This window comes from Zosterops lateralis, assembly GCF_965231275.1.
Source record: "Zosterops lateralis genome assembly, chromosome: 1".
Classification (NCBI taxonomy): domain Eukaryota; kingdom Metazoa; phylum Chordata; class Aves; order Passeriformes; family Zosteropidae; genus Zosterops; species Zosterops lateralis.
Genome location: NC_139762.1, coordinates 71,474,340 through 71,762,697, shown reverse-complemented (window position 1 = coordinate 71,762,697; position 288,358 = coordinate 71,474,340). Strand labels below are relative to the sequence as shown.

The window sequence follows — 288,358 nt, the reverse complement described above, 5'->3', positions numbered from 1 at the left end:
TGAGAGGGAAGCCTTCCTCTGATCACCACCTCACCCGATATACACAATTTGGCAGATTATTTTTGCATTGACTGAGTTATTTGACAAATACAATCAAAGCATATTCCTTTAATTCCTCTAAAGTGATTTAATTTATGTTAAGGTTCTGCCATAAATATGGGTGCTACATAAAGAGCACACATTTTCTTCTCCTCAAAAATCAACTTAAAGCTAAATAAAAAGTATTTTTAAAATTTAATAAATGGTTCCTGTCTTGCATCTTCCCATTCATCACATTTCACTGATCAGAACACCTAATGCATTTATGGAAAAACTAGAACAAAGACATCTATAACTCTAACTTTGTTTCTTACTAAAGATAGGCTTGTATGTTTGTTACATCGAATAACTGTAGTTTATTTAAAGAAATCCAGGCCATTTCATGTTTTACTGCAAATTATCTGATTATTCCAGCAATTTTAAAAAAAGATACTCTAAATAAAGCTTATTTCCATTTTTTCATTATGGAAAATAGATAATAAAAACATTACTGAGGAGTTCTGTCCCACCTCTTTTTCTAATTCACTTCATTTTTCTTGGAACTGCTTTCTCTGGCCCTTACTGCACTATGAATATAAAGGGGAATAAAACTGATGATTTTTTTTCTCTCCCCCCAAATGAATGCCTCTAATAAATGCCTCTTCTCTTGTGCCTGAGAATGTAACTTCTTTCCTGCAGGAGTGGTTGTGAATAGGAATTCTTTGTATTCTCCTTAAGCAGTAGGACAGCTTATCTGCTGGAAGGACACGGTTTGCTTCCTCGCTTCAAGCCTGGCTAGCTATTATTGCCAGTGGGTGGTAAAACTAAGACTGTTTCTCTATAATTCACCCCACTCCTCAAACTCTTTTACTCTGGACCATTGTAAAAGTCAGAAAAGAGAGCAAAGTATTTTTCGTTTAAAAAATACATCCATTGACTACACAGCAAAACCTATAATAGTCCATTACACATCCTCAACATACTCTGTTACAAGAATCTTCACTTGTCCTTTTTAACACATAAAACATTCCTAGCACTGAAAGTGTGATCTAGAAAAGTAAGTGGCTAAAGGCGAAATAGCACAACAACTAATTTTTATAAATTGATAAGAAATTTAGTTCTATGTATTCATTTTCATTTCTGCGTGTCAACCTATTTTGCTCCTCAATGCACTGATTATACTGCAGCTTAAGAAAGTACCTGCTTAATACTTTATGCTAATTTCATACTGACTTTACTCCCATCAGCCTTTAACTTGTGTAGACTTAACCAGGACACATTTTAATTACATCTTCTCTGAGGAAATCACACTTATTTTTCAGTTGTACAGATGGAGATTTTCATAATCAGAAGAAATTCCTCAGGCACATTTCCTCAAAATTACCCTTTACTAACCTAAAAAAAAAAAAAACAACCCAAAGCCAAACCAAACCATCAGCCTTCTTTCCTTCTTCCCTAAGTACTCCTCATCCTTCCCAGCCTGATGCCATGGTGTCCCACGGGTCCTCTCTGCCTCACTTGCCAGAGTTGGCTCAGTTCCCTGGGGCTGAATCCAAGACTGTGACTGTGCAAGCTCACAAACAGCGTAAGGAAGCAATCCTGCACTATGAACCCTTTCTTAATTTGTGGATAATTATTATCTTAATCAATATCTTGGTAATTAAAATCCTGCCTGATCAATTTTCTGGCCTTCCTACAGGCCTCTCTAATTAAAATAAAAAACATTTCCCAGTCCCCTAACTCTACATTGATGTTGGCTGTTCCAAGAATCACCAAGCTCCTTCCTCTGCTTTCAAATTCTACAGAGACTGCCCTTGGCCACATCAGCTGATTTATTTTCTAAGGCTCCTCATTACAAATTAAATAATATGCTCCACCAATATTGTCAAAGCCCCACTTGATTCTGCTTACTCTTCACTAAATATATTAATAAGTCCCCACGCATTTTCTTTACCCAGTTTTGCCTCTGTCATTACAGGAATAATACACCCATTGTCTCTGAAGTGATTCTACCTACAGTCAATAGTCTTAAGCTCAAACCCTACTTCTCACAAAGCATATGGTGCAACACCCATTTTAGGAATGCAGGGTAGGAAAATAGTCCTTACTCTTGAGGACATATTCACATCTTAATACAGTGCCATAATCACAGTGATAAATAGAGAGTTGTTGATATTTTAATTGCAAAGTCTCTACATCTAATAATCAAGAACCATGAAATGTGATTAAAAATTAGTGTAGAGAAATACAAAGAAAATTATTTCAGGTTTTCCAGCCAGAGAACATGGATAGCCCATATTTTGGCTTTATTTAAATGAGTAAACATTTCTGTCTCTTGAAGTGAATAGGAACTTTGACCCTTCTCTTCTCTACTCCTACATTCGTTCGTCCCTAAAGAGAACAGGATGAGGTCACCACCAGCCCTCACTGCACCACTCAGCTCTTAAAAGGATTACAGCTCTTTAACAATCCAAGCAACTGAACCAAGTGCTGACATAAGTGTCACAAATTAATTTCATCCTGTTACAGAAACTATAAAAGCAGAAAGATCCCAAGTATATTCAGATTTCTGTTTTCCTAAGCTAAATGGGTTTGGTTTTTTTTCACTTCTGTTGGTTTGGGAGGTGGGATGTGTATGTGTTTGGTTATTTGGTTGAGTTTGAGTTTTTAATTTGTGAGCTATATAGGGCAAAGAATTATTCCATGATATGCGTTTGTACAGTGCCCCATGCAATGGGTCTCTTTGTTACCAAAGAAATAAAAAAAATAATAATAAGCAAATCATAATAATTCCAGGCTTCTGAATTTTTTGCAACTACCAGCAACTGATCCTATTCAACATCAGCAAACCAAAATTTATATTTCCCTTTTATTCACTTTCTAAGAAAAGGGTCTGATCTTTCAAATATCTCTGATTTTTGGTTTGGTTTTTTTGGGTTTTTTTTGGTTGTTGTTTTGGGGGTTTTTTGGTTTTTTGTTTTTTTTTTGTTTTTTTTTTTTTTTTTTTTTTTTTTTTTTTTGGTTGTTGTTGTTGTTGTTGTTGTTGTTGTTGTTTTGGGGTTTTTTTGTTGTTGTTGTTGTTGGGTTTTTTTGGTTTTTTGGTTTTTTAGTATATTATTGATATCAGTATGCAATGCTGCAGAATAACTTCTACTTCTCCAGAGTGTCAGGTCAACAGACTCAGTCACAGAGTGAAAGTTACATTTTCAGGATGCCCTTGTTCAGAGCTTCACATTCTGGTGAAAGGCTTCTGATCCTCTTCTGATTAAAGTCAAATGACAAAACTCTCTCTAAACCCAATGTTCCAGGACCAAGTCATAACCATTCTCCCAAAACATCAGGCAATATTTCTCCCTTCCCCTCAGTGTTCTTGCACTTTGGAAGTTAGAGTCTCTGCTGGTAAAAATTAACCAGCACAGCAGTATGGACAGTTGTGGAGCAATTCACACTATCTGAAGATTGGGTATCAGCAATAAAAAGGATAGATCACTCACTCCTTAATTAAGTGATCACATTCTTAATCAGATTTTCCCATGAAAATGGTTCAATGTCCCTCTGAACACTATAGGGAAAAAGCTAGCAGCTGCAGTATCTGCTGTTGAGATTTTTCAAAGGTCTCTCAGAGAGTTAGGTGCTGACATGGACCTGCAAGAGGATTTCTGCCAATTCATCCAATAGGCCAACCATTTTCAGCACTGATTTTATGCTAGTTACGTCTGCATTAAGAAATATGAAATGACCACAGGGCCTATATCTGTTTCCCTGAAAAACTAGCAAAGCAAAATTATCATAAATTTGTGATTAAAACTACACACCATTATTTACAATAGATGTTAAGGGCTCCTTATGAAATGGCACAGTTGAGAAGTCTTTTCCCCAGCAGCACATAGCTTTAAAGACACCTGTGCTGAGCACTGCACAAGCAGACTAATGCACAAAATATCACATTTCCCAATCAGTACATGAAAGACGTTTCACTCATTAATCTGCTTCATATAACTTCCATTTCATTTCTTTGTATTTAAGAACAAGATCATGTAGCAAAGCTTCCAACCTTTTGAAAATTTCTCACTGCAACTTGTATCCCCTCCTGCCTTCTACTCATATCAGCTCTTGTGGCACTCTTCAACTTCTAAGCTCACACAGCACCTCAGGCACTTCTTGCTTGAGCTTGAACACATCCCACAAATGAAACTCTTAGCTTATCCTCCTGCCCACTGGACCTACTCAGTTTTCAGCTCTCTCTGAATCCAAGAAAATCATAGAATGGTTGGAACTGGATAATCTTTAAGGTTCCTTCCAGGTCAAACCCTTCTATGGTTCTATGATGTCATGGGTAAGGACGCCATCCACTAAACCAGGTTACTCAAAGCTCCACCCATCTGGTTTTGACCACTTCTAGGGATGGAGCATCCACAACTTCTCTGAACAAACTCTTCCAGTGTCTTAGTGCCCCCACAGAAAAGAATTTCTTCCTAATATCTAATCTAAACTTACTTTCTTTCAGTTTAAAGCCATTTCCCCTTGTCATATCACTACAAACCATTGTAAGAAGTCCCTCTCCAGCCTTCTTCATGGCCTTTCTCTGGGTTCACTCCAACAGGTCCATTTCCTTCTTATGTTGGGGCCCCAGAATTGGATGTAGTACCCCCGCCAGGGTTTCACAAGAGTGGAGTAGAGGGGCAGAATCATCTCCCGTGACCTGCTGGCCACACTGCTTTTCATGCAGCCCGGGATCTGGTTGGCTTTCTGGGATGCAAGTGCCCATTGTTGGGTCATGTCAAGCTTTTCTTCCAACAACCCCAAGTACTTCTCCTCAAGGCTGTTATCAATACATTCGTAAGACTTTGCACTTAGCCTTGTTGAGCCTCATGAGGTTTGCATAAGCCCAATTCTCAAGCCTGTCCAGGTCCCTCAAGATGATATCCCTTCCCTCCAGAGTGTCAACTGGACTACAAGGTCTGCCATTTGCAAACTTTCTGAAGGTGCACTTGATCACGCTGTCCATGCTGTTGACAAAGTTGCTTAACAGCACCAGTCCCAATAATGACCTCTGAGGAGAACCACTCATCCCTGGTTTTCACTTCAACACTGAGCCATAGACTGCAGATCACTGAGTGCAAACATCCAGCTAATTCATTATACACTGAGTGGCTATACATCAAAACCATGTCTCTCCAGTTTAGGATGCCATGTGGGACAGTGTAAAATGGTTTTCATCCCTATGACACTGGCTGCTGTGACACAGCCCTGCAGTCATGTGTACATCTCTAATTCCTCTTATTTATTCCCCATGATATGTGCATTAGCATTGAGCTGGGCCTCCAATGAAACTGGAGTGGCTGGAATTCCTTTCTGCTGCTCTTCAGCTGCTTTCCTGCTGACCTGCAATTCCTTTCCAGACTCAGGGCATCTCTTTCTGGCCCTGGCAACAAACTGGTAAGAGTGGTACAGATTGAGGATCCCTTCCCATGACAACTGAAGTTTAAAAGCTGAACAAGGCTTCTCCTGCTGCTTCAGTCTCCAAAAGGAGAACACTGTGCACCTGTTACACTGATAAACAGGGTTATTTAGTAGTACCTGTATATAGAAATTTACAACCTGACCTAATGAACCTGTTAGGTCATTCATTGCTAGTTCTATAAGGAGCTGGAGTCCAGTCAATGGAGCTCCAACAAACTAGTTCAGCATTCACTTGTGAAACACTTATGGAAAAACAGCCAGAAAATTCCTATATGCAAATGAGAAAAAAACAGCCACTTCAAGCTCCAGAAACGGGCTTAAATAATCAGTGTCCTACAGATCATTCTATTTAAGTGACACCTTTAAAAAGACCTCATAAATACCCTGTGTGTCTGTGGTGTCCACTCCCTATCCATCTCTCCTCTGTTCCCAGAATAACAGCTATGCAATTGACACTGCTGCAGAGCTGGCCTCCTCTCTTGTTGCACAGAGGCCCTGTTCCCACACACCTGGTAGGGACACATGGCAGCACTGAGTGCTGAGGTCAGCTAGTGGGGCACAGATTTGGTCCAGCAACTTTGTGTAACCGTAGAGGGCCTTCTGTCTCTTTGCCCTCTATTAGCATTTTGTGAAGTTCAAGTGGTAAGCAGCACCCGCAGCACCCTCATTCCCACCTTTAGCAGTAAAAGGTTAACAGCAGACTAAGGCAAGTAACTGATCCTTTGCAAACTTCATTCTTTTGAATTCAGCATTGCAGGCTCATCTCCATAGTTCACTGTGGGGTTAAGGCAGCACTTAAAAGCAAGTCACACATTTTCAATGTGAAGTGTAAAAAAGGAACAACTACTTTTGACATGGTGAAAAGTGGCCTGGAACACTCACACTAATACAAGGGGACAGAAACAAAGGGTGGAAAGGCATCTCAGACCATCCTTCTGTCTAGACTCACACAAAAGGATGAGATCAAAATAGTAGGTTTCTTTATCACATATTTATTGCTGCATGAACTTCTAATCCCACAATTTCAAAACCCCTTCTAATAAATAGCTTCTATCAAAGTAGCATTTCCTACATCTACATAGCACTATTCAAGATGTGGTATCCTACTTTATAAATTAAATTCTTTTATTTCACCTAGAGAAGACAAAAAAACCCAAACCAAACCAAACCAAAAACCAAACCAACCAACCAACCAAACAAAAACCAGATAAACAAAAAAAACCACCACAAACATCACAAAAAACCACAATCAACCATCTAGAGTCTGTGCATCGTGTTAGCATATCATCACGCTTCTTTCCTTCAGCCACTTCTAGTGTGGAGGGGTGAGAGGCACATTTGCTTGGACAAGTCCCTCAAGTACAATATTGCTTGGGTCAGCTCATTTCTCTCATGACTAGAGGTGGCTGGTGCCATTAGCATTACATTATTAACAGGAGTATTGTTTTGGCATTAAAGGGAAAAAGGGTTTTATTAGAATGTCGTATTTCACAAGAGAAAGAACATCCAAGCTTTTAAAGCCCATCAAAAACCACTTGTTTGTCTGATCTCTTTCTTTTTTAGCTGGCAGTAAGTACTTGCAGTCAAGTTCAGAGAGATTATTTTTATACATCAGTTTTAAAAATATATTAAAAACAGGACAAGATATGAGAGGAATTCAAGGCAGAGAAGCACCTTGCAACTATTTATTTTGGAGGCACTGGATCTGCTGACATGGCATTTCAAAATAAAAAGTCTTTTGCTTCTGAAAATCGTTCTTGGATTGCAAATATTTCCATTTAAAGGGAAAAGATACTTCTATAGAAAAATAAGGAAACACTTACCAGTATAAAACAAGCCCCTCTCTACAAGATTTTGGTTTTCACTCCACTTTTTCTGTTAGGAAACTTGCCTCCAAAGGGATCACTGGGGACTTAAAACTCCATACACCAGTTCACAAATTGTGTCTAAAGATAATGTAATTTGCATATCCTTGGTAAAGAAGGATTTTTGTTTTGCTAAGCTAGAAATAGAATTTGACAACAGGGGAAATTTAGACTTCTACTACATCAATCATGGACTTTTAAAATTTTGGAAGGATCACGATTCTGCCACATTTCAGGACTTTCTGAAGGGTGCCAAGTGCCCATGTTCTCACTTGCTCAGAGAAAGGCTTGGAAGCTGAGATGCACTCAGTTCCACACAAGAAATAAATCATGTCCTTAGGAAAGGAACAGCTTTTCCACTCCCTGCAAGCCTTTTTAGAATCAAGCCATATCTTGACCACTGAGCAAAGATGAGTTCTTTATCCTTGCTCTAGCACAAATCCAGAGAACAAGTTCCTGCTCTCCATCATTAAACTTGTCCTGTTTTTGGAGGAATGCCTATTAACAACAGTAGGTGAAAGAAGTGATGACAAAATTGCTGCATATCACACCAATGTCTCACTATTTGCTTGGGTTCATACAGCTTTGTCATCACCTCTGGTATGGAAATGGTGACTCACCTCATGGCAGAAGATTTCTTTTGGTCCCGTGTTTGTACAGCACCTCACACAAGTCACCGCAGCTGGAACTTCCAACCACATCATACAATAAACACATAGGCTTGATCTAAATTTTTTCCACGTTTATCACACAGATCTGTTGCCGCCTTCTTAGAACAAATGAAAAAGTTCATCTCTATAGGAATTTAGTTTTACCACAAACATTTCAACAGTTTGAAAACAAAAGAGAGGTGATCAGAAGAGGTGATGAACATTTGTTCTACAAGACATTTCTAGTCAGCACTGTGTCTGGTAGGGATGGACTTAACCTTCCCCATAGAAATCTGCATGGGGGTTTTGATTTGTGGTCAGCCAATGCTGATAACATACCAGTGCTTTAGTTATTACTCAAATGTGATTTCGCAGCTGTAAGATCTTGCCTGTTTCCCACTCTGCCATTCTCAGCAATTACATTGGGGTGGGCAAAACATTTTGATGTGATGCGGCCAGGACATCTGATCGAGTTTGTCCAAAGGGATATTCCATACTATACAGGGTAATGCTCAGCTGTGTTCCCAAGCTGCCATTGCTTGGAGACCATCTAGGAATCAATCTGCTGGTGGAGAGTGATTGATTGTTCTCACCACTAGTGGATCACTTCTTTATTTGTATTTACAAACATGCTTCTTAAATCGCTTTTGTCTTTAGCCATGAGGGTGTTCCTTCTGCTTTTCCAGTACTTTACTCCCTGCCACTACAGGAGAGCTGTAGGAACAAGACACTGCTTGGGGACTTAAACAATGAGCTGGTGCCAACCCACAGAAGTCCTTTTTAGGCACACCACATAGGGCTCAAGTTAACTATACACTTTATCAGAATGTGCTAGACTGAATTCACAGATGTTACAACTGTTCAGCTGTTGCTTGGCAAGTTACCATTTGCCGTTGCTGGTCACAGTGTTGACATTCTTTTTCCCACTACTGGTTTTCTCATTCCCTTACCTGCTCCCTTTACTGCTGTACACCAAGCTTGAGGACTCAGCTTCAGGACTCAGGGTCTGCTTTTGGCTTTTCCAGAATAACCGGTGTTATATGGGATAAGTGGTTAGCACTGACCATATGATGGATTTGACTGGGGAAACCCAACCAGCCAGAGTTCCAAGAAGACTGAGCAGAAGGCAGATATTTTGGAGAGTGCCTGAGGAGGTGACTCACACCAAAAAGCTGCCACTGTAAAATAAATTGCCAGAAAATGGGAATCAACATGCTCTGTTTACTGATGTGTCCCATTGTGTTTTGGAAAACCATCAGAAGTGGAAAATTGGTCTATGTATTCCCATGTAATATGTCTCAAAAACTGTGGAAGAAAAAGGCATATCAAGCCATTTTGCAGTTGGCTCCAGATACTGCTGAATGAGAAAATATTCCAACAGTCTCCCTCTATACTGAATCTTGGCTGGTGGCAAATGGTTGGGGTACTATGGCAGCAGAGGTAAATCTGTTTGGGCTCTGCACTGTGGCAAGAAATTGCTGCCAAGGTAGAGGACCTTCCTGTAAAGGTACATCATGGAGAGTCCCACATACCCAAAAGCCATTCCAGTGAAGACTGTCTAAACCACAAGCAGGTAAACCAGGCTGCTAGAAAAGATGACATTTCTACTGTGTAAAATAAATGGCAAGCAGTCAAACACATATGTTTTGAGACTGGACATGTACAAGTGTCTAGGATAAAGGACATCCTTAGAAGGGATATTCTCCAGACATGGCATGCCACATGCCAGTTGTATAGAGAAAGCATAATGAAGCATATCAAAATTTTTGCAATGTGAAAGCAACAAGTTAGAAAAACACTTCTTACAGAGACTGCCTGAACTGTTTCCCTCAAACCAAATGAATAAAAGAAAAAAATTCATCTTAGCCTTGTGCAGAAATGCTCTGAGGACTATGTCTTTTGGGGGTCCAAGGCTGTATCCACACTGAAATATTAAGAGGGAAGAACCAGGGGAAAATTATTTCCCAGGACCAGGATGATTTTCTTTCAGCCTTGTCTCTAACAGAACTTCCTAATGTACCTAGAGGAGACCTTGAGGTAAGCACACTTGAGTTCTCCTCCTCAAGAACACTTCAGAAAACTCTATGCTGAGCAAACACTTGCACATGATCAATATGAATGTTAGATGAATTGAGACTTGAGAATTCAGATTCTCTCAGTATGGTCAATGTCAGGAGCACATAACTGACAGGCTGAGTTCTGTGTTTAACAGTGAAACTCCCAGTTTAAGGTCAAGCCTGAAAACCCAAGAAAATCACATTGTACAATGAGATAGTGAAATTCAAATCAGGCATCATTTAATGCAAATGTTTTATATTCATACATACATAGTGTTAATTAGTCATCTTTTTAACATGCTACTCACACAATGAAGTTTTTGATTACTTTTTTTGTACTTTGCGGCTCTCCTTTGGTAATGCAAGGCTGAGGCTTTTTTTAAACAAGGTATGATTAACAGAATTAAAAAACATAAATGGGCACATTCTCTTGTATTTCTTCACAAGCCAGAACAAAGTTCTTGTCAGGCAAATGTAACTCCTTAAAGAAAGAGCTAGTGTAGTAAGTGCTCTATCAAAGTGCTCTACCAACTGTTCTTCAGAGTAAACAATGATGAATAAAGTTTTAGAGATCACCAGATCACCATACCTCAAACTAAAAAACATGCATTACAAGTAATTCCTGACAGTAACAAAGAGATGCTGCTGTGGACAAGAAACAGCTTCAGAAAGTTCTACAGAAACTGGATGGAGGAAATACTCTGAATTCCTGAATTAGAAGGACCATATTGACAGCTGGCCTTCAGGTGCCTCGACTTCATACACAAATTAGTTTTAAAATGGTCTAATTGCAAATGGCTCCAAAAGAAAAAAATAGAAAAAAAGAAGTTACTCACAAAACCCTACGGTTTCTTTTCCCAAATTCATCTGCTAATTGTCTTCCAATGAGGTAGTTTCTGTCTTCTGATTTGTGTGTTGCAATACTCTACTATTTAATTAAAAAAAAAAAATACCCATCAGTGCTACAGAGGCAATCAAGCTAAGACCGTGTAAATAGTCACACATATTACAGAGCTCAATTTCAGTTAGTCACTTAACAGCTGTAGATAGTTCTGGATTTGGTATATTTGAATCAACTGCTAATCTACAGGACCATTACTACTGGTGGTAATAGAGGAAAAATAATCCACCACTCTGAACCTCAGATGCCAGGATATAGTTACAAGGTTAATCAATATTTTAAATTGTATGTACACATCGATTTTGCTTGAGTAGTACATAGAGTCAATATAGAAATTATTGTGATAACACACAAACCCTCAAAATGAGGCTTTTTGCAGCTACTTCTCATACTGAAACGGCACATATAAATTATTCAGTGTAACAGCAGAAGTTTAACCAAAAATAAACAAAAGCAACTCTTTCCCTCTCTTCCTCCCCCTACTTCTTTCCTGCTCTTTCGCTACGGTTCTCAAAATATAACTGTTTCTGCCACCTCTGCAAATTCAGGTAAGTAGCACCAATATACAGGGAAACAGGCAAGGCACACTGCAGATACAGCTATTGTTAAACAAGCAAGAAACATTGTTCATTTCAGCTTCATTCAAAAAACAAAACAAAACAAAAAATCCATTAAATATTCCACCTCACCTTGCAAATAGAAATGAACAGAAATTAAAGGGATTTCTTTCCTTTGTAACAGTTTTTGAGTTTCTTCCAGCATGCTGACTCCAAATGCAAATGTATGTCATAAAAATATTACTTTTTTTTAAACCTCAGTTTATCTACACATATCCTTTACACAGAAATACAACTCTTATGTTTCAAGCCCTTTAACATCTGAGCTTGATTACTGTTACTGATACAAAATGACACTCCTTTACTGAAGCCATGCAAGGCAACTTCCCCCCTTGTAAGAGATGTTTGCGGATACTGGTGTTGAAGTACACAGCCCACATACCCTTCTATTGCTATGATGTGTCTTTAGCAAAGATATCTGACTGTAAAGATATCCAAAATCGATCACGTCTAGTTTAGTCACACCACAGATTTGAAATATTCTCATTTTTGTGTTATCAGTCTGATTTAGTTTACAAAAAAAGAAATTGGTGATTCTTAGTCTGAGATTTTGTTACTTTAAAGAAACATAGTGCAGTACAAAGCCATAATACACGCCGTTCATCTACTGTTTAGAGAAGTAATTTAGTTACAACTACATTTGTAACTTAGATCAACAATTGAAAGAAGGCGAAGTGAATACATGAATATAGGAAACCCAGTAAAATAGTTAACCTGTCAAACTAGACCTTGGAGAACTGGATTTAAGTCTCTACTTCACCACAAATTTCTGTGTGGTAAACCAATCACTTAGCCTTATGAAAGAGTGAGTCAAGACATATATTTAAAACCTTAAGTTGGTGTCATGAATGGTCCTTTTCTTCCTCTTCTCTGGTCGCCTCACGCAGTGGCTCAACCAGGAGCAGGGAAATGAGGAATTCAATTCTTACTCATAAAAATGCTTCAATGTATTATATTAGCCATAACAGAGAGAAATTGCAACCCATACCTAATCAATTAACTGCTGTCACACTCTTTCCCCCCCTCCCCCCGTCCTTTCCACAAGTATGAACATTTTCCAAAGGAAAAATAGATAGCTCCCCAAAGTCAAACAATTTTGATTTTTGTAGCTAAGTCAGTCTCCTGGGAAATGAGGCTTTGAATCCTCTTCAGCAAATACTAAATTTAAGAAATAGGAAGAGAATTCTTCCCCAGCACCAACTTCTCCCCGTTTTTGTCCTCTTCCAGCAAAAACATGAGAAGCAAAACCCATACTCAGCTGAGAAAGGACAAACAGCAGAGAAGAAGCTCCAGACAGCAAGCATCCCAACTATGAGAGCCTGTCAAAGATTTCTTGTCACAACCCTTGACCATGTGCTTCTTGTTGCTACCTGGGAGCAGATCACTTCTGCATATACTTAGTGGGTTTTTGTTCCCATTAGAGGGGTTTTACTTATCATGTGCCTTGTATAAATTATATGCACCTAAAAGAACTGTGGTGCTGAAAGGACTCAACATGCAAATGCAAGGCAGTGTGTCACACTACTTCAAAGCACTTAAGTATTCTGCTAGTTCTATCATGTCTGATTAGAGTTCTAACATCTACTGACCTTCTCCTGTATCCAGAGCCAGTGCCACAATTTGTTATATATTGCTGTAGTCATGTCACAGCAATGCCATGCACAGAAACATTAAAGACTACAAAGTATTTAACCGCTGCAGATAGGCAGGGCACAAATTCCTCCTAAGCAGTGAGAACAGAAGACAGGGAAACTCTACACCTTCAAGATTTTATCTAGCACAAAGTTTATTTGTGTAGACAGTCTGACTGGTGTGCTTTGAGCAACACTTTAGAGACGAGTATTCAGGAAACGACACATAGTCTAAGCAAAATCAGTGCCAGAAACTAACTTGGTTTGTATCATAACCTGTTTTTATGCACAGCTGAATTATTTGGAGTTTCACTTCCTCTCCTTTTTCTCATCAAGAAAACACAGACAACAAAATAACAATCTTTGGTCTGCACTCCTGGGCTGAATCTGAACTGTGCTTGAGGTTACTCAAAGGGTGGCTTCAAAAGCATCTGCATGAATCACGGGGGAACAGGTCACCTGGGCCACGGCTCTCCCCTTGTCATATACATTAGGAAAGCCTTATGAAGCCAGAGGAGTCAGTTACACAAAAGCATACTCTACTGGAAATTTAAGCTGGATTTAAGATGCTCTGCACTGCTGAAGCAGTGCAAAGCTGCCTTTAGAGATTTGTGAATGTAGCTTCTTATTGTTACACCTCAGCTTTCAATAAATTCTCCCCGAGGGAACATATGCTTTCCTTCTACAGTTTCTATTGTTTGGATTATCTTTCTCTATCTATGACACATTATTTATTAGCATCTTGCACTCACTTTCTCTTATTGAATTAGCAAATGCATCCCATCAAATAAGGTGAGGAAAACAAGCTACTCACAGGAAGTAGCACACAAGGAACACAAACCCAAGCCTCCACTTCTCAGGAGAAGGTTTGTGCTCTCTGGCTCATTAAAGATTGAATCCCCACAAGCACTTGGGTATGAAAGCCAGCTGGTACCACTTAGTCCCTTCTTAAATCCAATGCCCAAGGGATGCAAAAACCTCATAAATGAGGAATTTCTAGCAGTACTTGGTTTTGGTACTTTTAATTTGTTTTAATGGTAACCGAGCAGGCATAGTCTGAAGATTTTTATTAGTGCAAATTGTACAAAGCTTCCTTGTTCTTTATACACTTCCCCATGCCCCCACCCCCAAAATAAAGGAAAATGTTCATAATCATTCATCTTCAGTATCATGGCATTAACAATTAATTGGAAATGACCATTCCCTCACATGCTTCTGGGGTTGGTCTATTTTAAACCAGTAACTGTGTTGAGAAGGCAAGGTTGTTACAGGCTCTGTAATATTGCTAAAATTTTTATTCTTTCATGTTGTCTCCTATATCTGTTTTTCTTTTTGACTTATTAAAGTTTTCTTCACTTTTATTTTAAACCAAATGCTAGCTTTAGTTTTTTGACATTGAGATGTTTTGATCAGAGCCTCAGCTGGTTTAAACAGACATAATTCCATAGCTCTATGGGCTTGTCTAGGTTTACTGCCACTGTCTGTGCCTTTCTGTGTTAAAATTGAGACAGAAAAACACTGGTGTACTAGGTTCACCTTATCAGACAAACAAATTGTCAAAGTCATGATTTATCCTGAATAGTAGATGTTTTTTAAAAGAGATTTTCTTGAAAATAAGGGGGTTAAAAATGACCTAATATACTGCAGCAAAATACTGAAGGCAATCAGTAAGACTGTTATTATTTCTTGAGATGGATAGAAATCTGCTATTTTCTATCTTCCCTTCCAATATCCCAAAGAATAATGATGTGATTTAAGAACATAAAGCTTGCAGCTCAATTGTGGCAATTTATGTTCCTGTAAACTTGAAGTAAGCCTGAGCAGCCCAATATTTTTACTGTGTATTGTAAAGAATGGCATCTCAAAGGTCATAGCAATTTCCACCATTTTACTTTCCAAATTTATTTCTCCTTAGTTTTTCACAGGGAAGTGTTGAGATTTACCTCTGACCCAACCTACTTTCCTCAAAACTTGAACTGTATATAAAGAACGAAGAGATTGTTCAATGAATGGGTTCTTTTCTGAGTAACACGATTGAAAGACAAACCTCACATCATAAGGAGGTATAATGTATCCCTAAATGCATTTCAATTCCAAAGTGAGAATGGTAAGCAACCTCTCGCTCTGACCTTTTCTCTCTTCACTGTATGTAATGTTTTCAGATTCTGTTGAGGAGTGTGTCTAATTCATTTTTCCGGCTTAGTGAGACTCACCCCGAGTCATTTCCTATTTGCTCTCTTGCTGTGAGTGGAGTCACATTCCCAGGGAGAAGTCAGCTCAGTTCCAGTGATTATCTCCACTGCGAGCATGCCCGGACCCCGGCGATGGCCTGAGAGGACGCCTGCTCATGCTGAGAACATAGTTTAACACTATGTTAATAAACACACAGGGAATCTGTTATGCAAACAAAGGCCCCAAGGCAAATCCCTCTGCCCTCAGAGATGCAAGAAGAGTAATAGGTTTGGGGAGAACAAGGGAATAGTACCGCATTTGAAATGCAGCCTCATTGTAAATGTGTCCAGAATTGCAGTGGGAAGAGTTAACGTGAAGACACGCTGTCTATCATTCTCTTTTGCCCTTCTTTTGAAGATCATTAGAGTTGGCATTAAGAGGAGTTATACGGATTAAAGGCAGCTAGGTCTGTATTAAAGGCAACTAGGTCTGCTCTCACTGCTCCATGAAACAGCTATCATCACAAAGCAGCATACCTTCAGCAGGCTATTAATTACATCCCACTAAAGTCCTTAAAAGGTAGTTGATTTTAACCTTAAAATTTCACCATTTACTTCTAAGAGACTATAAATTAAAATAATATTAATAATATTAAATGATGAAATAATGCATTTAGTAATGTCATAAATGAGTAAATAATAAATTACTGAAGTAAAAAGTATTAAGATAATAAATACTAAATGATAAATTGTCTTAATAAAGATAATATTTAAAGTGTAATAAGGGTAATAATAAAATAAAGCCTTCCCATCGCTGTGCTTAAAAATCTTTTGTACAATGCCTTTTTTTTTTTTCTAAACTGAACTATAACAAAAGATCATCACCTCTTTAAACTCTCTACACTCCCACCCCAGAACCCAACACTAAATTTAGAAACAGCTCAGGTTCTTCAATCAAGCTAAAATCTCACCACTCTCCCCTTTTCTTCATCTCTCCTCATCCCCATGTCGATTTTACACTCCAGCCACACAGAGATATACATTAGAAAATCTCACATTTTAACATGTCACTACAATACAGAAAAATGTCAACCATAAAGGCACCAGGAAAAAAAATGAAAGTATGCAGAAATTATAAGAAATATTCATTCCCTCATTGAAGCCTTTTTCAAAATCACAAAGAAAAAGGATAGGAAGCCTCAGTACTCACACATACTCTTCCCATTCTTCTGTTTTCATTAACATTTGTATAATTAATTAGAGTCCTCAGGGAAAAATAACCAGCACTTCTTTATACTTCTTTAGTTCTGAAAAGCAATCAAGACCTATAATAGCCTCTTAGTTCTGAAGTTTAATGTAAGCTTCTATGAGTGAGGGAACCATAATTGTTTTCTTTCTGCTTTTCTACAAAAAAAAAAAAAAGAAAAATAAAAAAAAGAAAGAGTTAGGAAAAATAATAATATATGATGTTTGGGACTAAAGGCATTTAAAAACTAATAATTCTATGTCCCAGTAGCAAATAATACATTTAGGAGCCTAGGATGAATTAAACAACTTGTAATTTTCGGTATAGTACTGTATCATTTACAACCTAGTCAAATTGTATCAAATACAACAACAATCCCGTAGCATTTTAACATAATTTATAGCTCCATGAGGTAAACAGAAGGAGAATTTTTTTGCTGCCTTCTGTTTGCTACTTTAATCACATTCTAGGGACACAATTCTGCGTGGAAGTGGCTGTAAATATGCTCATGCATTTCCAGCTCATGGAGGCGGTTACAATGCGCATATTAAGGACAAGTTTTACAACCAAATGTGTGATGCAGAATGCTTTGATGCTGATGAAATTGCACATCTCTAAGGGTGAGATTAATCCCATCTAACTTTGGCTGCTCAGGAAACTAACATAAGATGGTTTAACTATATAGTCAACAGAGAGTTAAGCAGCTCCAGACAGGGATTCCTCCTATCTACTTTGGACATCAAAGTTCGTCTACTAACGAGCTGTTGGACACGCTCCTCTGACTTGCAGAGTGTGCCCAAATGGGATGTTTAGATTAGACACCTAATTTCCAGACAAGTGAAGCTAGCAAACCTAACCCCATGCTGCAGCCTATCTGCACCACAGCCAAAGTCAACTTCAAGGAGGTTTTTTTAGGGAAGCCTGAGCTGGGAACTGAACTGAGCTGGGATACAATGAGGATTTGAAGCCACTGCAGCAGAGGTTCCATTGTGGATCTCTTGCCTGGGCACCTCTGTGGGGATCCTGGCCAGCCTCCATGGGAATTGCAGCTGCAGTGCCTGTGCTGATCTAACAGTTGAGAAGATTCAGGCTCCTTCCTCAGTCTCTGCTCCCAGCTGATTCAGTATGATCCTTTTCACTGCTCCCCACACTGAGAGAGAACGCTAAACTAACCCCCATAAACTAACTCCCAGACAAATAAAAAAAGTTAAAAAAAAAAAAAAAAAAAAAAAAAAAAAAAAAAAAAAAAAAAAAAAGGAAAGAAAGAAGGGAAGATAAAGAGGAAGGAATACTTTTCAACTTACTCTGGAAGTTACTCAGGAACTGAGGTAGAAGATGTAGCACATGGAGGACACAGGATCCCAGCAGAAAGAGTAAAGGAAAGAAAAGAAGGAAGGGGTGAAGAAGGAGCTCCTTGGCAGTGCTGAGACATTCAGCTGACTTGGCTGCTGAGAAACTTGAATTCTCCACTACCCTTCAAGCCTTTTACTGCTACTGAGCCAAGCTGGTTCTAAAGGAAACTCAGGTATGTCTCAACACAAGGTATGGATACATACCAAGAAGACTGGATTGATCTATCCTACCTGATGGAAACCTTAAATTTTGGTATTGGACCAATGTTTGGCACACTGCACTAACTCCCTGTTTTCTCTTGGCAGTGCTACTGAGCAGCCAGATCACAGTTCTGCCTTAAGAATGGGCTGGGGAATAGGATAGGCCAAGCAAGTTAAAGCTTTGTTGAGCCCAATGTGCACAGGATAACTCTGAGGTTGGAATCAGGATGTTCCATCTCTTGATGATAAGAAGGAAAATCACTGGGCACTGCCCCATCCAGTCAGCTAATTATCAAATCCAAGTTTATTCAGCATCCTTGGTCTACCAATAGCTAGGGACTTTGGAGAAGAATGCCCCTCATGATCTGTGTATACAAGAAATAAGTGTGACAGATAGATAAATCCAGATACTTGAGCAAAGTATGTTTGCTGCCTGCAGGGCACAATGACAAGGAGAAAATTATAGCCTGTACTGGGTTTTGCTGCAACATAAAATGCACATAAAATCTTTTTATGCCCTCACGCTCTGGTTTGCTCTGCCTGACTGACAAGGTGCACCAACACACTGGTATCAGTTTACACATCTCTTTTTGCGGAGAGGAATCCAGTGCCACACAGCACATGCTTCTTGCTGAGGCACTTTCCCCTCCACACCTGCAGTGCTGCAGCCCAGCTAGCAACCACTGACTGACTGCCTCTAAAAGCCTGTTCTGTGATCATTTCTTCCCTTTCCTTGACACACTGACATGTGCTGCAGCGACTATTACCTAGCATTGTACAAAACCACAGCACAAAAGGTTATGTATACTGCACTGCAGGCACAATTTGCATCCAGCCTTTGAAACTTCCCCTCCTTTCTCTGGCTTGAGGTAGAAAACAGGGCATTACAGTTCCGGGTGAACAAAGGCTGAGAGTCTGTTACAAGCCTCTGGGAAGTCAGGGTGCCAAACTTACCACCATGGTAAGTGGTAGTTAGTCAAAATGTTTATCATAAGAATAATGAGAGAGGAGAGAAGAAAAACTGCTAAGCAATCACTTTTTCACAATCCTGGTTTCTAGAGTTTGCAGTTCTACTGGTATAAGCCAGATGAGCAAGTGGGGAGTCATGGTCTTACTGGAGGCTGGATTGCATGATCTCCCTCAGTGCTACTGCTCTGGACCCACTGATGCACAACCAGAACTTAAGGGAACAGTATGGGACACAAGCTCAAAACCATCCAGGACAAATTCTTCGGTGACTGGTATTGGGGTTCTTGCAAACCCCGAAAGCTTCTGCTGCAGCAGGAAACAGAGGCCATGGTGTAGCACCTCAAGTCTTGGCTAGCCTGAGACAGGGACATCCCTCCCCATTGTAAATACTTGGCCCACCTTCCCCCTGTGTGATGTCTGGCCATACTCTCCAGGGCAATCCACATGGGAACCAGTGTGCAGGTTATTTTCTGGCACAACTCCCAAGTTCTGTGTAACTCAAATGACATTTTTCAAGGATGCTAGCGGGCAGACAAGGCTGGGGTTTTTTTGGTTTTTTTTTTTTGGTCTGACCTGTCCCCTTGTCTAGTAATAATATATTAGTGATTATACATGACACTTACATAACATTCTTCATCTGAACTGCTTCACTGCCCTGCAGAAAAAAAGGAACAGTGTCTGTCCCTACATTACTAAGGGGAAAAGTAATGGGGAAAGATGTGCTGACTGCGGTGACAGAGCAGAGCTCCTGAGCACACCAAGCAACAGGACTCACAGCCAGTCCTGAGACCTAACTCTGCACTTCTCTCTTTCCACCTGGCATCCAAAGCCCTCCTCATAATCAACCTTTCCTCAGCACTTCTCTTCTTTTGTTTTCCCATTAAAAATTTTCCCACATTTATATTAATGTTACTGATTTATCTAATGCTTTCTTCCTCAACAACATGATTCACAGCCAGTACACAACCCTTCATCAGCTCTTCCCCACAGGATTGGGGCAATCTTTTGCTGATGGTCAAGACAGAGAAAAAATGACTGACAATGCACAAGGCATTAGGGGCTGGATGTATCTTCCTGCCTGGCTGGACCTTCCTCACTTTAAGGTACTCTACAAGCACAGACAGAAAAAATGAGGATGTGCAGTAGGAAAAAAAAAATAATTGGGAATCATTTAAGATGTTCCAAACTGTATCACTTACCTGATAGACCCACTGTGGAAACCTTGCACTCCTGCATCTGAATAAAATTTCTGTTTGGTAGAATGACAGGATGACAAAATTCCCAACATGTAAGTTCATAGGGCAGTGAAGAAAGTAAGAGTTTTTACACTAACATAGGTCACCATGCAACATATTTCCATGGCATATGATTGAAGTGCAGCTGTACAATGTTCCTTCTACAATAATAGTTCACAAGTCAAAGCATAATAAAGTATTAGTACAGATCCCACTAGAACATGCATTGACTTGGGTGCCTGAAGTATAAATATTACTGCTGGCAGCCAAATAATTTTGATTACTACCAGGCATAGTGAAAGCTCTCAGAATTTCATCTTTTATTCTCTTATACTGGAAAAGAATAAGTATCAGACATATACTCTGCAAGTTCTTTTGCAAGAAATCTTCTGAGGACAGCCTCAAATTTTGTTTGGATATGGACAGAACTGTGGTTTGGAAAATCAGTCCAGAAGAGACTTTTTTAGGTATTCTCTTCATCTTACAATAGTCCACACAGCAAGATTTCTGTCAAAGAGTCACAGTATAGTTCAGGTTTCCTTGAACACACAGATGACCAGCCAGCATGCTCAGCTAACTTGTTAGTCAGTTTTTATTTGCAAAGGACAGCATCTGGTACTTAATCTCCAGAATAGAAGGAACCATTTACACAGATCTGAGATCACTTTGTGACAGGTGCCAAAGAGTCATTTCCAAAGGCTCATGAGCTGACCATATGCTACATCTTTCCCAAGCTGGAATAAAGGCATTCAGCCATCATAAAATTCATTAGCATTACAGGATAAAAAGATAAATTAGTGATGAAATCACACTAAATATATTGTAGGTATATTTATGTCTCAAACAAATGAAACAAAACTAATTATAATACCAAAAGTATGTTTCAGGGTTTGATTCCAGAAACATGTAAAGATCAAGCTGAATATTTGGTTTTGCAAGACATTAAAAAAAAAAAAAAGGTACACCACAATGCCACTTCTTTATCATAGTCTGTGTTCAATATATTACCAAACAAGCCTGAAACCATATTTATAGAAAAACATGGGAAGAATTCTCTGAGTAATCACTGTAAATAATGAAATTAGCAAATTATTCAATAATCAAAATGTTTTTCAGTCTGATTTAATTAAGTTCATGCCCCAGCACTGAACTACCAGAAAGAGACAAACAGGAGTCTGGTTACTAAAGTTTTACTTGTGGGAAGTGATGAGGATCATACCAGGGTCATACAAAAAGCAGTCATGAGATTTTCCTTATCATCATTTTTGTGGAAAAATTATGAACTGAGCTGAGGCACAGAAATTTTGCAGGCCTCAAGTTTCCCTAAGTCTGACCTCAGAAGTCCATATTCCTTAACCGAGGGTGAAAAGAAAGGAAAACATCCACATATTGTTCTCCTGTTTGCCAAAATCCCTCAACTCTATATATCTGGGCAGCTGTTTCTATCGCTTTCTCGGAGGCACTGCTTGCGATAGGAAACTTTTCTACATTTCTCAGAAGATATGGAGAAAAGGAAAGAGGATTGAGGCGTCTCCTGGGCAAGAATGAAAAATCTTGCCTCTCATGATCTATGCTACACAAATGCTATTTCACACACTTTCTTATTCCAAAGACTAATGTAAACTGGAAGAATCCTTTCTACCACAGGTGGCCAGTGACAATAGGATGGAGCTAATAAGGAGAAGTTTGGAGTAACCAAGCAAGCAATTTATCCAGAGTCATTCCCTGCAAAAAGGCTTTGCAGGATCTGGACTGTGTAACCAGCACAAGCCTAGCACTGACGGGTTCAGCCATCATTAATTTCCAGCCATTTGGGAATAGGTGATTATTTGACAGTAAGATGTGATCTGAGAGAGGTGCTATTAAAATGTGGAGAGAGCTGCTATTCTTGCACTGCAGCAGTGATCTAATACAATGGCAGAGCAGTGTGACTGGTAAAATTCACAGGGGAACAGACTTCTTCCCAGGGCTCAAATTATCAGCACATTTTCATTGCTGCCTCCAGAAAGAGACATGTAATGCTGTCAGATGCTCTTTGAGTTGGGAGTTTTTAAAAAGAGATGGAAGTGTATGCATTAAAGAAACCAATATTTACACAAGGACATTTCTCTCATGAAATATAAATGCTGGAATTTCGCTGGTTACAATCCTTATTTGGAGCTTTTACATGAGGGCAATAAACTGAAGAGGATGCAATGCTCCCTTCCCACTCACCATTTTGATTATCATATATGAATTTTAAAGGGGTTGGGTAAAATCCAATCAAAGCTTCATTTATAGATGCTTGTACTTTGTACTGCTGTCCTTGGTACACACTCATCCTTAGTCCAAGCAAAATAACTCCAATTCTGGCAACAGTTCCTGAAAAGGAATGTGGCTTTAATGAAATAAAAGGCTCATCATGACAAGTCCAGGTTGAGAATAACATCCTATCCCATTGCCATTACAGACAGAGACAGAAATATATCAAAGTTGCCTCAGCACTTGAAAGAGAATGGCAAATAAAAGGGACATGTCCAAGCAGTGCTGATGGCAGGTGTCGGAAAGTGAACATCAGCAGGATCAAATAGGAGATCTTTTCTCTGTTGCTTCTTGAAAAGGAATAAAAACCCCAAGACCCATAGAATTTTATTAAATACAAAAGAAAATTAGATTAGGGCAACACTAAAGGAAGAGCCTGGGGTTCCTATAGCATGGGCTTGCAGAGCTTGGCTTACTTGCCTCCCAGGACAAAGTAAAAAGGCAGAGTATTTGGCATCATATCTTTGCTAGCATTTCCTCATGGACCACCTCAACCAGCTTCTGGGTGGGCTGAGAGATATGTGAAAGCAGTTCATGGTGCATGGGTACTTTTTATGCCCCCCACCTTGATACAACCCTTCTGTGATGCCTCACTGAAGAAGAGCAGATGTACATGCCCCTGTACGTGTATGGGACATTAAGATTTCAGCTGGACCAGATTTGGCTCCAAGAACGGTCACCTGCTGCGGTGTCAAGCACCATGCTCTGGAGGGAGACGATTCATCTTCCATAGTTAAACTATACTGGGGCTCAGGAAAATTGTTTCCATCTCTCAGTTCTGCTCCATGTGACTTTAGTCAGATCCCTGAGGTCACATGTGTGTCACATGTATGTCATGTGTACGTCACATGTATGTTACACCATAACTAGGCTGGCACCACCTGCAGCAGACACCCTCCATGTGCACACAGCAGGGAGCCCAGGGCTAGAAGTGATTCATTTGCCTAGCTCTAGGTGAAATTACCAGCTGGGTTCTGAGCCAGCTTGGAAATCCCTACATCGTGCTCCACTGATCCATAGGGATATGTCTGCGCTTCTTTAATGGGTGATCAAGCTGGTACCATTTATTATATTCATTAATATTGCCAAGTTGAACACCCTCCTATGTGTCCCTCGACTCAGTTGCCTTCTAACTCTAGCCAATTTAACTTGTTTGGCAGAAATTTTACTTGCCCATTATCTGTGCAGTTATTTATATCTTTTCCTGCAAGATTTCAGGCAATGCTTTTCAGTCATTTCCAAGAAAAAAAGCTAATGAGAAAATGCATTATCCTCCTCACGGCAATCCTTTCCTTGGAATTCTCTCCTGAAATTGAGCATTAGGCAAAGACCAGAAATTTGTCTTGGGAGAAGAAGGAATAAATCAGGGTTGTGAGTAAATGAAAATTAGTTCAAATGTAGCCAAGGTAAAAGCCTTTGAATAATTGGTGTTTGTGCATATCTACGATAGGCTGCTTTGATTTTAGCAGCTGAATTCCCCAAAGAATCTTCACAGAATATGCTGGAGATTTTCACAACTCCTGTGCTTGAAGGAAGCATTGCCTGTACTACTAAGCAGAGAACAAGGGAGTGTGTTCAAGTCAAGGGTCATAGGTATGGTTTTCCTCTGTAATGACTGCTTTGATTCAGATACATGGGATTGTCTTTCCTGTGCTGTTGGTGCCCCTGCTGCTGACACCCAAGCAGCCTGGGGAATATAGCTGCACTATCAGGAGATGTGGGAAAAGGGAAAGAAAGAAGACAGATCTGACACAGAATTGGTACAGGATGCAAGGGGATACTGAAGTGAAGAGAGGTACCAGGAAAAGACTAAACAGGAAAAGGACTTTATGGTGAGTGGTACAAAGGACACCTAATTGTATATGGTATTACCATGTTCATTTATAAACACAGAACTGATATAAATGCTTATCCCACATATAGAAAGTTTAAATCCTGAAAATTCTTAATGTTTGAAAAATATGAGTTTAATAATTTTGTGTATGCATTGTCTCAGATTTATCTAAAAACAACTAAACAATAGAAAAGACAATAAAACATACACAGACATAACTTTCATTATCTGGAGCCTTTCTAAAACTCATGCAGGTCATAGCAGAGTTGAAAGTTTTCCTGCCAGCACATAGATTTGGCCACTGAGCTAATGGAGAGGCTGCTTGCATTAATAGATTGCTGTCCTCCTTGCGGGCACATGCTGAAGGGGGATGCAGCACCTGATTCTGGCAGATGGTTCCAGACAGAGCAGCAACATTCAGGGATCAGGATACCTGCTCAGATCTGCTCATGAGCTACCTGGCTTTGAAAAGGAGTGTGCCAATGCAGCTCAGATGCATCTACTACTACTCATAAGCATGTTTTTTTTTTTTTTTCTCTTTAAACCAATCCATAGAAGCCTAACCTTGCCTCTTCCTCGTCCTTGGCTCCTAGGCCAGCCATGTACTTGACTGGGCTCTCATGCCCCTTTCAATCTGCTTGCCAAGTCTTTCAACCAAGTCTTCATCTCACTGGATGCACAGCCTCTGATTTCTAGACTCAGAGCCCTGCTGCTCGTCTTGTGCCATATCCAGCCTCTCCATTCCCAGTCTATTCACCATTTTTCATCATCCAGCACCACTTGTGCTCTCCCATGAGGCCTCTCAATTCTATCCCCCTTGTCTTGATTTTGTAAATCACCTGTTTCCTTCACTCTCTCAGTTAGATCTGTCCTCCTTTCTGTCACACCTTATCTCAGCCCCACCAGATCTCTGTCCCACTCTCCCAACCCATGCAGTTTTGTCTTCCTCCCATGTGCCTTGCTCACTCTCCCCAGTCATCACTCTTTGTAGGAAGATTGGATTTTAATGTCCTGCCATAAAGATGCTGATGTCATGCCGACACAAAGGCTGAAATACCCTGAGGGAATTCCAGAGCTTGGAAACTTTGAGCCTCCTAAAATTGCTTTAGCACAGTCTAAACAAAAGGTTTCTAGCACGTTCCTTCCTCCAAAAGAGTATTTTCAAAGCCATTTCAATGCTACAAAAATTTGGCCTCTTGTTAAAAGACAATAAACAGAAATCATTACAATGTTCAGTCACTGTTGCTAAATGACAGACATGGGACAGGGCTGGTCAACCCTAAAATCAACTGATGTCATCCAACACACATTCACTAAAAGCAACTGCAAATAGAGTTGTAAAGTGTAAGATAAACTGTACTGAAGTCAATATGAAAAACAACCAACTAGTCTCTCAGTTTAAATGCCCTTTGAATTTCCTAGGTCAAGGAGCTTGAAGTGCAGACATTTATGTACGGTTAATCCATTCAGTGAACTGCAATAGTTATTTACTTGGTGTGATTCATATAATTCATGTAATTTAGCTGACCAGTCATCATTTAGCATCATCATAAAACTACAAATAACTGTATATTAAAAATATCAGCAACAACCAACCAAACACAAAAAAAACCCCTTCCTTTCAAGCGCTGGATGTAAAACTGCAGCTGGAAAATTATAATCTTGCAACAAAAAAAAAATCTTTTCACAAAAGAAAAAAGAAAACACTAAATACGCAATTTCTTACAAATGAGTCACTCAGATCCATTATTAATTGGACTAACTTTGGCTACTTAGAGGTTTTGATTGCTTTTGATATTGTTTATTTTATGATGTTTTAATTATTGTTGTTTATTTATTACAGTAATTGCATTTTAATTGTCTTTGGAGCAGCACCCTGACTGTCTTGGCAGGGAGTCACTAAATAAATAAAAGCATTATTATTATAAACATAATTGATGATAATAGTTTTTCACTGTTATTGTTAGCAATGCATAGAGAAATATATATATATATATAGTCTGTAAGAGAGAAACAGTAATCAGAACCTCAAGGTTATATATCCAACTCTGCCACTGATTATATCTATGACTTTGAAAAGTCAGTTAGACTCCCTCTTATCTCAATTTATTCATCTGTGAAAGGATTATCATAACACTGTCGAATCTCCCAGGATTAGCGTAAGAATTAGCTAATGTCTTTAAAGCATTTTGATCTCCTCAAATAAAAAGTGAAAAAAAACCAACTTAAATCTTTAGATTATTAATGGTAGAACAGAAAAATTGGTATAATCTACTAAACTGGAAAGTTACTCAAGTATTAATATTTTTAATCTATAATTGGTGCATTTATGTTGTCCATAAACTTAAAAAATTAATCATTCTACTACTACCTACTAGTAACAAAGGCAAGAATGCATCCCAGAAAGACAGCAAAAATGGCTTCCAAAGTTTCCGAGCTGAGAAAAAAAGGGGGAAGCGGTGCTTTGTGGTACATAGAATGTTTTCTCCTCCCTGTTTCTACATGCAAACACTTTTCTTAAAAAAAGAAAATAAAAGAAAAAAAGAAGATGACAAAATCCCAACAATCCGAAACCAAAACACACACTACTTTCTTTTCTTAGGATACTCAAATAAAAAATTTGTTTATGTGGCAATGCTGCACACTGTAATTCAGAGAACAAGTCCAAGCTTTAAAATCAGTCACTCAGAAACTTACAGGAAAAAGGAAAAGAAAATTTTGACACGTTGTGCAGAAGAGGGAGATTTAAAGATTTCATTGAATTTTTTAAAGTGTAAAATATTTGGATTTCATCTAAACAAAGTAATATTGTTCTAGGTTCTGAATCATTATGCTGGACTTTCCCTGAATTAAGTGGTTTGGTTTTTGGTTATTTTCAAGTAGCTTGTCAGAAACTGCTGCAACTAGTGAAAGTAGCAGAAAGAAACACTTGACTACAGTAGCCTACACACTTACCGGGTCTCAAGCCTGAGATGACTTATCTACCCTTCTTTCTCCATATTCCCACCCAAATTCTTGCATACCTTTTTACTGGTAATTAACAGAGTTCTGCAGAAATGCAGTAAAATCTCAAACAACATGTATTCACTTTTGCTATGAAAAGGTTCACTTGGCCTCATCAAGGTTCATTTTTCTGCTCACTATAGAGGGCTATACCCTAAGATGTGATTTGTCCATGAGGGGTTCTTTTGGTGCAGAAAATGCTGACCTGTCTTTCACAGCTGCATGGTTTGAGTTATCCTGCACACAACGATCTTTGCCATGCCATGCTTCACTCGCACACATCAATACTGATGCCTGTTGACAGTCAAATCCCTGTTCATGCTCCTATTAATTAAAAATTTATACAGCTGATAATTTGTTAACACTGAGAATATTGCAGCTATTATTAATGATATTTGGCTTCACATCCTTTTCTCCGTCCAGTGCTATTTGCAATGTTATTGATGACCGCAACAGGACATCATTGATGATGAAACTTACCAAATGAAACTCTGTTTTTAGTAGACTGTCTTACTTGTGGCAAAAAATTACCTAAAATCTGTAAAGAATAAATTCATACTGAGACTGTGAACAAGAAATTAATACTTTACACATATAACATCTCCAATGCAAGGATTTATGCTTCATGTTGAGACACCTGTGTTTGGCAGATATCACAATCATAATCGATTTTGTGAAGCGAGCTTAGTCACTGTAAGATCATGACAAAATTTTTAGAGAGAGCTCAGAATACCTCAGGTGAGCCAGATAAGCCTTTTATGCCAGAAGTGCCAAGCCCTAAGTATCAATCAGGGTCAATCAAAACTGAAGTGCCAAAGCACCTCTGAAAGTCAGACCCCAGATTACTTGAGCTGGGCATTCAAAAACCCAGGAACCCAAAATCGATGACAGGTCTCAGCAACTTGCCTGAGGTAATGGAGCAAAACCCTGGCAGAGCTAGGAGTGTATCTCAGTTCCCTGCTGCTTGAATTGCTGCTGTAGCTACTGTGGCATCTTCTCTCCTAAGAAAAGCCATGCTTAATGTGTCAAGCTTGTCCACCAAACCCAGTGTCAGAGCACTCTGCACACACAGGCAGAGGCATCTCACCACACCTGATCCCTGCATTTGACTCCTATTAATTTTCAACAGCAGCTTAAGTGTGTTATAATTCAGGGCCAGCCAAAGGATGTGCTACATGCAGCTGCCCAGGGTCCCATGATCCCCTTGGTCTCTATCTGTCAGCATCCTTTCTGGACAGCATCCATGAACCCCTGATTCACCTCTCATTGCCACATTAATTGAAAAACTCAGTTCTCCAAGATCCTGCAATCACAGCATCCACATCAGTTTTCTTAATGCTTTCATGATGAGAGTACACTAATTTTCCAGTCACTAGACAGTCTGTAGCTACATTTTGATATCTATGAGCTGCTGAAACTTAACAGCCTCAAAAAAATGCCCCCCCCCCCTCCCCCTTCACATAATCAATCCCTTTACCAAACATTCCTTCCATCTCAGTTGCTTACATAAGTCTGCCCAGGTCTCTTCTCTGTCCACAGACACCCAAAAAGTTTTGCAGGGCAAGTTAAAGTATAAATTTGCAGTACATCGACCTCCCTTCTCCATATTCTTAAACTTATGATTAACGCATTGTGTTTTACACTTTCTCTTCTTTCACAGAAGGATGAAATACCTCAGGTTACTTTACCATTACCATGGCACAAGGGCATACATGCAAAAATGTTACCATGGAGCTACTGAAACACTGCAAATTCACAGCTTCACTTCCTCTGTAGGAACTTATTTGGGTGTCCCTGCCCACAGCTTATTTGCACAAGTTCTCAGAGAGACCTGAGTCTGGCACCGAGAGAATCAAACCTCCCTGCTTATTATGGTGAATGGAGTTGCATATGTTGGAGTCTGTGGGGCTCTTCTTGCTTCTGAATAGCTGCCATTAACATTTATGGGGGGTATGCATATTGAGGAAAGAAGAGAATGGGCACCCACTGAGAAGAGAGCAGACTCCAGCAATTCTATTCTTATCACATTGTGTGCTTTAGTCTTCACTAATCTCAGTAAAGTATCCTCATGCAAGTCTTCTGAAATGTTGTGTTTTTTTTCTTTTTATCTCCATGGAAATTGTATTTTTTTAATAAGAAAGGTGATGAACAGTTAGCTTATGCTCCAGTAAATCCTCAGAGTGAAATTATCTCATTTAAATATCTATTCAACTTTCAAAACAAATATCAAAGTTCAGACTTTGCAGATTCATTCTTTGCCAGAATAAGTAGGAACTCTCCTTTATACCTGTTCAGGCTACTTTGGGGTCTGCTTCTTCCCTCATATATACACCTGTGTTCTCTTGTAAACATTTTAACCTGTCAAAGGTCTCTTCCTTTGTCCTAAGGCCAAGAGACTTTCACAATATGAGCTGTTTCTCAAAACCTCTGCAGTACTACAGCCAACAGCAGAGTTTCACCACAGGGAGGATAAGCACAGGCTAGGCTGTGACAGGATTTTTACTCTTTCCTGCTCTGAGCAAGATTAAAATGCCAGCAGCTAGTCCCAGTTAGCCCCTCTAACTGTTGTTATCACCAAGAGAGGTGAATCAGTGCTGTGCAAACGCTGAGAAATCTAATGAAAAATGTTAGTGCCAGCAGAAGCACAGAGGCTTAACTGAAGTGCTGATAGAGAACACTTTGGACAGCAAGAACTGATAGTTGCGTACAGAGAGAAAAAGCCTTCAGAGCTTGCCTTTTCTTCTTCAAAAGCATGCATGAAAATTTTCATTTAGCTAAGATTTAAATTAAGGTTTTGATTTTTAAAAGTTTTACAGTTCTTTCTAGTCTGCAACCAAGGAATGCTGGTGCGACTACATCAATATCAAATGAAAAGCAAATAGTTTCTTCTCTCTACTTCACACTCACAAATGATGAAAAAAACCCCGTCTGACCTAGAACAGATTTTTCCCCCTTTAATTCAGAAATCCCATGTTCCTTTCCCATAATACCAACTATCAAATGGGAAAACATTTAGTGTTTCCTCAGATCTAGTTGACATTTGAATTCTTAAAAACTTGGGAAACAAGTAAATGTGCAAGATTACTGTCTGCTAGAAATCAGTCAGCTTCATATGAGGTTACAGCAGAAAGTCTCAGCACCACAGAACAAGTAATGAGTGACACAGGGCAAAGGACTAGCTTGGACTTCAGTCACACTTCATGTATAATCTTCCCCCAAAATAAATAACTGAAAATGAGGTCCAGGAGCTACAGAAAGCAACAGAGATCCAAGGTAGCAGGAGAATACCAGTTTCTCATTTGTCTGGCCCCTTGGAAGAAGCCCTCAGGAGAAGATACAGAAGAGCATTTCCTGCCAAAGAACAGCCCCATAGAAATAATTTTGAGCAATGATTTGCAACTCAAGCACACACAGTTTGTATAGGTGGCTTATTAAATGAGAAGACATCCAAGCACACAGAAGTGCAAGCGATCCACAGATGCTGCAAGGCATTGTGGATGAAGCTAACTACACTTGTGCTATTGGGTCATTAAATCTTATTCACTCTTCAGAGATCTTTCCTACTTACCAATTAGTGCTACAGAAAGGAGAATGAAAACTCTTATGGCACAGCATCACCCTGCTTGGCAGAACAGGTGATGATGCCTAAAGCTATGACTGAGCAAAACAGAACTAAGTTTTGGAAGTAACATTTGGTACAGTCTCCTCACTAGCAATATTTAGTCTCTTGACGGAGTTGAGTGATAAATATATTTTCCATTATTTTAAAATGTTAATTGCACCACAAAGCACAAAAATTTAGTGGTATAGGTGAAAATTCGTACCTGCTTGTTCCCTGACCTGCTGTCCCCACTAGATGAGGAAAAGCCCAAAATGGGTCTTTGTATCCAGGTAATAGGAATATTGCATCAAATTAGGGATATAAACAACTTGATCAAGCAACTTGCTCCAGCCTGTGATAATCAATGATTTTGTGTCACTATAAGTGCTCTCTATTGTCCTGGTGTCCAGGCTCTATTGCCTGTTTCTCTTTTTATAAGTGCTGCCAATAGCTGCTGTAGTCTTGCAAACCAACCAGGTGCCTATGCCAAATGACACCAACTTTCTTCCACATGCCTCATTTCCCTTCAAAATACAGGCTTTTTCCCCAACCTACCACAGCCCTGATAGATGCTTTTCTTTATGAAGTTCCTGTAAGGATTGTAGGTTACTGTATCTTCTCATTTCTGTACTATGCAGTTTAGCTTGCAGGGCAGTGCAAGACTGGCACATCATTGTAACTGAGAACAGCTCCAGGACCTTTTTCTCAGCAACCAAGGCCTTAACCAGGAAGTGGCAAAGAGAAGTTGCCATGCAGAAGGAACTGTAATTAGACCCAAAGCAGACTGGTAACACTGACAGAGACAGATGACCTTGAGATGGATAGGTGATCAATAGACAGATAGTCTGGTTCTTTTGTTTTTAAATCATTATTGATAGTACATCTTAAATTAATCCATCATTCTGTAAATCTTCAACTCTTTTAGAACAAAAGCATTCTGGAAGTTTAATTTATCTTTTTTTTTTTTTTTTTTTTTTTTTTTTTTTTTTTTTTTTTACCAACACATACACTGAGCAACAATATACTGAAAGGCAAGAAATATCAAATCCAGAACAAACTAGTTGTACTCAAACATTTTACTCAAACATTTGTAATTAAGGATGATAACCAATTACAGAAATACCTGGAGTAGCTCCTGATTCACTAGCATATCAGAGGTTTCCTAATCAATTTGAAACAACTAGACACTGCTACAGAAAATAAGTAAGATCACAGCATTTGCTAATGAGTCTCAAAAATGGATTTCACTGCATGAAAATCTTCATTGTCAGGAGAAAGCCTGTGTTCCCTGAATCTTTAAGGTCATTTCCATTTGCATTCAACTGGAGAAAAGTCCTTTGTTCTTTTCTTCCTTCTCACATCCTCTACAACTTCACACTTTTTTTCCCCTCTCTCCCTCTGTGAGTTGGTGTTTTATATCAATGAGCTACACTAACTGCTAAAAATGCATCCAAAAAAGACCCTTTGTGCTGAAGTAGCTCAAATCCACTTCAATTATTACCTAATTTCTCTATGTTGCTCTGATTACCATGAATATAAATTCGGAGATGTGTGATTTCTGGAAAATTGTATGGCAGAAGATGCAACAGCATAACTCTGAAGCACACACCAGGGTAGTGCATTATGTTATAAATAATACCACTTAAACATTTGTAAAACGTAAAGCTTTTCTGAGCTCTTCTCCTTCCCCTGAGACTTGAACTCTTGTTGAACAAGCTGTTCAAAGCTCACCACTCTGAAAAAAATCCTACCCCAACAAAAGAGTGACAGTGACTTTTTTTTTTTCATTATTATTATTATTATTAAATCACTGTTTCAGGTTGCCAGTTGCTTGGTCTTCTGCAACAATAAAAAAAAACCCAACAGGTATCCATTTGACCTACTTGTCCCTAACCCAGCAATGTTTGGAGCAAGATGAAATCTGATGATAATGAACTTTTCTTGAAAAAGGAATTGCAAACTATGTCCCAGACCCTGCAATCAATTATTCATGTGAGCAACTTTGAACTCAGCAGGAGCACCCACAGGCATAAACCTTCTTACAGGGGAACAGTTGGCAGGATCAAGACCCACCTCAGGAGGAAGACACACAACACAACATTTGAACCCTTTGTGACTCTTTTTATTTTATTATTTTTTCCCCTTTTTGACCTTGTTATTGTTAAATTTCATTTCCCACTTCCAATTGAGAGTAGAAGTGAAGATGCCAAAATAAAAAGACAAAAACTGTTGTTGTGCTCAGCTGGAAGAGAAAGTCTTAGAAATCTCTCTAGGAAAAAAAAGTAGGCAGAATTTTTCAGACTAATTTCTAATTCCCAAAGGGCACCATGATAGTTTAAAGAAATTTTGTAAAATTTGTAATAGAAAGCAAAGGAAGAAAGTAAGTTACTGGTGTGTTGCAATTGTCCTGCCTAACTTCCCTCACCATAATCTTTCTTCATCAAGACGTTAACTGTCCCTACCCAGGTGATGCTGCAGAGCTCTCTAGATGCAGAAAGACCCAGGCCCACATGCCATGTAACCCTCTGGCCTACAACCACAAGAGAAAAGCCAACTTTTATGATCCTCCTTCCAAAGAAAAGGGGCTGAAACACTCATGGGCAGAGAAGATGGCACCCTTAGAAAAACTCTCTGCTTCAAAACAAGCACTTCTTTGTCTTTGAGCTCAACAAACTCAGGGAGGGAATGAGATGACTGGCTGTTGATAAAACATTGCTTAAATGCATAAAAACCATGTTTGTATGCCCGAATCTCTCCTTTCCAAATGCGGGAACTTGGATTTAAAGAGTAAATTACTGGGTCAGAGGAATTAATATCTCACTTTCAGATGAAAGCTGGTAAGGGGAAAAATCCAAAGAAATGAAGACTTTATAGGACAAGGTTATAAAACAAAAGAGGAACAGGTAGTGTTAGGATTGCTGGTGTTCCTGAGGAGTAGCAAGCACAAGACATCTCAAGCTTGAAGCCCTTGAAGTAGACATTGCAATTAATGTCACAGAGTGGGAAGTGGGAGAGCACCTGTAAGCTTCTGCAAGGTGATTAATCTAGGAAAACTATTACTAACATAAGTGCATGACTGTACAAGAATTGCTCAGAAGAGCTGGAATATGTGGTAAACTAGAAAGGGAAGACATATTCCTGTACAGAGGTGTTCCAAGAGTGTTGAAAAGCAAATACACACTATTCATGGCACTAGCCACATGTTTTTACAAGCCATGAAATGCCTCATGAAACACCTAAGTACTCTATTCAAGCTGTGTGATAGCCACTAACAGTTTCCAGTATACAGCTCTGTCAAAATCCTCTGCCAAACAAAATCTGTTCTTTGTGCTGCTGTTGGGTAAATAAGCAAGAGGATCCCAGCTGAGATTAAGGTATAGGATATAGGTGTTTTGCATTGTGTGAGACCACAGCCTGTTCAAATGTCCACACTACAGAGGGATGACACTAAATTGACAAAGGCTATGAGAACACCTGCTTGGTTGTTTATATTCACTGAAAGGCATGCCCTATAGTGACATGTCTTAGCCTTATGACAAGGGAATACAGGTATGATTAGATCAAAAGCAGGGGAGAACTACCTGAGTTCTTTTTAAAAATGTCTCTTCATTACCTAAACTTAGCAAACAAAAGGCAGAAGAAAAGTCACTGTCTGAAAGTCAGAACTAGACAAAATTCAAGCTAGCCATAAGGCAGACTTTTTTAACAGTAAGGATAATTAACTACCAGAGTGTTAGAAAATTACAGAGTGGAATCTCCATCACTGGAACTGTTTCAGAGTAAGGGTGGGATGTCCTTTTTTTTTTCTGACAAGCTCAGATGATAAGTCAATTAGGAAATTCCTGTGGCCTGCATGATTACTGAGGTCAGAAGAAGTGGCTGTGTTTCTTCTGACTGTGCATTTTGCATGCTGAATGCCAGAAAAAATCCTCCGCAAAACTCCACAGTGTATAGCTGAATGCCATCTGTAACTCTGGGTTTGTTTTCCTTTCATCCATTGTTTTCCTTTCATCTGCTGAGCATGTCCTAAAGACTGCCAGTGGTTAGGCTTTATATGGTGCTTAACAGCAGCATTCCCACCATGTCCTAATTATCAGAGCTTTAGAAAATATGAAGGAGATCAGTCATTCCCACCAGCATATAGAAGCTTTGAAAAGAAGAGTACTCATAATTGTACATTATTCTCATTTTAGCTCTTATGCTGGATCGAAGTAAAAAGAAACCCTCCAAATCACTCTGCATCCTTGGTGCTGTGGTATCAAAGGGTGTCTTTGGGATCCCAAATTGTTGCTTTGTCAGGGAGAAATTAATTCAAAAATTAGCTTGAACATTTATGGGTCTATATAAGCCAAATAGACCCACAGCTAGTCCTGACAAGCAAAGCCTGTAGACACAAGGAGGCTTATACATTCCACTAGCAGCATTAAAACCCATTGATTTTGAGGGCTCATTTCAACCTCTGAGAAGAGATTAACTTCTAACATATCACTAGTTACCTGAAATTGCAAATGATGCAGCAATGAAGACAATTTCAAAACCAGACTTCAAGAACAATAGTGTGACTATCTCTTATTTGAGAGGTGAGTCTCCCAAGCAGTCAGAGAAGCTAAGGTCCTGATGGTTGTGGCCTTTGTGACTTTCAGCATTGATGAATGAGGGGCTACCGAAATAAGTAATTTTGTATCCCTGACAACTGTAGTATTCTAAGACATTGAAAATGCTTATATGACAGAAATATAGCATACTCTCCAGTAGCAGAAAAAAAAATCTTCATAAAGGCTAATAAAAAGTTGGCATCTGTATGTGAAACATTTAAATTTATACCAAGATCATGCCAAAACAGTATGAAGAGAAAACCCTGAATCAAATGAGGTAATAGCTTAGAAAACGTGCTAGAAAATTAATAAATTACATTTCATTTTGCTTCAACTAAAAATTATAGAAAAGCAGATAAATTCACAGTATATGGACTAAAACAAAAACCTATATTCATCTTTGGTTAAGTCCTTCATGGCTATGCATATAAAAAGCCTGGAAAAAACACCTGAGAGCATGACTGCATTTCACAGAAATAGACCTAACTGTGAGAAAAATGGTAAGTCCCAAAGCAGCAATGGCTTTCCAGTGGAGTTTTATTTAAACTCTAACTAAATAACCCCCAGGCTCTCCGATGAGCTCAATGAGGCCAAAAGAGCAGTATCTCACCTCTGACCAAGCAAGAGGTAACAGTATGTGTTACTAGGGCTAAGGAAGAGATCCTGCTGACTCTGCATGCTGGAAGCCCATTTCATTGATAAATTGTGACCTGATCATTCTTGCCAGAGCCTTAGTCGTCAGTTGGAAGAAGTTACGACTCAAATTATTCACATAAATCAGGTCAGATTCATTTCATGTCAGGTTTAGGCAGACCACCCTAGGCCATTCATTGAAACAAGTACAATTTCACAGCACTCACAAGAGCCTTTGGGAGCCTTTTTGCTAGATTCTTTCCTTAGATTTGGCTGAGATGTTCCCATAATTTCTTAATGGCATACAGTTTGGTGACCAGCGTCGATTAGAGTGGATTAGGCTGCTACACACCCACTCCTCCTGCTTGTGTGCTTCCTTGCCTCATTACAAAAGCAGGACCACTTCATCCCAACTGGCTGAGTCAGCACTGGTACCACTAAAATGAGCAGCTGTGTGGATTGGAGAGTGCAATGTAGAAGTAAAACTGACCGTATAAAATGACAGCAGCAACAGACTGCTTATTTGGACCCAGAACAGACTCAATTCTTGAGCTCAGAAGCCTCAGTGCCCAAACTGTTGAGCAGTTTGGCTTCTTGCCTGGATATGGGATTAAAAACAACAGGACTTTGGTGGGATTTCCAATAGCTGTTTTGACTGCCAGGTGAATTTATATATCTAGGAATTATGATTTCTGGAAATTTAAAACAAATGCTTCAGTTATCATACCAATCACAGATAAATGAGCTCTATCTCCATAAAATTTCATAAAATCCTGCTTCAGTGAAATTGTTGCCCAGACAGATCACATGTTCAAGCAACTCCATTACTATGCTCCACAAACCACACAAACCAAAGCAGCTTTTTCTATTATAGTGCAGTACTATTTTCAAATCTGTTTTCTAAAGTGCTGCTGCTGTTTGTATGGATATTCGTCTCTCCAAGGGCTTGTTCTTAGCATGACTTTTGAACTCATTGGCCAAATTTAGACAAGCTGAACAAAAGGGCAGAGAGTGTAACAGTCTTAAATTCCTGTGACTTTGATGAAAAGAAATGACAGAGTAGGAAGATCCTGCTACTGAATGGATCACTGAAAGGCTGTGACCTAACCATAAGATACAATTCTCCAACCTCAAATCACTCACTTCTAAGAAAGAAGGCTTGCCTCCACTGCTCATGGGCTACCTTCCTTCTAGAAGAGAGAAATGTCCATCTGACTCTTTTAAAGAGACTGTACCTACCAGCTGAGAATCAGTAGCTAAGATTCCCAGATCTGAGGTAGCATTATGATGCCTTTGTAACTAGTTCAAAACACAGCCTTTGAAGGCTAGTACCTCTGAAGTACTAGTAATAAAACAAAACAAAACAAAAAAAATCTAGAAAGCAAAAGCTTTGGAATTTTGTAGATGCCAAACATTATGATGAGTGTTGGGCCCTGACACTGCCCTCACACTGCATGGCAAGCACTTGGTCCACTGAAGTCCTTTCCATTGGCATTAGCAGATTTCCAGGCATGGCTGACATTGCAGCTTCACCCATGGCTTCAGCACAGTGTGGAGATACTTAATCAAGTTTCCACCCAATTACAGTGTAAGTACCACATAAACTTATCAATAAACTTAACACAGCAACATGGAAGTTAGTGTGGGTAAATAACCCACACTGAGTTGACTCCAACCCACACTAGTCCTTTCATGGTAATTTGTCAGTGCACTCACTAAGATGCACAGCTGCAGTGCACATACCCCCACATGGGTCAACCTGCACATAATGATTTAGCATAACCTAGAGAGGCTTCAGCAAAGCACACTTCCCACCTGTCTAGGACTGGAATACTCAGCTCAGGCGGCAACACTCTATATAAACATATCTGCAAACAATCAAAATCTGCACACCTGTAGTAGCATTGCAGACACACCAATGGGGCATTCTAACCTCCAGTGCCACTGCCAGACTCTGTCCCTGTCACTGTCACTGCATGTCTCTGTCCCTGTTCTTTTTCCCTTTCCCTTTCAACTACTAACTGCTTCTGCACTTGAAATCACTGGGAACAAGGAGAATCCAAGAACTGTATGAACGCAAACACATTTCACTCTTTCTCCTTTCTTATGCATAATATTTTGGTACTCAAAGTATGCTTGTTTTGGAGTACTTGAACACATTATGTAGGGAAAAAGCACAAAATCAGAAAGGAAATTGCTCCTTGGTTGAAAGTCCAGCAGTTTGTGAATCCCTGCAAACTGACATATATTGAAGTAGCAGAGTTTGCAAGGAATGATTTCACAGAATCACACAACGGGTCAAATTGAAAGGGACCACAGTGGGTCCAACCTCTCTGCTCAAGCAAGGTCATCCTAGAGCATATGGCACAGAATTGTGTCAAAGTGTTTCTTAAATATCTCCAGTGAGAGAGACACCAAAATCTCTCTGGGCAATCTGTTCAGTGCACGGTCACCTGCACCATAAAGAAGTTCTGCCTCGTGTTCAGGTGGAACTTTCTGTGCATCAGTTTCTGCCCCTTGACTCTTTGCCTGTTGCTTGGCACCACTGAGAAAAGCCTGAACTCCCTCCCTTAGATAGATATTGATGAGATTTCTTTTCAGATGTGTCTTCTCAAGACTGAACAGGGTCAGGTCCCTCAGTTCTCTCTAGTAAAAGACAGGATCCAGTCCCTTAATCACCTTTGTACCCCTCCTCTGGACCCACACCAGGAGCACCCTGTCTCTCTTGTACTGAGGAGCCCAGAACTGGACACAGCACCCCAAATGTGACCTCACCAGGGCTGAGCAGAGGGGCGGGATCACCTCCCTCCACCTGCTGGCAACATGCTCTTCCTAATGCACCCCAGGATACCTTTGGCCTTCCCTGCCATAAGGGCACACTGATGGCTCATCCACAGCTTGTTGTCCACCAGGAGCCTCAGGTTCTTCTCTGCAGAGCTGCTCCCCAGCAGGTCAGACCATGCTGGTCCATGAGGTTATTCTCCTCCAGGGGCAAGACCCTACCTTTTTTGAATTTCAGAAGGTTCCCCTCTGTCCATCTCTCCAACCTGCTGAGGTCCTGCTGAGGGTGTCCAGCCCTCTGAGGTATCCCCAGTCCTCCCAGATTTGTGTCATCAGTGAACTTGCTTATCTGAAAGCAATTCCTCTCATTAGAGGAGGCTTCATAAACTTACATCACACCCATGCAATTTCCTTCAAATTGTTTATTTTCTTCTGATTTTGTCCATACTACTGTAGTTTATGGAAGAATTTGTTTTAGATACCTCTTGTGTGAAAAAGGGGAGGGAATCCATATGAGCAAGACAGTTCAGGGTGCTCTACCTACATATTTAACTGAAGAACTCCCTCTAAAATCAAAATTCTCTGTAGATTTTACACCTAATTTTGATTAGAACATAAACTAAGACAAATAACTTTCCAACATACAGGAAATCTCATGTAAATTTGGACCTGTCAAGGGGCAGTTACCAAAATGTTCCATGGCAGAAGTATTGCACACTTTCAGGGAGTCAGAGCGGAACTTGAACTTTTTTTTGATGAAGTTACAGTGAACTGAGAAAATTCATAATACCTCTAAAGTGCTCAGATATTATGATATTACCCATGCAAATAATTAAATAGATAGATTAATTTTCTTTTTTGCAATTGAGATCCCTGTTTAGCTCACAATTCTTTTTACTTCAGTCAATAACTTTTAAACCACTTCACTTTTAGTACTCTCTTATCCTTAAAATTTCCAATTAAATTTATGGTTGGAAATTATAGAGCTGTATATAAAAAAAAGATTGTATTGTTCAGCTCACTCTACAGTATAATTCAACTGGCAGCCTATGGCCTGATTCCTCGGAGATCCTTGGACAGGGGAACAGGGGAAGCATTTCTCTATTTTCTGTGAATAGGCAAAAGCAGAAAGATAATGGCATTTACTGGAGTAATTTGCACTGCACTCTTTGGGCAGATCCCACTCCTGTCACTCGCTCATTTTCTTACTGTGGAGCAGCATTGTCAGCTGGAAAGGGACCTGGGTAACCTTGTTGCCATTCCACCACACTGCAAGAGTATGTAAAACTGCATATTCTTGACAATAAATATTTGCTGTTTAAATGTGCAGCTTCACCCTTTGTTCATACACGTTGTCTGCTGGTAATGTCCTGAACTTGAACTACTAAGGGCCCATGGAACTGGATAACCCTTGACATTCATTTAAGCTTTGTTGCAGAGTTGAAATGTCCTTGATATGAATGCAGTGGCAGGGCAGCAGTGAAAACAGAGTTGTCCTGGCAAATGATGGAAACATTTCTTAAGCGATGGTCTTTCAGCGGTAAGGTTTTGGAATAGGTTATTTTCCATAATTACAGATTGCTCTTGCCAGGTTAAATAGGAGAATAAGGAAATCAAAGAATCATAGAATGATAGAATGTTTGAGTCTGGAAGGGCTGACCTCTGGAGGCCATCTAGTCTAAGTCTCCTGCTTAAGCAGGATCACCTGGAGAGAAATGTCCAGGGCCATATCCACAGTACTCCTGCTGTGGTCTCAAAAGCACTGAATAAAGGGGAAGGATCACATCCCTCTAATGTATTGACACTCTGCTGAGTGTAATACTCTGCTGAATGTAGCCCAGGATAACATTAGCCCTCTTAGCTACTAGGGCACGTTGGATCATGTTCAACTTGGTCTTCAGCAGAACCTCCAGGTCTTTTTCTGCAAAGCTGCCTGCCAGCTGGGTGGCACACAGCATATATTGGTGCATGGGGCTGTTTCTCCCCAGGTCCAGGATTTTAAACTTCTCCTTGCTGAACTTCTTGAGCCCATTGGGCTTCTGTCAGCCCATTTCTCCCCTGTCAAGGTCTCTCTGGCTGGCAGCATGACCCCCTGACAGTCATGCCACTCTTGCACTCATTCATACTAATATCAGAAGAACATATCAGTATACTTGAACTTTCTTTTAATTTGTAAGTGGAGATTGAAAAAAGCAAAGTGAAACACTGTACAGGTAGACTCTCATGAGCATATTATGGGACAGTCAAAAATGGGATTGGTAATAACTGATGCAAATGATAATCTTTCAAACTATAATAAAAATTGCTAATTAAGGAAGTAGGGTGACTATTTTATAAAGCAAGACAGGGTTTGGGCTATGTTTTCTTGTTTGTCTGGGTTTTTTTGTCTTTTAGATTTAAAGACATCCATATAACATCAGTAGGAATTAATGGCTACATAGCAGGTAGATTGATTTGCATCTTATTAGTGAGTCTGCTTCAGAGAATTCACATATTTCTGTAAATAGATTGTGGTAAGGTAATATGGAAAGATGGACAGAAAAGGATCTTGTTCTCCACTACAAAGTAGCCATGACAAGCTTTAGTTTTCTGTGATTACAAAGCAAATAACTCAAAAAAGTGCCTTGCAGCCCAGGAACACCTTGGTGCCAACAATAGATCATGGGCATGGATAGGTAGAAATGTATCTACCATGCACGTAGTAATAGCGGACAAAGCACTGAAAAGAGACATAAAGAAAGTTTGTCTACTCCCCAACTTTCTAGTCATCCAAATAAACAATTAGAAAACATCATATTTGTGTCTTTCAGCTTTTGTCTGCTCCACACCATATCTTTCATCCCACTTCTTGGATAACTCAGTGTTTGAAAATAAAGTCTAAAAACTCATTGAGTTTCTCCTGATTAAAGGACCATGAGGATCCAACTTCAAAGCTTCATGCAAACAAAATAAACAGAGTCACTGTGTGAGGCAACTGCCACCATGCTGGGCTTATGATTCTGGCAGCTATTTTCAATATTAAGGAGCAGGAAACAGGATGACAGAGGCCTTTCTCTACATATCAGACAGATACTTCAAGCCTTTTGTTAACATTCAGAAGAGTTTCTCTGTGGTCTCAGTGGAGAGAACAAACAAGAATAGTACCATTTCTGTTGCAACTACATCAGTTGATGATGATGACAGGGAAACAGGAAAGGAAGAGTGACCTTACCTCCTCTGCCTTCTGCTCATCAGAAGTACAAAGGCCTAGAAAGGCAGAGGGAAGTATAACATGAGAAATTCACATAACTACAGTTAGATCTAAAGAAAAAAAGAAGTCTCTTTTTAGCCTGTCTCCCATCAGGCAAACTTTTATTAAGTACTATTCATATGCACTGTATCTGAACTGTAGTATGCTGAAACACATCAGCAAATATAAGTACATTTACTATTCCAATTAGTTTCTGTGCCTCCCCTAGAAGATATTAATCTGAGATCTAATGAAAAAATGGGAAAAACAATTCTTTTGTTTAAAGAGTGACGAACAAGACTGGTACAAAGTTGATTAAAATAAGTAGAAATTGCTGCTTTCTAATCTGGGATTTTGGCTAATAAAGTGGGACACTGAACACCCATTCTACAATCTTTTTAGCCCCAAGCAGGAGACATGAGAAAGAAAATCCCCAGCAGGGGGTAATGTTATGTGACCTTATTGGGATGTTCCCACAGAAATGATAACAGAAGGTTTTGATCATGATGGGGCACCCTGGAAATGTACTAGTTAGCAAGGATTTGGTAAAAATGTTATGTGTGTGGCTTCTTCTGTTACAGAAGTGCCAATATTTTATGGAGTTGTTATTGCAATACCAGTGGGAGAATCATATATTCACCTGATCCCTATAATATAAGAACCATTCACAAAATAAAAGGGGGAAAAACCTGCCTGGAATCCTGTCATTAATTTTAAAGGAAGAAATAAGAGTTTACCACCCAAATGCCACTGAAAAGTACATGCAGTTTGCCATCTGAGTCTTAATGTTGTCTAAATCTGACTAGGCTAAATGTTTACGTGCAGTTACATGCTCTTTTAATTGAAGAGAAACTGGAAGAGTCATAGATGAGCCTGAATCACAAATTAAATACCACAGGGCTAATTTACTCCATCTAGAGCTTTTGTTTTAGTGTAAACAAACATCTTTTAGCCTGCTCTATTTTAAGATGAAGACTGTACAGTGAGAAGTGCCTGTTCCTAAGATACTCATACCTCTGGGAGCAGTGCTGCAAAATATACACCATATTCTTCAACTCTGACACTGAGGGATTGCCAGAGAGCTCAGAGTGGTTGGGTCAGTGCAGTTACCCACCCGGCCTCTCACTTCATACTGCAGCCTCATCCTTCCTGATGAGCCACAGCAACTGTTTATCTGACTGCTCGGTAAACCAGTTCACTCAAATGCTTGGGGTGAAAAGCAACCCTGAGAAGTTACAGCAAAATAACTTCAGTGACCTAGCTCACTGGTTCAGCTCTCATCGAGCTGTGTCAGCAGAGCTGGAGTTGGGACAGCGAACTGCAATGCAGTCTTCAGCATTTCCCAAGCATCCTTCCCAAAAGTAACACATAATTACACCCTCCTTAGCCTCTGCAGCCTTAGGAGCCGAATGCCTCTTACCAAAAATCCCCAAAATAAGAAAACTGTGCTTTGGCAATATAGCACATTTGGCTTCAGAATTCATCATAGATTGTGGATGGAATGTATTAATTCACTCTGCCAGTGGCGACAGGTGAATTTTTACCAGTTGGCTGTATCAGCACTTTTCTGTTGCCCTATAGCCAGCATGCAGCCACTGTACCAACACATCATCATTCATTACTGTGAATCTATGCTCTGTTCAACAACCAAAGAAAAAGCAACTGTGAGCCACTTCTTGATCCTGTTTTGGCCAGATGTCTGTTTTGTAGCAACCTAACCCACAGATCCACTGCTTGGGAGTGCAGAATTACAGGCTGGGCAAAGCTGGTGTGAAGGCAGCCTCACCCCCACCCTGTGCCTCATGCCTGGCTTGTCCCAGCTCTGTGCCAGACAAGGAAGCCCAGCAGCTTTCACCTGATATCACATCAGCTCGGCCACAGGAGCTCTCAGTACTGCTATGGCAATAGATACACTGTCGTGCAAGCTTGGGAAATTATTTCATCCAGCTCTAACAGCGTTTTCCTTTAAAAATTTGCCTGCTGTGTAAGAGAATGAAAGCAGTGATGGATTGCTTTCTACCTGGCAGCTGACACAGTCGGCGAAGGCCAACTGGAAAGGCCTTCTTGAGGAGGGAGAGCTGATGTGCCATTCCAAAAGCTGCACTGGAAGGGGAACATCTCCATAAAAGGTAATGCCGCAGCTCGGAGACTGTGCAGGGAGATGTTGCAATGCGTCTACGGCAGCTCCTGCGACAATCCGCTCCCAGTTTCAAAACAATCCTGGTAAGAAGCACAGCTTAAGCTCAGATGACAGGTTCAGAAGGTACAGGACAAGCTCTCTCCAAAGCCCTTTGGTCATCTTGTGACACAAGCTACATGTTGGTGAGATTACTTTGCACTTCCAGAAGCAGTATTCATCATCTCCTTAACAGATATGGAGCCTTTGTACATGCCACTTTTCATTTCAAGATTTTGGATCCCTGAATAAAGCTTACCTGTCTTTTCACTATAATATTTCTGATTTTTTTTTTTTTCCATTGACTATGTCCCTACTCCTTGCAGATTTCAGAGAGCCAGGTTTTCTCTTCAAAACAGCCCAAGAAAAGAAATAGAAGCATCTTGTAAATCCCAAACCAAGCCAGCATAAGCTAGTGGGTGCAAAGGATGGAAAGAACCATAATATTCTGGAGATGAAATGCAAGGGTAAGAAAGAATTGTCTGTGTGTTCTTGCCTCTTTATGTGCATTAGAGATTCATTGCAGCCTTTAATTGCTGGTGCGGGTGGATAAAATAGAAGGGTTGAAGAAGAGGGCCAAGGAAAAAATAATGGAAACCTGGCCAGTGACAAGAGCTGATTACTGTTGGCAGACTGTATAGGTTTCAAATTCATGCTGTGACTTAAGAAATAAGTCCTGGCTGGGATGCATTTTTCTGGAATATCCCTAAGGAATATATATCTGTGATTCATCTAAGCAGCCACTGGATATCATTGCCACTCTACCAAAAATGAGGATAAAATAACAATCTGGAAGAAATGAAAGAAACAAGTGCCCCAGATTTTCTCTCCAGCTGTAGTAAAGAGATCACAAGGGTGGATAAAGAAAGGAGGGGGGAATGAGGAAAGGGCTGAACTTTTCATCTGCATGTCCTCAGTTTGCCTTTAAGCCGTGCACATCTAGTTTACTCTTGTCAGAAGCTAACACCACCATACTTTGTAGCTCTCAAAGAAAGAGATAATTGCCTTTTTTTCCAGTCACATGCTTACTGATACAGAACTTTATTTCTTTTTCTCCATCTCTACACAGTAGGACCTCCATCATTCAAAATAGCAAAAGCTTTGCTAGAGATGTTAATGCACCATCCAGAGCAAATACAATGCACAGGCTTTGACAGGTTCACATTTTGAAGTCCCTTTTGAACTCACGGTTTCTCTCTTTTTTGTCAGATGAACAGTGGCCAATTATAAATTATACCTCTTTCCTAGGGCCCCGTCCCAACAGATCCTATGAGTTGTGTTCCTACTGGGTATGTGTTACATTAGGATGATTTTATGTCTCCAGATAGTTGTTGGGCATTTTCCCTGCTGTGGTGGTTAGCTAATATATAACTAATCATATGGGAGAAAAATAGAAGGGGAAATTAATTCTAGTAAGAAAGAAAGAGTCTTATAAACTTTTTTTTTTTTTTAGCACATGCCAAGAAACCTATTTTTATCCATAGCATCAGATACTCAGCTGGACCTCAAACAACAGTTCACTAATTTATGTCTGATGTCCCATAGGGTATATCTGATTTGCAAGTTTAAATAGAAGACTGCTACTGAAATCAGTGTTCTTATATATAAACATATAACTGATCCAAAGAAAATGTAAATATCTACCACAAACCAAATTCACCCTAGATTTTCTGAACCTTGCAGGAATTAACTGCAAGAATTACACTTTGGAGCTTTTAAAACAAGAGATAATTGCCTCTTTTTTCTGTCATGGGTTTACTGATACAGAAGTTTAGATTTTCCCAATCCTCCACAGTGGGACTTCCATAAGTCAAAGTAATGTAAACTGTGTGAGAGATGCTAATGTTAAGCACTACAAAAATATTCAAATAGGCTATACAGTATTTCAAGTGTGAAACAAAGCCTGTGGGTTCAGGAAATATTTCCTCGTCCAATTCAAGGAGAACATATAAACAGGATTTTTTTAACTCTTCATAGTCTGCAGTGGAGTTTTACTGTAGTGCTAATCCCTACAGTACCTTGAGTCTTGATTCAACAGAGATGTAAGGTGCCACTTACATCTTGTTACTTTCACACTCCAGACTTGGGTGGACTACTCTGGTGCCCTAAGTTTATCCTGCTTCCTTTAACTTCCAGAGCTATACCCTAGGGCAATAAACTAGGATTTCCAACAGGAATCCCAAAGCAGCTACTGTCTTCCCCTGCATTATCATAGGCCCTTGCTAGTATACTGATTTTCATTCAACTATGAGACAGTCTTTTCCTACAAGGCTCCACCTACATCAATCTAATTCCTGCTAAAATGTTTCCTATCCTAACAGAAGGCCAACTGAATAAAGGGTTAGAATGGGGATCTAGTAGAGGATGTTCAGCTTATTCCTTTTCAGTATAGTACCTATTAACGGGATCTGGGTGTATCCCACAGCGTTGCAGTTCTTGAAATAGCTACAGGAAAAGGAGACAGTGAAATGCAGAATGCAGTGTGTTAATTCTCTTGTGAATTACTATCACAGTTTGCTACTAATTGAGAAAGTAAATAAAAAAGGTCCTGACAATATGTTCTTTCCTAGTGGGGACTATTCTCATTAAACGCAAAATAAAAGGCTGCCGCTTCCCTTTCTGACTGGAAATCCTTAACAGAGGCAAGAATACTTCTCTTCATTCAAGGAAAAATGGCCCAAAATCATATTAATACCAGGCTGAGTAGCCAGCTGCATTATGCAGTTTCAATATTTCCTTTGCATTTCATAGCAACCATTAGTGAGCTGCCTCATCCTTAGGGACTTTACTCCTGATGTCACACACAGGGTAGTTGTGCAACTGCATTTGAAGGGAATAATAAAAAATTCTGCAAAGAGTTTGGCTCCTGGTTTCTACAAGTTCCTTAAAAGTGTCAAGGCTTGAGGATGCAGGATACAGGATGACTGGGCAACCAGTCAGTAAGTAACCCTGGAAGATTAGGATAGGGGTTACAAATTACAAGCATGGAAGCAGATGAGGTGGAAATCTTTTAAATTTTGCAGCCTTCTAAGAAAAGTACATATATTTACAGACACTGCATGGGCATTTGCACATTTTCAGCTGCAAGCAGACTTTAATTTGAAATTCAGACATCTACTTAAATTCCAAATACCCCTGCCTTCTCATGATGCAGACTGAGATTAGTGTCACTCTCCTACAGCAACAAGTGTTACAGTCAGTAGAGATAGGGACAAATAAAGTTATGAAAATGTTCTGGTCACTGGACTTGATAAACTGGAACCATGAAGTTCACCTGGTGGCTTCAAAGAAAAGCATAAGGAGCTGCAATTTCCACTCCTCATATAAAGTCTTTTGTGACAAAGCAGGTTACAGAAATTCCAAAAAAAAAAAGAAGGAGGGGGAGAAAAAAGGCCTATTGTAGGGAAGAATAAAATAGCCCATATGAAATGTCATCCAAAAAATTTGCTAGGCCCCTGCCTTCAGCCAAACATCAGGAACAGCAAATTATGTTCTTAGATAAAGCAAATAGCATACAAAGAGCCCACAAAGATGTGATGCAAAGGGTGTTTGTGTCTTCTGAGATTGACAATATCAGTTCTCAAGTAGAAATGCAGCAGCAGATTCACTGATTAGTTCAAGTAAATGTTAATACAAAACTCTAGGTCACTTCAAATTCTGTATATAGCTAGAGAACGATCTTTCACAAGTGTCCTGGGGATTTTTCATCATTTTTATTACTATGCTGCTACACAACTTCTCCTGAAAAGGGAATGTATCTCTTCATGTGTAATATGACACCATATTTTTCCAGTGACAGTCATTGAAGAAATTCCCTCCATCCACCACTCTCCTGTACATACACAGAGGTGCAGTAGTTCACCATCCACTCAGATTTACCACTGCAACAGGTGACTCAAATGGTCCAAATTACAAAACGAACTTTGTCAAGAATCATTTGTAACCATATTGATTTCTGTGACCAGGTTACCAGCACAACCCACTGATGGTTTTGATGACAAAATTGGAAAGAGGTGAGCTGGAGCAGAGGCAGGAATGATAAGCCCACAGGTAAAGGAAGGGGAAATTACTTAAACTGCTTTGTCAAGAAAAATGCAATGTGCATTTGCAGCTTTAGTATAAGGAAGATTTGTGGGTGGGTGTGTGTGGGTGTGTTGCAGGATTCAGTGCTGGTGTAACCCCACAGGTCACTGCAACCACGCAAGGAACAAAATTGGGACTGTATGAATCAAAAAGTGGAGGAGATGGGGGAAAGCAAAGCACCACTTTTTAGAAAACTACTCTAAAATTATCTACTATTCATTGTGTAAACGACCTAGCCTAACAGACAGAAAAGTGTATGTGTCAACATTGTTATCAGGAAAGATGAAGATTTGGACTAAGTCCTAATCCTGAGAAGGAGAAACGGATCAGCCTGGGGGAAAAGAGTGACCTGTGGTTCTCAGCAATACTTATCTGAGAAATGAGAAAGATACACCTTGATTGAAACCTTTGGTAGGGACCAGCCATGACAGGCACTCGGAATAAGAGGATAAAATACTGATTTGAGCTACAGCAGAGTAGGAGCCAGGTTTAAATTTTATCCCCAGAGCTAAACTGACCCACTGCATGGATCTTAACTCACTTCATCTCTTCATTTTCCTTTTTAGCATTTTCCTTTCATCTCTATTTAGGTAACAAATCCTTTGGGCAAAGAAATCTGCAAATGGATGTGTGCACTACTGAAAAATACACTGTGATTTTGATGTATTAATTATTTTCATTACTTTTTTAGTGCTTTTTCTCCCATTGTACTAGGTACTGTGCAAGCTGAGCTAGAAAAGACAGTTATTTCTCCAGAGGTTATTAAAATACAAAGTATGTTCATGTCAGACTCACAAGCAAGTTATTACTGCACAGTGAGTAGCCTACATCAGCTGAGGCATAGTACCTGTTCATAGAGGCACTCTTAGCCAGGAACAAATAGAAGACAATTCTTTTTAGCCCAGTCTACAGTGAAAAGGGATTGACAAAATCAAATTACATGGTGTTCTCTACCATCTGAGAGTACATACAGACAGTCACTGTGGCTCAGGCAGTGAGAAGGAACTGGTTAAACCATGGTAAATTACACAGAAACTCTGAGCCCTCAGAGAAGTGAGAATCGATGGATACAAAGAGACAGGGGACTGGTAAGAACTTTAGTTTCACATAAATAAATAATAGGTTTCATGGCCAAAGTGGGGCTTTGTGACAATAAATGCGATCATGTAGAAGAGTTCTGCGGGTTACACAATAAATTAAAGGATATTTTTTACAGAAAACTAGGTATTTCTTGAAAAATCTTTATATGTATCTTTGAAGATATTCCCAAAGCATCCAAAACTTTGACTGATATGGAAAAATGCATTACCTTCTAATTTTGCTACGATAACATTGCATGTGGAAAAGAGTAGTATCTCCAGATTCTGACTAGTGCCCATGACTAACAACTCCTACATCAGCGGCATCAGATTATCACTGATAACCTCTTGTTATCAGTTCCAGGGAAGCTACCAAGATTCTGACTGCAGCTGGATGACGTACAGTGAAATTTGGCCATGAACTGGTTCTATTGTATAATGATTAGTCAGCTGGAGGGATAGAATCTGATTTTTCATTTGCTGACATCCCATGCATGCAGATGTGTGCTGGCTCCTCATTTATCCTAACAATCCTTTCATTTTTAAAGACCACACTGGTTGAGGTTTAGTTGATCTCCGTGGTGTTTTGCACAGAAGTCTCTGTCCTTTCAGGCCTTTTCTATGGCAAGTTGAAGTGCTGGCTGCTTGTAGGAATGCTGATTATTGCAATTATAACTTCATGTACCTGTTGAGGCAATGAAACTCCCCAGGCATTAGCTGCTATTTACCCATCTTATTTGTTACGCTGACATTTTTATGCTCCTGCCAGGAATGATCAATCTGACATATTGGGAATGCAAAAGGTGAAGGATGCTGTTATATTATTTTTAACAGCAGTTTCTTGGTTGCTTGCCATGAGTGAGGGGTGAACCCTGAAATACAAAGGTTTCGTTCAGCCAAACCTATTTAAACTGTCTGTGTATGAAACTTACCTGCCATCCTTCAGCTTGTTACTTTCACAACACAATTCTGTAATTACTGACTCCACAAGCAACATAACAACAGCTGTTCTTGTGATATTTTAATACCACTGGAATTAGGAGAGCTAAGAAATTCAGAGGTATATGACAGTTTTGAAAATATCTGTTTCAGTTATGAGTTTAATCCAAAATGAGATTGTTTTTGCTATCCCTAGGTAAAAAAGTCATGGACTAAACACTGAAGGAAAAACTGGTGAGGGACCATGATGGTCAGGTTTATTCAATTCAGAAGTAATGCCATTCCATAAAGAAAATCTGTGTTTCTTTGAAAAAGTTTACATGTACCCAGAGAAGCAGAGGAAAAGCTAACATGGTAGTTGATTGGAAAACTGAATTTCCAGAATAGTTTTGAAAATAAATCTTCATCTTCAACCTAGACAAGAAGACTGAAGCTCCAGTTTGCTCAGAGGAACTGCACTGTTAATGAATAAATACAACTCACGGACAAACCAAAATTGTTACTACTATTTTCTAATTACCATCGATAACCATCGTTCCCTGACTTTCACCACTGAAATGGGGCAAGACAGACACTCAAGAAAGCACGAAACTGCAAGAATTTGCAATATCAAGTTCCCTACTTGGGAAGCAGCTGAGAGGTTCAGATAGCAAGCTAAGAAAACCAGGCAGATTTCATAACATTTCTACAAAATCAGCAAGCTCTGATTCACATTTTGCTTCTTTGTTCTTTTGTATCTCACAGTGGGAATCCTTTTCACCCTAAAATATCTATGGAATAGGCAGAAATGGAGTAGTTCCTCATGTAGCTTATGAAGGAACCAATCAAACCATCTGCTGCTTTTCTTCATCACTTCCAGAAGGGCCTAAACCATGTAACAAACCCAAATTAGAACAAGGCATTCAGATTCATTGGAATAATCTCCTTCTACAATTTTGGGGGCCTCACTGGAAGAAAGACAGTGACAAAGAACAAAACTACTTAGAGATTGAGAACAAATACAGGGCATTGCAGGGCTGCATGCAATCACTGGGATCCATTGGGCAAACCATTACTCTTCCAGTGGCCAAGCAGACCAGGAGGAATTGACAGAAGATGGGAAAGTGATTTCTGCTATCCTGTTTCCTAGGTATTTGCAACAGACTAGGACTAGGAAGACACCAGGGCTGTTTCAACACTGAAAAGCACATCTTGATCGCAGAATGGTAAAATGTGACATTATCTCAGCCCTTACAATTGCCTGGCTAATCCTTGATCACCGCAAATAGGTTTACAGGACTGGGCTTAAAGACTTGAAAGATGTGGCATTCAAGCTTGGGAAAGCAAGGCTCCCCAGCCCTGGGGAAAAAAAAAGAAAAGCAGAAAAGAATGAAGAGAAATTCTCTTAGACTGAGGTTTCTCCTTTATAAATTCAGAGTAAGGTCCCTCTATTTTTGGAAGAGGCTGGGCAAACTCCGAACTGTGGAATTACAAAGTGAGACATTCAGATTTTTTTGCAGATACTGCAGCTTGTAGTGAACCAAAAGTGGCTGTTTAGTCTGTACATCCCACATAGACATCTTCTATTGTTTGGAAATAGTATTTCACCCAAATAGCTTAGAGAATATTGCCATATATTCCTAGCTTACACTGTATTTCATTTTTGTGCTGGTGACTGAGATTCATGGACATTTTGGTCACAGTTGGAAGGGTTTAGGCATTCCACAGAGACTGCAGAGGCAGAAGTTGCCCCTGGGATCTTCATCCTGACTAATTCTTGTCAGTCCATGGGCAGGAATGCTTGCTTTAGAGAAGACCCACAGACAAGATAGGCATTGAGACAGGATGTTTTACCTTGAGTACTCATTCTGATTCCCAAATACTAGATTGGTTCAAGAGCTGCGAGCAATATTTGTCTCCTTTCCAGTTTTAGAGTCTTAGACCCGTGAACATTCAGTTCTTCTTTGAACCTTCTTATGTCCTCCACCTCATGGCAGGGAAGTGGTTTTCAGCCAATCTTGATCAATTTCCACAATCCTAGCTGAGCCTTTCACTCAGCTAATATAGGTATACAGGACTCTTCATTGGCTAATGATGTGATCTAATATGCTATTTCTATTATCATTATAGCTGTCAATAGAAGAGGGCTAGGGAAGAAAAGCACTACCCTGACAGTATCTCTCAAGAATGAAAGAAGTTTTCTTCACACAGATATGGACTTCAAATCATGAACCACAAATTCATATAATTGACTGGAAGATAAATATCTTATGCACATGATATGGAGAACACAACAGTTCCTGCACTAACTTTTCCTTTTTAACAAAAATACAGAAGCCCTTCTTGGATATTTTTAATTCCACTCTGGATGAGAAAATAAAAATAAAAACTAAACTAAAATAAAATACCCAGCCTTATTAAAGCTAATCAGAATATGATGCATCTAAGAATGAATAATGCCCAAGGAGACCTCAGGGTTAGAGTGGGCAGTGAATTGACAATGCAATATGGCAGGGAACAAGAAAGCCTGCAAATGTGGTCTGTCATAAAGAGAGATAGACTGTGTCCAGAAAGCTCCCGTGGGAATGCTCTGCAAATATTCACTGAGTTCCTGACCTGTCATTGCTGGAAAAAAAAGAAAATAATGAGGGAACTAGGGGAAGTTCAAAGAAGAGCAACCAGGGTATCTACAGACTGGAAAAACGCAGCTGTGGAAAGACTAAAATGGCCAAATAATGGCAGTGGTACCTAAGTGGGGGTTTGTTTGAGTTCACAAATATATGCATAGCAGAATTCAGCTTCTTTACCTTGTTTTGCCTTTTGTAGTATCATACAGAGTCCTTAAAAGAAGAATTTTGCCAACACGGTGGCTGTGGGAAATAGTTTGAAGGCTTTCTTAAGGAGCCTGTTGTCCAAAGAAAACAGATTCGTTACCTGGTATGCAACAATCCAATATTACACACTCAAGAGAGACATTGATTATGTATTTCACAGTTGCACAAGCCTGCGTGCTTGGTGGTATTCCACAAATCAAGCACATCAGATATCAAATTTTTACAATTTATACATTTCAGCAAACAAAGGAATTAGTGTTCATTGGCTGTGGGAACCAAACTGGCTGGGATGAACAGTGGTTTAGCCTCAGCGGCTTATGCAGGAGGCTTCAAGCTGAGACCATGGGAGGCGGGATACTGAAAGGATGGAAGTTAGTGTGCTGATAGAATCATTCCATAACAGGCCACATTTCTGATTCTGGTTCTCAGTTGGTTCGGGACCCATCACATATAAGGTTATGCTCCTGTTCCATGTCTGGGATCAGACTCCTGCCCTAAGATCCCCCTGTATATTGTCAATTTCACCACACCCCTTGGTGTTTGGATGCTGCCCCTCAAATCGTGTGGTTTCTGTGTTTGTTATTTTACCATCATTAAAGTGCTCTATTTTTTGGGCAATTCCATCGTTCCTGCCCCTCTATTTTTGCCACGCTTGCCCAGCTGGACTACATTCAGGGTCACAGTGAGCTGGACTGTGAAAACTGGTGGCAAGTTACATAGTTCTCTATTAGTTAGTATCCTGTCTTCTATTGGTTAATGATTCTCTTGCTTCTCATACTAATTAATCTTTATGCTCAATCTTTCTCTTGAGTTGTTGGGTTTCTTGCATTGATGGTCCATGGGTTGGCAGTCATGATCTCTCTCTGCCAGAATTACCTTTTACCCCGTTGGAGTTGATTTCAGCACAATTGCTGAGTTAGTTTCTTCCTTACCTTGGGAGTTCTGCCAGTTGTCCTTGTGGCCCACAAATTCTGCATTCTTTGCCTCTGCTATCAATGGAACATCCTCCTTCCCAAGCCCTGGTAACCTCCCCCTAGGTCTGAGATCACTGTAGTATGTCAGGCCCTAACCCTTAACAAGGCAATTCTACCAACAAGTAATTTGTTTTTCTAACACCTGGACATCACTTAGACCATGTTTGTTAGGTGTGTTTCATGGATTAAATCTCCCTTCTTGTTGACTAGTCTTGAGAGTACACAAAGATCAAACAATAAAGAACATCCTTCCTTATGAAAACTTTACATATTCCACGTTTTACAACAAGCTCAGCACCAGTTTCAGCTATGCTATGGACATAGTGCTGCAGCACTGTAGAAATTACAGCACAAGCAGCAAGATTGCTACCTGAATTCCTAGTGCTCAGAGTATTTAAATTATACTAAAAGCCTTGAAATAGTCCAGAAACAGGACACAAAGATGGCTTAGAGCCAGCACAGACCCATCCTTAAGACACAGAGCATGCAGAAATTGTGAAAGGTGGGTAGGTAAATGATAAACTGGTTGGCAATTTGCATCTTGTAATTTAATATATAGATTAAGAAAATGCAAAGCCTTATTTCAAGCTGTATTTATGCAGTTGGGGGGGATGGGGGGAGAGGTTGTACAAAATGCATGTGGGCAGAGGGGCTCCATGAGTCCCACAGCAAAAGCTGAGATTTCAGTCCGTTCTGCACTAGGATTAGTCATAACCTCCGGAATGGGAAGCCCTCTGGGAAGAGAGGGACCAAGCAAAGGCAGGCACCTGGAAAATCCCCCTCCGCTGCTTTCCATTCACATAGAAACCGCCACATGCCACCACGAAGTGTCATCTCCATTAATAATTCACCGAAATATCTTGATTCATCAAGTCCATGAACTTCCTGGGAAGTGTGGGAAAAGACCAGCGGGGCATCTCAGATGTCGAAAAGAAGGACTTAAGAGCAGCTCGGAGGATGAGAAGCCGCACAGCACAAACACACAGTTCACAACAGCGGAGCGTGCCTCTGCCTGCTCTTTATCCCCCCTCCCCCGATTTTATTCCGCTATAGCCGCCGCTACCAAACCATTGGGAAGGAGCTGGCTGCTCTCCACCTCAAGCACGGAGCCGCTCTCGGGGGGAAAGGGGGGCTCTCCCTGGCACAGCCCTCCCCCTCTGCCCTCCCACCGCATTCAGTTGCAAATCCCTGCCCGCCGGAGGAACCGGCCCCGCGCCCCCCCGGCCCCGGTGCGGCAGCTCGGGCAGCTCCTGCAGCCGCAGCGCCGGCGCCAGGGGTGCGGGTGCGCGTGTGTGCGGGAGCGTGTGCGCGCCTGCCAGGGAGCCCAGCCGAGAGGGAGGAGTTTGGCTTTTTTTTTATTATTCCCTCCCCCTCCTCCCTCTTTTTTTTTTTTTTTCCTTTTTTTTTTTTTTTTTTTTTTTTATTAATCAGGAGCAGTGAATGGAAACCAATCAGATAGAGAGCCCCCTCGGCTCGGGCTGCCTGCATGCCGGAGTTAAAAAGTGCTGCTGGCCGAGCGGGAGCCCTAGTGCGAGGCGGGGAGGCTGAGCGCCGGGAGAAGGGGCTGGGGAGCCGCACCGCCGACCCGGGCGAGGCTCGGCCGCGTCGTCCCTGCGCCGGTAAGCGGGGAGGAGATGGGAGATGCGGCTCTGCACCTCTGCACGGGCAAGTTGGAGCTCTCGCCGGCCAGACGCATTCGGATTTTTTTTTTATTATTTTATTTTTTTCTTTCCCCCTCTTTTCTTATTCTTTCTGCCGTGCTTATTTGGAATGCTAATTAAGGCGGGGGGGCGGGGGGGGGCGGAGGATGGGGACAAGCACTTATTTTGCGAAGTTGGCAGCTCTCTTGTGCCGGGGTGACCCCCTCCCCCGGGGCTCCGCGCCCTGCCCCACGCTCAGGGCCGGGTGGGGACCACGTTTGCTGGCGTTGTAAGTCAGGAGAAAGGATGCGGCGTTTTCCTGGGGATTGTCATCGCCAGCGAGACACTTGGGGCGAGGAGAGGTGATGAGAGCGGGAGAAAGGTCGTGTGTGCTTGGAAGAGGGTAACGGTAATAATTAGTAATAATAACAACAGCAGAAGGATGAATAACTAGAAAATAATAATTTTTAAAGTCTGTCTCTCTCTTTCATGGTACTGCCGCGTTGCTGTGAAGTGAATGCAGGGCAAAACCCTTCGGATCCTGAGCGAGATCCGAGGCAAAGTGCAGAACTGAATGTAGAGCACAGTTGAAATGAGGCGCTCCCTCAGTGAAAAGAAGGGGGCAGAGCGAGCAGATCTGGGGACGTTACAGGAATTGACAAATGTGAAGTCTTTTATTTGATAAAAGAAGGAGTTGGGGAGTGCTGGAGGAGGTGGAAGTAACAGGGTAGGCGTATAGGCATTTTTACAGGAAAGAAGTTGGGTAATTGCAGAAAGCAAGCACTGAATTTGGTGGTGTAGTAAATGTTTCTAAGGAGCTGGTAACATACTTTCTGTGTCAGCTAGGTTGCACTATTTATGTATTAATATGCATGTAACACCTACTTACATGCACACGCAGGGAAAACAGTTTGCACACTACATCTGTATATTCTTATGCAAAAGGTTGAGGCAAGAGATAAGCAATTGCATTAGAGGTCAGTTGCTGAGGAAAGGAGTCCTGTCACTGCTGCAATAAAATCCATATTTTACGGAGAGTTAAATGCAGTACTTTTTAAGTGCAAGTGGATGGTCACCTAAGTAACTCCTGATGACATTCAAGGTTCGAGAAGTTTAACGACCGAAATTACTCCCAGCACGATGGCACAGCTACTACTTTTATATAAATTGAGAAGATAGGGCACCTTTTTCCTTTTACTTGTGTGTGGTGTGGGATTTTAAAGTTCTGCTAGCAGTGCATGAAAGATTGAGTAGCACAAATTACTTACAGAGTGTAAGGTCAGTCCTTTCTCCAAATTAACCGTTCTTCTAGCACAGCTGGAATAGAGAGTACAGTTCTTGTCTATTCAAGAATCTCTGAGGAAGGAATGTACATACTACATGTGTACCTCATGAGCTACATGCATGAACATTTGCGCAAGGAGAGCATTACAGTAAAGAGCAAGGTTATTTCCATTCCCTTTTGTCACAAGACCGTGTGTAGTAGCATTCTGGAAATGACATAATTCCAAGGGAATAAAATTGCTTGATCGTGCAGACCTCTTTGGTTTTAATCAAAATAGACATAGCTCTCCCAGTCAAGATAAAGGCTTATCTCCTGTATTTGCTGGGCTGAAATCTCTATTATGCAGACAGTTCTTTGCAAAAGTACTTGCATGTTACTTAAAACATGCCATAAAATTGATTAACATATGTTCCTGAGCAATATAATGCTATGGGTAATGGTGCATCCCTATTCATTTCTTTTTTTCTAATTCCAGTTTAAAGGTAATAAGTTTGCATGTCACAGGAGAGTCGGGTAGAGCTCCGAGGCTTGTGATCAAGATTAAGTAGATTCCTTTATCATGGATATATACAGTTTTAAAGGCCTGGCAGCAATGACAAAATTGGATAGCTCCTTTAAAGAGCCCAAACATGCTAATAAAGACTGCAAGGCTGAATCTCTTTTTCCTCTCCTCTCAGATGTTATCTGACATAGCACCAGTAAATATATAATCTCATATGCTTCTGGCTTTCAGCTGCACCATAATCTTTCTGGACATATTTCTAGTGGTTTGCAGTTGACTTTTGAGCTGGGGGAGGGAAGAAGAAAACAGCCAGTCTTTTCAGGATAACGTAATCAGAGCAGCAATACTTTTTTTTTATTTTTTTTTTTTTTTTTTATTTTTTTTTTTATTTTTTTTTTTTTAACCAGGGAAAATGGCATTGATTCAGTCCTGATGTAGCTCTCTGCAATTATCCTTTGCAGCCATTTAAGTAACTGGGGTCCCTGTAGGGACTTATTAGTCCCTCTAGGTATTTCAGTTTTCACACCAGTTCACAGCTCTTGCATATCTCCATGCCAGCACTCTAAAGATTACATTTATAGACACAGTCATCATTTTCTAACCAAGTTGTTCAGCTAGAAATGTGCATCTTAACTTCTGACTCTTTTCTCACTCCTTCCCTCCCTCCCTTCTTCCCTTGCACAGCTCTTCCATGCAAACAGTAACCTGCCGCTCAAGGCAGCCTTTCCTTTCATAAAGTTTGCATTTTGCCATCTGCTGTTTCAATAATATTTAGTTGAGAGACTTCCTTCAAAGCAAAACATGCACAAGTTAAAAAATGTGGGTTTTTTTTTTTTCTCCTGCTTTCTGCAGAAGATCTCAAAACTAATGTGAACTTGCTAAAAGTTATGATTGTGCCTCTGCTCTCACCAGATGAGATCCTTTCCTAAATGAGCAACCCTCTTCCCAAGGGTACACTGAGTTCTTCTGGGCAGGAGCCTTCCTCCAGACCACTGTCCCCTCAAGTATGCTACATCATTTTTGCTCTGACTGAAGAAGTTTTCAGCATGCTGATATGCTGCTTATTAATAGAATCCTGCAGTATTTTGGGGTTTGGAAGGGATCACTGTTGGTTTTTCTGGTGGGTGCCTGTTTGGTGGTCAAGGAACATTTATCTGTTGTTAAATGAAATGGTAGTGTCTGTCTCATGCTTAACTGAGCTTTTCAGTGTGTCACCTTCCCTTTGTTGACTACTTTTAAGTTATGTTACCCTTCTAGTGCAATCTTGCAGCATTATGGCTCAAGATGTGCAGGACATTATTTATGGATCTCCTTGGAAATGTTGGCTAATTACTATAATGAAAGGTAGCTGAAATCTATAAAAAAGAGTGGGTAGAATGTATTTGAAGCAGCAGGCCCCACTGTGATGGTGCCTCATCTTACATAATGGTTACAATTCCTCTAGTGGCTCTGCTGCAATTATACCCGAATGAAACAGAATTGGTTTTCAGTATCTTTTGATTATCATAACCGTGTGGGAAAGGCTTTGCCTTGGAAGCTGGGTGTTAGGGAGGCTTCTTCATTAACCCCTTGAAGACCTAGTTAGCTGCAGTAGCTGTTCCTGTGTCTTCAGAGGCTTTGCATCATTTTGGGTTTACTTTTTTTTTCCTTTTACTTTTTCCTATATAATTTTCTGGGTTAGAAACAGGGCTGATAAACTAAGTTGTGGTTATCCTGACTGCCATGGTGGGGCCAAATTCAGGACCTTTGCAATGCAAACCCTTAAAGTGAGTCCCCCATCCAGTGCACAAAGTGAAGAGTTCTGTGGCACGCAGAGCGAATCTCTTCTGCTGACTGTATGCAGGATTCAGTTTGCAGCATCAACACCATTCACAAGTTTAAATGTGTTCTGGTTGAGATAAAAATCCAGTAGCAGCTGGTTTGCTCATGCTGCATGCTTAGTCATGGCAGACCTTTCCAAGGGGTCTGAAAAAAACTATGCTGTGTGAGGAGAAAGGTATGGCAATTTGCCTTGTTTCATTTGGGATGGGGAGACACAAGATTTAGCATGAACATTTAGTATTAAATACAGCTTTTAGTTGTCTTTATAGCTTAGCAAAAGGTGCAGGGCAGATTACTAGTCCTTGTTTTAAAAACACCCTTGAAGAATGCATAATTAATACAAAACATCAGCAGAAAAAGTCATCCTCTCTGGGTTGTGCTGTGAGTGATGCTGCAGTGGAATTAGGTGGGGAACATGCTGGGTAAAAGCATTTTTAAAGTTTGAGTGTGAGTACTTTGTTTCCAGTTGAACTTTCTATGCTGTAAATCTCAGCCTGAGAGTCACTTTTTGGTTTTTCCCCCAACGACTGGCTGATTTGTGTTGGGAGTCTATCCAGGCTCAGGTTCCTAAGCTTCTCTAGGGCACTGCTGTGTGTCCTAATCCTGCTCACCCATCAGCTACTTTCCCACCCCATTTCATGCAGGTTTATCCCTCTTTGTACCCGTGACCATCTCCTTATTCCAGGTGGGGCTGGTTGCCACCATTGTCTTCTACTTTATTCATTTTCCTGGTTGTGCATTTGGCACTGAAAGGCCCAAACAAAGACTGTAAATATTTGAGTTTATGTTTTTGTTTGTTTGTTAGTAAGAGCATTCCCAGAAGAAAATAGGATAACTGAATTTCAGGAGTGTTTATAGAATGGTGTGAATTAATGTTACTGGTCGGTATGTCCAGTCTCATGGAGCTTCCTGCTCCTTGAGTATTTTTCTCTCTCAAAACAAACCAGAAAGGATAGTTTCCTCTACAGCTGCAACCCTCTGAGCAGCAGTGAGGATCATTGCTGATGGGGAAGGGTGAGGGGAGCCTGTGAGCCCTGTCAGGGTGGAAAAGGCTCAACTGGCATGGTGACCTTCCAGAGTTAGGATGTTGGACCTCCAAAAAGAATCTTTAAGTAAAGAACTGATTGCTTAACTGTGATGGTGCCAGAGCATTTGATAGCACCATGCTGAAACATCCAAGATAGAATGATACTGCATAATCTTTCTTCACACCCAGCCACAAGACACCCTCTCCATACCCTCCTCTGCACCAGGCGCATAGACGAAAAGTACAAATACATTTCCATCTGGTGTCATTCAAGAACACTGCCAGCCTTGCTATGTTTTAAGTAACCTGTTCAATAATGGCTTTATTCTGGCATTGTGGGCTAATATTTTATGGGTTAATTAGCCTCTCTTGTCAGGATATGCATATATATTTATATATAGTCAGAAAATGCTTAATTCTAGCAAGAATGTGACCACTGGATCTCATTTACAGCATAAATACCCATCGTAACCCCTCAGCTCTTCCCTAGTGACACACTGCAGTGCACAGAAGAGAGCACTTTATGAATGAGATCCATCCTGTACTATCTGGGTACCATAATTCCTCTCAGCTAAACTAATTTCATTATCATGCTGTAATGTTTACAGCTGCCTCTGAGATAACAGGTAGTGTATCTTTCCAGCATTCCCACTTCTGCATCTAATCGCCGAGCCAGAGCAGGAGGACCTAGGAGAAGGGTCAGCAGGAATTGAAAATTAGCACAAAAATTAAACACTAGTCAAGTTTCCCCAGGTACTGCAGGTGTGTGCCTGTCTGGTGGAAAGCAGAGCTGCCTGTTCCCTCATTACAATTGGCAGCTAATAGCTTCTGTAAGCACAAAGGCTGCTTGATCAACACGATCATTAGCATGTAGCTCTGCTTTGTTGTGAGGGAAACACCAAACTCAAAGAGAATACTTCCCTCTGATGGTAATTCCACTTAGCACTGAAGGTCATGGTGGTCCAGACTTGCATGAGAGGCTGTGGAGCGGTGGGAGAACCACTCGTGCCTGTGGAGCCCAGCTGGGGTGCTGACACTGCAGCACTGGGGCCAGTCTTCATACTGACAATCTCACTCCAGGGAAAACCCTCTCTCTTAGAAAGATGTGTCCTCCACCCTCATCCTCTTAGATCCAATACCATAGCAAGAATAATTAAAAGCACAATTGCTTTTAGTTTTGCCCTGAGGACTCAGGTGAAATCTGTTTCCTTACTGAATTGATTCACTTTGAGTGCCTGGTGGTTTGTAACTTTAGGGTGTCATTAGTCTGGCAATCATTTGAGAAAAGTATCTTCATGGACAAAAAGAAAATTATATAGCTTATAATAGTCTGCAACACCCCCCTCCCCCCCCATAACCCACAGTTACTCTGTGGACGTTTTGGATTCTCACTTCAAGTAAGGGACAAAGTGTAGCTCATTGACATGAGGCCTTCACTCAAAAGCTGTTCAGGTATTCCACAATTCCACATCTTCACCACATGGCCCCACTGTGAGGCTGGCCTGTATAATTGGCTGTGTTTTACAGCAGGGAAAGCGAATCACCATGGAGGTGAGTGACTTGCCCAAGGTCACAGGAGGAGATCATAACACAGCAGGGATGCTGAACCAGGCTCTTATAGCAAGTACAGTTTGCAGTCAACCCGCCTGCCTTTCTCCTGCTTTCTTTAGTTGTTGTAGCTGATCAAAGAATGGATGGGGGGGAAAAGTCAGATTTGGGTCTCTTTTTTTTCATCCAAAAGAAAGCCAATTATTTTTCTCAAGGACTCCTTGCATCTGCTTTGACACTCTCTCCCCAAAGGATTTTCTGGATGTTTTTTACTTGTTTGTTCAGCCATGTTTTCTGTGGAGGGGAAGGGGGAAGCTGAGTAGCTCCAGAACTGTCTGAGACAGGACTGAGTATCTTATTCCCAGGAGAAAGTAATCTGAGCTGTCCCAAGGCAAAGTGGAAATGACCTTACTCTCTGCATTGGCCGAGTTGGACTGGCCACGGAGTTGCTTTACCGTTCCCTGCCTCATACATTCCCACCTACTTATGCCTGTGGGAGAGAAGGGGATAAAAAAAAATCTCATAAAAGGCTGCCTATTCTGCATGCTGCTCCCTGTGGTTTGGGGCAGCCAGAGGTCATACCACACTATCTCTTGTTCATGTCCATGCCTGCATGAATTCATTTCAAAGCACCCCTGCTTTGTAAACATCTAAGGAGTAGTATTCCTAGCACACAGATATGAAGGTGAGTCAAAGGGAAGTTACTTGAATAAGGACATCGTGTACACCAATACCCCTGACACAAGTATTGATCTCAGTGTAAATAAAATAGAGGGAGAAGTAGAAAAAGACTCATAAAAAAAGACACATTAAATTTACAAGTTTTGTGGCCAGTTTAGATTGAAGTAGTACCAGGTCCTGAGCTCTTGTGCCACCTACTATGACCTGATGCTTTTGGAGCTGGCCTGACAAACTGATCAAGCTCTGCAAGAATTCAAGAGAACCTATTTCCTCACTTTCATAGTGTGAAGAGTGCCCTGGCAGATCACAGAGCAGGAATATATAGAGGTAGAATCTCTTTCAGGGAGCAAATTTCTTTTGTGAAATTGGTGCTCAATTTAGCTGTCAGGGCTGAAAGGGAAAAAGATGCAGAAGCAACTCCTAAGTCCACCAGCCACATCCCTTTAAGCAATTCATGCTGTGCCAACCAGTTTTATAAAACCCTGTATTTCATCTAAACTCCATTTAAGTCTAAATAATATGAATGCTCTGCTATGGTATTTCCCTTCTCACTGCTGATAATTACCAAGTTATTTCTCCCATAAACAAAGCACGTTCTTCTCTCTGACTTACCATACCTGGTCCCAGAGCAGTTTGCTTTTAAAAGTACCAATAAACGGCACTGAAGTCCAGAAGGCTGTTTGAAAACATAAGTGTAGTTCTGGATCAAGATGTCAGGATTTGTAATGAAGTGTTTACAACTTTGCAATTATTTTCATGGTGACCACAACATGACAGCCACATGTTTGTATAATTTGTATCCCTAAATAATAGACTATGCAAAATGGGGATGGAAAGAAAACCTGTGTAAGGAATAACTATTGTGCCCCTTCAACAGTATAGCTCTGGATCATCTGTACAACATGGAGAAGGATTCTCTGCTGTCTGTCAGCTCCCATCAGCAGTTGCAGAGGGGATAGAGAGGACTGGACTGAGATTTTCACTTCCTGGCTATTTCTGCTGGCATGTAATGGAAACATCCTTCCTTTGTGCAAATGTCACTGTGTGTTGCATCTCTAAAACCAGCTCTTAGCTCAGATTCTTCCTCCTGGTGCCTGTGTCTTCAGGTCATCTGCACTTAAGAGGAAGCAGAGCATAAGCATCTGAAGAAACAAGCTGGCCCAGTGTATCATATTTATTAATATTTACAGCTATCAGCACAATTCTGCAGACAATCTAATCTCAAGCAGCTTTGAAATTCGGTGCTTTTCAGAGCGGTGTTTCCCATCAGAGAGAGAAGTGTGCACTCTGATTTATAGGAAGGATTTCTGTTCCTCTTGGGAAAAAACCCACAACAAAACAACACAAAAACAGGCTCCCACTTTTCTCAGCACATAATTTATGTTGCTATTAAATGAAATGTATTACCATATTGTAACGTGTAAAGGTCTCTTTTGCAGGATTTCTGAAGCAGCTCCTCATTAATCCACTGTAATTCATTTGTCAGATATCTCAAAGCTACTCGATATCGGAGTTACTTCAAAGTATGACAGGGTTTTCCGTAGCAGCAGGTTGTAATTTCAACCAGGCTGGTAAATGTGAGGTCAGAGGCTGGTTGCTGCAAATCTAGAAGGATAAAATATGCTGTATATCTTTCTTCCCTGTTGCAATAACATCCTGAGTCTTGGATGAGCAAAAGTAAATACTGGAATTATTCAGGAAAAACAGGTTTCATCCTCTTGGAATGGTCACTTAATATTGTGTGTTTTGTGTTTATTACAAAAGTATTTATATTTGTCAATCTGGAATTAAAACCAGCCTTCATGTGATGCAGACACCTCAGGCTCAGATTTAGTTTCGAGCCCTGACCCGAGCGAGTATCCGTTACGTCTCGGAGGCTGCGGGTCTCTACGGACAGAGCTGCTGGAGCCGTGCTGGTGCCTGGGGGGGTTGCAGTGTTAGCAACATGCATCCTGACATGGGCAGGCATGCATCCCAGCCAGAAAAGAGACTAGCACGTGTGAGCAACTGCAGCTTCAGTAAGAGTTTGACTGGGGCCAGATTGATGCAATCCAAAACACCGGAGGTCTTGGATTAGAGTCCCAAAGTTAGTGTGATTTGCTGCTGGTGATAGACTATTGCAGTGGCAGCAGTTTCCAGCTCTGGGAATGATGAGGTTAGCATAAACAGGAGATACGCAACCAGATGTTGGTCAGGTCCTGTTTTTCACTTCCTTCAAAGGTGACATGGTGGAATGTTTGATACTTTTTCATATACACTACTGATAGTAGTGCAGGACTCATGCTTATCACAGCTTTATTTCCGGGATATGTTGCATAAAGGTTAATGAGGACATGCTTTCAGATACCCCCCAACTTTCTGTATTCTCCTTCCCTTACAAATTTCTCTTCTTCCATGGGAATATTTCATACTCGTCTGTTGTTCTATAAGATAATAATTCTTTGCTCAGCTCTGTGCATATTGAAATCATAGAATGTTTTAGGTTAGAAAAGACTGCTAAGATCACCAAGTTCAAGAGCTGACCCAGCACTGTCAAGTCCATCACTAAACCATATCTCCAAGTGCCATGTTGTCTCAGGAAGGACAAGGCACACCAGGAAGCCAAAAGTTCAGAAGACTTCAGCGTGTTGGAAACAGGTGTTTGTCCACACATAGTGGGGACAAGCTATGTCCCTATATCACAAGGCTGAATGAGCTCGCTCTTGCAATTGCTGCTTTACCATCAACTCCAAGTTGCTCAAAACAAGTGAAGAGACCAAGCAGAATTCATCAGCAAACTGGGATAGGATGAATTATCACAGAATATTCTGTATTGGGAGGGATCCATAAGGATCCTCAAGTCCAGCTCTTTAGTGAATGGCCCATACAGGCATTGAACCCGCAGCCTTGGCATTATTAACACCATGCTCCAACCAAATAATTGAACTGAGCCATTAGAAATAAGTTGCTAATGTAAGCAAGATTAACTTGATGTGCTGCCTGAAATGAGATGTTAGAGATGATAGGAAAGAGAGAAAACTTTTCATTTAGATGGAAACAGGACTGATTAATTAAGCAGTAACGAACAGGGAACCTTGCCTTGAATTGATATGAGGCTTGCAGTGCTAATTTAACACAAAATACAGCTCCCAATTTGTTATTAAATTAAAATGGCTTTTAAAATTGTTTACTTTTTTTTTTACTTTCCTGCCTCTGTGTGGCAAAATGATTATTCTGGCTAGTTAAAGAAACCAATCAGAGCAGCAGAAAGTGTAGGTTGAAAGAGGAAAGATTGTTCTGTTGTGTAATTAAGAAATATACACTAATATCCATGACATCATGAATGAGCACTTCAAAGTAGTAAGTATGCTCTGTATTGCATATTAAATGAAACAATTAGTATGCTAGCAAGCTGCCCTGGACATACACTAAAAAGACATCACACTTCAGGAAATGACTGTTTCTTATTTTTTACCCTAAAGATCTGCTCACCTGACTGACAAATTGTATTAAGAAATTATGAGGAAGAAACATTCTTCTTTTTCGTCCTTTCCCCTTTTCTTGCAATTTTCAAGGCAGTTTTAATTTCGGAGACTTTATCGTTACCCCATACAAAGGAACTTTTTCTACCCCAGTCAAATTATATGGTGGAAGTGTGAGATACTGTGTGCGATAGACAAATCCTATGGAACAAGAGGGAAAGCAACCTTGTAGCGACATTGCTTTTTTTAGTCTCAAACAAAATACACTCTTGACAGGAATGATTCCTTGTAATTTATCGTAGGATAGCTCAACAGTAGCAATTTGTCATGCGTAGTTATGTAATTTGATGGGTTCATTTCTTAAATGAATTATGGATTATGGATTACCTCTGTATATCAACAACAGTGCTGTATCTTTTATGTAAATATTCCCTCAACTTTTCCTTCCTCTTCCAATCCATTTTCCGTCATACAGAGATGACTTTTTTCCATCTAATCTTTCAACTAATAAGGTGTTTAATAATTTAGCAACCTAAAAAATGAGCATATTTCAAAGGAGTTAGTATCAATGGTAGTGTAAGAGCCTCAGGCTACAAAAAAGTGGATGAGGTTACCAAAGTTTTAGAGTCAGGATCCCAGCTGTCTTTCTGCTTCAGGCAGCTATTTTATTAAAGTTGGTATTAAACAACACTGCCTAAGGTCTGATTAACAATTTATGACTTCCTAAGAAGGATGAACAGAAGCCTATCATTTTTATATTTAAATCTTGATTTGCATCTAAGAGAAAACATACCCAGGTTTATATTTTCATTATTTAATATTTTTATTGTTATTATTCTTCCCTCTGAAATGTTGCTTATGTGAATATTGCAGGCACCAATTTGTTGTACTGATCTGTTGGACCTCATCCCCTCACGTGTCAGAGGCACAACTTGCTTCTTGCATGCTGTCATGCACTTGATCTTGCAAAGTGATGGCTTTTGTCTCATGCTGGGCTCAGTTGCTCCTCACTGTGCCTGAAGTCCATTGGGACAGAGGGTGATCTGCAGCTGGCAGTCAGGCTGACATCTGCAAGACCAGGAGCTGAATGTTGCCCAGCTAACATTACTCTGGGGAGTAAAATCCAGGTGTAAAGGACCAAGGTTCACCTGACACACCTTCCCAGAGGGGAATTTTCCAGTTTGGCATTTACTTTGTACAACCAGTAGCAACTCCATCCCAGTGTCTCAGTTTTTTATGAGCCTCCCAGTCCTGCTTATGAAGTTGCTTCTGGGCCACCTCTGCTAGGAGAGGAGCAGAGGGTGATTCTGCTACTATGTTCTGGGATGCAACAGAGCAGGAGCTGCTGCTCTTTGCTCTTACAGAGGCAGCTCAGAAAGAAGCATGTTCCCAGGTGTGAAAGGGGTGAGGAGTAGATACCTAACTCTGCTGGCCAAACTTTGCTCACACTCCTGTACAAGGAATCAGGTCAAGGACATGCAGCTTAGTGGAACACAGAGTGAAATTTATTCTACTTCTGGCTAAGATATTTTTGATTATTTTTTGCTTTAATGTTCAAATAGAAAATAATAACAATGGCCTGTTCTGTTACCTCTTTTCAAACTGTCCTAATTTACCCATTGACTGTCTTTTCCAAGTTCAGCTGTTTTAGAAAATTGTGTGGTGCTTTTTTTTCTTCCCCTAGTGTATTTCCATTTCTGATACTCTCCAGTGAATTTAACACTCATTTCGCTAAGGGCTGGATATGGTGGTCATAGCATGTGGGAAAAGATTGTCAGCTAGGGGCTATGAGCTCCACTGGCTCACAGCAGGGGAGACGTTACTTTGGTTTTCCTGAGCTTCTCTAGTCAGTAAGACACTAAAAGGCTCTGCAGAAATGTTGATATTTAAGGATCTTCATTTCTTTATTTGAAATCTCAGCATATTCATGGTTTTCCTTATAATCAATAGAATGGTTTGTGTCGTGGTCTTAAGGGCTTTTAAGTTTTAAAATACTAGAGCTGTAATCTGAAAACTGCTGGTTCTTCAGAGCAAAAACAAGCATTACCACATTCACAGAAAGATTTCTCATTTTTCTGGCTTTTTTCAGGATGTGCTAAACTGAATTTAAGTTTTAGGGCTGCATTCATATTTCAATAATCTGCTGTTAGAAAGACTCCAAGAACTGCAGTCAGGATATTTTCTTGTGATGCTTGCCTTCAGCCTCTGCTTGTGGTCATTATTGACAGAAGGATTTAAACAAATGCTCAAAAGATTGTGCTGAATCAGGGAGCAGTACCTGTGAGGAATAAGCCCCTTAGATGCTGGATTAACAACACTCAAGGTTTCTAGCTTATTCTTCAGTTCTGACTAAAATTTTATAGTCATTCTCAGTCAAAAGAGGACAAATGAATTTTATTCCATTGACTTCCAAGGAGCTGTAATGATAAATATGAGCTGCAAAACCAGACCAAGGAAGCAGAAAAAAAATGCATGAATAAATTATCAATAGTGGACATGCCCAGGAACTTAGAGCAGTCAGCTCTTTCCCCCCCCTTTATCTTCTCTCTCCCATTAAAAAATCCTCAGCCATGTAGCCAGAAAGCAGGAGCAATATCATGGGACTTCTGTGGCCAGAGACACAGAAATCAACAGTGCAAGTGGATAGCTCATACTTAATCTGTCTGGTGAATTAGTTCTCAAAATTATTCTACAGCAACACATATTTATTTGTATGACATTAATGTCCACAGGTCCTAATTGTGGGAAGCAATGCTCTAACCTAATAGAGTCCCAGCTGGCAAATATGTTCAGAGAAATCAGTCTTAGCTGCAGGATTATTTGACCAAAATATGGCTAACTTCACAGGAAATTATGTTAGGAGAAAGTGGTTAAAGTGAATTCTGCCCTATAATAGATGTGTAAGTTAAACATGTCAGCTACGCTTTTGTCCAATTAAAGCATGCTTATTAAAAAAAGATAGCTGAATACCTGCTGTATTGTGATTCATTCTGTAGCCACTGGAATGGTTTTAAAGTCTTCTGTGCACAGAATTTGCAGGTTAGGTCAGTGTGATTTTCCACTCACAAAAATGGCCTCCTGGTTCCCTTAAATGAATCAGAAATAGAAAAAAAACCAGGTATGTTTTTGACCATAACACACAAGAGTGTCTTATGTGTAGGAACAGCATGGTATCAGGCATAACACAGAATATGACAATTCTTTAAAGAAAATAAGAGAAAGAAATAAGAAATAAAAAGTGAGGTTCAAAACATTTGCTGGGAGTCACAGGAGACCGTACTATGAGACTTCAGTTGTCTTCAGGACAAACTGTGCTCTGAGAACGACACATCTTTCCCCTGTATTTGTGGGTAGGACTGTTACCAGGAAAACAACCTCTTCTTTGATCTTTGATTTTCATTTTATTCCTATTCTGTGACTACACTGTTGGAACTACATAAGCTGTTCAACCTTGGTCAATAGCTATTTTGTGGTTATCCCAGGTTGCATTCTGCAGCAAGGTTAACAGAGTTTGGAGGGAAAGGTTGTCTGTGTCATCACAGTTTGCACATATAGATATGGTGTATCTGTCAAAAGAACTGCTAGATGAAAACAGTCTGTCAGCACCTGCTTTGTAAACATCTTTCAACATCTGCTTTTGGACGCTCATTACTAGTTGATTTCCACCACACAACGGTGCTCTGAAATGTTCTCATGTGGACATCCTTTCCAGCAGAACACATGGATATCAGCTTCCAGTGGAGCATCAGCTAGCCTGAATACAAACCTAAAGCCAAGTACCTTCCTGTTTTGAAAGTTTCGCAAATGGTCTCATCTTGATTTGACTGAATGAGGGAAATATATAAAGTTGTGATCTCTTAACATCTGCTCCTGCCTTATTTTCTGAATCTCTTCAGAATGAGCATACACCCAACCCTGCATTCATACACTCGGCTTTAAATGGGTTACTGGTATTCTGCACTTTGCTGCTTGAGTCTTTCTGCAGCTTCAACCTAGCTCTGAAATGTGTCCCTCCAGGTTAGCTTGCATAAACATAAAGCCCCAAATTAGCATTGCAAGCAACCATTGCCCTCAAAAACCAGTAGTTTTCTGTGCTCAGTGCATATTTGCCATCTGCTAATGCATTAAAAAAAAAAAAAATCTCGGCCAAGTCCTTAATTTGGAGTAAATCCATGTCTAACTCTAGTAACTTTAAGGAACTGTCATTGCCTCTACCAGCTAATGAACAGGCCCCTGAGACTGCAAAGCAGAGGATGCTTTGGAGCATTTGGGCTATGCATTGTTTCTGCCTGCCTGAAAGGATGCCAAAAAGACGGAATGCATTTTCACAGAGGCAGCCTTCTGGTTGTTGTCCACTGTGCAGAACGGGGTGTGTACCTGTACCCTGCAAGTCTTCTGTACTGCTTGGCTCTAGGCACGGCTCACATACCTATGTGATATAAATACTCAGCTTTGCTTTCTCAGCTCTAACCCTTCCCATGCAAAGTCAGAAGCATGGACACTGTGCCAAAAATAGGATGCTGAATCCTAGCTCCTTGCAGAAATGATCTCTTTAAAAGCCACAAGCAAAGAGGGAAAATGACCTGGAACTGTCTCACATTGTTAAGGGTATTTTGGTTGTCTAGTGGATTTTTTTTCTTTTATCAGGAAAAAAGCCCCAAACATAATTAAAATATTAAAATTATAACAACAATTCTTGTAGACACAGGAATGAGCATTTTACCCAGAGTCCTGCTCAGGACAAGTAGTGTGTGACTGCCTGGCTTGTGCTACACCATTACTATTCAGGCCACTGGCACTGGAAAAAAATACACAATGTCAACACAAGAAATGTAGAAGGGTAAGAATTTGTAGAGAATATGATTGCATTTTGCAAATATCTATCTGATTGTATCTAAAATTTTGTCTATTTTCAAAAAGAAAAAGAGAGACTCCTAGAATTTTTTTCCCCCACAGTATGATGGATTGATAAATCCATACTTTGGGGGAACAATATTTTTGGACAAAATAAAATACTCTCCAAAAGTTTTAAAATAATGTTACCTGGATGAGGTAGTTCAGTAAGAGTGTTTTAAAAAACCTCAGAAGAAATTCTGCATCTTTTATTTCACAGCTCGCCCTCACGTGCCTGTCTCTTTCAATAAAGTGTTACTTTGCCATTGAGAGTACCTGGCTTGCTGGCTAATGTCACACATCTTTCAGTATGTTGATACCAATGTAGCTGTTACTCCTCAGGGGATTGGCAAGCAAACGGGTGTTTGAAAGCCCTCTACCTTCAAGGCCCCTACTCAAACCCCATCTAGAGCAGATGCCGGCAGTCAAAAGCACCATTAGTACCCCTTAATGGCTCTTCACAGGACTGTGCAAGCAAAACAAGTGTTTTATTCCCTTTCATACAGAAAAAAAAGATAAATAGTGGTGGGTTGTACTAATAGCATCATCTGTTGAGAACTTCAGTGGCACTGGCCTTTGAAGCAGAAGCAGAAGTGGCATGGAAGATGGCACTGCCAAGTGATCTCTAAGCTCCTTGGTGAGGTGGGCTGAATAAACTCTTATTGCTGCTGCTTGTCCATTATCTATTCTGTGGACAAATAAACCCTGTGAAGCTGACAGTGTCTACACTGCAGAAACATTGCACCAATAAAAAGATTTAAAAGGTAAAGAAAAAAAAAAAAAAAGCACATTCTAAGGCAGCTGATTTATCATGGGAAAATGTCCTGTACTTTTGGGCTCCTGAGTTGCTCAAAGAGCCTGTGGCCTGTGTTTTCTCATATCTGCAGAAAACTACAGGGGAGTCTGTAATCTCAGGGTGGAATTCACTTGTCTCACATTCTAGTCATGCAGTGAAAGACCTGCAGTATATAAATGTATACCTGATGCATTTAGGCTACATTTTTAAATTGTATAACTTTGACTTGTGATATCTCCTCTGATGGAGGAGGAACAGGAAAGGAGCACAAAAGACAGAGTTTTGCAACCACCCATTAGAGACCACATTTTAAAGAAGGAATTGGATAACTCAAGGTTTGAGTGTCAATGCCCTTCTTTTCATGAGCGATCTCATGCTGAGTTCATTTTTTTTCCCCTAAAGTGCATTTTATCACTGCCTTTTAAGGTCTTTTTATCCCAGAGCAGATCACTTGCAAGTTTACAACGGAAAATTATTTCATGAAGCTGGTGATGACTCACTGGAATAGGTATTTGCAAACCTGGACACTGGGGTTTGAAGATTGTCTGAGTGTGCAAACTTTTTAGATATGCACCCTAATAGAAGCACAGAGGCATGGAAAAAAAAATAAAAAGACTACGTGGCATGTAATTGTAAGTAGAACTGATTTTTGCCCTGACACAAATAGATGTATGTGCACCTAGAATGCATATATCTATTCATCCCATACAGGCATCTTTTTCTTCTACTTAAATCCAAGTCAGATCTAAAAGTCAGCCTCAAGTTTCAGTTAATCAGACAAGCACATCAGTATTCTTCCTAGGAAAAAGCAAAGCCAAACCCAATGAAATTTATAACAGGACATGATCCTGTTTTCTGTCATTTAGATTGTCTGGCCAAATGACAGGACCTACAATCACTCTTAGTTAAATTGAATTATTGGTCCTCCCTCTCCACTGGAGATCCTGGTGACATTTTCAGTGGACTTCTACGAGTTTCCAAGGTTGAGATTTTAACTCATAGATTTTAAGGAAATTGTCAGCTTATGTGACTAGAATTAATGAATATTTTATATTTTAGGGGTTTGGTGGTGTTTGTATTTTCTGAAAATTTATTGCATATGTTACTCCTTGTTGTCCATTCAGCATTGATTTCCTTAAAGCTCTGACCTGTTAAGGTAAGGATGTTATTGTACATGGATTTTACTGAAAAAGTTAAATCTGTAGCTCTTGCATGTGAAGAAGGTCTTGAAAACATGAAGTCTACTGAAGGAAAAATTGCAAAAGAATAATCTTAAGTTATTTTTAAGTCAGTCCACCTTGCGATTAATTTGGAGACTTGGGGTTGGCAATACAGTTAACTGCAAACGTTTATAACTTCCTTGCTAACTAGTTGCTTATTACATTACCAGCAAACTTATCTCTCAGTTCTCTGGAGCAAGGCATATTTCATGACTCCACTTTCCCATTCCTGTGGTCTCACTAATTCACCCATGTGCAGCCTGGCCAAAGACATGGGGATGCCTTGATCACAAGTGGCTAAATAAAACAGAAATGTATTAAGTAAAGGTGAATGATAATGACTGTAACACTTAACACTTAACACTTGCACGTTCCTCTGTGTCCAAGTGCTTCACAAGCAGGAACTAATTACAATACATTCAGTAATAATGGTGTGTTCAAAGTGATGTTAAACTGTGCTCTACTTGAAATAAACTGCTGTGCTGGGAAAGGAAATCACTAGATTACAAGATAGAAGGCAGCATCTTTAAAATAATCCCTCTGTAACCTCATGCACTCAGGTCCCTCCCATGAGCTGGCACACATCCACATTTCCCCACTAACACCCACTCAGGAGAGGTTTGTACCTTGCCTGCATTGCCTTTGCCTCAGCTTTGGTAGTGCAAAGGGCCTACAGGGCTACAGGAACTTCTGCCTCTGTCTATTTGTGATAGGGGCACAGAAAAAGGGTTGGGAAAACATTTTTAATGACCAGGGCTTTAGAGAAAGCTGACTAACCCCTAAAGCATTTTCAGTTACATATTGCAGAGCAAGACAAAAAAAAAAATCTCTTTGCTGCTCTGCTGTAGTGCTGTAGCAGAGTCATCCTATGTTTTCTCCTTGAAGTATGTGATGTCACCAAAAATTGATTACTTGGGCAAAAAGAAATAGGATTGCAGCGAAAAAAGAGATTTGTTATATTAACCTGATTATAGCTTCAGGTAATAGATAACCTTATGCTTTATCTTGTGGGAAAAAAAGATAGCTTTTTTAAACACTAAAAAAAATCCCATTTTCAATGAGGTGTCTAGAAACAAAGTAAAAACATCATCCTATTTTTTTTTTTTTTTGCATTTGCATTTGCTTACTTGTAAAAAACCTTCAAGGGACAATTCACATTTCACTATTATCTTTTTTTAACTTTAGCTCATAACCCTTTCCAGGAATTGAGTCCACTGCTTGGGAGAGGTGGACAGATACTTACTACGAGGTAACTAAATTGTGCATGTTGTGCTTTCTCAGGACTGAACTCCAGGCTCTGTGCAGATGCCCTGGAGCTGCTCCTTGGGGCTGCCAGGACACAGTGATGCAATTGCTGTGGTCCCCCAGGGACCAAAGTCGTTTTGTGTAAGAAGGACCTTACAAAGTTTTAGGCATTTAATGAACTTTGGAAATGAACAGGGGTTTCTGTTGTCTTGGCCATGCTCCCAAACAACATGTTCATGGCTTTTCTGAGCTTGCCCAGTACACATCACTGCAGGCAATTTTGTCTCTCCTTGTAAGGGATGGTGTGGAGACGAGCTTTGCTATCCATGGATGCTTCAGGCATGGATGTTCTTAAAAAAATATACAGCCGCTAAACAGCAGTGGGGGATACCGTAGTTACTGGAAATGATCAGAGTTATGGAAGAACACCCACCCCCAACTTTAGTTTCTTGACATTAAAAATTGATCTTGAAATACCAGCCCTGTAAAATCCATTGATCACTCCTTCTAATGCAAGAGGTAAGGCATTCCTGAACCTCCTCAGTGTTTATAATATAGATTTAATGAAGGTGGATGTTGCAAGTTTCATGGGTGGTTACAACTTGGGTTGTATTCTGTCTGCTTCTTGTGCTTAAAGCAGCATTCGACGGCAGTTTCCCTGGGCTAAGATGCTGAATGTCTTTTTCTCCTCTCAGCTTTCTAAAAATTAAGTGTAATTCAACTCCTGTGAATGATAGCCTGCAGATAACAACCTAGCCAAAACTCCAACTGGAGCTCATTTAAAGAGGTCATTATTCCTTTTAATTAAATAAAGAATAGGAAGTTGGTACTTACTTATTGGCAAGGAGTATGGATACTTTTCTTATCAATCTATGTTTAGTAAATCCTATAATTTACGTGAATTCTAAAAGGCATTTTTAAAGGTGTTACAGTACTTTTTTTTTTTTTCACAAATAACATACAAGCTGAAACCCTACCCTTTTTATTTCTCTTTTTTTTTTTAACCTTCCTAAACCAGTATCCATTTGACCTAAACTTTCACGGTTATCAAAGCACTAAAAACAGGGGAATTATTAGATTATTGGCAGAGCTAACATAGCCCATGATCTATTTAACTAGAAGAAGTTAATTTTCTAAAATGCTGATTTAAGAAAACAATGGCAAACAGAAGGTGTTTACACTGAGATGAGGGTAATACATTAAAAAGAAAAAAAAACCTTCAAAACAGGGTCAAAGGCAAACAAACAAAAAAATCCCCAGCTACCCAAATAGACTGTGGAAAATGGAAATGATTAAAAAAAAATCTCTGATCAAAAAAAACATCTGCATGCTAATCCTGGTGTTTTCAAGTGGAACAACAGAGTTAGAGGAAAAAACCCACACATTTAAAAAGAAATGTGAGACGCAAACAAAAATATAATGATGAATGGAAAAATAAGACCAAGTCAGAAAAATTCAGAGAAAGAAACAGATTGAATCTGCGTGTTCTTTCACAATAGAGCTTCTGCTGGTGTGACTGCATATTCAGCAGTGTGAATATTATAATTAAAGAATGTCAGCTCAAGCAAAATGTTTTAAAACCTTCCTATTAATAAGCAGATAAACTGCTTAAAAATACTGATTACATTAGGAAAAAAGGGAAGTGTTTGGGTTTTATGTTACCATTCCTTTCATCTGCTAGAATACATTTAAATAGCAGATGTCTCTCCCAGGCAGCGTTTGATAGCGGCAGTGTTGATTTTGATGCCGGGGTGATAAGACCATCTTTGTGGAGGGGCTCAGTGCTGTGCTGCAGGTCCTGGCGGCGGCTGGTACCTGTGCGAGGGCAGAGATCCCACAGCAGCAGCCCAGCAGCAGGATGGATGAGGTGCGAGGGCGGGGGGCTCTCCAGAGCTGCGGGCTCGCCCCTGCCAGGGCTCAGACAAAGAGCGCGGCTCCTCAGGACGGCAGGCGGCGGGTGCTCACCCCGCCTGGGGACCAGAGCAGGGATGCTGACAGCAGCTCCCCGGCGCTGGGAGGGAGGTGTGGATGCGAGGTCAGTGCAAATCTCTCTCATCTCAGGAGTTCGGAATTTTTCTCCAACCGCATTGCAATTCAAGTCGCTGCTTCTTTTTTGTACTGGGAAGGCTAAGCCAGGAAAGTACCAGACGAGTGCAAAAAAAAATTAAGCTGGAATGAGAATTAACTCTGGTGCCTGCAAGTTAGCCTAGACAAGCCCAGTCTTGCAAATAATTAATGCACATAGATAATTTTAGAGACCCAGATAGTCTGAAGCCCTTACAAGCCAGTTGCTTGTCATTCAGAGATTTAGGGGTTCTCTGAATGCAATCATTACATGCAATGATCTCAAGGAATATCATGACAATGTAGCTTAAACCCATAGCTTTTTATGTCTCTTTTAAGATATTGTTCCAACACAAATAATTTAAAGTTTGCTGAACTGTGAAAGAATAGCAGTTGTAAAATAGCTGCTGATGTATATATTCATCCTAGGCTGGAAGGAAAACATTTGTCATTTGGAAAGCCACTCTGGGCTTGCTTTTTTAGGACCCAAAAGTATCAGAGTGTCCTAAGGTTTTTGTCAGGTCCTGCATGTGAGGCTGCAATGCACTTTTCCCCCCATTGTGGCCAAGCTCTGTGTAGTGAGCAAGACAGTTTACCTGAGGTGTCATTACAAAACGTGAGAAATTTGTCATCATAAATCATCAATGTAAAAATCAAGACAGCGTCTTGGATTGAAAGATTTCTTCCAAAATTTTCCCCTAGCTATGATGAGCTAGAACTAGGTTTCAGTCTTTTTTTAGTTGCTAAAGTGCTGTTCTGCATTTCCAGGTTTCCAGAGAGTCACCATGGCAGTCACACTGTTAACCCAACCTTGAAGAGCAAACAACAGCACCAGCAACAGCCTGGTTATGAGTCTGTAAACACTACCTCATCCATTTCAGAGGAATTTTAACTCTCTTCCCCATTCCAGACAATGTCAACTGTTTGGAGAACAAAAACTTTAAATGTTACAAAAAACAAGTTAAAATTCCAGAGTAATAAAAATGCAGATAATCACAGTCTGGTGACACCCTGATTATGCACTTTTTGAGTCAAAGACAAAACTAAGTAAGTGTTTCTTACTGTATACAGTATTTAACTTTCCTTCCTATAGAGATCTCAACAAAAGTGATGGAAGTTTGGAGTTTGGTAGATGACTCATTCCACTACATATTTGTGTAGCAGAGCTGTGCCCTGCAATATGATGCACATCTAGATGAACAAAAGCTTCACATTTAACCTGTAGGATTTGTAGAGAACAGTGTTCAGTAGTGTCAGTTCTGAGCGTAATTTTCCCTTCTCATTCTTTCATCTGGTTGTTGCCTTTCCATGCTGGAGTAGTTTTATGGTTTTGTGTCAGAAATTTATTTATTTACCTCATGTTCAGGCCCAGTCCCTCTTCCTTCCCCAGTTTGGTCATCACTGTTTGGCCGCTGTTTCTTGCTGTGCTGTTCTGTCTCAGGCTGCTTAATTAGAAATGGTTAACTGCTGTCCTGTGCCAGGGAAAATAACAATCTTTTAACTGTATTAAGCTCCCACAGATAGTTCACTTCATGCTCATTTCCCTGCTTCCAGCTGAGCTGTTTAAAATGCTAAAAAACCCCACCCTTTTTTGTCGCAGTTAAACAGTTTACGAGGAAATAGTGTGAAGGTTACCTGCTTGTAGTTTAAAATGTCTATCGGTGAACGAGATAAGGGGGGCGGGGGGTGTTTGTTTGGAGTTGGTTTTTTTGTTTTTTTTTTGGTGTTTTTTTTTTTTTTTTTTTTTTTTTTTTTAACAGTGGCGATCCTTTCCCTTTTAGTCTTACATTATTTGCTGGCATCCCATCACAGCCCGATTTAATTATTTTCTCCCCGAGGTGTCGGCGGGCCGGGCTGGGGCCGGGCCTGGAGCGCCCCCGCGTGGCGGCCGCGGCCGGAGCGGGGCCGGGTCTGACATCCCGCCCGGGAATGCTGCGCCCCTCGGCCGGAATTCCAGCCCTGCATCAAATGCGAGCAGACGTTGTTAAAAGTGCACCCAAGCACCGCTCTTTTTTTTCCTTTTTTTTTTTTTTTTATTTAAAAAATCCCTTCTTTTTTCATTGTTTCTGCTGTGCCTCGTTTTGCAAGGTTTTCTCCTAGAGGAGTGAGGAAAGAGAACTGCTCCAGAGCGTAGTGCAGTGCTTTGGAGGCTTGAGCATCCCCTTGGGCTATGCCTCATCCCCATCCCGGAGGCCCTGGGCAGCACAGCCCAGGTGTGATCCAGGGTGATCCAGGGCATGTCGGGTGCCATGGCAATTGTAAGGTCACATCCCCTGACAGGAGAGGAGCCTCCATGCAGAGGGAGAGCTGATGGAGCAAACGCAGCACAGGCAGATAGTGGGGGGCTGAAAACGCTCCATCGTTCCATTGAGCGTGAACAGGGGAGGCACTGAGCCATGGGACAGGATAGCACCATGGAAGTGGATTAAAAGGTTTTTTGACACCAGCTGAATGTCGCCACGCTGCTCCCAGCAATTGCAATTGATAGAGCACAGTATTAGCTTCAGTGTCTGGACCAACTCGAACTCTTCTCCACTGACATGTAAATTAAAGTGTGCTTGTGGCTCAGCAGCACCTGTGTGGACCTCCTCGTGTTTGAGTGTGGGGACAAAGATTTTTTCCATCTGAGGTTCTGTAACTGACCCTGGTCTGAGCCCTGCAGTGCTGCCTCCACCATCTGACTACAGCCCTTGCCTGGGTGGGCTCCAGAGCCTTAGTGTTGGGTCAGCCTGTGCACTCCTTGAGTAGTGAAGAGGGTGGGTTTTGCCCTTCTTCACCACTTACATTAGCAATGTGCAGGCTGTGGAAGATGATTTTTTTTGTTGTTGTTGGTCAAGCACAAAAAATAAGTTTATAAGCACAGGTAGTCACAAGAGAGATACCATCAAACTCTTTGTCAAGTTTTTTAGTGTTATTTTTCAATACATATAACAAGGCAGCATACTTTTACCCAGACACACTGCTGCTTCTCACAGCCTCAATTTACAACTGCCTAGCATAGTTTCAAAATCCTCGCTTTTGAATCACACAGAGCTTAGAGATTTTCCCTCAAACATCCCAGCCTTTCTTTACTTTTTACTAACCCCAGTGAGAGTATTGAAGGAGCACTATATCATGCTCAGTACATTATGTCCATGTTCAGAGTCAAACTGCAGTAATATGGACACAATTTTGCCTGTCCATTTCTATATGATGGTTCCTTTAACAGCTTGTTAAAGCACTGGTGCAATTGAGTTGCATTAACAGGGACTGAAAGTGGGTTAAGTTAACAGTTTAATGAATGAAAAATCAAATACCAAAGAAGAGTCCAGCCTCCAGCCAGCTAGGTCTGAAATATCAATCTTTGGCTATAAATGATTCTTCTATTGTTATTCCCTTTCCATATTCAACTCCTGTTCGCATTACTGTAGATTTGCACCATTCATCTAGTATAAATCTGCCCTCACTCAGCCCTGGAATGCTTATCCCAAAATAGGTGAATTCTCAGAATGAGCAAAGCATTCCTAGCAATTTTTGTATTACCTCCCTGCAGAGAGTGTAAGTCAGGACTTGGTCTAAAATGTCCGTTATCACCCTGTTGAATCCCTGCTGTGTTTAGCAGCTGGCAGAACTTAAAATAGCCTTTAGACTACACTAAATATTGCTGAATTTCTAGTGTACTTTCTAGTCCTATGTTCCCATAGCACTAGAAGGAATCATTTGGGACACTGAGTCCAGCTCTTCCGTAAGCACAAGTCTCCACATAATACACATCTAGTTTGTGGGAGTGCGCTGCAACAGTTCACCCTTCACTACATCCTGTAACCCACCTGAGACCTGAAGTACAAGATGCAGAAGCAGTTTAAAAATGACAGAAACATTGCAGTAGAGGAAAGAAAGTGATCAAGGATATGACCTGGCAGAAACTGAGAAAGAACTAGTAGTATATAAGGATGTCATAAAGCCACCTTTAACCTTACCATTGCTCCCCAAGCTGCTCTTAAGCCACAACTTGGCATGAGTCAGGGTGCCCTATGCTGCTTTTGTGCAGTGCTAACTTTGTAATCCTTTATAGAAGTCTGAGGCATTGACATAAAGATTTGTGGGACTCATTTTAAGGCCAGAGTTCTTTGTAACCATGTAGGAGTTTGTACCGTGTGGTTTCTGCTGAATCATGTAACATTGTACTGGTTGGCTGAAAAATGCCTGATAAAATAGGTTGGTTTGATACCAGCCACAACCAAGATTTTCCTCACCATGGTGATGTCCTGTCCAAGTCTTACATCCCTGTCAAGATACTCCCTTCTGAAATACAGGAAATACATTGTTCTAAAGTCTTTCACATGACAATAATGACACATGACAAAAGTGCATTCCCTCAAACTGTACCTATACTTTTCCTACTTTCTTGCTACATCTCCTAAAAAAGCCCCGCCACAAGCATAGTTAATATCTGATTAATTTTTGGGGCCCACTGAGAAGGATTGTGATCCTTTCAGTCATTCTCATTTCTTTTAATGAATAATTAAATATGTGAATGTGAAATGGATTCAGAAATTATTTTCGGGAGCTTGAATTTTACTTGTCAGCTTTTCCGTTGCTTATTAGTTCGATTGACAATGACATGTTATTGCTCACCCAATAAACCTCTATGCAATACTGACACAGTGGCAGTGTTTTTTTCATTTTTCATTTTTCCCAAGAAAGGAGCAGTGCAAAAGCAATAACAATTTATCTTCTTCAGAAGTCTAGTTGTTTGCAAAAGTCTAGAAAAGTTTATGCCCTCCTTTAGCAGTATGCCTACAGCTTTGTGTTGCAGTGGAGACAAAATAGGCAAACGGAAAGACATGTTTAAGAGCATTAATAGGAATATGCCCAAGAAAGTAGTCTCATCAGGGCACACGTAGCTGTTAGAACCAGTGATAACAAGGGAAGGATCTTGAAATGTTCTACTATATGAAATACAGCAACCAGAAGGTCTTAAGGAAGGACTGAAAAAAAACCTGTTAGCAGTATCTGTAACATGCAGGAATCCTGCCCCCGCTTCCATTTCCTTCTCTCCCTCATGTGCTTGCAATATGTTGTAAGGGTGCAAGTGTGAAAAAGAACACATACAGAGTTACTTGTAGGCAGTGCAGAAACACTTGTGGTTTTTCTTGGTGTGTGTATTTATTTTTGATGGCCAAACATCATAATTTGGCCATTTTCATGGAGTTAATTGGGGAATAGGGTTTGCATCTGACATGATTTTTTTCCCTGAAATCTTGCAAAGTTACTAGAAGTTATGATCTCACTTGAGGTGGATCACTGGGACCTAATTTTGCCTGTAATGTGAATATACTTTACACTGAAAGTCCTCCTTATACACATACTAATATACCCAAATACTGTCACCATTCCCTCAAATAAAACCTTGTAAAATTTAGTTTTATATAAGAATATGGATAATTTCTGATTTGTTGACTTTTATAATAAAGCAAGGGTCTTCTACTGCTTTGTTTGCTGGACAGGGAGTGAGTAGTGCAGCAGGATTTTGTTTGGAGTGTTCTGACAAGTGCATATATTCTGACACGTTGCATGGGCTCAGCTTGTCCTGCATGTTTGTGCAGCTCTGTGGGATCAGTAGAGACAAGCATCGTTTTTTGAGTGTCTGTGTTTCATTGGTTCTCATTCACATTGCTGTTGCAATTCCTGCTGCCTTCTACTCTTACAGCTGCTTTGCAGAACCTTCCACTGCTCTAAGCTTTATGGCCCCATCCCTAAATGTATAAATTCAGAGTATAGGAAATGTGAGGTTTTTTCATCTAACAGGAATATGCACTGCAGGGACAGCTGCTACACATAATCCTGCTAAACCCAATTTTGCTAGTGTCCAAAAAGGGATGTGTGTAGATAAACAGTAAATTGGGAATGAGGATTCCTCAGGATCCCCATAAGTACTTTTGGAAAGTCCATAATGCCTCAGATTTTTAGAGCTGAAAGAAATCTGTAACTCTACCAGATGAGGTTCCCCATGTGGAAAGCAGATTATCCCCACAACAGCCTATTGCTGGACTCTTTGACCATTCCTCTAAATGCAAGTTATCCACCAAATGCTGGCCACCTTCAGAGAGGAGACACCAGACTCCATCTGCCGTGTGCTCATTCTCACACTGCACAACAGCTCTAGTCCTACATTCCATTTTTATTTTATTTTTTTTTTCAGTGCTTCAGGAGTTCAAATTCTGACTCAGGTTGAACTCTGCTGTAATAAAATAGCCATGGCCTGGAAGTGTTATGATAATCAATCTGTTAACAAACCAGGTAGAAGAGACAGAAGAGCACAGATGTAGCAAATGCCACTGCACAGTGTGCTCTACCATTACCTGGAGGCATTAGGCTGTACAGAAGCATAATGTCAGCAAGCACTTGGTTAATTCAGCTCCTCCTCATCCTCAGTACTACCTTGGTAAGAGGTATAATAGAGCTCTTATTTCTGTTCTTTTCAGATTTTGTTGCTAAGGGTTTTTGTACAGTCAAACAAATAGGAAAATTAATGACAGCATGTGAATATACCACAGAATAATGCTACTTAGAGACTGCTGTGTCCTTGTTTCCAATTAACCTTAGTGTTCATCATAGGTTGCAGCCAGCTGCATCTATCACAGTTAGTTGGGTTGGGAGAAAACATCCATCATTATTACAGCCACACAGAGGCTGTAGGAATATGTTATTTTCCTAAAGCGTCATAATCCTCCACTTAACCAAAGAGGGCCTGGGGTAGCTAGGAGGAAATAAAACTCAATTTTCCCTCACATCTGCTTCAGCCTTTGGTATAATCAGCACCACATGCACTAGGCAAGGTCACAAACTTTGGCAATGTTCATCTCAACATGCAATTTCTCCATTCTAGTGCCATTAACTGCTCAGCAACCACTCTTTCTCCATCCCACTGTTTTTAATCTGCTAGAGCACTTCAGAGAAGGAACGGGAGAGCTCGCCTCGCAGACCTGTTTCCAAGATCACTGCCACACACCACACTTTGAGAGAGTCAACAGTGAACCACTAACTCATTTGTTTCAGTGGAATAGGGAAAAGAACATCACAGTGGAATGCAATTTCAAGTTTGCTGGTCAGCACTTGAATCTGGAAAGAGATTTCTCATGGCACCAGCATTATAGGCATCGTAGTATCTCCCCTGGGTAACATCCTGATAGTTTGTAGGGACCTGTAGCTGGCATGTAGAAACCATGGGACCAAAAGCATATTTTTTCCTTTTATTTTTAAAAGGGTAGATAGTTATTTGCAGGATGGTGTGGTCAGTGATGCACTATTTCTGAAAGCCTCTTTGCTTAACCTGCATTGTTTTAGCTGAATCTTTGTTCAATGCCTGTAGTTTGTTTGAAGCAGAAATGAAAGCAAAGCATACATCACTTGAGACAAGGGTAGGAGGTTCCTGTGAATCTTGTCTAATACTATTTCAATAGACTGCTTTTTGTGCTGCAGTTGCTTCCTTCATAAAAGCAAACTTTTCCCAAGCTACCGCCCTGTAGAAGCAATGGGTTAAATGCACTCCCATTGGCTTTGCTGATCACCTCTCTCCCAGATATTTGCTGTACTCTCCTTCTTCCCCATTTCACAAGGCAGCACCTCCACATCGCACTGCCTCACTGCCCCTGGGAAAAGATTTGCTGTCCCCAAGGGTCAGAGCACCCAAACATCAGCCACTTGCTTTGAAGTTGCCCTTAGCTCAAACAAGGGGATGTAAAAGTGAGTAGAAGCATTGTGAAATAGGTAAGGTAGGGCACAGGTGCACAGAAGTAAAAAGATAACCAAGTCCCTGTCTTCCAAGCAGCAACATCAGCTCTAAATAGCTCTCTCTGTATGTATCCAGCTGATAAGCTGACAGATATTTCACAGCCCTCTGGCTGAGGATTTGGTTCTTATGCAAACCTATGACTTCAGATTGCATTCATGCAAGTGGATCTGGGATTTTTATAGAACCAGATGCATCTTTTGGCAGGAGGTGTATAAGCATGTGTGTGGACAGGGGCACATTCAAATTCAAATTCCCCTCTCCCTTCTCTTCCTCTGTAAGGGAAATTGTTAACCAGGGAAGACATTTATGTTCCTAGAACATTGTTTGCTTTTCGTAGTTTCAGAAATGCTTCTGTACTTAGCAAATGGTGTGCTGGTCTCCAGCACAGCAGATAAACAGACGTCCTCCTCCTGGTTTGCCAGCATGTAAAACAAAATGTATCACTGGAGAAAAACTAAGGCTGCTCTGGACTTGCAGGACAATCAGAAGAGTTCATTCACCTTTGTTCCTTCCTGGCTCAAAAACAAAATGCCTGTTTGGAAAGAGTAAGTTAAATAAATTTGCTGGAAACCATTTGTTTCAATGAGTGAGAGATAAGATGCAGAAATCCATTCCTCACCTGTAATCCCTACTGTTTTTATGTGCACTGAAAAAGTACTTCTATCAGCATGATGCCAGCCCATCATTTCTTAGATAATGATCAACATTTTCTCTGTTATGCTCTCCTTTTTAGGCCCCGATTCAGCAAAGCATTCAGGTACATCTTTATCTTTAGGTCCTCTAGCAGCCTTCAGTAAAAGCATACAGTTTGAAAGTAAAGTGCTCTGCTAAATTGGGTCTTTCACAGAACTAAAGAGAAAGCTCACACAAGAGCAAAGCAGCTTTGCTTTCCTTCCAGTCACACTTGGTTTATTCACTTGCTCTTGCTGTGTACAGCTGTGGATTGCTGGCAGTGTGCTTGGATGGAATTTGCAAGATTCACAGCTTCAAAAATGAGATGTGCCAGCCTTTAGAACAAGCTTGTATAAACACAGGAAACCAAAGCCTCCATGTAAACAAAGGGAGGTAATACATATATTCACACCTGAGCAAACAGACACACTTGTACATGCAGCAGCAATGCTCCAGCAGGTTCTGCAGCATTCACTGTATCAGCAGACACAGCTCTCATTTCTGCTATTGCTTTTCTCTTGGCTTCATGATCAGAGAAGCACTGGGGCCAAGCCTGCCAGTTTTGCAGCACACTGTAAAATGTATGAAGAGGTCTCAAAAGCTCTGACAGGGTCTCATCTATACTGAGCTAGCTTTATAGTTGTGCTCAGGGAGTGCAGTACACTACATTGAATTCCTACCTTATTTTTTGTTGTCCATGTACTTTTTGTGTTTTCTGTAATTTTTGCTTGTAAGGATTTGCCAGCTGTCTTGCTGAGATCCTGGACAGAAGGAGATGTTTGATTTCTGAGGAGACAAAATTTTAAAATATATCCTGCAATTTGAAAGACATGGTTTAGAGACTGAACCACTAAGTGATGTGGAATCATAGAGACCAGAAGGAAAAAAAGACTTAGCATCACAAATATTGAGTATTTCTGAACTTGGGCACAAAAGAGTTGCCAGGTTTCTCAAGACTTCAGAGGAAGCAGGTTGCTTCATTGTAGTCTTTGCTGCCTCAGTGCCCCCCCTGCCCTGCCACTACCTACACCAAGAAGCAGCACTACCTTCACTGCTGGTATAAGAAGAGCTAGATTGTACTTCCTGCTCCATTACAGTGGCATGTGCAAGTCACCACAGAGGTGACTTAGTCTTTTGCAATCCACCTAAGGCCATCCTCAGTACCAAGTAAATATTGGTCCTGAAAACAGAGTCAGGGCACGTGGAGACTTTCATGTATGAGCACACCTGGCCAGCTAATGTGGCAGGCTTCTGGATTACCCAGGCTCACTGTCACCTCCTTGGAGTTGCATAGGCTGACCTCATGTATAGCCAAGTCCCATTTACTACAGTGAAAGGTGCAAACATCCAACCATAATCACAGTTGGCTCAGACTTGACGTACTCTTTGTATGAGATTTACAAAGATTTAATGTTGCTTCAAGATGCTTGCAAAAGTCCCTGAGGGAGTTCATGCACAGGAGTTAGATTCCTTCATGGGATGCATTGAAGTCAGATGGGTGCCTAATTCCCATTAAGTTAACTTGCACAAGTATTTTTGTAAGTCCCTCTTGGCACTATTCCCTCTCGGCTTCCCTTCCCTCTTCTCCTTCCTCCTTCAATCTTTTAAATAAAGATAGCACTTAACATAGAGATGTGTTGCAAGGCTCTTCTCAGTGCCTATAAAGTGCTTTTAAACTCTGGCAGAAGTGCCTAAGTGCACAGTGTTCAGTGAAACTGGAAACAGTGAGGATTTTTGTGGAGATGATGTGCAAGCCTGCTTCTATCTGATACATTCATCTCAAATTTCCCAGGTGTCAACGTCAGAAGGCTAAAAGATGGTGCTGATTCCCCAGGGCTCTCCCTGCTTTTTGGCACTGCAGTTAAATCCCCTAAGTCTGATTCCCATTTCATCCATTTCTGCATGACTGAAACAGGAGATGTGGTTTTAGCAACAACATAACAGGAGATATTTTAGCTGAAGCTATGTAGCTAAGTCTTAGTTATACTTAGTTATTTTGAAAGAAAAGACAGATAATATATGACCAGCTGCATTACAAAAAAAAAAAAAAAAAAAAAAACCACAGAAAGAAAGTAGGGAAGGATGGAAGTTTGTCAGACAACTGACAAAGACAAACCAGTAATTTGTTAACAGGAAGATGAAATACAACAACAGATTTGTTTATCAGACCATTCTGTTAACCTCTAATGCAATATTTCATAATTTATAATTAAGCTTTCCATTTTGTTCTTAGACCTTAATAGCTAAACTGGTATCTTGTGGAGTAGGCCAGGAAATACAAGCAAGCACAGGAGTTCAGGCACAATTCAATCCCTTCTTCAGTTCTCCTCAGAAGCTGCATCAGCCTCCATTTTTCAATGCGGCTGAAATCTTGTTCCTATATCCTCTTCTGTCTATGCTGTGCTGAAGAAGGAGACCTCCTCACGCCTCCACCTGCAGGCCACCTTCCAAGAACTGTTCACACAGACCCCTCCCTGGGAGGCCTCCTCACTTCCTTTATGTCAACTGTATAGGTTTGCTTTGAGATCTGCAAGCTACAGTGAGTTTATTTCAACTGAGATTGGTTAAGGCATTGTGCAGCTTAGCAACGTTCTCTCCTGGCAGGGTGTACAGATGAGCATTTGGTGACAAAAACTAAGCCAACACAGCTGCAGCTGAGAGAGAACATGTGGACAAGACTTTGCTCCTCCATGTGAGCCCATTCAGTTGTATAAGGTAGAGCTGCATCACTCTTTATGCTCCATCCATTCAGGCAGGGAGCAGAGAAAAGGAAAACAGACAGGAGACAGAACTTGAGCCAAAACTTTCCCTTTGCTACCATGCCAAAAAAAAGGCTGGAGAAGGGTCTCAGATGTGGTGCTTGTGCAGTCAGATGGGCAGCCTGGGTGCTATAAATATTAGAGTGTGGTACTTGGCTTTAGCACAACCCGGTTGGAAAGGATTTTGCTCCAAGAGCCCCACCAGATCACAGTGGTTGGAGGTGAGAAATGGACTTGCATGCCATTCCAATTTGGTAGACACAGTTTGATGTCCCAGCTGAGGCTCCTGAGGGGAAATAGGAAAATGAGGGTCTAGCTTGTGAATCATGCCAAGTGTTAGCTACCACATTGCCTGCCTGCATCAGATTTGCATAATTTTGCCCTTTCTCAATAGCAGAAGTGCATGCACCTGGAGGGCTTTGATGACAGAAGTACAAGTGCCTGGGGAATTCTGGCACCACCAGGGTCAGCTGGCAGCTGAGAAGAGGTTCAAAGGCTCTAAATACTGAACCTCAGGGTCCAATTTCTCTGTCCAGGAACACTGATCATATTGGCTGTTTCATTTCAATGGTTGAACAAATATTAGTTCCATAATCTGAAAGTTGGTTTTGCAGTTTGAGAAACCCGCTTTTTTCCTCCAATGTCACTAATCCATTAAAAATCTCACATAATAGCCACTCTTACTCCATTCCTTTATCCCATTCTCCCTGATGTACTCATCCTTTTAAAAGCAGACAAATTAATAAAGCTTGTTCCTAAAACTCTGCCAATTGTGTAAGTGGAGACTTATCAGCCACGTTTGGGAGAGAAAGGACATCAAATTATCTCATGCCAGGGCAGATACTTTGTAAAACCAGCATGTTTTAACCAATGATTCTATCTAACAAACCAGGTCACTCCATGGCCAACTTCCATGAGTTTGTGAGAGGTTTCATAAGGTAGGAGAGGGAGAAAGTACAATTTGCTAAATGGAAACAGATTCCAGCCTATTCCTCTTGAAGTCCATGTGAGAAATCCTGTGCATTTGAATAGGCGTAAGAAAAAGGCAAAATCCAATGAGTAATAAAATATTTTCTAGCCAGTAAGAGGCTTTTATTAAAATAGTATTGAGTAGTAAAAAAACAAACATGAAAGCTACAGAACTGCACTTGACATGAATGTCTTTTTAAAAATAAACAGACATGTTTGGTTATTTGTAATCCAGTATAATCCACCGTGTAATATTAAATATTTTAAGAGAATTTTTCTTCCATTTGTTCTCAGCATGGTTGGCCTGAAGCCAAAATCTTGTTCTTTTTAAAGGCAACACTCCACTAAGGGTTTTGAATTTCTTTCATGTTGGCTCTTTTTATGGCATTTTGAAATTGATTGCGCATAGCAAATTCATAAGGGGAGAAAATAAACCAAAACTCACAAACAAACTATGGCAGCATATTTCTCTCATGTGGGTAAATGCCAGGTCTTGTTTCCCAGGTTTCTGCAGCAAGAGAATTTCTGTGAAGTAGGTACTAGGAGAAATAAACCTGTAAATATGGAAGAAGGGTTAAAATCCTCCATCCGCAAAGCCAAAATATGACCAGTTCCTCCCTGTGCCACTACCAAAGAAAGAGAAGCAGGTGGGTTTCTTAAAACCCTTCAGAGCTGAGTGCCAGTGCTGAGCCTCAGCCAGATACAGAGATCTGAGGAGAATACAGCTTGTCTATGGGCTGAAACCAGGCCTAGTTCATTTCATACAGTCTTGAATGCAGTTTAATGGCATTTTGGCACCAAAAGATTGCGTAAATCAGTCTCTGCAAGAAACTGGATTCTGCAGTAAAGGTGACAGAGCAATTTTTCCCTGATAGTGTTTCACTCCCTGACAGAAAGTGTGCTTTTGCTCTGTCCTAGATGTACACCTAGCAGATCAAGTTTACTGCAACTGTTCTGTTCCTCCTGGTCACAACAGGTATTTTGCACCCCTACCACATCCTCCTTCCCACAGCAGCCTCTTCCATGTGTCTCAGCATAATTCAGGCCCTGAATTTAAATATCCATAATGAACAATGCCACATTAGAAAGTCTGGGGCCCAGCCCCAGTGTGTATTAGTTTGGCTTTCCACTCAAGAGGTGTTTTGTCTCAAACAATGAAAACACATTGTACATTCAAATTAGCTTTTATTGCATTTGAGCCCTGCAAGCAAGCTGGGGCACAGGTTATAATTCCAAATATTGCCTGGCAAATACCAGACTAGAAACATGCATTCCTAAAAGAAAATGGAATTTCTCCAACATTAACCCGTCTCCAAGAGCTGGGACTTGAATTATAATAACAATTACTGCCAGACTGGTAATGAAATTGCTAGTATGATCACCTCGCATTCCTGCCCTACTCAGCCTTCTAAGGTGAACATCTCTTTCTTTGTAAAACTTTCTGCAATGTAAAAGATGACCTGCATGAGCAGCCCAATTCTCTTGTAAGATATTCGTATAGGCCTATAACCTCTTTCTGGGATTTCTTCTTAATTTGTATTCAGTCACAACTAGCAGAGAGAATGAAAAGTGTGGCAGGGAGAAATTCATTCCAGCAGTTCTGCAGCACCCTGCAGCTTAGCAAAGGTAATTTGTGTAGTTACAGCTCTGCTTTTATTGAACACATCTGCAGCAGTCTTTGGAGTAGGATGTTTACTTTATGCCTCCTTGAGAGCTAGCACATGTCCTGGGTGGAAGGCTGAATCTTAAAAATGTTATCTAGCCTGCGACCACCTATGAAAATACAAAAGTCAGATTACTTTGATCGTATTAAACTAGAGATACTATAACACAAAGACAAAAAAAGAGAAACAACAGAAAGGACAAGGAGAGGAACAAGTTTCTTACTTTCCATTTGAAAATAAGGAGATGAGCAAGTTTCTTACCTCCTATTTCAAGACTGCTTTTTTGACTCTACAAAACAAAGAGGAGAGGTTCAAGTTTCTTATACTTCATTTCTAAGTTGCTCTTCTTATTCCATAAGAGAAAAAGAGAACTAACCCCATCCCCTTTTATCCCACTTCTCTTTGTTACAGCTGTGAGCCATTCAGGGCAAGGCTGTTTCTCTGCTTTGGTAATTAGTACACCTGTGCCTTATCTGCCTTATCAGGGGAGAGGTTGCCTGTTAAGATAATTAGAGCTCATCTTGTATTTTCTGGGTTTCTTCTTTTAAACAGTTTCCTAGCCAGTTTCCATCAATAAGTGGCATCTCTGTGGAATTTTTTTTTTTTTTTTGAAACATCAAAGTTATTTTATACTTGCATGGTAAACATAAACTTGGAGTGTGTGCTATACAATAGATTTGCTCAATGTGAGACCATCTTGTGGTTGATGTCAGACAGCCAGGTAGATTTGACATATTCTGTCACAAAAAATCTAAGATTGTCTGACAATGATTCTATTTTTGGCTGAAAACCAGTGTTTGCCTGCAGATCTTTGAGGTGCAGCAGAACAGTCTGGTACTACATCAATGTATGTCTGTGTCTAAGCATGTGTCAGCAGTGTCTTGGCATACTGGGCTTTGTTAACAAAATGGCAGCCAATTGACAAAAGAAAATGATTACTCACCTTTATATGATATTTATTAGATCACATTTTGAATACTCCCAGTTTGTTTTTTTTTCCCGGTGCAAGATATTGGTAAACTGGAATGAGTTGAGTGAAGGCCAACAGAATAGTCAGGGCTGTCACATCTGCCCTGTGAGTTGTTCAACCTACAGACAAGATGGCTTTGGGAACACCTTACAGCAGTCTGTCCATATCCACAAGGAAGTTAGCAAGAATGCAAATTCCTCTTCTTTAGGGGCATGGTAGATGAATGAGAAACAACAGTTGCAGACTAAAAGAGAAGTTCCAACTGGAACAAATTCTCCAAGGATCTCTGTGAGGACAGTAAAGCACTGGGACAGGCTGCCCAGGAAGTTGTGGAGTTTTTGCCATGGAGGTTTTAAACACCTGACTCAGCAAAGCCCTGAGCAGCCTGGTCTAAATGCTGAATTCGCTCTTAACTCTGAGCAGGATGTTAGGGCAGATGCCTATCTGAGATCACTTCCAATCCGAGACATCCCATGGAAGGCCAACTTCCAGATTCCCTCATGATTACCTTTGGGTTATGCAAGCCACTGCATATATTCCGATTTTCTTAAGGAAGGTCTAAGTGCAGAACAAATCCATGAAAAGTATTACAAATTATAATGTGGGAAAAAATTCAACAATTCTGACTGCAAAATTGTAATTGTGAATGGAATCGGTAACAGGATATCTTGATTGGTAGCAGGAACACTTAAGACTGTGACTTTTAGAAAATCTCTAGCTCTTATGACAGATCACATTTTCTTTAGAAGCCAGTGTTGATTGAGATTCAATCAGGAAGGGTCCAAGTCCTACAGCCTTGGTCTTCAGTTCATGTAGTCCATATTTTCATTTTAAAGGGCTGTATCTAATTAGTCCATTAGGCATTTTTCTGTATTCTCAAATGTTTAATCATAAATGATGGAGGAAGCTGCAGGTCAGATTAATTAGTCTTTTTGACTCTGTGTGTGTTAACATTACTGCTTAATTAAGCCCACAACATAATTCTTTGCATTGATTAGGTACCATGCAGGTGCCTCAAGTTCAGCTATTCAAAGTTATGGCAGACATCTAAGTCAGATGTTACTGCTGCTGCTCCTACATGTTAGCAAATTCCCCAACTAAAACAGGCCAGGATTTTTCCAATTAAATAGAATAGGCATGAGAGGCTTTGCTGGAAAAGTGCCATACACTTGATGAAATTCATCAGGCTAAATACTCTTTTTTATTTCCCCTGAAACATAGCAGGAAGCCTTTCTGCATAAGGCATTGGTTGGTACACAACAAACCTATTGAAGAGACTAAAGTCACGACAGTAGGCAAGGTGATTACATGGACTCGTTTACTGGAGGACAGAGCTCTGCTGGAAGGTTTTGTACCCATAGCTTTCATTTCACTCAGAAGCCAATTAGTGTTGATGGATTGTGTACATTTTCCACAAACACTGGAAGCTAACTCAAGTAGCTTTAGACACTTATAACATGTGTGGGGTATATCAGAGTTGTTCTGTCAGATTCCCTTTATTGTCAACAGGGAGAAGTAGGTACCAAGAAAAATGATTCTTCTGACATCCCTTAGAAATCTACTGAAGGATGAGATGACTCATACTTCAGCAAACTGGATTACCTTCCATTGATAGGAAAAGTTCAGACAAGTAGCCTGACTGCAAGTAATGCCCACATAAGAAAATAACACTGATCCATACATCTGGGACCAAGAGAAGTCTTGTAATAAAAGGGACAAACAGCCTCATTCCTACAGAAGAGCCACATTTTCAGTGTACCTGCTTCAGACATTATTAAAACAAACCCAGATAAAGAAGTGTTACAGTGCTATGATCAAAATTACAAGTCATACAAGTTTGAAAATCAAACTTTTTCATATATTGAAGGTTTCTTATATTGATAAAACCATGGGAGATGAGAATGATAGTTTCTTTTTCAGAATCGTTATATATCTGAACCATATTACATTAGCTTTATGCATCTGAACCTTTATTTGGCCAGCAACCAGTACAGTTCCTTCTGAGTATCATCAAGTATAACTTGTAGCAAGTAGCAAAAAAGAAGAAAAACTTCTTTGGAACTCCCGTGTTTTTCTCTGGCTTTCAAAGTTCCTCCAAATCTGAAATCTATAGGATACCACTCAACCAGCAAAGAGTTCACAATCAGCTCCTCATCATAAATCTTTCTGTTCCTATTATTTCATTATTATAGATAACTATTTACAAGAGCCTTATTTGAGGAATTAAGTAATTTGGTGGAAATCTGTCCACAACTACTTTTTTTTTTCTTTTTTTCTTTTTTTCTTTTTTTCTTTTTTTCTTTTTTTTCTCTTTTTTTTTTCTTTTCCCCAAATGAAAAAAAAAAAAAAAAAAAAAAAAAAAAAAAAAAAAAAAAAAAAACGACCTCAAGTTTTTTCTCTGATGATTGCAGAAGAAAGTTAAAAAGCTAAAAAACTTGACTGGGAGAAAGTGCTCAGCCAGAATGAAAAGAAACAGGGATAGAAGTTCCAGGGCTGCCCTGGCGGCCTGTAAGGCTGCCAGGCATTCTCCCAGCCCCAGAGCTCAGCATCACACCTTGCTTAAGCCCTCTGTCCTCCCCATAGTGCTCAGCTCTGCTGCAATTCCAGCTGACTGGAATTCCAGGGTGACTCTGTGAGCCATTGCAGTTCTAGCATCACATAATCCTGAAAGGGATGTGAAAAGAATAACTTGAGGGTGCAGGGGGAAATGCACACACACCAAAAGAAAAGGGAAGCTAAAATGGCAGGGACAGTGAGTGTGGTCACTGAACAAAAACCTGACACAGGCAGAAAGTTGATGAAAGGAAAAAGTGTCCTGGGTGCCTCCACAGTAGCAATGCAGAGCCTGTTTTTTTTTTTCCTTTTTGCCCTGCTTCCATAAGTTCCAATGCTTAAGAAGTACATGCATTAAAAGAAACTGACTTCCTTGTAGGTCATGACCTTTCATGCATAATATAAATTCACACGTTATGATTATAGTGTAACTATAGTAATTTAGAAGTACTGCAGAGAGCTATTTGACATTATTGTATATAGAGTGAGGGCAAAGGGAGCTACAAAGTTGAGCTACAAAGAGAACCAACAGTTTTTATTAATGCCCAATTTCATAACTAATCGTTTTGTTGATACATAACATACATCTTGGGAAGTGATGTATTTGTGTTAAACATTTGTAAATCTAACTAAGCATAAATACTTCACTTCAAAGCATTCCTGTGAGGGAATGATCATATTTTAACATTATGCCAAAAAAGGCTGGTTGTCTTGTTCAAAATAGTTATACCTGAGGGAAGAAGTGTATTCTGAGGTGTGCTCCTTAATATTAGTCTATATGAACATACCTCAGTTTGGCTAGCTAAAAATTACGAGATTAAGTAAACACAGTCTAGTGATGAATACTTTGGGGATCTGAATTTTATTATCAAGCATCACTAGAAAACCTGTTTTGCACATAAAGCAGGAAAATACCCCAAAGTTTCAGTTTTTGCAGTCTCACTAGATACTTAAATTGATAACAGCAGCTTCAAGACCGAGTTGCATCGTATTGTGCATTGTCCAAGGCCACAGTAACTGATGCATGCACATATAGCGCATGGGAAAAGGAGAAAGTCATTAGCTTGGATACTTTTTGAGTCATCCTGCACCCAAGGTGACAAATGTTACCTACTCATTTTGGTGAACCATGAGTTAGTTAGTATGGCTCAGCTGACAGACAGAAATGTAATAACTCTCAGATTTACTAGAGTTGTTAAACTGGGCTGTTACATATAGTCCATATCATGTAGCATTCTTGTTTGGAAGCTAGCCTTACAATCCCATCCATTTCAGTAACCATTTGCTAATAATACTACTCATCTGCCTTGGAGAATGTGCTGGATATGTGGAACTACAGGAAGAATGGCTGTTGACATCTCTACCACACCTTGGGTCAGAAGCTTGACTAAAGCTGTGTTGGTGCACCCCACTTTTGTAATGAGCCTGGTGTGGAGGAAGGATCGGATTTGTGCAGTTGCTTTGCACACTGAGGTGTGCCTTCAGTTTGCTCTGGAATTTACCATGTTGCATTGTTCTATAGGAATACAAGCAAATGCCTTAAAATAGGTTGATTTATGAACTTCTGCTTCAACTTTCTGTATTGTGTAGCAATCTGGAGATTATCACATAGATGTGTTTCAAACAAATGATGAAAGAGAGTGATAAAGTGAGTTTGTGAATACTTGGTAGAAACTGGAGAACAGGACAGGAGGATAAAACACTGCAGTTAAGAATTAGTGATTCTGGAAAGCAGTCCACTACTTAGAAGTGTGAATCAAAGAGCTGTCATTTGAATACATCACCATGTGGGTAACAAATCCCATCCAAAGGCAATCAACACTATCAAGGGTTGTGTGACCCCACCACTCAGAAATGTTTTCTCCATCCTGGTCTTTTCTCAGTCATCTTCTAACCACAGGACTTCTAAAGCTGCTGGTTGAATGTAAAAGCAGGATCTTGCTCTCCTGTTCCCAGTCCATGACAAACCATCATCTGTATCTGTAGTATTAATAATATCCAGAAAATTGATTAAAGGTATTATGATTTCTGGTGTATAAGGCTTAAATGTAAAACATTAAACATAAAAATGCCATGTACAATAATCACAATGTTACTTGGAATAAATTAAAACATGGCATTTACAATATGGAGAACACTGAAGCCACAAGGTGACAGTAATCTCTGCCGAGGAAACTGTTACTTCAGAGGTACGTTCTGCTTAATTTGCAGTTGTGTTCTTGGCAAGCAAAGTTGTGATCTGAAAATAAAAATCTGCTTGTTCTTAATTCTAATCTTTTCTCATTCTTGTTACCCTCACCACTGTTGTTCACTGTGACAGATCCAAAGTTTTTATTCCTATCAACTTCAACAAAAACCTAAATTCATTCATCCCTACTATTTTCACCTTTATGAGCTGTACTGATTTCACCTTTCAATTACTAACAGATATGCAGTAGGCCAGCAAGTACCAAATACTACTTTCACATCAGGTTTTACTGGGAAGTGCCAAACACCTTCTGAATTTTTTAAAAATTTCTCAGTATTACAGAATCTCTTCTAAGGCCTACAGGTGTTGGAATGCATGCACAAGTTTGTTACTATTCTTACGGTTTATTCATACCAATATCTCAAAAAACTCAGAATTTGCATCAACAAATAAACCTTCATATAAGTGATTATTTCTCATTTCAATGATTACTTTGTCTTTCTGAATGAGTCCTTATTGGTCTTTACTGATGGCTGCAGAGAGTCTGACTTTTGATCATCTCCACTTTCCATTAGCGATTAGTATTTAATTCTCTTTTGAGGAGACCAGTTGTGGTTGGAAATTCCATTTCATGAAGGTTATGTGCTGGAAACAGGCCCACCAAGTGAACATTATGGTATCTCTAGGGACATAGGGCTTCTTTTTCAGATAGAACATAAACTGAACATGTAAAAATCTCTCACTGGCAAATACATGGAGTTCCACCAGTCACTGGATTTTGCAGCTTGAATGAAAAATTTTGCCTCCCAAACTAAATTAGGAACAACCTGGTTTTATTTTAAAAAGGAGAAGGGTCATGGGGATGGTCTTCAAGACTATGATCTTGCACTAAAGATTTTCATGTTAAGACAATATGGTTTGGCACAGAGATGAGCTGAGGCACAGGGTTGGAGATCAAGCCTATAAATAACAGTATAAAAAACAGTTTAAAGTTTTGTTGAGATCTTTTTTTCCTTGTCTAAAATAGAATTTATGGATTTTGCCCTTCTACTATTAGGATGAAAATAAAGGAGAATAAAACAGCCTTAAAGTGCAATCAGAAGCAATTCAGGATAAAAAGCTAATCATGACCAAACAAGTGCAACTGCAGGGAAAAGGCGTAAGGGGACTGACCCCCAGCCACAAGGTTGATTTTGCCCAGCTAAGAAGATGAGGAATAGGGTTAGATACCTGGAGTGCTTATGGGGTACCATCCCTCAGTGTGAGTGAAAGGATTCCTTTCCCATCCCTCCCAGGCTCTGAAATGTTCAGAAGCAAAATAGTGATCCATTCTACTTCTGATTTTCTTCCTGCAGTTTTGCATTTTAATATCATTTCTTCTACACGTAGCACAAGTGTTATGTTCACATATACCCGGGAAAGAAAAAGACATTTAAAAAGTGTAGATTCCACGCTACACTACATAGAAATCTGTTAAAATTTTGCACAATAGACCAACTGACAATCTTCCTTTCACCTCCAGCCACAAGCTGTGCTTACATCCCTCCACGTCAGGAAAAGCACATTATCCATTATCTGTCTCTTTCCCATCCCACTCACCAAACAGCTGTAATAAAAAATCCTACCTTATAAATTACTTCAGAACACAAAGGGAAATATCTCCATTTTGTAACAGCTTGGCTAATTTAAAATGGAATGAGGATTCTTTTTCCCTCATGTTTTATGCTAGCATATGTTTTCTAGGACATCATATCTTGTTATCAATTTACAGCAAGTATTCATCCAAATTACTACAGGGTCCTCCAGCAAATGCAGAAACAAATTGACATTAAGAAGCCACACATTTTCTGTAGGGAGTCACCTTCTGCAAACCTTGCCTGCCCATAAGTATGCATAAAAATGCAGCTTCTGGGAAAAAAAGATTGAATTCTTATCTTGGGGGAATAGAGGAGGGAAGATGTACTATTAATAAATCCAAATGTTAGGCTTAAAAAATTATGCAGAGTTGAAACAGGAATGATATATTGTACTCCCCCATTTGAGAAGGAATGGCAAGGCAGGCCGGACATTGCCATTTTTTCCTTGAAGACAACCCATTTTCTTTCATGTGCTTATTCAGGACTCATGATTTGAGTGCCTTTTAAGTGGGAGTCCCCACAGGAACTTCATCCTGGCCCTTTCCCCAACATGTCAGTTCAATGGGTTTGCAACTCCACTGAAGTGAAATGCTCTCTTTCCCTGTTTAGCTTTCAAGAGCAATGAAACATGTTATTTTTTTTTCTTTTTTTTTTATGACTGAGGAAACCAACTTGTCTGCCACACCTTTTGCTGCAATTAGATATGAATAGGGATCCAGTCATCACTCCCAGATTCCCTGTACTTACCAGAGGGTCTAAGAAGCTGATAAAGGAAATTCAGAAGCCCCAGACACCATCGGGAAGGGCATATTCCCTCAGACTTCATTGCACAGTAACTGAATTTCAGCAGCTCTGCTCACATACTTTATCAGCCATGGGTACATGTCCAAGGATGATCTTGGATTTGGAGAGGTAGAGTCTAAACTGCAAAACCTAGGCTGGTGTGGTGACTATCGTGCTCCTCAGGGCTGCCCAAGCTTTGTCAGAGGCCCCAGAGCATGGCAGAAAGCAAAGCTGCCTTAAGTCACCCTCATCCACATTTCCCTCAGCATCCATATGGGCTGCACCTCTGAGATGCAGCTCCCAATTTCAATCAGCCTTGACTAATGAACTGACACTCTGTTGGGCATGGGGCTTGTCCCTGCGGTGCAAAACTACTGAGAATAGGGGCTGCTTCAAGAGCAAAACTTACCTTGTGAGCAAGAGAGCAATCACAGCCCTCATGACTGCACACAGTGCCCTTCCTTCAAGGCTGCTCCGAGAGGATGGCACAGGGGAGGGACACCCACTCAAATCACTGGCTGGGCTGGAACCCAACCCCTGCATTGACGGTCAGCATGTCAGAGCACTGCTGGCATGAGATTAATATAAATGCATGAAAAGCTACATCTGAGGGGTGTGCCCTGAGTTGTCCTTGTCTGGCTGCATCCCAGGATCACAGCTGGATAAGCAGCTGTGTCCCAGGTCTGAAGCACTGCCAAGCTAGAAGCCTCTTTCTCCTCTTTCTCCTTGCTGGTACTTATTTTCCCTTTTTCCACACTTCTGCTGCACAAAAATTGCCCATCTGACAAAGAGTATTACAGTCAAAATCTCATAATGGGCACAGGAGGACACACATTTTATGCAGAGCTGACAATTAGGGTTTATTGTTCATCTAATTGTTATTTCAACAGTAAAATCAAAATTAATCAGTTATTCCAAGTCCAGCTACAATGATGCTAATATTTATAGTTCACATTATCTAATTATTGCTAATTCCCATTAATAGTACAACCCAATTTGTTACTCAGCAACTTTGTGGTATCTACCTCCTTTTGTTATATCACACTCACCTTCCTTATGAGTAGGAACAGCAAATAATTATGACATTAATTTCTTCACCGGGAGGAATATCTTTAGTCATGCAACTGCTTGAGTTTTTTACACAGTCTGTTAATACCACTTTTTTAATTGGTGCCCAACTTTAGTTACCAGTTAATCATTTAAGAGGTGCTAGAACAACACGCATGCTGTAATTTCTTTAGGGTAAAACCATGAAATTTTAGAGTGAAGAAAACATCCAAAATAAGTTGAATATCAGTCATCTGTTGGGCAATTGCTGATTCAGCCAAAACAAGCTAATGTAAGCTCAGGACCAGGCAAAGCCTGAAGTGGCCTGTGATAAGGTAAAACAAAATCTGCAATTTTTTGGTAGCAGTGGTAACATCTTATTCCCTAAGATGCAGGGCTATAAAAGCTGTGCTTACACTGGTACTGCTGATGCAGTCTTGTACTTGCCAATTACATCGATGTTTATGTCAGTGAAACTTTTCTTACCTGCTCTTTTTCCAGCTACAGCCAAATAAACTGAAGTCAGTGTTCTATGTTATTCCCTCAAACACCTGAGCTTTTCTTTCAAGCTGTTCACATCTGAGTCTCACTTCCATTTAAAGGAACTGTGACTTGTGGTTTTAAGCCACACTTCACAAGGAATCACTATTCAGCACTGAAATTAAAGTTTATTTCCTACCAACAATAGTACGATTACAATAGCTGTTATCAGTCTAGGTAGTAGTTTATAGCATGGAGGTACAGACTTAAATATATATATACACATGTAAGCTCAACATTTGGAATATGGTACTGACAATGTATCACATTGCCAACAAACTTCAGGCATTTATAAACAGAAAGGAATGAACGTCTAAAACCATAAATCTTAGACAGAAGTAGATTGAATCTTGGTTTTCCACAGACAGACTGAATCTTGGGTAATCCCTACATCTTTAAAAGTGCTCATACTTGGAAAACAGTCATATTACTACTTACAAGTTAAAACAGCTTGCAGTAAATCAGAAGAAAGGGGTATTGGTTAGCAATTAAGAGAAATGAAAAGAGGAAGATAATTCTGGGGAAGAATTCCCCTCACATTACCTGTGTGTACCCAACATCTGTGTGGTGGCTAAGTTGCAAGGGTTTTAAGTAGGAGAAAGAATCTAATTTCTGGTTTAAACCAGAAAAAAAAAAATGGATTTGTTATGTAACTGAAGAAACAACATTTTGTCACAAGAAAATTCAACAGATAATGTGTAGATAGAGCTAAATAAACTGCTGGTGTAACCTCAATTTTGTTTTTAAGCCTGTCTTCATCCAGCAGGCAAGAGACGTCATGAAACTGTAAAGGTCTTACAGCCTCTTAAGAAGAGATCATTAAAAACAAAGTTTTCAAGACTTATGTAGAAACCCCTTAAATCTTACAGAGTAATGAAAAAGAAACGTGTATGTATTTATGAGTTTTATGAGTTTATCCATGTTCATTTTATAATAATTCCATAGATTTTTTTTTTTTTTTTTTTTTTTTTTTTTTGGTGTCCATGTAGTCTTTTGTTTCTGCATTAGGTCTAAAATGTCGGAGTATAAGAGGCTTAAAATGTCATTGGCTTGGTTGCAGTAAGAGTTTCTAAATGCCTTTGAAGGCTTGGTCTTTACATTCACCTTCTAGAATTTAGAAGTGGTAGCTTTACAGTTCTCACAGAACTACACTGAGAATAAATACAGTAAGGATTATTAAGTGATCAAACTCCTTGGTAATTGAGACTATGTGGTTACCTTAGGTGAATAAACACTCATGTTTGCAGGAAAATTTGACAATTTTCAGCTTACATCAGTTTGCCCATAACTAGAGGTGAGAAGGAAACAGGAAAGCAGAAGCTGGGAGGACTTTAGGATCAAAGCTAAGTGACCTTGACAGGAAGAAGGCTTTTACCTCTCCAGAAGGAAGCAGCCCAAGCTGATGACAGTCAAAATGCACTAGAAGTGCATGTAATATTTAAGATACTGAAGTGGAACATATTATGAGTGCAAAGAAGTCCAATTTTTAGAAATGCTTGAGATTTAATTAATTGCATTTTTTGTTGCAAAAACTGGATTTCTCTGGATATAGTCAGCAAATATTTGGTCACTTCAAGTCGTATTTAAATTCCAGTCATTTCAGCTCTTGTCATGAAAATCAGGGTAAAAGAAGTTTTTTCCAGTAAAAGTAACAAAAATTGAAAGAAGCAATAGTAGAACTGAGAAACACTTAAAAAAAATTAGGAGTGACTTGCTGGCTCTACTGACACAAAATTCCTAACAGTTTCAACAAGACTGAGGCTGGTAGTTTCTGTTCAATGCTTTCTCTAAGAGTATCAGAGAAGTTTAGATTTGTCTCAAGAAAATACTTAAGATACATAGAGTCTTTCCATTAATGGAAGAATAAATGATTTACCCCTCTCTGATGTGAAGGGAAGCACCAGAGATTGTACTAGCACCTCAGGTGGTCACATTTCTTACTGGAAATAATTTTCTTGAACATTAACTGCTCAGGGGAATGCCTGATGAAAAGGATTTTCTGAAACAGAAGAAGGTCTCTCTTGTCCAGATGAGTATCTCCTAGGGTTTTTTTAAACAGCGACATCAGTTTAGAGGCATAAAAGCTCAAATTATACAGAAATTATTTCTTGTAGTTCTGCTCCTCCCAGACAACTTCTCCAGTGTTTTTGATCTTGGCTATCAATCCTGGCAACTCCATGCAATTAATTCAGAATCAAAACCAAAAACTCCAGTGAGCAAAGGCCAATTTTGTCGTCTTCATTGGCTTACACAGAGCAATGTTCTACTGAATCCTGGACTGAGAACAACCACTTGAATCATACGTTCTGTATTTTTAGGATTAGCTCCTTCAATTGTCTCAAACATAAAAGCAGAGCTGTCCTAGAAGCTTCTAATCCCCAATTTGCTGCATATGATGAACACATAGTCATTTAGCATTAACAATATCGTTAAGAGTTGCAGGATGGCTCCAGTTCCCTTACATGGAAAACAATAGAAAAGAGTCTGTCTGGAACAGATTTTAAAAATAAAGCACCATATTCAAGTCTCCATTGCACAAAGGGAAGATTTCAGTAATTCCATTACAGACTCCACTTGCAAAAAACACAAACTCTCTATATCCCAAAGAGATTCCACATATAATTGCAAATAATTTAGTGATACTAGAAACACCAATTGTTTTAAGTCAGATTGCAGTCTTTCCTGACTTTTGTTGTTGTTTTCTTTTTTTTTTTTTTTCCATTCCTAAGAAAAAACACTTTTACAGGGATTTGATCACATATATTTTATTGATTTCAATGCCCAGAGAAAACTCCTCACCAGAGGAGTATGCTTTAACAATACAACCAAAGAGATTAGTCACCTGTATAGTATTTGATTTTCACAATGTATGTATACAGAGCTGTATGAACCGAGAGAAAAAAAAATAAAATTGTGCCATTCAAATTTCCTCAGTATTTATAATTAAGCAACTCATTAAGGTTTTTCAAAGAAATAATGACATAAGTGGCATTATTAAATACTTCAGAAGCTATTCAGTCACAAGTAACATTATTCTTTTATACATTTTCATATTCTGAGAAACATAAAATTACTGGCAAAAACTTATTAAAAGGCCCTTCTCAAAGAAGAAAGCCACCTCTCAGATTAGCAATTTGAAAAGCAAGTATGCATATTTCCTATTCAAGAAACTTCAAGAGTTTCAGAAACATCACTCACTGTTCACAAAACCTCAGTTAAATAATGAGTCATCATGGCTGGAAATACACACTGAAGTGGTAAAGTTTATTGCCTCACCTGAAGCACAGGTTGAGTGTAGCTGCTTCTGCCATGCACTTGAACAATGAATAAATATCATCCTTCTGGAAACAAAATGTCCTACTTGTCAAATTGCTAGAACATCCCTGCCAGCATGGCATGGTGTTTATTCACACTGAATGAACAACAAGCATGCCTTATTCCCATTTTAATACTCATTATTCAGTCCTAATAACTCTGAAGTCACTCAGAAATGGCCAGTCCCTATTGCTACTGCAGCTGCTTCCTCATGCTAGTCCTTCTGGACTATCCTTGTGGCTATCTCCACCTCCTGCCATCTAGTCTAGCCCTGCTGGAGAAGGTCTCCTAGATCCTTAACACAACCACAAATAGGATCAAAAGATCTAAGAAGGGAGGCCAGCCATCTTCATTAGCTTTCCTCTCTTTTGCTACAGCTTCTTAAGCTGTGTAGTTAATAAGGGAACATTAAGAAGCTTTTAGAGAATATAAAGTGTTTTAGTGTAGTCAGCTACTATCATGATGAAAGAAGTAACAGACCTTTACACCAAAAAAGAGACATGACCTCCTAATCTACAGTTCTTTTAATAGCACATTCATAATGAAATCAGTCTTAATGGGCATCTCTGTATTTTCTACTTGACTCCTCCCTTTGGAGCATATTTGCACAAATGGAGTTTGCTTTCCCACAAAGAGCTGAGCATTGCAGGCATTTCTGATTTGGTAGCACTCTGCATCCATTTCACATTGGCAAATGGCCGTGTAAGTCTATGAGAGTTAAGAAAGCTCCTGACAATCAAATGTAAAGTCAAAGTTTAGCTATTTCTATCATGCCCAGGGTCCAGTACCTTATGTCCCACCTTGTTTATTTTCACCTAATTTCAGAGTGAGAAATTAGCATATGTTTCTGTCAAGAAGTCAGGAAAAATGTACTGAGCACTGAGCCTTTAGCAGAGGGGAAGATGCAAGCAGCAGCTGGTGAATAGAAAACTGCTTAAGAAAGACAACTGCTTTGCTCTACCACAGATGAAATGGGGCACACTGGGAGCAGGGGTAGCGAGGAGAGTCCCTGTAGCAGGGAACTGTGAAACATAGGCACAAAAGATTAGGGTCACTAAAAGAAAAGAAAAAAAAAAGAGACATGATCAATTCTATTTAGTATTGTGGCTATCCTAGAAATGTGAAGTTACAGACAGTTGAAAATAAAGATAGAAAAGAATAATCTCTTTTGTACATAAGAAAAGTGCATAAGTTCTAACATGCCTAAATTAGAATTGTGGGAACTCTGCTTACCTGTTTGCCCTCACTTGTTAAAATGGTTCTGTTGTTAGAGTATCTGGGTTTCTTCTGATAGAAATAAATCAGAATTTCAGCAATTAATATCATATTTCACAACAATATACACTCTGCCCTAAGCACATCCAAAACATCCCTGTCAAAGAATTTTCTTTTACTTGTGTCTGTTATTGAACTGCCTAATTGCTACTGTCAAAAATAGTCAGTCTTTGATGAGAAGATATGCCTGTGCCTATTGAAAAAGATGTCTTACCTCCTCCTTTCTTTTATTCCTGGCTATGCATGTGGCAGTATAGCCTCTGCATTCATTATCACACTACAATACTTGAGGGAGAACGGCAATGCCACTAAAGCATCTGCAAGCCCAGATTTTTCTCCTGTCGTTGGAGAGTATCGCTGACACTTTGGCTTTGAGTAATTGCTGATCAGCACAGAAAGAATCTGTTGCCTGTGGTTCTGTTTTATTTATGGGAGCTTGTGGATAATTTTCCTCAGATGGCATGATACCTAATAAATGGTAGGCTGAGTGTGCATGGAATAAAGCAAAACAGGGTATCTGCCCTAGAGTGAGAGAAACAGTTTTAAGGGAGAAGCTGACCAGTTTTTTCTTTAATGTATCCAAAGATCTTTAATAGTTTCCTTACCAGATATTTTTGAGTGGTGGCATCCCATACCTATCTCAGACTGGAGTCTTGTTTAGCTCTATTTTTTTTTTTTTTACAATGAATGCCTAAAATGTCACTGATCACTTCTAAGAGCCAGTCTAAGAGACATCCAAATTCCAGTGTCTAAACAGAAATACAACAACAAGTTTTCAGACCATGTAGCTGTTTCAGTGGGAGACAAAGCACTTTCAATTAGGTACTGATGGTCACTGAAGAGTCTTTCTTATTATTATATTTCCTATTATCTGGATAAGAAGGCTAGGCTTCTTTTCAGACATCAAATTTTGATGTATAGTGTAGCCTGAATTTATTTTTGATGACACGCCTATTTGGAAGAGCCTGCTAGTTGTCTGTTCTAACATACATAAATAAATAAATAAAAAGGATTAGGAAAAACCACAGGCTTATAATTTAATAGTAGCTTATTGCATGTCTGAGGAGAACAGTAACTTGCACAACAGGATGACAGCACAGACTTATATCAAGTACTGCAACAAGAAATGAGATTTTCCTACAGCATTTTCCTGGCTTCAGAGTTAGTTACTTTGGTACTGCTGGAAACTCTGGCTGTAGTTCCATTCACATCTGCTATTCTCTGCCATTAAGGTGTTTGTCAGGAATAAAAAATACGCATATAAGATATGCATAGCAGTAGGAGCACTACTGATTTGTTCTCCTACTAAATGTAGTTGATTGCTTGACTGTTTTAGTCTTCTGTCAAGGAACAACTTCATTTAATTCACAGTATTAGTCTGTACTACCTGCTAGTCACATACCTATCTCTGGTTTAGATTAGAACACAGCATTAGCAGGGGCCTTCCTGCTGCAGGGGGACATTGGAATGCTGTGGAGGCCTGTCCCCATATCACCTGCAAAAGGCAGCAGAAGCTGGAAGCCTTTTGCAAGACCAGCAAGGACTGCTCTGTGTTAGTGCCACCCAGAGGCAGCTCATGAAGGGGACAGGATCAGCCGGGCTGTGTCTGTCCTTCCTCTCCCACAGCACTCCTAGCAGAAGTGACCAGCCTGCAATACCTACCTAAGATTGCTGCTCTTGCCTTCACACCCAGGCAATGTCAGATCCTTTTCCGAGTGCTCCAGCTCCAGTGTCCAATACACCCTCTAGCTCACAGCAATGTCCAGCCACTATGTGCAGCAAAGCTGCTCGTGGTGCTTAAAGCACAAGTAGGATGACTTCTTTGACTTCCATCAGAAAGGAAAAATAATAACCTGGTGATTACAATACTGCTTTAAGCCTCAAGAATCTAGGTCCAGATTCTGCAGATAATCTTGAATGACCACAGAAATTTCACTTAATGCAGCCATACAATGAAAACAAAATTTCCTTTTCTGTGCCATTCCTCTGTCCTGTATATTGAGACTGGTTTTGAACAGTGGATAAAAGATACACTCCCAGTGTGGCAAACTACAGAGACTGAGAGTGGGTATCTCTGGAACAAAATGACACTAAGGCTCTTTTCAAATGCCAAGTGAAAATAAAAAAATAAAAATCTCTGAGAACAGACAAACACCATCATCAGTTCACTCACCAGCTATTGAATGAATTCATACAGTCATCTTTTGCCATGGCCATTCATGAACTTAAGAAGAAAATACACTTCTCACTTCCCACCTTTTGTCAGTGTGTGCTTTTTTGAGGCCTGGTGCTCTCACTAGGTCCACTAGGATCAAATCAGTTGTATTGTACAAAACCACCATGTTAATAGTTCCCGGTGCGGGATGGAGGTAGTAGTTATCTTAGTATTTCTGCTGCATTTAGTTATTTTTATAGTTCTGCACCTTTTTTCTTTCCTGAGAGAACTGAATAAAAAAAATTACTTTGAAAGACACTATAATCAACGGCTGCTGGCTGCAATTACATTGTGTACTTGATGTCTTCATAAAGTACCTCTAGTTTAAACCCACAAATCTTTCAGTTTGAATTCTCTCTTGGCTCTGTTCTGTTTCATTATTTCAGTGGTGTATTTACAGAAATGATTGCTAGAGTATATGGGTTTATATAACAAAGATATAAAAAAAGTTTTCAGAAGATTAAAATTTCATAGCTATCTTTACACTGGAAAAGTGACATTTTGTTCCATTTATGACTGATATTTACAAAGGCAAGCCTTGTGGACAATAAAGAAAAAAGACATTTGGGTTTCAGTGCTGTAAAATCTTATTCACACTTGAGAAAATTTTTAGATGAAGACTTTCAGATTTAAATGGTCATAAGAGAGACATAATTGTAAAGTAAGCTCAAACTTAACAACGGCTTTTTAAGTCCAAGTCAATTATGGACAAGTCTGCAGTGTTACAGCTTCTGAGTATGTGAAACTTAGCTATTACTGAAAATATCCAGCAAGAAATTATTTGCTATATATGAAAATGTATTAAAATGATTTATTAATATATATGAATATGACACTGAAAAGAAGTGAATATGATAAATTTGGAAGCTTCTATTTTTTGAAGTTAGCCAGAATACTTTTTTTTTCTTTGTGCGACTAATGTCACTTTAACCTTTCCTCCTCCATGGTAGGAAAGTAATTTTTTTTGCAGATTTTCCTGAAAGACTTAATCATTTACTTGCAGTCTTGCCTCCAGACTAGCAAATTCACATTCTTCACATTAAATAGTACAGCCCCAAGGACACCCCAGGGTCCTGGCTTCTCTGACTCATTCAAATTCTCCTAGGGACTTGGACATTGCTCCTTTGTCTTGGCTTTGTAATAAGGTAAAAACCGAATAACAGATCACCAGATCCTTACCTAGAATGCCTCATTCACATGTGACGCAGTAGATGCAAAAGTCATTATTTAGCCATTTTTCTTCTCCCCCATTAATGCTTTCCTCACCTTTGGTTCCTCAGACTTTGACAATGAGTTGTTGATGTCTTCCTCTGTCACAGACCTGACAGATTTAACACTTGCACGTGATGTTTGAGCCAGGGGTGAGTCCTTCCAGTGAGACCATGTGAGTACAGAGAGTTCCTCTTGCGGCAGAGTCTCGCTGGGGGACTAGGAAGTGACTCTCCTGCATAGGGAAGCTGTGAATCCAGAGCCTGCAGTCCAGGTACTGTCACTGCCAGTTGGTTCTGTAGAATTGTTTGGAATTTAAGCAGGCTCAGTTTGCCTGACAGACTTAATTGGTTCTGGTTGGGTAAGCATCTAGAAAATTACATCAGAATATTTTTAATATGTTCCCACATCATCTACAAAGTTAAAAATAAGTTAGAGCTTCCAGAGTAGAACCCTCCTTTCCTTCCAAAGATACTGCTGATAAACACTTCATATGATGACAAAGCCAGGGACTAGCTTGTATCTTTCTAGCAACAACTCTAAATTAGACCTGATTTGGGGCCAGTAAAGGTACATATAGTTGTGCATTCATAGTGTAATCAGCTAGAATGAGAAAGTAGGGTCTATTCTCTTTCTTTGTGCATCTTTCTCTAAGAACTTAAGCAAACTGCATAAGGATAGAGGCATTTGCTGTGTCACAGAAATAAATAAATAAATAAGCAATCCTCAAGCCATAAAACATGCCCCATGCTCAGTTTCCTAGATGTTATGCCAAAGAGAGTATTAACTTCCACCATCTCATTCTGGTTTTGTGCAAGAATAGCAGTACATTATCAGTTCTTCAAAACACAGTTGATGTTCTAATCAAAACACAGTGCACTAATGAACCTTAATCCAAATCTGTGAAGCTTTGTATGTAGTGCTTGAACAATGAAACTGTACCTCAATGCCCAGGGAATAAAGGGTTTATTAAACTGGCACTTCTGTTTGAACAGAGGTTATATCAGAAACTTTAGAGACACCGATGGTTGATAACCTATTTAGAAGCTATTTAAGATCTAATTATCAGCAGTCCATAATATCCAGGATATATAAATTCATACAGAAACATAACGGAATGCATGAGTTCAGAAAAGAATTTATCCTAAAGTCCATACTGTAGTATGCTTTATAAAGCATATTCCTCTGAGAGTCTGCTTGCTGATGGAGTGAGTACTATGGAGCTGAACAGAAAGGAATGAGGAAAAGCTGTTTTCTCTCTCCTTGCTGATGTCTCTCATGGGAAGGCTCTTTGATAGTCTGGTTTATTTAACAACTAGCTGGGAAGACCATTGCAACTCACAGTGCTGAGCAGGAGCAGGGGTGGAAACTCTTTGGGGCCCCTCATGTCAGGAATCTGTACCTGATGCCTGTCACTGTGCCAGAAAGGCATCTCCAGGGCAGGGCTCCCTGATTTATAGGAGTAACTCAAATGGATGCATTTTCTTTTTGATTTATAGTTGAAATACTTGGATATTGCTCTGGAAGGATGTAAATTTGCACTGAGTTCTCACATTAAGACATTACATTAATGAGGTATTGGAGAGGGTGTATAGAAAGGCTGACTATGACTATTATCACCTGGGGGAAATAATTTTGAAATTGATATTTATAGTGATTAAGCAATTGTCTGAGGTTTAAACCTTTCAAAGAGTCATGAACATAAACTTCAGATCTGCAACTTGTCACACTGAAGAAAGTTCTGTGGCTGCAAGTGACATTGGTTTTATCTTAATAATGGCCATAGCTAAAGTTAAACTGGGAATTTTTTTAAGCTTGGATGTGCACATTCCTTCTTTTCTCGTAAAAGCCCAGATTTGCTATATATTTGAGCTGGCAGAGCTCAGCCAGTTGTCTGAGGCTGTTGTACACTAAAATTGTTTTTCACTCTTGACAGTTGATTACACAGCAAGTTCCCCAGCCATCTGACCAGCTGATGGTTAAGAGAAATGCCATCTTTAAAGTGCCTCTTTTTACCTGTCTTAGTGCACTGTGAAGAAAACAAATTTTAGCCCCCATCTCTGGGTCTCATCAGTTATATTTGCACATCTACACTTAAAAAAAATAAAATCTCCCTGGTGGATAACTTGTTTTCAAAACAAAGAGAGATTGCACAAGAAAAACTATTCCATTCTAGAGACTTCTCTGGAGCACCAGACACAGGGACTGGAGCACAAAACAGCATTTAAGAGCCACAAGAGCTCACTCCACTAAAGGCTCAGCTCAGAGTGTAGTGCTCTGTCCTCTTTATTCACTCTACTGAATTTACCACTATGACCCATCAAAGAGTAATCAGCATCGATAGGGCAGAGACACCCTGGATCCAGTAGGTACTTACCCCAGTTTCACACTTAAGCCAGGGTCTGCAAAAGTGTGTCTCCTCTCTTGCCACTCACAGGGAAGCTGCTGGGGCTAAGCTGCTCTGCTGCATCATGAAGGCTATGCAGTCAAGAAGGCCATTACGGGATCATGCCCTTATTTCAGCATTTTGGACACATCTCTGCGGGGAAGAGTAAAAGGCTGCATTTCACAGCTATGATATCATTCTTGTAAGCTATAATTCAGCATGAGGCACTATAAAACCTTTCCCGTGACATCAGAGCTGTGAAATATAGCTGACTTCAAGTACAGAAAATTCCCCCACAGGAATAATTGTTTCCTGGCAATTGGTGTTTGAAGGACTGATCCTTTAAAAGGCTGGCACAAATCCCAACTAGGTAATGCTGCTCCAGGCAGCACTTCTCAGGAAATGTTATGTGCAGGAGCAGAGGTATGGAGCCCCACCACAGGATCTGGCCATGGAGGTGAGCACTAGAGGAGCCTGTCAGGTGATGAGCTTCACTCCCTTATGCCTCAAAAAATCCATGCAGACCTCACTAATAGCAAAACAGTAGGTTTGCTCATGTGCTGCACTCCCTACCTCAGACCCTGCCTCCCCAGAAAGGGAAGACACATGTGCACAGCCAGAACCACTGTCTAATCCATCTTTCCACATCTGCCCTCCAAACACAGATCATCCTGATGACATGTCCATCCTGATACTTGGCAGCTCGCCAGGTCTGTCCCTGCTTGGGGCAGCACTTAATTCACCTGGGCAGGTCCCAACCACCCCCGCCCCCGCAAAGCAACCTGGCAAGAAAATAGAAGTCAAAAATGTTGTGTGAGACACAATTTCTTCTTCCATATCACATGAAGGAAGATGTCCACTTGAATACAGTCTAATGAGAGCCAGGATAATAATCAATGTTGGCAGATGGTACAGAAGGAGGAGAAAAGAGACTATAGACGTGGAGAGGGTTAAAGCCACCTCAGCTCTCACTATCCTGGTGCCTGAATCTGCCGGATCTGCTGCCTGTGTCCTGCTCTAGCAACCTGCACACTAGTTTGCCACTGCTCCATCAGTTGCACTGAAAGCAATTGTTGAACACATTGTAAAGCTTAGTCATGCCAGCTTTTCCTGTTCCTCCTCGGGGAAGGTCTTGTGAATGCAGCTCTGTTCTTGCTCTTCTCTCTGTGTGTATGGTTACATGTAAGTGTGAATACACCCAGGGGTCTGTGTCTCTCTCACAAGCTCTCAAAGATGTCTGTGGACAGAGCTCCCATGACCCACAGGACAGAGTTGTCTTTCCCTGACTAACAAGAAAGCCAGCTACAACCCTACCCTCTTCTTCAGAAGAAAATACACTGTGCCAGAATTATATGTTCTATTTACATTCTTCCTCTTAATGCTAAAAATCTTACTCCTTTCACGTACTCCTATTTTACCTTTTGAAACACTAAAATAATATTGTTTGAACAGTCCTGTTCCATTACCTACTATTCATATAAGAGCTAAGTGGTATTTCTTTATAGAAAATTATTTACTAACAGGAACTCTAAGAGACTTGAGGTTATTTCATAGAATTTATTACCAAGAGCAACGACAGCCAGAAGAGTAGCTATCCTGAGGCATTGCAGGTACTGTAACTCCTTTAGCATAGCTCAAAGGCTAAATTCTGTCTAATGTACATCGTTAAATAGACAGACACATATTACAGGAGAAAAAATGGTCTTTGAAGGCCAAATATGATCCAAGGATGATATCCAAAGGATACAATAGGATCCTTTGAGGTAGATTATGAGCCAAGTAGTGTTTCATGAAATGCAATGAAACAAACAAAAATTTTCTCTTCAATTTCATATAATCAGATTGTCATTCCACAGTCATTATTTACAAATACTGAGAGATGCTGTATTGAATTTTGAGCTGATTCAGAATGATTTATTGGGTTTTGATCAGAATACTGAAAAAAAAAAAAAACCAAACTTTTTTCAAAGAGCATCAGTGAGGAAGCAAATGAAAATTAATCAAATTATCCTTCTCTGAGGTTATAGATCTGTTTGAATTAAAAATTTCATTAAGTGTTTACAACAAAAATATATGTTGTGGAATGTTTCTGTCAACTAATTTTGATTTCTTCACATTATAAAATGTTCCAAAACTTTTCATTAGGCCTTTTGTATGATCAATTACCTGAGACACATAGTATATTTTCTTCCTTTTGAATAGAAGCTTTCAGCTTTTTTAGAAACAGAAGAGCTGTCCACAGTACTCTAGGTACTGTATCTGTGGCTTTTTGCATGTTGAAAATTATGCAGTATTAAGAGATAGAGATAATTTTCATAGTTATTTTGTAGTTGCACCAATATTTACTATTAATAATAGTAGGAAGCAGTAGCTAGTAAAAACCCACAGGTAGCAATGAACTAGCTGAGGTTTGTTTTCTATTTTTACAAGTTATTAGTGAAAGCATTTACTTAAATAAGTAAGTATTTAAAGATTCAAAACTCTGGCAGTAGATAATGAGAAAAGCAAAGTGTCCATTTCCTTTGCAATAACAAGCAGGTCTATTATGTGTGAGGTATTGACAAATACACACATTTATTTCACTAACCTGTTAAACTGGGCCTTTCTAAATGGAGCCAAGGCAAAACTCCTTAAATGTGAGGGAAAAGTCCTGGGGTTAAGTCCAGTCTCTTCAGTCCATGAGTATAGCAACAGAATACCTCCTGGGAAGACGGTGTGCAGTTTTGCTAGCACTTCTTTAATGTAATATGGTAGCCTCATCAAGATCCCCAATCAGAAAATAATCAGCTACATCCCAAAGTCCAGGCAGTAAAAAGAGAAATATCTGGCCTGCCTTTATCAATGAAGGGAAGCAAATGGGGTTAAAGGGGACCCACACAAACCCTAAAGCCAAACATCATGACTCCTTCCCTAAATTTGATATAGTTTCACTCAGATCATTTGAAGGACCATTTGCAACATTTTGAATCAGAAACAGCCCGGGTTTTCAACAATCATTATTGCTCGTTTTCTTTGTGGGCTTACTTGCTGCAGTGATGACAGCTAAGTACCTTTGGAAATGCTAAAAAAGTTGTTATTTTTCTTTTCAGAGATCCTTTGAGACTGCAAAGACTATTTAAAGAAGGAAGACGGCATGAGACTGGATTTAGTGCAGTAAAGTAGGTTAATTTGAGGACAAGACAAAAAATCATTATTTAGGCCTTGTTGTGTTGCCGTGATGAGAACTTACCATTGCTTCTGGCTGCTGTTTTGGGCTGGTCAGCCCCACCAAAGTTTCTCAACTCCATTATCCGAAAGGACTAGTGGCTTTCCAGAAAAAGAAAAGGTTTTGGTGCTGTCTGGAAACAGCAGGCAAGACCTCCATCGTTCCAAAAGGAGCTGGATGTGGAATCAGTTCTTTTTATTGGAGGAATACACAGGAACTGACTACCAATATGTTGGCAAGGTAAGTTTCTTCCATATGCATCTATGTTTTGATTTTAGAAGTACTAGAAAGCCAGCAGTAGCAAGTAGGGAAGAACAGTGTCTGCTACAACTTCTAGTTTGTGTTCCCTGTGTGCTTACCTTCTGCTGAGGAGTGATTCAGTGGAAGAGTTAGTGTGCTTCAGCTTCAGATTGTAACCAACAAGTCTTCATTTAACCAGGAAGTCCCATGGCAAATCACTGGCAATTCTATTAAAGATTTTGCATTTTATTTTGTGTCTGAAAATAATGCAGTTTAATTATAGGCCAGAGTTTTAGCTTTAAACTGGGATATGTGTTTTCCCTCATGTTCATTAATTTTGCTACAGTTAAGCTATATAAACCAGGAGAGGTTTAGATATAAGCTAGGATTCACAGTACCTACATTTTTGGTGAGGATTCTCTCTGCCTAGCAAGAGGTAATTGTTTCCCTTTTTACTACCCACTGCACACAACAATGCTGCAGCCATTTTCTGATGAGGTTTCGTGGTGTCACTGAGGACTGTGTGACATGACCTTCACACCACCAGCCATGCTGCTCCAAAGCATGGTGAAGCACACTGTGCATGTATACTAAGAAGCAAGAGGCAGCTGTAAATTTCTAATCTCAAAGCATTCTGTCAGTTGGGAAAAGGTCAAAAAAAATTTAAAAAGAAGAGTCACAGCTTAGCTCTGAGAATGTCCGCCTCCCTGAGCAGCAGACCCCCATGTAAGTCACAAAATTGATGTGAAGTGTAGAGTTAATGCACCTGTGTTAAGACCTTAAAGAGAGTCTATACTGCCCAAGGTACTACAGTTTATAGGAATGTCTTGCAGAATGCAGAAATTGTGCTGCAGATGATGACATTCAAAGCAGAAACAATACAGCTTGGTTTTCCAAACTAAAATGGGCTTGTATCTGATCTAGTTTGATCTCTCAAGCCTCTTAGCAAAAGCTGCGGATCACAGTAGTTTGACATTTTATCTCCCTCTGCAAGCTTCTGAGCATTCCCATGAGAGATGGTGGCTGCTTTTCTTGCCTGCCAGTCAGCTGTCAGTCAAAGTTGGATGCGACACTCCTTTCCTGCTAAATGGCTGCAAGGCATGATTCAAATGAAGAGCTACTCAGCTGGTGTAATACTCACAGAACTCCAGCCAGGATAATCAGCATTCATGAAAGGTACTATAGAGCCCAATCTACAGGAAAAGGCCAAAGGCAGAGAGTCCTCAGAGAGGAGAAGTAGAGAAGGAAGATAAGTGGGTGAGAAAAGATACCAAAACAGAGGAGAGTAAGAGGAAAGAACTAGAAAGACAGAGATGGAAGGAATGGAAGCTTTACAAAGAGGAATCAAGATGGAAAGGAGGGGGAAATGACAGTAAATGGGGGTAGAGAATATGAGTTGGGAGAAAGTTTACCTAAAGAGAGCAAAACCAAAAAGAGAAGATGAGACAGTGAAAGAAAAGAAATGACAGGTATGAAACACAGAGACAAGTATGAAAAAAAGGCAGCAAACTGAAAAAGTCCTCCACACACTCTCCTGTTTCATAGTCTGCTGAGGGTGGTCAGGACAATGGGGATCTTTTTGTTCAAAGACAAAGCATATGATCCTGAGATGATCCTACAGTCTCTCATTGTCACTGTGAATTTTGACACTAATAGAGTACAAGCTATTGACTTCAGAGAGACTGATGGGGAAGTGAATATTCCTGCAGGATAAGTTTGCTGAGAGACAGTTAGGAAAAAGTCTAGTTGGACCAGAAAACCAAGACAATTTCAACAGGAGTCAGAGAGAGAAAAAAATAGTATGTTATTTTAAAAAGTTTTTCTTCCACCTATTTGTACTTTATTACACTTTCTGTTGTAAAGCATAGAAACCACACATAATGTATAAATGTCATTGATTTTGTGTTCCTAAGCCATTCACAAGTGGCCTTTCACACATCTTTCAAATGCCAGAACTGCTCACACTCTTTTAACTGAACAATTAGCCAAGAGGCATACAAGAGCAGCCTTTTATTATTAAATTTGAGGATTGGTGTGAGGGGAAATGATAGAAACATCTAAATGTCTCCAAACTGAGGTAACTAGGCAATTTATCTGAGCAATTAAACTTGATTGATGTGGGCAAATGAGGATTATGAACATTTTTATAAAGCTTTTTCTTTTTTTTCTTTTTTTTTTTTTTCTCAAAAGACTAAATGTTAACCTTAAATATGGACTCAAAAGTGGTAGGAATATAAAGAAGAAATGTGAACAGCAAAATCTTTTAAAACAATAGCAATATATAAATATAAAAGGGAATTGTGCTTATGCCTTACTGTATAAACAGGCAGACATGAAGTTTCTGGGGTTTTTGTGTTTAGTGGTTAAAGCTGGTGGGCATTAACATCATAACCATAAAAAGAAAAGATTCTATATAAGCTACAAAAAAAAAATCCTTTACTCATGTTAGTTTCGCTTTTACCTCTTCATTTTTTTTAACATCTGTTTAATCCAAACAGCTACATCAAAATTTGAGATGTAAGAAGTCTGTTGTGAAAGATTCTAAAAAACAACATTATTTGTATGAGCTGCCCAAATTACAGTTGTAAAATCCTGTAACTGTTTAAACTACAAAAAACACATTTGCATCATGGTAGTTTTAGAGAGTAGGAAAAGAACAGTGAAAGGGGATGAATTCAGGTTTGGGATAATAGAAGAGAAAGGTTGTCTCTGAAGACAGAGCTCAAGGCAGTACTGAAGACAATGCTGAGCCGCAGATCAGAGCACTCTTGTTGTCTATACCCTGTATACTCTTTATTCATTGAACCCAGAGCTTTCCATCATTTAGGAGTTAATTGTCCAAGCACATATGAAACCTTTTTCTTTGGTTGCTGTGGGTACTGTTAGCCATTAAAAAGTGTTCCCCTGTTTTATATTCCATACACTTCATTGTCAGCCTGAACATGCAGCTGTAGCTCACTGGACAAGGATATGCAGCTGCCAAGAAGACACTTGCAGTGTTATAAATGCAAGTTGATGTTTGCTGTGGCGCTGACACCAGATCGATGGCTTTATTACCCATCCTTGTATTCCTGAATTTCATTCCTGTATATTTGTGAAATAAAGCCTTTTTAAAAAGAGATGAAATTCACGCCTCCAGTCACTCTAGTCTCAGACCTAATAATAAGGAACTTGAAGAAAAGTTCTAGACTGGAATTATTCATTGCACTGCTGAATAACTTGTGAACTATAGCTATGCATTGAAGTGTGACTGATGGGCCCAGTGACATTTTAACCTGAAGATATCTTTTCTTCTGGTTCAGAAATTGCAGCTCTTGGCAGGGACTAAATCCAAAAATAAAATAGAAGAAGTACATGAGCATCAAAGTAGAGAAGTGTCTAGCACCACTACCTAGCCAAAATTTGCAACATCTGAGTTGAGTTTTAAAAGAGATCTGGTTGTACTGTGTGGCTGCTTAGTACAATTTGAAAGGGCTGAGATGAATTCAGCTTTAAATCACAGGTAAACAATGAAGTGGTAGTGCAACTGTATATAAAAATATACACTGTGTTTCCTAGAGATCTTATTGTATTCCAGGGGTAAAAACAACAACAACAACAACAAAAAAAACCATGCCCTGTTCCAAGATTATACTCACAGGTATAGTTACTATTTGTATTCACTTGACAGCTTTGACATGGGGGTCCCACTGGCTACATAAAATCCATGTACTGGCATCCATCACTGAGTTTAGAGCACAAGTCTAGAATCATTGTTACATAAAGGGATAGGATTCCACTTTCTTTAAGACTAAAGAAAGAGCTGAACAAGTTTTAGATCTTACTCATTAGCCCAGGAGCAGCTTCTGGCAGTCTTCAATGGAAAGGACCAGCTTGCTTTCCTGGTAACAACAGGCACAACTGTGGAATGGTTTTGTAACAATCTGTCTGGCTGGCACTAAAAGGAAACTTCCAGACATACTTTTCATTTTTGCTGTGTCTTATTGATGTTCATATAGTTCATGCAGTATGCTCGCCTGGAAGCTATCTGATGTTACTACCTGTACAACCCATCATAAACAATCAACCTCTGCTGACAACTCCATTTTTCAAGGAAGATAAAGTCAAACTCCTGCTGGTATGTGGCTTGGCAAAGCAAAAAGGATACTGTGTTACTCTAGGCAAACCCAGAATCTTTTTGTTTGGTGTTGAAAGAACCTCTTGGAGAGATTAATTCCCCTCTGTCAAGGAATGATTTAAGGTACTGTTGACCCTGCTTTTGAGGAGGGGATGAACTAAATTTTATCAGAGTATAGTTTCAGCAGTGTTTTTCTTTCTTTTGTCTGACTTTACTTCTGGCTACAGCTATTCTGAAGGCAAGCACAGCAGTGTATTTCAGCAGAAGCAAATGAAACAAAAGGCAGAATCTCTCCAAGCCATTGCAAATAGAGGGACCAAGCAACATACTGAGGCAAAATTATCTGGCTGTGAGCACACACAAGGGGCTATTCAAACAAAGAAAATTACTGTCATATAATACAGTCCATGCCTTTTCAGCATTTTAAGAAGTAATGGGTAACATTACTCCAATGGTTAAAGGGTATCATATCTTAATTGGATGGCATGATAACTAGCAAGAGAAATCTTTACTTTCTCAGATTTTAGTGCGCTAGTATTCTGTACTTACTAAGATTTTAATTCCCAAAAAAAGCAAGATGTGAAAACTCAAACTAAAATGACTCCCCTATCTGCACTTTTAACATCCTTTATGCACCTTTATTGGCAGATGCTTGCTTAGTATTTGTTTTCTTTGCCTTGTAACTTGCACTACAATGCATGCTTGCTGCCTTCAGTTTCCTGTTCCAAGCACTGTGACTATTAGTTATTTTTGCAATTCCTAAAGTTAAAAGTTACCCTTGAGAGAGTATCTCAAAGCAATTTTCCATTCATTTTTGATTATTAGAATAGCCTCTCTCAGGGTCTAGATTTTGCATTCTGCATCCAGAAGAACTGTAAGCATTAGGACCAACCTTTTGCATGTGACAAAACTGATGTACAGGTAGGTTAAGTGGCCTTCTGCACAGCTAAAAGTCACAGATTTCAAAACCGAGATTGGAAAACAAAAAAACCCCAGAATTCTTAGGCCCTTTCCCCCCCAATCCCTCCCTCCTCCCCTCCCACTCCAGTTTATATGATTAGGTCACCTGCCTCCCTCTTCAATAGGCCGAGTACTTGTCATTCTCTTAAAAAGTAGAACAAATGCTGTGGCGCACCTGCGCTTCCATTATTCCTCATCCATCAGTCATATTTTGTGTTCCACCACTTGACTTTCCCAAGTGCCCTTCATTTCTGTATTGAATTGCACACACATACACACACTTGTCTTGTATTCCTCTTTGAAAGATTTACTGGCACTGATAGAAGTTCTCTGTACTGTCAGTCCCTGCGGAATAGAGATAACTCTGTAATGAGGGACAGTTGGGAGGTTAGAGAGGCCCAGGATGACAATCTAGAAGCAGCTTGCAGGTTTTGAACCATCACACGGGGGCTAAGAAAGGAGATAATGAGCAACGGATGGGATGGGCAAGGATGTTATTCAGAAAATGAAAAGGCAGGAAATACAGCATGGTTAATGTTTATGATCATCGTAATTGTGAATCTACTTGGCATCATCCTTGTATCCAAATATATTACACAATATAAGAGTCTTACAACCATCTGTTTCAAACAAACCACATTTCCTACATTATGGCACATGATGGTACTTACAGTGTAACGATACAGAACCTCCTCCCCTTCTTTCCATTCCACCCACAGAAGCAAGCAATCCTGGGACCTTCAAGACAATATTTCTGTTAATTCTTATTTTTCATTTTTGTGTCCCAAACAAAACAATTTTGTTTTCCACATGCTAATTACCCATTCATACCAGTATTTATATTTTGGATCACATTTTTTCACAGATTATCCCCTTCTACTCTTGTTAGCTCTCTGCACATAGTCCTGAATTGTGTGTCCCTAGACTTCCAGCTATAGAAACACAGCTGAACATACTAATCTTTCTCTCTAGGGAGAGACTACATGTGAACTTCATGCTTGATTATGGATTATTTAGATCGCTGTTATTTGGAGCTGCAATTACTATTTTCTTATTTGTTTGTTTAGCACAGTAGCATTCTCATTATGAAGCTGCAACATCATGAATATAAATTCTGAAGGCTAGGGACAGCTAATAAAAAAAATCCCTCTTTCAGGCCTAAGACAACCATTTTTACTCCACCATTTGTTGTTTACAGTTGGCTTACCAAATATAGTAAACCATAAAGCTTAGAGAAATCTCTTTATTAAATTAAATATATTGTCTGTGCCTCCCTTTTCTTTTGCTGCCATTTCCCTCACTGGTGAACATCAGTTCACAGTGGGGCAGCAGCAGGTTGAGAGCTGAGGCCAGTCAGTGTAACATTTCAAAACACAAACTGAAAATGTGTTGTGATGTGAATGCCTACTGTTGATCCGTATGTGCTAATGCAGACTGTGGCTTGCTTTCACCATTAATAGGGTGAAAGAAGCCTCAGCATGCACTTGCAAGTACTTCAAGATGCAGTGAAGCTTGTAGTTGTCATGAAAGTCTGAGGTGGCAGATGAAGGAAAGGAAAGAATTACCCTCTGAAAGAAAAAGAGAAGGAAAAAAAAAATCAGTCCTTTCTCTCCTGTCTTCTAATTTCATTAAAAAAAAAAAAACAAACCCTCCCAAACAGAAAAACAAAGGTTGTAAAGAAAAAAAAATACTGAGTGAGCTGGGAGTTAAAAACTTGCATTAAAGGACAAGAGGGAAACATAAGCAAATGTTTATGTTACAGTTATAATTCCCAGTGTTTTCTTGACAGAGTTGTTTATTTTGAAGTTGAATCATTTGATGAAGACTGCAGTCCTTCTATCCCCAGCTTGCTTATGCCATGTGGTACAGGGCAGGGCTCCTGGAGAGCTCAGCTGAAATGGCCTCTCTTTATAGGAATGTTGTCCCTCTGGCATTATTTCATACTTTGTCTCTTTGTGAAACGTGAAGTGATGTTTCACATTAGATGTCTGCTGGAACAAAGAAGGTTTTAATGTGTTGAACAGGCTCACATAATGATCATTACCCATCTTTAGCATATTGGTCATCTCTGCCCATTCTATATCTTCATGTTGGAAGGCAACATCAAGTTCAGTCAAGTAATTTGTATAATTTTTGTGTCAAGCATCATGTTGTCATTAGTGAAAAGTCAGGTTCTCCTCAAAAGACAGAACCAAACAACATATGTGTACATTTGGCTCTTTGACATACTTCCTTGTATCTCATAGCCCTTGCAATCAAGATGATCGGAGCACTGGCAGAGGATTTAAAGGGCATGCAAACTGAGGTGTAAGAGCATTTATTCATAGTTCCTTTCCACTTAGAGTAGTTTTACACATTTCAGGTCAGTTGCTTAAAGCACAGTTAATGCTTACAATGGCTAAAATTACTCACAGAGTGGGAATAACATAACCCACGTCTTGGGAATAACTACCAAAGGTGTTGAAAGCAAAGAGTTAATGCCTTTGCAAGAAAACTCTTGCATGTATATTTGTGGTATTTGTAAACTCAGGTGAGCTTGACCCTCATGCAGGTATATACTGTCAGGATCTGCACCATTCACCTTATAAATATCTGTTATTTTACCTACAGAAATATTTTATGAACAATTTCTTTTAGAATTTTTAGACTGATAGTATCACAGCAATTATATGTGCTTCAGAGAGAATTCTTTCCTTTCATGAATACTAGATATTATATAATTAGGAGAGCATAGACACAAGTATTCTCACCAAAAGAATTCCAGGTTCTCCAGTCAAAATTAATATGCGATCCTAGACAGGCTATGCTGGATCTTGAACCTGAATTGATGTGACTTTCCCTATTTTCAGAATTTAAGTACCTTCCCCAAAGACTATGGCTTTTCAGACATTATAGAAAGAAACATTTCATCATTGTCACTGTCCTTAGATGCATCCATTTTTTATTTTTTTTTATGGAACTTAGTGTGTCCAATTTACTTAAAAGGCTCCTGATTTATTGGTTTTTGTCTGCTGTGGATAATGTTTCACTCTACCAGAATTTTCTGCCTGACTCAAGGCTCTTTGGGACCTGTGGGCAAAGTGCCGTTCCATATCCCTGAGCACTTCTCCTTTTTTCATGACGAATGGGTCCAGCATAACACACCCTCTGGTCAACTCATCAATCACCTAGGTGAAGAAGTTGTCTTAGGACATTCTGCAGAAACCTGGGTTGCTTGCACACAGACATATTGCCCTTCCAGCAAACATAAGAATGATTAAAGTCCCCCAAGAGTACTATGACCTGCAATCACAGGGTTTCCTCCATCTGTCTAAAGAAGGCTGCATCTGCTTCATCTCCTTGAGCAGGCAGTCTGTGGCAGATACCTAATGTGATGTCTTGTGTTGGCTTGTCCTCTTATCCTCAGGATCTCAACTGATTTGTCACCTGTTCCAAAGCAAAGCTCCAGCTACATGTGCTGATTATTTGGTAATCCACCTCCTTGCCTTTGTGACCTGGCCCCTGTAAGGATCCACATTCTGCTACAGCATTCAGGTCATGTGAGCTGTTCCTTCACAGCCTCACTAATGGTGCTTTGAGGAATACTTATTTGAAAGAAAAGTCTACTCAATGGCAGACTTGCCTAACATTTCCCATAAACATTTTTCTGGTTGAGGAGTCTTCCTCAAAAAGATCCTATTGAGAGATAAATGTGTGACCCTTTATATTGTATCTACTGTCTCACAAACCCTTGATTATCTGGTTATATAACACAAACTTCTGTTTAGAAACAAAGTTGGAGAACATGATAGAATGGTAATATTTCTTCTTTTCCCAGCTTCTGACCAATAGAACTAAATTATAGGGGCATGAAAACAGATTAAAGACTCAATTAAACTTGTGGATATGAATTAGTATCCTTTTTGTTAAGTCGTCATTTAAATCTGAACGTGGGTTCTCATTTGTTTTAGCGTTTGTCTGTATCCTCCCTGCTCCATCCCCCTTCTTCCTCCCTGACACACACACTTTTATACAGCATCTAAAATTCATACACACATTTCAGGGTTTGATTGTCAGCATCAAGCACTCAGAATATCAAAGGGTCACCTTAGTCAGTAAGCAAAGGATGAGCATTTGCTTTCAAGCGCATCCATCAGGGACTAGTCAGAAGCTGTTACTTGCTGAAGAAGCCTGATGTTTTATTCAACTATATCCCAGTAAAAACATTTCTGGATATTAGGCCAAGGTATTTGGTTTGTTTTGGTTTTTTGGGTTTTTTTTTTCCTTTTGTTTTGTTTTGCTGCTCATCTTTCAGGCAGATTCTCCCCTACCCCCACAGGAGAGTAGAGGTTTTCACAGAATTAGAAATGGGTGTGCTCCTATACCTCAATTAAGGTGCTGTATTTGCTTACAATTTAATTATGAAGCATTTTTGAAAGTTCAGACTCCAAAGAAAATATTTTGTCAGTGATTAAACAGATAATTCTGACCACTGATAAAGAGTAATCAACTGTCTCTGGGTAAATTCTCAGAGAAATCAAAGATAAATAAAGCTGGACGTATGATATAGACCTATTTTACTAAATATACACATCACATAATTTAAAGACTAAGGCGCATATACTGAAATTATTATGAAAGTGCATGTTTGCTTAATGTACTCTTTAAAAAAAAATAAAATTTCTCCTAATCTCAAGAGGATGCCTGCTGTAGTCTTCCACTTTATGAATTCCCTTTTCTAAGTGACTAATGCAGTAAGGACAGAAGTCCCATTATAATCAGTGGAAGGATATCAGGATACTGGAATTCATTTCCTCTGACTTGGAAAAAAACCGTAAAGAAAGTTAGTGCTCTTGAATTGTAGGCACAGTTCTAATTGAAAAATGGGGCTTAAGCATGCATCCCTTTATGAACTCATTGTGTTCCCACTGAATGTCATTACAAGCCAGGCGCTTAATTTTCTTTAACCTCTCATACGAAAACACATATATTCCTTTCAAGGAATTTTTAAGATACTCAAAATGCTACTTCGGATAATACTTCGGGTGGTAGTACCTCAGAATGCAGAAATCCCCTTACCTACCCATCCAGACTTTTGGTGACAATAACCTTCAGCTGGGGGATAATAACAAAAACCTGAGAACAAATAGATTTTCTGCCATTGCAGCTGCATTAAGGAAAGGCCATCCATCCCACCCTGTAAATACAGCAAGCTGTGGCAAAGCCACAGTCTTGCTATTCTTGATTCCTGTTAAATGGTACTCAGTCTTTCCATAAACACAGAACAAATTATACCCAAGATTCTCAAATCATGTTATAATCATTACATACAGAACTGGGCATTGTTAACATTTTACTGGAGAGAGAATGTAGACCCATCAAACAGTTATCTGTCTAAGATCAGACAGGAAGAGTGTGACAAAGGCCATATTAAAACTTGACAGTGTTTTTGCAGCTACAAGCCTGTCTTTCCCTTACATATCTTGTGGTTTTGTCAAAGAGATACTCTTAAAGGTGCTTCACTCCTTGTTTGTATTTTTTTTGTATACCAAGAAAATCGTCAGTGATGACTCAAACTAAGTTTCCCATTTAGTCTTTAAGACTCAACACTTGAAGCCAATGACTGACTGTCCAGTTAATGTGGTAGATTTGCAGTGCTAGCAGAGTCTGTCTCTTAAAATGACTAATACAGCTCTTTCAAGAATTCAGAGGCTTGAATTTTCATTCCTGATCACTGAATTGTATACACTAGATAAAATCTTCTTAAAATCTTTTCTAATATTTTTCTCAGCTGTTAAAGACAGTTTTCCTAGTACCTGAGCTAGGTTGTGAGAAGTTTGGAGTTGGCTAAGCCATTTATACTTTTTAGTAAGTTAATGCCAATATCTCAACGAAAGCAAATCCTTGTGTCTACCAGGTCCTTAGAATTCTTGCTTAAATAGAATTATGTTTAAATAGGTGGACCAAAAGCATAAAACAGGGATTTTAAACTACCTTGGCTTTTCTTGAGAGAAGAAGAAGATCTTCATGCTTTTGTGAGGGTAATTGCAGAAGTCTGTATGATGCTCTATTGTTACCATCACTGCTGTTTAGCTGAAGAGAGCTCTTTGATCTTTCAAAGGCATAATGAAACCTAACTGCTCTAAGTAAAACTAGGAAAATTCAGTATATAACCATGGATTCTTTTTTTTTTTTTTTTTAAGTAAGAGGTCAGTTATTACTCAGACTCAGAATTGTTTTGAGTTCCTTAGATCTGAAAGGAAGACTGCTTCTTTCTAGTGTTATAAAGCAGTTCAAAGAAAAGCAAGAAGTTTGATAAAAGGACCTGAAACTCAAGAGCCCCTATGTATAGAGATCAGACTTGACACCATGGTCTCTTGTTCCTTACAAATTAAAGACCTATTTGTCTTTGTAAGGGCAAACTTTGCAAATTCCTGCTATAATTTGGCTTAGAGATAATAGGAAGAGGAACAAATAAAGTGCATTACCACAGATGTGCTAAGGAGCACTCAGCTCAAGAGAACACAGAGATCCCTTTACCTAGTTTGCAGCTTTTCCAGATATTCATTAAGATCTGATCATCAGTTGCCCCTAGAGAGAAGGGCCGTCAGAATAAGTTTGGTGTTTGGTGTACTGCAGCACAGGAGAAAAGCTCTTGTGCCACTGCCCCTGTTTAATCACAAGGAGCAGAAGCAGCTGGGGAACCCAAGAGGGAGAAGACTTGAGAGGTCCCAGGCAATGTTGAAAGGATTGACATATTCCAGTTGAATTTTGCAAAGCTGATTAGCTCTGGCTGCATGTTTGCACTTCAGGATAGAAAACCCATTTGTGATTTTGAAGGGTGTGTAATAAAAGTGTGAGTCACCAGAGTATGGGTATTTATTCTTAGCTCCATACATTTAAAACAGAACAACAGATTCCCAACTACACTTTGGCTGATATTCCTTAGACCAAGGATCTCAACATCAGCCAAATTGTAGTCTCTGTGCCATGTGGCCTCCCATATGGCCTTCACAGAAAGAGACTTTCCAGTCTGCCTGGACCTTCCAGCCTGCCTGAAGGGTGTGAGCCTGAGGTTCCAAAGTGAGAGAACGTGTTACATCTTGTCTCTGATCTAATGACAAATTCTTATTTCATTGCCCTTTATATTTCTTATTCATTTTTTTCACTCCAGCACCCTCTATTCTTATTATGGTGACTTTTCTGTGTCTTATTTGTTTTGAACTCAGATGCCACCATCTTTTATACTCCTTTTGCCTTTTGAGTACCTGGTTGCTTCTTGAATCTTGAAATACACTTAGTGCTTTTTGATCTGTTCATTTTCTGAATTTGTTCATCTCTATAAAACTGGTTTTAGCCTCTTCTGGTGTCATTCATTTACAGGGAACACATTGTCACTGCTACTTTTGCGAATGAATGAGAAAGTTCACTGACATTTCGATACTCTCAAGAAAGAGAAAGACATCATCACAGTGATATTTTTTTTCAAATTCTCCTGCAATTCTTAATATCAGGACAGTATGTTTTGCAGTTGATTGTGCTGTTTCTGAATGCTTATAGTTTTTTCCTCTATTTCCAGTGGGCGCAATTTTAGCTTTTTTGCTGTTGTTCTTGAATCTCATGGCTGCTTTCTGTTTTGTTTTCTTTTAAAAAGCCAGTACTTAGGTTAAAGGTTATCGCTGGAGAATTTTTTTGGTTTACCCTTTGCATGTTATGCACTGAGGTGGTTATCTTAATAAAGCATTTGTTTTAAATTTAATAGTTCAAATATTGAATTCTCATATCCTTTACCATTTTTTTCTTATTATTAGTTCAATATTTACTGAGATTTTCTGTTTATCTGCCTGTTTGAATGCAACCAGGGTTGATACACTTTTTGTAAACAAGGTATCTTGCATATATTTTCTTTCTATGAAAATGCAAGCTGCTATGGATTCCGCAGCTGAATGAGCCAGGTTTTGAGGTATTCTTGAGTGTGCCATACTAAATCTTATGGATAAAAACGTAAGCACAATCAAATAGACATTGTATATTTTTCAATAACTTCAAAGAAGCCAACACTCTAAAATGCAGAAACTACCTATAACCTCAGTAATTCTTCAGTGTTTTATTTCATTAATTTTTATAGATTTAATGTTTTCAATCAGGATTTGGACTTCTCGATGATCTTGATAAACCCCTTCCAACTCAACATATTCAGTGACTCTATGATTTTTTATTTCAGTCTTACCCTTTATTATGACAATATACTAGAGTAGAGAAAGAGAGTTATTGAAAATGGAAGGAATAGAAATAGGGAAAAATGCAACGTTTATGAAATACAAGTTATTAATAAAAAATTATAATAGATAATGCATGGTCATAAAATGGAAGAGGAAGGAACAGAAGAAGGAAAAGAAAACGGAATGCTTTTGTCTGGAAGAACTAGTTTGATATAGCAATGAAAATAGCAAATTTTTGTACTCATTTCTAACGCAAATAGAAAAATTGCTGTTCTGAGATCTATGTCCGTTTGTATAGAAGAAAGGCCAATTGAAATGCAGCAATTACAGAAAACAGCTACAAGCATCAGCCCTTCATATCTGGCCTTTTCTTCACTGGCTCTTTTTGGAATCCACTTGACTTGAAAACAAGATACTGAGGTTGTAAACAGGTTTTCAGCTGAGTACTCGAAGTGCCTATTTTGCAAGCAAATGCTGTATATAGGCTGGGAGTCTAACCAAAAAAAAAAAAAAAAAAAAAAAACCCAAAACCAAAACGTAAACAAAAGAGCATATGGAATTATTATCTGTAAATGCAAGGTGGGGAAGAATGTATGTATGTGGGAGGAGGCTCTTAAAAACAGAAACATAATGCTGGCACAAGAACAGCACATCTAGTTTGTGAAATCAGACCTTATCTACTCTCCAGAACAACTTTTTCTTCAAAGAGGAACTTTGAACCCATTGCAGCTTTTTCTTTCCTAGGTGCAATGAGAGCCAAGCAAGATAAAACTATATTAATAAATTCAAACCCTCAGGAATCAGTCACAGAACCATATTCAGGTTTATTGTACTAACTATGGTATAGAAACTTTACTTACCATACTAAACCAATCACTACAGTTAAACAATTCAGTTACTCCATAAACTGTGACATCTGTAAGGGCAAGAAAATGATGAAAAATGAAGACTGCTGATGGCTTGGGACAGCAGGTATTAGGTTAGTGAGGAGATACACAAGACAGTGGATTTACTTTAAGTACCTACAGTAGCAGTTTAAACACAGCCCCTGTGTGAAACCAGTACTCCTAACATCAGGCATCATGGTGCTGTGATCTGCTAGCACAGGGTCTGTTTGCCTTTCTTATAATCTTGTAATTTTTTTTTTTTTTGTTTGTTTGTTTTATTTTCTTTGAAAATGGCAGTGTTGGAATCTTGCTTCAAAGTTTGTCTCTTGATTTTTGAGGCTATAGAGTATAAATCTTATTATAATCTTCAAATTGTTTAATTTAAGAACGGAAAGGAATCTTCTCTTCTAGTTTCTGTAAGCACTAAGAAGATTGGGAATCACTGTAGAATCTTTCTCCCATTGTCTTCAAAAATATTTTTAAGTAAATAGCCATCTAATCATCAGGTTCAGCAGCCTGATGAGCAGTCTAGACTAGCAGTCTAGTCTATCTCTGCCCATTGGCCTCGTCCAAATAGCTCTATAGTCCATTAACTTATTTGAGTTTAATTTTAGAGAGGAATAAAGGTGTCAAAATCATTAATCTCATGTACAGTCTGAAGAACAGTAGCTACATCAGGCAAATAAACCTACTTTTTGCCTTGACTGACTGGTCAGATGGGTGTTCCATAGATACATGTATAAACCAGCAACAACTGTGGCCCATGGTGGTTCTTCTTCAGGAAGCATGTAAGGAACATGAGAAGTGGCACCATTTTGCAGTGTCTAGAGGATTTAAGGACAAGGATTTATGAGCAGGAAGTATCCAGCACCATGCAGTGCGGTGAGCGATACGAGAGAGACAGAAGGCTTTGGCTTAGGGCTGAGTTAGATGGGTTATGTGGTGTATGGAAGGATTCAGAGCTTAGCATGCTTGAGACCAAAAGAACGTGGCACACCCATCCATAGGAAATCTGGCATTTCTGGAGATGCTGGATCTCTTTGTGGGCATTCTGGAATATCTTCTGGAAGAAAGGATGTTTTATGTCTTGAAATAAATTATTTGTGTAGGTGTTTGCCCTGATGATACGTGATATATTTTGTGCCCTGATGATACGTGATATATATGGAGGTATATGAAACCCAGATTTTTTGGGGTTATTTTTTGTGCATTAGAAAGAAGCGTGTACTTAAACTTCACCAAAATACACATAAATACTTATTTCCTAATGTGCAAATACAGTGACATTTTCCTTTTGACAGAGAGTCACCAAATAGAGTGAAAAGTTTGGTGCTGATTATTTGATGATACTAAAGGACTTGGGTATCATAGTAATTGAGGGGTTTTGTTGATGCTATAGGGGTAAAGAGCACCAGGGAGCCAAGGAAGAGTTCAAGGTTGTTATTGCTTTTACTATTACAGTATTAGCAGTCTCTTTTTGTATGCTTTGTTTTTTCTAAATGCTTTAGTATTGCACTGTGTAACCTCAAGCAATACACGTGGTTGTATTTGTTCATTAATAGACAGTATTTTGGTGTTTGGATGTAGTAAATTTGGAGCAAAATCACGTGCTATGAATATTCTCAGGAGTAAAACCATGATTCTCTTTGTTAGTTAGCTTGCTTTCTATTTTAATAGTTGATCTCTATTTCATTAATGTGTTAGGAGACAAAAATGGGACCACACCAACCCCAGAATATCTAGTCACTCTTTAAAACGCAAACAAGTAATAAGACATAACAGGCGGGTTATTTGTGCATAATTGTAGGTTGATGGTTCAGTGTGTACATCTCAAGGTCAATTGACTTTGATCTTTGCAGAGATTCAGTAACTGCTCTGAAATTCAGTGACAAGCGTGTAATATTCACCAAAGGGAAAGGAACTTGGTCTGTAGAGTGAATAGAAAACCATTTTACCAACTGAATTGCCAGGTATCGTAACCAGCAATATGACATTAGTGGGAGCTAAACTGCAATTTACAGCTGTCTTTCATAACCTAAAGCCACTTCATAAATGAGATTAACTATGCTGTTTAAATCAGTGTTACAGAATGAGGTAGAGGAGGGGTGTTATTTAACTCTGGAGAATAGTCACGGCCTGCAATTTCAATTTTTTGGAATTTAATTACCACAGCTGTAAAACTACATTTTCAGTACAACCTTGTTACAAATATCCGTGCTAGAAAGCCACTTCTCTCTGGTGTATTCCATTTAAACACACAAAGTTAGTGGTTAGTCTTAACCTATTAAAACATATGGGACCTCACTTCAATTATTCATTTTTGATCCCGATGTTTCATAAAGTTTCATATCAAGGTGAATTTAACACATCGAGAAAAGGGCCCCGAGTTCTTTGCCCAGACTTGGCTGTCCCTGTCTTCCTGCCCAGAACACAAGACTCTAAGTCAGCCACACAGCCCTGTCCCAGAAACACCACAGCAGGGCCAGTCTCCAGGTCCGAAAAGCCCTGCCCAGCCATCACCATTCCCAGGAGGTTCCCAGTACCCAGCACTGTCCTGGTCACCTGTGGCTCCTATCTGGGTTGGTGGGACAGGCCATGGCTGCCAGACCCTGCCATCGCCCGCCTGGGGAGATGATGTTCCCTGTGCCACGGCAGTTTATAGTCCTACTGCAAAAGCACTTGCAAGATGCCCTTAAATTCTTCCCATATGCTTTGCTGAAGGAATCCCTGAGTGTGTAGAATGGATCCAACTTAATTCTTAAAATCCCGGTAAAATTTTCCTGGACTATTACTTTGAAATTAAGCAACGCTATCTGTTGGAGATGAGCACAACTGCTGTCAATATATTCAGTCCAAAAATAAATTAAAAAAATAAAAAGTTAATGTAAAAATACTTTGAACAGAGATTTCACTTCCCTTTCCTTTGATGTTGTGCCAAAGACAGTCCATTGCCACTACCCTTGGAGATTTTGGAAGGCTCTGCCAGAGGTACTGTGGAGAAGAAGGGTACTCTGGATTGTGGCCAATTTTAAGAAAAAACAAAACAAAACACAAAAAGCTCTCACTTTAAAGTAATTATGTATATGACAACAAGCAGAATGTCCAATACAAGGAATTATTGCTGCAGTCCTGAGTGCACTTTAAAGACCTCTTCCTTCAGGAGTAATGCAGCCATGTCCAGGCAGATGTATTTAAATGGTTTGGAACGGGGTATTTGGGAGGAACAGAAGAAAGATAGAGGCTGGAGAGATTTTATCTGACTGTAAGTCATTAAAAGCAAACCAGATGGTTCACTTTACAGTGGTATTAAAGTAAAATGAGTAAAAGTATGCCTAGGGCATAGTAAAATCTTTAATTTGCCATTCATCCTCAGCCTTAGCCAGTGATTGATGGACAATGTCAGAAGAGTGTCCAGATTAGATTCTGAATGAATCAATTTATTATAATATTAATACAGTGCAATTGCTGATGAATTTACTTTTTACTGCATAGAGTTAGTTCTTCACCACTTTGCTTACCTTTGGGGTATTGCTTAGTTCAGCCGCCAACTGAAATCAAGGCCTGTGAGTAACACTGAGTTCCGACGGAAGTAAAAAAATCTGTCCTAAAATGGAGTACTTAAAAAATTGTCTGTACTAACTTTGTCTTGAGGAATGGTTATATGATACAGCCCAGATTACATGAGGGCTGTGCCCCAAACATTTTATTCTATCCCATGACTATCTGCCATGGCCCTTTTACTTGACTAACTTCATGCAGAGGATAATGGACACCTTTTTGCAATACATATGAGTAGAAAGTGAAGCTGTAATATCCTGTATTGGCTAGCAACAGTCCTACTAAAACCATCTGCAGTGTGATTATTTCACATACTTAATTACAGCAAACTTTATTTGTAATGAGGTGTCCAGGTAATGAAAAATAAATTCAACTTAAAAGGAAAATGAGGTTGTTATTACCATTCATTTCATCCTCATAACCTCACAGTGGTGTTAAGCTTTATATACAAAACCCATCAACTGTATTTTTTAAGTACATCTCACCTCCAGACCTTTCTTCAGGACTTTAATTTGCACCATTTTTTTGCCCTTTAATTTTATTTGCAAATTTATTTTTTTAACCTGATAACAGTAGCAAATCCACTCTTCATATAGGTCACACAAACAAAATATTACTTCTAAGATAACATGACATTTAAAAAATATACAAGAGAAGATTTTCTTTGCCTGGGTAGGACTTTTTTACCAAACAAACAGTCAAGGACAAATAAAGTGATCTAAAATAATAAATCTTTTTCTATTTATATACTTTTTTTTTCCTCACAAGGCAAATTTATCATCTGTGAGAAACTTTTCAAGAGATTTGCTTGGCTTGTTGAGTTTTTTTCTTTATTAATATATAAATTTTTTTATTACTATTATTTTTTTTTCTGAATAGAAGAGAATGAAATCCAAACTATTTTGGTAATGTAGTTATTGTCCTGGAAATGAAGCAGGTGGTGTGATACAGGTTTATCCCACAAAAACCTTATGGCAAGAGCTATCATTCTTTACTGAAATCAAATAGATTTCATTCATACTTCTAGAGACCCTTTGTGAACCATATTGGTGAGGCCACACAAGATGATGTGCTGTGCATTCATTGTTGGTTTATAGAGCAAGTATTCAGCCAGCCTTAGCTCTCTGCAATATACATGTAGGATATGGCGTCTCACAGGTCAGACTCTCACAGTAAGTAATCCACATAGAGTTTGGGTGGCTGAGCACTTAGTTTGTTCTGTCATGTCTTGGGGAAGTTGTACAACTAAAGATGTTTTGTCAGGGGGAGCATTTTTTTTCAAAAGATAGTGATTTAGATGGAAGTGTAAAGATTGAACCATGGATGAGGATCACCTCATTCTCGGTGTTGATGACACTGAGATGTGCTTTGTCTTGGTATCCAGAATCACAGTGGGTCTTACACAGGTGGGTTAATTTTGGAGAAGTGGAAATTTAATAAACAATTGACAGGAAAAAATCATACAAGTTTTCATTTTCAGTTCTTTAAGTAGTCTAGGCTAGTTAAAGAATATTATGTATGGAAAACTATTCCCGGTGGCTCCAACACCTTTTCTATCTTGACCTTTTTTTGCTACTTTGTTCGTTGAAACCAAGTTTAATTAAAATGATGATAAAAATGATCTTGGGAGTTCAGCCTTTACCAAGTCTCAAAACAGCACTATTCCATGACTCATACAAATTAATGATGGTCTATTACTGAGGGCTGTTTTTGTCCCATTCTGATACAGACAAAGTTAAACCGGCTTTCAAGGCAGACAGAAGTGGAATTTTTGATGTGAAACAATCATAAAAATATGGTTATAAAACAAAATTATTTTCATGCCTTTTCTGTTGCAGGTTGCCTTTGAGGAAAGTTCTATTCAAATAACCTATTGAAATTACTTCCTGCAGTAGACTTATAGTCTGACTTCTTAACAAGCTGGTCTGATAGATGTTTTTTAGAGTCTGAAGTTATGTCTAGTAAATAATATAATTCCTCTAGGCCCCCTGGCCAAGGAAATTGGCCAGCTGAATAGGACTCAAGAGATCTAAATTCAATTCCAAATTTCAAGATAAGCCTTCTGGGAAACTTTGTTATCCAAAAAACAAAGCAAATGGTATTGACTGGTTTTGTGAAGGGCTGTGAAATCTGCTTATGAAAAATTCTGCGCAGAACCTACTTATTGCTATTCTTATTATCAAGAGAAAGGGCTCCGTGCAAAATTACACAGAATGCCCATTTTCTCCCTGAAGGAGAAAACTAAGAAGAGTGCTTCAGCATGTCTGCTAATGATTAACCATGCCACAGTTACAATATTTTATATTATTGGACAGTCTTGGAATGTGTGGTGACACAGAGTTTTGCCCTTAAAGGCAGACTTTTTGCACAGAACATGCTTTCTCTAGGGATCATTGGCATATGTGCACACAGTGGAGCACTGTGCCACCAAGTGTGTTGTCTGTGGATTTCTGATTTCAGCAGAAAGTTGGAGGAAGCCCAAAACATTGACCATATGGTCTAGCTGGAGGCTTCCCTTCCAGCATAGTAGGGGCATAGCCAGGAACAGCTGGATTCTATGCCAAGATTCTTTAAATCTACAAATCTTACTGTCCTCTGCATGCTGTCCAGCAACACTAAGTGCTTTGCAAAACACTCAACCAGGGTTTTTTTTTTTCCCAACTCTTAGTCAAGAAAAGATAAGCAAAGAGCTGGTTGAGAAAATTCAGCTCTCCTGACTCATAAACATGTTTTCTCTATGAAAGAAACAATTTCTAGGAATCTGCTACCTTACAGATTTTTTCCCCATTAACTTCATTACCTATGCTCTCACATTGGAAGCCATTTTAATGTTTCATTTTTTAAAATTTTTGCTTTCTCTAATGTGGCAATAAAATAAGTTGAGTTGAGTAGCCTGGATTTTAAGGCCAGGGGAATAATTAAGGCTTTATCAAGGATTACCCACAAGGGTATGATTTAGTCAGTTACACCTTTTGTGTCACTCAACAGCATTCCAAGAGATGCGGAAATCACTCGGGGAAATAAAAAGATGATGTTTCGGGCAGCTCATGCTTTGTATGTTAATTATCATCATTCTTTTCTTGCCTTTTTCCCCCACCATGTTTCAGCTTCCTGCCCCTTTGGATAAGGCAACTGATTACTTCCAGTGCTATAATGGTCTCTTATACTTCCCTGCCTCTGTCTTCAGTTTGAATGCATGTATTTATCTGCTGTTTGTGTATGTATTTGCTAGGTTCTTTTATTGAGCACTATTCGATATATTACTTAATGTTCATGGGACATAAGAGCCAAGCACCCAGAATTTAAACTCAAGAAGTGGCTTGACTGACTACTTTTTAATTCCCAAACCCACTGGTTTTTCACTGTAGGATATCATTGCCCTATCTATTCCTAGGATTCTACCTAAGCCACTAGTGTTTGGATTTGATTGATATACATTTAGCTTGGGAAAGTGGTCTGCAGCTTCAGTTCATGGTTATCCTCAGGCAATTTCTTATAATATTGCAGACCATTTCAATTCTGACATCAAGACACAACTCTATCTATTCACTCCTTCTACTGTAGTATCAACTCATTTCCCAAAAGCAGTGTACAGCCTTCTGGCTGAGTGTTACTGATAGGAAAGCATATATCATGATATCGGTTAAAGTATCTAGAATTGTGTCCCAGTTATTTATTTATTTTCCATTCTGATTTTATTATTTTTTTTTAATTTCCATTTCACCACCAGCTGCATTCAGACCAGGATAAAGGAGATGGATCACTTAAATACATCCTTTCTGGAGATGGAGCAGGAGACCTCTTCATTATCAACGAAAACACTGGTGACATCCAGGCCACAAAGAGACTGGACAGGGAAGAAAAGCCTGTATACATACTCCATGCCCAGGCTGTAAACAGAAAGACTGGAAGACCAGTGGAACCAGAATCTGAGTTCATCATTAAGATCCATGATATCAATGACAATGAGCCAATGTTTACAAAGGACGTTTACAATGCCAGCATTCCCGAAATGTCAGATGTTGGTAGGTGCTAACTAATAACTGGTTTCAGTGTCTGGTTGGCTTCTTTCCGTGGAGTTATTGAAGGGCCCAGAGTTTACAGGTGCTGAATAGAGACATCTGCTGTTTGAGTCTGCTGTTTGAGTCTGGACTAAAAGCACCTGAGATGTTAAAAAAAAAAGTAAAAATCCAGGAAAATAGTGGCAAAAGTTTGCTGGAATCAGAGGTGTCAGCTGGGTGAAACATGCTCCCTCTCTTGTACCACAAAGAAAATGCAAGTTGATACCATCTGGTTTAATGTCAATGAAAGTGAGTTGAGCTCTGTTACACGATACCTGCGTTTAATACATATTAGTAATATGGTATTTCGTGGTCATCTGTGTCAATACCATTCCTAGATCTGTTCAGCAACCCTTATTTAGTTCTGGAAGGTAAACAGAATGGAAAAGGGCAGGTACAAGAAGGAGTTGTAAACATTTCTGTTACCCACAGGTTCTGAGATATGCCATTAACTTCCTATGACCTTTGTTGTTCTTTCCATGCAAAAGAAAAGAGCTCCAAAGTCCCCTGAAGTCCACTGAAATCTTTCTATTGATTTAAAATATATTGAACTATAAAAGTCAATCAAGACAAGAAAAAAAAAAAAAAAGAACGTCTTTGGAAAATGATTTTAAGATCAACTTCTCTTTCCCTGAGCAATTGACAGGTTTTGATTCTTTGATTCTTAGGAGGTCATTTTTATTTCTTTGTCAGAGAGCAATGGATGGTTGAATTCTAAGAAGCACATTTCTAATTTGAAATAATGTCCAGGGAGAGAAGCATTAATTAATCATGATCAAGAATGAGATTAAAATAAAGCTCAAGCAATATAAAAATAAAGACTTTGGGGCATACTCTCTCCCCTCATTCATGGGGCTTGTCACATGGATGAAAACTCATCTGGTGGAGTGAGAAACTAATATTCACATTTTAATATATGAACACTTTATTCATGAACATATGAACACTTTAAATGGTTTTAAATGCCAAAATCTAAGCCAATTTTTTTTATTATTATTATTTTTTTTAACAATTTGCCCAAGATTGAACACCATTTCTTTCTCTAGAAGACATGTAAAGAACCATATTTACAGTCCTATATCAAATACCTTACAAGCATGAGTAGATTTGCAAAAGTATATTCTTGACCTCGATTCCAGTTCTGAGTGCTTACAATATCTGGAGAGGGGTGCATTTGTTTCCTTCATGAGAAACACAATGAAAGATCTACATATCCAATCAATTACTGTGTTTGAACGAGTTAAGAATAAGGTATCATTTTGAGTTTATGACCTTCATGAACAGAGACAATTCTACAAAATAAGAATATTTCTAACTTCCTGGCACAAGTCTGAGCTAAACATGAATTATTTTTTTCTCTACATCATAAACTGTCTTGGCCATTAAAAAAAAAAAAAAAACAACAACCTGTTAATTTTTGTTTTCTTTAATTTTTCATTGCAGGTACTTTTGTTGTTCAAGTCACTGCAACTGATGCTGATGATCCTACCTATGGGAACAGTGCTAAAGTTGTCTACAGCATTCTCCAGGGACAACCATATTTCTCTGTCGAATCTGAGACAGGTCAGGGAACCTTATCTGTCATTCTGTGACAATGTCTGTAATTCAAAATGACACGCTAAGCTGAGCTAGGATATATTACTAAAAAAACTTTGAAGAGATTACATCTTACTCAGTGCCAAATCTGACAAATTTAATAGACCGATACATCTGTAAACATGACACCTACATTATTTTAATCTCACCAGCAAAGTCTAATAAATACAATTAGTACTGGATGTGAACCAGTTTTCAATCATTTTTAACAAGCAGTGAGTACAGAGACTGTAGTGGATGTTTAAATTAAACCAAATAGGTTGACTTTTAGATGAAAGAGAGAAACAGGTGGGTGTGGAAAAAAGTGCTTAATCCTCATAGATCTTCATAATGGCTAAATTAAGACTGAGGGTTTGTTCAGGTGAGTTTTTTTTCTCCGTCTGCTTCTTCAAAACTTGTTTAAAGTAATTATAATTTCTGTACATCTGCAACATATCACTTTAATGCTAATTTTATGAAAGAAATCTTAATTAAGAGTAATGATAGAAGAGGCAAAATTGACTGTTGCGCTAAACTAGAAGATCACAAATAGAATCCCAAAGTTCTGAGTTCTGTTTTTGGAAGATGTTTAAATTATACACAGTGACTGGAATTTTTAATGGTCTGACTAACAGACAGCTTTGGAACCTGTGCCTGCACAACACACATATTCTGTCTGACTGAATTGGGTGTACCATTGACCACCTGACTACACAGATAGTCTCTTCCCAAGCTTTTTGACTAAATTTTCCAAAAAGAAACAAACCATCTCAAGAAACTCCTTCAGTGGAAACATCCACTGTGTTAGGTTGCTGGAAGCTAGGGAAATCAGTTCTCCTCAGCATCCTTACAGGAAAGAAATAGATTATCTCAGACAATTCATCAGTTTTAGGGTAGTTTCTTACATAAATCTAAGAGACTCAGGCAGGGAAAAAGAAGGGGAGACTATATGTCTCAAAGTGAAACCTGAGTTGAAAGGGTGTACACAATTCTGAGAAAAGGGAGATCCAAGATCAAAGGGAGCTTCACTTCAAGCATAAAGTATTAGATAACAGAAGCCAGGATTTTTGCACTGATGCACTCTTTCTGACTTAGATAGTACTGTATGAGCTCTTCTAAAGTTATGATAAGGATAAAGTAGCTTGGAGTTCACTAGTAACAAACTTCTATTGAGAGGTTTGTAGGGGGGATGGGAAACTAAGTAAACCACAGTCTTGATCTTCCTGCCATGGAAATCAATTGCAGAGCTCCTAAAGTGAAACATGTCTCTTTCAAAGCCACTGTGAATTTTGTCATGGATTTCAGTACTTGAATTTTGCCCCTTTTGCCTACAAAGGACCCAGTTCTTACCTTGAGAGACCCGGTGAGAATGCAAACATTTGCTTTATGGTAAATCTGAATGATTGAATTTCAGTAGTAGTTGGCCGTATAACTGGTATTTGTGCCTTCAAAGAGGGAAGTAACTGTCAAATGATTTCAGTAAATGTATAAATAGAAGTATATATACTCAGGCATGTTTGGATGCTCATAATTTTATTAATTAATTTCTCTTCTTCTGTTTAATGTTGCTGCACTCTTTAATGGTGTCTTGCTGAAGTTAGCTATTGTTTGGGGTTGTTTTTACCACATCTGTCAAAATAATGAACAAACAGCTTTTTTCCAGTTCAGTGAGAGATTTTAGCATGGAACTGAAAGAGGGTAAACGGTTATGTAAAATAACATGGCTCACAAATAAATAGAACATTTTTCTGTGGGTACCACTTACACTTACTGTGTCTGTCACATAGGCAGGAGCCTGAGATGTGACAGGACAAGTCTGTAATTCAATGAACTATCTCATAACTGTAAATATTTGTACTGGGCAAAGTTTACTTACTACACAGAGATTGCTTTGTTCTTTTAATAAGAATTTCCATCAAAGCCACTACCTGTGAACTCCTCAATCTTTAATTTTCATGTTTACAGGCATTATTAAAACTGCTTTACTGAATATGGACCGTGAAAACAGGGAACAATACCAAGTGGTGATCCAGGCTAAAGACATGGGAGGCCAGATGGGTGGATTATCAGGAACCACCACCGTGAACATCACGTTGACTGACGTAAACGACAATCCACCTCGCTTCCCCCAGAGTAGGAATATTTTCATTCTATGTTGTGACACTAAAATGGACAAAAATGGTTCTTGTTTTGTTTTTTGTTCGCCTTAGATGCTGTTTCTTCTATTGTGAATTTACTGAGTATCAAACTTCCTTTAGGAAAGCAAAAGAGAACACATAACTAACACGTAACTAAGCAATAGCATCATGCCAAGGTTAATCGCAATAACTGAGAAATTAATATTTAATATTTTTACTCCAGTTGCAGTTGACAGTCTGAGAGGTGAATTATTGTGCAGAAACAAGTTCTATTTTTTCCTACCTATTAAATAACTGATCAATGTAATCTGTATTTCTTGTTCACTATTATTTCTTTCAGACTTCATTGATTGCATTTTAAGGTATCTGTTGTAATCTAATATATTGAAGTTTTGAAACAAATTTATTTAAGTATGCAAAAATATCCCAAGAGCAATTCTGTAGAAATGAGTATTTATAAACAGAAAGCATTTGCTACAACAAACTTTCCTGTATTCTTTGGATACAGAAACAAAAGCACATGCATAACTATATCAGGTATTTCTGCCTATTTACTTCTCCTGTCTCAAATAATTAGGTAGATATCTCTGTGATGCTTATGGGTATCCATTGTGCAACCTGTCTTAGAAAGTAATTTCTATTAATGACCATTCATTGCCATAAGGGATTCAAAGTGGTTCAGCTTTCATCGTCTTCTCTTTCCCTCTCTCTTTACTTCCTTCTTTCTCTCTGGTTTTTTTTCTTTTTTTCCTTTTTTACTTTGTCTAACCACTGCTCTCTGTATGATGTGTGTGTATCGCAGTGTCAGTGTGTGTCAAAGTCAAGAGCAGCTGTTACAGAAAATAATTGCAGATACTATCAGACAAATCAGTGAGCTTTGGCAGTTGAGTCACTGGGAAAGTTATTGGAAGCAACTTGTCATTTAGGTTCAAAGTCTGTTCTTAGCTGTGGGCAAAGAATTTCTATTTAAATTAGAGCAACTTAAGAAGAAATATAACACTTTGCACCCAATGAGTTAATTACACATCTCTGGATATAAGTGTCTTTAATGTAAAAGCCAAAGATACAGCTTCATAATGCCAACACTCCAAAAGTAGAGGTTTTTTTCTGACAAAAATACAATGTAGTATATTTTTAATAGGTATTTGACCTGGATTCAGCTTTAGTGTTACTAAGCTGTGCTAGCTTCTGACAATTCTTAATATTTGTCCTTTGGCCTCAAGACATTTTTGGTACACACTTCTGATACAGACAACAGAGACCATGAGAACATCCAGAAAGTGACATCTGTTGCTAAAGTTAAATGTTTGTAGCAAAGCAAAATGCTCATCCTCTGTATGAGGAAACAGAAAAGTCAGTAACTTTTGCCCACACAAAAGTACAGCAGAAGCTGAAGGCTTTTGCCCCAGGAAGGCCTGTAGACCCAGCGGCTCATTAACTCTCCTGCACATGCCCAGCGTGGACAGTGGACTGAGAGATGGTGTCCAAAGCACTTTGGACTTTGGTGTCCAAAGACTGACTAACCAGATTTCCCTCTCTGCCTGCTGTAGGCACTTACCAGTTCAGAACTCCTGAGTCTACGCCGCTCGACTCCTCGGTTGGCAGGATAAAAGCTAACGATGCTGACGTGGATGAAAATGCAGAGATTGAATACAGCATCACTGAGGGGGATGGATATGACATGTTTGGAATTACCACAGACAAGGACACACAGGAAGGAATTATAACTGTGAAAAAGGTACACATCTTAACACACTTAATCCCAGCCTCTGAAACACCAGTCAAAATTTTATCTAGCATGTATTTATTTCTCATTTTTAGTGCTATGTATGTTTTGTTAATTTCAATTCTATCTGTTAAGAATCTCTACATATGTGAAGTTTCTTTTATGCAAGCAATTGGTATCCTTCCTCTCAGACCTCCTTTACTAAACCGATGCACAAACTTTGGAGGACCTGAGAGAGTTAATTACCTAAGGAGAGGGTGCAACTGAGAAAAAAATTCTATAGCCTGAATATACTCACAGAAAAACTCAAAGAAGCTCCACTACCCAACTGTGATTTTCTCCCTATGATGCTGACAGGTTTTGCTTCCTTAGTGGAAGATACTGTGTTAAGACCACAGACATAATATCACATTGCCTATTTTTTCATTATAAGAGGATGTTGATTCTGCAGCTATAATATATTTAAGTACATAAATTTATTTTGACTCACATTTTGTAAAACTTTAATATATCAGTATGCTTTTGCTTTAGAAAAAAAAAAAATCAGTGCCTTGCCAGATCACAGTGGACATCATCTACTGTGTTGCACATTGGTTGTCAGAAAAGGTTTGAGAAATATTGTTTACAGTGGGTTATCAGGCAAACTTGATAAGGTTACAGATATCATCCTTCATCAATTCAAGTTCACTCATGACTAGATAGACATTGTGTAGATTTTCTGAACATGCACTTGCTTGTTGATATCAGTACGACACCTGTCATTACTTGTTTTTTTGGAGATGCCTTCCAGGGTCTGATTATGATATCAGTCTAATTCCCTTTGTATTTCTGTATGTTGCTGACAGAAGCTGTGAATTTTCTACAATGTAATGGAAAAACAGGGTGACTATTCTGTCCCCACATTTCTCTAAGTAGTAACAAGAACCCCCTAAATGCTATTTCTTTGTAGTTTTAACAGTGTATGCTAGAGTTATAGCCTGTCATAAAATCATGTTTGGCTTTGTGGGTGGCCCTGGAAATCCAGATACTAGATGCCACAGCGTTTCATTTCAGTGATGGAATGCCAGTATCTAAACAAGCAACATGTAGAAAATCTTCTCTCCTTTAGTGTGTGGTGCTTATGGGCAAGAAACAGATAAGAAATCATCAAAATGCCAAAAATGACAGAATAACAGACTAGAAGAGTTAAGTCTGTATGAGAAAACTGCTTGGTGTTTTGAAGATCCAGGCATAGAATTCTATGAAAAAGTGGTTTGCTTCCTAATGTATTATCTTGGCATAGAGTCCTTTCTCCTTTCTGTTGGCATTTTAATTCCAGTTCAGGCTTCTGTTGTCTAGCACAGGCCTGTCCATGACTTCCCACCATTTATCCTGCTCATCTGGCTGAGAATCACAGCAATCCCCACAGACTACTTAGACATATCTTTTTTCCTTCCTAGGCATTGGATTTTGAAAGTAAAAACTTGTATATTCTCAAAGTAGAAGCTACCAATACTCATGTGGACCCTCGATTCCTGTACTTGGGGCCATTCAAGGACTCAGCTACAGTCAGAATTCAGGTGGAGGATGTGGATGAACCCCCCATGTTTAGCAGACCAGCATACATCATGGAAGTGAAAGAAGATGTTCCATTAAACAGTATAATAGGAACAGTAACTGCTCAGGATCCAGATGCTGCCAAGAACCCTGTCAAGTAAGCATATACTACTTCAGCTAGCCTGTAAATTTCTTACAGCCTTGATTTTGCTTTTATCATGTCAGCACATACAAAAAAATCCTCACTTGTAGCAATGTGAATTGTAGGGCATGCTTGAATATGGAGTATTGTACCTGGTAAATGATCTCTGATGCTTGAGCCTATTTAGGTAGCATATTTAGGTATATGTGAATGTGTTTGCATGGCCTTTGCATCTTGAATTATATCCTAATCTCTTTAGTAACTAATGTATGTGGTTATTTCTACTGTGAAAAAGATTTACTGCAAAAAGACCACTACGAAAATCTTAGTGTTTTCATTCCACCTTTAACATTTTCCAGCGTGGCACAGTGCATCCTCTTGGCTATGTGACAGGGGAGTGATTCAGCAGCCTTTTCTTCTTCTGTCCTCTGTCCAGACCTGCTTAACAGAGGCCACATTCATCTTTTCTAAATCACAAATAGAAATGCCTCCAAATCAGCTCATGTGCACACCCAGGCTCTGATCTCACCTGTATCAGTGCAAGGCTTGTAAGATAAGAATCGGTCTCATGAGCTTCATAAATTAAACTTGCCAAGAATCAATAAACTGTTCTTAGAGGAAGTGGAGGAAATGTTAAGGTTGGAGTAGCTATACCTAAATCTTCTTTTTTTGTAAATACACATTGTTTCTGTGCATGTTGGAATACTTAAGTCATACTGGATAAAGTATTAAAGAAATTTTAAATAGTTGTGTTCTTTAATTAAAGTTCATTGCTACTGACAAGGCAGCAAGAGGAAGAATTGAAAAGTGCAGCAATATTAAATCCAGGTCAATTTTCAGCAGGTTTCTGAGTTGGGCACCTTGGAAATTCAATAGTACCTTGATCAAAATAGAACAGTGCAGGTTTAATAAAAATCTAGTCCATCAATACTTTACACTTCTGCAAACAATTATCTTTCATCAAGATTTCTTACAGTAATGAGTAAGTTTTAAGCTCTTAGCTCATCTTATGAGACCAGTAAATATTATAAATTTAATTTCCTAGATGAACAAGCTAAATCGAAAATGTTTCTGGCAGAAACTATTTTCATTTTGTATGGCATGCCCTACACATGAAGTCTTGCTCAAGACTAAGCCTTCTAACTTTAATTGAAGTTTTCTTGAATTTGTATCATGAAATGCAGCTATTCTCTGGCATTCTGAGCCAGCAGAGCATAGTCACTTAAAGAGCAGCAAAATGTTTTGCTGACTTCGGTGAAGCCCCAGGACATACCTTTTGTAGCACATTTTCATGGGCACAGGCATGCAAGCATGAAGGTGAAGAATTGGTTGGGGTGACACCCGGGCCCCTTGCAGTCTTCATAGGAACCTGCTTTTTTTTATATCTAATGGCACTGGAGAGTAAGGGGAGTGCTTCCCTCCTTCCCTGTGGTGATAACTACAACCATTTGCATTTCACACCAGCACCAGCTCCTAATTATAAGTGATTTACAGTGGATAGGGACTATGCTGTTCATTGTTGAGTACTGCCTACCGGCTCTTTGCTATTAATTGAATGTGTGTGCTAAAACTTATCTAACTTTCAAGGGCAGTTCTTTAATACCATATAAGTACTTTGCATATTTTAGTATCAGATAGTTATTGAGCAAAATTTAGTAGAAGTGTCAAACCTGATGCAGTGCAGCAGAAAGCTTGTCTACTTTTTACCTTAATAGCATGCAACAACCAAGTGCAAGGAGAAGAAAAATAAAAATCAGGAAGAGATTAGAGTAATAGAAATAAATATAGCAAGAAGAAACATGAAAATCAGTAAGAGAGAAAGGAAATCAGCAGAGAGCAGTAGCCTGAGAGATGCTAAGTTGCAATAAATGTAATTTTATGGTGCTAATATCTTGGGTATCTGCTAGAATTTGGGGGCATGGGTCGAGTCTGCATCTTTTTGACAGGATAATTTTTTTTTCTATCATGCAATAGAGATGCTAAATCCGATTTTCACTTTGAGGTTCAGGGAAGATGCAATTAGACTGTATATATATGACTTGTCACTTGCTTGTCAATTTTTCTTGACAGTTAAAAATAAAATCTTTAGACACTTGATATTACAATGAAAACCTTCCATTTTCGCCTCTACTCGAGAAGATTTCTCTTCTTAAACAAACTGAATCCTAACTCTGTTAGATGAAAGTCCCTTTGATCTTCCATTAAAGGAAACCTTCACAATATCATTATGAAAATGCATTATGAAAAATTCACACACACATCCCTTCCTGACCCACAAATCTTCCTGTCTCGTGGTTACATTAGACAGCAAGCTGCTGAGCATCAGAAGACAATGAAGTGATAGCAAAACCTGAAGTGGATATCTGTCCTGGTTGTAAGGCTGCATAACCATTTGTGACCTGTATATTGGTAGAGCTAAATTGCATCAGTCTAAGTCTTTTAAATAAATTTTGTTCTGATATGACATTGAGAAAATAGAAAAATACACCAATACATGGTTGGCTACATTTGAATATGTGTCCAAGTGCAGTAACATTGAGACATTCACAAGAAGCACTTTACAGTCCAGAGGTGTTACGAAATAAAATTTTGCATTCTACTTGTGTTTGGTCTACACAGAAATAATATGAACCTCTGCATACTGATAAAAAAAACAATGCTGAAACTGGCACTGCTGTATTGTACATCAGCTCTTTTTAAATTGTTAGCTGAGTTTTTTTGCTATAGTAACTCCTCAGAGGCATAATGAAGTTCATCAGTCACTGGAACTGTCTTCCTGCTGTGATTTGATTTACTAAAGTACCCCAGATGAAAATGATCTGCAAACAAATGTAAGGCTAAATTTTGTTTGTGTGTTTTACTGACAACATATTTGCATGTGTTAGATTCTCCTTTTTACCTTTCCCTTCTCCCTGTTATATACAAGGAGGGATGGAGTCTACATAGATACTTTTTTAACTTCATAGCTTGCCAATTCCTCAAAGCTTGAAAGAGATGAAGTCCTGAAGCCTGACAAATACACACCCGTAATTTCATTAAATAAATGTAAAAATTAGTTTGATGTTGTCTGCTTAATTCTTACTAGGTTGTGATCCAGAAGTCAGAATCAGCACCAATTCAACATAATTAAAAATCCTTGATCAAAAGAGACTGGATTATGCAAACTGAGAAACAGAAGTGACAGTCTAGCTTATTAAAATCATCCTTCTAGACCAGATTTAATGGTATAATTGGAATATACTTTAAATGCACTGACCTTGTATGTATTTTCTTTGGGATATGAAGAAATAAAATTAACATTCCATTAAGAAACTGTCTCTGCTGGTTTTATTTTTATAATTTTGAGTTTCCACTTTACAAATGACTGAATATACATATGGCTTTACAAACACTTGTACTTCAAAATCCTTAATATCATGAAGAAGAAGCCCTTAATGTTACAGTCCTAGTAAAATTAGAAAAAGTTCAGACCTTTTTTTTATTTTTTTTTCCAGATAGTGTACCACAGATTGAATTTGGGAAATCTTAAAAAAAAAATAGTGATTGCAATACACCAAGGCTTTAAAATGTGCTAAGACAGTAAGATACTTTAAGTGCATTCAAAATGTGAAGCTGGAGTGAAAGTAAAATTGAAGAAAAAAACCCCTAAGATTAGGCAGCTCATGCCTAAAGCTAGTTGCTTATTTAAATGTCTTGCTGAATAAGAGTCTGAAACATAGTATTGCAGTTAGTTGAACAGCTAATCTATAGAAAATCCTGATATTTCATTTCAAAGAAGAATACAGAATCTAGATTTAACTGCAAAATGGGAATACCAAAGTATTTCAGCTGAAAGGTGTGGAAATGAGCTACAGAATATCTGAAAATAATTGAATTCACAAGATACCAACATAATACCATATAAAAGCTCAAATGAATGAAAGTTAAAATGAAATGTTTATCACATCAAATACTTCCTTTGTCAAAATGTAAAAGAGTCAGACCAGTTTGTATAAACTTATTCCCATTAAGCATTTCAGCCAAGTCAACAATTTCACACATGCTGTTTAGATTTGGACAAAGCAGCACTTTTCAAGCTGATGTTAATGTCACCATGCTGCATAAAGGAACTAAGTTAGTGACACCACAGCTGACTTCCTGCAGCCCAAATTGCAGTACTGTCAGTGAAGTGACAGCAATGAATGAAAACTAAATCTGAACTCCTGAAGAATTAGCAAAACGTGCCCATGCAAGTACTACTAAAATATGTTAGCTTTTTGTGCTAGTACCTTTGAATGTCATTTGGGTGCTTCCCTAGGAATTAACCATAAAGAAAGAAAAATAGTTTAGTGCAAATAATTAATACTTGACATTGTTTTGTTTGGAAAGGTTGGCTACACTTAAATTCTTATTTTGGAATAAGACCTAATAACTAATTTGCTGTAGGCATTACATCCCCCTTTTTTATTTGCAAAGAAGAAAAAATGTCTGTTACAAGATAAATAGCAAGTTAATTAATTTTAAAATTTTGGCAGAACCACGTTTCAACTAGTTTCTTCTATTCCTTCCTTCTTTCATTCAAGGTCTTTATCAGAATTTAAGAGACACTGCACAGGCACAAGGAAATTGTTCAGAATAGAGGACATGTCTGGCAGCTGCTTCTAGGACAGAGCAGGAGAGAGAAATTTTTCTTCAGCCTCTGCACTCCCCTGAAATCCGTGGCAGCAGTAAACTCTGCCAGTCGTTCTCCTGGCCCAGTTTTCATCTGACTGCTTACCAGTTCAACTATTATCTTTACCCTTGTCTGGACACGAGGAACAGCAGTAGCTGCCTTGTCTCCATCAATATGGCCTGCAAGGAGACCAAGGGAGTACACTGGGCTTCCTAAGGATCTACCCTGCATTGTACATGAGCACACAGTGGGGTTTGAAATGGGAGCAGAATAATGCAATTGCATTCTTGCTTTGGCAACATCAGAGACATATTTCTGTCAAAAACCTCTATAATTTATGCAAGGATTTTCCGTTCAGGAGAGATGAAACCAAGTCCCAGCATTTGGATCAAGGTGGTAGCACTCTCCCGGGAATTGGAGAGTTCTACTTTTACACTTGGATTTAGTTCAGCTGAAAAAGCAAAAGATCAGATTGAAAATTTGAATCTGTATTTAGACTCTGAGCTCATCCAGAGCTTGTTAGCATTCCTTTTCACATACAGATACCATCAAGCAGGGCTGAGAATGTTAGTTTTAATGAGTTACAACAAACCTTTGTGTGACATGTGCCGTGGAATAATGAATCTGCTCCGTGCTGACTTGGTTTGGGCGGGCAACCTTTTTAAATGCTGTAAAGGGAAAGGTACAAATGCACCCCAGCTGTCAAATTTTGTATCAGAAATGATTTGGAGCAGTTGAGATATCAAACTATTTAAAAAAAGGGTTTTATAAAGGAAAAGACAACTCAGCCTTAAAATAAACTTCGTATCTTTCAGGACACAGACTTCATATTTTTCACTAAAAACAAAGCTTTGATGATTCTCAGAGGTATGTAAATTCTACAGCAATTCATTTATTCAGTGACAATACTCCACCTTCTAAATCAAACCTCCAATGTGTCATTATCCAGTAGCTCAGAACTAGCTCTTTGTGTGAATACATAAAGACTCTGAAGCCTGTGCTGAAAACAAAAGGAAACCCCATTTGCTAGCTGTTTGATGTCTAGTCTTAGAAAATGGTTTTAGAACGTAGAAATTAAAAGGAAAGCATTCCTCTAACCCCTGTCTCCGTGTTTGCAGGTACTCTGTAGATCGTCACACTGATATGGACAGAGTATTCAACATCAATTCAGGAAATGGTTCGATATTCACTTCAAAACCCCTTGACCGGGAAACACTGCTGTGGCACAACATTACAGTAATAGCAGCAGAGATCAGTAAGTTAAACCTAAATACGACTCCTGTCCCTGATGTAATGAATTTAGCCTTCTAGCTGAGTGTGTGGAAAGCGCAGCTGGGCACATGTCAGGTTTATGGATAGCCCACTCAATACTAATGAAGAAGCAGTAACTCTTACGAGAGGTCATCTGCAGTTTTGTGTTTATTAGGGACACGGTTCATGAAGAGGTAACAGCAGGGAGAAAAGGTGACAGTTCTGTGTTCTCTGATCAGTTATAGCCACTTTAAATTTTGAACATGGCTGTTGAATTCTGAAACTGGCATGCAGCAAAACATATGGTTTAAAGCCAAACTGCATTCCTTGGCTGAATTCAGTCTCATTCAGACTGGATGTTTGCAAATAAAGCTAAAGTGGCTGGGCTGAGCTGGGTGCCCAGATCTTAGTCAGTTTTATGCATCTCCATTTTCTACTTTGTGTGCATCCTTTGAAATTACAAGCCACAGCTACAAATCAATCTGTCATTTAGTTTAGGCTTGTTCCAAAGTAGCAATCTTGTGATAATACAAGACATGCTGATTTTAGAAGTCGAAATGCCAGAGGTCTAAGATGAGGACATGTTTGAGATGGCATTAATTAATAATTTGCTTCGCTTTAATGCAGTATCTATAAGTATATCACATGCTCCAGTATCAGGGAATGCAATTCTATTTGCTTTTGCAGAGTCACAGTGCCTATGTTGATGGTGGAATGGTAGATAAGTTTCATATAAACACCAGCCCTGTGCCTGTTAGAATGTCTCACTGCAATTCAGAGGCTAAAAAGCTTTTGATTTTTCTGAGACAATGTAAGCTCTACTTCCTTTCTTTATATATGTACATGGCTCAATAACTTGCTTAACAGTGAAGAGTGTAAAAAGCTTGAGATTACTTGACTCAACTTTCTTTATTGTGTGAGTCTTCTTTAAAGCTGAAAACCAATGTAAAATAAAGCTATTGAGGCAAGCAAATGGGGTTATTAGGAAGGCGTAGTGGGTTTGAGCCTATAGGAATGACAGGACAATAATAGTTTTCTCTCTCTCATGAAAGTTTTCACCTTTTAATGCTAGGTATGGGATTTCAGCACACCAAACACTGAATGTTAGTCACGTGGCTGTGTTTCTATTAGGTTCTTGAAGGCTGGTTCTAGGGTCAAAAATTGTACACTATAGGCAGCTCCTGGTAGAGCAAAAGGGGAAAAAATGCCTAAAAAGGAAAGAATAGCAAGATTTATCATTGACAGTAGCAAGAACACTTGCATTGACTCCAGCTGGGCTGAAATAACATGCATTATAGAAAATTCTCTGAAAACCAGCTTAGCATCTGTAGGAAGTACTCATTTGGTTTCTTGCTTCCTCCCCTAAGCACAGACCTTCTACTGCACCAAACCCTCTCAACTTTTTGTGTCTGACACAGGCTTCTGTCTTAATTACCATTCCTTTTTAGTCTGAATCCTTTCAAGCTGCAACAAACTGCTTCCCAGGGTGTGCTTTAGTAAATTTGGAATAACTGGGTAAATGTCTAACAAAGGCAATTTTTTTTTTTTTTTTTTTTTTTTTTAGAAATGTACTTTTCTGGTCCAGGACACTTCACTAATTTTAGTTTCAAGAGGTTTGATTGGAAAGTACCACTGATTATTGTTCCTGGCAAACCCAGAAATTTCTAGCAAGGCTACTTAAAGTCCCATTCCACTAAATTCCATAGAATCACTTCTTTCTCTCAGTGATATTATCTCATGAAGCTCCAAGTATACTTCACTGAAGTAATCTAAAAAAATATCCAGTCAGGTTACAGGCAGGATACGCCTTCAAATGGGAGGGGATGCTCCCTTTGATATAGGAAAAAATAATTATAAAGTCATAAAGAGAAACATCACCTTCAGTGATGACTGATCTTGATTTTTGTTTTACAGTAAAAAAAAAAAAAAATAAATACAGAAGCTGTTTTGCCTTTGTCTAGAATTGTCAGTAAGTGTAGATTGCTCCAGTTCTAAATGTTCTTTTTCACCAGTGTGAGCTGCAATTGCTCAGCAGCCCAGAGAATCAATCACGCTGTGACTGCTGCACATAAATAGTTGGTGAAACCCCAGGTCAGTACATCTGCCACAGGCAGACAGCAAACTGGCATTAAAACGTGGGACACAGGTCTAGTGAGTCACAGCTGCAGAATTACAGCTGATTTACCAAAGACAATTCCCAGAGTGTTTTTAAATATTTGTTGCTTAACACTTATGGGTAAGTCAAACATTGGCAGGACTTTGAGGCTGTATTCTGAAAAAACCCCCCACCACTTTAACAGCTTTGTTGCTGGCTCAGCAGAAAACATATCCCTGTATAGAGAAATAGATTTAAGCAGTTTGTTGAGTCTATGGAGATGGAGCCCAGTGGTAATTAAAGGATAATGCAAACAAATGAACCTACATGAATTAATTTGCACAAATAATTTGAAAGATGATCACACAAAATATAAAAAAAGACAGACTTGAAAACGTATATTAATTTCCATTAAATCAGAGAAGAGGAATATGCTCATAGAGCCTAGAGTTTATGTAAGCTTCTGTTTCTTACAGTATGATTTTAAATTTTAAGAACCTTAAGCACTGAAAAGTAAAATGAAAATATGTAGGTTTAGGTTTAAAAAAGCAGGAAAGAAAACAATTCTCCTTCAGAGGAGAAGAAACGTGTTTGCCAATATATTTGAATGTATTTGTTAGAAAAGTATGCCCTACAAAATAGTCTTTCCAATAGTCCTGTGACTTCAAATGAATGCCTTTGATTTCTGCCTGTTATAAAAATTCAACTCTTTTATTGATGTATTTTAGCAAATAATTCAGCCTAGTCCATATTATACATAAACTGTTATTTTATACATTGAATGAATTTAGCCCAATGGTTGATATTGGAAAAAGGTTTATGCCTAATGGAATCATATTAACTTCAATGGGACTGTGGAGCCTTAAAGCACAATATTTTGTCCAAATGACTGAGCTCTGTAATACAAATAAGCAGTGCAAATTTTTGAGAAGGCATTTTCACATTTATAAAAGGATGATAAACACATTAATAGGACTTTTATTAAAGTCAACAAGCTACTATAATGAACAAATATAATAATAAAACCAACAAGCTACTATAATGAATGCTTGTAGAAGAATATAGAGTCTTAGATCTGCTATATTTTATTGCACTATTTTTTCACTTGAATGATAGGTTAAAACGCGTTTATAAAGCATATTTACGTGGGTAGGAAATCAACATGGGAAAATTCAGTGTGAGCCCTCATGTATGAGAGGGGAAGGTATTTATTTTAAACCAAACTTATCCCAATCACCCTCTTTCCCTCAGATTTCTCTCTCACACATTCCCATACCCACATACGCCTATGTGGATATTGTGTGATACAGAGCACAAAGGATCAATGGCAGTGTCTCTTGGGTTTCTTTCAATTAGTGATGACAAATTTCTCTGGGACCAGATCTTGAACATTTTAGATGTTAGTGATTGTTATGGTGTGACTTTTTGCCTCAGAATCTTGCTTATTTCACCATGCATGGCTCTAGGCAAGGTTTCTGCCACTGCTTTTCTTATTCTTGTATCATTTTGACTAAAGCCTGCCTCCTCCCAACAGGAAAAGGAATTGTCTATAAAGTATGGTGCACTTCCAGATGTTTTCATTTTTGTCCAGAAAGATAACAGTATTTTCATTAATATTCTATGCTCAAGAATATCTTTGTCAATTTCAATCTCTGGGAACTATGCAGTCCTGACAGGGAAAAAAAAAGGTTGTTTACATAGGGGGACCTGCAGGTTCTATATAGTGCTTATATTTTTCAGCTGATACACTTCAGTATTTACTCTAGAACATCAGACAAAACAATTCACAACAGGTTAGAAAGCATCTGTGATCACAGCTGCAGTTACTATTTCTATAAAATAGTGATAATCATGGTAGCTTAACTGTGCCACAAGATTTGTAGGGCACAGAGTATTATATTTAACAAGTGGAGAAGAAAAAACCCACTCAATCTCATTCTCTTGTTTTTAGAGAGCTAAGGAAGGGAATATGTTCTAGCTACTTCACTGCCACAGAACAGTATTAGTCAGGCTAATAAACAGATTTAATTTAGTTCCAGTATTATATTTATGTATATCACACATACATGCATAATCATACTTGGAATGATCAAAGGAATTTGTAAATTTAAGATGGACTCCTACTCCATCTTAACTCTATAGTTTACATAGAATTAGAATAATGATACTGCATTCATTCCATAACACATTCACCAGAAATCAACAGGAAGTAAGTGAAGTGCTCTGAGCAAGAAAAATTAAGGCAATGAGCCTCCAAGTCTGTCCTTTTCTTCCACTGCACTGAGTCAGTAACGGGGCTAAAAATCTCCATTCTGGTTTTGTCATTTCAGACAACCCAAAACAAAGCAGCCGTGTCCCAGTGTTCATTAAGGTTTTGGATGTAAATGACAATGCTCCAGAGTTTGCCATGTTTTATGAGACCTTCGTCTGTGAAAATGCAAAGGCAGAACAGGTGTGTTGTCTGCTCATACTAAGAAAATATTCCAAATTAAATGAGTTTTGCTACAACTCTTGCATTGCCTCATCAAGCGGTGTACTTTGCATTGCATCAAACTTAATTGCAAAATTAAACAGTGCCTGCACAGTATCTGATTTCACTCAGTATTTTTCCAGCTGACATGATGGTATGTTTTTGAATGTTATTTTCTGTACCTTGTTACCCCTTGTTCATTTTCATTCTTTCGTCCTCTGCTTTATTCACATCTGTAAATGTTACAGGTCCTGTCTGTGATACAACTATATCCTGCTAGATAACTCTCAACCTACCACTCCTATTGTGAAGAAGTTCAAAGCTGATTTGGAAGGTTCAGCCAAACAATTTCTATGACATGAGATTTGGGTAGATGAATATAAATTCAACTTGGACTGTCTCACCTTTCATCTCTATTCCTTGTCACATGCAAAGGTTTCCTACCCATCTGCAGTGGCATTAACCCAAGTCTTCTGGTGAAATCAACATGATTTTTCTGCCAACTTTCAAATTCACAATGTCACTCTCTGATGGTATAGGATATAATAGTATGGTGACCCTAAACAGCATCAACAGCATGTGGATGACTTTTCTTAAGCTCACCATAGAAACATCATTAGCCTTGGAGCAGAGGAAAAAAATGGATACAAAAGATTGTTTTTATAGTGTTTTGTAGAGTACATAAATAAACACAAAGTTCACTGACTTAGGAGATAATTTTGTTCTTATTGTTTCAGCTGATACAAACATTGAGTGCTGTTGATAAAGATGACTCTTACAATGGACATCAGTTTTCATTCTCCTTAGCTCCTGAGGCAGCCAGCAGCTCAAACTTTACACTACAGGACAACAGAGGTGAATTTCTAGGAGGATTTTTCTTTATTATCTTATCCTTGCTTTCACTCTTCAGATGAAGATTTAATGCATGCTTTGTGTTTCCAGACAACACAGCAGGGATTTTCACTAGAAAAACCAGATATAACCGGCATGAAACAAGTACCTACTTCTTGCCAGTGGTAATATCAGACAATGATTACCCCATCCAGAGCAGCACTGAAACGGTGACTATTCGAGTGTGTGCTTGTGACCATCGAGGAAAGATGCTGTCCTGTAATGCAGAAGCCTTGGTTCACCCTACTGGTCTTAGCACTGGGGCTCTTATTGCCATTCTTCTCTGCATCATTATATTACTTGGTAAGTAGCTCAGGGACATTTTGTTCCTTTCATGGTTATTTTGCATTGCTAAAATTGTTATTCCAAGACTAGGACAAAGGCAAAGTAAAGACATCATTGTCTTATCCCGCCTATATATCATTGTATTTCCTCCTCTGAGGGCTGCTACAGATGGGGTGTATAGAGCACAACCAATCTGACCCTTGTTATCTAAAAAGTTAGTGATGTATGAGGAAGAGGAGACAGCTGGACTCCACACTCTGGTCAATGGAAAGAGACACCTGTGGAAAGACATTCATCCCGTCCTTTATTGGCATCTGAGGAGGACCAGACACATTACTCATGACCCTCTGCAGGAGTCCACCGCTTTCTGTTGATCACAGAAAAAGGGCAGATAACTTAGTTTTGAAGAATTAACTTCTCATTTCTAGACTGCGGAGAAACAAGTCTCAGTACTGCTTTTCTGTTGGAAAAAGATGCTGAATGATACTGAGGGACTCTCTCAAAGGCTGCAGGGTCCTCCATTTCAGCCACCAATGATTAGAAAGAGGTTGGGTCTTGAGTTTGGAGGATGTGCAGAAGTCTGGCTACGGCACTTACGGGTGGTCAACTTTTTAAAATGTATATAAAAATATATAAAATATATAAAAAGTTTGCAACATCTCTCACATACCTGTCAGGTTCCACCCCTCTTGTACTGCAAACAGAGATAGTTGGTCACTCGGCCATTATCTGTACCTGGTAATCTGGGGACAACTGTACAATACAACACAGGCTGTTCTTTGGGAGATGTTATTACCATGTTAAGAGGAAAGAAGGAAATCATACCAATTTTACAGCAGTGGGGTCAGAAAGGGGAGAAAATGTTTCCTTCATGATTCTACTTCTTTTTACCATACTCATATCTTCCTTGGACATGCTTATCACCACTGCAGAGTCATCCTGATCTTTACTTTTAACAAAATTTCCCTTTCCAGTAATGAGTTGAAAATGAGGTCGTAGTTCTCAGACTCTAACATTGCAGTCATGGCTTGCTCAAATAAGCTCTGTCCCATTTGCAGAAAAGATTCCCACAATAACAATCTGATCTTTAATTCACCATTAAATTCATTTTTCAAAACATGGTATCATTGCCCCCAAGGGCTGAGCTCACTTTGTATTAAGTTCCTTACCAGAAAAAGTAATGTAATGCTGCAGGTCATCTTGCACTCGTTAGTACAACTGTGCTCATTAATATCAATCTGACATTAAACGATTTCCTGTTTTATGTCAATCGAAAATAATTGATTCTGTGTGCTAAGCAGCACTTTATGTCAATTACTGCTCATGCCACCATGCACCATAAGCAGATTTTCAATTAACTCAGCTATATAATTTTCTATTTTCAGGTTGGTTGCAGGGTTTGAATGTGCAACCACTACTGAGTGAAAAACAATACTCTGGTCAGACCTGAACCACAACTCAAAGTTTAGCAGCAACAAAAAGTGCCTGTAAATTGCAAGGCTTATATGCAGTTTGAGTAAGTGTAGCATCTTATCAGGAGGTTTCAGATACTGCTGAACACAGACATGCAAATAAAGGTGATGTACTTCAGCGTCTAGCTTTTGATGGGGTCTTTTTCCTGCAAGTTCAGCACAAAGCTGTAAAATCCACGTATCAGACGTGATGTATTTATCAAAGTCTCATCCTTGCATATTCTGTGTAACACTGTTTTTGTAATGAGACACTCCAGCAACTCTTTGATGCAAAGTCAGTCATTCTTATGCTTTCTCAGACCATTCTACCAGTCACTGTTCCAGAAGCCTATTCCAAATTGACATTGTGTTTTTCAAGTTCTCCAAAATGTTCTCCAGCTATCTCTCTTCTTTCATACACACCTTTCACCAGTCCTTCCACACAGTGCCACAGTTTTTTGCTTTTGAGGAAGACAATGGTCTTTAACTGCATTTTTACACATCAGCACAAACAAGCATCACTCAAACTAGGACCCTTCTGTGGCACCATAAGTAAATCCTCATCATTAGGCAAAGATCCTAATGCAATCTGAACCACCTCTTCTAATCCTTCAACTTCATCATCCATTTCCTTTCAACTCATATTGACAGATGTTCTTCCTTATTCATAGTATTCCTGTGGTAAGACACAGCATTTTCCTGCTTTATCCTGTCTTTTGATGACCTTCCATAGTCAATCAACAAGACACTCAGGCACACCTACAGACAGTATTTTGCTCTAAGCAATCCTATGGGGAACTCATTATTTAAAAAACCAACCAACCAACCAAAAAAAAAAAAAAAAAAAAAAAAAAAAAAAAAAAAAAAAAAAAAAAAAAAAAACCCTCCACCACCACCAAAAGAAAAAACTCACTAGAATTTGTCTGTCAAGGGAAACTAAGAACGATAAGGTTCAATGGAATAAGGTTTTGGGTTGAGGACACCCTTAGTCCTTGATGTTGACCTTAAAAGGTTACAACTGAGGAAAGGACTGAAAAAAAAATAATTCTTTAACAGTTACTGTGCTTGACTCACACCCCATTTTAGAAGCAAAGCTGACATGCAGGATCATTGTGATCCACCTTATCATCTCACATCAATGAGTTTAGGCATTTCTGCTTTGCTTTACTATGAAAGAACTGTAAAGACAGCAAGATGTGTCCTTACTTGGAATTTGCACAGCAGAGCTGAAATGCTGGGCACTGCAGACCTCAGACTACCAAAGCAACAATGACAGCAGAAATATATCTCTGCTCTTGCGACTGTCCATTTGTCAATATTCAGCTTTTTACATCTTAATGTAAAATCCAGCTAAGAAATATGAAACTAGCTCCTATAAGAAAGTGTTGACCATATCCCTTTCCACTCTCTGTGTCCAGTTCTCCATCACTACTGAAAATCATTATTGAGTAAAAAAATTAAAATTTCCATCAGGTTCATGGAAAGAGTTCCTTCCCTCCAAATAAATAAAAAAAATATGTGTATGCAAACACACACTTTAAAATGAAGGACATAAAATATGTTCTAGAAATCGGCCTTTGTCAGATTAAAAAATACCTTTATCATATCTCATCAGTCCATTATTTAATTTGTGTACTTTTCAAGGTGATAAACATTGTGGAAACATTCCAGGGAAGTTAATAAAACTCAGAATTTGTGCTGGCTGAAAATCCCCTCCATATTCCAAGCTTTCTTCCCAGAGGAGGATAGATTTACTTATCTTGAAATTCAGCTTTGCTAAGCTCAGTAGATACCATCCTTGTCCATAGCAGAAGCTGCATGTTGTCCAAGGGGTTCAACATAAATAAATAACATCTAATGTTACTTACTCTGGAGAAAATGTTTCTTCCTTCCCAGCCCTCATTAAACTAGTTCTGTTCTCAAGGTGACAAAATTAGTCTATGGCTCTGGGCAACAAAGTGCCTACCAGCAAAAAGACACTTTGCTTGGCTTCCTACAAGCTTGACATCTCCTTTCTTCTGTGCATCCATGCCATTTCATCTCCCAGGGAACTCACAGGCAGAGCAAGTGCAGCCTGAAAATCTGATGTGCACATCTTCAGTTTTTCAAAACATCCTCTCAAACTTCAAACTAAAGCAGAGGTGCAGCATTTCTTCTGGGCTTTCATGGAGTTGGGGATTAACCTTCTTTCCCTTTCTCTTTCACTGTTGTTTTTGTTTGCAGTAACTGTGGTGCTGTTTGCAGCGCTGAGGCGGCAGAGGAAAAAAGAGCCTTTGATAATTTCCAAAGAAGACATCAGAGACAACATTGTCAGTTATAACGACGAAGGAGGTGGAGAGGAGGACACCCAGGCATTTGATATTGGCACGCTGAGGAATCCCGAAGCCATAGATGATAACAAATTACGCAGAGACATCGTGCCGGAAACACTTTTTATCCCGCGGCGGACTGCAACAGCGCGAGATAACACGGATGTCAGAGATTTCATTAACCAAAGGTTAAAGGAAAACGACACAGATCCTACAGCTCCTCCGTATGACTCATTAGCCACCTACGCCTATGAAGGTAATGGTTCCGTGGCCGAGTCCCTCAGCTCCTTGGAGTCGGTGACTACCGACGGAGATCAGGACTACGATTACCTCAGTGACTGGGGACCTCGGTTTAAAAAGCTGGCAGATATGTATGGCTCAATGGACAGTGACAAAGACTCTTAATATGGTGTCTTTTTTTTTTTTCCTCATTCCCAGAAACAGCACTGGGATATGTGAAGTGGCTATTTCTTTCTGTTTCTCCACAGCTGTTTGAAAGGGTTCTCTATTCTACACATTTGAATTGTCTAATGACTGCAGTCTGTGTGGGTTAGCCAGCAGAAAACTTTCTCTAGTATCATTTTATGCGCTTCCAAGAGGCAAAATCCTTATTTTTTTGAGTGCATCCAGTTTACCAAGCCAATCTTACAGGCACAGCAGTAGTGGAGGGGAAAAAAAGGGATCAGATGGGGAGCAATATTTTTACTTGTTCTGCTTATATTGTAAATTGGAGTATATTACTGTTTAAGCTCACTTGCTTTTTACTTGTATTCAGACTATTCAGCTCAGACGACTGCTCTGTTGTGTATTGCACATCCCAATGTATTGAGGTATCCTAGTTTACCCTATGTATTATAGTCAAAAGTAGTGGTGATGGAATGAAGGTTTATTATACAAGTAGAGTAAGCTGAGAAAAGAACATCAAACACACATTTTACTCATGAGGAGGGTAGAGAGGCTTAATGGTCATTTCAGCCTGAGTGTTTCTCTAGAACTCACCATTGCCCCATTGCGCTGAATCATACTAACACACACATATATATAGTTCATTGACTGCTCTGTATATATTCTTTGGACCTAGCATTGCTGGAGAGAAGTGTGTGTGTGCACGTGTGTGTGGTCAGTAGCCCCAATATATATAATTCTTAGATGGTTCCCCATTCTAACCCAGGCTTGCTTTGCAATGCAGGGAAAGTCATCAAATCCAGCTCCAGATTAGGTCATGACTTGGAGGAAGGAACAGATCATAACTGTGCTTCTGTTTGCACTTTCTCAGTCGGCCTCCACCTGCACATCAGTTCAGTGATGGTCACTGTCCTGGGAACACTGGAGTCGGGATGTTCATATCCACCTACTCCTGCCCGTTCCCATGTGCAGGTGGGGAGGAGTGACCTCAAGGTGACTGCCACCCTCTGGGGCAAAAGGAGCAACTGCAAAGGAGTAAAAAGTGCTTTTTCTGTCCTGACCTTCTTTGCCTGGATGTCCAGGGTGGATTCCTGACTGACTCTCTGCCCAGTTTTGCTATCTGTAAAATGGGTAAATAATGCCTACCTCATCAGGATGTTGCAAGAACTATGTAAGACATTTGGAAAATGCTTTAGAAATGGAAAATGCTGTCATTCCATCAGAGGAAAAAACTTTTCATTCTTTTGGGTATTTGTTTCCTTTTTTTCTTCTAGACTCGAGCCCGAATGAACAAGTAAGTGAAAATTATGGTCATTCCAGTGGCCTGAAAAGGGAGGGGGGTGTTAAAAATACAACTCATTTTTTAAAATAAACTACTCAGCCAGGGTTGTTAAAAACATCACCAAAAGTTAAAATTTTAACCACAGTTTCTCTGTGTGTGTTTATCTGCTTTGCCAAGCTAAGTAATTTTGTCCAGATGTGGGGTGGGAAAGTTGCCATAATCTTGGGCCAAAACAGTTTTCTTTATAGCTTGCACACCACTCAGTATTTCAGTTGGTTTTTCAATTGGTCATGTAGTGGTTACTCTTCAAATCCAGCCATCTAGGAGAGGCTCTCTGGAGAAAACCCTAAGGGGCTGCCATGGGGCATATCCAATTCCAGGAGTTAAACACCACCCTGTGTTCCAAAGTAGGGAACCCCAGCCCATGGCACAGTGCCAAGAAAAGAAGGAATTTTTCTTTTTATAATACCTCATGTGTAACTATTTTAATTTATTTCATGAAACAGTATTTAAAACCAGAACTACAGGAATCCATCTATTTTCCTCCTCCCCTAAATTTTAAGTGAATAATTTTGAAAATTAAACAGCTCCAATTTACGTGAGAAATAAAGAGAGATTAGAAAAAAGTTAACAAACAGAAAACTAAGAGCAAATAAAAATTAATCCCTGGAATCCATTACTCCTTGTAAGTTAAATAGAGCAATAAGAGTCCCAAGTATTAGACTTTTACAACCACAATGGCAGAACTCTAGGTTTTGTGGACCAGCTCAGAGGAAAGAGGAAGAGCCAGCCATGCTGTGGCCCTGCCTGGGCAGGAAAGGACTCATTCACAGTGAAGAGCACTGCACACATGTAGGTGTAGGGCACAGTAGCTAATGGCTTGCAGATGCCCAGCACTATAGATTGCATGCTTTCAGAGCAGAGGAGCCCAGTTTTTGAGAGTCCAGAGCCCTCAACCTCCCTGGTGGAGGCCTCTCAGAGTGTTTAAGTCCAAGAGAGTGCAGTTCCCAGCTCCATCACTTAGTGAGGGGCTGAGCTGTTGCACCCATAACAATGGCAATAGCATGGCTAGAGCCTTATGATGTCCTCTTGAGGGTTCCTAAGTAATTTAAGATGCTAAAAGCCTAGCTCTTCATGGCTTCCTTGAAACTGGAACTTCTAGGAAGCAATCTGTCCAAAAGCTGGCTCTGGTAGACAGGAGAGACCATCTGGATTTCAGATATGTGGAGGAGCAACAGATTCAGCAGCACCACCTGCCACAGGTCCCTCACATTGGGCTGCTCCCCTCACACAATCACTGGGGCCAGCACATCCCTCCAGGGGCTCTCCCCAGTGACTTCCTAGCACATCTCTCTCTCTCTCCCTTCACTCTGGGGTTGCCTCTAGCAAATAGCCCCAAGCTCAGAATCCAGCTGGATGCCCAGACTGAGCCAGTGAACTGTCCCTTCCCTTCCTCAAGCCTCAAGGAAACAGACTGGTGTGTGGAGGGGATGGCAGAGTGGCTGTTAAGCCACACAAGTGTCCAGCCCTGCAAGCCACCTCCAGCTCACTGGGAAGAGGGAGTCGGTGGCTGAAGACAGCCCCGGAGCCCTGAAGGGGCTGGGCCACCCTGGGGTCAGCCTGCATTAATGACTCCCTGGGTGGGATAATGAGGCAGAAGGATCAGTGAACTCTTTGTAACTATTCTCCTATGTTTGTACAGTGATTTTGTCTGATTTAGTGATTGTTAGTAGCAGTCCAAGCGCAAGTTTTGAATTGGTTTGAGGTTTCGTTCCTTTTAATTCAAAGCTGGTTTTATCTTGTCCATTGAGTGACACAGTAAATAATAGAGAGTGGCTACTCGTGCCTGTTATGTAAATATGCTATATATATAAAATTATGTTATGTCACCACAAATATGGTGCCTGAATATCAAATGCATTCTTCTAAGAAAATTTGAGGCAAACTTGCATCCAAAATATTATTTATGCATCTAGATTTTAAGGACTATTTTTTTTCCCTGCAAATTAAACAGATTTAGCATCTCACACACAGCAAGGAGAGTTCAATTCTTTCTTTTCTTCTTGCTTGGCAGTACCACAAAGTGCAATTTATAAAATTAGTACTGCATTCTAAATATTGAAAGTGCCATATTGCAGTGAATACAAACCTTTGCAGTAGTATTTCTTTGCACTTTGTTGCATGGTGGCGTGCTAGATGGTAGAAACGAGTATTTAATAATGCTTTCACACAGTGCTACAATTGTCATTTGTAGATAACCAGTTGTTGGACTATGGGCTATGAAGTGGCTTTCAAGGCTGTTTTAAGCCTGCTCTTCTTACAACTACACCTATTTCAGAAGAAGAAATATTATTAGGCAGTTTATCTAAGCCAGGTAGAGAGATAAAAATGTAGTTGGCTTTTAATTTGGGAAAGCATCTGACCTAACAACAGGAAACCTATTAAAAGATGCCAGGGAATTCAGTGGAGTCAACATGAAACAGGGACCTGGGAGTCTATGCCAGCCATGCTACTGCAGAACAATACCATCTCTACACTTGAAATGGAATAAGGTTTCTACAGTAACTATTTCATCTCAACTCTCAAGAGAGTCACTTTACCCCAGAAAACTGGCAGGGGGTTGTTTTTTTATGTGTTTACTGGGGTGTTTTTACCCCAGGAGAACTACTTCAGGTTAAATCCAATTCTATCCCACAGCAGCACCAGTGAGGGAAGACACAGCAGCCCGTGAGCTGTGCCAGGACATCTCTCTGTGCAGATAAGTGCTTGGAAGAGAGCTGAGGCAAAGCCTTGCAGAGAGCTCTGCACAAAGCTCTACCAGCAGGATCACAGGACAGGGATGTGTTCCCAAACCTGACATAGATGGAGTTGCGTCTAACCATGAGAAAACCAAATTGTCTGTATTTTTCAGTTATTTCTATCTGTGCTGGAAAAGATATATAGTGTAAGAACATGTCACCTGTACCAACAGAAGTATTTTCTAAATTTTTTCCTAGGAAACCTATATTTTTCTGGTCTTACTTCATTCTATGGACAGATTTTTCTTTACTGTTAAATGTGAATGGAAGAGGCAGCCTTCAAATAATCCACTTTAGGAAGTGGCAGTCTACATTACGAGTTAAGCTTTTCCATTTCTCTGTTAAAAAACCAAAAAAATTATCCCACAAAACCAAGAAAGTTAACATCTGTGGTATCATAAAAAACAGAACAATCATAGAGAAGTAAATCAAAGAGAAACGGCTTTAGAAATAAGTATCTACACATGTACAGTTTCAAAACCAGATTTGTCATTGTTGAGAAGAACCAGGAGTGGATTTCTAACATTTTCAGATTTACTGACACACCACAGGGAGATCTGCATGGATAGGGAGAAAGACATCTTTTTTAGACCAAGCAACTTGAATCCAGGCCATTTCCATGTACATCTCTCAGAAAGAAAGGCATGTGTTAAATTTCTGCAGCAGAACAATCTTGATGGTCTTCTGCAGGGTGAATTCCTGACGGTGGTTCTGAGCAGGTAACTCTGCAACCACCATTGTGTTAGCTCTACCTGCCACCATCTGATAGAAAGGTCTCTCCATGTTTCCTTTGGCTATGAGAAGTATAAAAGTGTTTCAGAAGACCACTGCCCCAAATGGATGCTGCCATCACCTGTCCATTTGCATTTCAATTAACTCTGCAGTCTGTCAAATGAGAGCTGACAAAGTAACAGTCATTATGCTACTTCCAGTGAGTATGAACTATGTCATAAGCTGTGAAAGGCAGGATTTTTCCAACCCATCTACACCTGTGAAACAGCAGCCTCATCCAATAAATGTCAAATCCACAATATTGTTTGCTTTCACTTCAGTCTTTAGGAAGAATTCTTTTCTCAGATTTTTTCTGTATTTAAAGAAGAACAAAAGCATTTAATGTCTACAGACTCATGCGTTGCTCCAGAAAGAGTAGAAAACACAGAACTCCAACACAATGCTTTAATAGCAGTCCCTGCCCTCAGCAGTTTTATTTAAGCCAGCTGAAACCACCTTGATCCTGCCCATCATCTTGCAATATTACACTTTTGGGCCCAGACCCATGTTTGTCATACACTAAAACAGTTTCCTGAACAGTTCATAAAATTCAGTGGTAGGTATCCAAAAGCCGTGCTGGGGTTATAAGAGGTTCAAGTGTCAGAGAACTGAGCATTTCAGGAAGAAGAACAGGAGGTGAATTGTGGGGGGTGAGGGGAGGTAGTCAGTCATATGCGAGGCAGGCCCATGGCACTTAAAAGCCACGAAGCTATCATCTTGTGTGTAGAGTTACTGGATTTCAAAGGAGTTTTTACAGAACTTGCCCTTATCCCTTTTTCTTCATGTATCTTTTGCTTTCTTTAAAAATAAATCTAAAAAGGTTAAAAAAAAAAAAAAATAAAAAGAAAAAAAAAAAAAAAAAAAAGGAAAAAAAAAGGAGCTGCTACATTTAAAATTCTCCTACCACAAAGTCGATTTGACAAACAAGGCAAAAGTCCAGCATATAGAGAAATTCTTTCCATTCCCATGGGCTTTTGACTTTTCCTATGAGACTGCACTATTTATGTAAATATACTTGGAGACACTTTCTATAAGCTTTTAGTTTTCTATGATCTATTACTTTAGTGTTTATTAAAGATACAAACTTAGAGAACTATTAAGCATTCAGGTGAACACAACAAAGAGGGAACACTGCAAACACACAAATGGTTCTGGGTTTTGACACAAAAACTCTTCAGAATCACTGTACTGTTTTAATTCTGTGATTACTTTCATTGCTTTGAAAAAATTAAACTTAAAAGAAAGGCCTTATAATAAATGCTATGTGCATCTTAACTGTGTTACTGAGCGAAATCAATCTGGCAAACTCCTATTGCGATTTGTGATTTTTTTTAAACCCTTTAAAATAAATGCTTTTTGGTATTGATTTTTTTTTTATTAAAAATACTTCCAAGCATAAATTGAAAGTGATGCCACCACCTGGGAAGATTTACTTGCTGGCGTGCTCCAGCCACTCAGTCTCTCATGATGTCATCCCTTGGTTGTGCCAAGGGAGCCTCAGCATTGGATGGATCTGGTCATTGCTCAGCAGGGAGGGATATTTGTGGGTGACAGTTTTGTCACCCAAGAGGTTTACACCTACAACTTTCCTGTGTTGCAAAGGGACCCATGCTGGAATGATTATCTCTTCTGCAGCGTGGATGGGCAATTCGTTTTTGTCAGATGGGAAGTGTGCACTCTCTCCCTTATATTTCCTGTTCACTGTACTGGCTTCTTTTGGGGGGTTGGGGGGCAGGGGAAAATGAAATTTAAGGATTTGATGAGAAACCAATTTGAGCGACAATTTCTCACAGACAGAGTGAATTTGCCTTTTTGCAAATTGATTTTTGTAACAAGTTATTTATATGATATTACTTAATAAATTGTTTTTTCTAACTTGGTTTTTTTTTCTAATTCTCTCAATCTATGTTATGTATTTACAACACTATCATAAAGATGAACCATTGAAAAGATTCTCCAATCACTTTAAGACAAAGGGCGAAATTGACTCAGTCTTTGAAATTCCATTCTTAGGTGTCTGTCTTGCACCATGCTATAAAAGCCACAGGATCACTATTCTGTGATCATTGAGACCTCCCAAGAGTGGTGTAATTCCAGAGGGAATCATTCAGTGATGCTTACTACAAGGAGGATATTAGTCTATGATCACAAGGCTAATTTTGACTAGCCACGGTTTGCCAGGAAGGCAGCAGAAGCTTTGTCAAGGTAAGGCATGCAGAATGCCTTTATTTAAGCATATAAAGATCACATAATTTATAATAGCACTTTTCAGTTGTCTTTCATCATGTGAGATTTTTTTAAAAAAATTAGTCTCATTGCATTTATGGAGAGTCTAAATGTCATTTGCAGTATCTTTTTACATAAGAACAACCTCCAGAGAAAATTCTTCATTTTAATACTCCCTTAATAAAAGAGCTGTCTATATCTCCAGGAATTCCATCATATTTAAAGGACAAGGACAAAGAAAAGAGTGGGAAAGGTCACAGCAAACTAGTACTTCATTAAAAGCATTAAAATGAACCGCAAAATCAAACAGTTTAGCACTGAGACCCAAAAAGGGTTTATGAAAGGACTGAGTAAACTCTAACTGATGAGAAATTAGCCCAAATATCCACATGCAATCTTTGTGGAACTCCAGAAGAAAACCTCTGTATGAATAGCAAAAAAACCCTAGCTTTTAAAAACAATAGGAGATCACAAGGGTATAAATGCAAAGGTCTGCACAGTTTTAATTTACCTCATTTTCTGACCACCAAGCCAGAGAAACCGAGCAAGGCACTGCACAGGAGGAGGATGCATCTACTGCCCACCCACACCCTTCAGCAGGGGCAAACACACACACACACACACACACACACACACACACACACACACACACACATGCAGGTGCAGACACAGAGAGGCTGCAGTGACGCCATCTCTTGTCTGTTATTTCATGCATCAGAGCAGCCCTGCAGGATTTCACAAAATGTCAGATTGAGTTTTTCATCTTCTACATAATGGCAGTAGCAGCAGAAGATATCCTGGCTGCCCAGCTGCTGAAAGGTGGTCCAGACTCTGCAACCCTCCATATGTGCTGGGGTTCCAAATGCAGAACTACTTTTATTTACATGATAGAGGAATCTGTCATATTTCTCTCATATGTCATATGTCTTCTCATTTGATTTACTATATCACAGAGCACTTCAGTCATAAAGAAAATTCAACTAAAGGGTAACCTTTCAGCCAGAAAATGTATTTTGTTTTCCAACATTAGTTTACCAGGTTTATCTATGTAAAATTACTCTCCCCACTGTAACAAGAAACACACCAACCACAACCCCCCGCAAATAATCGTCTTTCATTAATACTACCAAAGTCATCACAGAGATAAGTCAGACAAGCCATTAAAGCCAACAGATATTCATTTTTTAAGTTCTTGTTGAATTTGTCTCCTCCTCTTCTGCCTCTCTGCTCCAGTCTTGTGAGATCCCACTTGGAGTGCTGCATCCCACTCTGGGATCCCCAGCACAGGAAGGACATGGACCTGTTGGAGTGAGTCAAGAGGAGGGACACAAAGATGAACAGAAGGATGGGCTTCCTCACCTGGGAAAAAGGCTGAGAGAATTGAGATTGTTCAGCCTGGAGCAGAGATGACATGGCCTAGTTGCTGCCTTCCAGTACCTGAAGGGACCTGGAGGGACAAGAAAGATGGAAAACTATTTTTTACAAATGCAGGTGGTGACAGGACAAGGGGGAATAGCTTCAAACTAAAAGAAAGTAGGTTTAGGGTAGATGTTAGGAAGTAATTCTTTACTGTGAGGGTGGTGAGGCACTGGCACTGGTGTCCCAGAGAAGTTGTGATGCCCCATTCCTCAAAGTGTTCCAGGCCAGGCTGGATGGAGCTCTAAGAACCTGGTCTAGTGGAAGGTGTCCCCCTGCCCGTGACAAGGAGGTTGGAACCAGATGATCTTTAAGGTCCCTTCCAATCCAAGCTATTCCATGATTCTATGAATTTCAAGGACAGCTCAAACAAGAAAACCAAAGAAAAGAACAAATATTTAAGATGCTTTAATATTTGCATAAAAATTGCAGGTATGATCACTTAAATGAGCAGCCAAGTGAATTCAGTGCTGATTCTTCCAATCTTACTCTCATATAACATTCCTTTTGATGTTGTAAATGAAATTTGAGTTTGTTGGATAAGACACAAATTAAAAAAAAAAATAACACCCCAACATATTCTTATCCAAAATCTTTGAAGTTTTTCTTCTTTCTTGCCAACACTAGTACATCTTTCCCTGATTGTAGTACAGACAGTTACTAGCAAATACCCACTCTCTGCATTTTCTTTTCTCCAAACTGACTGCTACAACTAACAGTTTTTCAGCAGCTGTCTATCTCTACATCAGATTCTCAAGCACCTCTGTCCTTACAATCAGAAAGGCTGATTCCACTTCCTTTATTGCCCACACAAAGCAAACATGAGCATCCTCAGAAGTCCTCAGTCACTCACTATTTCTAATTGCTCCAATATTCATTATACAGTTTTTGACCATGGCAAACCACAGAGTTCACAAAGCCATTTATATTTTTACTAGTTGTGGAGACACTCATGGCCTGATACGACCTTATCATCACATCCTACTTTATTTAAGTAAAAGAGAATCAAACTTACTATGATCAAGAGAACAGAGTCAGGAAGATTGTATGCAAGTGGGCATGCCAATTCGAAAATTCCAAAAACCTTTGGGGCTGTTCCTCCTTTACAGAAGGAAAACCAAACAAATCCCCAAAACAAACAAACAAAAAGCCCAAGCCAACACCCCCCCACCCCAATCCCAATCAAACAAAAAAAAAAAGCCTAAAATCCCAGGAATCTCCTAAATACAGATTTCCTTCTACCCCTTGTTGGAATTTTGCCTTTCTTTGCTCAGAACTTTGGCTGGCTGGCTGGCTGCTCATGCATGCATCTTAATTAATAACCAAATGTATGAATCCCCTCCTGATTGCTTTTACATGTTTTTCTAAACATCTGCCTCTACCTTCATTGTTAGACAAAACTGCTCTTTTCTACAGCTCAGCTGGGGAACTTATTTCTCTCTCTCTCAGAGCGCAATTGGGTATTTCATGTCAATTATCTTAATTGGAAGGAAGCTTAACCCATTTCCCAATTACAGCTCCAGCTTATTAGAACAAACAAACTCTCAAATCTCCTCTAATAAAATAAACCCAAAAATGCCCCCAAAGAACAAATTTAAACTTTGGTAACAAGACATTGAAAAGAGGGCTGAATAAAAGAGCTCTGGTAAGTGAAAAGTGAGTAAGCTGGTATGGGAGCGTAAGGAGACAGTGTGAGTCTGACTGGCTGGTGTCTGACACAGCATTCCCCTAAGTCTGTTCACTGGGGCTCACAGAGAGAGCACTCCTCAGCCTGGACACAGTTTAATGTACTTTTAGCCCCCCACATATCAAGGTGTAGCTGCCAGAACAAAAAACAGAGGCAGGTGCAATTTTTTTTTTTTTTTTTTTTTTTTTTTTTTTTTTTTTTGCCACTGCTGGTAATTGTGGTGGCCTAGCTCTTTTTAACTCTTTGAGCACAGAGCCAGATTCTCTCTGCCTCTTCCTTCTCACACTGCTCCCAGACTTTATCACTGGTGTTCAAACAGACATTGACTTAATGACTTTTGCCAAAGACAAAAAGCCTAAAGAGGAAAGTCATCCAGAGACAAGAGGGCCAAGCCACCTGCTCCTGCTATGAGTTTTGGCTTGGTTAGCTATGGCTCTTCATACAGCCTTCACTCTCTTGCTTGCCCATTTTTGTGTTCCAGTATCAAATGCACACCAGCCATATCCTTTATTACACATCTGTGAGGACAACAGATTAAAACCATTCTGCTTGGCTTCCAAGGGCTGTCATCACCTTTCTGAGTGGCATCTACCTTTTATGCACACACTGTATACTTGTCTAAGAAGCTCTGTGTGGAAATTGTTCCACATGTTATACTACCTATTCACACAGGATAAATGGGCCAAACATTTAGGCCATGAAGTTGTAATATTCTTGCCCACCTGCAGCATGCAGCATCTGCCAGGTACTGATCCAATGATGAGTGTTTCCCCCTTGCTAAGATTGCATGTTCAGAGATATTGATTATGATGCTATTTTGATTTTGTTGTTTTCTGGTATTGTCAACATTTCTCTAAATAATTTCTATGGTTGTTTTTGAGAAACAAAGAAAAGTAAAAAATATACTTTTGAGATTCACCACTCTAATATCTTGGTATTTAATCAACCTGTAATATAATATTGATTACAAATACCATGGAGACAAGATATTGGTGCTTGTCTTAAGAACAAGTACTTCATGTGGTTCTTTATTGCAAAAAGAGCCTTTCAAATATTTTGCTACCAAATATCCATCTGGCCCATGGGCTCTCTCACTTTCACAGTCAAAATTTTATCATTGATCCTGGCAGAAGGGAGATGGGACTCCTGAAAGGCAATGCAGATTGACTGTTTGATGACCAGCACCAAATGTAGCAGAGGACAAAAAGGGACTCAGATCACACATGTTTCTCCTGAGGACTATGAAATAAAATAAACTCGTGTAAAAAAAGATCTCTGGCTGGAAGGAAGGTCATGACATATAAAACATTGTGCCAAACATTCAGCATTCTGTATTACTGCCCATTAACCATTACCTTGCAAAAGCAAAACTCTCATTGTGTATCAGCTGAGACATCATCAAAACCTGTCAGCTGTCTCCTCTCTCTCTCTCTCTCTCTCTCAATTCCTCTCCATTGGAAGGTCATGTCTTTCCTGCAGGCAGCGCTTGCTTTGTGCCAACTCTGGTCACCCCTCCTGCATCCCCAGCCTCCAGACCAACTGGACCAAAGCTGAACTGCAAACTCTTATTTCACTGGGCTCTTGTTCTTGCATCTCCTTTCTTTTATCCTCTGGGTAACCTACACACTTTCATAAACATTTACACCACATATTAACTATTTTTATATACATATGTGTATATATATAAAGCTGTTATGCTAATGGCTGCACAGCCTTATCTTTCTCTTGCCTTTTGAAATCCTGACAGGTGCTTTGCCCACACTCTGATTTAGGCTTGCAAGTGTGAACAGACTATTCACATTTCATTGATGTAGATTGTTCTGGGCACTCACTAGGTACCTTTTAATAACTGGTAAACTCCAAAAGCCCTTTTCTATACATCCAGTATTGTCAGCACAAGTTACTCCTGTCATTGCTGGAGTTAATAGTGTGATGAAGTGAAAAAATGTGAACTCCAGAAGATACTTTGATTACTCAAGGGAAAACACTTCTCCATTTAGGCTGCCTTCCCACTGCCCAATCTCTTTGGGACAGCAGCGAGTTAGAGGCCACTCCTTGACAAATAAGGTACGTATTTTTGTTTGGTGTAAGGGGCATTGAGTTTAGGAAAAAAAGACACAAATATCATTCCTCCAACATTGAAAGGAAGACCCTAAAAGCAGCTTTAGGAAAAACATTTTCCTGTTCCAGCTAGTGTTTTCTTCCTAGTTCTCCATTCCCTTACTATCAGCCATGGAAGAGAGAGACGAGAGTCTGTTTGTCTCACCTAAGTACAAAGAGGGTTACCACTGAAGGAAATGTAAAGGAGTGTAAAGGAGGGGCAGCCAGAAAAACATTGTTCCTGATAGAAATATAACTTGGACTGTCATAAAGTGTTAGTGGCCATATTTACATCTCTCCCATAAACCTGAACCATTAGTATCAGGGGCTGGGGGGATCAAGGGGAGCTCAGAGATTCAAAGACTGCTTCAAAAAACATGGCGTTGGCTTCTATAAACTGGAGGCTCAGAGACTGACTTCGAATTTCTTTGCATATGATGATTATTTAGTCTATCTGTTCAGGGAAACTAAACACACTAGTCCTGGTGCATAAAGTGAGAAATGTGCATCAGTCTGGGCAAGATTCATGCACTCTTTTCTGCAAGTCTGGAACATAGATTCAAACTCTAATCTGTCTGAACTGTCACTTTGAAAAACACTTCCACACTGGCGGAGATATGCTGATAAGGTTCAGGTATGAGAGTTGTACTTTTGACTAAATGTAGACTTGTAACAAATGCACTGCTAGGCACTGCTGGCTTCAGTCCTCAGAAACCCTTCTGCTTTACTGCATCAGACTTCTCATCTGTTTACTGTAGTAACTTCAAGTCATTTACTATAAAGTCAGAATAAGAATATCTAGAGGAAGAAGGTTTGGAGAGAACTCACAAATGTGAATATGCTCTAGGACATAATAGGAAATTAAGCGGAACATAATTTGGTCATTTATAGCAGAGGGGTACACCAGTACTTTTGTATGAAGCCAATTTCAATGAAATGGGCATTGTAGCTGTCCCCTCCAATGAAGCAAGTTTGTAAATAGGGCATTAGTTGCTATTATTTTCCAGGATTAATGCAGCACCCTCTTTTGCTGCCAATGGTTCTGCACTTGTGGAGGATGCTTGTCTAATCAGACGTTGCTTGCCATGTCATGTGGCTTTATGAAGTTAGCTTTGTTCTGATGTACAGGAATTATATTTAAGTTGCACTAGGCTGTGCAGTTTAAATGAATAAACAACACTTTGGCACATCCTAGCTGTAAAAGGTCTTGGAGTTAGTTTATTTAGAAGAAAAGAGAAGAAGGAAATTAAGTCCTCAGTATCCTATCACAGTATGTGCACAGATCACTGCATCTGTGCAGAATGAGAGAGTAAGCCAAGGAATAATTTACTATGCTATCAAAGAGGAAAAAATGTTGATGCTACCAAATATTTAGTGTTACTGAAACATTTATAGCCCTTTCATGCAATCTATTCTGTACCTGAACAGACTAAACCCCACATACATGTAGGTGTTCAGGTTTTTTTTTCTGTGTTACAGATAATTCAAACTCAAGAGTGACTTCTTTTAAAAAAGTGGTTTTTTTCAAGTTAAAAAAAGGTCAAACTTCCTGTGTTTTTACATATTCACTTCTATATATTCTAGAAGAAATGAATCTGCCAGGCATAAAGACACACTTTATGTCTCAGACATGTTCATAATTCAGATTTTATATGAGTTAGTATTTTGAGGTTTCTTAGCTCTGCCTGAGTTGAAAGAATTGATCCTTAATTTAAAGTGGTTATTTATTTTTAAAATAATTTTAGTCGCTCTAAAGAAAACTTCCATAAGGGAGGCAATATCAGTCTTTTTAACTAAAGTGGCACAAATAGTATCTTTTCAATGTGGTGCCTATTGTACTTAAGGCTTGAGCTACAGTAAGCACAATGCTCCTTCCAATTCCCCGTCTAAAAGAAAGGTGATTTTCTTTATTCAAACCTCTTGATCCAAGAAAGAAAGGGAGAGGAGATATAAATAAATACAGCTCTTTGTAGTACTGCTTAGAAATAAAGGTTAATCATAAAGTGCAGAGCTGTTTTTAGATGTTTCAAAATGTAAAACAGATGAATTCACACCTTAATCATAAACTGACCGTTCTAGTTAAAACTTTGAAAAATGAATTCTTGGCTCTGCTTCTTTTTACAGAGAAAAATAACATGGTGGCCTTCTGGGGCAAGATCTTTAAAGATTTTCTATGAGATTTATGTGGCAGAAAGAGCTCTCAGAGACAAATCGATATAACTAAGTACAGCGCTCTCATACCATCACGCTGATCAGGAAAACTGGCTGCATCATCACAGGGCTGTCATTTTCTCACTTGCACTGTGTGAGATTGCCTAAGGTTTCTCACAACATTGAAATCAAACCCTCCAGTTGACAGCAGCCAGTGACAGCAGGGGGTTCAGGGCAAAGGAACTGTATCTTCTTGAGTGTGTGCCTTGTTAAACACATTTCTTTTTCTGACAGACTTGAGATTCCCATTCCTTGGCACCATATTACCTGCACAGACACATTCTCAGGCTGCATTTCTCCATCTATTAGACAATTTTTATAAACAAATGTGAGGCCAAAGATTTCAATGAAAAAGTACACTCTTACACTTTTTATACATCCAACACCTTCTTTTATTTGTGGTATTTTTAATCAGTCTGTTTGCAAAGAACAGAAAGACCTGTGCCTCAAGAAGTGCCTCATCTTGAAGCGCTAAGATATTTCTGATCCTCATTTCTTCACTCCCTCATCATCAGATGAACCAGTTCTGTGGTGTGTTTTTACTTGGCTCCTTCTACTTCATGCTAATTCCCACTGCACATACCCTGGGCACTGCTCTGGTTTTGTTTTGCTGCTGAGGAACCGGCTACAGCAGGGCTCTGCTGCTCTCAGTGCTGCCTGGAGAAAATGCCAGTTCCCACCCCAGCACACTGTAGGTAGCAAACATCTGAAGGAATTCAGCTGTAAACCATTAAAATCAGGAAATGAGGAGCTCAGCTTGCCTTGTCACTTCTGAAAATCCTGTTTGACATCTACATGCAGGTCTTATATACACTTATATACCGTAAGTGTGTAACCTGTAAACCTGGACTGGCAGAAGCATCTTGCCCACGGAATATCATTCCAGTGTGCCCTAGCTGAGCACAGACTCTGCTTGTTCAAACGCACACACTGATCTCACATATGTACATGAGTTATGTGCACGACCTGTGCAGGTCTGGGCAGTTTGAATATAAGATATGCACCAGTGAGGTATTAAAGAAATGGAAATATAAAGTCTCACTTACAAAAAATGAATTTGTGTACGTGTGCGTAGCTGTGGCTTAGCAATACAAGCTGATGGACATTAAAAGCACGAAGCAGTGTGAAAAAAAGATACTTTCCAGTGTATTTTATGGAAATGTCCCTCATAGATTTTTAAGGTCAGTTCTGCTACTTAGCTATTAATCTTAGATACATGAGAAAAAAATCACTTGAAAAATTAGTCAAAATGTTAGCTGTACTGGTAATAAGAGGTGGAGAGCATACAAATTAGGGAGAGAGAAGGAAAAAGAAAGGAACTGAAAGGATCGACACAGGGGAAAAGAGAAACCTCAGGAAGAAAATGAACATCCCCAGTAAATATCTTTAAGGTAACAATGTAAATGAAGGAAGGAAATTACATCAAGTCTCAGAAGAAAACAGAGAAAGAAGTAATGGCCACAAGCAAAGAAAGAAAAAGTTCAGCCTAAACATGAGCAAAACGAAGAATAATTAGGCTAGTGAAAAATTCAAAGGTATCTGAGGTGCAATTAATGCACATATTCAAGAAGACTGGACTAAAAATAAAAAGATGAAGAGAACACATCCATTAAAGTTGAGAAGAAACAAATTTAAACAATTTAAGTTTTGAGAGGAAACAAAAAAGAAAGTGTTCTCTGGCACCCTGTTGGTGATTTTGTGATTTTTCTCCACAATGACCTGGTAAACTTCTGACTGGCACAAGGGATTAAATTGTGTTGCTTGAAACATACCTGTTTTATATGTTTGTTCATAATTTTTTTTTTTTTTTTTTTTGGTGACAGCTGACATCAGTGCTATTCTTCGGGTTTTTTTTCTTTTTTGACTTCTCATCAGTTTTAATTCAGCCACAGCGTTTCCTCCTCTCATCATTTTGTTCCCTTTCCATCCAGCTCCTTCAATCATTCTACTGAATGATTGAACAGATGCTGCTTTTGCAGTGAGCACAGATTTGACTTCCTGCTCCTTCAGTTGCACTTGCCTCAAACATTTTGAGTTCTGCCTTGTTCTGAGAGCCTGTAGGTGCTCAGGTGTAGGTGACTGTTAAAAGTTGTGCAAATGGATGACCCTGGTTCAACATGGGTCTGGTTTTCATTAGGCATTTTCCTTCTAGAGACATCTGTGTTTCCATCTAAATACATTATGATTTAGTATGTAGCATAGATGCTGTTTCATCAGCAGTATCTCCTTGGTGTTTTGATAAACTGTAAATTCATGCTTTAAAATCTCAGTTATCTGGATGCCAAGGTTTCATTTCAAAGTTCAAGTTTCAGCTCAATATAGATGTTCATTAAAGTCAAGGGAAGGACCCTACCAACTCAGATGAGTTAAGAAAGAGACTTTATACTTCTAGTCAAGCTTAAGTAACCCTGAACATAAATTTGCCATTTGGATCCTTTACTGTGCAGTCAGTACAACAGCTTCTACTTCTGCTGTCACAGATGGTATTCCAATTCCACGGTCTGTTTTAAGTCCTCACACAATTCTCCATACCTTTGTATGCAAGTGCTCAAAACCCCATAACAGACTTACTCTTCCAATTCCAAAAGTCAAGAAGTGCTTCTTTCTGCCTTTCCAGATGGGTGATAGACTCTCATTTAAAAAAGGAGTGGGACAGCTACATAACTTTGATGACCTGTGCCAAAAGAACTTTGTGGTGTCCTGGTAGCTCTTGAGGTTTTCCTGGAAAAAGCACTTGAAGCAGAGTTTCCTAGAGTGAGGCTGTAACAAAAAGAAAGGATAGAGCCCTAGCCCCTCTATGGATGCAAGGGCAGGTTGCCTCAGCAGTAAGGAGTTTGTGCCTGCTCAGGGACACTGACAGGAGACAAAGGGGAGAGAAAGGAAAGACAAAGTTCATAGTCCTTTAACATTTTCCTCCTCATTTTACTATTCTAAAGTTGCCCTTGCCGGGGTTAATTAACAACTATGAATGCCAGTGCTACAGGAACAAAGTAGATTGAAGTTTTTACCCCTCTCCCACATCTTCCATAGCTGTGACTGGACCTCAGGATGTGACCTCTGTAAATGCTCTCTCATTACTTTCCTACTAATTAGTCTCATTTCGTTTATGAGTTATATTAGCTGGGGATTTTATATAGTTTAACACATTAAAAATAAAGCTTCTTGACATTTGAAAATACTCTCACTTTGGAGAAACTGTCAGTCCTCTTCACATCTGCACATAAGGGGATGGTTAAAAGAGTCATCTGGGGATAAAGAAGCGTTCTCCTCACAGCAATGGCTATGCAAAGTGTTAAGAAGGCCATGCCATGCTGGCTTAATGTGAGCACTTGTGTCTTATAGCTATATGCCACAAATGTTTAAAGCCTAGATTGAACTCATATAACTATGGGCGTTAGATTGTTCAGAAAGATAAAAGAGTTGTCACCCTTTGCTTCTCAGACAAGAGGGAGTGATTCATCCTGCCTAAGCCATGAACTAGTCTCTGGAGATGTGGCTTTCTCTCTCCACTTACCACAGCAGGGGCCTAGGGGGGGTCATAGCTATGGCTTCAGTGTCTGCTGCTTGGTGGGATGTGATTCAGCCTTGGAGATTTGTATGATAAAAGAACTTACAAGATGTTCTTGATTTGGGGGTATTCTGTTTATTCTAGAGGTGCAACTGATTGCAAGTTCTAACTTCAAACATGGCCTGTAAAAGCTGTTGTGCTCTCCACCACTCTGTGTGCATGCATGCATGTAAACAGAAGGGAAATGTCACTGAAAACTCATCCTAGAGCAGCAGAAGCCAAATCAGCACATTTCCTCCCCTATGTTGGCTAAAGCACTTGAAAACCAGAGGCCATTCTGCAGAGCCAGGTACACTCACAGCTTCCTCATATCCACCCTTAGCAGAATAACAGCCTTCCATCTGTTCTCCACTGTCACCTCCTCGGAAATGTGACTGGGATTAAGAAGAATTAAAATTCTGATAGTGCCTGCCAGAAGTCAAAAGAGGAGCTTCATTATCTCTGTTCACTGGAACCTCTTCCTGAAGGGGTGTCTCCTCCAGACTTGCCTTCTCTACATGTGCCTCCTTGTACAGAAAAATTGCTGAACAAAAGAAACTGAGTTAAGGGGAACAACTTCAGTTGTATTACAAGTTTTAAGACATAAGGATGTGATCTATTCTGAAAGTCCCTGATGATTTATTTAGTGGGCATATTTTTACATTGTTTCCTTTAACATCAGAGAAAATGTGCCTTCGGAGAGGCACAGCTTTTATCTCATCCCTTTTAAAATCACACCACAGATCTCAAAAGAAAGGCTATGCCATGTCAGAATTTAAAACATTCACCTTATGGCTGTCACCCAAAGTAGATGAAATATATGCCATTGAGTTTTAAATGACTGCTTATGCTGCCAGTCACAGTCAGATCCTGAACTGAATGATGTAAGTTCCCTCTGTTTCCCTGAAAGTGATGAAGCTGAGTTTTTTTATACCAGAAAAGGATCTGGCCCTTAAGTTTCAGTGTCTTCCAAATCTAAAGTAATTTTATCCACTTGAATAATTTATCATCATAACCTATTTTTCATTAATTTGACTATGCTTTCATTCCTCTCGGGCTTGGTACTTACAGCGTAGCTCTACTGCGAGAAACAACGATGTGAAATTAGCACTTTCTTACTCAGCAGATCCCTTTCCTGTGAGAAGTCAGAAAGAGTGCTGCTTAACTTACCATGAAAAGTACTAAAATCTCTCTTTTGCCCCTTCCCTGCTTTCCACCCAGAAGGAGAAGTGGAGCCAGGGGGCAGCAAACAGCTCAGGATTTTTGGCTCTTGTATTTATGTGATTGTCAACAGAGTTCCAGGGCCACCTGGGCACCCGGTGGGTCTCTGGGTTATGACCAGCATGACCCTCCTGCTACCAACAGTGAAGCAGTAGCTGCCAGTAGAGCTTGCAGGGCTGCTGCCACTGGTGGCAAGTGAAAACAACATGATTTGCCACTTCCAGCTGACATGTTCAGCTCAACAGAGAGAGACACTCATGTGTTTAAAATTAATTTCAGGCATAAGGATTGCAGGAAGATGGCCACTAAAATTCTAGGGATGGGAAAACAGATGAAGCTGTTGGTTGATGTGCTGTAAAGCATCTCAGGTGTGAACACTTCTGTGCTAATCCTGAGGAATTTGTTCAGCTAAAATAGATTCTGAAATTAGACTGAGGGGCCCAAAATCAAGTAAGATTTGGGGCAATTTCTGGAGAAAATGGTTGTTCATACAGAGACCAATAAAGTAACATGGGCATAAGATCTCTTGAGGAAGACAATTCATTTTGAGGCAATATTCCCCACAGTGTATCCTAATCTTTTTTTTCTATTTTTCCAGATAAGTCCTTTCTAAAACTGACACTGCAAATTCAAGATTAGTTTTCCCCAAGAAAGCATATGCAATACATTGTAAAAATAGGAACTTTTAAAGGAACTTTGAATTTTTCTTTGCCATAGGACATAATTTATTACAAGGATGGTCTTCAAATTCAGAGAGTCTCTAATATATGACTAAGTCTGAAGTCACTATGTCTGTCAAAAGGTAAAGGGCAAATGAGTTATCAGGGCAGCTGGGTCATCAGAATTCATTCTCTTTGGACCCGATGTGGTAAAAAATAACCTCAGTCTTCCAAACAACTGAAGTCTCAAAAGGCCACAAATCCTAGCCTTGCAACAGGCCAACTTACCCAACACAAAGGTCAGCATCATTAAACAGAATAAACAAACCAATCCCAGAGCCAGAAATGACAGATCTGCCTGGGAGGGGAAGGAGTCATGCAGCTGTCTCTCTGGGCTTCCTTCATTTCCACACTTGCACAGTCCCAAATTTCTTTGTACACACCCACACCCACACACTTGCTCTCCTGTGTTTCACTCCATACACACATGTGCACACATATGCCTGTGCAACGGGTGCATGCCTGAGACCAGGCAAAAATCCCCTTAAAACATGGGAATCCATGAGATCCATTGCCAAACAGTATGGAAGCAGCAACTGATAGAACAAAGCCCTTCTGCTCATGTACTGTTCTCTGGACCTCTAGCCTTACTCCTCACGGCCCTGCAGGAAATAGTGTTTTGGTCAGGGACTAACAACAGCTTTATAGAGGAGAGAACCTGTTTTTACTTCCAGCTCCCACTACCATCTCACCAGTTTCTGCCAGTCAAGGCCAGGCTAAACCCCATTCTCATTCCTCTCTGGCCTTCTCACCAGCTGAAAAGGCACAAGATGTGTTCCCACCAGCCCTGATACTGGCACACATCACTCCCAGCCTGGGATCGTGCTCCAGCCTGCACCTCCACCTTCCATTACTGCCCTGGAGCCAGCAGGGCAGTAACACTAAGAAGAAGGGATGCTTCTCTCTTTTTGTGATGTCTAGCCATGGCCCCCTGTATCTATCTACAGCCCAAAAATCTCTCAAACAATTAATTTTCAAGGAACCAAGGAAATAACTTAGGCACTTTGAAGCCAAGTACTTTTCATGGATGAGAGCACAGCTGTTTGCATGCTTATTTCCTTCTGTCACCACGCTGGAAATACATCCTGTGCTTAGAGTCATACTAACCTCTAATGGATCTGGTGAGGATACAGACTTTAAAAAACTACAGGCATTAATACCAGGCTGTGAATCCAGAAGGCAGACCTGCTTTCTCCTGCATGAGAACATGTATAACAGGGCCAAACCTCAGCTCCAGCACAATGTGACAATGTTGCTTATTCCTACCCGAGTGATGCTCCTCACGCACTGTCCTGAGGTGCTGAGCCTTGGAGCTACGAGCTCGAGCTGCCACAGCAGGACCTCAGCAGCAAATGTGAACATGCTGGCTGTGGAGAGAAAGAAGCTCCCACCATGCAGGACCAACTGCTTGAGTTCTCTTTCATGATTTAAAAACTACTTTTACAAGTTTTTACTGTGAAAGAGATTAGGGAAAGCCCCATTCTAGGCTGCTGTGCATGAAATTTAAAATACCTATGTTAATGTAGAAATAAACCAACTACAACATCTAAGGCTAAATGCTGTAAATAAGTAGCAATGCAGTATAAAGACAGGACAAATCTCAGCTGGGACTTGACAGATTCAGGTTTTGTTCTCATTTCTACCCTTGACCTGTTCGGTGACTTTGAGTAAGTCGTTGCTTCCTTTCTATTTCTTTCTGGGTCGGGGACAGCCTGTCATTTCGTGTTCATAGCAGCTGGCATGAAAAGCCCCAGTCGTAGTGAAGATCTCTGGACACTACTTCAACAAGAGCAATATCTAAATAGCTGTTAAAAAAAGAACACAGAGAAGGCTTTTTCCTTCCCTGGTAAAAAGGCATCATGTTGCAATGAGTGAAAATTCAGATGTTTCATTAAGTAAAATAATATATACATACATAACTGCATTTACACCAAACACACACGTATTCAACCATATTCCTAATTAAAATGTAGAAAACTATCACAGCTTTACTTGATTACTTCCCACCACTGTATCTCATTAAAGTTTTATCATCTCACTTCTAATAGATTTGCTATATCTTACCAATAAGATTTATTTTCTAGCTTTGCATAAAACTCAACTCAGAATGCATTTTTTAAAGGCATCATTATCCCAAGCACACAGCACAGAATTGTATTTATGTTACAATGAAACCTCATATTTTTCAGTCTGTATTTGAAAGTAGTTAACATTTTTCAATCCAAATCAATCTGCTTCTCAGCAGTCAGTGCTGAAATAAGCCTTTTTCTACTGTTTTAGGCATCTGTTCTGCCTTTTCTTACCTCTCTCTCCTCACTTACATGTATAAATGTCCATTTATAAGCTGCCAGCTGAAATAGATGCCAAATTTAATCCAATTGCATAAATTTACAACATAAGCTGCAAAAAGTACATCACTGCATGCCTCAAAAATTCACAGCGTCTCTTAAAACGTCTGACAGAATCCCTGAAATTGTAGTGGAAAGCTTCAGGACTTTATTTCCACAGATGTGCAGCAAGGTTTTGTTCTTGCTGTGGGCACTTGATTTCTGATGTAAGTGTTGAGGTATGGCTACCAAGAGCGAAGAGTTCAAGGTCATTTATTTTCTAGTCTCAGTAAGCAAGAAATTGATGCCCTATCTGTTAAGCAGAAGTAAGGGTCAGGGAACCTTGAAAAAGAAGTTAGTAGTGCTACAGATCACATTAGGAACAAACAAACAATGAAAACATTGAAAAATAATAATAATTAAAATAAAAGCAATAGGAGCAAAGGGAATGGGAAGCCTTGAAAACCTGTTTCGGGCTAAAGCCAGATAATTCTCTGAAAGTTTTGAGACCTTAAAAGGTTGGTAGTGTCACATTATATTGGATGTCTGGTCAAGCTCTGGTTCAAAAACCAGAAAGCAATAACATATAGATTGATTTTGATTGTTAATGTACACACATCAACTGAGACGGGATATTGGTTGTAAAATCTGACACATTCTGACAGGTGGAACACATTTAAAATGTTTGGGTTTGGAAGAAGGAAGAAGACATCACATTGAATAACAGAAATTTTAAACATTAAGGATAAGGAAAAAATGTGGGTTTTTTTCTTTCAGATGATTTGATATTTATTTTTTCTTAATGATAAAGTTTTAAGACACTTACGTGTTTGACAACATTTTTCATCACAAGAACAAAAGGCAAGAGCAGCAGTTTTGGATGACTTATATTCCATGAGATCGTTAAAAATTCTTATCTTACAGAATTTTTTTAATATAAAAATGACATTTATAATTTGATACAGAATAGTATTAGCATTTTCAAATGCTGCTGGATTGAGAAATGGCTGCTTTTTGTCAGCTCAAGTATCCCTCTGGAAACAGCTGCAGTATTTGAATTGTAATTCTAGTTGGCAGCAGAAACCGGTCACCATGTCAGAACTGTTCTGACAGAGAAAATGACTGAAGGAGGAAACCTGCAGGGAAGTAACTTTATTTCTTTTAGAAAGAAGTAACTATTTTTTTTTTTAGAAATGTTGGCTGAGCTTGCATCAGTGGGGTCCCATGGGTTCCCCTGACCACCATCCCCATCTTTAAATAATAACAAGCTACCTCCAGTGACAAACACTTACCCATCACTGCTGCATCACTTCTGGACCACTGATGTATGGGCTGCTCCTGCCACCAGTGAAAGTTCACAATTTGTCAGCTCAAAGAGCCTGTCCTTTGCTAACGGATTACTTTTGAAACGTCTGCTTGAAGTGAAAGGTTTTATTTATTTATTCTAAAGAGATGTACAAGCAACACACTGTTTGGGATCTGGTTTCTTATAGTAGAGTCCTCAGTCTCCTTGATCGTTTCCCAAGTCTCCACAGGAAAAGGCAATGAGGATGTGTGTCAGTGCTCAGCCTGCAGGGCCAAGTTCTTTCTTCTCCCTTGAAGACCCTCTCAGGCATGGCAAGAGAACGGTAGCAGGCTTGCAAAGATGATACTAAAGCCACAGACTAAGGCATCCACTGGATGAAGCATCATTGCCCTCTCACAGACACCCTCGGCCCTGGCCCCCAGTGACAACTTCATCCTTTTCATCTGCTGGTAACAGAGTAAGTAGTCCTGCCACAAAGGTGCTGTGATGAGCAACAAAACAACATGACTGACGCATTTAGGTACAATTGTATTGCAAGCCACAGGCAACTCACACCCTTATTCAGCAAAGGCTTTGAAATCCTTTTGAGAAATGCAGTGATGATCCAGCCAAAGGGAAATATACTTAGTTAGCAAGACTCTGGGTGCAAGTTGGTGCTCCTTTTGTCACCTGTAGCAGGCAGGTGAAAAAAAGGGCCTCTAAGGTAAGCCTGCTCCCTGATGGACAGAGAAATATGCCCAGCTGGAACATGCAGTTTATTTAATTTCAGGGCCTCAGAAAGAACGTCAATCTGTGACATGAGGAGTGAGTAAGGAAGGGGGAGGAGAAGAAGGGTGGATGTACAGGTCACAGAAATTTCTGTTGCAATATCATCCTCCTCAAAGACAATGCAGAGGGGTAAATGATGCTGAGGAACAACTCCCTGAGCTCTTACAGGGCTTTACAAACTTCCACCAAAAAGAAACTTTTTACAAGTGAACCACTTATTTCATTTAAATATGTAGCCTGTATAATCAGAGTCTTTGAAGTAGGGAGACAGATGATCAGGATTTGCCGTTTGATCTTTCCAAATTGTTTTAGCAAGTAACAACTATGCCTGAAGTATTTTCTGGGAAACTTTATTAGCAACAATGTTTACAACAATCTTAGAGACCAAGGTTCTCTTAGTACTGCTGTTAAATAATCCTTCAGAAACTGAAATCTTACAAAGCAAACTCAGGATCTACAAGTAACATCATGAATTTTATGTAAATTCAATTAAAATCCCCTATCAAATCAGCTACAATTCTATTAAATGCTCTGTATATATTCATATTAAAAATATTCACAGGATCTGTTGGATTTACACAGATCTGGGTCTTGTTCCCCATTCATCTACTTGTACTCAAGTCAATGGATCTTGCAAGAGAACCTCTAGCTCAGAGGCTCTGAAGCAAAAAAAGACTGACTATCAGTAAACCAGAGACCCCCTCACACCTCCAAAAAAGCAGCACAAGCTGTCTAGTTTTAAGCTATAGCTGTTCCACTGATTAGCACGAGTGAAATGATAATTTTTACCAAGGCAACTTGAAGAAGCTTCTCTTCGTGTCTGTTGTAAAGGACTGTGCTCACATTTCACATTCTATACAACTCCTGAAACCAAAAGAAACATTCACAGCCACTGCTTTTAGACAGCCCATACACAGAAAGACACTGCAGTTTGAATAAAGGAAGCAGGATTTTTTTACCCTTTTATTTTTTGGGGTTTTTTTTCTGAAGGAAAACAAAATTACTTCAGGCAATCTTCCTAGCCCACACTTATGCAGCAAAAAAAGGGAAAATAGCCCACTTGTAAAAACACAGTTATCATCTGCATTTTATTGAGGAAAGCCTAAAATTCATTAACTGCAGTAACTCGAATGCAGGAATTATTTTAAAAGTTGTTTTTTCCCAAGCAGTTTCTGGGTCAAAGAAGAAAACGAAGAACAGTCCTGGGTCCTGCCTCCAAAACAGCCTATCTGATAAATTCGATCTATTTTAATGAAAATATTTATGAATAAGACTGCAGTCTTCTTACAGCTGAAAAGTGAAATTACATATAGGAATAATGAAAGTAATGAGCTAACAATGCCATTGGGGTACTTTGGTGATGTCAAATATGCTGAAGTTTGCTAAGCAATCATACACCTGAAAATGAAGTAGTTTTCTTTTCATTAATCATATGAAACAGGTCACAGTTAAGAGGGAAAAAACCCGCAAACAATGGTTTACAGTTATGCTTGACCCTGTAGCATTGCACCATTTCATCTTACTGCTAGAAGCAGATGGGCAAAAGAATTTGAAATACAAAAGACTTGTGGACAGGCGACTTGCTGGTGCTTTTCAGGCTTCCTACTCTTGAGAAGCATTTCAGCTTTTTATTTACCCACTGAAGCTATAGGAAATTACAATCACTTCTCAACAGTCAAAAAGCAGCAGCGTTCAGCAGAGAGCAGTTCCCTGCCTTTACCTTGTTTTTATTCCCTCCATTATATTTTAATGGTTTATCACTCTCTAAATTACAGAATGTGCTTGTTTTTTTCTTTTCTCTCATCCTCTGAAATGGACTTTAAGCATTAATCCATTCAGAAAAGGCAAATCATAGAGGCTGGAAGAAGTGAGGTAGTGTTGTGGGCTCAAGTGTAAAAAAGCCCCCTTATGTAAGTGCATCACACATTGCAAGTGTAGAAAAGTGTGCTTCTGAAAATACACCTATTGATTAGCTCAGAAGTGAAACTTTGGGAAGACATTTGTGTAGTCTGAATTTTTCAGCTTCATTTGGTGTCTACTTTGGCACCTGCAATGAAGTGCTTTTCCTGATGTCCATCCCACACCTACAGAGAGGTGCTTCAATCGCTGAAGAAGCTGCTCAGTGCAGCATGGCAGTCGGGCAAGTTTTCCTCCACCAGTTGGCATGAATTCCTTGGCTGGATTCGTGTGTCCATGCTCACAAAGCTATCCTATACTTCAACACATACAGCTGAGGGACATCAGAAAATGCATAAATGACTGGCCAAAAAGCATCTTTTCTCTTTGAGGAAGAAAACATGCAGCTAAGGAAAATAAGGGTTCAATCTTTTTTGCTTATCAGAAAAGAAAGATAAAAAATAATACACAATACCTACCAAGGGACTGTATTAACCAAGAACCAGCTTAATGGAAATGAATGGCTTGAAGCAGCAAAATTAAAAGAACAAACAATGCTGGTAACCAGTGGGGAAAAATACCAACAGACACAGTAGATTTTCCATTTCTGGTGCTGTTCAGAGTTTTTATAGAAGAAACATCTGTCTGTCTAATACAAGCCATGGACACAAAAAAAAAATCAAGGAAACTGGGTGACTTAAAACTGCACACCACCTTCGAACTACACTTTGGGGACAAATTCTACCCTTCTTTTGACAAAAATTCTTTTCAACGAACCTCTCTAGAACAGCACTCATACAGAATTTCTAATATGCCATTTCACAGTAATGGCCACACTGGTATCTTCTTATCAAAGAAATCCATTAAAGCAGGCACCAGCCTGACAGAACAAGAAGCTGAGAAAGAAACTAAACTTGTTAATGTAAACTACATGTACATTCTCTACAAAAACTGCCATTCTCTTGCTTCATAATTATCTCCTCCTTCAAGTCTTATAACAGTGATTTAAAAACAGAACTCCTCAATCTTCAACACATCTGTGTCACATTTCAGGTATGTCATCCACTGTTCAAAGCAAAACCGAGTATCTCCTTTTAATTACTGTAGCATTTTCTGTAAAAAACAGCCTAAACTTTAAAGCTCTGGTCTAGCAGACTCAGTAAGTAAATTTTGCTGCAAAACTTAGGTGCATGCTTAAGTGCTCAGCTGAATCAGTTTCTCAGAATACTTTTCTTCTCGACAGCAGAGTTCATGCAATAACTTTGCAAGTCACTGACAATATAGCACTTAGACATAGGGACAACTGTTAAACAGCTTTTCCTCCTATTAGCTTTTGAAATTAATACTTTATTACTTCATACAAGTAAAGATAATAAAAATAATCAACAACTTTTCATAAAAATTAAAAGGGTTTAAACCCAAAACTTATTAAAAAACCAAACTTAAAAGCAAACTAAAGAAATACTATATTTGCACACACTTTTAAAAGAAGAGATTACAATTTTCTTTTTGATATCAACAGGCACTCTTCATTCATCATCTGCAAGAAACTAGGTTAAGTCTCCATAGGCCACAGTCAGAGTTATTAAGTAAGTAAATATGCCACTGCTTCTGTGCCCTCCTCTTATTTCCTTGCTTCTTCAGTCTCCTCTGACTCTCTCTCTTGATGCTCTCTTTCCCACCTCAATTCTTTCAACTCTTGTCTGTACTTCCGTTCAATGAACCGTTTCTGATGGGCCATCTGGGGAAAGTTATCTGACACAAGGAGAAATATTTTACATTAATAAACAAACTGGTAACAGAGAAAGACTCAGCTCATTTTGTTTTAAACTTTGATGTCATTAGAGGTAGGGAGAAACGCTGTTGTTCCCATTTTTACTCATTTACTTCTTATAGTACATAGTAAACCAGGACTGTGTCATAAGACTTTGGTTTCTTTATGATTTCTTTACATCTGTTTCTCTTGCTACAAAGCACTGCCAAATCTAATACACTCACAAAAATAAAAAAAATAATCCTGGTATAGCAACATGGCCAGGTATTACCTGGATTTTAAATTCTGTTCCCTTAGCAACAGGTGGTTGATACTGAAAAATGAATGTGAAACTACTGTAAATGCTGTCAGAGTTTTTTGTCTTGTTCTCACTCCAGAAAGTATGAGCCACTGGTTTCAAGCATTGTATAGATGTTTCCATTATTTTTACTGTTGTTTAGACCATGCAGAATCAACTACATGCCCCACACTATGGCAGGGATCCTAACTGGAAAGTAATGGTGTAGCAAGATGGAATGCAGTTAAGCCCGCTCCTGAAAAAGTTAATGCTTGGCTACGTACCAGAAGACAGCCTTTGAGCAGTCTAAGAGCATGGATGAGTGAAGACTGCCTAAAACAGACTGGACAAGGCTGAGGTGATGGAGAAATAGCTGGGGAGACGGATGCTTCTGCTTTCAGGCATTTGTCCATTGGCTGATGTGTGGGTACACATTAGACAGTAAAAACAGCTTATATAATTGAACAGAATTGCTCCCACTTCAGCACACTGCTTGCAGAATGTGATGTTTTCTGCATGACCAGGGTGCTGACATTCACAGGTGTCTGTGCTGTGGAGACCTGCACCCTCCAGGCAGTCAGAAAGCAAAGGGGTAGTAGAGTATGTGTCAGGCTGCAGCTGGTGGTAAATCCTGCTGGGATCACACAGAGCTCTGGGATCAGCACTGGCTACCTAACCAGTCTGAGATGAACGCAAAAGGTTACTACACTGACCTTTAAAGCCATAAACAAATCTGGTAGATGTCTCAGAGAAGGACTGCTCTCTTTCTCACTGGCTATTGAGAGAAAATTCAGCTGAGGCTTCTCAGGGAGAAGGACTTTGGCACCAAGCATTTTCCTCCTTTTTCTGGATGTCAGGCAGCACGGATTCTCAGCTAGAGAATATGGTGCAGAAGCCACATAAACTGCAGGAGTTTGTGGTAGAGCAGAATAACTTTCTACTGCTTTGTTTTATTGGCCAGTGAAATTTGTACATATCTACTACAGGAATAAAAGGTTTATCCATCTGTTATTTACAACTTGGGCATAGGAGAGTATATTTATTTAAACCAGAAAGCAATCTAAACAAAATTGGTTTTAAAAACGCTAGTGCTTTGTTTAATGGAGTTCTGGGATATTTTGTTGCTCATGTGCCCCATAAAAGGAAAATCAGATTTCTACCATTGTGCCTGTAACATGATTGTTTAAGAACTCAGCTCGGTAGCAAACTGTTCTAATACGTTTAGGATGGTAAAAAGGAAACTCATGTAATAAATTCATCATGGCTATCATATAAATAGGTATATGAAAACTACTTTTACTTGAAATTAACTATTTATGCATTAAAAAAATCCAACAAACAAACCAAACCACTGCACAACGTAATAGAATGAGGGCCCTTAAGGGTTTTGTTAACTTCTATCCCAAAAGAAAATTAAAACTTGACTGGCAAGGCACAGAGAAACTAACTTGAAAGTTGGCTCTGTTTTGAATTGAAGGGCAGCAGGAGCACAGACCTCTAGAGTTCTATGGTATTTAAACAAATATATATGTCAGAAGAAAGCTGTGAAGTCCTTGGATTGATAGGCCATGAAACTCACAGCTCTCTTGAGTGGTGATACTGTCACAAGAAAATTCACTCAAAGAAAACTTCAGTAACATCTTGCAGATACTCAGCAGAGAAGGGAAGTTACATTTTTCTACTTGTCAAACTTACTGGTGGTGAGAAGTATATGCTTAGCAGATGGATATAAAAACATATCTGAACTACACAGATTTATTGCCTTCTGAAATTTTAAGCTCTTGAATTTCCACGTGCAGAGATAACAGATTAAAAACCTTTGACATCTGAGGAACTGCATGTGTTTCCTTTGAAGGAAATGCAAAAAATGGACTCCCCATGTTCTTCTCAATAGAGAATTTCTGCTGCACAAAATGCTTGTAATCTGTTTGTTTACAGGTCATCCACATCTGGCACTTAAACCCAACCAACCAAAGTTATTTCATAAAGGAAGCTTGCCCACACTCATTCATATCAGAGACTACTTTTCAATGAAGGACTGCTCCCATGCTGGCTATGCAGCACATAATTTAGAGAGATGTATACACAGATCCCTGGATCTGCAGCTGATATTAGCCCTTCTTCACAGCTAAAAATTGTTGGGGATCTGCGTCATAGATTTTAATCTAGCCTACTGATAACCTGAGATCAAATTTATTTTCTAAGGTCACACTTTCCTCCTCCCCTGAATTCAAGGGTGAGACAATCCAAGCATGAGAGACTATGCAGTCTTATCCCACTGCATGCATAAGCATGGAAAACCTCAGTGAAATTTTACTGCACGGGGTTCCCTTGAAGTTGCATCCTCTGTAGCTGATCAGCTCTCGTTAAATACCTGTTGAGATCATACCAACTTCAACTGCTACAAAACTGTCTTGAAAGTACTAAGAGGAAAACCTGCTGTTTAGAAGCTGACAGCATTTAGCATATGTGTTCTGTTCAAAACTTATCCCCCACAAAATCTGCACCTTGCCTCACTAAAGAACGAGGAAATAAACTTTGAATTCTCTGTTTCCCAAATATCTTACATTTTTCAAGTGCGTCCATTGCAGCTCCCATTTCTGCTTGCTGAATACTGTGAAAGCCAAACAAAAACATGTTACATGAGATCTAAGCTGCACAGAATGAACTAAACTCTTCAGTGAAGTACTAGTTACTCTTTTGCATTGAAACTTTTTGGATAACCAGCAGCTAGTAATTCCCAGAGTATATGATATATCAGCCTTTCCATAAATATGTGAGCAATAGTAGTACAGCTCCAGTAGAATATTTCTTAATTTAGATCAATAACAATAACAAAATATTCCAGTCCATTCTTCACTGAAGCATATGCTTTTACTTGAGAGAAAAAAAAGGAACAAAATCACAGATGTGTGAATGTTAAAAAAATGATATTTTTGTAACAGCCACCAGATTTGGTAGCATAAAATGAGGGTTTTGAGGTTCATGGATGAAGTCTTTGGACCCTTAAAACCATTCCAAAACGCCTAGAAGCAGTAATCTCAGGAAAAAAAAAGTAATAGTGTGCCACTCTTAACTTGCCAGTGTAAGTTGCATAGCAATCCAGTAGCAAATACCAAGATAAAGACACTATTTCTTGGAAGCTGTTCTGCAGTTTCTAGTCTGAGAGCCACAAACAGCTAGCACTGCCAGCCACCTTGAATGTAAGTTCACCAAAAAAAGCTTAAGATCCAAAATTATACTAACATAGAACCCTTCAGGAATTCCTGAAGCAAAGAAGTTTGAAGAAGGCTCTACAGCTCTCCTTTTCTCAGGCAGACCATACAATGGTCTATCTCCATTGCTAGTCATTTTGGACAACACCACACTTTTAACACCATGTGATTAATTTTTTACTATACCTTGGACCTTTTCCACATCCTATTCTTTCCCCTTTGAAGTAAACAGCTACTGTGTATGTCCTGGCATGAGAAGGTCCCACTGTCTGCAAGGTCCTGAAAAAAGAAATATTTTATTCAAGCAGCGGGTATTAAAACACAGAATCTGTTTGTGGCACATAGCTCACCAAGCTTTCAGTCTGGTCAATACATACAGTGCAATTAATGCAAAATGTAGAGCAAGGGTTGAAGGATGTCTGTATAGATCACATTAACCCAGAGCTTACAGGAACCGCATTTATACTGATCATGTTTATTACTCCAGGCTCACTCAGGAGCACCACATGAAAATTAAAACCTTATTTAACCTATAAGCAAAAATGCAAAGTGTAATGTTAAGTGTTCAAACACTGTGAAAACACTTGTAATAAAGTAATAAATTATGCAGAGCTGTGTGATTGCAAATAAACACACCCAAACAATTATGTGTGCATTAGAAGTTTAGTCCCTGAGAGTTTAGTCCCTTGCAGGTAGCAAGATTTATAAGAACTTTGTATTAGACATGGTAGCTCTCTATACTGAATTATCACAGTACAAAGAAATTTCCCATCAGCTTTGAAAGTTAGTTTGTCACAAAACAAACTTTCTATTTGACCTTAAGTCTAGGACATACATCAACAACCATCTAAAAGGGAAAAAGCAATTCCCTAGATGTGCAATGAATTGCTTCTTTTGCAGTTTCTTACTGCTGTCCCAAATCTCTCCCCACTTTCAGATCAAGTTCAGTCCGCTACCTTGTTTCGTTTTAGAAGGAGCACGAATTTCACATCAATTTTTAAAGTATCTAACTAAGTACTCTATCTCTCCATGCACTGTGACAAGAGCAAATAAAACCTACTCTAAATTTAAAAGCAATAGTACTGACTGCAGTGAAACAGATAACACCCAAGAAAAGGAATTTAACAAGATAATAGGAAGATAACAGCATATTACTAGGTCTGAGCTGTACTATAAAAATCAATTTATCATCACAGCAAAACAAAACAAACATTTGATACTAAGTGTTTTTTACAAAAATGGGAAATTGTTTTTTATTGAATTCATCCCCCTCACTCAAGACCACGCCCTGAACCCTCACACAGAGACACGGAGGAGTCAGACCTGCAGAGCACTGGCTGCAGTGTTCAGGGGATGGCAATTCTGAAGTGCAGTGTGTGTTACCATCACTGAACTGCTACATTGCATTGGAAACCTCACTTCAGTTACCTGTAACAAAGGCACTCACACTTTCATTCTTCATGTCTTTGTGATATAATAATCCCAGCAACACAAGCCTTGAATTTTCATAGCCTTTATCTCTTCTTTTGGGCTAGCATTGCACCCTTTCCTACATTAACTGAATGGATACAATATACAGCCTAAGGTTTATTATTTATCATCTTTCTGAAGCAGCTATTACGTTATTTAGAAACTGGAAGTGAAAAGGAGATTTATCCCATCCAGCTTCAGGTATCTAACCAAGCTGTACAAGTTAAAAGGTTCACTGCCCTGAGCTCTTTGTCATTGAACAGGGGAACATTTGTGAGCTGAACTGCACAGCAAAAGTGTCTAAAACTTATGCTGCCCTTCAGTGTCTGCCTGTGGATGAGAAACACTGCCTGTAACTGGGAGGTGAAACATAAGGCACTATTATATTTGCATAATATCAAGAAACTTCATCTGTTACTAACAATGGAATGGAGATATCTTGACCTCATAACAAACCAGCAATTTGTTTAGCTCTTTTAACAGTGCCATTCTTTACATTCAAAGAAAAAAAAATAGAATTATGCCAATTAAATACTCCACTCCAAAATAAAAGCTGTATTTTCCCCTTACAATTGTAAAGGTAAAATGCTTAGTAACTCTTCCTTGCAATGGCTTAAAACACCTAAACCTTAGAAAACAGTATTTTCCATCTTCAGGAAAAGACAGACTAGAGGGCTTGGGTAACAACAGTAAAAAAAAACTATGGGAAAAATGTAGGGTGACTGATCACATCTTGCTCCATATACAAGGAAGAGTTATAATTAGCTGGTAACCATAAGATGCCCGTTCTTACTTGTAAAGAGGAATGTCCGGTTCTTTTCCTTCTGTCCTGAGAGTCAAGCAGCACTGCTGAAGCTGAGATTTAGGATCATTCCAATCTTGATTTAAAATAAACTCCTGTAGGAAGTCCACAAGGATGCTTTTGTGATTGAGAGATTGTAGTAAGAGTTTCAAATGCCACAATGTGTTAAAACATAGTGGCAGGAAAGTAGGAAACTGACTGATCTTACCTTCAGCCGTGGAAAAAAGCAAACATTCATGAAAGTGTGAACATATTCCAAATCTTTATCAATGTACAGGGCAGCAATAAAGGCTGGGGGGGAAAAAAGGTACTGTCACTCATCCAAGGAAAGCATTACTGGCTTCCACTTCTAGAAACAAGTATCTCTGAGTACTTTAAAGCCATATTCAATTACGTTTCAGAGCAGTGATCTGATGAGGGTATTATTCTGCATACTTGAGGAAAAAAAATCAAGTTGACCAAGAGATTAAGTGATTTACCCAAATCCACCCAGTCATTTAAAGTCCTAGAAACAACACTTTGCTCCTAATCTCACATTTTAACCAGGAGACCATGAATACATACAAATAAATCCCTACTGGGTACCATAAAATAATTTAGATATAAATCACTCCTGTTTGTGTGCTATTTCCATTTGTTTACAGGATTTTGCAAAAGCAAAGTGGTCTGAATGGCTTGCAAAATACATCAAAATATACAAGATAGGGATTAACTTTCTGTGCAGAATATTTATCACTCTTCCCATTTCATAAGAAAGAAGGTAGCACAAATTTCCAAAAATCAATGAAAAAATAATTTCATTTCCATGCAGCCTTCCCTCTTGTGGAGTGACCATTTTAAAATCTCCTCAAATGCAGACAAATGAACCACAGAAATATTCACCTGCTGAAGGAACTATTTTGTCTTACAACAGTGTCAAGAACATACTAATTAAACACTGAAACTGCTGTTAAATAGCTCAACTCAGATAATAAACTAACTTTGAAGACATGCTTTTGACCTGGTCATCTCAACCTCTAAATTTCTAAGCCTTCAACTTTCTGTCTGCAATTATGCCTCCTTCATGCTTTTATAGACTTCAAAAACGTAGGCTAGTCTTCAAAAATCAGGCTTTCAGAGGTACAGGCATACTTCATTTGGAAACCTGAACATACATTTTTAAGAAAGATTTAGAGGATTTCTAATGGCTTTCTTAAACAAGCCCCAAGGACAAGGAAGTCATTAAGTACTAAGCTATTATAACCAAATTAACTCACATTCCAAGAGATCAGCCAAAGTCTTAGTTCGAAGAGTTACAGGTCTTTTTGTCTTGTCATTAGTGATGGCAAACTCTTGCATGCCCAGCTCTTCTGCCACCTTGGCCTGTGTCCTGTTGTTCACCAAAGAACTTCTCAACAGCTGCAAAAGAAAGAAGTTCTATTCCATAGTAACAATTACCAGTAACAAACTACAAAACCTAGGAGAGCTGGGGAGAAAAAGTTACTTTTATCCTTGAGGTTTCTCACTTCTCTCAGTTTACTGACATTTTGATTCAGGACATCTCAAGTAATTTATATAGAGACACACTCTGTCACTCTTTCTACAGATTTTTCTTTCTGTTTCAATTCTCACCAATCTTTACTTATTTTATGGACATACTACTTTGTACATATGTCATGCATATAAAATGCTTGTTTGTGAGCTTCCTTGCGATTATGTACCATCTCTACATGAGTCCTATACTTTCTCAGCTAATCTGCAGTTTCCTAGTTTAAGTAATACACAGTTGTATATATTTTTCCCACATAAAGTGTAGGTAAACAATATTCTGGAGTCCATGGACAGTCCCCAGTGTCCACCAAATAATAAATAAATAGGTGGTGACTGAAACAAATACTCATTAAAGCAAGATAGTTCAGTGTTTCAGAATGAGCAGATGAGGAAGTTGCTCCATTCCTGTGGCCAGAGAAAAAAATACAGATGGACAACCTGTATGTACTATTTGCTCTGCTAGAAGGCAGCACAGTTGAGCCAATGCATCCCGGACACAGATCTGCCCAAACATGTTCCATATATGACAGTGTTCAGGATGTGTCATAAAAATATTTAACCTTGGCTCCAGACAGATTACTTAATCATGGAGCTCTAACAAAGACATAGAGCTCCCACATAGCTTAAAGGAGTGTTTTGGAATTTTAGGGAGAAATTTTTAACCTTTGGCAAGGTCAGCATTTTTCCTGCTTGTTTGTTTTTTTGCTTTAAATGGAACAGCATCAAAGAAGTTAGAGATACTGTAGGAGGTGGGGGTGAGAAGTAAAGAATGTCTCTCTTTTCCACAGTTTATGTGCACTCTAGAGTTGAGACGCTGCACACACATTTTTTCCTCTCTTTGTCTTCCATATCACATTTGCTCAGCTTATTAGATACAAGTTATATGGTACCTGGCTCCAGCACGTCAACTGAGCTTATGAAAAATCAAGATTTATTTGCTGCACTTGATGCTTCATCTCTCAGAACAGATAAATAAAGAACAGAATGTTCATAATTTGTTTGTCAATGATGTATGAAGCAGATATTCACAACCCGATCTTTGTAAACTAGGCAAACTGCAGACAGCATTACCTGCCTCCCTAACCTTTGTTTAAACTCATTTAGCATTTGTTCCTTTTCAAAATTCTTTCCTTTTATGTCCTTAAGATAAATACACTATACTTTCCTCAACAATATCCTAGGTACCCCAAGTACAATATCCTAATATCTAACCTATGAGAGAGAAGTGCAGTGTCCCATGACAAAAATCTGTTTCTTGTAATGGGAGAGGAAGGATTTATTTTGTTGTGTTTGCAGGCTATTTATTTTGATGGGACCCATAATCATGATTAGTAGTATCATAAAAGAGCAACATATACACTACCCAGTGAATTAGAGATAGGAAAAAAAACCCAACAGTTATCCTCTTAGCACTGTGGTTATCAACTTGGTCTGTATTAGAATTCACATCCTCTTACAAGTGTGATCGGGCAAGAAATTAATTCCTCTTAATGATACAGAGAAGACATAGTCCCTGTGCCTTTCCAGCAGCTTTTTTAGAGTTAGTCTCTACACTGGTAACACACAGCCTGCACCACTGCAGATGCAGTGAGACTCATGAGATGCTCAGCTGGAGCTTGACTCCAATTCCAAAGCAGTTTTTTTCCTAATTCTTCCATCTTCACCCAACATAATACCACTCATGACTGTACCAGAAAAATACATCCATAATCCAGTATTGGAGAAGCTGTATCTTCCAACATCCAAAAAAATGTCAACTTCTTTTCTGGTGCATTATTTGGCTATCTCCAAGTATGTAGCAGAGACTATGTTCTCCTTTCTTTTTCTTAAATATAGTTACTTTACAGACATCTCTCCAAAAGCAATCACTCCACACTGGGAAGCCCCTGCATTGCCAGTCAAGTGGAATCCTTGACCAAAACTGCCCTTAACACACCAAACACCATTTAGTTGATGTTCTCCTATTACTTCAAATTTAATTATATTCCCAGATGACAGGGAAGAGCTTAGTGTTTGCTGTTTCTCTTCAGATTACACTTTATCAGTCTCCTGTCTCATTTCATTTGTCACCAAATTTAAAAACATTTTAAGATAATTTTCTTTTTCTCTACATGCACATGTCCAGAGTTCAAATTTTATTTTAGGCCATTGCCTGCTTTTTCAGATCCCTATGTGTTTTCAGCATCCACTCCACTCTAACTTTGCAGTTTTGTCTAAAAAATGAAGTGCACAACTTGTGCTTTCCAACTCACTAATCATTACATTAAGTAACAAAAAGACACTGTTCTGAGCATTTACACCCATTAACAGCAACATTTCATGTCCTCCTGGCCAAAAAGTTCTGACAAGAGTAATAAAACTATGGATGCCTACATTTTTAAAAGTCATGTAGAAAGCAAAAATCCCCACCAGGCTTTATATCCTGTCTCCTGAATAGTGTAGAAGAATCCATACAAATGTAACTGAAACATTAGAAATAGTGAAGAAAAACTCAAGTTACTTTTAGTCATAGCATGTAATTTTTTTTTCTCTAGTAAACAGTTTTAGCCCAAAAGACTCAAGAATCATATTCTTGATAACACATTGCCTGCTAGAGATTTAGCATTGTCATCCCTTTATTGATCTGAGGAAACCACTCTAAAATTAGGCTATTTCCTAACTTTAGCTAGAAAACTTGACTCACATCCCTGACACATGTATTGCTTTGCTGTTCAAGTAAACTAAAAAAATTTAGTAAACCCAAGAAAATGTTATTTGCAAAGCCACAACTGTAAGGCAAAATGAATCAATCAGGAAAAAAACTACTCATACTACCACACTGTGTTTAAAGTACTGCAAATTGTTGAAATATTCCCAAAGTTAGTTGTTCAAAGCCGAGATAAGAGAAGCTAAAAGGCTATAGCAGTCAACAGATGACTATAACTACAGTAAAATTAAATTCAAAAGCTACTCCAGGAACTCCAGATTGAAGAAAAGAGGAAAATCAGACCAAAATAAATTGTAAAAAACTTGTTTATCAGGATGTATAACCCTGCCTGTATGCATGTACTACAGACTAGAAGTCAGGAATAAATAAAACTTATGTGATATATCTATTTAAATAAATGGTTTAAGACACCCATCTTCTAACAAGAACTAGTCTGAGCCCTCAGTTTCATCTCTGACATCTTTAAAATTTTTGATCCATTTCATAGATTGAACAGAAATTATTCCAGTGGGCTCATAAATCACCATTTTCTATTCATTGCAGTGCTCATGATTTAAAATTAACAAAGCCTTATTAAGAGCAGTGGTTGCTGAGGCTTCTTTTATTAATCAAACTCAGAACAATTCACTGGCTGCTCTGATAACTCCAGTCTCCATCCCACTCTTGTGCTTATGGAGAATATGATTGATGGCAGTCTCACCGTTAAGTGCCCTTCATGATGATCAGGGAAATGTATGAATAAATACTCTGTGGCTACCAACTGCATTATGGAGTCACCCAGGAATTCCATCCTCTGGTTGTGGCCTCTGAAAAATGAGACATCAATGCAGCAAAATCAATAAGCACTCAGCAAGGAATAAACCAAAACCAGCATGCACACACAAATGAAAATGAAGAGTGATCTGAACGTGAGACTTGCTCATTTCCAAACACATTTAAAACAATTTTTCAGTGTTAATCAGGTGAGATGAAAACACAGCTCATTACTGTAGTAACACCAACTTACAGGCGAAAAGCAAATCGGGATAGCTACAAATAAATGCAATCATTAGATTACAGATCACAGACTAAATGAAGGAGAAGAGCAGTTGACATCAAATCTGTAATGGGGTAAGATCTCTATCTCAAACTTGTTTTAAGGAAATGAACTAATGAATGCAGTGACTCCAACAGAGAAAAATGTCTACCCATTCACAAGAAAAGGATCAGGGTTTAAACTCATACAACATCCTAGGGAGGGTAATTACTGACATGAAGTTTAACAAGGGCAAGCGCCAGATTCTCTGTCTAGGACAACCCCAGTTGTGTGTATAGAGTGGGGAATGAGAGGCTGGAGAGCAGCACTGTGGAAATGGACCTGGGGGTCCTGGGAGTCCTGGTCGATGGCAAGTTGAACATGGGCCAGCAGAGCCCCGGCAGCCAGGAGGGCCAAATGTGTCCTGGGGGCATCAGGCACAGCATGGCCAGGCAGGCAAGGGAGGGGATTGTCCCAGTCTGCTCTGCTCTGCAATGGGGTAGCCTCACCTCGAGTGCTGGGGGCAGTTTTGGGTGACACAATATAAAGACAACATTAAGCTGTCTGAGAACAAGTAAGGGCAAGCAAGTGTGATGGTGAAAAGTCTTGAGGGGAAGCCATACGAGGAACAGCTGAGGTCACTTTGTTCAGCCTGGAGGGCACTGAGGGGAGACCTCATCGCAGAGGGGAACGGAGGGGCAGGTACCAATCTCTCCACTTTCATGACCAGAGACAGGGCTCAAGGAAACAGCACAGAGCTGAGTCAGAAGAGGTTTAGGTTGCCTTTCAGAAAGAGGTTTTTCACCCAGAGGATAGTTTAATACTAGAAAGGCTCCCCAGGTAAGTGGTTCCAGCATCAAGCCTGTCTGAGTTCAGGAAGTGTGTGGACAACAGTCTCAGACACATAGTGTGACTCTTGTTTCTATGCAAGGCCAGGAGTTGAACTTGATGATCCTGATGAGTCCCTTCCAACTCAGCATATTCTATAATACCGTTTGCTTGAAAACAGGGCCTGGCAGCTTTGCAAGCAACAGAAACAAGGGCTGTGCTTGGACCAAAGAATGAAATTTTACTTCTTTTCTCTGCCCAAATGTACCTCCAGGAATGTTTTGCTACCGTCTCAGGAGTGATGTACAAATATCAGTCATGCAGAAAACTCAAACACTGGGATAGGTCTCTAACAGCTTCTACAGTCTTTCCCAAGGTATTTGGTACTGACTACTGTCAGAGGTGGCATACTGAGCCAGGTGGGCTTGTGAACATAGCTGCTCTATTCCAGGAAATTAATGTCACATAGTTTATTCACAAACTAGGCAATCTGGAATGCTCTAACAGAAGGGTCAACAGACCTCAATGAGGACTTTTGCTATGTACTCACAGAGTCAGATGGTTAAAGCCTACTGTCCTCAGAGTGAATGCACGTGCTAGAAGCCGAACATGAGTAAAGATGACTCCAATCGCCTCCTCAAACTCTGTAAGCTTTTGAAGAACTGGAGAGGTCTCAATGAGTTGCCTATCAGTATTGGACTCCTGCAGCTGCAAGAAAAATTAAGTGTTAAGTAATTACCAACTCAGACTGCTGCAGAAATTTTCAGAGAAAAGCAAGCCTTTTCTAAATCAAGGGCAAAGAACACAATGAACAAGTTCCATGGACAGCTGAACGGAGAAAACCAAGTTTCCTCTGCCTTTTCTTCTTGGATAATTACTACTCAAAGAAGAGATGAGCTCTGATGTATGCTTTTTTAATAGCTGAGGCATTTAAACACATCACTTGCATGTCTCTAAATGTGGATGCATTGTAACATAATACAAACTTCCACAAAATATGTACAATTGTATATTTCTGCATTTTCTAACATTATCACACTGTTTGCAACTGAGCAATGGATTCAGAAATTATTAGAATTGGGCTCGTAGACTGACAGCATGTCAAGACGAGACAAAACCCAAATCAATTTCTCCCACTTTCCTTAAGTATCAAAAATCAAGAATAAACACTCTGAATATGGGCACACTAACACAACAAAATTATCAAATTATTGCTTTGGGTCTATATCTTATCAGTTTCTTCTCTAATGTCCTTGATCAGATGACACTGTTAAATGTCTTCGTGGAGCTGAGAAATGGCTTAAGCATTTCTGTAATGCCTTAGAAGAAGAATTATCCAAAAGAGGATGCCTTAAAAAAACGCCTAAGAATAACCACCACTTTTAAAACTGGCATTGAGGTAATTTTTGGTCTGTTGTCTGCCCCTTTTCTATTAATTGATTATGTTCAATTTGTCTTTCTTCTGTATTGAGCATTCAGTTCACACCTTCATAGAGCTACATACCCTTTCACCAAAATCCCATACTTGGGTGATAATTTTCATTTTGGAGTTCAGCTGCATGTGGAGCTGAGACTGCTTTTTGCTTCCTCATGCACAGCCCTTTCTATTTACCTACACAGAATTTCTTCTGCTTTGTTAAACTCCACAGTGAGTCACCCTTGCATTCTCACAACCAGAGTGCAATTCTTCAGTCTGCTGTTGTCCCTGCTACCTGAAATAATTTGGTACTGTCAACAAACTGCCACCTCACTGCTCATCCTCTTCCCTAGGGTGTCAACGAGAACAGCCTGTACTTTAGCAAAGATCCCGAGGGAAATCTGCCAGCGATCACCATTCCTTGCAAGATGTGGTCATTTCCCTCCTGTTCTCCATTTCGTATGTTTCAGCCATTCCTTTAAATCTGCTAGGGACTGACATTTTTCACTGGAGTTGCTTTTTTTTATTGCTTCTTAAAAAAAGAAGAAAAAAATTAAAAGCCTTTCCTGACTGTCTTTCCAACAGCCTCTCAGGAAACCCAGCAGACAGCATCATCTGCATTATCACATGCTGTTTTGTCTCCTAAAACTTTCCATACACCTGTGAGGCAGGACTTGTCTACATGTTGACTCTTTCTAAAGAGTTCGTATGTATCCAGATGACCACTAATTATTTTTTAGAACCATTTTTATAGACTTGGCTACAGCCAAATACACAGAACTGAAGATCTGTAAATGTTATTTTGCCCAGAAGTTTATTATTATTATTATTGATTGGGATCTTATATTTTACAGTGATTTTTAGTACTTTTTAAAAATGCCTTTTTTCAGGCTAGCTGGGCCCAAAGACCAGCCTGAGCTGCCAGTGTTTCACCTACTGGCAAAACCCCCCTAGGATGGTTTTGGGATGTGGAAGAAAACCATTTTCATGACACAAGTCAAGGTAGTAGTAACAAATTACAAGCTTCCTACTGGCTGAGTGTTGCCAATATCTAAGCAGAGTGCAAGTCTTCCTTGTGAAAGCACGGTTGAAAAGGTTAAAATAAAGTAAGAGAAAAGAAAGAAATTCAGAGTAAGAACAACTTTCTTTGGAGCTGCATGTGCCACTACACAGGACAGCCAGTGCTGAATCTCAAAATGTTATCTTCCTATTAAGAGTATTTTGTATTTACACTCAGAGGTTTGTGGTTGTAAAAATTCTCCGCATGTACTCATTTGTTGCTGAAGATTTTGGCTGTGCACTCCCTGCTGTTCTTGCAGCACCCCTGCACACTCCTGCTTGCACTGAAGACAAGGAGCTACAGTGCAGAGCAGCTCTGAGACTTGCTCTATGTCTGCCCAAGAATTCAGTAGGGGAGGATGGGCTGGGACATCAATCTCCCAACTTCCAGCCTCATAAACTGACAGCTTGTGAACTTGTATCTTTTGATACATGGAGGATAAGTTAACCTCCAGATGCCTTCATAATTTTAGTATTTATGTGGTATTAAAGTTACTGGAATCACTGAAACAGCCACAGTATCATTGCATGGGCACACACACAAAATCAAAATAGAATCAAATCAAAACTTTTATGGCATTTAATTAATGTGCCTTCCTGCTATTAAGGTTTCAATCCTAATTTCAGGTGAAGAAAATATATTCATAGATTGCTTTTGCACTATTTTCCTCTGACTTAGAGAAGACAAACAAGAAGCTGTCAAAACATTACCTGTCATTGGATTTATTGTATAGGCACAGTTATATAACAAACATGAGCTAAGGAAAGGTGAATGCTTAATTCTCAGAGAGGCAGAAACTCACTACTTATTTAAAAAACCCAACCAAACAAATCATAAACCAAACACAAAGGAAAGCATATATATATTCCTTTGTCTCCTCTTTAGCACAATTTCTGAGATGTCATCACAATGGAAACCTATGGAAAAGCATCCCTGAAAATAAAACAGAACTGTGAAATTTATTACAGAAAGGGATACACTTACTTGGAGTGGGTGTAGTGGATAATTAAGCCATACATCCCGCAGGTCCTGCAAACATTGAGAGATGCCTTTAATGCTCAGGGGAGTCATTTAACAAATTCCACAGTACTAAATAAAATGTCATTACTTGAAATACTGAACTATTTCAGATGCTGACTCTGCTTATTGCAAATTCAATAGTGCTGGCAAACTAATTTTTAAAATCGTGTATTTGCTGTTCAAACTGCCTGTAGTTCTCCCAATTAGCTTGTGTCAAAGAGGTGGAAAAATCCTTGAACCACATAAAAAGTGGTTAAAGGAAGAAAAAGATTTGTTTAAGCCTCAGGACTAACTTTATTTGCAAGTACTCCTCAGTAGCAAGTTTGATTTCTCCAAAGGCAAGGACTGAAAAAAAAAGAAAAAAAACACTTATTTTCTTCTATTTCATAAAGGCTTTCTTCACTACAGCCACTGAGCAACAAATAAACACTGAGTTACAACAGGCTTCCAAATACTTTTATTTCTAATAAGCTTTGTCATTTCACAGACTTAGAGGAAGGAAAATAATATACAATTACTATATCCTCTCACCACTGCCACGTGTGCTGTCCCAGCAGTGGGTATTTTCCTTCATCTTTGTATACCACATGTTCTAGCTAACAGCCATCTAAGATACACCCTGATCTATTCTTGCACACTGTGAAATTGGGTAAATGCTGAATGAAACACCCTCCTTTTTGTTTTCCAAATATATATATTTAAAGCTTTTAGGGTTATATTTAAAGTTTTTAGGGTAGGATGATTTAATTGATAAAACAGAATAGTTGCTTGACATGCGCATCATTCCTGCAGAGCCTGACTCCTGGATCTGCAGCACACATTTCTGTTTTCAGAGGTGCACTTTGGATGGAAGCTGTCAGGTTTCCCACACCACCACCTTTCCCTACCTAAGCCAAGCACCCTAAAGCACACCTGAGAAAACATCATAATTTTTTTGCCTGGATCAGTACAAGCTTGCTGTCCTAATTTAATTTCCTGGAACTACAGAAAACAGTATTTCTGTTCATTTGTGATCCTCAAGTAAAACAATGGACAGGAAAGAACATCAAGTTATTTTTGAACTGGAAATCAAACCATGTAAGTACATAAATACCTTTTCATTGAAGAGCAAACGTCCAAATAATTGTTTTGCTTCTTCTAGGCTTCCCTCTAGATAAACAGCTCCTATGTGAGGGGACCAATATGTCAAAGGTCAATAATGCAATTAGTACCTAGAAGATTACTAAGCATGAGAAAGTCAAAGATCTTGGACTTGATCTCCAACACATTCATTTTTAAAAGCATGTTTTCTGTAGCAACACATATTTTTTAGAGAAATTTAAAGCATATTAAACACCAGCATAAATCAACAGTCACAAAATGCAAAGGAAAACTTGAAGTAAGTATATCAGTGATAGGAAATTATACATCCAAAGAGCAAAGTTTAACCTAGATGCAATGTATTTCCAAGAGTACTTTCCAGGAAACAGCTAGCCATACAATTGTGCTGGTTTCAGCAGGGATAGAGTTAATTTTCTTCACAGTGACTACAGGGTGACTTCACAGTGACAGTACAGGGATGTTTTCCATTTTTACTGAACACAGGATTGATAATACAGAGGGGTTTTTTTTTTATTGCTGAGTAGGGCTCACACAGAGCCAAGGTCTTTCCTGCTTTTGGTACTGCCACACTGGAGAGGAGACTAATGAGAGGAGGTTGGGAGGAGACACAGCCAGGACAGGTGACCCAAACTGACCAAAGGGATATTCCAAACTGTATGACATCATGTTCAGTATATAAATAGCAGAGAAGCAAGGAGGAAAGGGGTATGCTTGGAGGGATGGTGTTTGTCCTCTCAAGTCACTGTTACACGTGACAGGGCCTGCCTGCCCATGGGAAGCAGTGACATGACTTCTTGTTCAGTTTTGCTTGTGCGCACAGCTTTTGCTTTCCCTATGAAACTGTCTTTATCTCAACCCATGACTTTTCCAGTTTTTGCCCTTCTGATTCTCTCCTCAATCCCACTGGTGGAGTGAGTGAGTGGCTGCATGGGGCTTGGCTGCTGGCTGGGGATAAACCACAACAACATTTGCAGATAGGGAAACCCATGAAAAACATTTCGATAACTAGCAAGTAATTGCCATTTATTCTATACTTCTGACAAGATTACACTCTGCACATAAACCATGTGTCAGGACTACTGCAAAGCTCAAGGTCCTCCTGAGCTTCCTTCCTTATTGGTATCAAAACAATTTATTGTCTGAACTGGAAATGGCACCTCTAAGTGTCTCAGCTTCTGAAGATTATGTTTGTTTTTTGCTTTTTTTAAAACTTCACACACAGCCCTCACTAGCCCTCTCCACATGTCCATCAGTAACAAGCTCTGCAAAACTTGTTTTAACATACTATATTTTTGGGTGTACCCTATATACTCTATACCTGCATAGGCCCTTCTTAAATTTAGTATCAACATTTTGTCCTTTAATATGCTTTACAGGAGAGCTTCTGAAAATCTCCAACTTGTTACTGTAAGCATAAAAGCAAATGGAATACACAGCTACATCAAGACCACAGAGAAAGGGAGTGCATGTTCCTACACACAGGAAGAACATGATTTGCCTTGTTTTTCCCCTTTCCTCTTTGATTCTTCACTAGGTCAACTACTTTCTTTGGACCCCTCGAAGAACAGTTTGGGGGTTTATAAGACTAATTTTGCAGAGGAATATTATGAGAGCACAAAATTTTAAACAATTCCCACGCAGCCTGCTCATACTTCTGTTTTTCATTTTCATCACAGGGACTTTGTGAAGGAGTAGCAGACTTTGTAAAACAGCCTCAAGTAGGAGTTCCAGACCCTACATATACTTTTATAGTCCCTAAACAAGCTCCCAAATTTTAGCTACAGCACTGACAAAATCTTATTGCTCAATTAACTTTCTGAACAGCTTTGTATTGGAGGTTAAACAGCAAGCCTGCTCTCTCAGCAAATCTCAATGCTTGCCAAATAGTTCTCATCACTACACTCTAGACAAGCTGAAGCCTACAAACAAAGACACAGATACATATCTAGTGTTCCTCTTCTGTTTGCTTTTTATTTTTAAATTAAAGATCAAAGTGTTCATGGAAAGCAAAACAGAGTTAAAAAGAAAACTCTTATTTCTTGATAAGAGGAAACGCAATCTGGCCCAAGGCAGAATGCACAGAACTGTTGACATCTAAGCCAACTATGATCTATTTTTCAAAGCAGGACAAAATGCTTTAGGAGCTCGTGTCATACATAAAGACCTGCATCAGGGCTAAACCATTCTCATAGCTAGTAACTTGTACAGTACATCTCAATGAATATGAAGTCAAAGCAGTGAGATTAACTTGCTTTGTGTAGTCACACAAGTGACAGTTCCTAAAAATATGTTATTTAAAATAGAGCTTGTGCAGATGTAACCAGTGAGATTTCTACCCTCCTGCTTGGTAACTGTAGTCAGGCCCTGACTTTGTCTGCAATATAAACCTACAGACCAGTGCAGCAGTCACTAATCAGCATCTTAGCACCCAACAGCAAATTTAACACAACTCTCCTTCACCCTCAGCTAGAGGGTAGCTTTATTACACCAGCCATGGCATATTGCCATGCTTTTTACCTATAAGAAAAATGCAAAGACTAAAAGGTATTTACTTTGCAAATTCACAGAAGGCTAGCAGGGCACAGAGGAAGTAGTCTGGTGACTGAGTTGGGAGTGCCTGATGCATTCAGAAAGCAAGCTCCAGTTTAAAATTCAGGGCTGAGGTAACAGGTCTGTTCAAACACTGTTGGAAGCAGTGAACCTCCTTATCTTCTGCCAGGCCATGGTGACTGAACTGCTCCCCTCAGACAGGGGGCAGTTGTCAGACCATGTCAGGCACAGGAGAGGCTGAGTTCTGCAGTGACATGGAACAGCTTCACTTCAGTGTGTGGGAGCTAGGATATGGAAGATGAGATTTCCATGGCTGTACTACACAATCACTGTGTTTATACACATGGCATATGTGCAGGAGAGGTCAAGAGACAAAGATGATGTAGATAGCTTTACTACTGCCTACTCCTCCTAACACTACTCAACAGGTGCACATTGCCTCCATCACAGTCAGCACGGCACACAGAAATGTGGCTGCCTGCACACACAATGCAAACATGTTACCTATTAGGGCTTCAAAGCAGTTGGCCATGGCATGACGGAGATCTGACTCCCTGCAAAGGTCTGGGCCATGAGCATAGAGCATGAATCGTTCCAGTTCCAGCTTCTGCAAAATATGGAGAAAGAATTAAACCCATGGCTTTAGAAGTACAAGAGTACCAGTTTAGTCACTGAAGTTCAATTACACTGTCACCATGCAGTACTAGGTTTGAAGGAACTATGATGCTTTTCTCCACAGTTTCAGTTTAGATACAGTCTAAAATGACAAAAAATTTCCCTTGTTTATCAGAGGTAAACAACTAGAGTGTGAAACCACGGAAAAACCAGAATTATCAAACCAAAAGAAGCTAAAGCAGAACAGTGAGGAGTAGGAACTCTGGTAGACACATTCTACTGAACATCTGGCTTTTTCCTCTAAGACCATCAACAGGTGGTGGCCTCTGGGCACTGCAAGAGAAGGCTCATATTTTAATCTGCAGTGCCACCTAGCTTCCTTCTTCCTTTCAAAAATGCATCATTAACACTCATCTGTTGCTTGAACTATAGGTGTGCTTGCCAGTCAAAATCTCAGGTAGTAAGCCAGATATTTTCTATAATACATGATAATTCTGCTATAGAAATGCAGGCAAGAACTCCTAGATTCTCTTTACATATTTGTCTTTTTGACACAAAATCATTATTGGGATTTTTAAAAAAGAGATTTGTGCATCTCACAATGTTTGTATGAGAATAGGCTCTTCCCAGCCGGGTGTAAGTTTCTACTCATTAATTTCTTGCTAACTTTCAACTTCATCCTCCCAGAGTATATTTAAGAGGTAAAGTTGGAGACTAAATCCTTTGACATGCATGGTTTAGACACGTTTCAATTGCCAAAAAGTTTTCCATTTTCAATGAAAGGCAGGCAGCCTGTTCACTGCTCCAGAACACTGTGAACTACAACTTACAGTGTTCCATCACACTTTACACTGCACGGTGAGCATTTGCTAGAGCCAACATAATAATAGAATATTAATTGTTTTATTTAAAATTCAAACTTCTTACACTCATCATTTGATCCTTAATTATGAACAGCATTCCACAGGTTCAAGAGACATTAAGAGGCTAAGAATTATATTAAGTGAACTGAATGCAACATGACACTGCAGGGGATAAATATCATGTAAGACACATGAGAGGAACAAAGGTTAAGCTGGAAAACTGGGAATACACAGATATTTAATATTTACAGCTGTATCTGCAGTTTTTAAAATATTGCAATAAGAATTTTCAAAAATTGTCCATGTATAATGATAAAGGCTGTGGACAGACTTTAAGAATATATGAGCTTTCCTGATGCAGGTTTAAAAACAGTATAATGAATTCAAATGTCAGGCAATACCTTATTTGTAAACAAAGCCCTGATATGAAATGTTTCAATCAATTCACGCTTAGCTAAATTAATAAAGAAAGAAATGAAAGAAAATTACTGTGTTCACTGCCCATCCTATGCTTCTCCTGAGAGCTGAGCAAAAAGATGCTATGTTAGAAATCCTGCAGTTTTTGCCAAAATACCAAGATTGGATATGCTTGTTTAGGGCACTGTGTGATTACAGAGAGGATAGATTAAAAGAGCAACTTGAAAACTATCAGCAGTATGCAGTGGACAGTGTGTGCACATGTGTAGCATAATCAACTGCATCAGTAAGCCTCAGACTTACTTAAAAAAAACGCTAACAAAATCAAGAATGAATAAGGGAATACCTATTTATTTATGAAGAGATTGAATCAACTTTCTGTACCATAATACCACACACCACTATCATATATAGAAATATAAAAAGTTCTGTCATTCACAGAAATAAATTAAACAAAATTTTAAGGCATCTTAATTTTTTCAGGAAATGACACAACTCTTCTCCAAAACCCTGTTTTAATGTACTTCTAACTACTCTGACAGTCTACAGTGGGCCTGAAAATGACTGCATAGGTTATGGAGCAGATGAAATTTTTCCCCCCATTTTTTCTACCTCCTATTTCCACATTCTCCCTACATATTCTATCAGAAAGTCCTCTTATAAACAACATATTTATAAGTTTGATTCTTTTTTCACTGAAGTTCTACTGTGAGTTTCATTACTTGTGCAAATTAAAGGCAAGTATAGGCACATCTTCAACAAAGGCTAAAAACTTATCTTTACGCCTGCAAAAATCATTTTTCCAAAAAGCATGCTTTGGAGAGAACATGAAGTTCTCCTTCATCTTTAAAATCTACTTTCAAACTAAAAAGGGGTCCTGCATCCGCATCCCAAATCTTGCACACAAAACACAGCAAAAAAAGTGATCTTCAAAGCAGGCAGCTCCCTCAAGAAGCAATGCAGACACTCATAGCATTCTACCCACGGATGTGAAAGACAGAGACACAGAGAGCTGTACCTTGGCCAGCATGGCCAGGTGTTGATTCTGCACAATGGCAGTGCGGTACGTTGCTAATCCTCCCTCCTCCAGAGTGGGAAACAGGTAGTATAAGTGGACACTGGGAAAACAAAAAGTAAACAAGATGCTGTCAGCATTTGAATAAAAGATGAACCACACACACCTGTAGAAAACTGTGCCCTTTCCTCCAATCCTAGTGAGTAAAACTGTGCCCTTCCCAAAGTGGAATTCAACTTGAAGTAAGGTAAAGATACAAACATTCAAACAATGCCCTATCTGACAGGATAGCACTGGCAGCAGGGGAGGAAGAGGGCTGTTTCTCTGCTGGGCAGCACATAAGGTCTAAATCCCTGACCCAGCCTGCAGTTCCCTCATCTCAAGTTTCTGTCTATGAGCAGCACAGCTGACACCTAGAGGACGCTGAGGAATAAAGCACCAGGGAAGCCTCAGCCTTGAGAAAGGCCATGCTGTGGGTACACAGTGCCTTCAGGTGATGCTGCTGCCAACAGGGTATCTATCTGTTTATAGATGTCTCTTAAAGTGCTTTAACAATGAAAACAAAGAACAGAACTCAACAGCCTGTATTTATCAAATGTATGAAGTCATTATACCACACACACAAAAAAATGAGGTAAAAATCACAGGCTTTTAACAACCTTTGATGGTATTTGTCATCATGCTAGCAAGGTACTTCATAAAACAGAAACAAAACAAAACAAGTAATTCACTGACCCCATCAAGATCTGAGTAATGAATAAATGATTTTGGGATACTTTCATCTATGACTATCTAACCCATGTTGAAAAAAGTTAATACACAGATGGTTTTCAACATTCCACAATTAAGGCACTGTATGGCACTAATTATTAAAATGTTTTATTAAGCCAGTACACAGGGAGAAAAATGCAGATGGATGCAAGATTATTTAAGCACAAAATCTGCTATAAAACTTAGAGGCAATCTAATCAAGCATCATAATTCACAACAGCAGACACCTGAAGTTAAGAGAGGTAGAAAAAAAAATCAGACTTAAATAGGTGCTTACAAACTCTATTGAACAGAAATGGAGCTCATTTTTTTTCTGAATCAAGACAAAAGTTAGGTCAGAAAGTGAACTGATGGCTGATGAACAATGACAATGAAAAATGCAAGACATTTTAATCAGCAAGTCTTCCATCTTATCAGCCTGTACTGCTGTACGAGAGAAAAGGCCATGAGATTTAAGGGCAGTGGGGACCTTTATAGGCCAATAGTTTTTAATATCACGTAGCTAATGGCTAGTAGAGAACAGAGATATAAAGGCAGTTTTGCTGTTCATGTAACAAACTGGCTTAAAGAGCAAATTAGCAGTAAACAAGACCATACTTCTATTAAAAACAGTAGAACAAAGCAGGTGAAAATAGATTATAATCCTTATATTGTGCAACCTGTTTACCTCTACTAAGATAAGGTAGAACAAAGGAGAAAACGAATAATATGCCTGTACTGTTCACTGATTTCAGAATACTCAGGCCAGAACTGGAGCAATTTTTGATGAGCCATGCGGTTTTCTCATTACTTTTGAATAAATTGCATTTGTGCTTAACTATTTAAGCCGTTATGGAAGCTATAGCCCTAATTACTGGAAATACAAGAACTCCAACGCATTCAACATTACCCATAAATGCTTCTCCCTTGCAAGTAGACAAAAAGAACCCATGGAAACAAAATAGCATGCTAGGAAAAAATACCTTTCCTTTAAAAAAGGGGTACAAAGTTCAACTTGTCTATAGCTGAATAATCTCTAACACAAATCAATTTAAAATTGCACTCCATGAAACAGAAACTCTAGCTTCTTATTTTGTAATCTTTCTTGTTTTATCACAACCACTGAAAGAATTATCAAGAGAGCTGTCTGCAGGTATGCAGGTCTAAATATCAGGCAGGACTGCAAACATACACAGTGAAAGTAGACACTGAAAACTTCAATAAACACAACGCTATAATAATAACATACAAAAGTGAGAACTGCTGAAGAATTCCCCATTTACCTTGTTAAGAACTCCACCACAGCATCTCCCAGAAATTCTAAACGTTCATTGTGGTTAATCCTGAAAAAGGCATTTTAAGGTTCACCATAACCTAAGTAACACATGCTGGTTATTTATACAACACAATTAAAACAGAAAAAAATCAGAGCTGATTGCTAATCAGTCATGACAGTAATTTCTGCAGCCTCCCCCACCCTCTCTGGATTACAATCCTTTCCAAACAGAGTAACAACTGTGTGAATTGTGAAACTCAGGACTTACACCACCACCCTTGAAATTTTGGTATGTTCGGTTCTGAGCTATGGTCAGAGCTTCACAAAATGGGGATAGGAAACAGGACTACTGCCTGGCACCATAGTCAGGTCTCTCTGTCCATCAGAGGGCACCAGGTGATCGAAACAGCCTGTTCCAAGCCCTGTGCATGATACTAGGGACCTCTACCTAATTAACATCAACACCTGCAGGGCAGGATGACTCTGCAGCGGATCGTTGGAATGGCAGAAGGAGTAAGAACTTGGATTTTTCATTGCACCTTTGAATGCCTTGTTTTCTGTAACTTCCTCTGAGTTCCAAAGTAAAAAATGGCTGTACCAGGAGATGAATCCAAAGATGCCATTAAGTTATTAGAATCTTTTATTTCCCCTGTTTTCTTTCATCACTGCTCCTGATTTACCTTTGTTTTGCACAAACTTTCATTTCCTTCAAGCTGTCTGCCTGCTTATATTCAAAGGACTAAAAGGGCAAGCAGCTGAAAAAGAATATGAGCATGTATTTGAATACATACAAATTTCTGCTCTAGACATCAAAGCAAGTAAGCAGCACCATTTCTGATTTCACACATGATTGTAACAGATCAAGGCCATTGCCACAGGATTTCTTTTTTTAATCCAGAAGATGCTTGTTGAGTGTTTGGCAGCTTTTATTGTAATTTTCACTCCCCCAACAATTACATAATTAGTGTATTTTCAGAAATAGCAGGCCTTTGTTATGGGCTGAAAGAATTCAAGTACTTCTGCTGTATAAATCAGTAATGTGTGAGCAAATCTACAACAACTTTGTAGCAATAGAACTGAAAACACACTTCTCTCAGAAATGAATTAAACACAAATTAAATTTTTGTGTTATTTCACAAGAATTAATGCAATTTAGCCTTATGTTATTTTTAGAGAACTAAAATAAGCTTGAAGAGAAAATGCATGGTCTAGCTGAATCAGCATTTAGGGAACAGTGCAACAATAATTTATGCAGAATTAAATTTCTCCAATTCCCAAGCTTCTTCCAAAATGATGGCTCTTGAAAGGTCTGGCTACAGCACGAGCTGACTAAAATACACACTGCCATCTAGTTTGTGCATTTAAGGGATGTCACATATAAATGCTTCGTGCATCAGCCTTGCGAGCTTTGTTTATTCAACTTCAGCTAAACATGGTGCCTGTGGCTGTAAACTCCATATCTTAAACTCTATTTATATGCACTGAATTCTTAGTGGTCATTTACGGATTATCACATTACAACATTAATGGGTTTTGCATCTGTCTTTAAATTGGAACAGTAAATCAGCAAAGCCCATGTTCAGCACCACACTCCTGTTAACAAGGTGCCATGGCAGGAAGGTACTACTGTGAGAAAACATGATGAAGAATCCAATTTATAGCACTGATAACAACAAGTCTTATTTTTTATTCTGCAGAAAGCAAAAAGGTAGTCTTTTAGTCCTCCTCATTTCAGGGATCAACAAAAATGATAGAATTATCTGTTAAAACCTTCCTCAGATGTTTTCTGCAGGCATAACCAAACATTTACTATGTCACTGCTAATGGAGGTTCAGCACACTTTCATAATATAAAAGTCAATTCAGAATGACTTTTCGCTTTAACTATTTGCCAAAGCTGTTGGTGACAGTAAGTTGGTTATTTCTATTAAATATCTCCCTCTGCAGCAGCTTCCCTACTTGCAAAAAACTATTTTCATTACCTGGAAGGAGCTGGATCATCCTGTCCCAAACGGGACATAATATTTATCAGGGTGTTTATCCCTAGAAACATAAACAATGCACTATTAAGTAAACAGCCACTAATTCACTTTGAATAAATGTAGAAAACAATTACTCAAAATGTTACTTTGTAATTGCTGTACACAAGATTATCCTGTTATTTATAGGGTTTATTACATCAAGTATAATCCTTACCAATGCTCTCTGCCTAGCTGACTGCAGTCCCATTACAACAGTATTGAATTTTTGTATTCAGGGAGCCAGATAAATACCACCTTTGCATGAAAAGGACATTCTAAACATTATATAAACAACAAACAATTTACTTCATTATCACTGAGTATACTTTAGAGGGGTAAGGAATATTTTGCAGCAGACAGACCACATGTTCACATTAGTAAGACACATTTACAAAATATATTCCAGTTTGTTCACCATATTGAGCAGCAAATTAAGAAAACAGTACTTGCCAAAAATCTAAGCAAATACATCCTCCCATTTATTACTCTTGCTTGTTCTCAGCTCTTTACTTACTGACAAATTTGCAAAATCCAGTCTTTCAGAAAAACCTCACCAGTGTGTGCATATAATCATTGAAATCCTCTACTGAAGACATCTCTCAAAAGAACAATGACCAAGGAAATGATAATGGAACAAAGGGCATTCTTACTGATTAAGTGTGAGGTAAGAGAAAAATGACAGTGGTGTAAGCAGCATACCTTTTTTTCTCATGTGTATATGGTGAACTTTTCTATCTCCATACTTGGGCTGTCGAATCCCACAGTTGGATAAGGAATTTCTGGCATGATCCGGATTCATTCCAAAATTTAAGTGATGGCTTGGGTGAGTCATGGCAAGCTATTGTGTAACACATACAGGAAAAAAAAAGCGTTAAATGTATTTTTGCAAATGAAAGAAAAACATTATCTTAGACCAGTAGCTAGTAATAGTTATTTTTCAGTTTGAAGAAAGGTTACAAAGTGAATCAGAAACTTTGTTCCAGCAATTTAAAAGTAGAGTGAACTATTTCAGATGTCAGAAAGAAGCAACATTTATGCTCAATCATCAATTTAACTAATTAACTTTCATAATTTTTTTCTTTAAAGAAAAATTAGTTTAGAAGAGAAAAAGCATGAACTGTCAATTTGCCTTAAGACTTTTGCTTACCAGCTTTGCTGACCTGATTTCAATATATTTGCTTATTTAGAAATATATTCACTCTAACACTGAACTATAAATATTCATATTAAAAATATAAGCAATTAAAAGAGCTTCTCAACCATACATATTTGCATTACTTAAATATCTATAAAGCTCTCCTAGCTCAAGAAATGAAACAACAACAAGTACATTATTCCTGGCAGAGTTAATCACAGAAGAACTCTTTCCCTCATAACTATAGAGGACTTGCTCTTCAAATGGAAGAAGAATGACAGGATTGGTCCTCTGTTTTACCTTTGTACCACCAAGGATTACCAAAACCTTACTCTGCTGCTGACACCACCACTGCAGAGATGGCAGCAGCAAATAGAACTACAGCTTGTTTTTCAGAACTCCATCCTGCAATCTCACACATTTTCTCCTTTTTTACACATACACAGATCAAAATAGTGTGCTTGTATAAAAGTATGTGCACACAAAACTTGTGTATAAAAAAGAGGAAGCACTGGAAAATGCAAGCTGCAGAGTTACGTCTGACACATATGCAGGACTGGTGCTGCAGAGTGAGCAAAGACATTCAGTAATTCATTCAAACATAGTCTGTTGCTTTCTATGCATAAAATTTAAAGAGTAAAAATATACTTAATCAACAGTAAGAACTTTCTCCAAGTCTTTTCTAATTCCTTGACAGTATTACTAAGTTTGTTGTAATTAATTGTGCATTCTCAAATTCTGCTCCATCTGGACTAGATGACACATTACAGATTTTCTGAATAGATAACTTAGTGTAATCTTTTTTTAACCTGCTTGTACTTTAAAAAGAATACACCATGATAAAATAGGCAACAATCAATGCAGAATTATACATCTAACATTGCCTATGCTCAGGCAGATGAGTGATACTATATACATTTTTAAAAAGCTCTTCCTCTTATGAAAAATGTTTGTAGGTTTTAAATAAATGAGTGTAGAGACAAAGCATTAAAAATCACATTTGTTATAACCAAACACGACTAATGCTTACACACTTGATTTTTATGCTTTCATCTCTTTTTGATTAGAATTTACTTGTTGGTTTGTGTATAGGCCTCAACATTTTGAAAGTTTCCATCAGTGCATTTTTATCTTTGACATTAAAACAAAGACAGCCTGCCAACAACCAAATCCTAAAAGATGCTCAATGTTTAGCATAACTTGCAGTCAGAAAATGCCTGGAAAACGAATTCTAGAAACCAGAAAAACTGTGAGAAGAGACATTAAAATAATTTGGGATAAAATCTCTAAAGAAATACGAAAACTGCCAGGTTTCGAACTTAGTCCAGTCATTGAAGGGAGATGATGCTTACTTAAGATGGAAGTTCTGAACAGAAGTCCCCATTTTCCTTCAGTAAATTCAGGAAAAGTCTAAGAGGAAAGGGGCCACCATGTCAAGCATCACCCTCAGAGATAATCAGTTCCAAATATGCACTAACATAAAAGGCTGGTTATGTGACATGAATGCGTCTGAAACAAGTAAGAAATTCTCCTCTCCAGTTCCTGCTCTTGCTTGTTAATAAAAAAGTTTCATTGTGTACTTGCAGAAATCAAGAGCTGAACTGAAGTTTGCAAATTTCTATTCACTAGCTCCAAATGCAAAAAAGGGGCAATGTTTTAATTATTCAGTTTTAGAACAACTGGCTATAAAAACAAGAAGCAGGGCACATACACTCATCTGCAGAATAACACTGTATTCTCTATAAATACCTGAAAAAAGGAACTTACCCAGAAACGAGTACTTGACAGTCTTTTCAGTAACTGCATTTTTGTCTTGCTACACATTACAAGCAAATCCAGATCTACCATGGGAGCAAAGGTAGGTGTAATATCTATGTGAACAATAGATATCTCTATTTAGAAGTCTCTTGGGAGAACTGAAACTTTTGAAAGATCTGCAGTACAAGTAATCAGGTCCATCCAAGCTGTGGCAATGCTGTGAATTTCAGCACTCTGGATGAACTCAGTAATATCAAGAAGAGAAACCAGCAAGAGGCTGGGATTCTCTCCTCAATTCTTACCTGCAGCAAGCACCTATCTCGGAAAGTGTAGCCTATCAATTTGTCCAAGTGCATCAGACACTGATGGTAGCGGACATGGTGGGTGAGGACAGGAAGCATCATTGCATGCTGAAAAAACAAATGCAATAAGCAAAAACATTTAACCTCAGTGTACAGAGAACTCAGTTGAGTGAGCTAAAAGTACAAACACTTCCCAATTGTTACAACGTTTAGTTTACTGTTTTGGTTTAAATGAGAAAAAAAAAAATCATAGTTTCCCATCCTTCAGTTATCAAAGCACTTAATTAAATATATGTTTTTATCTCCACAGTCCTGTCCAGACTAAAGGAATAAATACATAAACCTAGTCTTCAACTCAAGCAACTTCAATGAGGTAAAAAAAGTCTGGCCACCAGTAACAGGGAATTTCAAGAAGCTATGACTGAATACAATGCTCTATGTTCCTGACTTAATTTAACACCCTGTTTCAAAATTGAAGAAACACCACTGCCCCTCTGCCTCATTACATTAAGGAAGAAACACTTTATACCACTTTAGCCAGCTTTCACCAAACAAGAGCTACTCAATTTTCAAGCACAGTTGTGCCTTGCTTCACTTTCTTTTGAGGAAGAATTATGGGATTTTTGAAATACTGTAGTCTGGCGCATTAATGTGCTAAAAAATATCAGAAAGGATGCTGTTTATCTACGAAACAGACAATGTTTTTCTGCTGGGAAAAATGTCAATAAAACTGAAAAAAACCCAACTCTATTTTGTAACAATGGCAGTGCCTCTCTCTCAATGTTTCAAAGAAGGAATTCTACACTAATACTGACTTTGGACACATGTGGGTTCAAATAAGCACTTAGTATAGTTCATCAGTAGAGCAGTATAGCAAGTACGATACCAACATCACAATTTTTGCATAAGAATGAAAAGAGAAACAGTAGAAATGCAGGATTTAAAGACTTCTATGCATGTGACCATTTGTGAACTAATTTTATCTAAGCATTTCTATTATCGACATGACATGTATTTTTTCAAAATAAAGGTGTGTTCTGAGGGCATTAAAATCTGAGGACTGTCACAATTAATTCGCAAAAAGGATTGTGTATGATTAGGGAAAATGAGTGTATAGCATGGAGAGAAGCATGAAAAACAAGCACACAAAGTAGATGATATATAATTTACAGAATAAATGATGTTACAGATTTCTGCAGGTCACTAATGACAGAACAGCAGAAAATACAAACTGGTGAACATTACAAGATCAAAAAGATTAACCAATGGCAAGACTTTCTGTTTAAGTAAAAGACCGTGAAATTCCTGAGAACTGAAAACAGAGCTGGAAGGTAATCACAGAATCATTTAGATTGGAAAAGACCCATAAGATGATTGAGTCCAATTGCTAAAGTAACACTGAAAACTCAACCAACTAAACCATGTACCAATGATCTTTATAAACACCTTCAGGGATGGTCACTTCACCACTTTCCTGGACAACCTGCTACAATACTTGATCACCTTATCTGCAAAGAAATTACTCCTAATATCCAATCTTAAGCCCCCTTGGTACAACTTGAGGCTATTTCCTTTTGTCCTGTCACTTGCTTCCTGGGAGAATACACCATCTCCCACCTGACTCCTTTCAGGCAGTTACAGAGAGTGATAAGGTCTCCCTTGAGCCTCCTTTTTTCCAGCTCCCCCAGCTCCCTCAGTCACTCCTCATCAGACTTGTGCTCCAGACCCTTCACCATCTGTTGCCCTTCTCTGGACACACTCCAGCACCTCAGTGTCTGCCTTGTACAGTGAAAAGCCCAGAACTGGACACAGAATTCAAGGTGCAGCCTCACCACTGCCACCAGTACAGTGGACAATCACTGCCCTGCTCCTGCTGGCCACACAACTGCTGATATGGGCCAGAATGTCATTGGCCTTCTTGGCCACCTGGGTACACGTTGGCTCATGTTCAGCTGGCTGTTGACTAGGAACTTCTCCCTGGTCCTCTTCTCTCAGATGAAATAACCAGTTAAAAGCAAGAAGACTCCCTGGATCTCCAAATGGCAGAGAAATATAAAACCACTCCAAGCAGAGTAAGGGAGTGTAGGTGAAGTTTTTTTTTGCTACCATGTCACTCATTTAGAGGTTTTTTTGGGGTAATTTGTATGAACATCCCTTTTAACTCCATACAAACTGTACATGTGTGTTTTCTGTGTGTTCCCTCATGGAAAGAATTAACTGAAAACCACCAAAACAACCAAACCTGAAACTGCTTCACAGGACATCTCTGTTTCCCTGCCTCTATACTTCCCTGTACTATACAGAAAGAGTCTCCTCCAGCAACATTTAACATTCTTTACACCAATACACGTGTCCCTGCATTTGAGGGCTGAAATACCAAGTTTCAGACTTTTAACAGCTGTGGTGCAGTGAACAAAGAATTAACAAATCCCTGGGAGCACATAGGAAGACTTTAATTTGACTCTTGAAGTTATATTGATAAAATGCTGCTTTCCTGGCACTAACTACCTGATTGATTGATTGACTCAATCAACGTTCATCATCTTGGACTATGGCTATTCAATGTTTCTGATGTTTTATGTATTTATCTCTTTAGAGGAGATGTTTTTAAAATATGTATGATTTTAAATAGTTTGCATGTCCTTCTCTTGCTGCAGCTAGCACAGCAAGGCAGAGACTCTTTCAAGTGTCCTCAGATAATGGCATCATCCCCCAGGACAGCAGGTGCTCCTGACCTGAACCTACTAAGGGGAAGCAGGTGAGCTGAAATATTTTGGAATGCATGAAATGCTGAACACTCTACACTGGTGCTGAGGGCTCACCAGCAATAATGGTGTGGATGGAGAGAGGGAACAGAGGTGGAGTCTTCTCAGCATGGCCAGATCCCGCCACACTGTGTATTAAGTGCTGCCCAGCTCAGTGGCCAAGTACCGCATTTGATATACTGGGTAACTTCAAGTGAGCCTGTCAGAATTCAGACATTTTACACATTTTTTGAACATTCCACTCACCATTTTTCCTCCCCTTTCAAGCAGCTCATTGCCAAGAGAGCAAAGACGAGTGTCATTAAGGCTACATGGAACTCAGAGCAAGTATAAGCTATCATCAGTGACTTAAAAAGAGTTTCAATCTTCTAAACTACAATGCTTTTAAAAGCAGTAATTTTAAATCACTGCACTTGAGCTCTGCCCCCAGAGCTGATTTATGCATATTTAGTTTTAGTGTTCTTTAATCTGGGAAAAAGCATGTAGCAACAGCAGCAATCTTTCATTTTACAGACACGCAGTTGCCTATTCTTGGCCTCTCAAAGAAATCAAATCCAAGGACTTCCATACCAGAACTGGCTGATTTAGATACTACAGCTGCAGATGGGCACAAAAATTGTGAAATAGCTTTATTTTTATCATTCTTTAATTCTATAGTGTTTTGCTGTCCTTCAACAAAATGAAACATCACTATCCAAGACATTAGGAGATGAATCACAAAAGATATTATGAATAACACAGAACAGTTTCAAAGTGCCTGAACTGGAAATTTACACTGTTTACTTAAGCTATAAAAATAGACACAGTTCACAACAAAAAAATTAGGAAAGGGCTGTAATTTTCCTCAGCTACGTGAGGAGATACTGTGCCACTATTCTCCTTCTACTTCAGAAGCAATAGTAGAATCACAAGAAATGTTTCAGACAGAAGAAAAGCAATTTTAGTTACTAGCATTTCTCTCACTGTAGAATTTCCTCCTTTGATCTGACCAGACTTCTAAGATTAGAACAGAATTTCTACCTATACCCTTGCCTAGCAATCCCCCTAATTTATACTTCACATTGTTAAGCTAATATTAAGTTGCAGGCATTTAACTCTTAAATAACATCTCCAAAACAACAGCTAAAAAATAATGCAAGTATATGTCTAGTGTAATTATTTGGCTGTTATAACTACTTGAATTTTACTAATACAAAATTAAATAAAAATTGCACTTATTTTTATCGTATCACAAAGCTGGTGGCTGTCAACTGCTTTAAAATAGGATCTGACAGAGATATGTTCCTTGGAGATGTCATGCATATGAAACAGAGCATCTGAAAGGTATCTTTCCACTGAGGCTCGTGTTTTAATCCAGAACACAAGAAGTTAGTTGTGGTGGAGTTTTAGGGTTTTTTTACTTTCTTTCAAGTAAAAAGATATTTCTTCATGTCTTACTGTAAAACTTGGGATGTTTTTAAAAGCTACCTAAATAGAAAAAGATATTAAAGTATCTAAAACCAATCCAGTTGATGGATTAAGAGTTCCATACTAGACTCAATATTTGGCAAACCTCCAGCCTCATATTAGCCATTCCTAACCTCTCTCCCTTGCACTAATCAACCCCTGGCAGAACATTTTAAATTACCTTTTTTGTGTGTATAGAGGGGGTGGACAGAACACTAGAATAGTTCCCTAGATCAACAGATATTACTGAGGTATTCATTTCCATTTGGTTCTTCAGCCTAGAACAAACCCTTGCAAAGGTAAACGGCAGCTATCAAGAAAATACATCTTCCTGTTCAGTACCTGGCAGACGTCAGAGCGTATCCCCGTTTTCCAGAATCCCTGGCTGCTCAACTCCACAGTCACTTCACGTCTCATTGTGTTCTTCTGACGGATTTTCTGCAGTGCTTCCTAAGCAGGGAGAGAACAGAGCTCCTGTGAAGAACTTGCTACAACAAAGCACAGCAAGGCATGCACCAGCACGTTCGCAATACCCATGTAAGGTTCAGTTTTGGTGAGCAGTTTCTAAGGCTGGTACAGATCTGGTAATGCCCAGCCACAGAGTGGCAGATGTGTTGGAATACAGAGTAGACAGAGGATTTTGGTAGACCAAGGACAAAACAGAGGTGACTAGATTTATTTTTTTTTACTGCAAATGACAAAACAAACCAGTCCAACTCATACATCCAAGATGATACAAAAGTAAGAAAGGTAAAGTCCTTCAAATGAAAGCACTTTCTATACCAGGTGTACAAAAGAACCTCTTCATTCATGTCCACCACTGTAAGCACTCCTGGTTTGAACATTCAGGAGGAGCAAAACAGGCTTTGCTTTGTCACCTTGGCTACTTTGCAACAGTTTTTGTCCAGCGATGTCACTATGCCCAGTCAGGGAAAAGGGTCAGCCTTCACCTGTCCTGGAGACTATGCTAATTGAAATCTACTAATTTTATTTCAATAATTTTTTTTTTTAATATGTTTTACCTTGACCACTGGCTATTAGGTGGTGTGCAAACAATTTGTCTCTAGAAACCATGAAAGGGTCAGAATCATTAAAAGATTTTGACAGTAGCATTAAAAAAATATATTTGCTGTAAAAAAGAAAGGAAAGAATAAACCAGATAAAACAAATCAGCCCTGGATTAGAATCTCTTGGTTCCAATACTATAAAACCCTGGGGTGTGCAAGCTCCCCACACAGCATGAACTAACTAACCATAAAGACTCCCTTCAGTGCTCTTCCTTCTTCAGAACACAAAGCTCTTCAAAGCTGCAACTTATCCTACCTCTCCTCCACCTTTCCATTACAGGGTGCTTGCTCAAAGCTGTCTCTTCCCAGCTTCCAGTTTGAAGCCTGTGAGCATATCTGGGCAGGAACAGGCTCTGTTTTCTGATTTGCAGAGACTCACTGAGTAGCTCCAGCAGGGGCATCTGTCCAGACACAGATTCATCAAACCTCAGACACCTCAATATAAAAAGGTGTCTAGGGTAGGATGCTAGTTAGCCCTGGCTCCTTTTATATTCAATGAAGGGGATAAATGGCTTCAAAAATGCATTTCTCCCTCCACTGACTTCAAAGTGAGCCTTCAGGTCCTAATTTATGCACCTGCTGTAAATGCTCAAAGTCAGGTTAGAGGAACAAAGCCCCAGGCATGACCTTGTCACAAATAATATCATTGTACAACCTCACAGTGGTGGATGACTGATGGCAGAGGGAACAGAGATGCTGCCAGCACTGCACCCCTTGTGCATTGTCGAAGGAGCGTCATTAAGTGTTTTCTGAGAAAGGTGCTGCAGTGTTTGCCAGACCTGGCTGTATTTCAGTCTGACTGGCTCAGAAACACTACATAATATATGATTCATAATCTTTAAAAGCCATGTACCAGTCGGGTACAGTCCTGCAGCTCCTTCTGAGTTACTGATACCTTCACTGGCAAATATATAGATTATCCTCACATAAGGTTTCTGCTCCAGCCGTGTATGCCTCCCTCTTGGCAAACTACTTGTAAAACTTGCTATCCTAGATAATACAGTCTAGAAAAAAAAAAAAAATCAGCAGTGCACACCAAGTGCTAAGTAACAAAGGAATGTTTTATCTCCTGGAGCAAAATATCATCACCCCCTTACAAACAACCCACTACAATTTTACAAATAAGCCATCCATTATCTCCTAATGAAATTATGTCCACAAAACAATGATATTCTACTTTCTGTGAGTAGTTGTGGCAAACAAAATCATCTCCTGTAAGGACAAATCTTTTTTTACTTAAAATTGTGGCACAGTTCAGTCACAACATTGTGAGGGTTTTGGTTTTTTTTTCATTTACAAGCAAAGGAGCCTTATTTAATATCAGCATAAATAAAATGTTTACTAACGCTCTTGTTCACACAATAGCATACTATGCTTTGTAACAACGAAAATAATCAGGTGCAATGTCATATGTATCAAACACTTATTGCAACCAAAAGTAATTCCAAAAGTGTAATTTCTGAGACTTCCCCAATAAACTGGGGAAGTCTCAGGAATCACACTCCACGATTCTCATGGGTCCTTCCCAGCTCAGGGTAGTCTATAATTTTATGAATAATTAGTGTTTCTAATCAATAAATAAAAATACAACACCACTTAATTAAATACCATCCTGTACTCGAGAAGTTAATTTCTTCTCTCTGTAGTCTTTACATAGGTTGTCAAATTAAGAGTGCCTGATAGACAGGCATCAGACAAATTCAAAGCTTCAGCCCAAGGGTTTATAGAAATAGACAGGTTAGTTTAGGCTATATTTAGGAGTCTTTGTTTTTCTGCTTTTAATTCCCAATTGGTTGAGCATTTGCACTTAGGAAATGCTTATTGCTTACCACTTTGTGGGGAAAAAAACAGGAAGAGAAAAATATCTTGTCTATCATACAACAAGCAGATGATTTCAAGTCAAAGATCCTAAGCAATGTCACTATACCACCTAATAAATTACGGTTTCTGCACACAAGTGTGGCAGTTTTTATCTCAGAAAAGAAAATTATGTTTAAAATTATGAGCCAGTTAAAAGTACATTACGAAATAAAAAGTCCTTCTCTATGCTAATTTTTGAAACCATTAATGGCAATAGCTATAAAGAAGTTATGGTTCCATAACAGTAATTTCTATAATTGGGTAGAAAACTTGCAGCAGTCTGACAGCTGAAAAAAGAAAAAAAAAAACAACCCTCATTCAATAACAAGCATAGATAAAAATAAAATCTGTGTTAAGAGTCTGGAAAGAAAATCTTTGTAAAGGATTTCCATTGTTTCCATAAACAGGGCAGTCAAAGGGCTTTATTCCATCCTGAATTATAATGCTCAATTATCAGTCATAGGAAGACCCAGAATACCTCTCTTTGTGATAACTTCTGTTTATCAGCCTGTTTGACTTTGGGACTATTAGCCAGTAGGTGACGCAGCTTCACATAACTCTTCCACAGCTTTTGGTATCTGAAGGACAAAACCAGAAAACAAGTATTTTGGTCAATGAACAGAACTCTCTCCCTGTTTGTCATTAGGAACACACCAGCTGCTAATAAAGCAGACAATGTACACAAAGAATGTCTACAAACACCTCTTTGCTACAGAAATACAATAATCTCAAAGCATTTTCTGAGAGATAAAAGAGCCTGGGCAGCTGCTCCAGCAGGGTGGCTCAAGCAGCAGAGAGGAGGCATCAGTGTGCAGAGTGAAGTAAAGAACAGCAAAGACTGGGGCAGACCCAAGGTCTGCCCAATACCCACCCATCCTCTCCAAAGGGCCACCTCTGCATGCCAAGAAGACTTGCCTGCTCCTAAACTCAATTCAGGCAGGTGAAAACTTCTCCATACAATTTACCTATCACTCACTGCAAAGGAGTAGCACTCTTCCCCAGGAAGTGTCTGTCCTTACACCGGCTCAAACATTTCCATGAAGCACATGAGGAAGAGCTCTACAAGCCACATGCAACAAGACATTCTGTGAAAAGTGAAATGAAAGCTTTGTTCCCTATGGATTTGTGCTGAATGGAAAGACCAATTCAAGTTATTTCTGTGATTGGCACATATTTAAGTTTTCTGGTTTTCTCCAACCATCTAGCTTTTACTTATTTCGGTGGTGTCTAATTTCACATGAACCCCAATTACATTTTCACTGGTGGGAGTCCCTCAGGGATCTAGCACAAACTTTCACCAAATTTGTAAGAACTTATTCCATTTGAAGACAAGCTCCCACTACTATATTCAGCTGAAATTGACCAACAGGTTCAAAAGTTACAAAGTGAGGAGAAACAAAGAGAATTGTGAGAGGGACTCTGTGTCCTCAGGAAAGAATGCTACCTTCAAAATGTAACCTCTGTATTCAGCACAGTTCATAAATCAGACTTTGAATAGGAAGCAGGGAATTCGAGGCCAGAGGAAAGAAGTCTACCCAAGTTAGTTTTTGCTTGTGTTTACATCATAAAAGAAGATCCTCCCCAGCAATAACTTAGAGCAGTGGTTTTATTAGGAAGTTTTCATGTTAGTGGCTTAGCAGTCAATGAAGCAGCAGCTCTTTTACTATTTCATAATCTTCCCGGCATCTCACATTCACAGACACTTAAATCTTTTCTTATTGGCATTCTTTCCCTAGCTATTTCTCTGCAGCATTCCTGAATGTATACTCTCAGTCTCTGGAGATACTGATATTTTTTCAGTCTACAAACACATCTGAAATGGTCAATCCATAGATTTTTCTCATGCTCCATTCACCGCCCTTTTGCAAACTGCAGAATAGCACATCTATTTTTGACAAGTCACCATCAAAAAAAAAAAAAAAAAGTTAATGAACAAATCAACCAAAACAAAAAGAAAAAATGCCTTGAGGAAGTTTCAACCCAAAAACAAGAACCTCCTTAATCTGTGATCTACAATATACGTTTTTCTACAAGTATTGATAAAGGTGAAACAAGCTTCGCTATTACAATTAAGTTTGAGAATTAATAAACACATTACCATTACAAAAAATTCAGTATTAGAACATCACAAAGAAAAGACACATTAGAGGAAAATCTCTTCTGGGCACACATACACCAGACTTAAGCCTGACATTTATGACAGCACCACAGACGTTCTTCACAAAAAATGCTTTGTTACTTTGATAAAACAAAACATACCTATGTTATGCAAGCAGCTCCAAGGTTAAAACCCAAAACAAAAAACAAACTTACAAGTGAATTTTAAAGAGAGAAGGAAGAAAAAAAAAAAAAGCATGGGAAGAATATTTTTTGTGTCTTTATAATATTTTCCATGAAAAGTACTAGAACTTCACAAATACTAATAGATGCAGCATCAAAATAGATATAATCCTTATATTTTTGAGTCTAATTTCTACTTCCTTTTGATGGATAAGAAAACTAAAAGATAAAGAGATATGTTTTAAAGAAAAATAATGATCAAAGCAAAAACCCCCAGTTTTATTATCTGGATTAGCACTTAATATTCCCACTTCCTGCCATGTTGGATTTAAAATTTTCAGCAAGCACTTGCAAAAGAATATAACTGTCATACATGCACATGAGTGTTTGGGCCTCAAAACTGCAGATCTGTCAAGCATTTTGCATATAAATCATCCTCTCTTTCTACATTTTTGCTGTTAGTATTGTTGGTATTACTGTTTGTTTTCTTGTCTCATTGCTGTGCCCAGTAAATCAATCTCTCTATCTGTGACCTCTGCCTTTTTGTGTCTCTCAGTGGAAGGGGAAGGGAGTGGCTTGTGGTTCTCTTATTAGTGGCAGTACTAAACTGGTGAATACCATTCCTAAACAACTGCACAGAGGAAAAAGGCCACCTTAACTACACATGCACCAGAGACAGGTTTTATACTGTCACCATGCAGAAAGCAGATGTCCCAATCACTGGAAGAATTCCCTGAAATAGTTAGAGGTTAAGAAAAGAAATGGGAACAAAATCCAATCATCACTTTTGCATCCCTTCATCAGTCCACAGTGAAACAGTATTTCTTGCTCTGCCTTAAGTCCTGATTGCCTCTCCACTTCTTCTCTACATTCCTCCCAATCTCTATCAGGTTATAAAAAGCACAGAAAAGTAGCAGAGTGCAAGAGCTCCCAAGCTAGGAAACACTATGTAGACATGATACTTCAAAGCACAGAAAGAGATGATTAAGTAGGATATGGCAGTAGGCAAGAAACAAATATCACAAAGTAATCAAACAGAAAATGGCTATATTATTCCTTATTAGACATGAGACATGAAGAACATCTAATTCAACAATCAAGCAGTAGCTCTGAAATAAAAATAATTACTTTTGCATATGATGCACAATAGTGCTGGCTAAGTGATTACCTGAAATTTTCTCCCTGTCAGAGCATAAAAAGATTCAAACAGTGATTTGAGAAATTTAAAAACATCCATTCAGGGCTGTTTAGCAAAATGACCTAAATATATCCTCTAGCTCAGAAGTCTATATGCTGCAGACATTAGAAAGCTTGGGTAACTATTTCTCCCTCTCTGCCTTCCTGTTACACTATTCTCTGAAAATCTACCACTGGCCTCTAAGAGAAGTAACATGGAGCTTGAGGAACCACCTTTTGCTGGACCCAGAAGAGCTGTTGTCAGGTTAAGAAGTTTCATACTGCATATGCACACGTTTACTCCAGCAGATCCTGAATTATTCCAGGGCAAAACTTATTCCTTTTATTTTCTAATTTGCAGGCGTTTGTGTCCAACGTCATAAGCGCTAAGCTTTATATTGGACTCAACTAAGCACATAACCAAGCCCTATTTAACGAACAAATGACAACAGTAATGAGTTCCTGAACAAAAGAAAGAAAGAAAAGCATCTTACTGAGGATCTCCAGCATAACTGAGTTGAGCAGGTCGTATCCCAAAGTGCACAATAATAGGGAAAGTAATTACATCAGGATTGAATTGTTCACGGTCTAGTTGATCAATACGAACTGAGCTGGGTTTCTAGGAGAAAAAAACAAAATACAACTAAATTGACAACAGTTCCATGGAAAATTTACTGCCTCAAGCCCACACGATCCAGGAAACACGAAGCAACAACATTCCAAACTTAGTAAGAAACACATTAAACTAATCATTAATACTACTATAAACAATTGGCAACAACAATAAGAGAAACAAAGTTAACTGATCTAACACTCAAAGAAAAAAAAACCAAAAAGGCCTTTTAATTTTAATTTTAAACATCTGGAAATTTACTTTGACTATTTCCAAGAACTTAAAACAACTTTCTCTGGTCAAGCATCACACCAGAAATAATAATTAAGATTAGCATTCTGGCATCCAAGAACCCACATGCCTGAGCAGTTTAGTAAGATCAGGTTACCTCTCTAATTTTAGTTCATGATTTCCCAAAGCAAGTGAAGGCATTATTAGATCCATTCCATCATACTGACTAAACTGCATCAAAAAAAAAAAAATCTGTCACGCTACTCTCAGAAAAGGCTCCTAGGCTGATGTGTACAAGGAAGAATACAGTCTTGTATAATGAGGAGACTTTTGCCCTTTTTACAGTTCAAAACAGAAGTTCTTTTTATTGTTAAAAAGGACAGTGCAAAAGAAGGCAACTTCTGCTTCAGCTCTATAAACACTGAGAGTAAGTAATTGCACATCACTGTAGCAGACATGCTGCTCACAGAGCTTTTGATCACTTGCCCAGCATATTTAAAAACTCAGCTGAAGGTGCACAGTTTGTCTCCAAGTAAACGACTTCTCCATTACCTGTCAAGTTGCTTTGTAACGTGCCTGCTTATTCTCCACTTTGCAATCAGCTGGATGAGGCCAATATATTTTGCTTGTCTTAGGTTTCAGAAAAAGGGCATTACTTCTAGTTACCTGCATTTCAGAACTTCTCATTTAGCACTGTAAAGATGCACTCAAAGATGAGTTTCAGTGTTATAGAAACAGCTCCCACCATTCTCTTCACAAAACAATAAAAACTGTGTCAAGAACAAAGCTTTTACCCTTCAAACCACCTTGGTAGAATTGCTCACAGGAATAATTTTCTGCACGGATAAGCAAAGCCAATTCTATATATGGCCACAATTTCAATCTATTCTAGAAAAACAAAAACTTACTTAAAAGCTTGGCTTTCAGATACAGAAATATTTTTCCAAGAGAAAAATGCTTATCAGCTTCCCTTTGGACAAGATGACTGAACATAAAGTTACATCTCCCCAGCCAAAAAAATAAAAGGAAAAAATATTTAGGTTAGTTAAGAGTTAATTAAATTAGTTGAATTTTTTTAATTAGTTAGTTAAAGCTGCTGGTTTCACACACACACACACAAAAAAAAAAAAAAAAGGGAGAAAGGTCTTCCCCACAGCACCTTCTATAAAAAAGGATTAGAACAAAAAAAAAAGCCCTAAAGAAAAAAATGGGCAAGATTTGTAGCAGACAAAATGCTGTTCCCTAAACAAGAGCTTAAAGTACTGATTTTTAAGGATTAAGTTAATTTTTGGGGAGTTGTTTTTCATTTTTGGGGAGATTGCACAAAACCAGCTTGAGAAGTCTTTTATCTTCTCATAAGTTGTTTGTTGGTTCTCCCCACTCTTAATATTAAATTGAGGAACTTCTTCCATCTCTGTATCTCTTAAAAAAACAGCCTTGATACACCACTCCTCTGAGGTCAGCAAAATTATATATTAATCAGAATATTAAACAATAATTGTACTCAATATACCAATTATAATCAATACATTAAAAAAATACAGACACATTTTAGATACTTAAACAGAGGCAATGAGATACTCAAAAGTGTAAAAAGGACATCTTTCACTATTCATATAGCAGGATCTGTGTTAGATGTGTGACCTCAGGGCCACTCAAAACCAGACTGCTCTTCATTTCCATGACACTGCCTTGCATTTTGTCACTCAGTTACACAGCTGTTCACAGATGGCTGATAGCAACCAGGACAAAAGAACCTGTCCAAGACTTCATCACAACAGCTCCCTCACTGACAGTTATGCGAGGGGTGTAGCTGGGTTATGCTTTTTTATTTCATCATGAACACCAGCCTCCTCTCCAGTGCCCTTTCTGAAGGTTAAACGAACAAACAGCAACATACAGAAACATTGAGTGTAAATTACGCACCAGCAGACGGGATGCAAGCAAATTAGATGTTATTCTTCCACAGCTTTATCCCAATGCTCTTTTAAAAGTGCTCTGATAGACTATCCAATAATCACAACCTTGCCTTTAAAGTCACACCAAAACTAAAAAAAAAATCTAACACAATAGAGGCTTGTGATTTTTGTCTCTTACTCCAAATTTCATCAACCAAGGCTCTGCTGACACTAGAACACAACATGAAATAGCATGCAGATGTAGTACAGAAGTATGTTAATATATACATCCATCTATGTAGTAGTGAGAAAGCCATCAATATTTTAGTAAGAGTGAAGTATGAAAGATAACTAAAATTTGTGAACTTCTAAATCTATTCCAACACAAAGTTTCATTGAACTAATGAAACACCATAAGTGAAATAATTTAAAATAATGCTGAACTATTGTTAGTTGTTTAAGTGGGATTTATATCCTATTGAAGTTTTTTCCCCTCTCCATACTGCATACATATAAATCTCACACTAAAAACAACAAAATAAAATACACACATCAAACCTAGATTTGATCACAAGAGGAATCATCATTTCTGAAGAGAAGCTGTGCAACAAAACAAAATATAGTGGTTTTACTTTATTGTGTCAAGTGGGTATAATTGAATGAAGAGCTGTCACTTTCTAAAACATTTTCCTATTGTCTCTCCAACAGAACTGTTTTATCTTCTAATGTTGTAAAATGCATAGGTAATAGTTTCATCCTCTGTTTTTCACTTACATTTATAATCAGTACAATATGCTGCAATGTACAGGAAAAATCCACAAACTAAGAAGAATGTCATTGCAATCTTGAGAGAAGAAACACGTTCTAATGATGCCATTACAACATGACATTTCAAAGTGCTACAGGTTTCTTTTATGCTTGCATATTTTGATGTCCACACATCTCTAAAAGCACAGCCTTGTAGAATGCAAAGTTTGCCAGTAAAAAAATCACACAAGATCTCAGAATTAACACTACGGCTCACAAATGACACTGCTTTGTACACGCAGACATTTAGAGCTCCGTGACACAAGGAAAGAACAGATATGCTTTCCTTCATGCTAAACAAAAAAGTGAGTTTTCAGCTAGCTGAAATCAACTTATCTTCATCAAAATAGCTGATGTCAGTGTATAGCATTCAGATGCTGACAACTTGTGGACCAGCATGTACCTTGTCTCACAGAAACCACAGGCAAGTTAATGCTGTTCAGGTTTTTGAACAATTTTTATTATGGGATTCTGGTTTAGTAATCATTTAAAGCAGCTGAGGTAGAATTTTCCATAGTGAGAGTTCACGTGTATTTTTGTATTTCATCTTCCCAAAAACAGCCTCATTTTCTTGTTGTTTCAAAAGCTTTACTTCACTCAGAGTGAAATCAAGGGGAAAATTATCTGACCCAAGTTATTATTAGCTTATTAAGTAGTTTACTAATGTTATGCTCCCATACTTAAAAATATGAACTGAAAAAAATATATATTTAGCACGTCACCATGGCTGCAGTTTGGGGACAGGTTTTTCAGCTGAAAAACTAAATTTCTTCCTAGGCATGGTACCAAGTTATACCTCTTCTTCAGAAACTAAGAATTTGAGCTATGAGCAAAGGAGGAAAATGAAAGCCAGAAAGTTGCATGTCAGTCTCAAATATGAGGTCCAAAATATGCCTCTACTACTAAGATACCTTTTTGCAATACCAACAAAACTATACAAATACAGCCCTGCAATTTTTAGTGGACATTCATCTATTCTTGTGACCCACATTCCTTAAAAGGGAAAGTCAGAATAATGGGTTGAATTCACATACACACCAGAGTTGAAAGGAGCTGTGTTCAGAGAACACATGCTTTAAAATACCAATTGTTCCAAAAATAATAAGGCCACAGGGGTTTCAAACTAGGCACTGAAAACTAATATATGCATTAATTAATGTACATGAAATTCCTCAGTGTGAATGAGAGCAACACAGAAACAATGTGGAAAAAACCATACAGGCAGAAAACAACTTTTTCATAGTCAAGCCAGTATTAGGACAGACAGATTAAATATAGCTGTCAATAGGGGGTCAAAAGATGAAGAGGGAAGTAAATAGCAAATAGTTACTATTTCTCTGGTGCTCTGTCTGGGAAAAGAGAATGAGATCATACAAGTAAAGACTGTCTGAGAAAATAGGAGAGTTTTATATAAAATACAGCTGTTCCTTTCAACATGCACATTGAAACAGTGCCCATTGAAAATACACCCTTCAGTACAGCAGCAGAGGGGACAATACTGGGGCGGAACCAGTCAATAAACTGTTACTATTGCAATCTGCAACTGTCACCGGTCACCTTTTCATGTTCTAATTTAGCCTGTAAGAAACTCTCTGAAAGAAGACATGTACATGTCACTGGATTGTTCAAAAAACCAAAAAAAGTTTATTTGTTCTACCATGCCAGGGCTGGTAACGATCATCCCTTTGCATTCTTCTGCATATTTCTGCCATTCCAGTTCTTCCCACTGAAGCATGTTGGCAATCTCCTCTTCAGGCACCAGAGCTTTACTGCATCGTAACAAGTAGAGAAGAATCTGATGCATTGAGAGTACTTCTTTTCCTCCATCTTAAAACCATAAATAAAAAAAAAAATTCAGAGATTCACTCCTAAAGCATGAGCATAAGAGAAAAAACGTAGAACACAAACCATTTGTATGAGCAAAATAAAATGCAAAATGCTTAAGTGATTTGACGAATTTGAAGGCAAATGTTTTTCTGATGAATACTGCACACGCATAAAGACTTTGCTAAACTAAAGCAGTAACAGTAACAGAGGCCAGAGTAACTGTTCTGTCGTACTGTAAACTTGAAGTTTCTAACTTGCCTGAATAAACTTCAAAACGAGTAAGCAAAACAACCAGTCATGTTGTCCAGTTATATCTTCCTTTTCACAATTTTATCATTCTTTTCACAACAGCAGTTAAAAAGCCTTTAGGTGTTATGTGGCTTTTTATAAAAACACTCAAAATTTTACAGGATACTTCTGGATGAATGTAGTAAACTATCCCTGCACTTTAAATTCATCTGTAGTGCTTACATGCTGTAACTGCAGTAATGAAGACTAAAGAGCCTCATGCTGTCTTCTGTCACTAAATGAGTCAAGGGCATGTGAAAATTACTAAATACCTCTGAGACCCCAGGAAAAATGCACTGCAAAGGCCGCTTGTAACAAAAGGAGACACTATAATCTGACTGGCTTCAGGTAGTCAGCTACAGATGTGAATATGCAAACAAGAAAGGTGAGTCCTGACAGATCACCACTCAGTGATCACTCAGATCATTGACTATTCAAATTCACTATGTCTGCTCATGTAAGTAAAAAGTCACTGCATGTTCCCACAATGTTTTAATTCTGACATACATCTCTCTAGCTCTCTCCTTTAATAACAGTGTTAATTAGCAGGTATGGAAAAATCTTCAAATTTCAGCCCCACAGAACACAAACCCAGATTTCCCTCCCTCAGGGAGCAGAAACAATCTGGTCCAGCCACTGAGTCTACCACTACACCCACAAAAGAGAAATAGTGACAAACCAGAAGCAAAACCTTAGAGCAATATGGGGGATGACACCACAGTACAAGGAGTGTGATCCCAGGCACAGTGGAAAAGTCTTGCAGAGCTGCTGCACGACAGCCGCACTGTGTAAAATGATATCCTCTACAAGATATGTGAGGAACCAAGCCCTTCTCTTACTTCTGGGATTACAGCTCTACTGCATAGAAATTATGACAGGCAATGGTGTAACCTGGCCTCTCAGAAGAATTAACTCACTCAAACTCCAAGAGGCAATCTTAAGTGGGGAAAATAACCCCAAACCTCACTGGAAATAGAAAATACTTCTAAATAGCTACAGGGACAGATTTTTAAATGTGTGAAGTTTTCCTTCAAATTAAAGGGGGACTCTACTTACAAGACTGCTCTTTGTCAACAACTGGATTATACTCTTACACAACAGGTAACCCACACCCAGCAATCCCTAAAATAGAAGTGTGTCCTTACCCACTGAAGATTATGTACAGGCTGCTATAAGACGGCTGCACTAAACGAAAGTTAGAGACCCTTTCTAAATCAGAATATGCAGTACTGGGGACTGAAAAAAGTGTTTTTTCTAGTCTTTTACTCCCTGAATATATTTATCATCATAAAAACCTATGAAAATGCATACAATACACCAACTGTTCTGCATGCTATGCATCTCAGTAAACCTGATATGACTAGCTCAGAGCTACCCCAAGGCCTGTCTCTAAGTAAATCCACATAGAAAACCTGACATCCCAAATCTCATTACTTGTAGACAATGTTAGGAAAGTCAGAAAGAAAAAGTAGAAGGGATGAAAAATCAGCAATTCATTTCTATCTTTAAAGAGACAGCTGACGGATCTGTGGAGATCTGATGCACCAACATCTTCTTTGATTAGACATAAGAAGTGTTCTGCAAACATACCTGAAGGAAATAGATTTCCACTCTGTGAAAATTAAAAATCTTCAAGGATACGTCAAAAAATAATCAATAAAAAATGAAAGCTTGATTGAAAAAAAAACCTGTCAAAAAGATGCTAAAAGGCAACTATATAGGCAGAAATATCAGGAAAAAGACATTTTAAAAAAGGAGTTAGAAGGCTGGAGACCTTAAGGAAGAAGCAGCACACACACTAATACATATTATAGAGACCTATCTCTCCCTATCAGTAAACAACCCAACAGCACAGAAAGAGCTGACTTCTAAACTAATTAAAAAAAAAAAAAAATCAGAATATCAAAACCCTGAACAGGAAAGCACCCTCAAGCTACGCAAACTAGGCAGGACAAACTTGTTCTCATTTTCTGATGAGGTCAAGTTAATCAGCCACATGTGGCTTGATGGCTTATTTTGTAAATTGCTGCAGCAAAACCAAATCAATGTTTGCTAGCAAGCCTCAGAGCTCTGCTTCTGATGGAACAGTGCTGTGTATCCAGGAAGGAGCAACAATTAGAAATACAGTCATCTAGCCATCAGTACTCTCCACAGTAACAAGCCAAAACTCATTTTGCTCCAGCTATAATTAATATCCCAGCTAAGTTTCAAAGCCCAGAACAGAAAGCACCTCCAGGTCACAGCCCTCTTGATGAAGGTTGTTCCATGTTGCATCTGCACCCTAAATCCCACAGCTGAAACACATCCTTCTGTCCACACAACCCTCCTGGCAGGATCTCAGCAGGTCACATTTTCAATGGAGCCCTGACATTTACATCAATTCAAAGTCTGTCCTGGTGTCTTAGGATGTGTTAAATGCCTACATAAGCTGTTCACTCAAAATGAGTGCAATGCTCCACATGGAATCTTGTCCTTGGCTGGCAGGCCAGGCTTGAACTGCATTGGAATGATGGCTATTGTCTTTCACTAATTGCTACAAGGTTTAAGCTTGCATTAGGATAAAGAAACAATCAGAAAAACAGGTGCTCAGGGGTGCCAATCATGCTGACTTTTGCACAGGAAAAATTGTGATCTGACCCTATGGTACCCTGAGGAGCAGGGGGTCATGAAATGTGCAAGATTAGATAACAGCACTCCTCAAATGCCACAGCTCCATCACAGACCACACCAAGGAGGACCCAGCACTGCCTAAAATGACTACAGGCACAAAAGCTGCAAGCAAGACCTGGCCTGCCCATCTGAATTCCAGTTCTGAATAAACCATCCACACTGCCAGCAAGCATTAAGACTTCAGGCAGAAGTACCAGATCTGTGCACTGACTAAACTATTTGACTTGCAATAAGGGGTTTTTGTGGAGGGTTTTTTCTGGGGGATAGGGTTGTTTTCTGTTTTGTTTTTTAAAGGTTTTTTAGATCTATTTTGTATAAAGCTATATGGTACAAACATTACCTGGAAGAAATCTCACAAATCGTGGCATGAAGTGATATCTGGGACAGGAAACAGAATCATTTTCAAGTGAAGGACCTTAAATACAAAAAAAGAAAAATACAGAAAATTTATGAACAGCAACATATTTGCAAAAGAAAAGAGGCAACTTTGCTGCAGATGAAATCAATGAATGGTGCTTACATTGATAGGGCTTGTGTTTCAATCCAAAAAGTAACAAAACAAGAACACAGACAACTCGTAGTGAAAGCTTTCACAGAGACAATTTAAAAGAAATCTAAAATAATTTAAAAATAGTAAGAACCTAACAAAAAACCCAGCACTTTTAAATAAAACAGTAATAGAGAAAGATTGGTTTATAGAATCAATTAATTATTACACTTAAGCCTTATATGTACAAGCACTAGTTTATCTCCTCCGAATTAGTGGGGTGTTTTTTGTTCACCATAACAAAGGTAACATGGAAATTTTCACAGTACTTTTGTGGGGTTTTTTATTTTCCTATTCATCATATAAAGCTTTTCAAGAAAATAAAAACAAAACCTGTAAGTACCTGGTGTTAAAAAAAAGAAAGAACAATCAGAAGCAGTGATAGGAGAGACAACACTGATGTTAGAATAAATTTAGTACCGAACCAAAGGCTAGACAAAATATATTAAACCTGTGTGCTGCTGTTTAACTGCATTAAGTGCAGAGTGCAACTCTATAGACAAAGTCAAGACACTCTACAGTTACTGAAATGTAATTCCTCTGATGCTCTCATTTCTCTTTTAGACCATGGGAAACATTGTCCTTTGTTGCAGTCTTCACAGAAACAAATATTTTCATCTTGTCAAAAGATGAAAATACTTGTCAAATGACAAAAGCATTCAGTTAAAATGATAATGCTAACTCTCCACAGTTGTCTGTATGACATTGCTTTCTGAGCTCACTGCAGAGAAATATTGTATGAGCAACTTGTTGTTAACTTGTAAAAGGAGAGAAGAGTTTACCTGACACCTTGGCTTTCAAAATGCCATGCACATGATACTCCATCATATTAAACACACAGTAATGTTTACTGTTTGATTAAAAATAAAAGTTCTGGACTAAGGCAGAAATTTAGTTTATTTGTGAGAATACAGTGCCAAGTTTGTGCATTTTCATTGCTACAGCTCACACTATTGAACTCTAATGTCACCTACTTGAAGAACAGATGAAGTTTGTCCCTCTCACAGAAAACAGCAGTCATATTGCTATTTGCAGGACCCTCTCAAAAAGAACGTTACCTTTAAGATTCCAGTCATACAACTCCAAAATATCTTTGAACAGATATGAAGAGAACAGTTCAAGGCCTCTCACACAAAAATTCTGGGGAAACAAACAAACAAAAAAAAAAGACCAAAATTATAAATCTATAATACTGCAATACAAATAATGCCATTCACATATAGTTAAACAAAACACAATGATAAAAACCAGTGTCTTCATCTCTGCCAACCACTAGGTACTGTGTTCTGGAACAGTATTGATATATTTGTAATCATCTACTCTAACACAGCACAGTGGTCTCCTCAGAAAGCATTGTCAAGAAAGAATGGTATTGAATCCTCTTCACTCAATGTCCATATCAACAATATAGACAAAAATTATGAATCTCCAATAATCTGCCAGCACTAAAACCCCTTCCACCTGAGCAAGCTAAGCAGATAATAGATTTCTGAGAAATATCTTTTTCATAGTTCACTTTTTCCCACATGCTCATAATGAATGTTTATAAATCACCACCTGTGGTATCACTATCACTTCCATAGCAACACAAACTGAGTATTATGACCTAAATAGCCAACAGAAGAAGAAAAAAGATGAAATGGAAAAAAAAAATATTTTCATCAAGCAAGGAAGTAGCACCTTCAGCAAACAAACATATAAGTTTTCCTGAACAAACAAAATCAGGCCAGATTGATATAAATTGTGCATGCATGATATCACCCATAAATTCTAAACTCAACACAACAATCTCTTTTGAAAACCATTAGTAAAGATGGTCTGCAAATAATGCTGTGACCATTTACCCGGCAGCGCCCCCAAATGGTGACTTCCCTATTTTGCTTGGTGGCCATTTGCTGTTTCAGCTCAAGATTTGCAGACAACTTAGTTTCACTAACAAGAAATTAATTGTTTTGTTCACATTATTCTTTCTGAGGCATTTCAGAGCTGTTGCTTATATTTAGATGCTGTTGAGCAACAACAACAAAAAAAAGATAGCTAGAAAGAAAAATGTAAATATATATAGCTAAATTAAATACCAATCCTATCTTCGTAGTTAATATGCAGGGGTGTTTCTGTCTCCATACACACTGTTTCACTGCAGCAATTTACTTCACAAACTGGCTCCACCAGGCATTAATTAGTAATAAAAAACCTCACCACAAACAGATTATGAACTCAATGTGCTTTGTTTGTATCCACAGGAAATTTGTTTTGGCAACAGCTTATATTAAGTACTGATAAGCAATCTTCAGAGCTTCAAACTTCTGATTAAGTTTCAGCTCTGCCTCTGATGTATGTGGCCCTGGCAAAGGAGTAGCTCCATATGCCTTATTTTTGTCAGATGTAAGAGAAGGGCAATACCTAATTTGATTTACATATATTGCATATAATTTAACATGAAAAGGAACCTATGGATATTAGCACTTCTTACTGTTTCACTTTAATATATGACAGCCTAGGTAGATGGATTTATGCTAGTACCTGTAAGTGCAAGTTGTTTCAGCCACTCGTTCAGAACAGAGCCAGTCTCTTAGAGACTTCACAGTGTTGGATACTGAAGAGTTTAATCCATTACACATTCCAACAACTCATAACCCACTCTGACTTTTAGACTAATTATCCATCTTACCTCAGGCATCATCTCCTCAATGAAATGAATTGTATAGTCAATGTTAAACCTGATTACTTTGCATAGAGGAATCTGGAAGGAAAAGAGAAATTCAGCATTAAAACTATACAGCATCAAATGTATAGTTAATACAATTTTGTATGCAAAGGTATTACTGTCTGCTGAAAAGGGCACTTACTTAAACAAGCTGCTCTGGAGGATCATGCAAAGACAAGAACACAAGCATGTGTAAAGAGAGTACCAGTTCCAGCCTTCACCTCAGTAACAAAACAGTGCTGCCAGCAGGGAGGGTGAAGGAAAGTTAAATAATGCCACCTACTGGAGATGAAACTTTCTTTAGGAGAAAAAGTACACCTGTAAGCTTCAGTCAACCTGTATCTTCTCTCATTAGGATATTTGCAAGTGGATTTGTTTGTTATACAACATCAGATTAACAGAGTGATCTGAAAACAAGGCGGTTTTAGCACAATGCCAGTTGTTGTCAGCTATACTGTCTTAAAATGCAGCTTTAAGTGAAAGCTACATATTGTTATAGCTTAGGGATAAATTACAGTTTTAAACTAAATTCATGCAAAATATTCTCAATTTCATCTCACTAGCTAGCAAGACAAATGTTTAATTCCTTTTTTTCACCTTTTTACAATTCATAATTTGCTGAAGGTGTTTCATTTTTATGGGATTTTCAGAGAAAAAAAATCTAAATTCCTATAAGACTATAAAAATGCCTAATTTTCCCTTACACATCTACAGCTCTTACCAAATTTTACTACTCATTGCCCTCAAAAGTATGAAAGAATGTTAGAGCAATTCCATGATCTGTGAAGTGAAGCAACCCAAGATTATTTTACATTTATAAGCACACAAATAAATATCTGAACAGCACTGGGATTGCAGTGAAATCAATGTACATAGCAGAGGTGCAATATTCTGATTGCATCTTCTTACAGCCCACTGTCAAACATTTGACTATTCTGACTACAAAAATCTATTGATATCTGTATGATAAATTAAGAAGCTGCCCCAAACGACCAAACAAAACTGCATTTCTTACAATTTGATACAGTATTAAATGTGAATACAAAAACCTCCCAAAACCTTTGAAGCTAAATATACCATTTAGAATCTGAGCAGATGAAAATCTTTCACACTTAAATCAGTGAGGCTTTAAAAAAGGTACAGGGATTATTTATTTACTTCCTAACACATAATTTAAACTAGAAGTTGAATACTTTACAGAAGTGACCACAACTAAGATCTCCATGTACACAATCAAATACACACTAAAGGAGTACCTGGTTGGCACTGTAAAATTGGTTTGCTATTTATAATATGAAAATATTTTTTCTATGACTGTACTAACCATTTTCCCTAATACTTGAGCTGCTACCTTATTACTCAGTAATAACAGTAGTAACTCAGTAATAACCTTAACTATGCAAACCTAAGACTTCATGCTACAGAAATTTGACTGATGCAAAGATGTTGGTGTTCAGATCTCTATTTTTACTACCTTTATTTAATCAAATATGTTCCAAAGTGACCCTCTAAGAGCAGGTTTTATGTTGTGTGCCAAAAAATCAGCTCACGACATCAAGAGATTACTTCCAAAGGGCTTTATATCTGTTATTAACAGGAACTGGCACCTCAGTCTGGCTTTGTATTCAATTCTATTAAAAGGATTCATTTGTAGCTGATCACTTCCCCTATCTGGAAGTGTATGTAAACATGCACTTTACAGTAAGCTTCACAGCTTCACTAACTACTCATATCAAAGAAGAGTTGTCTTTGTTGTCTGTATATTTCCATAACTCTCTGCCTTCCTGCCACACAGTAGACAGAAAAATTGTAAAGATAAGGGGATCTCTTTATTACTTAATGTGAGTAAAACAAAACTGCTCCTTTTTGCTCATTTGCAAAGTGAAAACATAAAGCCCTGAGATGAATTTGCTTTGAACTCTGAGGCTGAGTCAATGCTACTGGGAAGTAGTGCTTCCTATTGCCATGCCAGGGGCTGAACTCCACTCTCCCACTGACTTCTCAACAAGACCCCCTTCCCCTGACCACCAGAAGTAAAGTGTTATCATATCCATTATGTAAGCAAATTGTCAGGGTCAAAGTAATTTCTTCTCAGTGCATCTCAGTTCCAGTATCCTTACATCCCAGTCCTGTGTTACATCCCAGCCCTTTGTTCATAACCATTCTTACACTGAGTTGTGGCATTGATGATGTAGCTAGCAATAGGTATAAAACCCATAGAAACTAACACACACTGAACTTTTTGAGAAAACTTCAAAATAACCAGGATAACAAAAAAATCTTCAAGAGTACACAAATTAAGAATCTGCATATTTTCCATTCACATTTGGCTAACTCAGCTTATACTGGAAAAGTAAGGCAGTTAGGTACCAATCATGTCCTTTTCTTGTTACACTTGCTTTCAAAACACAAAATTAAACACTTGTACATACCTACAGCTTTTACTAAAAAATTGTAACTTGCTAGATCCTGAAGAGACTGAAACAGCTGTTAGAAAGTATTGGATACATCTAGGTAAGTTTTAAGAAGAGAGAAAACTCTATAGAGTGGACCTCCAAAAGATTTCATTTGTCACTTAAAGGGAAAACCTTTTTTTTGTTAGTATTGCTAGGTTTTTTACATTTTGCCAACTTAATAAACCCACTCAGCCAATTTAAATCCTATTAGCAGTCTTAAGAAGTTGTTCCATGGTTCCAAACTGTGAAACACATAAAAACATTACTTCAGTGCACATCACAGCTTCAGTCACAGTTCAAAGACCACAATCAGTCAAGACAAAACCTGAGATTCATTAGCACAAGTATCTTCTCCCTGTCCCCAGTGCTGGTAAGATGTTTGTAGCATAGATGTATTGTTGTTTTAGAGAAGTTTTGCTTCAGTACAGAATGAGTACCCTCTAAAGAAAACCCCTGTACGAAACCTGAAGTATGCAGCAATGGCCATACTTACGTTTGTTAGTGGGGCATGTGCAAACATGGAGAACCCTTCAAAGATATATTCATGGTCATCATACTCAATAACAGTAGGTCTGTCTGTCTTAAAAAAGCAAACAAAACCACCACGGAGTAAGCAAAGACGCAATACGACTTTTGTCACCGAAAACAAAATCAGAGTCCTAGTTGGAATTATTTATAAAGTACTTACTAAGAAATTTGTGGGAGGTGACACAGTAATTCGGTAGTGGTATAGTCTTCCAGCATTGTTGGTCATGGGACGACATGGTTTAATGGGCTTAAAAGAAAAAGATAAGTAGAATTATGTGTAGAGTCAAGGCAAATTTAGATTAAAAGAGAGAATAAAGCATTTCTAATAGCCATGAAATATGCATTAGGAAAAATTAAATAAAAGCAGGTAGTCATAATTAAGCATTCTGGGAAGGAGGAAAGTGTGGCCTTATCTCCATTCTCACTTTAAGAAATATTTCTAAAGCTATTCGAAAGCAAGAAAAGGTGACTTTCTTTTTTTCATTTTCCATTTAACTCTCCATCTCTCTTACACAAAACTGTTAGCTGTTCATGTTCCAGATTGATTTCCTCTCCTATATAAATTTGTTTCAGGAAACATATTTTAAAAGCTTACGAAGAGGAGCCTGGACACCACATGAGGAGATCTCAAGGTAAGTTATCAAGATAGACAGGTATCAGCTCATCTCCTTGGAGGATATCTGAGGCTTGGAGAGAGGGGATTAGTCTATCACCACAGAGGTAGCTCTGGTAACCCCACTCTATCTCCCAGGCTGTAATGCTTGACTTTGAGATGCAAAGGCAGCCAGACACCTGCGATTTCATGTTTCCTTCCAGCTTGTTCTGAAGCAGTCCTGTGTAAAAACCTAAACTCCTCAACAGTCAGACAAAACCAGTTCTTCATATGCAACATGTATTGTTGTTTGGAATACACTGGGAAAAAGAATAAAAACCACTGCAGTGTGCAGGGTTTTATTTACTTATTATTATTATTACTAGTAGTAGTAATATTTATTTATTTATTTATTTATTTATTTATCACTCTTCTGAACTGCATAACAAAAGCTGGCCTGTGGCAATTGCAAGACAGCTACACCACTACAGTGCTCTGGCCACTTTGCAAAACTTATGCAGTAAGTAAGGTGATTTCATTGGCTCTTCAGCCCCAAAATAAGCTTCTCACAGCTTCAACAAGGTAGCTGCAAACAAGCTAGTTGAAAACTACTCAGTTTCACCTACAGGACACTGTGAAAAGTATTATATCCATGGAGATTTTGTGAAACCTGGGATTCCCAGATGGCATTGTTCCAGGGAGCAGCTGCCTTCATCCAGCAAGTTTTATATATAGTAGTTTTCTCCTCCTAATTTTTCTCCCTTTTCTGCAAGAAGAACCCTAGATGCAACACGGGGAGGAGCAGATCCTGAACTGGAGAAATTTATAGTAAGCTTCAGACCAAAGCCAATTTTCTGAACTCAAATAGTTCACAGAAACATTTGTAATTCCTTAGCTACAGAGAAATAAACAATTTTTTCAGTAAATATATGTAAGAAGGCCAACTGAAAAGATAAAATTTTTCAAGAAAAAGTATGGAGATAAATTGTAAAGCTAAGGCTAAGGCAAGAATGTCTCCTGAGAAGCCTTCTGCTTCTTTCAGCAGCAGTCTTACTATTTACTTTTTTTTAAAGCAATCACTTCACAGAGTGGGCCTTCATAATATATTCATCCACTTGAAGATAGCAGATCTTTGATCACAAGCTTTTTCTATTAACACAATCATGTTTCAGAAACTTAAAAAAAAAAAAACCCAAACAAACTAAAAACTAAGCAAACACAGGCAAAACTTTTCTATAGTTTTCAGATGGATTTCATTACCAGTACTGCATTTTAAATACAAGATTACATAACTAAGTGATTTAAAGTTGCACAAGAGTTTTCTTTTTTTACTCAGCCTGTAGAGCATGGGAAAACCCTCTTAAAATCAAAGCAAGCAGGAATTAACAGCTGCAAATTTGTATTCATAATTGCAATCCTTAGAATTACTAATACCTCTTCACCAGGATAAATGCCATGTCTTATTCCCGTTCGCCGGGCTTTAGCACTGCACTTGCACAAAGGTCCATCATTCATCTGTCGAAAACAAAATAGGATTCTGGTTTCACTGAAAAGTGGTTTTGGAAAAGTATGTTGGTTTTAATGCCCTGAGTGCTGATGCTTCTAAAAGCCTGTCATGCTTAGATTAAGTGGATGTTCTTAAGCCAATAAAACTGAAAACACTGTAGACTAATGTAAGAGAACTGCAGAGCAGCATTAGAACTTCATCACTGCTTCACAAGCACAAGATGGAAAAACATTCTCAGCGGAATTCTACCACCCTGCTATAATATAACTCTTTTCTACTGCTTATACACAAAAACAGCATGCTGACTGCCTGAAACAAAATTCAGGTCCTAAACATGCATGTGTCAATATTTATATGCTGAAATCTCCATATTCGAACAGTTCCACTGAGTTCTCTGACTGAAAACCTATCCTCAGCTAACCCTTCTGCCATCCCCTGAAATGCAGACAATTCAAAGATTTTACTTTGTACTTAAAAGAACTAATGGGAACACTTCAAATCCATCCTGTGAAAAGAGCATTAAAAAAGATAATGAGGGAAAAAATACCCACTTATGTATTCTGTATGGGTGCATCAAGTACCTATACCAAAAAGGGCCAGGGCATACAACATAAAACTGGTGTGTCGCTTTTATGACCAAAATCAATGCAGACTATCAACTACTGCAACAGCCTTAAGCTTTCTGCTCTTACATTATGCTCATTGCAGAAATCCAACATAAGAAGCCCACAAACAAACCAGAAAAATAAATCAAGTTCCCAACCCCAGTTTTTAATCAATGTTTGAATCCAAGAAGTCAAACTTCTTTTAGACTTAGGAAAAAGCCCAAAGAAATAAACAATAAACTTGCAATGCAATAGAAAAGCCAGCAGAACTTTCCACGCTATTACAAGCAGTCTGGAAACATAAACAGCATCCAGGTAGGGCTAAATGGCATTATCACGTATTAGACATAATGTGAAGGTACCACAGGAAGCAAGAATCACTAAATCACTGCTAATGTTAGCTTTAGGCAGTTGGGATAGGGATCCAACCTTTTAGTTTTTGATGTTAACCTCAGTTTCTTCAGACTGGCACAATGCGTATGTGCAAAAGAACATAAGAAGCAGGGCACTTCCCTACTTCTTTGGAAAGTTAGTCACACAACCTTAACAATGGAATGACAGCCTGTTGTTCACACAGCTTTTCCCCTACTCTGAGACCCTCGAGGAAAGAATAGGTTCAAAGAAATAGGATCATGCTCATAGGTAGAAGCAAGCTTCCTCACTGGCTTACACAGTGACAAGACAGAAGAGAGTTAAAGAAGCAGTCAACAGCTAATTGCTCATCAGTGCTCCAAACCTAAGCTTCTACTGAAGCTATTTAAATAATCATGACATATTTTTGAAAATCTCATCCTTAATTCTTAGGATTGTTCAGCACAAATACTGCCTCTGTTATATTAAACACACAGACTGAGAGAGATGCGAAGTACCTGTAAAGGCCCAGACTTGAGAAGCAATCAGATACATATCTATCTTGTCCCTAACAACACTGGTCACAGGAAAAAAAATGCAGGAGAACAATCATGAATTGATGGCAAAATGATGGTGAGAGATCACAAATTTACATAGGCAATGCCTTCTCTGACCAACAGAACACAAATAGATCATGTTTGTAAGACAAAACCCACGTGGTGGAATTGAATTTAACAATTTATTTTCTGGCAACTGTCAGCACTACTAGAGATCATCCAAATTAACAAACAAGCTTCTCAGATTGAAGGGTTGTAAGATCCATCCCACAAATCTAGTTCCATGTCAGACAGTGTACCTGTACAGGTCAGAGTGCATGGCAATCATTCCTGTATTATTTATTGACAGAAAGCACTTCGACACACCAGATAAATATCTATGAAAATTTCAAATGTTTTCAAATAAAGTCTACACAGAAGTAGCATAGCACTGACAGGCTCACCATGATTGATTTTAGTCTATTCAAGAAAGATGAAGAGCCAGTCTCAAGGAAGTTTTGGGTAAAGAACGTTTTTCAGTAGGAAACTCATATACCAAACATTCCTCAATCTATTCCTTCTACAATTATTCCACGGGTGTTGTTGTTAATATTCTTCATAGAACATTACTTTGAAGTGTGCCCAAGAGCTATATAATTTTTTCTGTTAAATATCTAAAGAGCTCACTAATTTTGTTTTCCATACAAATAAAAACAACTAGCTATGCTCAATCGTTTTTTTTAACTAGAAGCATAAATATGAATCCATAATAGAATATTCAACAGACTTTTGAATTACCACAGTGGCAATATGCATTCCAGTATATCTTCACATTATGATTTGTTGCATGCTGAACTCATACATCACACAAAGTGACAGAAAAATAAACTTACTGAGGTGCCACTTGAAATGAGAGAATAGATTGTAAAATATTTAAGAAAGATGAAGACGGTGAATTTGCAAACAAAAACTAGTCTTCTGTGCAATGTGTACATTCAAAACAGCACTTCATGAGCTCAGCAATTACATTTAATGAGAACTACAATCTCCATGCAATTACAAAAGAACCATTAGACAAGAAATTAGAAGCATTAACTGCATATTTAAAACATTATTTATCATTATGAGCTGAGAGCTTAAGGTGAAAAATTTGTAAAGGATGTAAACATATGGGTTTTTTTCCACCACAGAATTCAGTTGTGTACCTTTATCTCAGGGCTAAAAGGACAGCATTAGCACATTGTTAGCATTTAGTTTTTATTAACCCTGTCAGACATGATTCCAACTGAATAATCCCCAGGATTAATTAGCTGGAACCACGCTCCTGAAACCAAAAGTGAAGGGCTTTGAAGAAGATGAGAGAGAAAACTGAAAACAGGGGTGAAGAAAGGATTTTGAATTAGAAGTTACTCTGCATGTTTGACAACAAGGCAAAATTTTCAATTCATCTAGAGAATGACCTTTGGACACCCAGTACTTTTCCCTCACACCCTACCTGTCCAGGATCATTGTACCACAATTCTTCATGGAGACGATCAGGGTGTGCTTTTTTACGCTTAATTTCTGCAATGACGTCAATAACATCCGAATCTGAACTGCTGGAGCAGCTGCTGTCATCTTCGGAGTCACACTCTGACTCACTGGAGCTCTCTGATTCACACAGAAGAAATAAAGAAGACTGAAAAACACTTCTACATGCTCTCTTTGCCATAGCAATGCATTCTCTATCATGAATTAATGTCTGGACTTAATATTAAAAAAAACCAAAACCCACACACAAAAACCTTGATCTCAATATCTCTGATCTACTGTGGTACTGCGGAGTGACTCCCTTTGTCATGCACATAATTTTAGTCACTCATTTCCACAGATATCCCCAGCTCCAATTTAAATAAATGCCTTCATAGCCAAGACATATACCAGTATGCAAGTAGTTTATTTTATTCTTGGAATAAAATGCAATGTTTCTTCCATTTTTTAAGTTTTGACTTAAGAGAAAATATATTACTATACTGTCAGTGCTTTCAAATACTGTGAAACTAGGGTTTTAAAGCACACATTTTTACTGAATACAAGGTTCTTCTTAGTTGAAAGAAAAAGGAGAAAATGAGAGAACATCACTAGGAAAAGTTTTTCTCTTTTTTTTTAAATCAAGATGTATTTTTACACAGTTCATATTTTGGCATGTGTTATTAAAATATGTCTTTGGAACACATGTAATCTATAGATTACATAGGTAATCTATACTCAGCTGAAATAGAGCTTCCTTACAAAGTGTGCATGTGTTTTCCTACAAATATTTACAAAGACTTAAGTTTCAAAAGTTCTCTGATATACATCTGATTAATACTGAAGTCTATTTTCAGGTGTAAAATATGCATGGAACCTGTGAGAACTGGAGTTTCAAAAGACTAACAGAACTTTTCGATGTAACGTACTGAAATCATAGAATCATAGAATAGAATAGTTTGGGTTGGGAGGAGGCTTAAAGACCACCTAATTCCAATCCCTTTGCCATGGAGAGGGATACTTCGCACTAAACCAGGTGAGGCTGCCCAGTGCCCCATCCAGCCTGGCTTTGAACACTGCTAGGGATAGGATGTCCATAACTCTCTGGGCAACCTGTTCCAGTGTCTTGCCACCCTCACAGTAAAGAATTTCTTCCATCATCAGCCCTTCATGACCTAAAAGTGCTCCTGGAATGCACTGCTATCCCACTGCAACACACCATTGCTCCTAACATAAGCCAGAGCAGAGACAGCATTTACTGCAGTGCAAAGTAAGACAAACTACTAGACACTACGTGGCTGTAGGAGAAGCTGGCACAGATACCAAGTTAGCCCAGGGGAACAGTGAAGACACAGAGTCTTCTGGTTCTACAGAAAGAGTGGAAAAAGAAAATGCAGAAGTTGCCCTTGGCCCTATCATATTTTAGCCTGGAGCAGCAGGCTTTCTTCCTCAGAGATCTAAGGAATGAGGGCTTTACACAGATAGGTTGAGTGTAGCAGCTGTGTCCTTGATTCATCCACATGAAAAAACACCCCCTAAAAAACCTCACAGTTAACTTTGCAGTTAACAGATTCTTGAAGGAGTTTAAATATATGCAAATTCACTGCTCAAAAAAAGGTGAAGAAATCATTTACAAAAGTGATTTCACATTTTATTTCATCTGTATTTATCTTTGTCTTTCCTCTTCATTGCATCCTTTTATACCATCAGCATGTAACCATGTAATAATGCCTGTATTTCAGCTTTGGAATTTTTGATATGTGATTTTTAATGAGTTACTAAGATGAGACCTAAGAGTTTGAAGCAGCTCACCTGGCTGACATGAAGCAATAGTTAAAAAGCAAGCCCAACAGGGTTTTTAAATTATTCTGATATGCCTACAAATTTCTTGAAATAAAGCAACTGACTAGAAAACACACTATGAAACACTGAAATGCTGAAAGTATGAAAAAAACAACAGTTTTCACAAAACAAACTAAAAAATAGCATTCACTGACTTCTGAGTAGACAAATTGCTATAAAACTTCTGCCCTGCTAGTTCAACCAGCATTTCCCCAGTACTTGCTGCTGCTGGCTGCATTTCACTGTCAGAAGATCCATATGGGTGGGACAAGATAATGCAGATAATGTATGTTATGAAAACTGATACTTTTGCAGGTGTCTGATCACACTAAGCAGAGTTGCACACCAAAAATACAATACCGAAGAAAAACTCAGATGTTTGCTTTTACAGCACTGAGTCTATCATCACTACTCTTGCTCGCTCTTTAGCAATGTAAGACAGGAGCTCCTCAAAGCTCCTCATGTGCCATTCTCTGGACTACTTGATCATGCTCAGAGTCTTTTATGCCATGGAAGAAACTAGCACTTGGTAGTGCTGGATACTCTCCATTTCCCCCTAGGCTTCCTGGGTAAAGCATCTAGCTCTACTTCCATCAAAAGCTACAGCAAAACTCCATGGATGTGAAATGCAAAACACGCAACTGCCAAAACAGTTAATCTAAAGATTATTCCATTTCAGAGCTTTGTCATGATTTCAGCCTACCTAAATCTTCATCCAGCTTGGTTTTTGGTGGCTCCCATGGTGGCCTGGCTGCTTTGGCCTTTGCCTGTCGCTTTCCTAATTCTTCGTCAAACTTTTCATACAGATCCCGGAGCTTGCTTGTTCCGACCACAGTAGAGTCCCCCTGTAAATAAAAACATTAAAACAACAACAGAACAAAAAAAGGACAGTGCTAAAATAGCAAAGAACTCAACATCTACCAGCATTTCATTAAAAAACCAACAAGATGGGAAAGACTGATCTTCTAGTGAAACATGGGAATACCTAATAAGGCTTTATCATATCATTACATTGTTTCACAGGTGAACTAGCAGAGAAATTATTTCATTTGCTGGTACAGCACTTCTCCAAGTTTGCAGGAATATGGATTGCTTGAGGCATCTCTGCTCACAAGTTAAACACAGTGTATAATGGAAAAATAGATCTTTCCCTCCTGGAGACAAAAACTTCCATGTACCACTTATCTGAATGCTAACGGACTGAAGGGACTGATAAAAACACGGAAGAAGAGCAACAAATTAAGCCTCTAACAGGGTTAAAATACTGAGATGATTGGGAAGAGAGAATTAAATGACACAAAATGATGATCCTGCTGAAGGGTCCATATTATAAAGAACTGTCTGCAGTCATTTCAGAGTTCTCACTGACATACCACTTGATCCATAGGGTCATTGGAATAATAGCTTTCAGAATGGGTACAGCGAACCCAGACTGGCTTAAGCAATTCCTCGTCTTCCTCTTCATTTTTTTCAGATGCATTCTCTTCTGATTCTTTATCTTTAACAGCAGTGTAATTTTTCTCTTTACTGGAGCTCTGGTTCTCAGACCACCTTTCTCTGTCCTCCTCCCATCTGGTTCTCTTTCTCTCTCTACTTGGAGACCGGCTTAGTGGGAGAAAGCAAACAAAAGCAATTCTCTTTATTATTTTAAAATGAAAAACAGTTTGCTTCAATCAGTAAGTCATTCTATCATATAAATTGCAGCAAAATCCAGTTGCCTTTCCAGCTTTTAACTCGAATCATAAAGAGTACAAAAGTAATTTGTAGTTCTGAACTACTATAAAAATGACTTAAAATTCAACGTGCTTTTTATTTGAAGCCATCATCAAGAATTAAAATAAAAAAAATACATGCCATTTTTAAATTAAGATTCCTACTTGCATTCTAGGTGAATTTCTTTTAATTTTATTTTTACATTAGGAACTCACTGGTAAAAACTGTCACAACTAGAAGTTACAGTAAGAAGTTTCATAGCACAGCCTACAAACTACTGGTATGACAAAAGAACTTGAGTTTTATTAAAAGGATCATAAAGAACCCACAAAGGATTATACAGTAGCCCTGCTACTCTAACACACCTTTGAACAACACAAGGTGTGATATTCTTTGTGTATCACAAGAGTAATGCTTTCAAAAGAAGAGTAAGGAAACTACTTACTTTTTTTAATCTCCTCTGCCTACAAAACCAATAATGTTGTGATGTTTTCAACTACTCAGTATTCAGAAAGGAACAGCAATATAAGAAAAGCCTCTAAAAGATAATCTAAAGATAGAGTAACTTTAAATAATTTTGGTACTTTACAGACTAAAAGATTTAAGAGAAACTCTTTAGGACATAGCAGTGAAACTCTCTCTCCAGAGATTAATCCTGCTTCTAACTCTACAAGGTCTTGAGATAACTGGTATTTGCAGGTATCAGTAGATGATTATAAATTTAAGACACTCATTTTTTCTGGGTTTCATATACATACATAAAACCTCACGTGAGTGGATGCACAGAGCCTCACATGTTCAAGAGACCACATGGAGCCCTCCTTACCTTCCTGCTCTCTTGTAATCCTTTTTGTAGGATCTGTCTGGTGACGGTGATCTTCTGCTGTCACGGTGCCGATGCCTCTCCCTCTCCCGCTCCCTTGAAAAGTTAAAAAAAATAAGTTAAATGAGAAATCTGGTATTTCATACATTCTTCACCTGAAAGGAACACAAAAGCAGCCTAAGACCATGTTATGCAAAATGACGTCCACGTGCTGACTGCTAAAAATCCAGATGTTCTTAACACTGACCTTTAAGAAACTTGTAAAAGACAGTCAAGTGTCCATATCCTCCACCTTTGTCACAAAGTCATCTATCTCAACATTAAAGTTAATTCACACCATATAGAAGCGATGTCTATGAATCTCTACAGGGCTTACTACCATTTTTCCTCTTCTGCTACAAATGGCAAAGGGTATTGTATCTATAACCATTCTAAATTCCTCAAGGAAGGAAAATGAAACTTATTTCAAGCACAATAGCTTTGTAAGCACAGCAGTCATTCAAGTGTTTGAAGCAAGCCCCCTCTTCCTTACAGCAACCTCAAGCACACACAAAAACCAGAGAGATAGGGACAATCTGCGTGATGCTGAAACTATGACTCTCATCTGCAAGACTCAGCTTGCACATGCACATAAAGAATCTCACAACCCAAACACGTTTCTTCGGTCAAAGAGCTTTAAATCAACTGAAGTCTTTGGAAAGAGTGGCTAGAAAGCTGCCCAGCAGAATGAATGAGGACATTGGTCACAGGAAGCTGCATATGAGCTACTACAGGTCCAGGTGTCCAGAAAGGCCAAGGGCATCCTGGCCTGTATCAGCAGCAGTGTGGCCAGCAGGAGCAGGGCAGGGACTGTCCCCCTGTACTTGGCACTGGTGAGGCTGCACCTTGAATCCTGCGTTCCAGTTCTGGGCCCCTCACTACAAGGGAGACACTGAGGTGCTGAAGTGAGTCCAGAAAAGGGCAATGGAGCTGGTGAAGGGTCTAGAGAGTGAGTCCTATGAGGAGCAGCTGAGGGAGCTGGGGTTATATCACCTGGAGAAAAGGAGGCCCTGGGAAGACCTTGTTGCTGTCTACAACCACCTGAAAAGGGAGTTGTAGCCAGGTCGGGGTCGGCCTCTTCTGCCAGGTAACAAGCAAGAGAATTAAAGGAAACAGCCCCAAGTTGCACTACGGGAGATTTCATTTGGATAGCAGGAAAAATTTCTTCACCCAAAGGGTTATTGAGCACTGGAACAGGCTGCCCAGGAAAGTGGTGGTATCACCATCCCTAAAAGGCACTTCAATAGATGTAGATGTGGCACTTATGGACACAATTAAGGGGTGGAGTTGGCAGCATGAGGTTACAGGTTGGACTTGATGATCTTTAGTATGTTTTCCAACCATAATGATTCTACAAAATTACTGTATTTATTAGGCAGGAAAGATCACACAGGCAGCTTTTATACTCTGCTAACAGCTGGCAAGTCATTGTGCATCTGCTAAAACTTTTAGTCTGCTGATACACTAGGAATTATAAACATGTGCCTCAAGTGGCTTGGTGGATTAACAGAATGAGTCAAAATTATTTATAAATATATATAGATGTTTGTTTCCATGCTCATAATATGAAATAGAATGCAAATTTACAAAGCAAAATGTTCAGATAAATTATCTATTGTTTTTTCCCAGCCCCACTGATCCTTGTTTGTCGGTGCTTTGCTCAAGCATGGATTTCAGTCTTCAGAGAGGGCATACTCTAATGCCATCTGATCTGTTTCGGAGACAGATGCTGCACAAAAAAATCAACCCCAATTCTGGCAAATAGGCTGAATCAAAATAAGTAGACACATTATCAAGTAGATCTAGAAGCTGTTGTCCTAAAGCAGCAATCCAAAAGTCTTTGAGAAAGAAGCTACTGAAAACACGCATTTTCAAAACTTAAAACTGAAGCTGAAATTAAGCAGAAAAAAGGAGAAAACTACACAAGCATGTCATATAGAAAAGGCCAGTGCCTTAATGCCAGCTACATTCAGTTGTAGGAAAATCCTTTTTTGAAAATCAAAGTAAACTTACCGACTGTGAGGCTTGGGTTGTTCTTCTGAATGCAGGTGTCTAAGGTTTTGTAATTTAGCCTCTGCATATCTAAATCAAAGGGTCTTCATTTACGCAAGCTTTATGTGTAAATTCACATTCCACTCGTGGCATAAAAAATTCTGAGCTTTTAAAATTAAGAGCATGTGATCCAGGAGCCCTGATAAATACTTAGCTTTCCAGTAGTACTTTGAATATTTTGGCAAAACACATTAGACACATAAAGAGCTACAAACAGAAGAAAATCTAAGACATGAGAAAGATTTAACTCATGATGGTTTGCTCTAAAACACACCACAGCAAATTGCATCAGGTCAGCTCATAATTTTCAAGTCCATGAGGAAGAGGGACAGACACTTCATGACAAATCCCAAAATAAGCAGTGAACACTCATCCCTCTGAGTAACATCAGTGAAGCCTACAACTAGCCCATGCTCATTTTCACCTCAGTCCTCTCTTGAGATCACATGTTGGCTTGCTGAGGTCGTCATCCTGAACATAACATGCTTCCATCTCAAACACCTTACTGCAAGGTTTAGCTATGGGCCCCTATCAGACTCTAAACCTCACCAAGCCAGAGTTCTCTACAAATACAAGACTTTCTAAAAGAAAGTAACACCTGGCACCCTAACTCTGGTACCTAAATATTGAAATTAAAAGTGCTGAGGCTTAGTTGTTTGTAAGACTTAACTTTCTTGAGTCTTAAAGTGCCAATTCTATTTTCCTGCTACGTGTTCATAAATTTCTAAGGTAAATATGTTGAACAGTAGTCAACAATACACTCAATGGCATGCAAAGAAGCTCTTGTTTGAAAACTATCTCCATGGACAAGAGCAACAGATCTGCCAGCTTACAAGCGTGAGGCAAAGCAGTGTACCCGAAAGGTGTCCAAACAGTAACTTTTTACATGAGACTACTGGCTACTTCCCAAGCTAGAGGGACAGACAATGGCAAGGGAAGAACATTGATGCAAACACATACTGTGGAACGATGACATCTCTCCCCCTGCAGGCAGGTAATAGTTACCTGTTTCGCTCGTAACTTCTGTGATGAGGTGATAGCCTTCCTCTGTCATAATCCGTCCGATGCCGACTGCTCTCCTGCCTCCTCCTGTCCGGGCTGCGGCCACGGTCCCGCCGATCCCCGTGGCTGGCGGAGCGATGCCTGTCGCTGTGGACGTGGCCGTGCTCGCGGTGCCGGTGCTCATCGTAGTGCTTGCTCCTGTCTGGGGAGCGCCGGTCGCTCTGGGACTTCTCTCCCTGGTATTGCCCCGTGTGTCGGAAGTGGCTGCTGTTGGCGCTGCTGCCAGCAGTGCTGCTGGGGAAGGAGCCGGAGCTGTGCTGGTAGCTGCTGAAGCTGGGCGGCGGGAAGGACTGCTGAGAGTACCCTGCCGAGTACACGGGCTGGTAGCTGACCTGCTGGGGCATGACCGGCGGAGGAGGAGGGTGTGATACCGTGGGGGGAGGCATCATGTAAGGAAAGGTGCTTTGTCCAGCAGGTGTTCCTGCCACGGGAGTGTTGCTGGGGTTTGGCACTGGTGGAGGAGTGGGAGGGAAACATGGAGGCACTGGGAAGCTCTGCCTCATCTGGTGGTTTGGAAATGGTGGCCTCATGGGACACTGGCTGATGGGATTTTGTGTGGAAGGGGGCACTGGAGGAGGATAGGGCACAAAGTCTGGCCTGGGAGGCATGTAACCGGTGGCTGGAGGGCTGGAGTAGGTTGTTGGAGGGGCAGTTTGCTGCTCATACTGGTACTGCACGGAGGGCTGCTGCGGGTGAAGCTGCCGCAGGTTCTGAGGGCGGTAGGTCTGCGTTGAAGTTCTTGTTCCTGGTCCCCCCTGGCCACGGGGACATCCTCGCCCAGAATGGAAAGACATGGCTCACCTTTATCGAGGAAAATAAAAATCCAGTGTCACATAAGTTTTGTAAGATGTCCTCAATGCATCTGCAGGAACTACTCCTAAAGTGCTGAAACTGCAGTTTCCTTCAACAGAAGTAGTAAATGATACCCACTTTCACTGGGAGCTTTGTGCTTCTCACACCTTTAGTGCAGGTCATTTATGCCCCTTTTGATTCCCTTAAGCCTCTAATCCATGAAAGCAATTACTATCTTTAAGACAGAACCCAAGCTGGACCATGCTTTATGAGTCAGGGCAATGTAATTTCAACACATTATTGTTATGATGACAGGTCAAGGACAGAAGCACCTCCACTAATACTTAGACACTTTGATATAAAACCTTTAGATACCCCACACCAAATAAATCACTCATTATTAATAACTGGAGAAGTCATCCAAAGTTGTATAACAAGGTTTCTTCTAGAACACAATTCTAAACTTTAGGCAGAATGACTTGACTAACACCTCATTGCATGCCACCTGGCCCAACAAATCATGTAAATTTTAAACAAGATACTAGCAATTTAAATTCAATTGAGTCCCCAGTGTACTTAAGGATTGAATTCAACAGACCTTTCAAAGTATTTTAAGCGAGGTAGGTATATTTTTGTGAAAAAACAGGTTACACATCTTACAAGTTATAGAAAAAAATTCATGTAGACTGTGCTGTTCCTTAATTTTCATTGAAATAAATGGTCCTCAAGAACTCTCAACCACCTTCTCAGCCCTGTTACCCTCGAGAAATTATCACTGCTTCAAGTAGGCTTAAGTGTTCCTCAAAACTAGACATGTATTTAAGGCATTAACATTTAGAATTGAAAGCACTGTGCTTCGCTAAAGATAAAATTGATTTTTTAATTACAATGTTAAGTTTCAAAAACTGAAAAAAGGGGGAAAAACTTAGGAAAATTTATGGCTGGAATGGAAGGAGAGGGGAAAAAATTATCTAAGCACCTCCAGAAGTCAAATCCTGTTTTCCATAACGGAGAGTGAGAAAGAAAAGGGAGACACACACACAATTGGAAAGATCACCAGAAAAAGGAAATAAAGCCTCCTTTTCACTGAGGCTTTGCTGATGCTGAAGTACATGCACAGAATATTCCCCCACCTGCTATAGGGCAACATGGCCAACCTGGACTGCTCAGGGCACTGCTCTCAGCTGCATCCCAGTGACACTGCAGCAAAAGATGTAGCTCTTGCTGAGAGAAAGCAGACAGCTTCTGGTGAACTGGAGGGAGAAAGGAAAAGAAACACAGGAGAAAAAGGACTGATATCAAAGAGGAGGAATCAAGAGGACCCTCCTTACACATGCAGAGCTTAGTGGAAGCCACTGGAATTGGTGGTGGTCATTCCCTCTGCAGAACAGCCAAGGGCCAGTGTGAGTGAGAATCCCACACTTTGAGGAGATAGGAGCCATGATGGTATAAAGCCACTTATTAGTCAGCCTGTACCTGCTCAGTACCCTCCAACTTTGTAAAGGCTCTCAAAAAAAGAGAGAGAGAAAGTCAATGTCCATCTTGTCCATCAGATGCTGAACTAATTTTGCTTTAGTTTTCCTGCTGTGATCTTAACACAACTCAGGCTTGTAACAGACGACTGCTTTAGACTTCACTAACATTCACATACACTTTATTTAAACAGGCTGTGCCACAGGCCTTGTCTTTAAGTGTGTTTCTTTCTAACATGTCATAGCCTTCAAAGAAAAGGTCTTGTTTATCAGCTCTCAGATCTCCCTGATGCCAGAGAACTGCTCTTGTTCTATTACTTTAATTTCAGGCCTTCCAAAAGCACATAATTACAACCGGAAAAAAAAGATTCAAAAAATACACACAACTATTTTACATGTTCAAATCATTTTAAAAGTCCCTCTGCTGCAAACATAAGTCACATTCAACTTTCATTTAAAGTTAAGTTCGAAAACACAGAAAAGGGGAAGCTCCCCTTTTCCTATCACCTAAAGTATTTTATTGCACTAAGGGGAGCCATTGCATTCTAAAGCAGTACTGATCCCCTAAAAAACCCCGAATAAACTCGCCTCTCCCTGCAGATGCGCTGCTGAGAGCAACAGGGCACTCACACACCGAGAGGAGAGCACTGAGAGGGGATATCGTCCCTGTCTGTGTCTGACAGAGGGTACAAAGAGGATGGATGCAGGCTCTTCCCGGGGGTGCTGTGCAACAGGACAAGGGCGAGAATGGGCAGAAACTGACGTACAGTAAGTTCTACCCGAACACGAAGAACAACTTTACTGTGCGGGTGCCCGCGCCCTGAGCGGATTGCACAGAGAGGCTGTGGAGTCTCCTCGCTGCAGACATTCAAGAACTGTCTGGATGTAACACTGTGCCATGTGCCCTGGGATGACCCTGCTGGAGCAGAGACTGGACCAGACGACCCACTGCGGTCCCTCCTGACCTGACCCGACCCCTGCAGCGCCACCCGGCCTCCCCCACCGCCGCCTCCCCTCGGCCCGGGGGGGGCCCGGACCCAGCGAGGGCTGACCCGCGCCGCCTCCCGCTCCCGCTCGGGCTCTGCCCGGCCCCGCCGAGCCGCCGCGCCCCGACCCCCGGGCCCAGCCCCAGCGGAGCAGCGCCCAAAGGCGGCCCGGGGCCCTCCACGGGCAGCCCGGCACGCCGAGCCCACCTGGCGCCCTCGCCGCCGCCGAGCCAGCGCCGCCCGCAGCGCCCCGGCTCCGGAAGAGGAAAGCGGTGGGAGGCGCTGCGGGCGGAAGCGCCGCCCGGCCGAGGGCAGCGGGGCATGAGCGGAGCGGGGCCCGGGCCGGGGCTGGGGCCCCCCGGGGCCGCCCGGCGGCGTTACCCGGCCCTGCCCGTGTGGGTGGTGGAGGACCACCAGGACGTGAGTGCCCCGCGCTGGCTGCCGGGCCTGGGGACCCCCTCCCATGGGTGGGGCACGGGGAGGGGGCTCGTGTGTGTTTGTTCCCGTTTGTGTGTGTTTGTTCGTGTGTTTCCCCGCGGCTCAGCGTGGCGGAGGGAGGCGAACAGGTGCCCGGTGCGGTCGCCGCGGCCTCCCCGCGGGAGGCGCTTTCCCGGCGCTGTGCGGGTTCTCCGGGCCCTTCCTGGGGATTCCTGCCCTCCGCAGCCACACACTGACCCTGAACCTAAACATCAGTGCCCAGCTGGCCCGATCTTCCTTCCCGCTTCAGCGACTGAGCTACTTATTGCCATGATCTTATTTCGGCATCTTTTTAAGTAATTATTGCTGCCTTTTTTTTTTTTTTCCTTCTTTTTTTTTGTATCATTAATTGCTACGGTTTAAGGGAAATAACACCTGCATTACCCTGCTGTTATAATTTGTTAACTATTAGTGGGGCGCTTGGAAATTCAACCCTACAAAGTGTGTCACATGTCAACAAAGGATAAGTAAATATAATCCCGTCCCAACAAGTGGATTGACTCCCACTTGACAAGAAATGGTAAAAATCTGGAGCTTTGCTTTTTTTCATGGAGTCATTGAAAAAGGGAGTGAAGAAGGAATTGCATTTAAACTGCTGTTTGTGGTTTCTCATTTTTTTTTTTAATAATAACATAATCTGAGGCTTTAATACTAAAATAACAAATACTTTACGAGATTCTTTGCAAAGAAATATTTGTGGAGTAAAGTTTATTAAAGAAAATAGTGTTACAAATATGTAAGTAGCTTAATGCAGTTCATTTTTGCTAAGGCTCACTGAATATCTGATGCTGTGATAGCTGATTTTTCATGGTAGCCAAGGACTTAGACAATTCACTGTGGTAGGAATTCTGAGATAATGCCTCTTAATGATCCTTCTTTGTTTTAGTCTCTATATTTCTATTTTCAATTAGCTTAAGTTCTATTAATACTAAATACTTAATTTTAAATGTTTTCAGTACAGGAGTGTGGATGAATTAGTCTATCTTGCATAAAACATAAATGGCTTTTTGTCCCAACATATAAGAACTTCACAGAAAATTTTATATCAGCCTTGCTGACTGTGATGTTCCGCCCGAGTGAGTTGTCAGTAGCTGCATCATGCATTGATTAATACTAACAGCTGTCATGAAGGAAATTTTATTCTTAATCCAAATCAGGAGAACTTGCAAGGTTAGAGAACTTAGTCTTTCATGTCTCTTTCAACTAGAAATTGCACTTACCTGAGGTGAAGCTTCAATTTTAATTGAAAGTACTGTAGGTTGTTTAGTAGGCCAGATTGCTTCTATTTTACAAAGAAGTAAAAGCCAAAAGCCATGAATCAGGGAACCCATGTTGTTGTTAGTCTTGTTTTATCTACTATTGCAATAATACGCATATGTGTTATGGTTATCCCTATGCAGTATGCAGGGTTTGTCATCCTAATCAGTTTTATGCCAAAAAAAGTAGCTCGGTTGCTGTTGTAATGTAGAGGTCACACATAATTTTTGTTGCTTCTTACAGTATTCACATTCCCTGTATAATAGGGCTGTGATTCAAAATCCTTGTTGGATTTGCTCTGGCAGTTGATGCCCTCTAACTGGAAGAGACTCTGTGCTGCAGCTCCGAGTAAGAGGAATCAGCCATCAGTTTTCTCATTTTTCCACCCTATATTATTGCAGTTCAGTGGTTTGCTGTGCTGTGAGTTGCCTCATCCCTTGTTTTTCACACTTCTGAGTGAAGAACTTCAGCAGGGAATAAAATAGAGTTGGGCAGTTGAGAAAGGTAGTCTCTATTGCAAACACTCAGTCATGGGAGGATTAGGAGTTGGTTCTTCAAGAGGAGTAGGTTTAGTGGTAAGCTAAAGTTCAAATCATGGTGAGGTCAGTTTTCAGTCTGTATCAGTTAACATATAAAACATAAGGAGCAAGCTATTTTAACCTCCATAGCAGCAGTGCATGGTGAGGAAGCTTTAGAGCATGGGGAAGGAAATACACAGGCAATGATCTGCAGAAGAAGAAAGGCATTCCTGGGGCTTAGTTGTAAATGGAAAAAAGACAAAAATCTCAGAATTGTGCTGAATGGCTAGTGAGAAGAGCTACTGCAAACAAGACTTTCTATAAAGAAGGAAAAAGAATGTAAAGCTGTGACTCTTCAGCAGTTTCTCATCTGGAATGCTTGGGCTTATAATGATTACTGTTCATAAGTTGTCTTGCCACTGGAGTTTCTTCCCTTTTGTATTGTTTTCTGTCTCCTTCTCCCTCTAATCCAAACTATAAAGGAATAAAAGTGGTACTGGTGTTTTTGCTGCTGAAGCCATTGCATTTTTCAGCCCACTGGTTATCATTAAAATGTTTCTATTTGTGTTGCTTTAGGTGCTGCCTTTCATCTATCGTGCCATTGCTTCAAAGCATCTTCCTGCCAGTAACATCAGTTTTGTTCATCTTGATTCCCATCCAGACCTTCTTATTCCTGTGAATATGCCTGCAGACACTGTATTTGACAAAGAAGCTCTTTTTAGGTAAGTCCTGGGTACTGCATCAGAGTAGACTTTAGGTCCACTTCTTGCTGCCTTTGATTCACAGTAAATATTGGTATGACTGCATAGGAAGGATGTACAGAAGAGGTGTTAGTCAGATTCAAGTTGTATCTTCTATCTTTTCACTTTTGCTGAAACTTTATTTTTTAATGGCAAAAGTTACATTGCATATCAAGCAATTTAAGATATATGAGTTTGCTTTGTGTATTTACTCAGTAGTGTATGATGGTATTATTCCAAGTAGATCCTCTGGGTAACAGGAAAGCACTCTGCATGGATGCTTTGTCTGAAAAGCTGTAGTTATAAAACAGTCTTTCTCTCTTCACACTGAAAAACTGACTTTGAGATTGAAATGGCACATCCTTTGTTGGCATGCTGAATTTGTGGAGTAGAACAAGATATTTGTATTACAGTCATAAAGACCAATATTTTCCCCCATCATCTGAGGTAGGTAGGTAATAAAGCACAGTGATATCTGCTATTGTCTTGCTCTTCCTGTTTTAAAATAAGCTTTGTTTGCTTCATTATTATGGTGATGTACAACAATTAGAAGCTGATGCATTTGATGTACTTGAATCACCTTAGCCATTGTCAGTATTTTGTTCTTTTTGTTGAATGACTAAAAGGTTTTGTGGACTCTGTCATAAAATCATTGAATGCTATGGGTTGGAAGGAACTTTAAAGATCATCTAGTTCCAGCTCCACTTCCATGGGTTGAGACACCTTCCACTAGACCAGGTTGCTCAGGTCCCCATCCAGCCTGGCCTTGAACACTTCGGGGCATGGGTCACCTACAACTGCTTGGACAACCCATTCCAGTGCCTCACCATGCTCACAGTGAAGAATTTCTTCTTAATATGTAATCTAAACACACACTCTTTCAGTTTTAACTCTTGTCTTATGCATGCCCTTGTCAAAAGTCCCTCTGCAGCTTTCTTGTAGTCCTTTTTGAGGTATTAAATAGTACTGTAAGGTGTCTGTGCAGCCTCCAGGCTGAGCAACCCCAGCTCTCTCAACCTGTCCTGATAGGAAAGGTATTCCAGCCCTCTGATCATCTTGGTGGCCTCCTCTGGACCTGCTTGAACAGGTCCATGTAATTGCTGTGTGGGGGGCCCAAGGCTGGATGCAGCATTCCAGGTGTGTGGTCTCACAAGAGCAGAATACAGGGCCAGAATCCTCTCCTGTAACCTGGTCATCAGTCTTCTTTTGCTGCAGCCCAGGATCCAGTTGGCATCATATACCTAAAAAAAATAACATCTTTATAATTAGGAAAGGTGCTAATCCTGTGGATGTGGATTGACTCACTTTAATTATTGGGATGACAGTTTACAGTAAAACACTCTCATGAGGTCAGTTCGAAGTTATTTTGTACAGTGTTGATGTTCCTTACACTTTTCCTCTATCTGATGTATCAAGAGGACAAGGGCAGAGAATCACAGAGTCATTAAGGTTGAAAAGGCCTCTAAGATTATTGAGTCCAACCATTAACCTAACGCTGCCAGGTCCAGCACTAAGGAGTTTATAATCAAAGTGCCACGCTAAGAGTGAAGCCGAGTCCACTCTATGTCCAAACTTTTTTATACCTACTACCTACCAACTACTTGTTGGTTTGTCTTATGAATAAAGATTTCCCTCTTTTTCTTTCTTTAATGATGTTACCCTTGCATGGAGTAATAATTTTAGGTGATTTGCATGGGGATCTTCAAGATGTGGAAGATGTTTGTGGTGTTCTTGACCATTTTTATTTATAGGGAGAGTAACTATCTTGTGTCTTTCTCTACTGATTACAGTGAATTAAGTATTGAAAACTGGATTATGCCTGCTGTTTATGCTGGCCATATTTCTCAAGTAGTGTGGCTTCACCCATGCTGGGCTCAGCAGATCTCAGAAGGGAAACACAATTTTCTAATTGGGAAAGATGTATCAACAACAACGATCAGGTAAATTGTCTGCTGACATATACTAATGATATAAAAACCATCTCTATAGCTTTTAATAGGATTTTTTTGTTGTTGTTTTTGTTTCTTGGATAAAGATGAAAATTTAATTTGTATTTATAATTTCGTTAGAACCTAATGCAGTTACACTTATACCAATTTAGTCTTTGGTCTAACTAGTGAAATGGTTATTTGGTATCAGCCATGACTGCTTTTCTAGTGTGAGGTGGGGTTTTTGTTCCTTTGGAGTTTTTTTTGAAATTAATCTAGTTAAGTACTGAAACAGATACTCAGGTAGTGAATCCAATCTCCATCATTTGATGGACAATTGACCTGAGCAGCCTCATCTAGCTTTGAAGTCAGTTCTGCTTTGATCAGATGATTGACTGTAGACTTCCAGTTGTCTCTTTGAATCTTAATTATTCTGTGATTCAAGTTTGAATCGGAGCCCCTCATCATTCTGCAGGATTCAGTCCATAATGAATTTTACTTTCACCATATTCACAGTGTTGTGATTTTGTGCAGCTTTAACAGATATTTGCAAATCATGTCTCTTGTGAGCATAGCAGAATAAATCTTTTGAAGCAAGTTTAACTGAAAACAGCAGAGAAATGCTTTGTGTTGCTACCTTAAATAAAACACTTAAAGCTCTACAATTCTGAATCTGAAGCCTTAAGGGAACCTAAATGATTTTTTATAAAGCTAGTGCTTTACTTCCTTTTGAAGACTGTTGGGTACATTTTCTTCAGGTTCTGGGTTTACCAAAACCATGAAGGAAGAAAGGGAAAGAGTCCCCATAAATACAAATGTCCTGAAAGTTTTGATGACAGGAGATGGATAGGAAATAGATACAGCTTCTTGATTAGTGGACACTAAGGTACTGAGCTCATGGTGAACCCTGCAGAATTTCTGGGAAGATGTGCAGTGAATGCCTTGTCAACAAGATGGAGCTGTAATCCAGCCTCTCACCTCGACAAACTGAGGGTAATCCATCCACAAGACACTGGGGAATTAAGCTACAAATTTCTCCTGCTTAGGAAATTATTTGTCTTTGTGGTTGATTGATGGTGATACTCTGTATTCAGATGAGGCTTTACCACAAGCAAACAGAAGTTCACTCTTCTTGATCTTATTTGTAATTTGAGTTTATGATGCTTAAGGCTTAATGTTCTGCAATACAGGTTGAAAATTCTATTCTTTAAATTTTCACTGTAAGCAGAAGTTTTAATGTTGCTTTTGGTTGATGAGTTGTTTTGTGATTTTTTTAAAGTGGATTCAGTTGATAGTTCTTTATCCTCTAGTTCCCATTTTTATCACTCAGGGAATCTTTTGGGGGTAAAAAAAGTTTAATTCTACTTACGAATTCATAATATTTTATTTTCACTGAATCAATATTTATGCATTTCAGGGCACTTCTCAAACCCAACTATCATAATTTTCTTAGAAAATTATAAAACCAAGACAAAATATCCATAGGCTTGCAATCTTATGTGCCATAGTATTGATAATATCTTGTCAATTCTGAATGTTGTCTTTTAAATGCAATTCAATTTCAAATTAATCTTAGTAGCATGTAATGCATTATCTTTTTCTTACCCATTAAAACCTTGTAGGGATATCATAAAAAATATAGAGTGAATTTTAATATATTCCACAATAAAGAAGTAGAAAAAAAACTTCAATATAATTTAAACCTGATGATTAAAAGAAGTAATTATGTCTACACAGTTCTATTGTTTTCATTACCCATCAAACATCATTCATTCTCCTCTGGATACCTAAAGTATAAAATGCTTTTTCCTAAGCTCTTTGTCAAGCTGTGTATTAACTGTGAGTTATTGTCAATTGTAGGGTTACAGGCACAGATCATTACTTCTTAAGTGATGGTCTTTATGTTCCTGCTGATCAGCTAGAAAACCAGAAGCCTTTAAATTTGCATGTCATTCTCATCAATCCTACTGAACCATCAAACAGCCCTGAAGGAAATGGTGAAGCAGCATCTGCTAAAAGACTGAAGCTAAATACAGATGACACGGCAAGTGCCACTTCTGCCTCTTCAGTGGTTCCTGGTGACTTTGATCACATCATCCCAAGCGTGAAGGAAAAGGAAACACAAAATGCAGGTGCCCTCAATGGGGCAGAAGCCTTGGCAGAGGGCTCAGTTTCAAGCTGTCTCAAAACCAGTGAACGCCCAATAAGTGACATTGTTAAAGATGTCTGCCAAGTACTGCAGAAAGGGGATGCATATGTTTTGGACATCGACTTAGATTTCTTTTCAGTTAAAAATCCATTTAAAGAAATGTACACACAGGTAAGTATGGAAATGGAGTAGCCTCATATGACTCACAAGAGTCCCAGCTTTAGTATTTATGTCTGTGGAGAAACTGTCATCTAAACTAAATTAGCAGATTAGCTGATCATGGTTAATGATTCATGATAATATTTTACAGAGATATTTTCACTTTAAAGAAATATTTCTAAGAGAGTGTATGTGGTAAAAAATTGCAACTACCAAATAGGGGGAGTTTCTTATACTTGGTGTCAATATTGAGTGTACCTTCAAACTCAGGGGTATTCTCAACTTCCGCTTGTTACTTGGGAGATAAAAGCTATGCTCAGGTTTCCAGAGGTTGCCTTCCAAATACCCACAGCAAGATTCATCAGAGGGGTATGGGAGACTTTATCATTTTTTACCTTCTATAACCTGTGCTTAGAAAACCATGATGGTATCAGGAGACTGCCTTTTAAAAGGCACAGTATTATTGATTATCCAAGGAGTCGTAGCTTGTCCTGATGAGAGGCTGATATGCTCATTATTGTCAGGAGTACTAAAGTGGGAAAATGATCTTTTTTGAAGAAGGAAGGCTTTGAGGATTGGGTTTTTCATTTGAAGAGTCATTTTCTTCCTCTTTTTTCTTTTTCAAAGACAGAATATCAGCTTTTGCAAGAGTTGTACAATTTCAAGAAGCCACATAAAAATGCAACAGAGGTATGATGCTTCATTGTGGAATGTATGAAGGAATGACTCTTTTTATTTACCCAATGAAAATGAGTTACTACAACAGGAAGGAGCCTATCAAAGGTGCTTAATGAAGTGGTCTCACATTAACCTATGCAGCTGAATGCTAATCAGCAGCATCTTAGGAACTTTTTTTCTATTAAATGTTCTAATTAAACATGTGAATTGCATAAATATTTAGTATGAGTGTGAAAATTTGTTTCTGTAAACAAATGGTAATTGGCATGGAAGGATTGAAAACATAGTAAGTCCCCAGCAAACTTGTTCTTTTTATGGCTTAACAGGGCTTAGGTTTGGTGGGGTGTTTCTTTTTTGGTTTTTTTGGTGGTTGATTCTTTTTCCTTTTTTTTTTTTTCCTACCTCCAGGCTCTCCCCTTCCTTCTCTTGTTGCTCTTTCTTGATAGTCAGAGCTGTGATGAATGTGTAATTGGTATTTTACCTTTTTGTTCAGATGTGGAAAGGACAGTATTATGCCATTGTCATGTACTTTTCATTTTATGTGCTGTGTGCTAAAACATGGAAATACAATCTTTCATAATCTCAGCTGAACACTAATACAGAGAGATTCAACACATTTATCACAAATAAATGAAACCTAATTTATATATGTGAATAAAGAAATAAAGATATGTTTAACATTGGCAGATTGATTCTTACATTTTTTAGTCAATCAGGAATAAAAACAGGTTCATATTTAAAAGGTGGCTTTTTTAAATTTGTAGTGGGATAAACAGAACAAAGTGAGGTGATTTATCCTGAAGGTATAACAGTTTCTGGAGGCATTTGTTACGATCCTCTTGAAAAGATGTGCTGTAGGAATGAATCAGTTATTTCTGATTCCCCACTTCCACTAGATCAATCATTACAGAATTTATATCATAGGATAAGTCATGATGTTCCATTCTTATCTCTTTTTTTCCCTAACATACTTTTGTATATTCTTATTTAAAGGAGGACTTGCTGGATTGTGTTGAAAGCCGTGTTCATCAGCTGGAAGATCTGGAAGCAGCATTTGCAGATTTGTGTGACAGCGATGATGAAGAAACCCTACAGAAATGGGCTTCATACCCTGGGTAGGAGGTTTCTAAGAGGCCTAAATTGCAAACAGAAATTTGAGAACTGATTAGTCCAGCATTTTGATACCAGAAAAGGATAGGATCTATGCGAGTATACACTTTTTCCTTTAGTTCTAGAGGAGAAAGAGACAAAACAAAAGGAAAGGCAGTCTGCTGTCTTCAGCACCACTGTAAGCTTTGGAAGCTCGGTCTTGTACATCTTCATGCAGGTTTTGTTGTCTGTGGATGGAGGCATATTTGGTGACTAAAAGCTTGGTTATCAGTGTGTAGCACAGCTCTCAGAAAAGGCAAGAAACCAAGGAGGACGTGGAGAACGAGTTCTTTGGTGCTCCCAAAGGTTCTGCTTTCTTTGGAAAAATGGAAGTTAATGGAAGTGTATCTTAGCAGCAGTTTCCACTAAACATCTGAACCTCATCACGCTGCTTTTAAACTAGATGTTTTCACATGAGGAGTTTCCAGATGAAAAGAGGGAAAGTCTGAGCTTTTCCTTGATAGGAAAATCACTCATTTTCCATATCAAATGCAGCAGTTACTGTACGACAAGTGACAAGAAATATTTCCTATTAAGTTCATATGACTTGAGCTACAACAGCTTCTCTGCAGATCTACCCTAAAAGAAGCACAAGGAGGACTTGCCAGAGGCAGGTATGAATATAGGGACTTTATAAAAATGACCTGGTGAAACAGTACAATAATACTGATAATTCTATTTTTGCAGGTGCATGATAACACAGAGAAGCAAATTTCCTTTTCAAATCCTAGGCCATAATTTCTACTTCTCTCTTTTTTCCTCACCTTTTTTTTTTTTTTTAACCAATTAAAGTATAAAAGAGTTTCCAACTGTTTGTAACAAACTTTGGTTTTGTTTTAACTCCAGAATGAAGCCACTTGTTCAACTAGTTCACAGTTTGAAAACCAGGATGGAAAGCCCAGACTATGAAATGGTAAGTGACAAAGTAAAAGAACAGAAAGCAGACAGATGTCAAAAGCATAGCTTCAGCAGGGAGAGACAGTCATACTTTCTTTCAGACTTGCTTCTTGATTCAAGACTTCGAGGTTTATGTCTTATTACTTAGACCAACTTGTCCTTTCAAAGCTGCTAAAATTCTAGTCTGCTTTTCTGTCTATACTTAGGCAACTTTAGTGTGATCTTCCAAGACTGTGATGTCTTGGGCTTCATCCTGTGAATGGAGGCTAAATTTCACAAGTCTGTTGAGATCTCCTTTGTAGAACTTTAAATAAGATACGTATTTATAAAGTGTCAGAGCTATATCGTCTTCAAGGGCTGCAGCATACTCTAAATTCATAAGAAGAGGTACAGTGTACTGGAGATAACAAAATAATGCATACGACTGCAGAATTTTACTTGTTTAAAGAACAAGCTGGGGGAAAAACCCCCACTGTCAAGAGGTGCAAGGTGGGCTAGGGATGGTATCCTAAAGACTTTCTACATGCATAAGCTGTATTACTAATTCATTAACAGAAATTTCATCTCTTTTTAATATACCCACAGGTCCATCAAGCTGGTCTGACCTGCGATTATGTGGAGCTTCCTCACCATGTTAGCACTGCAGAGGAGATCAAAGGCCTCATCCAATCCATTAAACTTCTGCTGACAGATCTGCCCAAGCCCACACTGGTGACAGTTGCTCGGTAAGACTGTGCAGATACTGTCACTTAAAAATGTCCAGACTGTGCTCATGAAGCTAAATTATCCTGTCAAAATAGCACTAGTTCTATCTTAAGCTCTGAAGAGGAAACCTTGCAGTGCTTCAGCACAGGTTATATAAAGGTTATGATGAGGCCTTGTGTATGTTGAGGTTGATAGCTGTCACTGGAGTTCATACATCTCTACTTCTGTTACTTGTGCTAATTAGAACAAAGCTGGCTGGGGCTGAAATCCCACCTTCCTTACTCTCTTGCTCTAGGATTTGTTGTACTACACATAGGATTTCCTTTTTTCAGTGAAACTTCCATTGAAACTAGTTTTCATCTAGTAGGCTGAAAGGTATTTATATTCTTCAAAGCTCTAATAAAACTTCACTAAAAGTTAGGCTGCCAGGACTGCAAGGGTGTTATTTAGAATAACAGAATGGACTTTGGGGCCAGGGACGGGGGAGAACCAAAGAACTGACCTGAAAAAAATCTAATTTGAAGACCACAGTGTGCTCTTGACGAATTATTGTAATTTAATCAGTCAGAAATACTAATCGTGCCTTTAAAGAGCTAACAACAATAATGGAAGCTGATATGAAACTGGTTTTGGCAGCAAGAACTAGTATGGCTAACGCCTGCAATAAAATAAAGCTCTATTTCCTGTGCCAGTTTCAGGGTTATTGGAGAAACCAGAATCATCTCTGAAGATCTTAAAGATAAAGAATTCAGGAAGTCAGTTTTTGCTAGTATCTGTTTGAAGTTGGTTAATAGATATTGTAAAAAATGCTATATGGCAAGTACTGTGAAGATCTGTTTTTTGAGTTTTCCTGCCTACTTTACCAGTAACATTTTAATTTTTCAATGTAAATTTTCCATGTGTCCTTTGATTAGATCGTTTGCTTGAACTTTGCCTGTGTGTTCTGTGCCAGATTCAGGAAGAGAGTAGAACTGGAATGATTGGATCATGTTCCTGATCTGCTGCAGACTTTCTATTAAAATGTAGTGATGAGAAGCACAGCATTATGCTTCAAAGGGATACTGGGAGGCAAAACTTGCCACAGTTTGAAAGAAACTTCAGCTTAGCCACAGAGCATTGCAGGAATACACGGTTATGGTGGTGATATCTGTATTGTAATGCTCTTTTTTTGTTTTTACAGATCAAGTTTGGATGACTACTGCCCTTCAGAGCAGGTTGACATCATTCAAGAGAAGGTTCTCGATTTACTACGTTCAGTGTATGGCTCGCTGGATGTGCACTTAGATTACTCAAGCACTTCATCTTCTTCGTGACCTTTCTTCACCTGTTGCTGTCTAATGCAGAGGATTAATTTAAATTGTTCATTAGCTGTGATTGCAAAGGGAAGACTGCTGTTATTTCAGCAGGTGGCACTAGAACCCAAGCTGACCCAGCTAGAGTTTGAGTTGCATTGCTTTCTCTAGTTCGGCTGCATCTAAACTGACTGTTACCTGTTTGGCTTTGTTCAGATAAGTGCTGTAATTATCATTTTTACTGTCTTGTTTCTTAAAATTGGTGGAAGAGAAACGACTTTTTGTCTGTAAATTGAGGGAGTTTGTCCCATTTCTTTTATGTCTGTAAAAAAATAAAATATATCATTTCTTAAAATGGTTTTCTATTATATATGTTTTTTGTAATTTGGTAACAAATTTTCTCCTGAGTTATATTACATATTTTAAAAATTGGTCCTAAAAATACCCTTAAAACTGTAGGATTACAGTAGTGATCTTTCCTGTCTTTTGTGCTTGAAATGACCCTCTCATTTCTCTAGAACAGCTCATGGCTTCTGCCCCATCCACAGAATATAATTTATGTTTATTTTCTTTTTCACTAATATTGTCTTATTTTACCTAAGAGTATTTTATTGGTGGCTTAGATAATATCCCTAATATACAGACATTGGGCTTGGTATTTTCACTTTTGCATAATTTTGAGGATAAAAGGTATGTGTGCATGTGCATGCTTTTATATTTTAAATCCTGTAAGGAATTGGTGACCTCTTCAAAAACAAAGATTTTGCTTCACTGAAATCAGCAGCAAAACATTGTGTACCAGATTTTCACTCATTTCGGTATTGCTATTTAGGAAATAATCATTTTAGAACTATTTAATTTAGAAATCAATATAGTTATAGAGAAAACTGGCACTTTCTGAGGAAAAAAACCCACAGGATTTATTGGGAATGAAACTGAAACAGGAAAGAAAATACCACCTAGAATATTGTCTTTCATTAGGAATAAATTTTGCTTGTAATTTCTTCTGAAATAATGGAGTTCATTTGCTAACTTTACTCCTTGCTTTACAGAGACTTTGTGCACTTTTACAGATTTTTACTACTTCTGCTATTGATATAAATGGCTATATTATAGGTTGTAAATATATCATCCCTTTAAAATATTTGTTCCTGTAGAATAAATTCCATTACCATAGACCCATTTTATTTGTGTTTTTGTGACTTGTCTGTCACAAGCCTTGGAGCCAGATTCCTTAATACTTCATAAACAACCATACATTGCATATAGCAGTGAAGTGCAGTCAGATTATGTGCTGCTAAAGATTGGGGATTATTTAAAGTTAAAGATCCTTCATGCTAGGCTTTGCATAAGGTTGTAGACAACAACAACAAAAAAAAAACATTTTCCTTGAGGGAAGCCTGGGCAAGGAAGGGCAAAAATGCTGCCTGGCAGCCAGGGCTGAGGGATCCAAGTGGGGGAACCTTTAGTATGGACCAAACTCAACATTTGCCTGTATCTCTGCCTGGGTGCTGCTCTGGGGTGCCTTGTTTGGTGAGGTAAAAAAATTAAATTTACTTTTTTGCATTTTATCTGTGGTCTTGAGGTTGTTCCTGTGCCCTGCCTATGCTAGCTCATGCACAGGTGTTCACCACAGTTCTGCAGAATCAAAGTAAAATACTGAATTGTCTAATTGTTATCCTAGTTTATTTAAGAAATCTTCCTTTCAAGCATAGTTTTTGTTTATGAATGTCAAATTGTTATAATCTGAAATCTCTGAATAACATATACACAGGCTGTGTATATGCCAGAAAATGCCAGTCTCACATAATAACAGACATTAATTTCAACATTAAGGACATTTGCAAGCTTGTTTTTTACTTTGGTGAAAAGTAATCAAGCCAAGCCAGAAACAGGTGTCTCTTATTTCTCACTTCTGCCCTATATGTCTTATTTATTAACAGCATGCACAAATGCTCCAGTCCCTGTGTCTGCCTCATTTTCCTCTCAGCTTATTTCAGTATGTATTATGCAGAACAAGACAGTGAAATCACAATGCATAACTCCTCTAATCAGCACTGCAAGGATGAGATATGGAGGCCCATTAGAAATAAATCCACTTGAGGATATTAGCACAGAAACTCCATGTAAGTCAGCAGCTTCATGTTGTCTCTTGTGTCTAGATGCCTCTGCCTGCTCCACTACTCCCTTTGGCAGCACAGAGGAGTAAGGATGTCCACTTTGGAGGGCATTTGCAAATATTCCTCAGTGGTAGAGATAGTTCTGTTTTAATTGTGGCTTAGCTTCCAAGATGGACCATCAACCTGAGCATTTTGATGTAAATATTAAAACTATCACAGATTTCTGTGCAGAATGAAATAGGGCCTTAAACCAGATATGCTGAGCAGCCTCTGTCTTCCCTGTGCATCATCAGCTCTGCAACCCAGCCACACTGTGGCTTCCCAGCTTGTCACTGTGGAACAAAATGAGCTTTTTCCAAGAAGAATGAACAGGGGATGAGTCAGATGGTGGAGAACATACTGTATTCTCTGTTACCATTTCTTCCCCTCCTTGAGGCTTCTGCTCTGTGTCTATGGTAGCTCTGTCCCTTCCTGGTAATGTCCCTTCCTCTGTCCCTGTCCACTGGTAATGATGTTGTGAGTCAGTCACCCTAGACTTGGTCAGAGCTGGACTGTGGGGGCTGAAGAGTCAACTCCATAAATACTTTCTTCCTGCTGCTACTGAGTAAGAAGAAGATAATTCTCCAGCAAGATCAGTCTGGTGGGAAGAGACCCTTCCCTGGAGATATCCAAATGATGTGAATGTAGCACTTGGAGCTATAGTTTAGTGGTTAACTTGGCAGTAGTGGGTTAATGATTTCACTCAATGATCTTAGAGGTATTTTCCAACCTAAACAGTTCTATAACTATCTCTAGGAGACTCAGAATATGGGTCCTTTCTGCTTATGCATCCAAGGAACACCACTGGAAGGTCCCCTCCTGTCCTATTTGATGCCCCCTGTTGTCTCCATCAGTGCCACAAACCCTTTCTAAGTCCCAACAACTCTCAGGAGGAAGAATGAAAGACATCAGTTTTCTGCATTCAGCTTTCAGTGTCTCTTGCAATAAGAAATCTGCTGTCACCACAGCAGAGATGCAGCTCCCACGCCCCAGTGTAGATAGCAAATCAGGGACTCAGCAAACACAGTCCCAACTCCTGTTTCAGCACAATTTTCTCACTGCCACCAGGTTCAGCCACAGACCAGTCCTGGGAGAGAGGCCATTTGGCTTAGGTCTACAACGACCCAAAGGGAGAATCATAGCAGCCCCCAAAAAGGTATTTTAATTCCTTACTTGTCTTTGAGGCTGTGGACCACTGTACTCACATCCCCGTAGACTTAAAGGGACTCCCACCTCCCCCCCCTCAGGTAAGGGAACTCTCATCTGCAAAGGAAAGCTTTATTCACCATAGTCCCAAGCATTCAAGAAGTGGCTCTGGTCTGAATTTTTGTCTGGTTTTGTGTAGTGGTTGCATATTATTTCTACAGTTTTTATTGCAAGTTCCTTTGAGCATAAATAATCTCAAACAGGGATACTTACCCTCTCAAGGAAGGAGCCATCTCACTGGAGAGACAAATCATTCCAGCCTTCCCTTGCTAAATGCTAGTTATGTATTCTCAGCAGCTGCCATGAATGTCCTGATGGTTTTGCATATCTTCCACCACAGGGAACTGCACTGTCTGCTGGGCTGCATTATTAAGGATTTCATGCCTTTAGCAGAATTGTTAGCATACAGTTTTACTCAAGGTCCCTGGCAAAACAAGTATGTACTGATTTGTGTAGTAAGTACTGATTTGTGTTTGTCTTTCACAGAATTAGGTCCATTATTGCAAACTTTGGGCTAGGTCTCCCAAAACAACTCTAAAGTGTGTCCATCACTTGCCTATTCTAGGCAATACTAAATCTTAGATTTATTCAATGTAGAGTGTCACAATGTACAGTCAAGAAATATCTCCCAGCAGGGTTAGTAATATGGAGCTGAATATTATAATGAATATCAGTGTACTACATTATTTTCTAGTGTTTATATCCTTTGTACTCTGCTTGCTACCCAGCATCTCTTCCAGACATTCTTATAATTGCTTCTAAATATGTTTTGGACAACACAAATTTAATAAGACTCCAAGGTGTACAAAAGCCTTCTGGAACATTGTGCCCTGCACCAGGTGGTCCTTCCCCACTGCTTGATTTTGCTCAGCTCTGAGTACTAATGACCAAGCTAACTCAACTACCTGACTTTAATGTATCAAAGCCTGCCTTGGGATTTTCTTCTGTTTACTTCAACTTTATTTATTTTCTCACTTTAAGTACGAGTCACCATCTGCGCAATTCCCACTAACACTGAACTTCTGATATCATTTGTGTAATTCCAATTGCCCAGACTCAGATGCCCCCTTGCTCCAGTAAGACCACCAGCTTCTCTCAGTTACTCCCTACCTTGGCTCTAGGCCAGTCATTAAACTGAGACCTGACTGATCCTCCTCAATTAATCCTGATTTTTTTTAAGTGGAATTTTCGAAATGTCTGTAACTGAGTTCTGAATATAGATGCATTTTGTTTCCATACCACTAAGTGCTATTTTATTTCCAGTAAATATGGCACTGCTGAAAGCTAGCTCATGAAAGTTCCTTAGAAGCACAAGTCAAAAGCTGATGCATTAGTGACTTCCATTTCCCAAGTAGTCCAAAAGTGTCGGTGAAGGTAACAATAGCATGCCAGACAAAAATACTTCACGGATAAGACTTTTAGTTTCCTTGTTTATGAGTTGCAATATTAGAAATACATTTGTAAAATACATATGGTACTCTGGTTTTTATAGGAAATTTGACAGAAAAAAAATCCGCAGATTAAAAATTCTGCCTTTTACGATATTATAGATTCTGCTTCTTTTCTAATAAGTCACTCCATGGATTATTAGACAGTGCAGAAGTATAGAAGTAGTTCCTTTTTTGCCCTGTTCCTCAGATTTCAAGGAGGCTAGCAATCCTAATAACAAAACTCTGTTCCCTCCCACCTACTCTTTCTTGGATTTTTAATCTACTTCTCTGTTCTCTCCTTTTTTCCTTCTGAACCTATAATCCTTTTGATATTTTCTCTCTCTAAACAACAGATCAATATTAAGCTTTAAAAACACACAAGGCACAAAACACCTCTAAGCCCTGAATGTTATAGTAATAAACATTCTACTTTAGCCACCTCTAATGCCAGTGTTTCATATTGTTGCTTAAATCATAACCTTGTGCCCAATGCAGAGAAAATGAAACTAAATCATCAAACAAGAACTCTTACTAAGAAACTATTTATACAGCCACGCTGCTTAAGCCTGTTGCCAAAATGTCCTCATAGTTAGGTCCAACAGCTGAAAAGAAGGACCATTCAGTGAACAAAATACCTGAGACTGGCCTCGTTGAGAGGAAACACTTTTAAAGCACTGAATGCTGTTGGGGCTGAATTCCCACTGCTATGTTTGTTTTTGCTGTTGTCTGTGATTCATCAGGTTTCTGAGGAAATCCTGGTAAATTTCTAGCACAGGTCAATAAATGTTTGAAAAGTGACTGGAAACAGAAGCAAGTCTGCTTACTTAAAGGTAACTTTAAAAGAAAATTCCAAATATAAATGTGATCTATAATTCCTTTCTTTTGTGTTTTACATCTTTCCCCAACCTGCTGAAGATACTTCCTCAAGTTTCTATTTCTCCCTTTTGTATTTCGATGTTTAATTTTGGGTGCCTAATTTTATAATTAATAATAGGTAATTATTGTTTAAGTAGCGAAAAAATTCACCTCTTCCTTGATTCACTGGCAATAATGAAACTTTGGCATTTTTATCTATAATTTTACTAATCTGTAAAAATTTTTTATACTGGGTTGGTCAACAATATTTATATTTTTAATGTACTTACTTCCATGTGGAGTCTTATTTTTTGTATGATTGAAGAAATGTATAGATATAAGTAATTTAATCGGAAAAATTAGGTATATTAATTGAAATAAGATCAAAATGTTCCAACTTGCATACTTCAGAAGAAAAATATATTTTAAAAAATTCCTAACAGTAGCTAAGAACAAGATTATGTCTGGGACAGCTGACCTGAAATAGCCAAAGGGCTATTCCATAACACAGAATGCCATGCCTAGGATATAAACTGGAGGAGTTACACAGAAAAGAGTCTGATTAATGCTCAGGAACAGGTTGGGTATCAGCGAGCAGGTGCTGAGCTGATAATTGGATTGTGTAATTTGTTTCTATTGAGTTTTAGCTCTCTCTCTTCCTCTCCTTTAGTATTATTGTTGTTGTCATGATCATTACTATAATTATTATTATTATATTTTCCTTTTTTATAACTGTTAAACTGTTTTTATCTCAACAAAGGATTTTAAATTTTTTTCCAGATTCTCCTTCCCACCCTGTCATGGACTAGTAGCAGCACTTGCCTAAGTACATATATATATATACTATATAGGTATATACTATACCTAAGTATACAAAGAAAGTGATCCTTGTATTTTATGGCATATTACGAATCAATTAAGACAAGTATATATGTGATTTAACTTTTAAACATAGGGCAAGTATGACAAGTATGTCATCAATGTCTTTAGAGATTTACCCATAAAGAGTATTATAAAGAATTATCAACTGCTTATTGGTCCCTGGTCTTAGAAGAACATGTAGCTAAATTCCATAGCCGGAATCTGTACGTCAATCCTTGATGTACATCAGTGTGCACCTAACTGACCTCACAATCTGTGATGATACAGTGCACGGCAGTGAATCTTTTACTAAGACTAATTTTAGACATACATCAATCTTTATCAGCCTATACTTCAGTGAACCTTCACAATCACAGTAAGTGTTCCACTGAGTAAAGGTGAAAAGGAAGAGAGAAATTCAATTCCATTATTTGTCATGTTTGTTATTGGAAAATTTTTGTGTCTGTGATTCTTTGTGCGTTTGTGATTTAGCAGTGAAAACTCAGGATCTAGTAAGTTGTTTATGAAAGATGAGTACTTAGTACTTTGACATTACCTCGAATTTGTTTGTTTTCTTGGAGTCCTCCCCATGGCCACTAGGACTAATGCTGTGGCTGTGCTTTGATGGAACAATTTTGATTTTCAGAATTATGTATTCCCTGAGGCTGGAATAACATTAGATGTGATCAGTCTGCTGGTAAAGGTCAAGATGTGTATATATATATATATATATATATATATATATGTCTTTTCAAACAATGATAGCTATAGAGAGGGAAAACATATTTCTTTTCTTTAGATGATAAGAATGTAAAACAAAACACAAAAGGAAAACAATGTGTTGTTTGTATTTGGCACATTGGGAAAACTGATTTTCCAGTTGCAAAGCATAAGCCTGAGAAGAAATTTCTGGACAAAACAATTTTCTATATTTTTCCAGGAGCAAAAATTCTATATAGTCACACAGACAAGTCACACTGGTATTTGATGGGGTAGAAAAATAATCCCAGCTATAGTCCGGGAGTTTTAATTACATCATAAACTGAGGAAGATTTCAGGACAACAAAGGATGTTGGTGATGATTCTCCAGTCCTGAAAGGAAAAGACACTGCCAGACTTACTTACCTACCCTGTGTAATAAACCATCATACAAAAGGGTATGAATTAACACTTTAAACCCTGTTCATCCATAGATGGAAGACAGAGAAAAAAAATTGGTTTGGAGCAGAGCTAGAGAAGTTGTCAAAAATGTGTAGCCTTCTAAAGAAATGAGACATTTATCACCACCATATAGTGAGACTGAGTGGTGACTATTGTTCTCTATCTTCCCTTTCCCAAGATGAGTCCTGGCCATCTCTTTTGATCTGCTTCCAGTAAATTTTGAGGTGGATTAGCAGAAGTGAAAAGGAAATTCATGGATCAGCAAACAAGAGGTTTTTGGAACCAAAGACAGTTCCAGAACATCTACAGCAGGAAAACACAGTTAAGACCAAGGTCAGCAACAACACATGAAAAGAACACAGCTGTCCTCTAAAACACAGTTTACCCAAAATAAGACACTTCCATGCCACACTGAGCCTTTGACAAAGACATGCTTTGATGACACTTATCTGTGAATATACTTTTACTAGGTTTGGAGATTTTCCCTAACAATTGGACAGTGATATGCTAGAAAAACTGTGGGCTCTTACACAGTGTTTTCCGGGCAATCTGAAATTGATGACTTTCACATTGCTGGAGATTGAGAATAAATTGTCTGGGTCTGAGGAGACTCAGGAGAGTATGCATCTTGGGCATCTTAGCAACAGCAGCAGCAAAGGCAAAACCACCTGAATCAGGCCTTTACTGCAGAAAAGTTCTTTTATGTGGGTTAAATGAAGGTCATAACCAGCATGATCCTTTTCCAAATTGAGTCATTTTGATACTTTAAAAGGCTTTTTCATTGGAAAATAAAACAGCTGCTAAAGGTTGACTCACCAATTTGTCTTGCAAAATGAAAGACATCCCTGGGTCTTCATGAAATTTAAAAGGGCTGGACATTACCTCCTACAAAATTAAGTAATCAGTAATATGTATGTACAGCAAATTTCATTTCCTCTAGTTTTTAATTGCACACTGAGACACAAAACTTGGGAAGAGATCACAAAAATTATTCAACCTTATTTTTGTTAATTCTCCTGGAGTATTAAATTGTTGTGCTAATTTATGCCAGGCTTTCCTTTTTCCAATCATCTGGAAGCTTCTAGATCTGTAAATAAAATTACTTTGTAAGTGTTATAGAATCATACATCTCTTTGCTGACTTGAGAAAATGAAAAGCTTTTCAATGGCTAGCTTAATGCTTCATTTACTTTTACTTGCCGTGCTTGGTGTGCCATTTAGCAATGTCTGGGTACTAAGTAATTGCAGTCATTAAAGCACCTGCTGTAATGGCAACAGCTGCTTCACCCAGGGGGTGTGATTTCTTTTTTTTATTTTTTTTTTCTCCTGTTCAGTTTTAGCTCTGCTTTTAATTTTTTTTACACCTAATTGAATATGTATATACTTCAACGTTTCTCCGATAAAAGATGATAGCATATTAAGAATGGTGACAGACCTTTCAAAGGAGGTGTCCCAAGCTCTGCTTCTACTGGGAAAATTACATAATTGAGGGCTCAGGGAGTTCAGTGGGTGAATTGGCTGTTATGAGAGGCAGAAGTGATGTTCAGTGGCTGTAGCACATGGTAGTTGATGAAGAGGATGTGTGACACAGTGAGAAGGGAAAAGCAGAAGAGGGGGAAGAAGCTGTGGTGTCAGTCTCAGGAACTGCTTGAAAGTCAGCCTCCTCTCTGGCTGAGTGGTGTGAGGGGCATAAAACCCCTGATGCTCTGTAAGTACCGCTTAGGTGTCCCCTACAGGGAAATGTTCAAGGTCAGAGTGGATGTGGCTCTGAGCAGCCTGAACAAGTTGAAGGTGTCCTGGTCTTTCCAAGGACGTCAAACTAGAAGATGTTTTAAGCCTCCTCCCAACCCAAGTATTTTTATCATTCTCTTCCAGGAGTGGGATCACCATGAGATTGTTTCATGAAAGTTTTTCATGTACTTGGTAGCTAAGACACTAGATGTCATGTACCACTAAATTCCTGATAGAAAGGAAAAATGAGCCATTGTTTTCAAAATGTGTGCATTGTGTCCTTGTCACTGAGATCTTTCTCATATTAATTATATTTAAGTGAGGTTTAATTTCCTGTACTACTTCATCATTGTTGGTCATAAATTGCTCTGCCTGCTTTTCATGTCCTTGAACAATGACACGTACTCTGCACTTCTACTGCTCACAGTTAGCTGTGGGATTGGCCAGTATTTCTGAAGTAAGAGAACTTCAATCATGCAGAGAGTTTGCATATGAAATCTTCTGATTCCTGATGAGGTTAAATGATATTTAATGTCTGTCTTCTCAGGCAGAAGCACTTTAGTGTACAGGTTACAGCAGGGTAACACAGCCTAGAAGCTCAGTCTGACTCCGGACTCTCACTACAGGAGCTTCCAGGAATAAAGACATCCCAACACACCAAATGGAAAGAATCAAGTTGTTTCACTGACCTCCAAAAGAATTGAGGGAGAGCTGTTAGGTCTTCTAACCTGAAGTTTCTTGAGGAACTAGCCTACTACTAAAAAGAGTTGGCTCAACAGACCAAGTGCAAGGTCCTACATGTGGGTTGGGACAATGCCAAGGAAAGATATAGGCTGGGTGGAGAACGGATTGAGAGCAGCCATGAGGGAAAGGAATAGGAGGTGTTTGTGGACTAGAAGTTCAAGGGAACATCACATGTAAGTTCCATGTCTTAATTCCCTCTGCTGACAACTGTCCAGGAGGTTCTCCTAAGCTATAAATTGAAATGCCAGTGAAATAATAAGGGTGATGGTAAGAATATCTAATTCAGATCAGACAAAAACCTCCACAGATTTGCAAAAATATATTGCACTCTGAAGTCTTTACTTCCTAGGTCTTACAGGCTTTTCTAGTGGACCTAGAATTTCTTTAATTTCTTGAAAATTAGGATGCTTACCTTGAGAAAATCCTGTTTCCTCATCCTGTTTCCTCTCATAGCTCATTTTCCTCTAGATGTAAATGTCAGTGAAATACATTCAAGGGAGATTATTCTGAGCAAAATTTCAGGATGTTTTTAGAAAGCATTTTCTCTCACTAAGTACACCAAAATTCTTTGAAAGATCCCAGGAGATGCCTCATTGTCCCAAGAAATTCTGTCTTGTATTAATCCATCCTGGTCCATCTGTTTAAAGTGGTGAAACTCTGAGAGTTTTAAAACCACCAAAACAGACAAGGAAACTCACCAGGGAATTTGGTAATTTTCTCATTTTTTAAAATATATGCAAGTACTGGTTCAGACTGTGTTCAGCTGAAATGGCTCAAGAATTGGAAAAGAACTGTCATGATGTAAAAAACATTTTGCTAGGAAACATTTCTCCTGGTACCCACTTATTGAGGCAATTGTCCCCACAGGAAGTAATGTCTTCAGACAGAATTTTAGCATTCCAGATTAAACAGGTCTTGTTATCTTTGTTCACTGCTCAAGAGGTTCTCATCTGAATGCTTATGAGAATAAAATTATGCTAGAATAACTGCAGCAAATTACATTCAAATAAGAATGTTAAAACTGTAGAGTAGCTTGAGATTGCACACAAAAAGTGAATTGCTCTTTAGCATTTATTTAATTTTCATTGTTATTTTGAAATCCATGTGCACTGAATGTCTCCTGTGGAGACATGTTGAATGAAGCTGGCATTTCTCAATTCTACAGTTACTGCACCAACTTACTCTCTTCTCCAAGATAAACTTCTTCAGGATGAAGAGAAAATTGCCACTAATGCTTACCAATTGTTGCCCAGTTTCAAGTAAAAGCAATTTAGAACTACCCTTACATTCTGAAACAGAATGAGTATTTAAATGTTACTGGAATATAGACTAGGATTGGATTTTCACAAGAGAAAGAGAAATCCAGATCTATGATGCTTGTTTTAAGAGATATAACATCCAGAAAGAGGCTATAGCAATTAAATATAAGAATAAAAAATAGAGGTGGGTTTTCTTTCCAGAAATATATGGACAGGAATAACATTTTTAAGATGTGCTTTTGGGCAGTAGAAATAGAGAGAGAAAAGTGTACTGCAGAGAAAAACTAAAAATGGGCTATTTTCGTTCTTCTTTTTGTAAAAGCTGCCATTGCATATGAAATGTCTATTTAATTGGCATTCAATTCAACAATGAACTTTGATTTCTCCAAGGTATAAATTAGCACGGTCTTGTCCTGGACAAAACAGCTTTATGGATTTTTTTCTCCAAATGGTTGTACATGCTGTCTCAAAATGTGATATGCTTTCTGAGTTTTGGAGCAGGGCAGCAAGTAGGAGCAATGTTGTCTGAATCAGAATTAGCTGCCATGTGGATAGAAGCTGACTATGGGCATAGTGTCACTAGCTCCAAAGGAAAAGCAGTCAAACATTCTGGAGCTGAAGGCTATTTCCAAGGCTAGAGGAAGTTCCCAAGTGCCATGTTACAGTGTTAAATCCTCAGGATGGCCCTGATCTCTTTCCTTGCAACCTCAATTGAGGTTAATGATTTCTGACTGGGGGATTCTTGTTTCATGAAACAAAAAATGAAATGAAGGACAGTTAAACCAAAATCCTTTGAAGTTGTTTTTGTCTTAGTATGCCTGGGGAAAACTTGTTCAAAAAAATCCCTGTTCAGGTTCAGATCTCCCAGTAATCAGCCTGTCAGGAGGGCTATGGTAACTGGCTGCAGTTATCTTTGGTGAACAGGCATTACTTTGGTGAAAGCATTACTTTCTGCTTAAAACGTTCTTCTTCAAAGGCATCTGTCTGCTGTTGCATATCCGTGAAACAGATGTGATAAACATTATATTGCTTTGACAATTAAGCAGTAGCTGTTGCTCTTGAAGATAACATTGTATATATATATATGGAATCTCAGCATTTCTGTGCACGCCCTTTCATTACTGTAAATATCTTCTTCTCTCAAATCTATGTAGTTTCCCTTTTCAGTTAATATGCCTTTTTTATTTCAGGAGTTGGAATTGATTATCCATTTGGGTCCCTTCCAAATCAGAATGTTCAATGATTCTTTCATAAGTCAGGAGAAATTACAAAATTCAGAAAACTGTCTCTACAAACTCTGAGTTTGGCTGTGCAGATCTCTAGCTTATCGTCACAGAGTCGCATTTCTTCATCTAATTTCATCCTTTGTCAACAAAGAGCTACTCTCTACTTAACAGTAGTTTATCTGACCTGAAATTCTACCCATAGTACATTCCTGTTTAAAAGCTTTGCAAATTTTCATCTCCTTACTCCTACTTCTAGGAATTTTTTTTCTGAGAAAACTTTCAGCCATTTCTAATTCTACTCCTTACAGTAAAGCATATGGTTCAGCAGAGTAAAAACCATTCAAGCTGCATCTCAACCTGTATTTCTTATCCCTAAGTGCATTTTTTTAAGATGTGTACTCTGTGCATGTAAAGAGCTCTACCAAGAGGTCCTTCAAGATGCAAGACTGACAGCAGTAAGTGAAGGATAAAAGAGGTAAAATGATAAATTGCCTTTTATGAAAGTGAAAGGAAATGTAACTCTTTCTATCTGTAACCATCACTCTTGCTATTGCAGCATAATAATTTTTTTGGTTATTGCACAGAACTTAAATCTCAAAGTCAACGGTGCAGGCAGTAGGTGAGCTCAGCTTAGGAGGGAAATAGATGTGGCATAAGCAGTGGCCTCATTAAAACAATTGCTAAGTATGAAATGGATTGTTCTTTCTTGGGTTAATGTTCAAGTAATAGAGTGGTATTGACATTCACTTTGGAGGGCAAGACATGACTCAAAAGTTAATTGACTGTTTAGTAGCCTCTTGTATTTGAAGATCTGAAATGAATTTTCCCTCACACTTAATGAGCTAGAGCTGTTTTAATTGGAAGAATATTTGTTAGTGCTCCAGCTGTTAATATTATAAATGCCTAGGGCCTCCTCTGGTTTAATTTGTTATCCTCTCATTTAAAGTTCACCAGAATGCATTTTAAATAGTGACATCCGAATGAGGGGGGAAATAAATCACCTCTTGCAGAAGATTCTTCAAAGAGTGAACAGAACCAAGCTGCAAGCCCTGACAAAACTATAATGCAGACACCAATAGCAGACTATTGCCTATGGAGGGGACAGGTCTTATGTCAGAGACAAACACCCCACTTTGAAAAAGGTTGTTTATTCTCTACGGAATCCATCTGAATAGGGGTCTTCTTGCAACAGAAAACATATCTCTGGGATGCTGCAGTTCTTATTTGGTTAGAAAGGCAAGGGAAAAAAATGTGCTTTGGTTGTATTTCAGTGTATTTTGGTTATAATTCTAAAATATGTCCTTGCTTCTGTTTCTCTTGTAAAATAAAAATGTCCGCAAAGTTTCTTTTTTCATTATCTTAACTTTGCAAATGTTCAATCGGGGTTTAAATCTGAAGGTAGCTAAAATATACGTGAAATGCTGTTGAGAGGAATTTATTTTTGCCACTTACCATCCAGTTCTTTAAACACATCATTATTTATTACAAAAATAATTATTTACAAGCACAGCTCAAAATTCCTCTTAGCTAGGACAGACACCTGTGATTGTAAGTTTTTTCACATTTTTGGCTCTTGATAAAAAGTGGTGGCATAACTAAAGAAATAATCAAGATTGTCAGAACTTTAATTCATCTAAATTTGTGAATTGTGCTTCATAACTGGAAACTTCAGGGCAGACTCTCTCAATACCATCAGGGCATTTACCTGATCACAGAGGGCATGAAAATGCATGGCTTTGTTTAAATATTAATGTTGAGGTTCAACATGTGTGCTTACAGTAGATACATCTGAATCTTTAAGTTTCTGTATCTTATTTTATGTCTACATGTTCTTTTAAAGGATAGGAAAGTGTCAGTCACAGTATACATTAAAGAAGAGTGACTGTGTTACTCTCTTGAGTAGAACCCCCAATCCAAATTAGTCCAGAAATGTTAAAGACTTCCCAAAGAAAGTCATAAGAACTTACTGAATAACATCATACCTCATGCATTTGCTATTTCTGTCAACACAGTAACACTGTGTGTCTCTTCATGGCCCTGATAACATTATAATCTTCCTAAATAAATTGATTCATGCAGTGAAAAGACTGCATAATCCCTTTCTTTTTACTTCATTAATCTGCCCTAATTTGGAGGTCTTTGAGCAGCAAACATGGATGTGATTTGAGTATGAGTTCTTCAGCAGACTTTAAAATGCAAAAGATTAGATATCTAACTTAAGTAAACAAGATCATTAAGTTATAGGGCATCTGTTTAGCAAGATATGCATTCCCTTTAAAATTACTGTGCTTTGTAATGCTTTACTTCTAGTTGTTCAGTTGTGGAGTTAGCATCATTTGTTGCTTTGGAGGGAGTAGAACTCCTGCCTGAAGCTAATTTAATCAAGTGTCACTTCAAACCTCTCAGCAGAAACGACATTTTGTAGCCAGCACATTCCCTTGAAATGCCCAGGTCATCCTTGTATTCTCAACTGTGCTGTCATTTGATTTAAGCAGATTTATATATACTCATGAGAAACAAAATTAGCAGTAATCCTCAAAGGCAGCTGAGTATGAACTTGCACCTTTTTTGCCTTTTTTTTTGTGAGAAGATGACAGCATGAGTTCAAGAGCCTGATTCTAGAAAATAATAAATTGATTGTGGTATTTACACATAATGGAACATAATTTTTCACGCATTGTCCTTGACAGAAAGAGCTGCGTTGTCTTTACTGGGTCAGAAGTCAGAAGGCTGAAGAATGAGGTTCTAATCTACTTGCTACAATTTATTCATTCAGAAGTAAGACTACATTATAGTACTTCAGTGTGAACAGGCTGAGACAGGTCACGCCTTTGATTTGTTTTTCTAATGGAGAAATAATAACTGTAGGTCAATATACTTCAGCAGTGGATGAGCTGTCTTCTTACTGACAGAAACTACTCAGGAAAGAGAACCTGAGGCTTGTTGAGTAGATGAGTCTGAAACCTATTTATTATTCCTGCAGGAAAATACAGGCCTCTAGCAGTTGTATTTGATGTTCTGCTATGCGGTGGTTTGTCAATGTCATGACAATTGCTTAACACTTTTGGGATCATCAGATGTAATGTATGTATTTCATCGCTGCACACAATCTGCATTGAAAAGGAAATTGTGTTAATACCATGCATTGTGCATGTCCAATTTCAGGCAAAACAAATTACTCTAAACATACTTGCATTCCCTTGTAATCTAATTTTACAGCTACCTCTGGGTATGTACTGAAAAGTGCCGTTAAAAGAAAAGTGAAGAAAGTGTTCCATTCCCAGCAAGTTCTCACATTTCAAATGGTCTTTTTCAGGAACACAAGAAAGGTTTGTGATATGTTGCTGAACTTAAAAAAAAAATAACATCTTGCCAAGATTGCTTAAATAAATAATAAACTGTAGATTTATTTAAAAATAATACTACTTGGCATAAAAGCATAGAAAACTGCAGCATGAAACAGATACAAACCACGGCTATGACCAGAGGCAAAACATAGCAGAAATCATAAATGATATCTAAAATGCAGATTAGCAGAGATAATGTATCTATTAGAGCTTCTTTTCCACATCCTGTGGCACTTGGAATTAATAGCATCCCTTGCTGGTCTCTGAGAATCTGAAATATTAATGAAATGTGTGCTACATGTCATGTGGCAATATTGTAAATTCTGCAAATCTTATTATATACTGACTGGAAGATGTAACCTCAGAAAATTATCATGATTGTCAAAATGTCATGAAGGAGCTTAAAATTTATCATCTATAAGTGCAGGTTTATCTGACCTTGAAAAGTTAAAGTGTTTGGACAGAGAACAAATCAGTTAACTAAAATTTTCTATATTAAAATGTTGTTATAGTCTTTTGTAAGTGTTTTCACATGGCATGTTGTGGCAAGCAAGGGAAAAAGGCTCAGCCCAAAAGTCTATTCATCAAGTATCTCAAATGTACTGAGACAGGGTATTGTAATTTTTGTTTCTAACTTCCTGTCTGAACTCTTGATGTGTGTGTCAGTCTCTCAAACAAGTCAGCAAATGCCGCAGTTGGGTTCATGTTGTCATCGTAACATCCAAAGGCACTAGGAATTTCTAGAGCTTCTTGGAAAAGAGAAAAACGCTGTGTTGATGTCTCCTTGCTAAACACCTTAGATCTAGATATTCTTTTGCCAAGGTGGGAGAAGAAAAGCATGACTGAGAATTGACCCTATCATTCTTTAAGCATGGAAAGTTCCATCATCCTGCCCTTTGTATTCTCAGGTTTCTGAGCAGAAGTGGTAGAAACGAAGTCATATTGACAACTTCAAAATAAAGTCTTTAAGAACCATTATTGACATTTTAAAAATGAATTTTACTTTTCCTGTCTTTGGTAAGGAGCTCTTCTCTTAAACTCTAGTTGTCCATACCATACTTCTGAAGTTTCAGAGTCAAAACCTGCAACAGGGCTTTGAAGTCAGGGAGGAGGTTATATAACTGCATCAGAAGAGGTAACCTTTGAAGAGATGAAAGCAGAATACAGTTGCTTCTCATACACCCTGACAACTCTTCACAAGTGGTATCAAGTCCATTTTTTCGTAGGGCTGTAAAAGATGGACATGTACCTCCCACCACTAAGAGAGCAGTGCTGTGAGTGTGTTCATAGTTCTGCATTTTTAAAAAGTCCAGAATTTTTCCCAGCAGAAATTTCTGATAAATCAAGGCTAAGTAGAGGTATAAGAACCTAGTGAGTAGACTTCTGTCAAACTGATATCTGAAGAAAAGCACATGGTATGATTAAACTATCTGAGGCATGAATTGCTCTAAAAGGCAGCCTTTGACAAATCATCAAAACTGGTCCTCTGTTTTCTTTGCATTTTTGAGGATGTAACTGTAATGATGTGGAATCAAGATTCTGAAGGCTCACTTTCCTTCTGCATCATCCTCTTAGAGCTCTGAAAACTGGCAGTAAAATCCTCTCTGTTAGCATCTCACTCAGTTCCACTAATAAACAGACTCCCTACTTCCCAATAATGGTTGCTTAAGAATCAATTGATTTGGCTTCATAGTGATGCATTGTGCTACTGCAAATTCTACCAGCCAAGAGGGTTTTGGCAGGTCTAGTCTATATCTTTGCAGGTCTTTCTTGACAGTTCAGAGTACCCCAGTGAAATGTAGCAAGCTCTTAAGAATTGTTTAACTGTCACACCTCTGTATAGTAAGTTAGATGTCCAGTGGAGCTGGATATAGAGCTGTCAGTATAGCACAGGAAATAACTTCTGTTCAGATTTATCTTTACTGTTAAGACCCAACTCAGCTATAGAGTACAATATTTCTTAACCAAAAATTAACACAATGGGTTCAAATTCAGCTCAACCCGTGACCTCATACATTTGAATACACTTTTGTACAGCTGTGAGGATCTGTTTGTTTGGTTTTGGTAGAATTAAAATCAGGCTATCATGTTTAACTTTTCTGTACAATGTTATTCTTAAATATGTGATAGGTCGATTTTTAAAAGCTCTACCAAAATTACTTTTCTGACAATAAATGAATTAATAATGATGTAAAAAATCAGTAAATGCTACACAATTAATGCCCTACAATTGTGAATTCTTGTCTTCAGGTCAAAAAGAATTCAATACATCAAAATAACCTGTATTGAGAAGACTAGGTAAAACTGTTATATTAGTGACCTAGCAAACCTAATAAGAGGTGTTAATTGTAGGGCAAACATGATTTTTAATGCTGAGGAATATGATAAGAGAAGTAACAACCCCTTTATTGTACAACTAACTACTACTTTGGTTAAATGCTCAAGTGGGGGCAATAACACAGAAGATAACACCTGGCAAAAGATGGTGAGCAATGGTGTACAATGCAAACTAGATTCAGTTGTCATAAAACTGGAGATTTATGGCTTCCATTAAATACTATTTCTCGAGGATAGAAACGCTCAGTCACACAGTAACAGTGGAGCCAGTAACTCTCAGGACTCTGCTATGAGCTGTGTTTGTGTCAAGAGTGTTATGGCTCAACCCCAACCAGCAACTCAGCACCATGCAGTTGCTTTCTCACTGTCCCACCAGTTGGATGGGGGGCAGAACCAGTGTGATAACAGTGAGAAAACTCGTCGGTTGAGATAAAGACAGTTTAACAGGCAAAGAAAAAGCCACAAATGCAAACAAAGCAAAACAATTTAATTCATTTAACAATTCCCTTGGACAGGCAGGTGTTCAGCCATCTCCAGGAAAGCAGGGAATTATGATTGGTAGCAGTGACTTAGGAGGACAAACATCATAACTCCAAATATCCCCTCCTTCCCTCTTCTTTCCTCAGATTTATATTTTGATCATGATAACATATGGTCTAGAATATCCCTAGGGATCACTAGGGTCAGCTGTCCCAGCTGTGTCCCCCTCCAACCCCTTTGCACACTCAGCCTCTTCACTGGTGGGGTGGCGTGAAAAGTAGAAAAGGCCTTGGCTCTGTGTAAGCCCTGCTCAGCAAGAACAAAAACATCTTTAGATTACCAACACGGTTTTTAGCACAAATCCAAAACACAGCTTCATACTATCTACTGTGGAGAAAATGATCTCTATCCCAGCCAAACCCAGTATAAACACCCACTGTGTAAATGCTTACTCTGAGTTATTTCACTAGATGTACATCTCTCAGATTAATCCAGACAACCTGTATTATATTATTATATATATATCTGTATTATTACAGATATTAATAAACCAGAAAACTGTGGTGTTCTTTGTCATTATTAGCTTCTATCTGTCTTTCTGCTCAGCTTCCAAAGGCATGGACATCTGGATCACAAAAATATATGGTAGCAAATCTGCAGTT

General features: G+C 39.0%; 3 protein-coding genes across 9 annotated transcripts; 2 read left to right on the top strand and 1 right to left on the bottom strand.

Moving 5' to 3' along the window:
- Positions 1-55,375: 55,375 nt before the first annotated feature.
- Positions 55,376-158,990, top strand: LOC310908507 (cadherin-6). 5 transcript variants are annotated; one of them, XM_083859612.1, is made up of 12 exons: positions 55,376-56,036; positions 113,649-114,004; positions 135,458-135,752; positions 137,232-137,351; positions 139,329-139,496; positions 141,052-141,239; positions 142,667-142,920; positions 148,675-148,811; positions 153,233-153,354; positions 154,110-154,227; positions 154,315-154,566; positions 158,223-158,990. In XM_083859612.1, exons 2-12 carry the CDS (start codon positions 113,777-113,779, stop codon positions 158,711-158,713), a joined length of 2,373 nt encoding a protein of 790 aa, XP_083715738.1. In that variant the 5' UTR covers positions 55,376-56,036; positions 113,649-113,776; the 3' UTR covers positions 158,714-158,990. The 5 variants fall into 5 exon arrangements, with proteins under 5 accessions (XP_083715738.1, XP_083715740.1, XP_083715737.1 ...); XM_083859614.1 differs by having other exon boundaries at positions 55,376-56,082; XM_083859611.1 differs by having other exon boundaries at positions 55,376-56,419.
- Positions 158,991-183,361: 24,371 nt separating this feature from the next.
- On the bottom strand, positions 183,362-257,199 carry DROSHA (drosha ribonuclease III). Of its 2 annotated transcripts, XM_083862636.1 has the most exons (33): positions 257,160-257,179; positions 255,628-255,747; positions 253,646-254,503; positions 250,553-250,645; positions 249,387-249,618; positions 248,717-248,858; positions 246,158-246,312; positions 243,098-243,178; positions 241,232-241,318; positions 241,037-241,123; positions 238,052-238,123; positions 236,439-236,520; positions 235,174-235,248; positions 231,706-231,875; positions 226,994-227,118; positions 223,522-223,621; positions 220,459-220,566; positions 215,906-216,013; positions 213,410-213,548; positions 212,672-212,732; positions 210,698-210,757; positions 208,668-208,767; positions 206,259-206,361; positions 203,197-203,267; positions 202,068-202,112; positions 199,157-199,314; positions 197,464-197,569; positions 193,783-193,924; positions 192,735-192,817; positions 192,518-192,621; positions 190,441-190,533; positions 189,607-189,653; positions 183,362-186,743 (listed from the first exon to the last, which is right to left on the bottom strand). In XM_083862636.1, the coding sequence occupies exons 3-33, from the start codon at positions 254,494-254,496 to the stop codon at positions 186,613-186,615; spliced, it is 4,011 nt and encodes a 1,336-aa protein (XP_083718762.1). In that variant the 5' UTR covers positions 254,497-254,503; positions 255,628-255,747; positions 257,160-257,179; the 3' UTR covers positions 183,362-186,612. The 2 variants fall into 2 exon arrangements, with proteins under 2 accessions (XP_083718762.1, XP_083718761.1); XM_083862635.1 differs by lacking the exon at positions 255,628-255,747 and having other exon boundaries at positions 257,160-257,199.
- A 47-nt stretch (positions 257,200-257,246) lies between these two features.
- Positions 257,247-269,722, top strand: LOC310910164 (UPF0489 protein C5orf22 homolog). Of its 2 annotated transcripts, none has more exons than XM_083862621.1 (9): positions 257,247-257,372; positions 259,781-259,926; positions 261,735-261,884; positions 263,733-264,192; positions 264,808-264,870; positions 265,852-265,973; positions 266,854-266,920; positions 267,490-267,629; positions 268,790-269,722. In XM_083862621.1, the coding sequence occupies exons 1-9, from the start codon at positions 257,274-257,276 to the stop codon at positions 268,920-268,922; spliced, it is 1,380 nt and encodes a 459-aa protein (XP_083718747.1). In that variant the 5' UTR covers positions 257,247-257,273; the 3' UTR covers positions 268,923-269,722. The 2 variants fall into 2 exon arrangements, with proteins under 2 accessions (XP_083718747.1, XP_083718748.1); XM_083862622.1 differs by lacking the exon at positions 257,247-257,372 and adding an exon at positions 258,975-259,034 and having other exon boundaries at positions 268,790-269,715.
- The last annotated feature ends 18,636 nt before the right edge of the window (positions 269,723-288,358 follow it).

Bases quoted from the DNA above. Each gene is read 5' to 3' on its own strand.
- LOC310908507 (XM_083859612.1), top strand. From the start codon at position 113,777: ATGAGAACTTACCATTGCTTCTGGCTGCTGTTTTGGGCTGGTCAGCCC. The intron at 137,352-139,328 runs GTCAGGGAACCT...TCATGTTTACAG, and splicing joins CTCTGTCGAATCTGAGACAG to GCATTATTAAAACTGCTTTA. The intron at 142,921-148,674 runs GTAAGCATATAC...CCGTGTTTGCAG, and splicing joins GCTGCCAAGAACCCTGTCAA to GTACTCTGTAGATCGTCACA.
- DROSHA (XM_083862635.1), bottom strand. From the start codon at position 254,496: ATGTCTTTCCATTCTGGGCGAGGATGTCCCCGTGGCCAGGGGGGACCA. The intron at 241,124-241,231 runs GTAAGTACTTTA...TGCTTTTTTAAG, and splicing joins CACCTCCCACAAATTTCTTA to ACAGACAGACCTACTGTTAT. The intron at 236,521-238,051 runs GTAAGATGGATA...TTGTTTCCCCAG, and splicing joins TTGAGGAGATGATGCCTGAG to AATTTTTGTGTGAGAGGCCT.
- LOC310910164 (XM_083862621.1), top strand. From the start codon at position 257,274: ATGAGCGGAGCGGGGCCCGGGCCGGGGCTGGGGCCCCCCGGGGCCGCC. The intron at 257,373-259,780 runs GTGAGTGCCCCG...GTGTTGCTTTAG, and splicing joins TGGTGGAGGACCACCAGGAC to GTGCTGCCTTTCATCTATCG. The intron at 266,921-267,489 runs GTAAGTGACAAA...ATATACCCACAG, and splicing joins AAAGCCCAGACTATGAAATG to GTCCATCAAGCTGGTCTGAC.